At 20.8% G+C, this 240,000-nt stretch overlaps 20 protein-coding genes and 3 long non-coding RNA genes across 50 annotated transcripts in view; 12 read left to right on the top strand and 11 right to left on the bottom strand.

Moving 5' to 3' along the window:
• Nucleotides 1-3,843, top strand: part of LOC100863217 (protein-associating with the carboxyl-terminal domain of ezrin) — a 4,023-nt gene extending 180 nt beyond the window's left edge. Inside the window, exons 1-6 of one of the 2 annotated variants that reach the window (XM_086914054.1) lie at nucleotides 1-79; nucleotides 1,249-1,458; nucleotides 1,631-2,075; nucleotides 2,154-2,343; nucleotides 2,430-2,566; nucleotides 2,633-3,843. The exon at nucleotides 1-79 is cut by the window's left edge and continues 180 nt beyond it. In XM_086914054.1, the coding sequence (XP_086770180.1) occupies nucleotides 1,264-1,458; nucleotides 1,631-2,075; nucleotides 2,154-2,343; nucleotides 2,430-2,566; nucleotides 2,633-3,567 (1,902 nt within the window). In that variant the 5' untranslated portion in view covers nucleotides 1-79; nucleotides 1,249-1,263 and the 3' untranslated portion in view covers nucleotides 3,568-3,843. Of the gene's footprint in view, nucleotides 80-1,017; nucleotides 1,179-1,248; nucleotides 1,459-1,630; nucleotides 2,076-2,153; nucleotides 2,344-2,429; nucleotides 2,567-2,632 lie in introns of those variants that run through there. The other variant, XM_086914053.1, reaches the window with a different exon arrangement.
• Nucleotides 3,844-19,108: 15,265 nt separating this feature from the next.
• LOC147656626 (uncharacterized) lies at nucleotides 19,109-20,976 on the top strand. Its single transcript, XR_015294093.1, has 3 exons — nucleotides 19,109-19,431; nucleotides 20,502-20,615; nucleotides 20,741-20,976. It is a non-coding gene; the product is annotated as an uncharacterized LOC147656626 (long non-coding RNA).
• Nucleotides 20,977-31,686: 10,710 nt separating this feature from the next.
• Nucleotides 31,687-37,460, top strand: LOC100863569 (mitochondrial-processing peptidase subunit alpha). The gene is made up of 11 exons (XM_003693389.4): nucleotides 31,687-32,222; nucleotides 32,376-32,626; nucleotides 32,738-32,817; nucleotides 32,922-33,107; nucleotides 34,663-34,755; nucleotides 34,826-34,998; nucleotides 35,171-35,294; nucleotides 35,383-35,591; nucleotides 35,661-35,826; nucleotides 35,917-36,049; nucleotides 37,110-37,460. Exons 1-11 carry the CDS (start codon nucleotides 32,167-32,169, stop codon nucleotides 37,286-37,288), a joined length of 1,650 nt encoding a protein of 549 aa, XP_003693437.1. The 5' UTR covers nucleotides 31,687-32,166; the 3' UTR covers nucleotides 37,289-37,460.
• A 1,568-nt stretch (nucleotides 37,461-39,028) lies between these two features.
• RpL5 (ribosomal protein L5) lies at nucleotides 39,029-44,742 on the bottom strand. Its single transcript, XM_012486167.3, has 6 exons — nucleotides 44,566-44,742; nucleotides 43,839-44,024; nucleotides 43,600-43,734; nucleotides 42,897-43,102; nucleotides 42,462-42,639; nucleotides 39,029-39,266 (listed from the first exon to the last, which is right to left on the bottom strand). Exons 1-6 carry the CDS (start codon nucleotides 44,566-44,568, stop codon nucleotides 39,078-39,080), a joined length of 897 nt encoding a protein of 298 aa, XP_012341621.1. The 5' UTR covers nucleotides 44,569-44,742; the 3' UTR covers nucleotides 39,029-39,077.
• Nucleotides 44,743-57,410: 12,668 nt separating this feature from the next.
• Nucleotides 57,411-61,487, top strand: LOC100865983 (nucleolar MIF4G domain-containing protein 1). 2 transcript variants are annotated; one of them, XM_012486177.3, is made up of 8 exons: nucleotides 57,411-58,149; nucleotides 58,363-58,874; nucleotides 59,026-59,310; nucleotides 59,396-59,583; nucleotides 59,657-59,832; nucleotides 59,898-60,250; nucleotides 60,926-61,057; nucleotides 61,131-61,487. In XM_012486177.3, the coding sequence occupies exons 1-8, from the start codon at nucleotides 57,666-57,668 to the stop codon at nucleotides 61,419-61,421; spliced, it is 2,421 nt and encodes an 806-aa protein (XP_012341631.2). In that variant the 5' UTR covers nucleotides 57,411-57,665; the 3' UTR covers nucleotides 61,422-61,487. The 2 variants fall into 2 exon arrangements, with proteins under 2 accessions (XP_012341631.2, XP_086770173.1); XM_086914047.1 differs by lacking the exon at nucleotides 60,926-61,057 and having other exon boundaries at nucleotides 57,414-58,149.
• Nucleotides 61,488-61,579: 92 nt separating this feature from the next.
• LOC100863930 (lysozyme) lies at nucleotides 61,580-64,426 on the bottom strand. Its single transcript, XM_003693392.4, has 4 exons — nucleotides 64,025-64,426; nucleotides 62,768-62,956; nucleotides 62,578-62,651; nucleotides 61,580-61,850 (listed from the first exon to the last, which is right to left on the bottom strand). The coding sequence occupies exons 1-4, from the start codon at nucleotides 64,086-64,088 to the stop codon at nucleotides 61,710-61,712; spliced, it is 468 nt and encodes a 155-aa protein (XP_003693440.1). The 5' UTR covers nucleotides 64,089-64,426; the 3' UTR covers nucleotides 61,580-61,709.
• Nucleotides 64,427-66,521: 2,095 nt separating this feature from the next.
• eEF1beta (elongation factor 1-beta) lies at nucleotides 66,522-68,145 on the bottom strand. Its single transcript, XM_012486179.3, has 3 exons — nucleotides 67,891-68,145; nucleotides 66,828-67,249; nucleotides 66,522-66,745 (listed from the first exon to the last, which is right to left on the bottom strand). Exons 1-3 carry the CDS (start codon nucleotides 67,968-67,970, stop codon nucleotides 66,591-66,593), a joined length of 657 nt encoding a protein of 218 aa, XP_012341633.1. The 5' UTR covers nucleotides 67,971-68,145; the 3' UTR covers nucleotides 66,522-66,590.
• A 197-nt stretch (nucleotides 68,146-68,342) lies between these two features.
• Nucleotides 68,343-72,722, top strand: ND-75 (NADH dehydrogenase (ubiquinone) 75 kDa subunit). The gene is made up of 12 exons (XM_003693388.4): nucleotides 68,343-68,767; nucleotides 68,987-69,184; nucleotides 69,319-69,426; nucleotides 69,552-69,917; nucleotides 69,992-70,213; nucleotides 70,279-70,414; nucleotides 70,604-70,956; nucleotides 71,048-71,233; nucleotides 71,321-71,510; nucleotides 71,611-71,786; nucleotides 71,910-72,044; nucleotides 72,160-72,722. Exons 2-12 carry the CDS (start codon nucleotides 69,023-69,025, stop codon nucleotides 72,307-72,309), a joined length of 2,184 nt encoding a protein of 727 aa, XP_003693436.3. The 5' UTR covers nucleotides 68,343-68,767; nucleotides 68,987-69,022; the 3' UTR covers nucleotides 72,310-72,722.
• Nucleotides 72,723-73,287: 565 nt separating this feature from the next.
• p115 (general vesicular transport factor p115) lies at nucleotides 73,288-77,096 on the bottom strand. 2 transcript variants are annotated; one of them, XM_012486153.3, is made up of 12 exons: nucleotides 76,930-77,096; nucleotides 76,518-76,746; nucleotides 76,191-76,447; nucleotides 75,901-76,102; nucleotides 75,663-75,814; nucleotides 75,358-75,548; nucleotides 75,093-75,265; nucleotides 74,540-74,967; nucleotides 74,266-74,446; nucleotides 74,017-74,201; nucleotides 73,548-73,907; nucleotides 73,288-73,443 (listed from the first exon to the last, which is right to left on the bottom strand). In XM_012486153.3, exons 1-12 carry the CDS (start codon nucleotides 77,005-77,007, stop codon nucleotides 73,363-73,365), a joined length of 2,517 nt encoding a protein of 838 aa, XP_012341607.2. In that variant the 5' UTR covers nucleotides 77,008-77,096; the 3' UTR covers nucleotides 73,288-73,362. The 2 variants fall into 2 exon arrangements, with proteins under 2 accessions (XP_012341607.2, XP_086770172.1); XM_086914046.1 differs by having other exon boundaries at nucleotides 76,518-76,742; nucleotides 76,930-77,085.
• Nucleotides 77,097-79,013: 1,917 nt separating this feature from the next.
• LOC100863807 (protein charybde) lies at nucleotides 79,014-84,051 on the top strand. 2 transcript variants are annotated; one of them, XR_015294092.1, is made up of 6 exons: nucleotides 79,014-79,121; nucleotides 80,216-80,892; nucleotides 81,782-81,962; nucleotides 82,049-82,204; nucleotides 82,282-82,440; nucleotides 82,524-84,051. XR_015294092.1 is itself a non-coding variant. In XM_012486155.3 (5 exons), the coding sequence occupies exons 2-5, from the start codon at nucleotides 80,844-80,846 to the stop codon at nucleotides 82,367-82,369; spliced, it is 474 nt and encodes a 157-aa protein (XP_012341609.1). In that variant the 5' UTR covers nucleotides 79,014-79,121; nucleotides 80,216-80,843; the 3' UTR covers nucleotides 82,370-84,051. The 2 variants fall into 2 exon arrangements, 1 of the variants encoding a protein (XP_012341609.1); XM_012486155.3 differs by having other exon boundaries at nucleotides 82,282-84,051.
• On the bottom strand, nucleotides 84,049-86,377 carry LOC147656625 (uncharacterized). Its single transcript, XM_086914045.1, has 4 exons — nucleotides 86,179-86,377; nucleotides 84,550-85,498; nucleotides 84,338-84,429; nucleotides 84,049-84,237 (listed from the first exon to the last, which is right to left on the bottom strand). The coding sequence occupies exons 2-3, from the start codon at nucleotides 85,095-85,097 to the stop codon at nucleotides 84,360-84,362; spliced, it is 618 nt and encodes a 205-aa protein (XP_086770171.1). The 5' UTR covers nucleotides 85,098-85,498; nucleotides 86,179-86,377; the 3' UTR covers nucleotides 84,049-84,237; nucleotides 84,338-84,359.
• LOC100863333 (uncharacterized) lies at nucleotides 85,757-128,990 on the bottom strand. 12 transcript variants are annotated; one of them, XM_086914033.1, is made up of 34 exons: nucleotides 128,850-128,976; nucleotides 128,495-128,771; nucleotides 123,876-124,061; nucleotides 123,390-123,520; nucleotides 118,865-118,991; nucleotides 113,719-113,844; nucleotides 110,353-110,496; nucleotides 110,059-110,147; nucleotides 109,765-109,969; nucleotides 109,482-109,642; nucleotides 106,176-106,281; nucleotides 105,208-105,330; nucleotides 101,292-101,518; nucleotides 100,872-100,971; nucleotides 100,468-100,802; nucleotides 100,101-100,341; nucleotides 99,831-99,968; nucleotides 99,423-99,608; nucleotides 98,278-98,564; nucleotides 97,945-98,110; nucleotides 97,406-97,606; nucleotides 96,907-97,296; nucleotides 96,349-96,683; nucleotides 96,099-96,237; nucleotides 95,704-96,017; nucleotides 94,921-95,080; nucleotides 94,658-94,812; nucleotides 94,283-94,548; nucleotides 93,645-94,042; nucleotides 93,284-93,529; nucleotides 92,980-93,147; nucleotides 92,784-92,894; nucleotides 92,544-92,700; nucleotides 85,757-86,782 (listed from the first exon to the last, which is right to left on the bottom strand). In XM_086914033.1, exons 3-34 carry the CDS (start codon nucleotides 124,002-124,004, stop codon nucleotides 86,646-86,648), a joined length of 6,198 nt encoding a protein of 2,065 aa, XP_086770159.1. In that variant the 5' UTR covers nucleotides 124,005-124,061; nucleotides 128,495-128,771; nucleotides 128,850-128,976; the 3' UTR covers nucleotides 85,757-86,645. The 12 variants fall into 12 exon arrangements, with proteins under 12 accessions (XP_086770159.1, XP_086770164.1, XP_012341601.1 ...); XM_086914038.1 differs by having other exon boundaries at nucleotides 110,353-110,509; nucleotides 128,850-128,975; XM_012486147.3 differs by lacking the exons at nucleotides 128,495-128,771; nucleotides 128,850-128,976 and adding exons at nucleotides 124,693-125,002; nucleotides 125,089-125,234.
• Nucleotides 128,991-130,668: 1,678 nt separating this feature from the next.
• LOC100864121 (adherens junction formation factor afadin) lies at nucleotides 130,669-177,274 on the bottom strand. Of its 5 annotated transcripts, XM_086914021.1 has the most exons (28): nucleotides 176,562-177,274; nucleotides 174,838-174,949; nucleotides 174,557-174,749; nucleotides 174,159-174,443; nucleotides 173,779-174,062; nucleotides 171,881-171,983; nucleotides 168,405-168,501; nucleotides 167,345-167,639; nucleotides 166,963-167,081; nucleotides 166,218-166,514; nucleotides 166,123-166,143; nucleotides 165,645-165,924; nucleotides 164,723-165,379; nucleotides 164,367-164,615; nucleotides 164,144-164,284; nucleotides 163,902-163,967; nucleotides 163,340-163,413; nucleotides 163,120-163,238; nucleotides 162,554-162,703; nucleotides 151,318-151,422; nucleotides 150,535-150,679; nucleotides 150,125-150,373; nucleotides 147,996-149,033; nucleotides 147,801-147,930; nucleotides 146,808-147,624; nucleotides 146,465-146,727; nucleotides 133,848-133,963; nucleotides 130,669-132,700 (listed from the first exon to the last, which is right to left on the bottom strand). In XM_086914021.1, the coding sequence occupies exons 1-28, from the start codon at nucleotides 176,576-176,578 to the stop codon at nucleotides 132,391-132,393; spliced, it is 6,732 nt and encodes a 2,243-aa protein (XP_086770147.1). In that variant the 5' UTR covers nucleotides 176,579-177,274; the 3' UTR covers nucleotides 130,669-132,390. The 5 variants fall into 5 exon arrangements, with proteins under 5 accessions (XP_086770147.1, XP_086770149.1, XP_086770148.1 ...); XM_086914023.1 differs by lacking the exon at nucleotides 162,554-162,703; XM_086914022.1 differs by lacking the exon at nucleotides 166,123-166,143.
• LOC147656623 (uncharacterized) lies at nucleotides 137,227-166,966 on the top strand. Its single transcript, XR_015294091.1, has 2 exons — nucleotides 137,227-137,401; nucleotides 166,453-166,966. It is a non-coding gene; the product is annotated as an uncharacterized LOC147656623 (long non-coding RNA).
• Nucleotides 160,543-161,882, bottom strand: LOC147656624 (uncharacterized). The gene has a single exon (XM_086914030.1). The coding sequence runs from the start codon at nucleotides 161,832-161,834 to the stop codon at nucleotides 160,683-160,685; it is 1,152 nt and encodes a 383-aa protein (XP_086770156.1). The 5' UTR covers nucleotides 161,835-161,882; the 3' UTR covers nucleotides 160,543-160,682.
• FLASH (FLICE-associated huge protein) lies at nucleotides 175,871-186,767 on the top strand. Of its 4 annotated transcripts, none has more exons than XM_086914028.1 (4): nucleotides 175,871-175,919; nucleotides 182,725-182,802; nucleotides 182,876-183,069; nucleotides 183,134-186,767. In XM_086914028.1, exons 2-4 carry the CDS (start codon nucleotides 182,740-182,742, stop codon nucleotides 185,535-185,537), a joined length of 2,661 nt encoding a protein of 886 aa, XP_086770154.1. In that variant the 5' UTR covers nucleotides 175,871-175,919; nucleotides 182,725-182,739; the 3' UTR covers nucleotides 185,538-186,767. The 4 variants fall into 4 exon arrangements, with proteins under 4 accessions (XP_086770154.1, XP_012341604.1, XP_086770153.1 ...); XM_012486150.3 differs by lacking the exon at nucleotides 175,871-175,919 and adding an exon at nucleotides 182,428-182,615; XM_086914027.1 differs by lacking the exon at nucleotides 175,871-175,919 and adding an exon at nucleotides 182,614-182,657.
• Nucleotides 186,399-190,011, top strand: LOC100864352 (putative acetylcholine receptor chaperone). The gene is made up of 4 exons (XM_003693395.4): nucleotides 186,399-187,012; nucleotides 188,045-188,183; nucleotides 188,259-188,365; nucleotides 188,445-190,011. The coding sequence occupies exons 1-4, from the start codon at nucleotides 186,902-186,904 to the stop codon at nucleotides 188,556-188,558; spliced, it is 471 nt and encodes a 156-aa protein (XP_003693443.1). The 5' UTR covers nucleotides 186,399-186,901; the 3' UTR covers nucleotides 188,559-190,011.
• On the bottom strand, nucleotides 186,757-188,165 carry LOC147656622 (uncharacterized). The gene is made up of 2 exons (XR_015294090.1): nucleotides 187,884-188,165; nucleotides 186,757-187,486 (listed from the first exon to the last, which is right to left on the bottom strand). It is a non-coding gene; the product is annotated as an uncharacterized LOC147656622 (long non-coding RNA).
• Vta1 (vesicle trafficking 1) lies at nucleotides 189,445-203,731 on the bottom strand. Of its 2 annotated transcripts, none has more exons than XM_031916337.2 (5): nucleotides 203,411-203,731; nucleotides 194,130-194,331; nucleotides 193,617-194,048; nucleotides 190,339-190,503; nucleotides 189,445-190,270 (listed from the first exon to the last, which is right to left on the bottom strand). In XM_031916337.2, the coding sequence occupies exons 2-5, from the start codon at nucleotides 194,236-194,238 to the stop codon at nucleotides 190,119-190,121; spliced, it is 858 nt and encodes a 285-aa protein (XP_031772197.2). In that variant the 5' UTR covers nucleotides 194,239-194,331; nucleotides 203,411-203,731; the 3' UTR covers nucleotides 189,445-190,118. The 2 variants fall into 2 exon arrangements, with proteins under 2 accessions (XP_031772197.2, XP_086770157.1); XM_086914031.1 differs by lacking the exon at nucleotides 203,411-203,731 and adding an exon at nucleotides 194,878-195,074.
• On the top strand, nucleotides 203,637-207,957 carry Mccc1 (Methylcrotonoyl-CoA carboxylase 1). 2 transcript variants are annotated; one of them, XM_086914029.1, is made up of 10 exons: nucleotides 203,736-203,841; nucleotides 204,275-204,574; nucleotides 204,665-204,734; nucleotides 204,806-205,190; nucleotides 205,284-205,618; nucleotides 205,744-206,040; nucleotides 206,434-206,646; nucleotides 206,821-207,315; nucleotides 207,405-207,593; nucleotides 207,665-207,957. In XM_086914029.1, exons 2-10 carry the CDS (start codon nucleotides 204,543-204,545, stop codon nucleotides 207,773-207,775), a joined length of 2,127 nt encoding a protein of 708 aa, XP_086770155.1. In that variant the 5' UTR covers nucleotides 203,736-203,841; nucleotides 204,275-204,542; the 3' UTR covers nucleotides 207,776-207,957. The 2 variants fall into 2 exon arrangements, with proteins under 2 accessions (XP_012341625.3, XP_086770155.1); XM_012486171.3 differs by having other exon boundaries at nucleotides 203,637-204,574.
• A 465-nt stretch (nucleotides 207,958-208,422) lies between these two features.
• On the top strand, nucleotides 208,423-211,388 carry LOC100864236 (transmembrane protein 209). Its single transcript, XM_003693394.4, has 8 exons — nucleotides 208,423-208,908; nucleotides 208,998-209,123; nucleotides 209,218-209,516; nucleotides 209,592-209,912; nucleotides 209,976-210,109; nucleotides 210,213-210,539; nucleotides 210,621-210,842; nucleotides 210,936-211,388. The coding sequence occupies exons 1-8, from the start codon at nucleotides 208,862-208,864 to the stop codon at nucleotides 211,062-211,064; spliced, it is 1,605 nt and encodes a 534-aa protein (XP_003693442.1). The 5' UTR covers nucleotides 208,423-208,861; the 3' UTR covers nucleotides 211,065-211,388.
• A 3,516-nt stretch (nucleotides 211,389-214,904) lies between these two features.
• On the bottom strand, nucleotides 214,905-221,008 carry LOC100866567 (uncharacterized). 4 transcript variants are annotated; one of them, XM_003693411.3, is made up of 4 exons: nucleotides 220,699-221,008; nucleotides 219,966-220,308; nucleotides 218,402-219,896; nucleotides 214,905-218,316 (listed from the first exon to the last, which is right to left on the bottom strand). In XM_003693411.3, the coding sequence occupies exons 1-4, from the start codon at nucleotides 220,870-220,872 to the stop codon at nucleotides 216,333-216,335; spliced, it is 3,996 nt and encodes a 1,331-aa protein (XP_003693459.2). In that variant the 5' UTR covers nucleotides 220,873-221,008; the 3' UTR covers nucleotides 214,905-216,332. The 4 variants fall into 4 exon arrangements, with proteins under 4 accessions (XP_003693459.2, XP_012341616.2, XP_031772195.2 ...); XM_012486162.2 differs by having other exon boundaries at nucleotides 214,905-218,313; XM_031916335.2 differs by lacking the exon at nucleotides 220,699-221,008 and adding an exon at nucleotides 220,647-220,667.
• A 1,811-nt stretch (nucleotides 221,009-222,819) lies between these two features.
• On the top strand, nucleotides 222,820-236,919 carry LOC100866685 (uncharacterized). Its single transcript, XM_031916339.2, is given in 15 exon segments — nucleotides 222,820-223,061; nucleotides 224,823-225,023; nucleotides 225,134-225,171; nucleotides 225,174-225,483; nucleotides 228,520-228,730; nucleotides 228,967-229,115; nucleotides 229,236-229,489; nucleotides 229,633-229,818; nucleotides 232,969-233,168; nucleotides 233,249-233,314; nucleotides 233,380-233,611; nucleotides 233,720-233,851; nucleotides 233,913-234,202; nucleotides 234,265-234,357; nucleotides 235,070-236,919. Coding segments are annotated over 14 exon segments (2,469 nt in total). The 5' UTR covers nucleotides 222,820-223,061; nucleotides 224,823-224,829; the 3' UTR covers nucleotides 235,184-236,919.
• Nucleotides 236,920-240,000: the final 3,081 nt, after the last annotated feature.

Here is a 240,000-nt window from a genome sequence, read left to right as displayed (position 1 = left end):
GTGATCAAATAATATTTTTACAAGTAAATATTTAGCAGTAGACAACACAAGAATGACGAAGAAAATCAAGGACATATAAGTAAGTAAAATGATAGTATAGAAGTTTATATGCAAGTATCTGGAAATATTTTAAAAATTTACATATAATTTATTTGATTTGATTGTTATGTTACTTATTTGATTGTTTATATGCGATGTAGTTTTTTTTTGGATTTTATATGAAAAATATGAATAAAATGCAGGTGCAAGGGTCTGTCGATTACAATGTAATCAAATAATAATAATAAATGAATAATATATATCATATTCAATAATAGAAAAAATATGTATTTTAACATATATTATTCATAATTAAATGTAGAATTGGAAAGCTATATATTTTAGAAACAAATTTAAAAAAGATAAATAAATATTTATGAAATGTACAAATGTTACAACGATATATGTTGTAATGTGATTACAATAATAATTTTTATTATTTTGAATATATGCATGTTATATAGTTAATTTGAAATTAACTTATTAAACAAAATTATATATATTATTATATACTATATTTGTATACTATAAAAAATAATGAAATTATATAGTTCCAGTAAATCACTCTGTATAAATTTAAAAAATATAGTAATATAACATGATGGACTCTCGCTACCTATTTTTAAGTTTATATAAAAGTTATAATATTTTTATTTTTAGATTTATAGAGCATTTATGATTTCATCCATTTATATTAAAAATTTAATTTATATAAATAATTAAAAAATAAAAATAAAATGAATATTATAAATTATTATTTATATTATTATTATTATTTTCAATCCTTAGCAATGTTTAAGATAACTAATCTAGATTTTTTTATATTTTTAGAATTAAAAAATTTTTATATTAATAAAATTTTTTCTTATAACTTTCAAATAAGAATGTTTTATTTAATATTTTTTAATGTTAAATAATGATAAGTAGTAAATTCAATAAAAGCATCTTTAAAATGCAACAAAGAAATTCGATGAAATAGAGTTTCTTACAGTCATATCATGTATGAGACATCTATCGTATCATAAAGACCAAAAATAGTTGATTATAATTCGTCACCGTGAAGTACTTTAAAGTATTTTAAAAATTAAAACGATCATAAAAAAATTTTTTATAGAGTTTTTTTATAATAAAAAATAAATGTTTGTTATTTAATTATTATTTTTAATCATTGTTTAGTGTATATAAAATATATAAATTCCTTTTCTTAAGAAATCAGCAAAATTAATGGGGAATGAAAAAAGTGCCCTTAATGGGCTTAAAATTGATGAACAACCTGTGGAAATAACAGATTTTTGGATACATTATATGGCCTATATGAATGGTCATAATATACAAAATATTTCAGTATTTATCAGTGAACCATCTTTGCATTATAATGCAAATTTTGGAAATCCATCACCTTTAGAAAAAGCTGCAAAGGTTAACGTTAATTTATTACTTATTAATTATTAATTACTTTGCATATAGAATTTTATACATATAAATATTATATAAATATTATTATACACATTCATTTTTTAGTTTTTTTAATAATATTATTTTAATTAAGTAAATAACTGTTGTTTACAACAATAATATACATATGTTTCAGAATTTAATGTTATATAGACATCCTTGTATATTGAAGTATGTTTCTTCATGGTCGAAAGGTAGTAAATTTTTTCTAGCTACTGAACAAGTTAAACCTTTAATTCAATCAATAGAAAATCAGAGTACATTGCAAATATGCATGGGCCTATATAGTATTTTACGTGCATTGGTTTTTCTTCATGAGAAAGCATATATGTCTCACAATAATCTCTGTGAAAGTTCCATTTATGTTACATTAGAAGGATGTTGGAAACTTGGTGGATTAGAATGTTTATGTAAATTTAAAGATTTAACTTCTTTTTATTTGCAAAGAATAAGAAAGTATAGATATGAAAAAGCAATATCTTCTAATGAAGATACAATTTTCATTTCAAAAAATTTTAGAACAATTGATGTATATGCATTTGGAGTTTTAGCAGAAGATATACTGAAATTAAAGGATCCAGGTAAATGATATACGATATAATTTAAATTGTAATTTATCTAAAATAGTTATAAATAGAAAATGTCTTATTCTATTTTAGCTGATGTACCTAGTCTTTTAGAATTTAAACAATTTTGCAAAGAAAATTTGCAAAATCCAGATCCTTCTTTACGAACTGAGTTATCTCATGTACTTCAACATCCATTTTTCACCCATGATTTCATGAAAATATATGCATTTTTAGATGAATTACCTTTAAAAAATAGCCAAGAAAAAGAAATATTTTTTAGGTAAATTTTTTTTTATAAAAGTATAAACAAATTATTATTAATTCCATAAGATTATATTTGAATTAAAATTTTTAATGATATTACAGAACTTTAATAAAAAAATTGAAGATGTTTCCTGAAAATATTATTGCAGAACAATTAGGTCGTTTATTGCTTTCAAGAATGGTTTTATTAGACATAACAGCTCAAGAACAGCTTTTACCATTTATTTTAAAACCAAAAGGTAAAACTAAGTAATAATACATTATATTTAATGTAATTCGAAAGATTCTATGTATTTTATTTATAGATGGAAATGACAAGACAGGTAGTAACTTATTTTCGATTTCTACATTTAAAGTCTATTTGGTACCCAAATTGTTGCAGATGTTTTGTATACGAGATGTATCAATACGTTTAGTGCTTTTATCACATTTTAATTCATTTGTTTACACATTTCAAGATGATGAATTAAAATCTCAAATACTTCCTGAATTACTTGTTGGAATTAAAGATACAAATGATCATCTTGTGTCTGCAACATTAAAAGCATTAGCCGATATAGTTCCCATCCTAGGTGCTGCAACTGTAATTGGTGGAAAAAGAGGAAAGTTATTTACAGATGGACGACCAAATAAATTAAAAGATAACAATGAAATTGACAATAACATAAGTATTGCTCAATTTACTATTCCTATGAATATTCAAAAAATAATTGATTTACCTGAAAGGCCATCTCCAGATGGTGGTGAAGACAAAAAAGAGATTACATCTTCAATTATCGAAGAAGAATACACATGGTCTGATTGGGATGTACAAGAAACAGGAGACATTCTTAAAATTTTACAGCCTCCCAATAAAATATCTCAATCCCAATCAAAATCCAATGACATTTCAATTCCTAATTCAACATTGAAAATTACAGATGTGGTATTAAACAAAAATAAAAATAAAACTACTGAATTAAAATTAACAAAAAAGTCGTCTATTTTATCCGATATCTCAGAACTTGATATTAAAAATTCAAAATTAATTGACACCATTAAAGAAGAATATAATTATTTCACAGATATGGAGCCTGTGATAAAAAAAACACAAATTTTGCACATACAACAACCACAAATAAAAAAAAGTGTATTTGATGTGACAATATTAAACGAATCAGGAACAGTTGAAGAAAATAATGGGTGGGAAGAAGATTTAAGCGATTGGGAAACTGAAGATTCTCAAGAAGTAAAAAATTAAAAAAAATATATATATATTATTTTTTTATTATATTTTTTGTATTTTAAAGTAATTAAGCCAATAACTTAGCTAAAATTAATTGTTTATTTTCCTAAGTAAGATTTATTTAAAATTTATTCTTAAAAAAAATTTTTTTCTAAATATATTAATATTGTTTGTTATTACAATGTTAGTATGCATTACAAACATATTGTAATTTTTTAAAAATATATAATTCTTAATTTATGTAATATAAATTTCATAATAAATAAATGAAATAATTGTTTGAACTGATCATTTAAGTTTTTTTATTTTTTTAATTTTAAAGTTTTTAATATGAGTTTATATGAGAATTATATTGATTATTAATTTATGAGTCACTGAAATAAATAAAATTATATAATAAAAACTTAAGGAAATTCAAAATTACCACAATTGTATCACAGCAATCACATCTAATTTTAGCTACAAGTCATGGTTGCCAACATTGTATTTCTTAATAGCGGAAGTCAACTGGCTTTATGAAATAAGAAATAAATATGAAAATAGAATGAAATTAATTTATTTTTCTAAAAAAATTGATTTAAATATATATATTATTTTTAATAAATATATATATATATATAATATATACTCAATATACAATTTGCTTATAAGATTACAAAATATACAATTGTTTATATTGATTATAAAATATATAAAATTATCAATTCTTTAAATATTTTAATTAATATTTCATATTTTATTTTAAAAATATTTTTAGAAATATATAAAATATTTATATTTATAATATACATATACATGATAACAAATTAAAAGAGATTTAATTTGACTTGAATACAAGTTGTTTTATCTTATTTTTTTTAATTATTTCTTGTATTTTATGTATTATTCTTATTCCTTTTTTATGTAGCTATTTTATTCAGGAAGAATTATGTATAAGTGATATTTTATTTCACATTTTCTGTTTTATGAGTTGATGAATTATAAAAAACATAAAAAATAATAATATTGTAAGAAAATAAATAGTAATTTATGCATACTATAAATATGGAGAAAAATATAATTATTATACAAAACTCATCTTGAGGTTAGAAATCCTATGCTCAATAATGAATTTATTCTGCAAATAAAACACATTATGTGTTAATGTATTATACATGTAACATTCAAATATAAATATATATTATATTTTAGTTGTATTGATTCAGGCAATTGTTGTCCTTGCAATTCTAGTATTCTATAGTTATATGCCATATATATATATATTTATATATATATATATATATATATATATATATATATATGAACTTGATCTTTTAAAATATATATAAAAAGATAAATAAATAATTATTTAAATTAAGATTATTTTGGAGTATTAAAAACTATTAATAACCTTTTAATGGCAGAATGATATAATCCAAAAATATTAATTTTAAGTTTCAGTTAAGAAATTCATCGACTTAAAAGTTATTCATATATAAAATTAATGACTTTAAACATATTAGAATAATATATTCATATTTGCAATTCATCCAATAAGATGAATCATTATGAATATCTGCATTTAAATTATTTAGAAGTGTTAAATAAAATTTGACTGCACAGATATATTACATATGTTTGTTTTTCAAATGTTTGATTCACATAATATATAATATATATATAATATATATTAATATATCATAATAATATGTATTAATAATAAGTATTAATCATTGCTAATTATTTACATTGTTGAGAAAAAATCTATCCTCATATCAACTCATATTTTAAAGATATTTAATGGATCTAAATATTATTAATTATCATATAACTTTACATATAATAATCTTATTTTATTTCAGTTTCACATAATGTCCAAAAAATTATAAATGGCTCTATAATTAAATCATATGTTATATTATCTCTTTTCTTTTATTATTTCTATTTTCATTATAATTGGATAAATATATTAATTAAATGTATAAGTAAAATTAATAATTCAATATTTTTTTTTTATAAATTGAAAATCTTGATTTTTTTATTGCACTTAAAGTTTAATTCTTATATCTGTTTATTGAATAAATAAATAAATATATATCTGAAAAATAATATAAAATATCAAAATCATTTTTTGTAAAGAACAATACAAAAGAACAATTTAAAATTATTTCATTTATTACTAAATTTGAGAGAATTACAATTAAAAAATTATGAAAAAAAATATATCATTAAAAGAACAAATATAGTGTAACACAATACAAATAACAAAATACAAAATTTTGTAATAGATGATATTTTTAATGCAATTATTTTATAATAAATTAAATAATAATACATATATAAAATTTACAATTAAATATATCAAATTTTGCTATCTTTTTTCAATTGATTTTTTTATTTAAATGACAATAATATTGTGACATCCTGAAAGTAAAAAATTAATAATATATATTATAAATACTGCATGCAATTATATATTTCTTATGTGCTGAATATAGATTTAATTTGATTTAATTATATTACTTATGATTAGTTCTGCAATATTTATTACTATATTTAATAAATCTAAGTTTTTTATCCTCTAAGTTTTTCCCAAATTATATAAATGTTTGAATACATAAAAAAATGTAATATGAGCTATTATGGATTATTTTGAATTAAGCTTATCTGTAATAAATACAACAATTATATTTTATAAATAATTTAATTTTAATAATTGTTGATAAATATGTATAATATAGTTAGTATAATATAAATATATATATGTATGTGTGTATAATATATAATACATAATATAAAATATGTATAATATACAATTATATATATAGTTAGATGGGCCATTCTGATTTGATTCATATTTAATATTTATAATATATCATATTATAAATATTTCAGTTATCATTAATAATAATATAATTATTTAGTTTTAATTTTAAGAAATCTAAGATTCTGTTTCTTCTTTAAATTTTTTATAAATTTAATTTCATTGAGAAAAATTAAAGATAATTCCAATTATTTTCTATGATACAATTTATTAAGGATAAAATTGCACTTGTGAAACACACTTGTCAAACAACTTGAATTTTATTTTCAATGGCTTCATTTTCAATAACAGTAATTAGTAATTTACGAGTACAGTTTCCTAACGCTTTTCAGATCCTCAGTTATAGCAATCGAAATGGAAATATAACAGCGATAGTCATTTTACAAGTTACATTTACGCGCCTAGTGCCTTGCGATGGACTACAATGAAAGCGATTATAATTGACTTCCACGCAATCTCATAAGAATCGTTAGAATAATAGTCTTCCACGCGATTATTAGTTTTTCCAACTACTTCTTAGTTTGCATTTTCACAGAAAATAATTGAAAGAAAAAGATTTGCGACAATCTTTTAGATTAGAATAAATTCAGCAACGATATAGTTCATATCAGAATACAATTAGAATCATTACAGTAAGTCATTAATTAGCCGCAAACAAAGTAAACAATTTGTTCACTCCGAGCATAATAGAAACGATTATACAGTCCTATAGTAGGTGATCCTTCGAGTAATATCATAATTCATATTCCATTTATGCAATATTCAAAATCATTAAGTTGAATTTTAACAGTTAACAAAAAATTCGAAACACTTAGTTGAACCGCGACAATTACGTGCCGCCAACTGAGTATAATTTTAATTTTAATTTTTTTGATATATATTTTTTGATATTAGTTTATTAAATAATGTGTAATTTAAAAAAATAAAATTAAAATTGCTGGTTAGAAAAAATTACTTTAAAAAGAAAAAATTTATGATTTTTAGCATTTTTTTTATCTAAATTTATAATAAAGATTTAAAAGATACTTTTTATAGATCTATTTATAGATGTAGAAATAAATTATACATATATGTATATATGCATATATTATACAAAATTTTATCGAAATTAACATAAAAAAATTATAGGCATCGAAAAATATAAAATTTTTTAAATTTATTACAATTATAGATTAAGAATCGTGAAGAAATCGCAAATTTAAGCATTTTTGATCGTTTATAACTCATAACAATTGATTTTGATGAAATTTTTTAAATAATTATTTATTTTATTTTATTTTAAATCACTACAGATTCAAATGAAAGAGTTAAAAATCATGACTTTTTTTTTTTACAATCCGATTTTTATATTTTTTTTACATATTTTACATTATATATTATAGTAAAGTAAATTATTTAACATTTGAAAAAAATTCAAATCGTTTGGTTCAATTTTAAAAAAGTTACTCGATTTAAAAGAGTTTATGAACACTTTTGTCTCTATATATAATTTGTTGTTATATTTGTTAAATAAAAGAGAAAATAAATTCTCGTCATTGTTTGTTTTGCTTGATAATGTGTTTATAGTAGAAATTTATAATAGAATACTTTTATGTTGAATATCATTTTAAATTTTATGTTTATCGCGATAAACAATAAATCTCTTAATAGATATGAATGTTGTTACGATTTTTATTCTTCTTTACGAAAATATATATGAGATTGATCAGTCTTTTTATGAATACTTGGAATTTAAATAAAACAAATTCTTCATCTCTAAAGCGAAAGTTTATTAAAAGTTTCGATGATCAGATATTTTGATATTTTATATTTCAGATATTCATTTTATCATGTATTATAATGTATCAACTCTTTCGATATATTTCTCATATTAACATATTATTTTCAAATGCCTTATCAATTATACAAAATGTGACGAATATTCCTCTATTTTTGTATTATTATACATTTGATATAATTTCTATAAAATACTTTATATAATTTCTATACAGAATAGAATAATACAAGAAACGATAAAATAATTTTATAAATTCTATTTGGAAAAGCAGAGGAAAAAAAATTAATTGATTATTTTACATACACATATGAGATATGCGTATGTAATATGTGTGTATAATATAAATGAGATATTATATAAATGTTCATGTGAGCATAAATGATCACGAAATTTATAACATGCGTAGAAAAAGAAGGAGAAAGTTTTTCGCATGGAAATATTTTTCCATTATCGATCACTGAATCCAAAGCTAAACAAAGAGTTAGGATGCCTAAAGTTACCGCTGCTTTTGAGGAAATACTTAAATGATATTTAAGTATGTACACACATATATGTATACATATTTTAAAATATTCCAACTTAGCAGGAATGCAACATGATCCTAAGCTTAAAGATAACCTATTCCAAATATGATTGATTCAATAGTGACCAGTATCATCTTATGATTAAGAAAATTTAAATAAGTTTTTAATTACTATCAAATCTTTGTGCATTATTGATCATCGACTTAGAAGAATTTCCTTATTTATCACAAGTAAGGAAATATAACTATGATTTTATTGGCTATTATCGTATTCCATTGGGAATCTGTAATTCTTCCTAACTATTGGAAGGTTTCCAAGGACTATTTCCATGAATTTATCAAAAATTAAAAAAAAAATTTAATTTAAATCAGATCTAATTAAAACTTTGTTGCCATACTCTAATCGTCAACGATGTGAAAAATAAATAGATACCTTTGACCGACTCTGACCGATTGAACACCTATTGTGTAAAATCTATTGTGTAAAATCCAAATCTTATATAGACACATGTATTATATTTGTAATATAGTAATATAGCATTTATTGTTAAGAAAATATATCACCGGATATAAGCACTAGCATTCAATACATATGAATCCATTTCAATCGAAAAATCAATTCAACACACATATAACATATACATACATTTAACGAGTTTGAATGTACCATTAACATTATCGCAAACGCCAATAACGGTGAATAAAAAAAACAGTTCTCTTTTTGTTCCTAGAATTTTGAAACGAATGAAAATTTACATGATAGTTTATATTCACATTCAACTTCAAAATGTAAAGAAATTTTAAAAATACAATAAAATGATTATTGTTTGTATGTAAAGTAAACGAATGATCTGCAAGCCATTTTTTTAAAGACTTTTTATCTTCGTAATGAGTAAAATATGATGCTCAATATTAATTTTTCTGGAATTTTTTTTTCATTTTTATCCATTTTTATTCACTTGTTTTTTTTGTCCATTTTTCACATGGAATCACCATGGAATCGAAAAATATATTTTTAATAATTAAGACACAACATTTATTTATAATTTATATTTTTGCTCTGTCAAGTTTTTGTCATCAAACATTTAATTTTATATTTTTAAATGCTGACAATTCGCAAATACACATAATTATACATTTTAATATATATGCTTAGTGAAATATTATTTAAAATCAGAGTTTGTTTACTAATACAAATCAATTAATTACTTTTGCTATTTATACATATTAAATATGATAGCATTTCTTTGCCACAATTATGTTAAAACATTTGAATCTTTTTACTTTTACTGAACCAAATTCAATAACTTATAAAAATATTCAAATATTTAATAAAACAATGTGTTAAAATCTAAATTGAATGACTGAATATTACTCAAATGTGCCTGAACTGATATTATTATAATTACTCGAAGGATTATTTACTGTCGCAGAATTATACAATCATTTACATATTATCAGATTTGAGCAAATAAATGATGGTTTAATACTTTAACTGTTTGTGGCTGATTGACGATTTATTGTAATGGTTCTCTAATGTGAACTATATTATTGCTAAATTCTAATTTAATCTAATCTAATCTAAATTTTATTCTAACTGATCTAATCTAGAAGACTGTCGCGGATCTTGATTTTTCCTTCAATCATTATTTTCTATGAAAATGCAAATTAAGAGAACATGTCATGTTGAAGAGCGAAGGATGGACCTTCGAATCGCAATGCATGGAGGTCAATTGCGATCGTTTTCATTATGGTTTATCGCAAGATACTAAACATACAAGTATAATTTTTGCTATTGTGCTATTATATTTCTGTTTCGAATGAGGATCTGGAAAGCATTAGGAAACTGTACCCGTTCGTAAATTATTGTTAGATTATTGAATATGTTCGAGCTGTTGAAAATAAAATCAAAGCTGTCTGATCACTTCACAAATCTTAGATTTGTCCTTAATACAATGAGAGTAACAAACATTCTCATATGAACATAATTATTCCATATCTATTCCACAAGCAGGCAATAAATCATCTTCAAGCTTCATTCACTTTTAAGAAATTATATAATACTCAACACACGGTGATTTATCCAAGACAAAATAATAGATGGTAAATAATTATTAAAAGAAGCTATTTTGATGATTTTGATATTGTCAAGGACATTCTTCCGAGTAGCATTAAAAGATTTTAGCTTTTTCATTTGTTATTCATTAAAAAATTATTAATTATTAAAAATCGAACATTTCCCACATGAATTTTAAATAACATTTATACATTATAGCGTTTTTATATATTAATATTTTTATATATTAAGAAAAAGAAAAATGTTCATATTGATATTTATATTCTTTCTAATCTTAATTATATTATTTTTAATTTAAACTATAAATCTAGATATTATCATATCGATGGTTAGAAAAGATGCAACATTACAAAAGATTGAAATAATTGAAAATTCATCCATTGCATCAAATTATTCACACTAACTGACACCCTGGAAGAAAAGTTCGATTCTTCTTAAATTTGAAAAATAAATATCAACAAACTCTCCAAGTTAATTAAAGATTCAAAGTCTTAAGAGATTTAGTAATATTATATTTAGTACTTTCATACATTATGAAATTTGGAAATCGGGATATAATTTATGACTTTTAAAGATGATTGTCGACATCGTATAATGAAAGTTAATCTTGAAAAATAAAAGCTGTTATATGAACATCTTTTGAAATTTTTAGAGAAGAGAATCTATTGTGCTCTTACGGCATTTTTTTAAAGGATTTACAGATCAATAAAATTTGAAAGGACTTACAGATCCGGCAAATCAGATCAATAAAAAATCAATCATTATACAAAATATTAAACTTATTCAAAATTTCTCATCGCACAAACCAATGCTGTAAAAACCACTCATTTTCAACAATCCCATCATGTTATGTTTCATTTATAAAAGGTACCATCCGAAATTATGTAAAAATCAAGTCAATGAGTGAATCATCGAGTTATATTGATTTGTTTATTTCAGAGAGAGACATTTTTTAATATCATTGATTAGAACAACACTGATTTGTATATAAGGAAATTTTCTTAGTGCCGGATACTTAATTTTTAGTTTCTTAAATAGATAGATAGAAAGAAAGAATAAAAAAAAAAGAATATTTTATTTTTTCTATTTTATTTATTAGTTAATAATATTGAACATCAAAATAAAATATTCTTTTTTATATATATGATATATAATATTATATATCATAATAATTATTTTATATTAATATAAAACTTGAAGTTTTAATTTTGAAAAGTAGTACTAATACTGGGCTATTTTTTTTTATATTCTTTAATTTTTTTTATTTTTCCTCATTCATTAATATATAAATAATTAAAATGAGATTTTTATTTTTTTTAGCATCGGTTAACGAAAATGTTAAAGATAAATTTAAAACTTGTGAAACGGTCAGGCAGCCTGGATTTTATTTTCAACAGTTCGAATATTTTCAATAATTTAACAATAATTTATGAGTGGGTACAATTCCCTAACACTTTCTAGATCAATTTAAACAGAGATATAGCAGCAATGGTCATTTCACAATTCACACTTGCACGCCTTGCGACGGATCACTGACGGAAATAAGTGCAAAGGTCTTGACCTCCATGTGCGACGCAACCCCAATTTTTCGAAACCGAACCATTTTTCAACGCGACTATTGGTCTCTCTAATCTTCTTTTAGCATTTTCATGAAAAGTAATGATTGGAGAAAAAATCAGAAGTCATGATAATTTTCTACATCAGATCAGTTAGAATAGAAGTAGAATATAGCAGTTCGCATCAAAGTATAGTTAGAATCATTACAGTCGTTAATTAACCACAAATAATTAAAGTAAACCATCATTCGTTCACTCAAAGCTCATAACATAAATGATAATACAATAGTAGGTAGTTTTTCGGATAATAGTATCAATTCAAACATTACATTTGTGCAATATCAATCAATAATTCAAAATCGTTCAGTTTAGACTTTAACAAAAGACAATTTTAAAATATTTTTATAAATACTGAAATTAGTAGATGATTATTCATCTATTTTTTTAGAGAAATTAAAAATATTATAGAAATGCTGATTTATTATTTTTTCTAATAGAATAAACTAAATATTAAAAAGTTTTCTATAACAAAAATAGCAAGATATTTCAATAGTATCATGAACTTTAAATGTGATCAATTTAAATATTAATAAATAAAAATATATAAAATTGAAGTTTGTATTATCTGGTAACAAAGAAAAACATTTTACTCAGTTTCCTTTTTTCAAGAGAAAGCAAATTTATTATAAAAGAAGATTTTGTGAAAACTAATAGTTGTACACAAAATATAAAAATTAATAGATATAATAGACTACAATTCATAGAATGTATTTTTCGATAAGCGCAATTAATTGATTTTTTTAACTATGTATATACAATCATAATATATTAAAAAAGGATTAAAAATATAATGAATAAAAATATACTAAAAAAGGTTTATTTTATCTGTTCTATAACTTATGCAAATAATATCTTGATAGCATTATCAGAAATATAGTTAATATATAAAAAAATATCATATTTGCATAAGAAAGAATAAAATCTTTGATCAAACTCATTTTGAATCAAAACGTCTTAATCAGAATACCTGGTCAATAATCAATAATCAATTTGCAATCGTCAATAATCATATCCAGTGGTTCCAATCAAAAGAGAACAAAGAATATTTGTTACTGATTTATTATAACAAATTATAATTTATTACATATACGATATATTTGTTATTGTTTTATAATAACGATTTGCCAAAATTAACAACAATAAATTGTTGAACGTTATTATTGTTCGCGCCCGAAGTAATGTTAACGTAATTCCACTTGCGGATTATATACCAATTAACTGTTAAACGCTGATTATTAAAAAGCAGTGTCTTCCACAAAGTCTCAACAATGCGATCGTGTCCGACGGTCGAAGCACGATCTCTACACAATTAATTGATTATCGTAACCGAGTGTTGGCATACAACGTGATCACCACGAGATTCTTTTTGGAAGTGAAGTTAGAAAAAGTGAAGAAGTAATCGTGTCTTCAATTCCTGGCTAATTGGGAGGGTCATAGTTTTTGGTGGAGCATGCCAATGACCAATAATATCAGAGGCAGTGCCTGCTTCGCAACATAGTCCAAAGATAAAGAAATTCCATGCTTGGACAGTGATTTGGATGACAAAGATCGCATGGCAAACAAACAGTAGAGCGTTTTTCCTAATCTCCCAAACAAAGAGCGGTGTTAGCACGCAAAATCAACTATGTTACTTGAGAATCTAGATCGACCAGATCGTATCAAAATGCATAAAAACAGTACTTCAGAAATATCACTCTTTGTTCAAGTCTTATTAGCAACCTCCGCTGGTTAGAAACAGGAAAAGATCTTAGATAGAGAACTTTCCCGAACAAATATCTATTTACTCTATTATCTATTATCTCGCGAGCAATAAGCGGTCGCGAATAATGAGATACAAACGCAATAATTAATTTCATAATTGAAAAATTAATTAAACAAGTTAATATTCCATTCATTTATATTTCAATGAAACTATAATGAAAATCTATACTTGAAAATCTGTGCCAGAAATATTAAAGAATCATATCGGAATATTTCGATTTTGGGGACATATCCGATTTTTTTGTCAATGATAACTATTATTTATCATGAAGTAATTAATATGAGCCAGACAATTAAATAATTTTCAATAAATAATATAATTTTTTTTTTTGCATAAAATATCTCGAAAATATTTTTGAATGACCTTCTATAAGGGCTCAAAAAACAAGAAAATCTTTTGTACATTTTTCTTCGATTTCGAACATTAATATGTTCTTATAGACGACATCGAAAAGATAATTTTATTCGAAAAATTTCATTTATTCGCATAATCTGACACAATAGATAAATAAAAACTTACTATTAGAAATTAAATATTAAATCATATTTGGTTATTAACAATGCTTTATCTTCATTATTTGTTGCTTTACCAAGTTAATAGATATGAGAAATACGATTTTTCCATATTTTTCGGCACAACTTCTACAAAAACAATATTATATTAAGTTTCAGTATTATAAAGACAGTATTATAGGAAGAGTTAATGCAACTTTTAAATTAACTTAATTAGCCTGAATATTTGGCAATTGCAGTCTAATGAAAGAAAACTATTAAAAGTTTTTTGCTAGTTAATTGCTAGAACAAAGTATCAAAAGTAATATCTTAATAAATCTATTAAAACTACTATTCTAAAAATTTTCGGAATATTATGGAATTTAACAAATCTATTCTTTACACAATAAAAACAATAGTTTCCACTTCATATATCAAAAAAAAAAAATCTTAAATTTCGAAATTGCAAAAATTTATCCTTATCTCTTTGTGATTATATTCGCAAAGATTTTTTTAAAAAATATGAATTATAAAAATCAATTGAGACAAATCGTTATTTATAAATTTCATTATGATAGTAGACGTAGATCAATGTACTATCTATGCATAGTTTTCATTTATTTTTTAACTATAATATTTTTTGAATATTATAATCAAATTAGCAATAAAAATTGGATTATATGGTTATATGCAATGCTAGTGGAAAAGCAACATATGTACGCAACATGCGTTTATTTTTGCTTCATCGACACATCTGATCAAATCAAGATTAATTTAATAACAGCATGATCCAAAGTAATATCAATAAAATCATAATCATTCTTCAGTTAAAAAATTATGTGAAGCATTATTATTAATATATTTATGATCATCCAATAAGTGTTGCAAATTTTATTTAGCCGATTTCATGTATTGAACTTGTTGTTTTTCATTAGCTGAAAATTCTAACAGAGAAGACATTTGTCATCAATCGAGAAATTCAAATTGAAACAAGAAATATAGTTCAAACAATCCAATTAATTTTATCTTTCAATTATTAAAAAAATTTCTGTAATCATTCATTTAATAGATAATCTCAAGTGAAAGATCATTGCAGAAAGACAAGATTTCAGATAATAAAATAATATTTATTAATATTAATTAATATTAATAATGTTAGTAATAATTGTATTAAATCTTAAGTTTATAAAAAAATAAATAGATTTTATATTGAAAGAATTAATTACAGAAATTAATTCTATGTTCATTGAACATTTTTTGCTTCCCTTAATGAGTATATGATCTCAGGTGTTAGATTTTTGTTTTTTTAATATATATTTTATATAGATTATAAGCTTTAATCCTAATCTATTTCAATTAGATTATATTATTAGATTAGACAAATTAGATTTATAACAATTTAAAAAAAAGGCTCATATGTAAATAAAGTAAAAACATAAGTATACAAAACTAGACGAATACTACTGATATTATTATATTCTATACTAAATAATAAGATAAAATAAAAAATTAAAATTATTAATTGACTATTTCATATAAAATCAAATATTTTATTTCAAATTTTATATGTATATTATATGTACATTTATATAATAGATAATATATAATAGAGATAGATTTTATCATGTATACAATTTTGCACGATAATAATTTTTTATCTAATAGATTTTATCTAGTATATATATAATTAATATAATTGTTATTTTGTCAATTTTTTTTGTTTTTTACTATTTGTAATAGTCTTTTTGGTATATTCGAATTTTCTTAATATTTGGTATAATCTCATTTTTACAATTGACCTTTTTACAATTGATAATATATAATTTTTATTATACAAATCAATTTTTTACTCATTTGATACTTATTGATTGTATGTTTTTGATCTTTATTGAAATCATTTTTTTTCATAATCATTAGATTGTATTGGTTTTCTTATAGAATATTTAGATATTATTGTCATTAATATTGATTTGATATTAATTCTTTACATATAAATAAAAAAATTATTAAAATTAATAAATTAATAATTTATTAAAAAATCTATTTTCTTATATAAAATCTTTGGTACATAATCGATTCAGTTCTAAATTTTTTTGTTTAATTTTAGATAAACTATTTATTTTTCTCCTATAAATTAAATCCAGAATCGTCCATTTGATTTGAAACAATTTATTTTAGTCTCATCAGACTATATAAATATAGTGATGAATTTTAGATTTTTCAAAGAAAACTTTTTCTACAAAGTTTCATGCTGTTACTCTTATTATAAAGATAATTATTATCGTGCAAATAATAAATGATTTGAATAATATTTATTTTTGTCTTGAATATAATTTTCTTTATTCAGTATTAAAATTTTTTTTATACTGAATATATGTTCATCGAAAATCAATTGATTAATTGTTATGTTATATAATTTTTTAGCTATATTTGATGTTTCTATTTTAATTAAATGTTTTCGAAAAAAATTCAAAATAAACAATATATGATATACTTAGACAATATAAAAAAATTAAATAATAATTTTTTTTAATAAATACAGCTTTGTTGTGTTGGTGATAGAATACAATAGAATAATTCATATTAATCAACTATCAGATGACTACAAAACAAAAATTATTAAAGTTAAAATCGAAATTTATTTATAATAAGATAATAATAGAATAATAGTAGAAAACAATCAATAGATCTACATCTTGTAACAATCCGTGACATTAATAATTATTTGCTAAGAGAAACATCATGGATTTCATCGATTAAGAATACTGCAATTGCAAAGTTTATGTTTTATATTCTAGAATCAATCGAGAACACATGAATGATCACACATTATGTATCTCTAATCACAACATCACAAAAAATAATTATCTAAATTTGAAAGTTGAAAATCATCACTAAAATTATATATTGACAGATATTGACTTCAAATATAAGTTAACAAAAAGATGAATTCAACGGTTTAATAACTTAATAATCGAATGAATTTTTGCAATAAGAATTTGTATTAGTCTTATGTCCAATTAGCGATCTATATATCTTGACTTGATCTTTTCTATAGAAGATTGTTTGATAGATACTAAGAATTATATCATATATTACGAATTTACACCATTTTATTATTTTTGAGAAATCTATTCTTTAATACATTGACTATCATATTGGTCACTTTGATCGAAGATTGTTTCCTCGATGATAATTATCGAAATGTTGAAAATGTTGAAAATGTTTAAAATTAAAATAAAATGATCATAATTATGATCAACTTCAAATTTTAAACATCATAATTAATTAGACAATATTATGAAATAAAAAATACATTGTTTAATAATAAAAGAATTTAATTAAAACATTATATATTTCATTACAAAAGTTAAATACGATATATTATATACGATATATTATATTATATTATACGATATATTAAAACATTTTAAGCATAAATAAGATGAATCATCACAATCTTCGCAATACGTAATTTTTTGTTCGATTCTATTATTTTTCAAATAATTTGCTATATTTTTTTAATAATATAATAATATAGTTTGCAAAATTTTTGCACTATAATGCTGGTTTTTCAATTTTTTGCATTTTATGAAATAATTTTCTTCAAATAGTTATATTTGCTATTGCTTTCACATTTTTATCATTTTACACATTTTTTATACTATGAGATATATTGCAAATACTATTTTAAAATCATATTTTTATTCTTTTTTTTATTATCTATTTATATAACAATAGTGCATTTGCAATTAATGTGTTCAAGAACAATTTGAAAGTTATATATCATTTTTCAAATAATATAGAATATATAATTATTTAAAAATTACAGAATATTTTCCTACTTTTAATCAATAATTACTATTGATTATATACGTGTAATTTTTTTTTTTTTTTGCATATAGTCATTATTTCCGCCGAATATTTTGTAGAAAGCATTAAAATATTTTTTTTTCTATTTAAGAAAAACTATATATATATTTAAGATAAACTATAATATTTTTCTTATTTTGCATAGCAATCAGTTCGCCTTGTTCTAATTATTTTCATTTAATTTCTTCAGGTATTCCTTTAATGTTAATAATTTTGATTTTTTTATATAATTCCAGATAAATATTAAAAGCAATTAATTATTCGGTTAAATTAAAACTGTAATACCAGTTATCTATATAAATTGTACGATTTTTATGGAGTATATCATTATACATGCATTACACATGATTTTAATTTTGTATTTAATTTTTTCTAAAAAATATTTAAAATTTGTATATATGCCCTAGTATATAATTAAAATATAATATAATTAAATATTTAAATATATTTAAATATAATATAATTAATAATTCTGTATCTATGTTTCTTTTTAAAAATTATGCACTCTCGAAAATGATACTAAGAAATCATTAATACGTGTATCTTTATATTAATACGTATATCTAGTTCATAATATCTATGAAAATTTTAATTTAGTACATCCATAATTTTATTTATCTTACACAGTCTATAATTTTTATTTGTTATTTGATTATTATTAAAATAGAAATCATAAAAGCAATTCAATAGTTTCTACATATAACTGTTTTTGGAAATGATTGACAGTTCGTGTTATCTTTGCATTAATATGAACCAATTTTAGATAACTTCACATTCATATTAGAAAATCAAAAAAAACCAATTTCATTTTATTTTTATTGGTTGTTATTATATTTATTTAATTGAACGAGTTTTTATTTAATTTATAATTTTATAATTTTATAATTTTCTACAGTATATGCGTTTGTTTCATCAACGATCATTTGAAAAATCTCTTCCGTAATGAATAAAAAAAAGGTAAAAATCTTGCACTTAATTATTCTCAACCTATATAACGATTTTAGATTTCAAATGGAATTACACTTGCAGTGCAATTTATATGATATGCGTTATTGTTTATTATTACTATTTTTATTTTTACCTATATCGGTTTTATTCTCGATATCGATATTAGATTTTATTCGGCGATATGACTTATCGTGACTGATATATGGAATATTTCGTCTCCTGAAAGATATTCCTCGGATAAAATAATTCGTTTGCATAATCGTTGCACAAATGAATCATTTGAATTCTTATTTAAAAAAATATACATCATTTGTTTCTTTGAGGAATAATTTATGAACATTATTATAAACGCGCTTCATAAAAAAATTATGATAAATATTTATCATAAGATAGAAAAAAAAAAATATATAGAGAAATATGTAGAGAAAGTAGAAATATGTACATATTTTATTATTATAGAAATGAACAAATACTGTTTATTAATATCTTCCGCAATATTTTTTCATTTCTCATACTTGTTGATCTTTCATTCTTTTCTTGATATATAATGCAAAAAAATATAAAAATAGAATAGAAATTAAAAGTATGAATAGTTTTCTTTTTTGGAATAAAGTCACAAGAGAGTTCAAAAATACACAAAATTTAACTAATAATAAAAAGATATATAATATTTCTATATAATATCTCTATATAATAAGAATAAATAAAAAGAAACACAAGACAGAATTCAAGTAAAACACAAGCAGAATTCAAATAGTATACAAAATAAAAATATAGTCACTTTTTCTGTTAAAATCTAAAGTGAAGGATTTTGAATATTGTACAAATGTGGTGTCTGAATTAATGTTATTATCCAAAGGATCACTTATTTGTCGTACGACTGCATAATAGTTTATATTATGAGCTTTGACTAAACAAATGATGATTTATCTTAACTGTTTACAGTTAGTTGTAATGATTGTAAGTTTAATGTAAATTGTATCTATCTAATCTGTATTTTATTTCTAATTGATTTGATCTACTGTCATGGGTCTTGATTTTTCTTCCAATCATTACCTTTCGTGAAAATGCGCGCTAAGAGAGGATTAGAGGGACCAATAGTTGCGTTGAAAAGCAGTTTCAAAGGATGAGCCCTTGTGGGGTCGCGGAGTCAGGATCTTTACGCTCGCTTCCACGATGATCTGTCGCAAGTGGTTTGTAAAATTTGCTGCTATGTCTCTATTTAAATTGAAAATATGGAAAGCGTTAGGGAACTATACCTGCTATAAATTATTATTAAACTATTGAAAATAAAATCCAGGCTGTTTAACAATTTCAGGATTCTTGGGTTTATCCTTAACAAACTTCTCAATCACCAATTGTCAGAGCACAATTAGCAAATTGTAACATAACGCATTCAATGATAATCACAATTACATCACATATATTACAGTTCGATTTTTGTGTGTCAATCTCAATCAAATATAATACAAAGATGTTAACAAATATTATAAATATATAATCATTATCCTGCAATAATAGAATAAAAAACTAAACTATTGAGGAAAATTAAAATATTGTTGTTATTTTACATTTTTTATTTTACATAATTTTTTAATCTAATAAATTTTAAATCCAATAGATTTTAAATCTAATAAATTTCTTTACATCTTTGAATGAATTGATCTTATTATTAAATGATAACGAAATAGCTTTTTTAAGCTTGTCAATTTCTTCCTTATCTATTATATTTTGATAAAAGCGAATAGTGATAATAATTGTATAGTAATTGTATATCCTTTATTAGATTATAGTTCTCATATATTTAAGATTATTTCGTTTTTATTTTGTAGATTGTGAATTGCTGTTATTACATTGAGAAAGTCATTAAAGATAGTATACTTTCTGATTTACTGATTATTGATTAGTTCAAATGCTTTAAAAATTACTATTAACTCTATACTAAATATATTTGACATATAATGTATATTAATTTGGATTTTTTCATTTTAATGATAATTACTGCTATTTTGTTTTGATATATCTATAAATATATAAGGAAAATATATAAAAATATCGTTGAACTGATTGAATTTAAGAATTTAATTCCGATTTTTATTGAATTTATTCTAGTTTTGAATAAATTCATTTTTTTTTTTACACATGGATTGATACATAATGTTTTAACAGTTTATGCTGGAAAACTAATTTACATATACATATGATACATATGAAAAATTAATTTGTAACATTAAAATATTATTGTTGTTAATATCTGCGTATTCTTTAGTGAATTAATTTTGAGAATTCATTTTGTTGATTTATTAACAATTATTATTAACAAAAAAATTGGTTTTGTACGCAGGATTGTTAGGCGTTGAAATTATAGAAATTGCATATTTTAATATATAATATCTTAAATAATATTTTTCTAGAAATATTTCATCGATTGTATATAATAAATTATTAATTGAACTAATTTAAAAAGCATTGTGGTGATTCTTAAAGTAGAATTTTTGATGGATTCTAACTGTTTAATAATATTAAGTTTTGTTGAATGTACCATTCAATCATAGTCTAGTACTGGTCTTATTAATGCTTCATATGTTAACATCATTATAATCATACTATACTGTGCAAATGATCGAATTTAAAATTTAATTTAAAATTATACATTCATTGTTATTTCTTTTGTTTATTTAACTATATATAACATTTAACTATATATAAATTCTTATATTATCTAATTTTTCAATTTTTGTTTTACTTTTTGCTTTTATTTTATTGAGAAAATCTTTTAATTTGTTTATATATATATTATATATGTGATCGTGACAAATATATATCTTTTTATAAAATTCTTTGCTTGGAATCTTAGCTCTAAATTCAATTAAAATCCGAATAGCTATAATATATTTCTGAATACAATATGTGTTTAGTTTCGCCGCAAACAATTGAAACATAATTTAATAAAATCTGTCATGGCATAAACGATGTCTTATCGAAGGTTATTATATAAAAAAAAGATATATATAAAAAACTTTATAATAAAACACTTTATAATAAAAAAATGCATATAGATATAACGAAATCTAAATGTAATAAAAATTTTTAAGAATCATAAAGAACAGATTAAAGGTTAAGATCAATTAAATATCAGAAAAAGTGAATAAATCTTATAATATTCAATATATATATATAATATTGTTTTATTCTATTTCTTAATTTTGTCCCTAAATATGTTAATATGTTCAATGAAAAAGTTACTGAAATAAAAAAATAAAAATATAAGTAAAGATTTTATTAATAAAGAGCAAAATTCTGAATTTGAACGAACAAATTGAAAATGAGAATTATTTGTTTAATACTTAATATACTTAATATTTCAGATATTGACGATGAAGAAAAAATATTTTAATGTTCATAAAGAACAAAAATGCTAAATATTTTTATTAGATTTCGAAAGTGAGAGTGACTAAAATGAGCAAAACATTAAAATGATTCTTGATAACGGTAAATAAAAGAAATTCGACATTCAGAAGACGATTTTATCATCGTAATTTTAAAAAAATATTAACGATATACATTAAACAAAATATTATGATAAAACCCGAACAATATTTTCTTTGATAATTGATAATCATATTATTAAGTATATAAAAAAATGTACAGAAATAGAAACATTGTGAATTCTAGGAACTAAATTATTTTGCCTATATCAAAATATATGCCGTTATATATTTATTTATAATTATATTACTGCAATTTTATATACAATGTATATTGAATAAAAAATTTATTTATTTCATATCTATGAATTTCGAAATAAGGATTTGCATTTTTTTTTAAAACTACAGAAAGAAATAATTTCATAGAAATATTAAAATTTCTTTGATTTGATGAAAAAAGGTAACAAAGTCGAAAAACCGATAAATTTGCTCTAATTTCAGAATAGATTCATCAAGAAATAAATCAGTCATAGTCAAAATAGTTACTAAAATAGCGATTTGATGAATATTGATGAATAACTACAAAAATATAGATTCACACAATACATACTAAATAAAGCTCATAAATTTGAATCAAATTTTGACTAGCGGAAATGAAAATAAATATATTATAAATAAATCTTCATATTTGGAAAAAAAAAACATACAAGACCGTTGTCAATATTATTCAATGAATTTATTATTCATTTATTATATAAAAAATATTACGACAAGAATTTTTTCAAATGTATCATTAATGATTTCTAAAAAAAAAAAAAGAAAAAATAACATTATTATAACAAACAAGAACTAAGAAAATTTATAAAAACAAAAAAATAATATGGCATGTTTTTTGCTAATTTACGATAATAGTTACAAATAAAATGATTGTACTGTAACAATTTACAAAATTATAATTAAGAAAAAAAGTTATAATAAATTCCAAACATAAATATATAAAAATTGAAAATAATATAAAGCGAATACCTGAAACAGTAACGTAATAAAATAGTACAAATTCGTCGTCGATATAATTAATTAATAAAATATAAGTAATTAATAGAAATTAGCGTAAAATCAAAATCTTACAAATAGCCTATCCAAATTTTCATTAATATTTTTAATTTAACCAGTTTTATTCTTTATAGGAAATAAAGGAAATAATAAATTCTTTATAGGAAATAAAATTAAACAAAATATATCAAGATATTTTTATTTCAAGCAGAAAAGTTTGCTAAACTATCAAGAATTTCATGGAAAAAAAAACATACAAAGAACATCAAATGATCCATATTATATTTCACATTCACGAAAAACATGGTAAAAAAGATTTTGCAAAGATAATAAAATAACTAAATCTTATATGATTTGTAAGAAATATCTACGAAAAATATATAAAAAAAAACTCTTGCAAAAAATGCATTAATAAAACATTTTTAATTTATTTTTAAATAAAATAAACTATATCTCTATCATTTCCTGTTTATGTTAAATATTAAAAAGAAAAATATATAATTATTTTATTATTGTTAAAAAAATTATTATTAATTTATTATTATTTATTACTTATTTAAAAATTATATTGTGCAATATTTCTTATAATAAAATTATAATAAAATTATATAAAATTTTTACATAATATTTCTTATAATAAAATTGACAATCATCTGCATTTTTTTTATAAAAACATAATGTTTACTTCGCAATTAGTGAAAGTTTTTTTTTTCTAGTAATTTTCCTCCTAAATATGATACTCTCAACTTTTATAAGAAAAAATTTGAATATTATTTTTTGCTTTGCAGATAAGCAGGTTATCTGTAGTATCTTAGAAAAGTTTATTTTATCATATTCATGTTCTTGTCTTTATATATTATGATGAAATTATTAAAAAGTTAATTATAGTTTCATATATAGTTTCATATATTCATAAAAATGTAGAACAATTTTGATAGATTCTAGATATCAAAACGATAAAAAAAGTTATATACTTACATCTGACAAAACTTAATTAAGTGGAGTCCATTAATAAAAATAAATACACTGATATTTATACACAAATAAGTATTTCAAATGAATTTCAGTGTAATATTATATAACTCCTTATTTAACAAAACCTTATCTCGAATAAGTTACAAAATATTAATATATATATCGCTTTATTTAATGGTTATTATGGTACAAACATTTTATTTAAATCCATAACTGAATCATTGAATTCAACTACTTACTTACTGAAGCTCATAGGAGCAAATCAAATATTTCCATAAGATTTCAGATTAAAAAGGTTGAATATGTTTTTCTATACATAAATTTTCTTATTCTTATATGTATAAGGAAATCATTAATAATATTTGAGTCAATTTGAATTTCAAAGATCAATGCATCAGTTAAAAAATTTTGTCTCTATTTCATTTGAATTCAATGTTTTTTATCCCGATATGAGATTAATAAATAGAAAAATAGTCAAAATTTAAAATCTATATTTTTAACATTTGATACTAATACTGCGTTTTATACTTACTAAAAAATCATATAAACATTTTTCATGTTATTATTACATATTTTGATAGCGATATTTCTTTTTATTTAATTATTCACATTAATTTCTTTGAATAAAATTATTTTAATTATTATTTATTATCATACAACTTTTATATGAAGATTATTTAATTACAATTTTATTTTAAACGAGTTCAAATATGTATAATTTCAATAAACTTGAATTGAACTTGATTCCGTATAGTTTCCAGCACGACAATGTGTTTACTAAAATATTGTTGTTAATAATTAATGTTAATGTTAATTAAATGTGAATTAAATATTAATTGCAGAAAAAGAAAGACTATATATAAAAAACAAATAAGAATAATCCGAAAGAAAAGTTAATCTTTTCTGTTGGTAAAATAGCATTACTTTATCTTGATCTTGATTCTTATTTTATCTTGGTCTGATTCATTGATATTCGCTTCGTATATTAAAAATAAAAGTATAAAAAAAGAAATTAGAATTAGTAATATTTATTCGAGGCATGCATAAAAAAAGCATGCATAAAACGCATTTTTTATGAGTATATATGATAGATCAACTTTATTATTATTTCTCTCTACATGAGAATAAAAAATATTAAGTAAAGTAAAATAAAGATAAAAATTTGTCAATAATTTGATTAGCTCATGTTTAATAATCTAAAATTTAAATTGATTTAAGTATTTGATTAATATTTCAGACTTTTTGTAGATGTAAAAATAATTAAAAAAACAATTGTGCATATAAAAATATAATCAATTTTTTTAATTCGAAATCTTATAGAAATATATTTTGATTTGTTTTTAAAGATTTTATTACAAGTATGACATTTCAAATTTGTATAATTAAAAGTGATAATTTTTTTTTAACAATATAAGAATATTGTATAGTTATTACATATATTATACAATATTTATACATATTATATATTAATTATATTATACTAAAATTTAGAAATATTCATTTGTGTATAAAAGAATATCAATGTATTTACTTTCATTGAGGCTCTGTTATACAAGCAGCCTGTAAGCAGTTGCAATACAGTACTATTGAGCATTCAACTGAGTGTTTTTGTTCTTTCACTGTCTTACTCTAATACAAACTTATAAATATTTATAAATATTTATAACTATAATATTCATAACTATTATAAATATTTATAACTTGTTAATTAAGCCTTATCAAGATATATGTATATGTATTTTTTTCATTGTTTTAATAAATTCATCCAAAAATGTTCCATATTTTTATGATCACTCTGTATATATTATATACAAATTTTGCATTATTTGTAACAATTATTAATAGTTATTAAAAATAAATATTTATTATGAATTCTATTATACTAGATTTGAAAAGGACTCCTTTGCTCTAATTTACATTTTTCCTTTTTTATATATTTTTTTTTTTACATAAGAAATTCCTTTTTTTTATAAGAAATTTTTTATGAAATAGAATGTGTATTGATTTCAAATATGAGCAAGATATTATCATATTATGTTGTGTACTTTTTTCATGCTAGATTTAGTTAATTATGAATGCATTGTTTATATTGGCTTCTAAATTAATCAAGTAATCTGTAATGAATTGATATATTTTAAATTCACTTTGAAGTTTTAAAAAAATCTTTTTTTTTTCTAAAAGCCATCGAAATCATAATTTATTATTTTGTTTAATTATTTTTTTTTATTTTTTATATAAATTAATGCTATTGGCTAATGCTTTCAAGTTCAGTTTTTTAATTGATTTTCAAATTTACTGGAAATCTTTATATTTTTTATATTTTATATTTCAGTAATTAATCTTTATATATTTTAATTACTTATACAATTAATTTTAATTAAAATAATTTTTAATTATGCCAAAAGTTATTAATTTTTTATTGTTAAAAAATATGTTTGGAATATTCTCTGGAAAATTACTTTTTAATTTGATTCAATATAAACTGGAGACTTTGTCTAGAGATAGAAGAATATTATTCAGATTGATTTAATCAAAATCCAAGGTGTCATAATTTTCAACTTTGTATTTTAAAAAATTCACGTCAAAGTTGATGTTGTTTTTTACTAGCAAAGTAATTGAAATTAAAATCTTCCTTGAGAATTGTTTTAATTTATTTCATATTATTATTGTTGTGTTTGTATTATGAATAAAGTGAAGTCAATCCATGTTTGCCTTTTATTGAATTTCAATATTCCTTTTAATTTCTTGAATTCTATTGAATTTTCAAATACTTTTTATAATTCTTAAAAGATTTTTTTTGTAGACTTCTTGATTCATTGTTTCATTATAGAATCTTTAGTCTTCTACACATTTTTAATTTAGTTTTTTTTATTACATCCGATATTGTGTTAATTAGATCATAATCTTCTAATAGTTTTTTAGTTTTTTTTTTAAATCTATTTTAATTAAATGATGTTACAGAATGTAACTATTAAAATTTTCTGGTAGTAGTTCTAATTGATCTGGGCAGTTGTTAAATAATATTTTAGATTTGAATAATTTCTAAGTTTTGATTGTTTAGCAAATAGATGTTATAAACACATATTTTCTTTTTAGGTATGAAAGTAACTGCCACTATTTCCAATTTTGATTTAAGTGTAATTTTTACAGAACTAATATTGTTTCTAATAAAAATAGCAATTTCTATTGCATAAATAGTATTTGTTATTTTAATAAATTTTATATTTGTTTTCTCTTTAAGTTAGTTATATTTTAAATATCTTAAAGATTATATAATTTCTGAAATAATTTTATTTATTAGCATTTGTGCAATCATATTTTATTATTATGATTCCATACATCATCTCATATACATTTTCAGAATCACTATTTTAGATTAAACATCTATTCTCATTCATTTGATGTTTAATCATTCATTATACATAATTTATTTGCACTCAATCTATTAGTTGATGATTATTAATGAAAAATAATATAAAAATTTTTTTAAATAATTTTATAAATAATTTGTATTTTTCCGAAAAACATATGCTTTCAATTGAAATTTAGAGAAATAGAAAAGGAATAGTCTTAGTATATAAAATATATCATGTAAAATATTGGAGATGCAATGACTGTTCTAATATAGCCAATATGAAAATATACAATCCAAATCAAAATAATAACAATATTTATAAATATAAAAATAATAATAATAATAATATTTTTCTTTCTATATATATTAATATATGTTGTTGAATGTTTATTGCATAGCAAGTAATAAAATCTATGAAATCCAATTGAAATCTAATATTTTTTGATTACTAAAATTAAAACGTGAAAAAAATAATCATTATGATCAAATCATTACTGGTATTGTCAACTATCATAGATGGCCAAAGAAAATTATGTACTTAAACTTAGTAATTGAATTTAGTAATTCTGAAGATATTATTTAATTTCTCAACAATTTTTAATTTTTTAATTTTTAATTTTAATTTTTTTAACTTTCATTTCGTATGAAGCATAGTTTCTTCATATACCACTAGTATGTAAACATAATATAAATTGTACTTTTTTTTATATAGATTTCAATATAATCAATATTCGCTATTATTGTTATCCGCATGGACAAAATAATAGTGCACCATGTGCACACTATTATCCATATAAAGAAACATCGCATTGCTATGAAATTTTAATTTGAATAATTGAATATTTTGAAAACTAAAATCAATCATCTGTTGTGTGTGTGAAAGGAAAAAATTGTTAGAAATGAAACTCTTTTTAAATATATTTTAAACTTATTGAGACCAATATAAAAGAGCTAATTGATTAATTGATTTAAATAAGTATTAATATTAATATTTATAACTAAATAGATAATATTTCTTAGACAAATTATAGTAATCAATTTTATTTAACACATTTTGAGTATCACTATATTATATCATTTGGCTAATTGACAATGCGACAATGATCGTAGTGAACTAATTGTATTAATAAAATATATGTAGTTAGCATTCATGTGTTACATCTATATATATAAATAAAATATAATGTATTGTTCCGAAATTTTTTTATTAATATTTTGAAATCTAATAAACGAAGACCTTTCTTCAACTCCTTTAATTGTGAAGTTTTTAATTGTGAAAGAATATTCAAATTTTAAATTTAGAATATCCATTCCAAATTTCATTAGCAACATATGCTTTTCGGAAATATAGCCAATATACATTTGAACGAGCAATGTTTGATGATTTACTCCATAATAGAAAGAAAGTTTTATATGCATAAAACATATATAAATAATTTCATTAAATAATTTTAATGTGAAAAAGAAAATTTTTCTTGTGTAATTCTATTTTACTATTTTAATTCATAAATTTATGTTTTATGGCCTTTTTAGAATTTATTTTTCTATTTTTCATCAATTTGACTTTTTTAATTATGTTTGATTTCAATGTTGTATAGTAGAATTGATATTAGAAAATCGATAATAATAATAATCAATTAATAAAAATAACTAATAAAAAGTTTATTATTAAATATATTAAGTAATTTTGAATTTCAGATTTCATCGTTTAAGCATTTAAATACTAATAATAAAGGAAAAGTATTTAAATATTTCAGCAAAATAAGTGACAAATATATTTTTCTTAAACTGTTAATCTAACAGTCTTGCAAATTCCAAATAGATGGAATCTCTTCTCTTGTAGCTTTGTAATTAAGGCATTTCAAAGAGAGTAGTTTTCATTACATAGTATTTAAATATTTGTTGAAGAATTCATTTTTATACAGAGTAACCTTTTTATATTATTTATATATTTTATATTATTTTATTAGGACTTTTTTATTATCAGGAGATTTAGAGTTTTGCCATGCTTTTCTTAATTTTTTCTTTTTTGTAATTCATAATAAAATCTGAGTATTTGTTTTGAATAAAATAAATTATCATAGAAATTGATTGCTTCAACAATATGTTGTGTTAAATTCTACTACTATTTGTCTATGTTATATTCTGTGTTTAATGAAAAGTGAGTTATAATTTATTAAACTCATTTAAATATTTATTTAAATATTTACGAAAAAGTATGCAATTTATATATTTATTATAGATCTGTTGTATTACCATTATAATTGATGGTGATATGATGGTGAATGATCAAACGAAAAATCAATAAGGTAAGCTTGAATCTAACAAAATGAGATACTTTTAATGAAAAGATATTTTATTTAGATTAATTGGTCAAGTAAATTAATTCATTAATGTTTATGTGCTTTAACTTATTTATTTATATAAAAGTATTCTATCTCTTGGATTTAAAATTCTCAATCCTCAAAAATCATTTTTCGCATTGAAATCATCATCTATTAGAAATCTATTATTCATATTTATAAAGAAAGTATCAAATTTTTGTTTAGAAATTATATATCTACAAGGATAATATATGATGATATCATTAGATTATTAATAAAACTATCATATTTATTAATTATAGGTAATCATGTTTATAAATTGAGAATACATAACGTTTTATATTGAATTTGATTATTTTGGTTATGTTTCCATGTGCCTTACTAATAGATTTTTACATTGTCATATTCTTTAATCTATGATTAATTTTTTTCAATGGATAATTACAATTTAAATTTTTCAATTCATAAAAATTTCTAGTTTATACTTATGTTGTATAATCATAATTATAATCATAATTATAAATTATTAAATATAAAAGATAAAGATAAAACTATAAATGATATATATATTGATTATTTATAAAAAGAGGTTTCCTATTTTTACTAAAAAAATTTTTTCCAATTTTGTGCATATAATAATAAAAGCTATAATTAATGATAATAGTAATTTTTTTAGACTAAAAATAAAATTTTATATAATTATTTTATTAAATATTATAAAGTATTCAATCTGTATCTACAAAATAGTATTTAATCTTTTAGATTATTTATAATTTTTACAAATAAGTATACATGATAATAATTACAATATTATTTTATTTAATATTTTATAAATAAATCCATATTTAATATTCAATTGAAATACTATTTTATATATTTTAATATGGTTTAATATTAGTAATTCATTTAATAGCTTTTTTTAAATTATCATTATTAATTTTTACTTACATGTTTATTTAACTTCTTTCATTTAATTTTATATAATTTTTTTGTTTTTTCATTTCTATTAATTTATATATGCTATAATCTAATTGATAAAAAAGTTAATAATAAAAGTTTAAATTTTTTAATTTTAATATTTACTCAATATAAATATTTTAAATATAAATAGTACAACTTCAAATCTATTCAAAATTTATACATTTATTTTATCACATTTAATATATATATTATATTCTATTTATTATAATTATTTACATATGATTATTAGAAAAATTATATATATTTAAATCAATTTTTTTAAAAAAATATTTTATCTTTCAATTTATCGCAAAAAATATAATAATAGGACTTGCGATTACGTTTCTGACATAAAAAAACAATATTATTTATCAAATTTTGCATCATGGATTGTATCTAAAATAGATTGTATTGTAACATATTTGAACAAATTATTCATCATTATGTTTTCAAAAGACTTATAACTGTGGCGCTGTGATTCGTACGAAATTCTTGTTGAATGTATAAGTTCGTTTATTTAATAGGAACTATTTGTTTAAAGTTATTTTTGTCGAAGTTTTTAAGATTGTTCAAATAATCACTTTTTGTTTCTAAACTGTGAAGATAACAAGTTAATTTATATATTAAATGATTTGATACAAAAAATAAAATGAAAATGCTTATGAAAGTGTCGCAAAGTTCCTTGACAGTTGCTTTCACGAAAAGGTAACTATCTCTATAGTAAAAAAAAGTTCCGCAATGATATAAATGTTTTTCACTTAACCTTGTAAAATGACAATAATACGTTTATTCAATAATTATTCTTATATAAATTAATTTCTTATATAAATTAAATGCAAATAATGATATTTTTTACAGTGCAATACAAAAAAAGACGTTTCCTTTTCTCAAAAAATGTGATTTTTCCTCTCAAAAGGTATCTAATAATAAAATAACAAGAAAATCAATTGTTACACCATTCCCTCCGTTAACCGAACCGATTCCTAATTTACCTAAAGCTATTTATGCTACTGCTAAAGAAGAACATCAAGGTACTAAAGTAACAGTTTTGTCGAATGGATTAAAAGTTGCTTCTGAAAATCGATTTGGTCAATTTTGTACAATAGGTGGTAAGTTCTAAGAACTCATTTCTAACTCTATTCTTAGAAATATTTTTATTTATTTTGTTATACTCTTTATTTATTTATATGTTTTATATTTATTAAAATAATATTTTGCAGTATTGCTTGATTCTGGTCCTCGATATGAAATTGCATATCCTAGTGGTATTTCACATTTTCTGGAAAAATTAGCATTTAGTGTAAGATTTTTAATATATTGATTTAATTATTTTTATAATATATTGAAGAATTATAAACTAGAAGAAGTATTTAAAGCATAAAAAAAAACAATTTATTTTTACAGTCTACTAAAACATATAAAAATAAAGATCAGATAATGCTTGCATTAGAAAAACATGGAGGTATATGTGATTGCCAAGCATCCAGGGATACATTTGTTTATGCAGCATCAGCAGAACGTCATGGATTGGATACTGTCGTACAAATTTTAGGAGATATTGTTTTAAGACCTCAAATTACAGAGGAAGAGGTAAAAAATTTATTATATACTGTAATAAAATATAGGTAAAAATGAAATATTGATATATAGTATAAAATAAATATATGCACATTTTATATTTATTTTATAGACAAGATCCTCTATTAGAAATAATATGATTTGTTCTCATAAATTTATTATTATTATTATATGTAATAATAAATTTTTAGATTTTATAATAGAATTTATAATAAGATTAAATTTAAAAATTTTTGGTTTTCAGTTTTGAATTAAATATTTTTTTACTATTAATTCTTACTGCATAAATAGAGATTATTCATATTCGGACATTTTTGAAAAGATTAAGTTTTTCAGTTTATATATTTGTAATAATATTGAATTCAAACAAATTATTTTAATTTTTAATTTTTATTATTTTAATTTGAAATAAATTTCTTAGATTTTCTCAAAAATTTTTAATCTACTGAAAAATTGTCAGATAATCTTTGAATGATTAATGATCTTTTCTTGAATTAAAATTAAATTTTTTTCATAATAAAAAATTTTTGAGAATTTGTAAAAACTTCCTAAATCTTATTTAAAAATTATTATAATTTTTTAAATAACATAACATAGAAATTAATAAATTTAGATGGCTTTACTGAAAATAAATATTTTATATCTCAACAATTTTTTCACAATTATATAATTAAAAAAATATAAAGAAAAATATATTTCATAAAGCATTTTTTATAAAGAAAATGGAAAATGTAAAAAAAAATTATATAAATTTATAATTTACAAAGGATTTACAATTTATTATATTATATTATTATAATTATTATATTATAATAATTTTTTGTTTTAATTTAATTTTAATTTTAAATATATATTGATTCTTTTTTTAATATTGATATTTGTAATGATATTATGAATTATTAATATTTATAAATTGAAAGAATATTACAATATTACAAACTTATTGTAAATATGATATTAATAATTAATCATGTATTATAAAAAAAGAATTTGTTTGTATTTATTTTATACTAATTACAAAAAATTATTTATGAAAGATATATTTTTTTTTTATCATATTTTTTCATAATCTTTTTATCATATCTTTATATAAAATAAGAAATATTTAAAATATTTAATTTTATAGGATTATTTAAATTTGTAACAATTTTTATATATACTATCATACTATAAAAAATTTTATATTTTTATTTTATATAAAATAAAAAAATATTTATTTTTAATAAAATTATTCAAATTTATAATAATTTTTATGTTATGCTAAAAAAAACTTTTTAAATCAGAACTATTCATCTTTTTGATGGGATAAAAAGATGCAAAATAATATTTATATTTTTTATTTTATTTAAAGATTTTATTAAATTATTGAATTTCTAAATAATTATTGTCATTTATAATAATTCAAAAAACATTTCAATAACTCTGTATATATAAAAAATAATTTATATATAAATTTTGATATAGTTTGTATAATTTTATAATTTTATATTATACATTCTTATTAATATAAAAATTTGTTGTATGCAAATATAATGTAAAAATTTAGATAACTTATATAAATTTTTAGATAAATGCAGCAAGACAAATGATCCACTTTGAATTAGAATCTCTACTTACCAGACCAGAACAAGAACCAATACTTATGGATATGATTCATGCAGTATGTAATTATATATATATATAAATATTTCAGCAAAATTTTAAAAATATACATCTTTTACTTTATATAGGCTGCATATAGAAGCAATACTCTTGGATTTCCAAAAATTTGTCCAAAAGAAAATATTGATCTTATAGATAGAAAAATATTATTTGATTATTTAAAACGCCATTATTTACCACATAGAATGGTAGTAGCTGGAGTTGGTATAGAACATGAGGATCTTGTTTCAGCAGTTCAAAAGTAATTATATAAATAAAACTGTTAAGTATTCATTACTATATATAATTAACAAAATATTATTAAATTGATTTAATTTTAAGCTTATAAATTATAATTTCCATACTTTATACAATTTAAATTATAATATTTCAATTTTAAATATATTTTTTGAATTTTATAATAATTATTATAGATATTTCGTCAATGAAAAATCAGTTTGGGAAGAAGAAAGAATAGAAGAAAATTCAATATCTGTAAGAAAATCTTTAAATAGAGTTGATGCTTCAATTGCTCAATATACAGGAGGTTACATACTAGTAATTATTGCTTTAAATTAATAAATACAATACAAAGAATAATATTTAATATTATTATATAACAACTTTAAATTCTACATTTATATAGGAAGAATGTAATGTACCTGTATATGCAGGGCCTAGTGGTTTACCAGAATTATCACATGTAGTAATAGGTTTAGAAGGTTGTTCTCATCAAGATTCAGATTTTGTAGCAATGTGTGTTTTAAATATGATGATGGGTGGTGGTAATAGCTTCAGTGCTGGAGGTCCAGGAAAGGGAATGTATACTCGGTTATACACAAATGTACTTAACCGGTAAAGCTTAAAATGCTATTTAAAAATTGGATGAGAAATAAATATTACTGTAAAGTTATTATTTTACAGATATCATTGGTTATATAGTGCAACTGCATATAATCATGCATATGCTGATTCAGGTCTTTTTTATATTCATGCATCATGTATACCATCTCATGTTAGAGATATGGTAGAAGTAATTGTACACGAGATGGTTACTATGACTAATAATATTGTAGACAGCGAGTTAGCGGTATGGTTATATTTATAAGTATTATTTATATAAGTATAATAACTATATTTTTCTATTTTCTTTTAATCTTATATAATATTTTAATAATAGAGAGCAAAGAAGCAACTACAATCTATGTTACTTATGAATTTAGAACAAAGACCTATTGTATTTGAAGATATCGGAAGACAGGTTTTAGCCACTGGTTCTAGAAAACGGCCAGAATATTTTATACAAGCAATTGGTACGTTTTATATTATATTAAAATTCATATTAATAGTTTTAAATAATTAAAAAATAATCTCTTATGCACATAACACAAAGCATGAACTATATCAAATCAATATAGACATATTCATATTATACATATATTTTAATAAAATTCATTTATTTATTAACAATAACTTATCGACATGTCATTATATTATTTTAGTAATATATAATAGCACCATAAATGTTTTGTCTATTAAGATAAAATGATAATTCTTGTATAGATAACAAAGTATCCATTCATTTTATTACTAAATGTACTAATATATGTAAATATGTATAATTACTTATATAATTAATATGCAATAGTATTTTGAGATAAATATGTTAGTCCGGTATTGTTCATGCATTGTATTGTAATGATCTTTATGTTACTAATCTACTATCTTTTTTTTTAATTACTTAATTCATTATTTCAAAATTGAATACTAATAACTTTATACATTTCTAATAATTTCACATTATATTATATTAAACCATATATATCATATAGAGAAATTAAAAAACAATTTTGTTTTCATTCAGAACACTTTCTTTAAAAAATGAATTCAGCCAATATTCGTGAATTTTAATATAGAGTGATTCTCTCATTAAAATTTAGTATTATAAATACTATATCATAATCATAAATAAATCATAAATACTTTCATTTTTATATACATATGAACAATCTCAATTTTGGCTTTTTGTGTAAATAAAAAGTTACTATATACAGATACTACATAACAGATATCAATTTTGTATATATACTGATGTTATTGTTTATGGCATAGCAAAAAAATTACTGAAGAACTCTGTGTAATTATTTTATAAATGTTATTTATATATTATTTTTTAATCAAAATAGTATAGTCATATTGATTTTTCAATTTTGGCTGAATCTTTTGCCTTATATTTTATTATAATTATTATTATTTAAAAATTTTAAATTAGTTTAAAATTACATTAAAATTATTTTTAATAATTATAATAATTTGACGTCACGTCATTATAATGATGAAAAAATCATTTTATTCGTTCATATTTATTTGTAGATGAGATATCAAAAGATGATATAAAAAATGTAGCACGTCGATTACTTAAATCACCACCTAGTGTAGCTGCTCGAGGAGAAGTGAGAAGTATTCCTTCAATCAGAGATATTCAAGCTGGATTAATTGATGAGCAAGGCAGATTACCTGGTTCCCGTAGTAGATTATCACTCTTTCGTTGATTAAAAAAAGTTATTAATGTAGAGAATACTTTTTTGGCAAAATTATTTGCCATATATAAATTGTTGATTTATCTCGAAATTAAGATTTTATATTCTGAATATCACATGTGATTATAAAAGTGTTCTTTAATTTATTTACAATCTATATTTCAATATATTTATTTTAACCTTCTTTCGTATGTGTTTAATAGACGATTTTTAAATATTTTTTTTTCCGCATTAAATTTATTATGTATATATTGATATAAATACGTTGTGTAAAAATACATGTAATAATATGTACATGTATATGTACATAACGTATAAATACAAATATAAGCAACGAATATTCTTAATCATTACATATTAAATGAAATATTTATCAGATAATCTAATAAAAATATTTTATATCAAATCGATCATTTTTTAATGCAATTTTTGGAATTTTATTGAAATTTAAATGTTATAACTCATACAAAAATAACAAGAGAAAAAAGTTTAATTCATTATTTATATGATTTTGAAATTGTTTAAAAAGTACAAATTCAAAATTGATGATTTTTATAAAAATTTTTTCATAAAAATTACTTTCTTATTAATTATGAAACTTATGAATTTCATTTTTTTATTATAAGTTTTCTTGAATTTATTCGCAAAGTGATGTCTAAAAAAAAAAAATTAAAAATTTAAAAATATCCTACATTCACATCAAAATCGCTATTATGATTGAAAAGGTTAATCAAATTTTTTTTTATTTTTATACTAAACAGTATTATTATCTGAAGAATATACATTAAGTTTTTAATATATTATTAAAATATAAGCATTATATTTGATATTAATACAATCAAATTAATTATATTTTATATTTTAATTAATATATTTTTAGATTATTTTTATTCTAAACTATTATTCCAAAAATTTATATAAGAATTTATTTATACTGCGATATAAAAAATAAATTATATTTTTTTTTCCATTTTATTTTATCTAATTTAAATTGTTTAATGAATAAGTTTCAATCATTTTTGTGTATCAATTTTATTTTATTTTAATCTTAAGAAACGAACTACTAAAAATATCTCATGAATACATTAATTCTATATAATTAGATATTTTTCATAATTGTTTATGATTTATAAATCTTCTAAACAAAATTAATATTTTGATATTTTTGTTATTTTTATTAAAATGAAAAAATGAATGTTATATGATTAATATCATGAAATAATTTTAATGAATTTTAACAAATTAATTTAAAAATAAAATGTTTAAAACAGAATAGGAATATACTTTTTTAAACTTTTTAGTATTTAAATCGAAAATAAAATTTGCAAAATAAAAAAATATATATTTTTTAATAGTTTTATATTACAAACAATTTTATAAAAATTTATAAATTCATTCAAAAAAGTATTCTCTGAAATAAAAAAAAAAATGAAATTCATATATTCATATGTTAGAGATAAAAATTGTTATAAAATTGTATAAAATTTTTGTAAACCTTAAAAGTTTATATTTTTTAAATAATTTCAAAATGAGACAAATTATCAATTAATTTATAATTTATAATATATTTTTAATATTTAAATTGATTATAAATGATAATATATTTATGATAATATGTATGATTAATATACATACAACACATGGTTTTACATAAAATTTATATTAAAAGTTGCGATTATGTTACTTTTAAATAAATTATTACATAAAAACGTATTATTATATTGTGATTAATATGATAGGAAAAATACAAAATTTCCATTGTACATTTTTATTTCTGAACAATTTCTTCCATGAAATACAATTAAGCTTCCACTTCTTCTAATGTCTTAAGAAAAGAAGCTTTCTTTTGAGCAACACGATTCTTTCTTTCTGATAAAGAAAGTTTGGCGCGATTCCAACGCTTTTTCACAGGTATTTTTTCTTTAATAACCTTTATGTGTTCTGGATTTGCGCGTATAGCTTCATGGGCACTCTTATAAATATTTTCAATCTGTAAATAAAAATAAAAAAAATGATTTTATAAAAAAAGTATTTTATATAAAATAATATAAAATAATATACATACAGTGGATATAAAAAGTATTCATATAATTAATTTCAATAAAAACTCTGTTTATTAACAAAATTTCAACAAATAAGTAATACATTTTATATGTACATATTTTAAAAGTTTTTAGAGTAATTTGTAAAAAAATTATGCTATTTATATTTATTATTAAAATATTAATAAATATTCAAAAAGCAAATATATATATATATATATTGTATATATATGTTATATATATATACAATAAATATTCATATGATTATATTTCATTAAATATACGATATAAATATTGTAACTTGAAAAAAAGTCAAAATATTACAAAAATATTGTAAAAAAATAAGATTATAAAATCATTTATAATTATGAATATTTATTTATTTATTGTAAAAGTTGTTAGAGAAGTTTAAAAAGTTTATTATATATTAATAAATTTAATACTATCATTATATATCATTATATATCAAATCAATCTTTATCAAGTGTATTATAATCTATATATAGTATTATAATAAAATAGCCTGTAAACAATATTATGTAAAAAAAAACTGAACAAACAATTGCAAATGAAAAAATGAAGTTTTGAAATATTATAAATATTTGATAATGCAGTATTTTTAAATTTATTTTTGTCTATATATTTATGAATTATAAAGTTTAATTATATATTTTCTTAAAATTTCAATTTTTTTAGTTTTTATATAAAAATATTACATATTTTTTATATAAATATGAATTTATATTTTATATCCTTGTCTTTTTATAATTTATGATATTTTCAATAAATTTTTGTCTTCTTTATGCTGTAATTACAATATTTATATCGTATATTTAATAAAATATGACTAACATAAATACTTACTATTTATATATAATTATCACTTTCTAAATATTTAATTTAATTTATTATATTTAATTTAATCACTTTCTAATAATTAATTAATATATTTTAATAAAAAATATGAATAACATTTTTTTTTAAATTATTCAAATTATTTTAAAAAATTATAAATAAAAGATTTTAAAAAATTTCTAAATCTAAGTATATCTAATAATATTTTATATATTTTATATATTATATAAAATTTATATAAATTTTATTATATATATTATATATTATATTTTATATATATTTTAAATATAAATAAAATATTATTTGATGTCTTTCATCTTTCTTATTTCGTTGAGAGCAAACCTACAATTTCAATAATATGCTTTCACATTCACTATCTATTATTCTTATTTTTCACCTTCTTTTAATACATTTCTATTTTCATCACTATTTTCCTTCTCTTATCGTCAATTCTATTCTTAATAAATAGAAGTAATTTCGTTATTCAATAACAAAAAATCAAACTCATCTTCACTTGAATTAATTTCATTATCTCTTACAAAACTCAAAAACTTTGAAAATAATATTTCTATTACCATGACTAATGTTGATAATGAAGTTCGATACGCGATCTCGCTCTAATTTGAAATAAAAAAATCTAGCCATTTGACAATATATTATTCTGTACTTTATAAGATTATATGTAAAAAATTTAAAAAACTATTCATGAAACGATATTTTAAAAAAGCCAAACATAAATATTGTCGCTATTTGAATTGCCGCATCAATCCAAGTGTCTGAGAGTCACTATTGGAACACAAAAGATTAATACCATGATAATATCATAATAGATAAATATCGTACCGAAGAAATCAATAAACGAAGTTTTTATTGAAATTAATTATCACATAAATATTTTTTACATTTACCATATATTAAATATAATCATATTATGGTCATATGGTAATATCTATCGCTAATTTTACAAATTATTTCTTGTTTATGTTGTTTATTTTTCCTTCATTCAGTAGATAAAATAAGTAGAATGAATATTTCTATAAGCAATATTTTATACAAGAGATTTGTTTTTCTTGTAAACATGAAATATATGAAAAAAAAATAATACAATTTTGGTAATTATCTAAAAAATTAAAATAAAAAAATTTAGAATCCATGAAAATAAAATATAAAAATATAAAACAATAAAATATAATAAAATAAAAAATTTTTTATTGAAATTTAATCAATACAATAATAAATATTAACTATGAGATTAATATTACTATCATTTTAACCTATCATTATATTTTTGGTTTTTAAAAAAAATATCTTATACTTTCGTTCGATTCAGAAGAATCCAGGAAAGTTTCTATGGTAGTACTAAATGATTTCACAAAATACTTAAACTCAAATGAAGATATTTAAGCCTAAAAATTCGTGAAGTTTTTTTGACTAGTTCATTTGTATATTTTAAATGTCGGTTATTATATTATGATGACTTATTTACATTAACAATTAATATTAAGACATACATATATGTATAGATGAAATTTTATGAATAATAAATAATAATAATGAATAATTTTTTTTACAAATATCTTAAAAAAATTGACATGTATATGTTATATGCACAGGAAAAAATTGTTCAAAATTTTGTCTTTTATATATATTTAAAAATTATGGAAATTGGTGAAATAATCTTTTATATAATCACTGTCATTTTTATTAGTAGCATCATTGATATTTTAAACTCGTGTTAAATCATATTATAAAAGCATTCATTAATTATTTTTAATTATTATATCAAAAATTTTATTTATAAAACCATTTTTACTAATTAATATCTATTTCTATCATATAGATATATATAAATATAAATTTATATTTATATATTTTACACCCAATTTATATTTTTTTTTCTTTATATCTTTTTCAGTTTATATTAATTATTGTTTTGAATTAATTAAAACACAAAATATAATATAATTGTACTAGTTTTCCTTCTTTTATTTTTTTTTATAATTTATTGTTTATAAGAATATTGACTAGTAAATTGATTAGTAAAAACAAATTCTATATAATAAAATATTAATATAATATAAAATAAAAATACGAATAACAGAAAGTAAATAAAATGTAACATAAGTTGATATAATAAATGCTATATCAATGCATTTATTTTTTACAACCAATGCACTTATTATTGTCCAGTTGCGACACTGTAGAAATTATGAAAATCTGCAGTAATTATAAACTGGACGAATTGTATGATATAAATATGAATAATATGTAAAATGACAAGTACTTACACTATCAGCTGTAATACCATTTTTTATATATTGTGAAAATTGTCGCTTGAAAGCTTCATCATCTTCTTCTTCTAATGTTTTCATATAATTTGCAACATGTTGTCCAAAAATATGTTGTCGATGAACATCAGCATTAAAAGATTTGGACTCACTATCATAACCAGGAAACCTCTTGGTACTATATTATAAAAATAAGAATAATTATAAATTATATTTGAAATTATTTTATATTATTTTTATATTTATAAGATATTATCAGAAACACAATTTTTAATCTTTTTATGTCTATGCAAAAAAGTAAATTGTATTGTAGAACACAAATACAAAATCATGTCTTGCTATAACTCAGATGACGCGCATGTGTTATATAATCATCATAATACTGTATATTATATTTCTATTTAATATTTCCTGAAATAATTAATTAACAAATACCTATGTGGAATGTTCAGACCACCGTCAACAGCACCTTTCATAGCGCCAAAAACTCTAGCACCAGTAGTTGTACGCATTAGACCAGTATCTAAATAACATCTGAATGCTCCAGGACCTTCATCATCTAATTCTTCGACATTATATTCATCACCAGTTACTTCAGTTGTTCCAGTATACAAGGTATCTAGACCTAATTTTTTCAATAACTTAAAAAAAAAAAAAATCACTATTTAAAAGATATTATATTTAATTTAAATTATATTTAATATTATACAATTATTATTCAGAATCATATAACAGGGAACAATTAATGTTTCTTCAGTTATGCATCAAAGCGAGCTGAGTATTTCATCATCAAACAAATATTTATAATATATAATAAAATAATGTATTAAGCTGAGAAGTTGATAAAATTGTAAATCTAATTAGTCAATTTTAATAAATTCTATATAATCATAAAAATACATTAAAAATCATATTTATAACATAACATAATAACATATAATATAGCATAATCAATGATCAAATAAAAAAAGTTTTGTCTTTATTATCCTTATTATTATTATTATTATTATTATTATTGTCTATTTTATCCTAAATTTTCAATTCAACTTTTCAGCTATATATATATATATATATATATAATATTATATTTATATATATTATAGTGTATTATCATAAAATAAAACTATAAAAATCTTACTCTTCGTGCTAAAAGAAGACCTGTACAATATGCAGAAGCATAATTTGTAAGACCAACTTTAATACCATATTTTGGAAGTTCATGACTATAAGCTGCACATACAATTCTATCTCCTTCAATTCTTGAATATGCAACCTATATAAAAAAATATTATATATTATATAAAAAAATATTATAACTATATAAAAAAATTATTATTAATAAATAAAAATTTTAAATATTTTATTTATTATATTTACCTGACAAGTAATGTATTTTTTTGATAGACGTACAATTAATCTATATTTAGGAGTATTATATTTATTTTTATCCTGAATAGTTAATCGTTTACGTGCATAATAATCAGTTTTTCCTTCACGTCGCCTTCTGAATTTAACTTGATAACGTTTAAAATATTGTTTATTCTTAACAACTTTTACAAAACCCTAAAAAATAAATACATTATTTTTCATATTACGAACAATTATATATTACACTTCACTTACATATAATTCAGTGATATTGGGACAATTTTCTCATTTCTTTATCAAAGTGAGCTAAAATTTTCATCATTCAAGAGATATTATTTTTATTATTATTACTATTATTTATTAAAAATCATATTTATTTTAATATCTAATAAGATTATTTATAAAATACCATTTTTGATTTTATTATTTTTAATTTTATTATGAGCACATTAAACATAAATATATACATTTCAATTAAATAAAAAAATTATTTTCAATATACTGTAAGACATAAAATTAATCAATTCAAAATAATAAATAAAATATTATTGTATTTTTTATTTCATAATATTAAAATAGTTTATAATATTCATTTATATATGCTGCAATGAATATCATTTTTCAAATCCTACTAAATAACATACATCTAACATATTTATTTATGTTAAATAATTTGTATAAGTAATCAAGAATTTTATTTAATCAATTATACTAATCTTAAGAGAATTTTGCTTACCATTTTATTCGTATAATACAATAAAATCTCTACCGCACAATATCTCTTACTATTCCACGAACGAAAAGGAAGTTATCGCTTATATTCGATGTATCTAGAGAATCGATTTAAATAAATACGAGTGTATTCGATATTTCGATATTGGATACTTTTAGTATCGATATTTACAATTCCGATATTTAAATGGTATTATAAATTTATTTTAAATAATAAGTATTCATTTTCATAAACTTTTATATTTCAATATCAAACATGAATAATTATTCTATTTTAAATTTCGAATTTCAATTCAATACTACAATAATTTTAATATATTTCACATTATTATCTAATAAAAAATAATGGTACTAGAATTTACTAGATAAAGTTATATCTTATTGGACATATTTATATTTATTAAATTAAATTATCAAATTAAATAATCAAATTAAATATTTAATTTTAAAGAAATAATAGGCAAAATTAAAAAAAAAAGAATCGACTATGATAGATAAAAAAAATTATTTAAAAAAAAATAAATTTTATATAATTAATATTATATATTAAAGTCAATTTTAATTATTTTTTAATTACGAAAAAATAATTTAATTATTTTTTGATACTTTATAAAATTCATTTATTACTTAATTTCACATACATGTTTTTTTTTCTTTTTATTTATAAAAAGATATAAAAATTTATATGTTTATTATAATTTTATATATTATATTTTTGTTTGATGAGATGAATAAAATAAATAGAATATATGAATTATGAATTGTTTTTTGAACTCTCGTTTTACAAAGTGTAATCATGGGAATCTTAGATAGATAATATTAATGTATATAGGTTATTAAGTTATAAATGTAAATTATTTTTTGCAATAGTAAGTATATAAGAAAAGTAGATAGAATTGATCTGAAAATAGACAGAATTGTAAAATGGAATTAAGTCTGTTTTAAGAAGAAAGAAATATACAAAACATTCTGAAATTTATAAAATATCTCGGGAAACAATAAAAAAATATGTTAAAAGACATAAAAAGAAAAAAAAAAAATGAAAATATGTTCATATTATGTATTTGTAAGAAAAATAAAATTATTTTTTTTTTATAAATATTTTTTATAATAATTTTATAAATTTCTTATATAAAATTTTATATAATAATTTGTACATATTTTAAATCATTTTGAAAATCATTTTGTAAAAAACTTATTTATGTACACATATGTAGAAAGAAGCTATTATTTAATTTAGGATTAAACTTGTTTTCATTTTTAAGACAAAGAAAATATTTCTGATTAAATGAAGCAAAAATTCATGGTTGCATTTCATTAAAAATGTAGAGAAACATGATTATGCAAAAAAAAAAAAAAAAGAAAATTGAAAGTAATTTTGAAGATTGAGTTAATTGGTTTATATTGATTTAAAGAATTTTTAAAAAGACATTCGTTAATTAAACTTATATAAATCAGAACCAATATTTATTGCAAAAATGATTTTAATAAAATTATTGTGATTATTTTAAGTAACATTTACAATATTAACGAAACAAGAACTTCATATAATTCAAAATTTCATTTTAAAATATTTGTTCAAAAAAAAAACAAAGTAAATTGGATTAGTTGAATGAGATACAAATATTATGATATATATATAATGATATATGATAATGATATATGATATATATAATATTATATGCAATATATAGCAATATTATGAATTCAGCAAGAGGAATATATGCCTCCGTTATTAATTTTCTCATATAAAATAAAGAACGAAGTTTTTTTAAATGAAATATTTCCAAGTTTATAGCTTGTATTCAATTAAAATAAATGGAAAATTATACTTTTCAAAGTTATATTATCAAATCAAAGCTGTATTATTTTATCTCTTTTTCATAAACATCTAAAAATAATGTTAATGAAATAAAATGCAATTATTAGTTGATAGACATTCAATATGTAAAAAATATCTAAAAATTTTGAAACTGTTTCAAACTTGTTTAAGAAAATGAAGTTAGTATGGTCTATATGATTTTTTTCTACATTATATTTATTCTACTCAACCATCAAACATTTTATAAAATTTTTTATTAATTATTCTGTAAAAATAAATAGAGAGTTACTATATAATATGAAAGATATTATTTCAATTGTTCATTTTAAAGATTTTTTTTTCAATTTTTGATTAAGCTTTTATAAAAACATTAATTATAAAAATTATAGAAACTCAATAGTTTTGAAAAATTTAGCCTTTAAACTCTTACATTTCAATAAAGTGAAATTTTTTATTGCTCAAAGCATTAGTTTAAATGAAACTATTAATTAATTTTTGTAAATAAAAGTTTTATTTCAATAATTTTGAAATCTTCAGAATAATTCATTTTGTCTTTAAATTCATAATCTATTATATAAATATTACATCAGTAGTTGAAATATCTGAAATAAAATTATGTTATAATCTATTAAAGTAATTTGAATATTTTATTTCTAGTGATAGAATTTTTTCAAAAAAATACTATTAAGATTATGAATATTTTTTAGAAATATTTATCACAGTGTTAAATAATAAAAATATAATTAAAACCAATTATAATTCGAGATCAATTTTTGAAATTAAAAAGAAGAATATAATAAGAAAATCTATAAATGAAAAATCTACAATAATAATATTTAATGAATATAAAATTTGTTGAACTTATATAAAAAAATAATCTGCAATAAAATTAGAAGATAATAAAAAAGAAAGCTTTGTCAAATTATATAGGCTATATAAAAAGTAAATAAGTAGTAAATAATAGTATAACATGATTTTGTATTTCTGGATCAGTGAAGATCTAGACCTATAATTATATAGTTAATTAATTTATTAATTTATTTAATTAGTTGAATATATTAAATAAATGTTTGAACAAAAATGATCTTGATTTTGATTGAATTTTAAGATTAATTTTTTTATTTATTATTGCATTCTATTCTGTTCGTCAGGATAAAAAGCCTTAAAAAAATCATGAATTGCAATTTTCTTCAAAAAAAATATTAAAGTTATATTATTTTCCAAATTCATTTTATTTATAATTGTTTAATTAATTGCAAGAAAAAAATTTGCATTTATTATGATTATTTAAATATCATTGTATATCCTACATTTTTGCTTTCTTTTTTTTTTCTCTCTTTTTCTTTCTCACTATTTAAACAACAAAAGTTTAAAAGTTATTGAAACATATTGCAATGCATGCAACTTGAATGAAGTTAATGACTCACACTGAGTGAAACATTATCACTTTTAATCTAATTGAATTAAAAAAACAAAATTATTTATTACAATTTATTTTTTTTATCAATTTTATTTATACAATTTATGTTTATTTTATCCTAATATGAAATCTAATCTAAAATCTAAAATCATCTTTTGGATAAAATAATACGAATACTTTGATTATCTTTTATATAATTTTATTTTAAAAGAATAATTTATTTTAAAATAATTTATTTTTTCTACTATATTTTGTGTATTATATTATTAAAAATTTATAGAATCATATATAATAAGTTTATATATAATAAGTCAAATCTTTATTCTTAATATATGTATATTTAGAAAATATATATTATAAATCTAATATATATTATAAATAATTTATTATGCTTCATGTTTTCATATATTTTCACGTGATAATCATTAAAAATTATGATCATAATTTTTGTTGTTCATCAAATGAGATTCATATCGAGATATCAAATTTCATAATGCGATAACTATTTCTTTACGATATATATAAAAGTTTCAAAAATTTACTATCATATCAAAAACATATTAAGAGTGATGACATCTTTAACTATACAGAATGATCTCAACTGACATTGATTGGTCGATTGTTGATTCTTGAGCTTATTTTAAACTTTTATTTAAAATAAAAATATTTTTCACTTTGTGAAAAACACACATTAATAACAAAATCCATAGAGTTGTGATGTCACAACTTAGATTGAACAAACATATCGAACAACATATCGAAATAAGTATATTGAATAATTATTGAACAGATGTTATATATTCTAAAAAATGGTATGCAGATGTTTTTTCGAAAATGAAGTGAATTGAAGCTTTTTTCACAAATCTTCAAGTATCATCCTATCTTCATTAACGAAGGATACTCTGTAAACACAAAAAAGATGACTATGAATATTAACTGTGTCTATTGATTGGCTAAAAAAAAATACTAATTCATGAATCAGTGATTCTTTGAACAAACCAAACCAAGCAAAGCAAGCGAGTTTCAATAAATTAAAGTAATCAGGAAAAAATCAACATCAACTATCAAGCAAAATATAATTTTTCCATATACATATTTCAACAATGAATTTACACTAAAAAATTACAAACATTTCATTCATTCATTTCAGATACAAAAATTAGATACTGCATTATTAATTTGAAACAAAATCAAAATGCTAAAATCGACATGTTATATTATTAATATGTTTTACAACATTTAATTCAAATATAATAACATCTGATATTCATTTTATTATATTATAACAATTTAAGAACAAAAGAAAATTTTTTCACATAAATAACATAGAAGAGAAATAATTATAATTAATAATTATTTGGAAGTGGATTTGAAGAATTTCATAAATTCAAATAGAATTGTTTTGCAAGTTATAAAAAGATGACAAGATAAAAAAAAAATATTTGAAAATATTAAAATTAGTAAAAATAAAAATTTTTAATGTAAGCATAACAATTGAATATGACAATATAGCTAAATTCATTAAATATTAGCAGAAAAATAAAAAATATAATGTATAAAATGTAAAAAATAAAATTAGTCGGTATTATTATTAAATTTAAATATTATTAAAAATATTTAGAAATAAAACAAATTTATATAAATAATCATCAATTTTCTGACGAGAACCTGTCTCATAAAGACCGATTAGACAAAATATCATATCTTTTCAGATTGATTTTATTTAAATATATCATATGTATATGATATATGATATATGATATATATATCAATGCTAAATTGTATTTTTTAAATTAAAAATAAAAATAATTGGCATAAAAACTATTAGTATAGCATTTTTTTCATGAAAATTTTGTTTTACTTTATTTTATGTTATTTTATTTTATTTTATTTTATTGATACATATATAGAATCTTTTTCTATAAAATACGAATATTTTTATTTATTAAATAATTTATATTTATTAAATAAATAATCGTCGAAAGCAAATGTATATAGTTTCATTAAATAAAATCTTTATTGTAGAAAAATATATTAATTTATATAAAATATTATTGCGCTTACTCAAATATTAAGTATGTTTTTAATATTAGTAATAAATAAAATATTTAAAGTTTTGCAATTTAAATGATTATCAATAAATCATATGAATCTAAAGCCAAACTTTTTAAATTCTTTTATAAGTTTAATATAGAAAATCATAACCATAATGTAATATATAAATTTATTATATATTATAAAGAAAAAAAAAATTTATTATATAATATATTTCGAAGAATAAAAAAATATATTTCGAAGAAAATTTTATATCTAAAAATATTAACTTTTCATTTTGGTAAAAATCACATTATAATAGATTCCTATATTAGCAGAAATAGCAAATAATTATAAGTATATTACTATTTCTGCTATTCAAACAAAAATGAACAATTTTCTTTGATTGTTGCAATATTATAGAAAATAGAACAAATTTACTTACCAGAAAATATAAAAAAATAGTATCTTTATATGACAATTTAAAATAATATTTTATATCTAAATAATAAAATAATAAAAATTTAAAATAATACATTATGCCATTAATTTGATATATTATTTTGATCTTTTTAAAAAATATTTTCTTATTCTTTATTATTTGTTATTATGCGATTCGAATCAGTTTTAAAAATAAAATATTCAAAATCCTAATCGTATTAAACAAAATTCCATTTCTATTTCAATTTTATTTTTAGAAAATTTCAAGATTTTCGATACATTCAGAACTTGTCCAACTTTTTTTTAATTTGTCTTGAAAACTAAATTCCTGATTTTCAGCACATCTCTAAAAATTAAAAATTAAAAAAATTGTAGAAAAGAAAACTGCGAAATTTCTAGGAATAATACTAAAAAAATTTAAAAATGACGAAACACAAATGAATAACAAAAAAATAGTAAAAAAACGAATTAATTTTATTAAATATAAGAAAATATATAAAACTATATAAAAACTAATTCAATAATAATAATAATACTATACGAAATATTAATAAGATCAGTGAAAAGATGATTTAGAATTTTATTATATATATAACAATAAAAAAATAAAATAATAAATAACTAAATCATACTATCACATTAAAATATAGAATTATTCTTAACATAATGAATAGAATTGAGAATTGGTAATTAAATAAAAACTAGAATTAAACATGGAAAAATATATAATATAATAAAGAAAAAAACAAAACAATGAATTAGGAGGACTATATAAAAACTAAGAAAAAGAAGGATTATAAAAAGAAATAACTTAATGATGAAAACTACAAAAGAATTTGAAGAAATTATTAATCAAAAAACAAAATTTATGAATTTTGATTAAAAGAAAAAAAAACAGAACAAAAAATAAGGAATTCGAATTAACACATCTTAATATTAATGAGAAAAGAAATAGAATTCCAAGAAAAAGAAGATCATATATTTTAGAATAAGTTTATTAAAAGAAATCAAAAACATATATACATATAAATGGATCCGAAAAAAACAGAACAAGCTAACAAAATAGGAATAATTAAAAATAAAAACAATAAAAGAAGACAAGAATAAAAGTAAAAAAAAAAATAAAACTTCAATATTTAAATAGAAGCAACAGCGATATGAAAAGTTACCAAAATGCAGAAAGAGGAAACAAAAACATATTATGACATATTTATTTTCCAAAAATATTTTAAACAATATATCAAGAAAATTAAAAAATAATATAAAATGAAAAAAAAGAGAAAGAAAAGAAGAAAAAGAAAAATTTGAATAAAGAGAATAATTAAATAAAGAATTAAAAGAAAAAAATCTGAGAAAAAAGAAATGTAATAAATACAGAAATCAATGAGAAAAGAAAAAAGATAAAATAGAGAAAATAAGATTTAGTTGAATTCAGTCTACATCGAAATACAAGAAATAAAAAAGCGAACAAAAAAGCTAAAGGAGGAATTCAAAGTATATTAAATATAAAAATTAAAGTATCATTTACAAATATTATTGAAAAAGACATAAAAAAGTACAACAAACAAAATAAAAAAAATAACAAAAAAAAAGCGAAATAATATTATGATAAAAAACAAAATAATGAAAATAGAACATATATATATATATATATATATATATATATATATACATAATCTAGCTCAAATTCAGTAGAATAAAAAAGAAAACTATTTACAATATTAATAGGATAAACCACTACAATTAGTTGAAATTCAGAAAAAAAAATAAGCTAATCGATATATAAATATGAAATAGAAAGACAAGACATTAATTACATGAAAATATGTATAAAAAACATGAAAGAAAATGAAAAATCTGAAAAAAACATAATATAACCAAGAACGAATATATGTATAAAAAAACGAAAATAACAAAAATTCTGGCATCATTTCTATTGAAGATGAAAAAATAAATTTAAAAAACTGTAAGAAAGGAGAAGAGAAAATAAAAATTAAGAATATGATAATTAAGAATTTAAAAAACTTAAGAAAAAATCCTATTTTTTCAACGACAAAAATTTGAAACAAAAAAAAGGAAAAAGAAAGAAAAATTTTAAGAGAAGATGAAAGAAAAAAAATAAGAACTAAAAAAAAAAGAGAATAGAAATAATCAATATATAATAAATATAAAATACCAAAGGAAATGAAAGATTGTTAAAATTATTAAAATTTAAAAAATATTAAGTTTAATATTCAGTAAGATTGTTAAAATATAATAATAAAAAATATAAGATAAAAAAATTTATACATATATAAACGAGATTAATATTCATATAAAGTTCAGCAAAAGAGAAAAAAAGAGAATTTGAAAAAATATAAAAATATTAAAAAAAAAAAAGATATAAAAATTGTGAAAAATTTATAAAAATTTTAAATTTATAAACATATATATATATATATATAGATATAATGACAAAACTGAAAAAATTATAATTTTAATATTATAAATATGAAAATGTAATATGTATAAGTGAATAAACAGTGAATCATATTCAAACAGAGAATATAATTATTTTGATATTTTTGATACTTTCATATTTTAACGATTTTTAAAAAAATTCAAAAATTTAATGAAATAAATGTATCATATCCATTTTCTGCAAGAAAATATGATAATGGATATAAATGCTTCGTAAATTGTCGAACGCATCTAAATAATTTGTTAGTTTTCGATATTTATAAATTTCGATGTTTAGTCATTTAAGGATTATTTAATTTTAAATTTCTATCGAATCTATCTTGTGCCTCTCTAGCAGCCTATATTAAATTACGTTTGAAACATTTTAAAATTCATTTCCGTGAAAAATGATCATGTTTTTCAAATTCAATTCAAAAAATTTTTGAAATGATAAATTTGACCAAATATTTTGCTTAAGTTATATTTACATTTTTTAATATTTAAAATATAAATAGGTATATATGGATAAAAAAATTAAAATAAATGTTTAAAAAATATGCGAACGATGTAAAAATGCATGGATATAATTGAATAAAATTGTAATAATAAAAGAATACAATATTGATATATAAAATGTTCTAAAAATCCATATGGAATAAGAAACAAGATAACAAAATAAAGCTTTCACTATGATATTTCTTATATGGCAGAAATATATAGAAGAAAAAGAATAATATTCTACCAGGAGAATTATATAATAAACTAAATTAAATTAAATATATAGAAGAAGAAGAATAATATTCTACAAGGAGAAGTATATAATAAACTAAATTAAAATAAAGCAAAAAGTTGCTTGCATGCAAAAATATTCCTGATCCCAATAATAGATTACCAAAAGCTCTAGATTTTTTATGTTTGATATTATATTTTGACTTTTTTTTAGACCACATACAGAATATCCCAAAAATAGGAAAACATCCGTTAACTGGATATATAATATAATAAATATTTTTTTATTTAAAAAATATAATAATAGTTAAAAAATTATATCGAATTATATTATGAGTAATAAATAAATTATAATATTCAACACACTTTCGACGTATATTGTTTGGATTTATATGCTCGATTGGTAATATATAACTAACATGGCGATTGAACAAACTATGCACTCTTTGAATGACCAGTGTTTTTTTTGTTAATAACTCGTTAATAAAACCGTAACGAAAGTTTTTGCAAAGGAAAATATTGCTTGAAATTATCTCAGAAATCTCTAGTTAACAAATGTTTCCATATTTTTAGGATATCTTGTATAGACTCCATTTATAGACACAAAAAAAAGGTAAAAAATATATATATTATTTATGGAAAAAAGATAATTCAAAATGATGAATAGTCAATCAGATACATGTTACAAACAGTTATGTACAAGTGAAATTATATATTTGTCTATAAATAATTTTTAAATAATTAATAATGATATAAACATATTATATTGAAGAATTGTAAAAAATAATAAAAATATAATAAAATAATTAGGTAAAAAGTAACAAAATGTTATTATTTTCTAATATCCTATCATTGAATCTATAAAAATATGATATAAAAATATCTTACTTTTGAATTTATAAAAATTATTTTATTTTGCAATCAATAATTATGAATAAATAATTTCTCTAGACAATGTTCTTAAAATTCTTTTCTTAAAATAAATTATAAAGGAATAATTATAATTAATATAAATAATTAAGATTGAATATTATCAGTATTTTAAAATTTAATTTTTTCGAAATTATAAATTTCTAAGACATATGTTATAATAAACACTATTTAAAATTATTAAAATAAAATAAAGATTAATATATAATAAAATATAATATAATATAATATAATAAAATATATTTCAAACTTAACAATGATTATATTACATTTCGCAAAGTAGAAAGAATAGTATTTTATGATACAATTGATAGAAATACTTTTTTCAATATTTTCTTTAGCTTTATTTAATGTAATATAGCTAAAATTATAAGTAAAAATCGATATTTTTTATTTATTAATTTTCCTTGATAAATAATTTTTATAGTCATATTCACATAGCACAAAAATGCGTAATAAATTTTCTATTCTCAAATAATAAAACTTCGTTGATGTGTTTTATTGAATCTGTCTTATAGTTTTATTACATCCATTTTTTATATAAATAAATCAAATTTATTAGATTAAGATATAAGCAGATGATCTTATCTTATCTATATTATTAAAAGGCATAGTTTATATAAGTATATATATAAAATTTAAATATTGTGTCTTAAAAAACATTAAAAATTATAAAATATCTTATTTTGCTACAAAATATACAGGATGGTTCATCAGATATTATTATCTTTAATTTTTGTTATTATTGATAACAAAAAATTTTTTACATAAAGTTGAATGAATTAAAAAGGCATATTTATTATTAATTTTTTTATAAATTATATGCATAATGCAGATAAGATTACAAAAGTTTTTTTTAATTGGGCTATATTTTTTGCACTACAAATTAATATAATTTGATATTCTTTACAAAAAAATATTAAATTATTTATATCCAAAAATTGTTAATTTAGAAAATATTTTAATTTGAAATTTGTAAAATTTATTATAAAAAGACAAAGAACTCACAAAACGAACAATATTTTGTTCATGTTTTTTTTTTCTTTCATATAGTGAATATTCATATTATAAATTTTAAGTTAAAATATCTGCTAAATTAATAATTTATAGATTTAATAAGTTATATTTATATAACTTATTAAATTATATATAATATTTTTATATATAATATTTATATATAATTATTATATAATATATATATAATAATTTTATATATAATATTTTTTTTGCAAAAAATGTCGAACTGTATCAATTGATACAATTAAAAATATAATTCTATTTAAAAAAAATTCTTTTATGACTTTCATATGTTTATTTTATTTTATAAAAAAATTAAGAACATCGAAATATGCTTTTTCTAAAATCATTCAACTCCATGTTTTTTACTATGAATAATAACGGTAATAAAAATCGAACTAATAATTTTTAATGAATATTATAAATATATATATAGGGTGTTTATAAAAATATGGGATATTTTTGAAGAATTCTAGATATCAAAACGATAAAAAAAATTATACACATATACAATATATACCTATGTTCGATAAGGCTAAATTAAGGAATTATAAGAATTTTAAATTTATATTAGATAAGAAAAGAGTGAAAAAGAACTCAGCTGGGTGCGTGGCAGTACCGTATTGTAATGTCGCTTGCGTAGCAGAGCCCCTGAAAGTAAATATACTGATATTTTTTTATATACAAATGATTATTTCAAATAAATTTCAGTGTAATATAATTTATGTATTATGTAACTCCTTATTTAACAAAAACTTACGTCGAATAAGTTTTAGTAAATTCCAAAATATTAACATGTGCAACATTTTATATAAATCCATAGATAAATTATTTTATGGTACAAACATATTATTTAAATCCATAGCTGAATTGTTGTATAACTCAATCTGCCTACTTATGAAATCTATAGGAGCAAATCAAAACACATTCCCATAAGATAGGCGGTCGCATCGTGTTACTTCTTCTTCTTAATTAAGTTTTTTCTGTATTATTTTCTGTCAGAATGTGATATTGAATTTAGTTCATCCAATAATTTTAATTAAATAGCAAATAATTTACTAACTTATTATATGTAAATATTAGAATTTAATTAAATAGATTATTAAAATGATTTGATGGACTAAATTTTTCATTCATTAGTAATTAAGTATAATTATCCGAATCCATTTCTTTATTCGAATATTAACAAAATCTGTTTTAAAGAAAAAATTTTTTTTCGATTTTATTGTTCATTTTTTTTTTATTCTGATTTTTTATTCTAATTTTTTTTTTATTTACTTTTTGCCCATTCTTTTTTTTATTTTGTTTTAATTTAAAAAAAAATCATCAAATTTAAAATGGATAATATATTTCAAGCAATCAAATAATTTTGAATTTCATTTTGAAATATTGAAATTTTTTTAATAGCAAAAAATATAAAAAAATTATTTTCAACTTGGAATAAAGAATTGGAACAAAAAATAAACGAATTGGAATAAAAGAAAATCATATAAAGTATTAAATCAATAATACATAATTATAAAAAAATAATATAATTTTATAATGAAATAAAAATGATAATAAATATATTTTATATATATATAAATTATTTTTATTATTATTTAAAAAAGTTATTTCATAAAAAATATATATATATATATATAAAAGTATAAAAAAGATTAATTCAAAAAAGTATGAAATTTAGAAACCTATGATTAAGAAAATTTTATTATGATTTTTTTAAAAGTATTATTATTATTATATTTTAAGTTATAATATAATTATATAATATAATAATTTAATATAATTGGTTATAATTTTGTTTTTTATTCATAAATATTTTTTTATTTGAATAAATTAATTATATTTAAATAAAAATGTTCTTTTTTCAAAAATTGATGTAAATAAATATTATAAATACTATATTTATGTATTTTATATATCATTTATTTTTTTTTTTAATTCTCTTTATATATATTTTCAAGTTTCTATTGTTTATTTTTTTCAATTTCCAAAGTTCAAATAATTCGAATACTTTTCTATGTATTAAATTATTTAATAATAAGTAGTCATTCGCTATTCAATATATCTAAATTAATGAATATGTCTAAAGCCTTTTATTTAATATTTTTTATTTATTAATAATTATTTATTAATAATATTTATTTAATAATTTTGTAAATCTAAAACCCGCTTCTGGCAATCTTATTAATGATTCCCAATTCTTGATTTAGTTAACTCGTCGATTGAGACATTTTATATAACCTATATAACTTAATTAATACAAGATAAAATGAAATTATCAAAACAATCAAAATTAAATACTAAGAAAGTAGAATTAAAATTAATAGGAAAATCTCGAAAACAAATGCGTAAAGAACTTAGAAAGCAAAAAAAAATTAATAAATCAATTTATTTTAAAAATAAACGCGAGTTATGTGTGAATATAACCAATGTCAATGATGATAAAATAAATCATAACAAAATCATTAACAAAGAGACAAATCGATTAGAAAGTTCTAAAAAGTATAAAAAAAAAAATGACTGTTTTGAAAAAGTAAATCACTCAATAATATCTATGGCTAATTGTTCTGAACAGGTTAAAACCAAAAAAAGTAAGGAATTTGAATATAAAAAAAAAATTCAAAAATGTAAATTACTCAAAGAAGCTAATTTAAAAGAAGACAAAGAAATTAAAAAATTGGAAAAAAAATTAAAATTGAATAAAAGAAAAAAGAAAACAATTCCTAAATCTTTTATAACTGATGGTTTAGATTGTATCCTTTTTGATTATAAAATATTTCTTTGGTAACTTATTATTTTACTATCATTTTCGCTGATTAGTTAAATCATAAGTTCATTTATTATACAGACTTCATCAGTAGATAGAAGAAGATTGTTTATTAGTAGTGAAAATATTAATGTTATATAAATTTTTGTTCATAATTCTTTGAAATGAAAATTATAATATTTCTTTAATATCTGAGTAGATCTTTTGGATTTTTGTTTACAAAAAAACAAAAAGGATATTATAGAAACAAAAGAAGAAATTTTAGAAGATGAATTTAGCAATGAATTTAATATAAATTCGTCAAAAATAGAAAAAAATATATATACAAGTAGTGTATTACATAATATTAAAGAAGATAAAAATGAAAATATCGAATCAAAAATATCAAAAAATTATACATTAATTATAAAACAGAATAATAATAATAGTTCAGATAAAGTTTTAAATAAACAAACTAAAAAAATTGAGAGTATTGATTATAGTATTAATGATAAAGATTTTTGGGAAGATATTTATGGAAGAAAAAGAGATAAAGAAGGTAATGTCATATATGTAAACAATGCAAACAAATATGTTCCACCTGCTAAACGAACAACTATTACGCATAATATAAATTCAAATGAAGATGAAAAATTGCATTTTTTAAGAAAACAATTAAAGGGTTGTTTAAATAGAGTGGCAGAACATAATATGTACAGTATAGTAAATCAGGTAATCATATAATTATAAAACAAAATATATATGAATATATTTGTATATATATATATATATATATATATATATATATATATATATATATATATGTATATATTTAAGATGAATTTGCTTATTATATGATTTATATTTACATTAAATATTACAGATAGAAACATTGTATATGACAAATAGTCGTAATAATATGAATAATATATTATCAGAATTAGTGCTTGAAAGTTTAATATCACATGTAATTACACCAGATCGTCTTATTTGTGAACATATGATGTTAATTGCTATTTTACATGCTAATATTGGTATTGAAGTAGGTGCAAATTTTTTAGAGAAGCTTATTAAAAAATTTATTGAAATCATGGAGAAATTTCAAAATATAGCAAATAAAGAATTAGATAACATAGTTCTTATTATCTCGCATCTATATAATTTTAAAGTATGAAAATTTTATTAAACAATAATTTATATTATTATTTATAATTTAAGGAAATTAATAATTACTTTGATTTTATTTTATGTAGGTATTTGGATACAAGCTTCTTTATGAAATACTTAACAAATTGATGATAAAATTTACAGAAAAAGAAATTGAATTAATATTACTTATTTTAAAAACAGTAGGATTTTCATTAAGAAGGGATGATCCAAATGCTTTAAAAGAATTTATACAAAGTTTACAACGAAAAACTGTTCGTGAAAATGAAAAAAAGTAAGTTTTCTTATATCTTTTAAATATAGAACAAAAATTATTAGAAGCTAATCAAATGAATAATGTTATGCAGTTCAAGAGTTAAATTTATGTTGGATATTTTATTAGCAATAAAGAATAATAATATTAATAAAATACCTCAATATGATCCTTCTCATGTGGAGCACTTAAAGAAAGTTATTAAAAATATAATACGAAAAGGCAATACAATAACACAATTCAATGTATCACTAGAGGATTTATTACATGGTATATGATATATTTATAATACTAATACTAAGAGCATAATTTATTTATATATGTTTTCATTGTAGCTGATGAAAAAGGAAAATGGTGGATTATAGGATCAGCTTGGTCTGGTTCAAATAATATAAATAACAAAACAAATTTAAAAGAATATATTAATCTTAATTTTAGTATACAAATTTTGAAATTGGCACAAAAACAAAGAATGAATACTGATATAAGAAAAAATATTTTTTGCATTCTTATGACAGCTGAAGACTATTTAGATGCTTTTGAAAAACTGCATCATCTTGGTTTAAAAGATCAACAAGAAACGGAAATCATACATGTATTAATACATTGTTGTTTACAAGAAAATAAATTTAATCCTTATTATGCAATATTAGCTCAAAAATTATGTGAATATAATAGAAAATATCAGGTGTGTAAATATCAAATAATAACTATATTTTATTAAACTGGACAGAATAAAATAAAAAAAATCAATTATAATTATATTTCAGCATTAGCAATTTTTTTACTAAAAAATTTGTTAAATAAATTAATGTCTATGATACATAAATAAAAAACATTTCATATATATTTACTTATATATAAGATTATATATATGAGATTTATATATAGGATTGACTATCATATAAAAAAAATTAGATACTAAAATTAATAAATTTGCTTAGAAGCTTAGAAAATAGCATTTAAATATTTTTTTATATGAAAAAATTACAATTATATTTATTTATATATTAAATAGAAAAAAAGATAGCCATAAAAAAAAAATAATCAAAAAATTATTTTACCTTAAAACAAATTTGATGGTACATATATATATTAAATATAAAAATTTACTTTAAATTAATATTAGATATACAAAAAATTAACAATAAATATTTAGTATTACTATTGTTATAAGATGCAATAATAATATTGTTATTTAATAATAATTAATATTTACTAATTTCAATTATTTCTTAAAAATTTTAACAAATTTTTTTGTATATCCTGTGTATTCATATATATATATATATATATATATATAAATAATTAATAATATATTTTAATGTTTATTATATACATTAATATAATAATAATGGTTTAGCTTACAATACAATGCAATTTTTGGGACAAATTGAAAACATTAGAAGCATATAATAATAAACAACTAATTAATTTAACACAATTTTTAATTCATTTACTTATTGAAAAATGTCTTGCTTTGTCAATTTTGAAAGTAAGTATTATATTTTTCATTTGTTTAACAATATGTATTGCAAATTTATCTTGTATTTTTAAATTATTTACAGGTCATTCAATTTACTGAACTTGAAAGACATACTATAACATTTCTCAGACAAATTATATTGGGAATTCTACTGCATGAAAATGAACAGGCTTCTATCGAAGTATTCGAAAGAATATCTATTTCTTCTCAATTGCAGACTTTTAGGGAAAGTCTTCGTTTATTTATAAATTGTTTCTTGGTAAAAAATATAGATATGTGTACTATATTAGATAAGCAAAAAATAATATTAAAAAAGAGAATTGAAACTGTAGATAAAATATTAATTTTACATGGATCTAAAATTATGTTTTAAATTTTATATATAACAAAAAGTTGTAATTTTATTGAAAATATAATAAAAAAAAATCACTTTATAAAAGTACTGAACTATTTAACTTATCTTATCACTAATCATTTATCATAAATGAAGATTTAAAACAAATAATTTAAAATTCTTAAATCAATTTCCAATTTTTCAGGATTAAATAAAATTATTTATATTTATTTTTTATATTTATTAACATACATATATATATGTATATATGTAAAATATAATCTTATATTTAAATATTCCTGCATTGCATCTTGCATCCTTTATTAATTATTGTTTTTCAAATGTCTGCATGCAAAGTTTATAAATATTCTCATATTTTGAATTTAAAGAACCATTGCATCCATATCCACCTAATCGATGAATGCGAAGAAAATCATCACAATTAATATTACCATCATTGTTACAATCCTAAAAATAATAAACATATAAAAAAGAAAAGAAAATAATTGTGTTCTAATATATAGGATGTCTCATTTAAACTTCTACATATAATTATCAATCAAATTATTCGTTATTATAAAAAATATTTCAAGTAAAACTTATATTTTAAAATTTTATGCTTTAATGGAAATAATTTAATATAAATGATTTCTTTATTGTTAATATTAAGAACATATTTTACTTTTTTTTTTAATTTATGATTTTAGTAAAATCATATATTTTTTTTAATGCATTTTTTTATTTCTCATAAAAAAATGCTGTCATTTATAATAAATCATTTTTGAATATATTTTATTTTTCATTTTGAAAAATTTTATCATATAAAAAACATGATGCATAGCTTTTTATATTCATTTCTTTACTTCATAATAAATTTTACAAAATTAAAATGTTTATTAAATTAATAATTTTTTATATATTTTAGTTTGATAATTTTTTATAAAAAAAAATAGCCTAATTGCATCAATTAATATATATGTTAAAAATATATTTAAAAGATTTGATTTTCAAATTTTTTTTATGTATTTTTACTTACAGAAAAATTAATTAAATTTATATATTTTTTTTTAAATAAAATAAAATATTAATTATATAAGTAAATATAGTTTCTTGAAATAAACTTTAGAATAACGAATTCGATAAATAATTACATGTGAATATTTAAATGAAATTTATATTAATGTATCTTGTATACCTGAGCAAATTTCATCATATAACCTTGTACTGTACGAGCTGCACAATAAGGATCGTTTACGCATAGTGCATATGCTAAATAAAAAGTAAATATTTTATTTTTTTTTAATTATTTCAAATTACTTATTAAGTTTTATTTATAAATTAAATTATATATATATATATATATATATATATATATATATACTAACCATTTTCGTTTAAATTATCATCAAGTGTTGGTTTACCGGCATCAGCCCAATAATTCCATGTTATACGAAATGGTCCGCAAACAGATTCATCACAACCAATTGTAATGTTACATCCAGAAGCAGCTTCACATATACATCCTAAGCATATCCTTGATACCATTTCTGTTGCTTTTACCGATGTTTGTTGCTCTGTTATATTTGTTAAATAAAAATTTCTTTAAAATGTTTTTTTACAGTTATTATAAATTAAGATATGCAAATTCAATAAATAAATTAAAAAAATGAACAAAATATATTTAAAAGAATATAATTATGAATCAATAAATTAAATATGTTTTATTTTATATATAAATTAAATATGTTTAATTATTTTGAATTTTTTTAATATAAGCATTATTTATATCATACATATATATAAGTATAAGTAATATATAATTATATACTATAAGTATCATTTCTTTACAGTTGTATAGTTATATAGTTACAAAGAAAATTGCTGAATTCTGAATTGATTTTTTATTGTAAAGTTGGCTTAAGATACTAAAAATTATACTTTTTTTTTTTACAACTTTCAATTTGATATTTAATAAATAAATTCTAAAATAAAATATCATTTTTAATATTAGGAAATTTTTTTATTAAAAGTAACAAGTATTCCGTAAACGTAATCTAATATTGATTTAGGCCTATCCTTTCAAAAGTTAATAAAACTTAGAATCTTTAATAATTCAATATAACATATTATAAATTCAATGTAAATCAAATTTTCAACAAATAAAAATTTAATAATAATTTCATTTGAAATACATATAGAAAATTAAAAAAACTGTATTACCTACAGTTTCATCAACGAATGTGAGGCATTTTTTGTCTACAGGTAGCAAATCTTGTCTATAAGTATCGACTTATCTCATCAGCTATATTAATATTAAATTTTATATATACTGTTCAATCAATTTTTAAAATTTAAAATGGTATTTAAAATCTAAATTTAAACATTGAAAAACATAAAAAAAATCTATAATTTTTAGGATCCCCCCCAAAAAAAAACAGCAAAATTCAATTCTATATTCTTACAAATTGATATATTTTATTTTATTTCTAAATTGTTATTCTATAAAAGAAGTTTGATTCTTTATACAAATTTAGTTTACTATAAAAACTATATACAAATTTGTTCCAATTTAATTTATAAATAATAATAATTGAAATTTATTTCTCCGTTATTATTATTATTAAAAATAAAATCATGCTTACCATAAATCAAGGATAACAATAATAAGCACATAATCCCTGAAGAATTCAACAAAAAAGTCTTCATTTTAACTGAATTTTTGAAAAATAAAGCAATTTCTTTTCGAATCTTCAATTTTGTTAATATTATTTGAAAATACCTTCACGATGCGCGGAAGAATATACACAGGACTTTTAACGTTCTCTTTTATATATAAGAGAGTTGTCGCTTAAAGTGGGGATCTTAACAGAAGTCAGTGGCAAAGACTATTTCTTGGAAAACATGATGAAAACGATTTAGAATTCAATTTATCGTGATTTTAATTCATTTAAAATAGAAATTATAGATTGATATTAATATATCTCGATTAGTATTATATTTAATTACATTGTATTTCGATTATATATTATATAATATATATATATATATATATATATATATATATATATATATATATATATATATATATATATATACACGTTACATATTGTATTTATATTTATTTGAAACTATTTTATTATCATATACTGTTTTAAAAATTGAGTTGTGTTTTAATATAAATATAATTTTAAAAAAATAATTAATTTTTTTTATTAACAATCAAGAACTATTCAGTTTCGTAAAGTTCAAAAATGTTTTTTAATTCATTTTTTTATATCATACCTACATTTTTTTAGTGAATAACTTACATATGAAATTTATTTGTGAAACAAAAACTATACTAAAACCGGATTTCAATGTCAGATAATAAAGTGTTAATATATTCGTGGAGGATCATCTTTGAAGAACCAAATTTAGAAGCTAAAATATAAACATAAAAATTAATATATATGTCGATTAAAATTTATTTATTAAGTTATAAGTAATTTAATTTTGCATTAGATGAAGTATCAGATATAAAATGAGATAAAGCTATCTTTAACGATCTTTAATTTTAATTGCTTATAACATGTTAATAAATGCATTCCATTATTGTTCGTGATATGTATAATCGAACAATGATTACTCATGAAAAAAGATTTTCGAAATAAATCTATATAATAAATTTATTTTTTGAAATTAATCAAATTTTTTAAATGTAAGTTGGATTGAAGAATGTTATTCCATATATATAAATAAGTAAAAAATATAGAATAAAATTTAAAAATTGAAAAAAAAAGAAAAAATTTCATTGCTCAAATCTTTATTTTTGAGAAAATTGAGATTAAATACATACAATCAAAAAGCAAATTTTCAAATGCAATTTTCTCTCTTTGAAAATTAATTTTTAATTTTTTCTTATTAATTATCAATATTTTTCTATGTTTTTTTTATTAATCATCATTTTTATCTAATCTACATAATCTATATAATCTATAATCTATATATCTATATATATTTAATCTATATATAGTTTACAAATTGTATTGCAATTTGCCTGCAAATAATAACCAATTCATAATATTCATGATATAATTTATTGTTTTATATTATCAGCAAATATAATTCACGATTCACGTTGCGAATTATTTATGATGAACAATATGAATTCAATCTAGTTATTAGTAACAAATGGAACTGGAAAATGTCACTTTTAAAAAAAGAATTATTAAATGTATATATTTAATGTATAATATATAATAATAATAATAAGATAAGGAATAATAAAAATAAAAATGGAAATTTTAATCAATAAAATAAGCTGTTAATAGAAAATAAAATTTTAAGTTTGATCAAATATTATATGATAATATAAATACTATGATAATTTAAATATTAAAGATTTTATTATAAGTTTATTGAATTTTTTATTGAAATATTTGATAGCAATTAAATAATAATTTTAATAATTTTTTTATATTAGTATTTAAAGCTTTCATATTAAATTTTTATTTTAATTGCAAAAATATTTTAATGTTTTAATAATATTGTAATTTTCTCTATTGCAAAAAAATATAGTAATATTTATGTCATGCCAGTACTGAAGCGAATACAGCGGATATCTGGATCTTTTTGTCATGAATAATAAAATATCTATATATGAAACTTATCTATATTAATTAATACAAATTTTTAACTTAATAGATAATATTCCAAACATTGTACTTATATATATGTAAAGTATATGTGATAAATAACATCTCGTGATTTTTGATAAAACTGTATAGATAAAACATTGAAATTATTATTTTTACATTGCAAAATCAGAATCTGAATTTTGAAATATATTATCAAAATTTCAGAATTTATATTTTTTATCTTATATGAAGTTATATGAAGTTGAAATTTAATTTTAAACAATTTGTTTATCATTGTTTTTTAATGTTTTTCATTTAGTTAAAATGACAATTCTTTTTTATATTTTTTACTTTTAAGTTTTTTTTGTAATAACAAAAACATACAAAATAAAATATCAATTTTTAAATCGTCTATTATAAATATTGAAGCAATATCATTAATATTATATCATAATTACAATTTTATTAATATTATCATTGAAATTACTAATTTTTCTGTTCAATAATAAATTATATATATATATAATATATATACAAACAATGATTATTATTTATTAAGTTTACATTGGAGATAATAGATATAAACAATTATTTATAATTTATTGAATGATTCAATATCAACAGATTGAACATATTCTTCAAAACTTTCTATTTGTTCTATCAGTGAATCTACTGATACCTTGTCATCTTCTATAATGCACATTATCCTGAACTTATGAATGCCATAGCCCACTGCAACTAATTTAGCTGGAAACATAATATGTATAAAACTGATAATTTTGTAAAATTGAATTTTTGATTTGATTTTGAAAACAGCAAAATGATTTACATGCTGCCCAAGTTAGACCATCCATTTGAATAGATCTCACAATTTCTTCTATAGCCTTCATGTCAGTTTCATCATCCCATGGTTTAACATCTAATACAACACTGGATTTAGCAATGAGTATTGGTTTTTTAGATTTCTTTTCTGCATATTCTCTTAATCTTTCTTCCCTAAGTCTTATAGCTTCAGGATCTTCTTCTTCATCGGATTCAAAGAGGTCTACATCTTTATCGTCATCTTCTTCATTCTTTCCTGTTGCCGTGTTATTGCTACCTAATATGATAGGTGCTTTCTTTTCTCCTGGAAGTGTCTTTAAATCATATGATTTGATGTGATTATACCATCGTAAAACATGAGGATTTGAAGATGTTGGAGTTTTTCCTAAAGCTTCTAGAATTACTACATCTGCTTGAGTAGGTTGCCACCTTAAAAATATAATAATGTATGTTTGACATTCCTATTAAAATTATATATATACTCTTATTGAATTTAAAATATATATATATATATATAAAATATAAACAATATATATTTTATTATAAATATATTAGATTAATAAATAAATAATATCAGAATTTTTGAAAAAAAATTCAAAGACAGTTTTTTCATATTCATTGATGATATTATTCAAAATATTATTCATTTTTTCAATGATTTTTTTTCTATTTTCATTACAGTTTTATAATTCTTTCTTTTCATTTCCTCAAATTTTGCTTTAGTTTTCTATGAAAAATTATTCAAAAAAAATTATAAAAACTGATATTATTAATTATCAATCTATAAATTATTTCTTATCTTTTTCATATTTACATTTTTTTAAATTTTAATTTATATTTTAATATGCACATAAATGGAATAAATTATTATGTTAGAAAATGTTTGATATTTTTTAAAAACACGTACTAAAATATAAAAATATATATATATATATATAATTTGAAGTATTACATATAAAAATTAAATGAAAAAAAAATGAATTAATGGTTCGATGATCTTAAGATATTGGTAAGTATAGAACCACGTGCATTTCAATATAAATTTTATAAAAATAAAAAAATACACTTACCCTTCGATATAACTATGATCTGCCAAATAAGAATTTAAATCTTTGATACCTTTATCAGTTTTAAGATCACCAATACCCATAGTGGAAGATTAAGTAAAATGTTAGATACTTAACTGAAGTTATTTGTAATGTTGTCTCCCTTATCTGCTTACCGGAAAACGGTGCTATGTTCAATGAAAAATTGACGGTTCATTATTTTGTAACATGACGTCATTCCGGCAATTCTTGGGAAATAATAAAATAACTAGAGAATAACTATCAATTATAATTTTTTAATTGTAAAATTATTTTAATTATTTTAATTATTTTTTTCTAAAATATAATTAATTTGTATGTTATAATTTTTCAATTTTTATTTAGACAATATCTCTATATATTTTATTTTTTTTTAAATTTGTTATACTTCATAGAGATTTGATAGAGATATTCATAAATTTTTTATCTAATCTATTGTACTTTTTTTTTTATAAAATTAATTAAATTATAATGATATTTACTTATTTTTAAATTTCATTTTAAAAATCTCAAATTTATATACATGTATATTTAGCTATATACATATTTATGCATATGAATTCACGCTTCAGAATTATTTTTAAATCATCATTATAAAGAATTTTTTGAATAAAATTGAATAATTATCATTTATAATTGAATTTATATTTATATTGTAATAATCTTTTTTGATAGATGTCGCGAAGAATGCATTCTAAAATTAACTCGTATCATGCAGATACTACTTTGTCAATGTTCGAAAATATATAATTAAACAATACATATATTATTTGTGGTGAATCCTATTTTGGATTTATTCTGTAGATCGTCCATTTTAGGTTCGCGAAGTTTAAGAAAAATTTGTATAACGGATAAAGATTTGGTAATTCGATTAAACAAATTAAGATGAATACTTTAATTATAATATTAGAATATATTTATTAATACTTAATATATATTGATTTATTCATTTTATAACGATTAAAAAAAATATGATTAGTTATAAATTTAGATTATTATTTATTATTATTTATAAATTAGATTATTATATTTATTATATATATTGTAAATTTTGAAATGGTAAAATTTTCTTACATAACAGCATAACGTTGACGTCTAACAAAGTAATTGGACCAAAATGTTAAGATTTCCCGTGATAAAATTATCTACGGGATTACAGAATGGCAGATTTCCTACCGTAGGATTACATACGACATTGTGTAAATTTCAGCAAGAATTAGTAGAAGTATTCATAGATGACAAACCAGTTCAAGTTCCACCAGGAACAACTGTTTTGCAGGTAATATACCTTTTTTATTGATCAAATATTATTTATATTTAATATATTAATTTATTAATTTATATTTAGTATATTAATTTAAATGAAAATATTTAATAAAAAATTTTTACATTATTATTTAATGTCATATTTAGGCTGCTGCAAAAATAGGAGTAGAAATTCCTAGATTTTGTTATCATGAACGTTTAGCTGTAGCAGGAAATTGTAGAATGTGTCTTGTGGAAATTGAAAAACAGGTTAAGGTATTTATTCTTTTTCTTTTTAATATATGTCATATAGATATATATAACATATATATATATATATATGTTGATGAACAAATTAAATTCAATTAGAATTATATGTATTTTATTGTATAAATATTTAGCCTGTTGCAGCTTGTGCTATGCCAGTAATGAAAGGATGGAGAGTAAAAACCAATTCTGATTTAACTCGTAAAGCTCGGGAAGGTGTCATGGAATTTTTATTAGTAAATCATCCTTTAGATTGTCCTATTTGTGACCAAGGTGGTGAATGTGATTTACAAGATCAAAGTATGGCATTTGGTAGTGATCGGAGTAGGTTTGTTGATATTAATTATAGTGGTAAAAGAGCAGTTGAAGATAAAGATATTGGTCCTTTAATAAAGACAGTTATGACACGTTGTATTCATTGCACAAGATGTATTCGTTTTGCATCTGAAGTTGCTGGTATTGATGATTTAGGAACTACAGGTCGTGGAAATGACATGCAAGTATGTCCAACAATTTTTTATTCTTAGTTTTATTATTGGAATTATATCAACTATTACTAAATTTATTATAATAGGTAGGAACATATGTAGAAAAAATGTTTTTATCTGAGTTATCTGGTAATATTATTGATTTATGTCCTGTTGGAGCGTTAACAAGTAAACCATATGCTTTTGTTGCTCGTCCATGGGAAACACGTCGTACAGATAGTATTGATGTTCTTGATGCTGTTGGTAGTAATATAGTTATATCTCATAGGACGGGTGAAGTTTTGAGAATTTTACCAAGAGTTAATGAGGTACTGTTAATGTGATAACTCTTGATGAATATATTTATAAATGTTTTTCATGGTATACTATACAGGAAATAAATGAGGAATGGTTATCTGATAAAGCTCGTTTTTCTTATGATGGATTGAAACGTCAAAGGCTTATAACTCCTATGATAAAAATTAATGGAAAATTAGAAGCTGTTGAATGGGAAGATGCTCTTGTAGCAAGTATGTTATATATAATTATGATATTTTTAAATATTCTAAATTCTTAAATCTTATTATGTTTTTTTTTAAATAATTTTACCCAATATATATATGTATATATATATATTATATATAATACATTATTTATATATAATAGTATATTGAGATATTATATTATTTACTATATTAAGATAATATACTTTTTTTTAGCTGCTCAAGTTATTCGTAATATAGCCCCAAATAAATGTGCTGTAATTGCTGGAAAATTAGCTGATGCTGAAGCTCTTGTGGCTTTGAAAGATTTAGTAAATAGACTTGGCAGTGAAATTCTTGCAACAGAACAAAACTTTCCAAAGCATGGCACAGGTATTGATATAAGAAATAATTATTTACTAAATAACACAATTGCTGCAATAGAAGAGGCTGATGTTGTATTATTGATTGGTACTAATCCAAGATATGAAGCACCTTTAGTTAATACTCGAATAAGAAAAGGATATATTCACGGTGAACAAATTATTGCGCAAATTGGTCCGAAAATAGATTTAACTTATGATTATGAAGTAAGTGAAGAAACTCATAATATATATTTTGATATATCATTATTTTCTGTTAACTAATGTTTATTTAAAACCAATATTATTTAAATATTAGCATTTAGGTCAATCTCCAGAAATTATAACACAGTTAAAAAATGGTACTCATTCATTTTCAAGTACTTTAAAATCTGCTAAGAAACCTTTAATTATCTTGGGTGTTGAGCAATTAACTAGAAAAGATGGAGCAAAAATTTTATCTGAAACACAATTATTGGCACAAACTATAGGAGAAAACATAGAAGTAAGAAAAGAATGATAAAAATATCTTTTGTTATTACAATTATATGCATAATTATCATAGGAATGTTGATTATATATTTTTTATTAGGCTCCCAAAAAATGGAAAGTATTAAATATTCTTCATACAAATGCATCACAAGTGGCAGCTTTAGATGTGGGTTATTCATCATCTATTGAAGAAGTTAAAGAGCAACAACCGAAAATTCTTTTTTTGTTATCAGCTGACGATTCAAATATTAAAAAAGAAGATTTTCCGAATACTTTTATCGTATATATAGGTATATAAAAAATATTATTTATTATATATGTTATACTATGTAATAATATTATTTATTAACAAAACATAAATAATAATTTTTATTAATGGTAATGGTTTAGGTAGTCACGGTGATGAAGGAGCTTCAGTTGCAGATGTCATACTTCCTGGAGCTGCATATACTGAAAAAGTTGCAACATATGTAAATACAGAAGGTCGTGCACAACAAACTCAAGCTGCAATTACACCACCGGGTATGGCTCGACCAGATTGGAAAATCATACGAGCTCTTTCTGAAGTAATTTAGTTAATATATTATTATTATTTATATAAATATATTATTAATTTAATATCTTAAATTATTAAGATATTAAATATAAAGTGCAAGTTGGAGAAAAGAAAATAATTAATATTTTTATAGATTTGTGGAATTTGTTTGCCTTATGACAATTTGGCTGAAATAAGATCTAGATTGGAAGAAATAGCACCACATTTAATTAGATATGATACTATAGAATCAACTAATTATTTCACTCAAGTATTGGAATTATCAAAGGTAAATATTTTTTTAAATTTTTAAATTTTAAAAAATTTTTAAAAATAGTAAATAACATACTTTAATGAGATTTGCTATATAATAAATAATACTGATTTATATTTGATTTTTATAGGAAGTGTCAAGTTCATTGTCTTCTAATCCAATAGAAGTTAAACAGAAAACATTAGATAATTTTTTTATGACAGATGCAATATCTCGTGCTTCGCAAACAATGGCAAAATGTGTACAAGCAGTTATTAAGCAACGAGAAAACACCTTATAGACATACATATATATATATAAATTAGTACATATTGTATTATGGTAAATATGTAATAATATATAGTTTCATTAAATATATATAAATAATATTTAATTTAATAGAATATATATATATGTTTGTTAAAATTTTTATTTTTTAATTTAAAATATTTACGTGTAATAAGTTGGTATTTGGGAATCAAGAATGTTACGGCAAGGAATATACTTCTTTTTATTACTCATTGATACACAATATTTAATCTTATTTGTGGATATTTTCAAAATCAATTCTAATTCCTTGATTGCCTTTTATTATTTACAACATTTATTTTTATATCGTTTCGGAAATTATAAATATTCTGTATTTTATTTAATTCTTTAAGATATAAATTTAAATAATTTAATTAAATTTAATTTAAATCATTATGATTGATATCTATGTGTTTTCAATTAATGTTATTTAAATATTTATCCCTTTATTCATTAAATAAATTTTATTTTTTATAATATATAAAATAAAATATATATAGATATATTGGAATATTTTTAAAGAATCGATTCTAAAATAAACATAAAATTGATGTATAAAAATATTGATTGAATCTTATTAGTTAAATTAGACTTATAAATTAAAAACAATTTAAATTTATATTAGACAAAACAAGATAAAAATAGACTGAAACAACTTTTGTCACATTGCTATCTTGTTTTATTTCTGCTTCATTTCATCTAATGTAAACTTAAATATTTTAAAACTTGATATAAACAATTTTTTTATATATCATTTTTTGTATTTATTTTTTCTAAATTCTATATTTTAAAGATATTATATTATATAAATAATAATTATCTTGTACAATATAATATGTAATAAAAATAATATTTAATTTTTGTATTTATAATTTATCATGTTATAATAATGTTATAAGAAATCTATTGATTTATTATCAATAATTTATTATTTTAAACAAATGGAAGATAAAAACAAAAAAATAAAAAATCATCGAAATAAAAATTTTTTCATTATTATTACTTTTATAATTCTTTTTTAAAATTAGTCATATAGATCTTTACATCAATCAACACGATCAACAGAATTGATATATTCTGGTTGGTCATCAGTGTCTATTTCAATAGAACTTTCATCTGTTTCAATCTAAAGATGAAGAATAAATATTAAAATTATAAGCTGTTATTATTTATCTAAATGCATAAATATCTAAATATATACATAAAAGTTTTTTATGTAGAATTACATACTTTTTCACCTAATGCAACCAATCTTTCTTTGTAAAGTATAATTTTACTATCTTGTTCCGTTAAAAGTTCTAAAAGATCTTCTTGATCTTTTTTTAATTTCTCTAATTCCTCAGATTTTTCTTTTATTTTATATTCAAAATCATTTTCGTATTTTTTTATCATTGATGCATATTCTTCTAAACGATTTTCTAATTCTGTAATTAAAGTTTTATTCTTTTCTATTTCTTGTGTGCAAAGTTCATTGGTTGCAACATTATTGGATTCACTTTCTTCTAATAGTGAATTAGTTTGTGCTGCTCGTAAAACTAAATTTTGATCTTTTAAATGACTGACAGTTGATTGAAGATCATGTATCTGTGCCTATATTGAATAATATTATCAATCTTTAATTATAAATTATAATTATAAATTAAGGATTTATAAATTTTATTTCGTTATAAAATCTTATTTATAAATATATATACTATACTTCGAATTCGTGTTTTTCTTTAATGAGTGATTCTACAAGTTGATTAAGTTTCTGTATTTGAGAATCTTGTTCTCGAATAACTTCTTTATATTGTGTTTCTAAAATAGAGTCTGGTAATGTAGGAGTTGTTATTTGATTTTTATTATGTAAACTACTTCCGTCTAGAACAGACTTTATAATAACACCTAAAAATTGCAAATTCTAAAGTTTGCATTAACAAAATAATATAGAAATATGATTAGTAATTACCTTCTAATGTTTTTGATAATCTACAAAATTCATGATCTAATAAAAGTTCTGAAGGATTCTTTGCTGAAGGTTGAGGATGTTTTAAAGTTCTAGAATACACTTCATGTCTAGCAAGACCACTGATAGCATCTTGAAATCTTTCTAATCCTATTCTATTTTCTATTAAATTACATAATTTTTCCTAAAATAAAATAAGAAAAAAAATGTAATAATGTAATAAATGTAATATAGTTTTTTAATGTCTTGTTTTATTTATATCTTACAACTTCGTTACCTTTGTATAATTAGAAATACTGTTGTCATTAAAATGTACACACAATCCAATAAGCATGGCACACATACTTTGTAATAATGTTTCTTGCAAATCATCATTATTTTCCTGTGATGACAATAATGCTGTTAAATAAGCTATGGATGAATCGATAAGCAAAAATGATTTTACAGCTTTTAGACAATGTGCAATCCATCTGCAAAGTAATATTAGAAGACCTAATTTGCATTGTGTTTTATTTCCTTGTTGCAGTAACATGACACATTGTTGCATCAAAGTTACTGGTGGTTTTCCAATATTTGTTGCAAGCAATACACGTAATAATTGTTCTTTTTGTGTGTTGTCATCGATCAATGCATAAGACAATGCTACAGCAGAAAACCAATTTGATAAAGAATCCAAAGAAAATAGACCTCCACATAGCAGCTGTCCTAGCAATATTACATTTATAAAATATTTTTTATTCGTTTTATATTCCTATTATATTATATCATTTAATATATTTTGAAAAGAAAATTTATAAAATAAACGAAAATAGTTTTTCAAAAAAACAAACCTGTTGTCAATGATGGTACTTCATTTCCTTGAGGCAATAAAGTTTGAATAAGTTGACTTTGTCCTATTTCATTTTTATACAAAAAACATTGAAAACAGTAAAGAACGGAACATCTTAAAGCAAATGGCTGTTTTTCATTTACCATAGACATAAGTAAGACAACAATTGCAGGTCTAAAAAAAAACAAAAAATGTGCAAATTTTATAATATAGTAATGCAATAAATTTAAAATATTTGAATATTTTATTATTTAGTATTAGAGTACCTAGGAGGATTACTAGGTGCCATTACTCCAGCTAAAAATTCTTGGTTATTGGAATTTCCTCTAATAACTTCAGCTACTGTATTAATAGTTTCAGTCAAGACATCTGCAGGTACACCACTAGCCATCAATATATTACACAAAGCTTGTAAAAGTCCACATGCTTTCATAATCCGTTGACAATTTGATACTGCCTTTATATGTATATATCATAAATCAATACATTAGTTTTAAATATAAGATTTTTTTAACATTCAAATATGTAAGAAAAACAAGAAATATATATATTTATTATTTAAAGCAATTACCTGTGCAGGTCCACTTGGTGCTACTAATGCACGAATCACTTGGACCATACAATGAACATTTGATACTTTCTGTGGACTCCATGCACTTAGAGGATTATCATCAATTTCAGATGATATTTGAAACATTGGTGTTAATTTTTGAATATAACTGCCTAATATATATTGATTTATAATTATAATAATGATAATATTGATTTTCACATTGATATAATAAAATAATTAGTTTAATTATATGTACCTTCTTTAAAAAAATTTTGATTGCTTATATTACCCCTTAGAAGATTTAACATTAGTAATAAACAATCTTCAACAACAATACCACCTTCTACATTACCTTCTTGTGCAATGACATCAAAAATACGATCAAATGCATTTTCAAATGCAACAATTTTTTGAATATTTGCATTACCTTTTGTCAATTGAATAAGAAGTAATAAAACCTAAAATATTACAAAATATAATTTTTAATATATAAATTTTTAATTCAATAAACAAAACTTTTTATATTAGAAAATTATAAAAATGTACATCGTTACGTATAACTTCTCTACTATCACCAAGAAGATCCATTAATTTAGAAACACCCATAGGACTAACTAAAATTATTTCTTGTATATCTTTTAGTCTATTAGTAGACAAATACATCAATAATTTTAATGCTGGCCATCTAACTTTAAATTCAAATTCTTCCAAGAGTGTTAATACTAATCCTACACTATCTGTATTTTTAATAAATATTTCAGTAAATTGTTCTCCTATTTTATTATTGCGTCCATGCTTATCAACTGAAAATATATAAAAAATAATAAAATTTATATAAGCATATAATTATTATATTATATACGTAGATATTACCTTCTTCATCAAATGTCTTGGGATTTGTTATATTACAAAGAGTATCTAATGCCAAACCAATAATTTCACAATCAGTTCTATCCATTTCTAAAATTTGTCTCAATGCATCCATTCCTTGAGCTCCTACTTCAACACGGTAAGTTCGTGAAAGAGTTTTAAGTTCTCGACAAGCATCTCGTCTATCATTTAATAATGTCGATGATTGTAACCTGTCTACTAATCGCTCTACCTGTACAATTATTTTAATTAATTCATAACATAATGAAATACAATTGTTTAATTAAATAAAACAATAATATAATTAATAATTATTTTTTTACATGAAAATATTGTGACCATGTGTTAAAATACAACAAACACCATTTAAAAAGACTAAAAGTACAAAATTAATTTGTTAAAAAATTCAAAATACCGTATCACCGCCTGATAGTTCATTTTCTACAGATGCAGAACCCAAGACAGATTTTAAGCTACTTTTGAAATATTCCATTTTGTTGTTGTCAACTTAAAAATTGTAATATACGTCATAAGATGTCGATGACATTTTTCATTAAACTCACTGAACAAATGATGATTTAATAGAGGGCGTTAGTTACAAGAATTTTTCACAGTAATATGAAAAATCAACATATTTTAAAATAGAATTTTTGATAGACGATTATAATATAATGAATTTATAAAATTTTTTTATTAATAAAATCTTAAAATTATTATATATAATTTATATATAAAATAAATTAAAATTATTATATAAAAAATTATAGTAATATCAAGTAATATTATTACTTAAATATAAATAATAGTAATATTAAATAATATTATTTTGTTCTAAATATGATTTCAATATTCGCTGTATTTAAAATTGATATTTTATTTTCACAATTATTTTTTGTGATATAAAAATATTTGAATTTATTTATAAAAAATTTATAAAAAAACATATAAAGTTTATATAAACTTAAATAAATTGTAATCTATTGTAAAGTATGCATGATTACATTCATAATCAAATTATTGATTTAATAATTTATTATCATTAAAAATAATTGTCAAAAATAACAAATTTTGCAATTTATTTATTAAATATTATCATACTATCAACTTATGTTACTTTTTTATAAGTTACTTTATTTACTTTTCAAATAATATATATAATAACGTTTTATACAAAAATTAATATATCTATTATAAGTTTATGTTTTATGTAATTAAAGCTGAAATTTTATTTTAATAGAAATTTACATTTTTATATTTTAATGAAAAAACTTAAAAGTATAGATCTTGACAGATAGGTTAAAACATTAAATTAAAAAATATATGTTTATAAATCTTATATTTTTATCATAATTGGATTACTGATCATTAATCATCAAATTGATGTCATATTATAAAAGATGTTAATAATGTATTCGTGGACAATCTTTAGAATTTGAATTCTTTAACAAAAAAAAATAATTTGAATTTGATATGTCAGTATTTCTATTGTTTAATTATTATATAAAATGTTAATATAGTGTAAATGTAATCATAAAATATTTAAAAAACAATTTTATATACATTTAATTTTGAATTAATGAATTTCATCAATTAAGATTTCTAGATTTTACTTGCTAAAAAATATAAAAAAAAATCAAAATTTTTAATACTTCAAAATAAAGTTTAATTAAATTAAGAATAAATCAAATTTAAAGAAAAGATTAAGAGAAACGAATTGATGATTTTAAAATATCATAATAACAATATAATTTTAATTATAAAATATAATTTTAATATAAAATGTGAATTGAAATTTTTGATTTGAATCAAAATTTTGAATCGAAAAAATTAAAAAAAAAAATTTATATTATCCGCTAACATTCATTATATTCATATTCTTTTAGTATACACATATGTATGAATCTATGCAATCATATGAGCGCATGCGCATACTATATTATACATATATAGATATAGTATGGAAATATTTTTTATCGATATATGTATAAACTACTTGATATTAAAATAAAATCTGTTGATTTAATTATTAATTATAAGATTATTTTATGTATAAAAATTATTAGAAAAATTATTAGAATAATTTTATTTCAATTCAAATTGATTCAAAGCAATTTTTATTAATATTACATCAGAAAGAAAAAAAATTAGCAATTATAAAATTTATTATTCTTTTAGAGCAAAATGTTATTCGTTTCTTGAAATATAAATAGTATAAATAAAATTGATTCAAAAAATTACTTACTTTTGAAAATAGTAAGTAGAATAAATTCTGTAATAAAATAAATTTAATAATAGATCAATTTGTTTATCTATATATATTTTCTTTTGATTAATTCTATTATTAATAATTTTAAATGAATAAAACAAATGAATAAAAACAAATTATCTTTTAAAATTATTTAATGAAAAAATAAATATTTTTGCATGAAACATGAATTCACGTAAGGTAGCAATCAAGCAACATATATTGTATACGTATTGAACGTATAATGTATGATAGAAAAGCAGTTGTATCATCGTTCATGTTAGTTCTATTTTTATAAAGAGTAGATAAAAACACAAGAAGGGCTAAGTATTTAAAATATGAGAAACTATTATTATATTTGTGTACGAATATTATCTTTTCTTCTACTTTTATGTGAAAATTTTTAAGTATTTATATATTTTTATGCTAGCTAAAAAATTTTGTTATTAAAATAAAATTTTATTATAAAATAAACTTAGGATTAAACTAACAATCAAATCTTGATATAATTTTTATAATATTCATATTTAATGAATACCTAAATATATGTTTTTTATTAATTTATACAGAAATACTGATTAATACATGCTTTAATTTTTTTACAATTTCAATTCACACTTCCATTTTAATATTATTACTATTATTACTGGCATTAACTATTATGTAGTCATCATCAATTATTAGCCAGCCATTTTTTGTATCGATGACTACTTAGTTACTTATTATATGTTGTTCATACATATGTAGAACATGAATGCAAATTTTTATTAATTGTTATAAAAATATAATTTTTATAATAATATATTGGATAATCAAAAAATAATTAAAAAAAGTAATATTTGATTATCTTTACTGAAATAGATTTATTATATCGAAAATATACCGTATTCTATAAAATTATATATAACATAATCTTTTAAAATAAAACTACAAATAAAAAATATATATATATATTTTAAGACATATTATATATAAAAAAAATTAAGAATATAAAAATATATTTTTTTAAAAATGAATATTTTGAGAAATGTAATTTTCATTTTAATTATTTAATTTTATTCTTACAAATATCAATTGTTTGTATTTTAAGTGAGGATATAAATGATAGTATGATTTAATGAAAGATATATTTACATTATTAGATCTTATTACAAAGAAAAAAAAAACAATATCGATGACTTATTTTAAAAAATAGAAAAAGAAGAATCTAAAAAGATTAATCATCAAATAATAATAATAGAATAAATAAAGATACAATCAAAAATAATCTAGAAATAATTAAAATATAGAAATGTTTAATAAAAAGATTATTATTACTTTTTAATTGATTTTAAAAATATTATAAATTAAAAATGTTAAAAAGTTAATTATAAAGAATGTATTTATTAAATTGCGTACATAATTAATTAAAATTATTCTACTAATATTTTAATAATTAAACAAAAATTTTTTGCAGTTAGATTTTAGAAAAATAACAAAAAAGTAAATGGATTAAAATAAAAAAAAAGAACATAATAATGTTGAAAATACTATGTGATTAAGTTGAAATGAGATGTTTTGGACAATCAGAAGAAATGGAGGAAAGCATATGTATTAAGAACCGAAGATATCCGAACGACAAGAAACGGAAACACCCGAAGTGGATGCAGTGCGAAACATCACGTAGCTGGTGTTGCTAGGCGGTCTGTTAAAGAACGATGGAAGGGAAAAATTAAGAAGGAGGGGAGTGTTTATATAAAAGACGCGTCATCATTGGTCGACAAATCAGTTGTATCGGTCTAAAGCATGATGTAAGTAGAGATGTGTTGTATTTGACGATATAGTGTTGCAGTTTCCAGTGAAAGTTAAAGAGAAAGGATAGTTACGATTGTACTGATATTTATATTTAAATAATTAAAAAGAGTGATTTTGTCGGCTTTATAAAAATTGTTGAATTATTATTAGTGAAAATATAATATTGAAGCATTGAATACATTCATAGTATTGAAGAAATAATATAGTGTATTTATATTGTGTATTTCAAGAAGGTCATTGTGACATTAACCGTATCCTGTGCTATTTGTGTATGTGTAATATCTTTCGACATGGAAGTTTTACCATGTCCTGTAAATGTGAATTTTAGTAACACGAGAGGTATATTTTTCTACTATTTATTGTTTCAATAGATTTTCATAATTTAGTACAACTAATTTTCTTTTTTTCAAATTTGATTTTTTTTTCTATTGTATTACATCTGTACATATATACAATATATATATATATACATATATATATATATATATATATATATATATATATATATATATATATATATATTATACTCACCTTTATTAAGAGACAATAATCGATATTATTATTATGAAATTATTTAAGTTTTCTAAATCAACTAATTTTTTATAGAATAAATGAGTATGATATTTCATTTTAATGTGCGGTATTTATTTTTTATTTCTAAAACATTTGAAGATTACTTTAGAATTTTTTCACTTATTTAATTATTTTTTTTTTCGTTCTATCACGCTTGCAATATATATATATAAATCTATATAAAATTGAACAGAATATATGTAATTCATAATTATTCTTTTTTTTTTTTGAAAAAGAAGAGAATTTCTTTAAAAAAAAAAAATAAACGAACAATATTATAATAATTATATATACTATAAGAAATGTTTTACTTTACAATATCAAAAAAATTTTAACTTTCTAAGTTATTCGGTTACCGGTACAACCGGCCGGTTGTCATGTAATATTTATATAGATGTTTATATTCATGCATGCGTGCGCATTTAATAAATGCACTTGCTTATTATTAGATCTGTAAAAATACATAAGATAAATATACATATTTATTATTATTATTATTATTATTATTATTATTGTTAATTATATAAACGTGACATTAGAATTTATTATATAATTATGAAAATTTTATTATATAAGTATGAAAATTCGTATGTAAAAAGAAGAAAACAAAAGTAACGATATAATTATAATTAATTAAATACGTTTATTATTATAGTTGGAACAGCTGAAGAATTTGATGGAGCCTGCCAGGCTCTAGCAAAACGATTGGAAGTTGAATTAAGAAGAGCGAAGCATGTACAGTTAGCATGTGGCGAAGTTTTGTTACCTGCTGATCTTTTGCCAAGAATAGCTAAAAATGTACTTAGCATGGCTGAAAATGAACCTTGTGGTCTTAGGTAAGTTTTGATATTATGTTTAGTAGTAATATTTTTTTTTTTCTCCAAGTGCATAGATATATTTTCATATATTATTTTTATTACAGAGGATGTACATTGTTTATTAGTTTTGAAACGGACAATGTATGTAGAAAACTATCAAAAATACAATGTGATCCTAATACAGTATCTACTTTTGAACTTTATTTAACTTTGAAACAAGATCATACATCTTGGCATATTCTGTTACCTCAGTTTCTAAAGTAAGTCAAATCACAATAATGAATAATAATTTATGAATATAAATATATACTATTGATTTGTTTATTTTTCTTTTTAGAAATCTTACACGAGGAGGTACTATTATGATCAGTAGAGATTTTACTTTGGAGAAAAAAAAATTATATAGATCATATCAACAAGTGTAATGAATAAGATCTGAGAATCATTGATTAATTTTCTTGATAAACATGATTATTCTAAGCTCTTCTAACTATAGGTGGGCTCCAACATGGCTATTTTTATTTTCCGAAGATGGATTTTTGTGATTTACATTTATTTTACAATATATTTGATTTAAAGGTAACCAAAATAATCAGAAAAATAAAAATAATAAAAAGAAGATAAACATGTGAGATACAAGATAGAACGAGAAGGGGCGAAATTTATGGGTTTTAACAATTGTGATAGTAAAAAAAATTTGTAATACTATTAAGTCTGGAAAGTTTCTTTACGTGATATCTAGATCTTATATTGCCTAACATTCGTAACTCAGTTTGAATAGTGTTTTTTTAAAAATATAAACATATCTGATCAAATGATATTATAGATTAAAATATATTTCTTTAAATATATGTTGATATATTTTGTAAATTAATTTTAAAAACATTAGATAAAAATTTCTAGATTCTCGTAAAGAGACATTTTTTCATAAGAGATATATCTTCATTCAAAGAAGAAATGACTCGTCATATAAGACTTGTAATAATAATTTTCCTGCATTTATACGTAATAATGCGGTAAAATTTAAATCAAGTTTTGCTAGCAAGAATTATTATTCTTGCTGAATGATAAAACTAGTAGTAGTAGTAGAAATAATGTATACATGTGTTATATACTTATAAGCTTCAAAAATACCAATGGATATCTAAAGTAATTTCGTTTGATACAAATTTTGTATATTTTTCTTCTGCGACATCCTTTTTTTTATATATCGATTATTAATCGATATATATCTATATAATTTTACCCACTTATAATAAGTGGATATAGTTATATTCATTTCTTTATTTATCTACACATATACACATATATATTCAATCCTACTGAAATTTTTTTTTTCCTCTAAAAAAAATTATAATAATCTTAGGTATTGATTGGTATTAATCTTGTGATATTAATAAAAAGAAAAAAAATCGCAATTTACAAAATACAAATCTACAATTTCAAAGATTGCAACATTTATAAAATTATATATAATATATATAATATCTATAATATTAAGAAGAATAATTTGTTTAATTATCATATAATTCATTGTCATCATTTTGTATAATCATGTTATTGACTAGTTATATTTTAATTTCGAAATTTAAAATAATTTAAAGACAAAAAAAAAATATAGAATAATCACGCGTATAACTTTATAAGACTGATCAGCGTTAGAATTTTTCAGACAATGTTTATACGCGTTCAAAAACAATTGAAATGATAAAAATTGAAATATTGAATCACACATCGAATACGTTATAATTTGAAAAAATAGATTATGTTTATACGAGTTTCGTAAATTAAAAAATAATTATAAAAAATACGATTTTTTTGCATTTGCTAAGATAACAACAAAAACCAAGAAAAAAAGAAAGAATGCACGATGTTCGTGATTCATTTTATTATATAGGAGTATTCAGAGTATAAAATGCGGTTATATATTTTTTGTACTTCGTTAAGGACAGAAGTATAACACGGGAAAAAGAATGCGTGTATTTGCACGTGTGTGTGTGCATATATTTAATTTTTTTTATACTTAATATATCGTTAAATATTATTTGCTTAAAAAAAAAAAATATGGCAGAAAGTGAAGTAACAAAAATAGAAATTTTAAAAATTATATTTAATATTGTTTTTATTCATTTTCCTCATTTTTCAATTTAAATTTATTTAAATTATCGCGTATATTCGACTTTTTGAATTATAAATTTATTTTAAAAACTTATAATAAGTATTTTCGTTATTATATAAAGTATTTTCGTTATATTGGATATTATATTTGTTCTTTTATCATAATCTTACGTATCTATAAAATATTTAATTTTTTTTTCAATTTTATTATTGATATGAATTTTAATTTGTAATTTTAATAATAAATAAAAAAATAAGAATCTATATCTTTTTACCTGTACACTAGAATTATTTAATTCATTTTATAGAATTGTTTGAATCAAGTTGTTTGGTATGATCTGGTAAAATTGTATACAAGACTTCTATTCTGAAAGATATAATTTTTCATAATTTTATAAAATTTTTTTTTATAAATTATATGAAAATTTTTGAAATAATAAATAAATTTCCATCTTAATTTTTTTTTTTTGAAAAATTTAAATATTACCTATTTGATAATGGCTGAAATTGCACTATTTCTTTATCATATAATGCAATTGTTTCATTTTGTTGTAAATTTTTTGATAATCGAGAAATATCTGTTATATCTTCCTGTTTATTTTTAGGATTGCTGTTAGAATTGCTCTTATGATTATTTCCATTGTATTTGAAATTTTTTTCAAAAATATTAATTTTATTTTTTTCAATATTATTTAACTTATCATTTTTATTTTCTGTTGGATTATTTACAATATATTGTTCATTCAAAGATAAAGAATAGATTTTTTTTTTTAAATAACGATTTGTTTTTTTCATTTCATGAATTACATTATGCAATTTTTTTGCTTTAGAAGATGTTATTATTTTTTCTTTATTTGGTTTCAATTTTTCTGTGTTAATATGTTTTGATTTTATTTGATGTTGTTTCTTTTTGTCAACATAATGATTCGAAAGTTTTATAGAAGTTATTGATGGGAACAGCGGAGAAATAAGTATCTGTGGAGATGGTCTTTGTGTTAAAATTTGCGAAACATTTTTAAATATCCAAGAATCCATTGGCAAAGATTGGGGTTCAATATCAACAATCAAATGTATTGCTTTTCCAGTTATGTAATGAGTCTGATAAGAATCTAATGTTGAAAATACCCACTAGAAAATAAATAAGCAGAAAGCAAACAAAATAAATGAATATTAAAAAAATTTAGAAAATCAATACTCGCATTGAATAAACGAAGCCAAACTATACGGGCACATTGACTATTAAATTCGAACAGTTTCTTTTCAAAATGATTTTTCTCAAGGCCATTTGCGATTACTTCACTAATAATTTCTTCACGAATATGAGCAATTCGATGATCCTGTAATTGATCCTGTAAGAATTCTTGCCACTTCTGTTCTCGGATATTAGACGGAATCAAATGATACATGCTTATTAATTTCGTTGATAATCCAGCCAACTAAAAATAATATTGTTTTTTACATATAATGAATTCATTTTTTTTTCATTCATTAATTTCAATTTTATAAGAAAATATTGAATAATATTGGAATTAATAATATTACATAGTTTAGATTTTTTAATACATTAATTTTATAAGAGTTAATGTATAATATATTGTGTGTATGTAATTGTATCAATATTATTTTGTAAATATAACACGTTATAATTTTGCACACAATATATAATTAATTATATATAATTAAATTATATTTAGTTAAAAGTTAAATATTTCATTTATTTATTGTCTCAAAGTATTTTCTTTCTCTTCATACAGAATGTACAATAATATTGTTATATTGGATATTGATATTGAATGTACAATAATTTGCATTATAAATAATTAATATTATTGAAGAAAAATTTTTTCATAATCAAGGAAATTATATCATCATCAGTGTTTTTTTATATCTGATAATAAATTCAAAAAATGATATATATATACGCATGTTATAATATATGAACGAATTATAATTATAGATAGATTAAAAAATTCACAAAATATATTTAATATTATCCTCAAAATATAATTTATAATTTTAATTTGATTTCGATTTTGATAGAAATATTTAATGAATATTTTTTTCTCACATTGATTGCAAAAAAATGATTTTAATTATATAAAATAATTTATATTACCTTATGAAGTAAATAAATTTGAAGGGACAATAATATATTTATGATTATTTTTTTCTCGATTTCTAATTTATAATATTATTATTTAATAATTATAGTTTTTTTTTTTTTACAGATATTAATGAATATTACACAAAACGACAATTCAAAACAAAAGAGCAAATCTTTTGTACTTCAACTATTCTATATCCAACTAACATTCCTTTCGTGAATGAACACAAATGACGATAAGATGACATAAGATCATTCGATATCGTGAAAATTCACGATAAAATAATACTGATTTCCTTGTATTGATCGTGCTTTTCTTTTAGTTATTAAATGGTACTCATTCTTCTACCTCTATATCGCATATTTAATTCAACTATGTGAGAAGATAGAAAAAGAAAAATAGAAGAATACGGTAGAAGAAAAAGGTTAGAAAAAAATAGTCGAATTCTAATTGATTAACAATGAAAAATATTTCTGTTTTAATTCACGACACTATTTATGATACCACCGGAAACAGGAAGACCAGTTTCTCCCATTAAGGCCAGATCTATTTCTCTTGCGGCTTGTCTACCTTCTGTGATTGCCCAAACTACCAAAGATTGTCCACGCCGGCAATCTATGCAAAACAAAAATATTTAATATTATCACTTAATGAAATACATAAAGAAAAAAAATCATTCTATCATTTTTAATATTTTTCAAAACTAATGCAATGTATTTAAGTATTTATATACATATAAATATAATATAATTATATAAATATTTTTCTTAATAATGTAAAATGTAGAAGATTAACCGCAGTTTACATTTTTTTTCATATAAAGAAAATTTGATTTTTTTTATATGAAAAAAACTTTGATAATAGATATAACCAATAAGTTTTTTATTGTTTGAGAATTACTATATTTACAAAAATATTTCAAAGAAGATAATCATTTTTTTCAATATTTTATTTCAATAATTTTTTCAATATTTTATAAAATTTTAAATTTGATTTATTGTCATAAGATTTATTTTATAGAGATACTTATGCTATTTTGAAGTTATTCAATTTTTGGAATAATCAATATGAATATCATCAATATGAATAAAAATTTATAATAATAATTTTTGTCTTGATATTTTAAATATCATAAATATTTACATATAATATAAAATAATATATAATCATAAGTATCACTCTATTAAACTTCGACTCGAAGAAAATAAGATTAAATTTTAGTCTCGTTAGTAAATTAAAAATAAAATAATTTCAATCTTGATTTTATAAAAAGATTATTATTATATAATGCAAATGACAAAAATATTGAAAAAAATTATTTTCTTTAAAATATTTTGATAATATAGCAAAAATCAATATATTTTATCTATTTATTTTTTAAATCTAATATTATCTTTGCATATTACAATAATTAAGCAACCTTTTTAATGACCAATAGATTCATATATCGTTATTTGCTGCCTACGAATTATCGATCATAGTGAATGGTGAAACAATAGTAAATATGTTAAAATATATTAAAACGATATTTACTTGGCATTTATAATTATTATTTATTATATGTAAACATGTACTCAAATATATAGATGAGACATTGATACATTATCTTTTGACTTAGGAAATAAAAACTAAAGCGAGTATTAATTAAATAGTTAACACATAGTATTGATAATATACATACATACAAATATACAAATATATACGAAGATACATTGACGAAGATTCGAATATCTGTAGCTAGCATAACATGTTAGCTAATTTTTATGGATAGATTCAGAACACAAAAATTTTTCTATTGTCAAAGTAATTATTATTGATATGTTTTATCGAACTTGTGCTATCATTTTGATGCATCCACTTTTCAGAAATGAATCAAATTTGTTGCAAAAAATATTTTACATAGAGTAAATTTTTACATTGTATCTCGAGAAATATTGAAAATCATAAATATATTGTCATTTTGTTTCGGAATATATATATCTTAAAATCAAATGTAGAAAAATAATTTAAATGTATTATAACCAAATATAAAATTACCATGTTAGTTCCAAACATGGGCTGATCGATATTTAGATTATTTTTTGATATATATTTCAGGATATTCTAGAATTATTCCAGTATATTTGACAAAATAAAAGAGAATATGAAAAAAGAAACTATTATAGTATTATAACTATTCTAATTAGAAAGAGAAAAAGATGAAGATTTTAAGTATTTTAGCATAATACTTCAAATTTTAAATAAAAAACTGGATTTTATAACTCAAGCAGCTGATATTAAATTCTATAGGAAAATATTAAATCTATAGAAGGGAAATTATTCTAATATCTTATTTGAACAAAGAAATCTAAGAAAAGCTAATTAAATACTTGCTTGTTAGAAAGTAAAAATTCTTCAGATATGTTTATAGGAATTCGATGGATGGTATCAGTTTTCAATTTAATATAGTTTATAAATTATTTTTCAAATTGCTAAATTTATTAATAGCACTAGATAAATTTTTTTTTGAAAGTATAAAAATAGTTTATTTTTTCATAAATCATACGGAACATTTTTTGTTAGACCATTTAATAAAGAAAATGTTTAAATTTTTTTTAATATTTTAGAAGAAATGTATAAAAAATAGAAATCTTTTTTTCATAAAGAAATACTATCCACGGTATAAATAAAATTTTATTAAAATATAAAATAAAATCTTTCATGTTATAAGAAAAGATAAAAAGTAAATAGGTTTAACAAAAGTTTCTGCAGAAAAAGATTGTATAATAACTATAATTGCCATATGAATGTTTTTAGATATTTCATTCTTTCTTTTCAGGAAAGAACATGATCTAAATATTGATGAAAAAATATCTTTCAGATTTGGATTGGCAGAACCCATCCTTTTGAATTCAAAATCATTATTTGATTGAAAATCTTGATTCAAAGATTATTAAGTTATTAGTTTTACTGATTTTAAATATTATAATCAAATGTTCATGTTTTAATATAATTGATATGATTAGAATAATAATAATAATAATAATTTTTTTCTTTTTATTTCATGGATAAACTCGTTTGGATAATTTATGGGATCATTAAAATCTTATTATATATATAATGAAGAAATAAAATGACTTCAAACATTGAAATCGTTCTGTTTCACCATATGGAGCTGTTTGAAAAAGGCAGACTAAAGAAATTACAATAAATAGATTTAAAGCAAGAATATTTTTTTTAATAATAATTTTTTAGTTTTTTTAGATTGAAATAAAGAAGACATAATATAATATTGCAGATATAATTCCTAATTTCACTTCGTTAAAATATATATGCTTTGGTATATTATCTGAAACTTATTCAATTATTTTTTCCTACTTCAAGTAAATTTTTTTGATATTTTTCTAATTCTTTTCTTTTAAAAAAATTGAAGCTGCTAAATTATAAATTCTCTATTATTACAGAATAATTATCTGTTTGTATTCTCTAATTATCTGTTATTTCTAAAATGTTCTATAAAGAAGCGTTGTCTCTACTTTGAATTCATTAAAAAAAAAAGAAATAAAAAAAAGTTAGAATTTGATGATTTTAAAAATTATAATAAAATCAAAACAAAAAAAATGAAAATGCAAATAATAAAATAAATGGAAATAAAAAACAAAATGGAAACAGTTGCGTTATTAAGAAATTTAGAAGATGATGTTAATCAGAATGACAAAAGCGAAATTCATTAGAGGACATTCCTTGTAATATATATATGTAATCCAGTTGTATATATTGTATATTTTGTGATGAATTTTCGAATTCGGACTCACAAGAAAAATTTTGAATAAAATATTTTCAATTTCATATAATGATTATATGTATTGAAATATATACGTAAATATTTTAAATAGCAATTAAATTAATTTATCTACATTTTAAATATATTTTTAAATATTTTAATTCAAAATATGTAGTTTTTTATCAATAACTCAATTATTTTATCAATAACTTATACCATATTTAGATCACTTCACTTTTTCGTGAAAAAGTGAAGATTTTAAATATATAATTTACAATATATATTGTTTTTCTTTAATGTATTTTGATTTTATATTGTAAAGTAAACATATTTTTAATATCCATTGAAGTGTTATATTTAAAAAATTTTTAACAATAAATCCTGAAATAAAACTGCTAGCTCATATTTAGATCATCTCTTCTAGTGTAATATTATCTTGCTGAGAAAATAATTTTACAATAATTGGAAATTTAATATAATCAACAATTAGATAAATTTCACAATCTGGATCGACACAAAATTTGGAAAGATAATAAAAGAGGAAATAGTTCAATTAATCCGAAAAGTTTATTCGGAAATTGGATACTAATTATAAATAGCCAATCATTATTATTTTATAAAAATATTATTGATATTTATTATTAATCAAAGGAATGACTATATTTCGAAATTCAATTTTGCATATTTTGCTTTTTATAGAAACTCTTTTTAAATTGTAATTTAATATTTATTTATTTAAAGCATGTTTATAATAATAATATAATAATAATAAAATAATAGCATAATTACATATAAATAATCACATTTGCCAAATGTTCTGCAAATTAGATTTTTTTCTACTTTTTCCTGCTCGTATTTGACATCATACTTAATATGGTAAGTCCAATGTATTTAATTTATAAAACGAATGATTAGATTTTTGAAATGTGTTCTAAATAGAATATTTTATAGATAGTAAAATCGATATAGTTAGATATTAATGACTATTTGATACTCGATGATATATATAATGAAGATTATTTTATTTTAATTAGTAATATCTAGAGGGAGTGTTAATTATTAACTTATAATAAGATAAATATAATTAATAACAATTGTACTTTTTAATATAAAAAATATGTAAGTAAATAAGTGTAAGTATAGATTTTACTTAATATCTACTTCTCGAATAAATGATTCGGATTGATCGAATTATCATATTTAGACGATATTATTTGTGAATTTATTAGTAATAATAAAAAGGATTATTTGTTGACCCTAATTACCAATATTTCGAGTAATATTTAATATTGTTAAATATCTATTATAAAGAATGTTAATATATTTGTAGAATATTTTTGAAGAAATTCTAGGAACTAAAAAATTGGTACACAAAAATGTTAATTAAAATTTATTAAATTATATGTAAGTTTAAAAGTTATAATAATAATTAAAATTTGCATTACATGAAATAGAAATAAAGTGAAGCTCTATTTTTGTTAAATTATTATCTTGTTTTAGCTCCACTTTGTTTCATTTCAATGCAAATTTAAATTATTTACAACTTGATAAATAAACTTTATTAATGTATTTTTGTATCTTATGTATCTCTGTATATTATCTTTCTTTTACAAGGATTTATATTTTTTAAATGTAAAAATTACCGAAATTAACATTTAAATTTAATAACATAAATTTCATGATATCTTTTAAATTTCATTTCGATCGATTAATGAAATCATTCACAATTATAACTAAAATTGTATGTAGTTCAGATTGAACAGATAATTGAACAAAATAGAAAAATAAATTAAAACGATGATTATTTAAATATAATCAATTAACTAATTTACTAATCGTGAAATATGAAATACATTATTAAAATCAATATTTTAAACAACTTTTTTCGATATCTTTTAGAAAATGATCTCTTCGAAAAATTTTATCCAGCTCATTATTATATAATTAACATTATAACATCATTTTTCTTTTCTGTATACATAATTTTTCCTAGAGCTAAGAATTAGATGTCATGCTTTGATTATTTATTATATATTTATTTTGAATGTGAAATGAAAAATATATTTAAAATTTCAGAAATATCATATATAGTATTAAAAAATTATTTTATTAATAAAATTTGCAAATTAAAAGTAAGTAATAGTTATATTAAATATATAAGAAAAAAATAATTCAAAATGTTGACTTTAACAATATATATATATATTTCAAGTTTAATAAAATTGGTGAGATAATTTCTATTTTAAATAATTTTTATTATTATCATAACAAAAATTATTGCATTTTCATTTTAAACGAAGTAAATTCTCTAGTTTTTAAAATTGTGAAAATTTCAATAATTTATTATTATATATTACATATAATTTAATTATTAATACAAAATATGAAATATTTAATGCGTTATGATTAATATAATATAAATCAATCATTTTTTGATGTCAAGATTTTTTTACAACTTATTTAATCGTAATATATACGTATTATTTTACGATTTAAATTTCAGAATAATTTTCAATAAGTTTTTTATGGTTTTATTATACTAATTTTTAATAAAGTATTGCAATAAATGAGCAAAAGAAAACTAACTAAGCATAAAAATAAAAGAGAACCTACCTCCTGCTGCATATATTCCAGTTAAACTTGTCTCGTATTTACCAAGTGATGTTTTGAAGTTACCTCTTTCATCCATTGCTGTATTTAATTCTGTTGCAATATATTTTTCAGGGCCTAAGAAACCCATTGCGAGTAGAACTAGATCACATTTATAGATCTAAATAAACATAATGGAGTCATATAACAAAAAAAATAAAAATTATCTAATAATAAAGAATTATCATAAATCATAATTTTTACCTTTTCTGTTCCAGAAATTTCTTCCATTTTCCAACGTCCGTTTTCCATCATCCATGATACTGAAATTGTTTTGATACCACTTACGTGACCACTTCCATTATCTAGAAATTCCTATTGAAAATATATAAATAATATTTATCAAGAATACTTATATTATATATATTTATATTATATATTTAATTTTTTACATACTAACCTTACTCAATGTACTAAATTGACGGGGATCTCGACCAAATTTCAAAGAAACTTCTTCATGGCCATAATCTACTTTAAATACACGTGGAAATTGAGGCCACGGATTATCGTGTGCTCTTTTACTCGGTGGTTCCGGCAAAATTTCAAAAGTGGTAATTGATTTAGCACCCTATAATTATATAATTTATAATTACAATCAAAAATATAAATAATAACATAATTAATAAATATAAATTATTGTATTATTTATTATTGTATTTTGTCGAAAATATAAAAAATTATATTAAAAATAAGAATAATTTTACCTGTCGTAAAGATGTAGCTATACAATCACAACCAGTATCACCACCACCTATTATAATAACATTTTTATCTTTAGCCATTAAACATATATCTAATGGGATATCATTTCCCATTTGTTTTTTTTGCCAATGTTCTAAAAAGTTTACAGCAAAATGAATTCCTTCAAGATGTCTACCAGGTATTTGTAAATCTCTTGGCCAAGTAGCACCCGTACATATTAACATTGCATCATATTGTTCGCGTAATTCCTACGATATATATAAATACAAAAAATTTCATATACAAATAAGTAATAAATATAAATAATAAAAATTAAAAATGTATAATTATAAATTGCGTAAATAGAAAATTAAAATTTCATACCTTAACAGAAATATGTTTTCCAACATCGACACCAGTCTTAAATATAATACCCTCTGCTGCAAGTAGAGACACTCTTCTTTGAACAACTTGTTTAGATAATTTCATAGTTGGGATACCATATTGCAATAAACCTCCAATTCGATCATTTCTTTCATAAACAGTTACTAAATGGCCTGCTTTATTTAATTGATGAGCTGCTGCTAAACCAGCTGGGCCAGAACCAATTATAGCTATTTGTCGACCAGTTCTCATCTTTGGTGGATATGGAACTATCCAACCCTGTTCGAATGCATGGTCAATTATCGCGCATTCAATGTTTTTTATTGTAACTGCTGGTTCCGATATACTCAAAACGCAGGCACCTTCACACGGAGCAGGACAAACTCTTCCCGTGAATTCTAAATATATAAATTTTATATATGTATTGTATAAATTATTGTACATATATATGTATATTTATGTATTATATATATTATATATTGTATATATTATTGTATATATGTATGTATATATATGTATTGTATATATTAAATATTATTAATTATTTTAAAAGATATACACTATGAACTAGTTTTTATTAATTTTATTAATTTACGAATAGTTTTTATTTCTAGCAATTAATGTTCTTTTGTAATTACCTGGAAAATTATTAGTTTGTAATAATTGATTTAAAGCTTCTTTCCAATTTGATTGAAAAACAAGATCATTCCATTTAGGAATGATATTTCCTAATGGACAACCATGGCTACTTTGACAAAATGGTACGCCACATTCCATACATCTTGCAGCTTGTATGCGCAATCCTTTACGGACACTTTGAAAATTATAGATTTCATTCCAATCGGCAATTCGATTTTCAACTGGTCGGTAAGCTCCTGTTTGTCTTTTGTATTTCATAAATCCTCTAAAACATTAAGAAAAAATTATATACCAATTTTTTAATGTAAAATAAATACTCAATTTTAAGTTTTAATGTTTTTAATTAAAACATTGGATTAAAAAAATATTAGCACCTTATCTTATCCAACTTATGCTGGGCCATATCAATATTTGCAATAGCATCTTCAATATCTTTAACCTGAACATTTAATGTTTGAGAACTTCCATTGGATATTGGTTGTATTTGTTTAGTTTGTTTTAATGCTCGTTGATATTCATATGGAAATACCTTCAAAATAATTAAGAACATTAATAATTAACACGCATGCATTTTATATATAATTATTTATTTCTTTATCTATATTTTTTAACCTAACTAGTTAATGTTCTATATTACCTTAACGAATCGTGTTGTTGGTTCAGGCCACAACATTAAAAGATCTTGCGCTATTAAAGAACCAGTTTTTTCGACAAATTCTTCTAAAAGTTCTTTCACATATGCAATATCATCTTGTTTGTTTAAAGGAAGCAGTTCTACCATATCAGGATTACATTTACTAAATATGAAAAATTATAGATTAAAAAAATATACAAAAATAAATAATGAAAGTTAGTTATAGTTAGTTATACTAGTTATAGTATAGTTTGTTCGCGAAAAGAAGGCGAATATTTATTATTTATATCAATTCCTTTTTCATTACATATTTTAAATCAAAACATATAATAAAAATATATTTAATATGAAGTTAAATTTGCAAACTTAATTTGTAATATATGACCTGCAATAAAATTTCTGAACAAAGGATGATTTCCAATGGAAGTGAAATAAATCATCGATATAAATAAAGCGATATTGATGTAAACATTATATTCTTTGAATATGAATTAGTATAAAATGTTAATATATTTCTGAATATCTTCAGAAAATCGATTTTAAATAATTGATATATAAAAAATATAAATATAAATATAAATATAAATTGATATATAAAAATATTGATTGAAATTTATTTATATAAAGTTATAAGCAATTTAAGTCTGAATGAAGCAAGACATAGAAAAAATGAATTCTATATTCATATTCTAAATATATTAACATTCTATATATGTATACATAATAATAGAGCATAATAATATAATAATAATAAGAGATACAAAAAGCATTATGAAGGACTCATACCTTTTAAATGATCCATCTACATCTAAAACATAGGCTATCCCACCAGACATTCCAGCCGCGAAATTCCGACCAGTAAGTCCCAAAATTACAGCACAACCACCAGTCATGTATTCGCATCCATGATCACCAACACCTTCAACTACTACTATTGCGCCACTATTACGAACACAAAATCTTTCAGCAGCAATTCCTCGAAAATATGCTTTGCCAGATGTTGCACCATAAAGACAAACATTACCAACAATTACATTTGTATTGGAATTAAAAGTACAATCTTTTGGTGGATATATAACAACTTCTCCTCCACATAAACCCTAAAAATTATAAAAATATAGTGTACAATATATAAATTCTTGATAATTTTTTTTTTAAATAATTAAATTAAAAAAATTTACTTTGGCAACATAGTCATTAGCATCTCCTTCGAGAGTAACATGAACGCCTTTAGTCATGAAAGCACAGAAACTCTGACCTGCAGAACCTTTCATTTTTATATTAATACTACCTTCAGGCAAACCATTTTCACCATATAATCTATCAATGTAAAAATAAAAAGAAAAATAATTAATTATCGAAAATATATGTTTACAAACTTATTTAAAAAGAAATTAAAAAAAAAATTTAAAAATAACAAAAAACCATTACTTTGAAATATGATAGCTTAATGTTGCTGCAAATGCTCTACATTCATTGTTAATATTTAACTCAATATCAATACGATTTTGTTTTCCATTCAGTACATCTGTGATCAATTCAATCACGCAATTATCCAATCTATTTTCTAATTGAAAATCTTGTTTTACTGATCCTCCGTGAATATTTACTCCTGGCCTGAGTTCAAGTGCATTACGTAAAATATTATCGAGCTTTAATGTTTTAGCCTTTTCTATTATGATATCATTGCGAACCTTCAACAGATCTGTACGACCGATTAAATCTTGAAATTTACGTAATCCAAAATCGGCCATATAAGAACGTACCTAAATAATAACAAAAAAAAAAAATTATCTTATGTATAAAAAATATAAAAAAATATGTTTTAACATTTTTATTATAATATATATTACATATAATTACATATATAATATATAATTAAATATACATTTTTATTATAATATATATATTATATATATAAAAATATGTTAATAAATATATTTTTAATCAAATTTGGAAATTCTTTATTTTATTCTTAATGTGACATACCTCTTCTGCCAATGCAAAGAAAAAATTAATCACATGTTCTGGTTTCCCACTAAATTTTTTTCGAAGTTCTGGATCTTGAGTCGCAATACCCACAGGGCAAGTATTTAAATGACATTTCCTCATCATAGTACAACCCATGGAAATTAAAGGCGCAGTGCTAAAACCAAATTCATCAGCACCTAAAAGAGCTGCAACTATTACATCAAATCCAGTACGCATTTGACCATCTGCTTGTACGATGACACGTGAACGAAGATTATTCAGAGTTAAAATTTGATGAGTTTCTGCAACTCCTAATTCCCATGGTAATCCAGCAGACTTTATTCCTGTCCAGGTACTAGCACCAGTTCCACCATCATGACCAGATATTACGATATGCTCTGCTTTACCCTGCATAAAATTTAAATAAAAGGAAATATAATGAAAGTTGGAAAATGACATAATAAAAAAAATGCATATTTCTAAATATAATTATCTTATGTACTATTTACATAATTACCTTAGCTACACCTGATGCAACTACGCCTACTCCTACTTCTGACACCAATTTGACAGAAATACGAGCATTTGGATTTGCACATTTTAAATCATAAATTAGTTCTGCAAGATCTTCAATTGAATAAATATCATGATGTGGTGGTGGTGAAATTAAACCTACACCAGGTACTGAGTGTCTAGTTGCAGCAATTTCAGCAGTAACCTATATAAATTGTGTTTATGTAATTCATGTTCAATGTTTAACTTTATTATATGTGCAATACAATTAATTTTTGCTTGATATATTTATATGAAATTTCCATCTCAAATATTATCGATATTTGAACCGCGTCTATATTGATCAATAACAAGATATTTATTTAATGATAAATAACATTTCTTTATAATAAGAACTCGAATAAGATATAATAAATAATATAATAAATACCTAGATTGTTTGCTCTAAATAACAATTTTCATGTGATCAATTAAATTATCTTTTTGAGAATAAAAATCTATTTTAAAAAAATCATAAATAAAATCATAAAATCATATGCTCACCTTATAACCAGGTAATTCACCTCCTTCTCCTGGTTTTGCTCCTTGTGACATTTTGATTTGAAGATCATCAGCATTTGCCAAATAACTCGATGTTACACCAAAGCGACCACTTGCAACTTGTTTAATAGCTGATCGTTTATTAAATTCTGGATTTTGATTCAAATATCTGAAAATGGCAAATTTTATGCATATTGGCATTTATTATATGATTCTTTATTAACATTTTAGAAAACATATACAAAAAAAGAGATGGAAAGAGATTATTTATTTTTTTTATATATATGTATGTATGTAATTTATAAAAAATATAATTTTTATAGCTTAATTAAATACCTATCAGCATTTTCACCTCCTTCACCAGTATTCGATTTACCGCCAATATTATTCATTGCAATTGCTAAAGTAGTATGTGCTTCTATAGAAATGCTTCCAAAACTCATAGCTCCTGTTGCAAATCGTTTCACAATTTCAGATGCTGGTTCAACTTCTTCAATAGGTATTGACTTTCCTGCTTTTTTTACTAATTCCAATTGACCACGCAAAGTGCAAGCTTTTATCATTTCCATTGTAGTTTTTCGATATTTATCATAAGCATTCCAATTCTTTGAATTCACATAATCCTAAAAAAAAAAAAATGTTGAAAAGAAATAATAGCAATTATCATCTTTGTATTGAAATAAATGAAATAAATTTATTGAAATAAATGCTTGTCAATATTTTTATACATAGAATGTATGACATATCTCATTATGATTTTTTATAAATTTCTGACAAAAAAATTTATAAGAAAAAAATGTTTCAAAAATATGTAATAAATGTTAAAATAAACTATAAATTGCAATATAAAAAATTTCTAAATAATATTTTTTTCAATAAAAGATTAAAATCATATTGAATTTTTTACATGATACTGTATTTTCTAATTTCTAATTTTACTTTTGTAAAATATGAAATTAATAAAGAAAAATTTTATTGTTATTTATAATAAATTATTTTAATTGTATTAAATTAATTTTTGCATTCAATTACAATAATAAATTTTCAAATTGTAATTGTAAACACAATTGATGAGTTAAGTTAATATTAATATTTGTTATTATAATAACACATTATTATATCATCATGATGAACTTTTTAATATGAATTCACTGTTATTGAATCTATTCAGTATGAATTATAAATGATCCCATGAGAAAAAATCTAATAAAGACAAATCAGGAAACCAAGAAATAGGATTAATAAGATTAATAGGATTAATGTGATTTCTAAAGATTAGGGAAATAGAATTTAAATATTTAATTATTGATCAATTTTGCTATAATCTTGATTTAAATTTTTTATAAATTGTAGCATTTTAAAAATAGATTAACTTTTGAAATATTTTTTTGTCAAAAATTCATAAAAAATCATAACAACAATTATATTTCCTATATATATTAAACTGAAGAATTTTGATATTTATCATTAACTTATTTTACCTGCAAATTAGCAATACTCTCAGGATCATTTATGTGTTTTTCTCCTCCAGATCTCCAATGATAGATTCCTGGATTGCGAATAATAAGCATATCCATAGATTTTTCCCAATATGTAATTTGATGTCTTTCAAATGCTTCTTTTGCTAAAATATCAAATGTTACTCCACCAATACGAGATTGTGTGCCCTATGTAGAGAATACAAAAAATTGCAAAAAATTAAATATTGTTTTTAAAGAAGAAATATGTTAAAGTTGAATCTTAAAAAGAATATGATGTACGTCATTGAAAGTATTGAATCATAATAACCAATTTTCATTAATTGGATCCAATTCTTAATCATTCGTATTTCTATAAAAATTTTTTAATTGTTATAATTGAAAACTTCAACCTGATTATATAATACATACTTTGAAACATTTATCGATAACTTCATCGCATAAACCGACTGCTTCAAAAATTTGAGCTCCTTTATAAGATTGTAATGTAGAGATTCCCATTTTTGCCATTACTTTTGCTATTCCTCTCTCCATTGCTTCTGCATAATTCTATAATATTTTTTATTTATTTTTATCTATAATTATTATTATCACTATTTCTTTTTATATTTATTTTATTATTAAACACGTAATATTATTATATATTATAAATATATATAATAGTATTATTAATAGATATACCGAACATAAAGCGTTATCAGTTAATGATGAATCTAATACACCATCCATACGAAGATTTCTTGCCATTTCAAATACAAGATATGGACAAATAGCATCTGCTCCATAACCAAGTAGCAAACATATATGATGCACTTCTCTAGCCTCAGCGGTTTCCAAGATGAGACCAACTTTCATACGTTGTCGTTCTTCGATTAAATAATGATGTACTGCACCCAATATTAATAAACTACTTACAGGTACTCTAATAATAATAAAATATTATATTTAGAATATTATAATATATTCTTGTTTTTTTATAATTATATTAATATAAAAATAATAATTAAACACCTATAAGTATGTACATATTATTAAATAATAATCTTACCTTTCAGAACTACCTTGTCGATCAGATAAAACAAGAAATTGAAAACCTTCTTTTGCAGCATGATTAGCTTCTTGACTGACACGATTTAACGTATCAATTAATCCAGATGGACCATATTGTACGGGATATGTTGCATCGATTATTTTAGTTTTCCAACCGCGATATTTTGTTCGTTTGATTATTTCAAGATCATCTAAAGAAAGTATTGGTTGTGATAAAAATAATCTATGTACTTGCAATTCATTTGGTTCAAGGATATTGCTTTCTGGTCCAATAGGACAAAGCATTGACATTACAATCTTCTCTCTAAACGGATCTATCGGTGGATTTGTCACCTGAAAATAAATTTTGAAAAAAAATAAAAAAAATGTTACATATTGCTAATAATGTTTATTTATAAATACCTGAGCAAACAATTGCTTAAAATAATCATAAATAAGTGGTTGAAATTGAGAAAGACAAGCTAATGGAGCATCATTACCCATGGAACCCAATGATTCTTTCCTATATAAAAATTTTATAATTTCAATTCATATGTATAATAATAAATAAATAAATAAATAAATAAAAACAAAGTATGTACTGTAACCAGTACGTAACAAAGTATATTCTATAATGTACATCAACCAGAAAAAGATGATGATTACATCTTTAATTCGTTATTATCTATTGTTTCTCTTCATTACATCTACTAGTCCAGGAGATGTAAACATTATTTTATCTTTTTCTAGCAAATTCATAGTACATGCATACATGTATTTTTGTTTATAATTGATTATAATATTGATTGTAATTAAAAATGTTTAAGACATAAAATTACATACTTAGATTGCATCATTGGCAAAAGAAGTAAATTAATAGTTTCAAGAGTGTATCCATAGAGTGATAATCTTTTATCTCCTCCCCAAACTCGATTAACGACAGATATTGGATTTGCGTCATTTAATGCATTTTTTTTAGTTACTTCTTCATCTATGGCCGAACCGTTTTCAATTGTACTCGATGTCTTTTTATAATCAATGTCTGCAGCACGAAGTTCTTCCATTGTAATCTATGAATATTTATTTTTTTATGCCATTATTTATTATATCAATCAAATTAATATTATTTATAAAAGATAATTCATTTAAACATAAAAAAATCGAAGAATATTATTTCGATAGTTATATAATAGAAGAATCTTCAGATTTTATTTATACATATATTAATAGTTATATCTTTTCCAATTATGATAGTGATATTCATATTTTTTAATTATATCAATATTTAATTATTATTGTCAATTAGTTCTCTTTTCATTGCTTGAAATATGAGTAACTTTATTTTTTATACATAATTAGCGATCAACTTTTAAATTATTTGCAAAAAAAATAGTGTTAAATTATTGAATTCTATTTTCATATATCCATGACAGTGTATGCATCAGTATGCATTTTTTACCAATTATTCATATTATATCAAACTGATCAGCAATCGATATATAGAATGAATATATGAATAATAATTAATAAATACCAATATTATTTTTCACATAAATATAATTAGAATAGAATTTTAGATAGTAGATTTTAATAACTATCGATGTACATATAAATAAAAAATATAGAAAATTTTTCTTTTATCATATAATTATTAAAAGTAATATTCTTTTTTTAATTTAATTGATGACCGTTGTTCGATCGTTAACTTTAAAAAATTTTTTCATTATAATATATATATATATATATATATATTATAATGAAAATATATATATATATATCATGATACGATATTTAAAAAAGTCTTTCATATCGAAGAAAATAGCATTTTGAAATATTTATAGAGGTTTTTAATTTTTTTAATTATGAAAATCTTAAAAACAATATATATTATTATATACAATATATAAACCTTTATAACTGTAAAAATATAAATGTCACTTGATTGGAAGAAATCACTATTTTTAATTTTTTTTAATTTTGAAAAATTTTTTCTAATAAAAAATTTGAAAAAAATCACAGACATGTATTCCATATGTCCAAAATCATTTTTTTCATAATTTTATATTCAATGCAACATAAGAAATAAATTACAAATTAATTATGTTTTGTTGAAAAAAATATTTTATTCTAAGTAACTACTCTAATAATAAAAATTCTAGGTTGAAACTTGATCAATTTTTAAAGTTTATTTCTATTGATTAATAATAAGTTATATATCACTTCAATTTGATTTAATTTGATTTCAATTATTATTTATTTGCTCATTCTTTCTCCATTTTATAGCATTTCTAATCCATTTTCTTTTAATTTATCATTTTAATAAATATTATAATAAATTGTAACTGTTTTCAATTGTTTCAAAATATTAAAAAAAAGAAAAAGAAAGAGGAAAAAAGTAGAGAGGAAAAAAGAGAGAAGAAAGAAATATATAATATTTGATACTGTCATGCATTTACGTACAAGTTTTTTTCTTGTATAAATTAATTTAACTTCAATTCAATCTAATATTTTTTTTTCTGATTTCAATAATTTTTAAATAAGTTACAGAAGAGAGATTGTAAATAATTTTTTTCTATGCATATAATCGATTAATTTAATTTTCAAGATATTTGCAGAAAGATTGTTACTATTATCTAAGATTTCATTTGCATTTGTGATAATATGTACGTATATGATAACAATATATGACTGCTACTTATTAATTATTTATATAAATATATCGTAGCAATAGATAAATAATTAATATATATAATAAATGAACTGATCAAAAAACATAGATTTTAAAGGCTTAAAATATTTCAAGTCCAATCAATAATAAGTTTTCGGATCAATAGAATATGAAAATAAAATATAAGATCTTTGACCGAAATTATAATAAATATTAAGAGTGAGATTAATGTATTATTTATAAACTTTTATATATATATATATAGGCGAAATTCAAATATAGTAATAATAATAATTATTTTTTATAAATATCAAATATCAAAATTTAAAACTGTTATAGTTATATATATAAGAAAAAATTATGAATGTATAGAAAAATCTTGTTTTCTATAATATATTTAAATATTACCAAAAAAATGTTACAGAAATATTATATGCGAATGTATTTTAATATCAGTTATATTGCTGATACAATAATCCAATAGAAAAAATTTTTCGATAAATTCGAAAAAAAAAAAAATAATTTTAAAAAAAATAAATTTTTTGACACCATTCAAATTACAATTATAATTTCAAACAAAATATATTTTTACACAATTGAAAAAGATATTTAGATGATTTTATTTATTATTAAATAAACCACCTTGTATATAAAATTATATATATATATATATATATATATATATATATATATATATATATAAATATATAAAATTAAAATTAGTTAGAAATTAAAATATTTTTACAAAAATTATTCATAGAAAAAATATAAAATAACTATAAAACTTACAATATGATTATTAGAAGAAACAAATATGAAAAATATACTCACCATCTATACATAATACGAAGTATGATCAGTATATAAAATTGTTTGCAAAAAAAGAAACATTTTTTTTATTAAATATATTTTGTAAATGAAAAAACATAAATGTAGATAAACATTTAAATATTGATTTAATTGAGTTTTAGTTAATTTTAAGAAAAGATTAAAAAATAAGTCTCGAAAAATTCGATCAATTGATATGAAATTTAGAAGAGAGATAAAAAAGAAAGGAGTTTAAATTAGTTAATAAAATTTTAACTTCGAAAAATTCATTCGAATATTTTCCGAAATATTAATATAAAATTTTTAGTATATTACATATTGAATATTGTATATAGATGTAATTAATACAATGAATGCTGCTTATTCAAATGTTATTAATATCTTTGAATATCATCATTAGTTATCGATATAGATTGATGATAATGTCATAATTGATAACGTTTTTGATGTATATTTGACGTATTTGGCCTCAGTTATTCAAATGTTATTAATACAATCATCTTTGAATATCATCATTAGTTATCGATATAGATTGATGATAATATCACAATTGATGATGTTTTGATGTATATTTGACATATTTGATGGCCTGAATATCTACAAGATATCTTATACAAAATTTCGATGCTAAAATCTGATTTTGTTGACTTTTAATTATTCAAATGATGATATTTGATAACTTAAGTATATTTAATTTTTTGATAACGAATGATGATTTTTTAGACTATCAAAATTAAAATGTAGCATGACATAGCAATAGAATAAAAATTATTATGAAATAGAAATAGAAGTAAAGAAATAGAAATTCAATATAAATTTGATCGTCATCAAATGTGTTTTTGAATTATAAGACATGAAATACTTAAAGAATAGCAAAGAATTATAGCATAGATATGATGTCATTTTTTTTAACTGCTACAATTTACAATGTTTGTCGCTGAAATTTTGTATAGAATCTTATATTCTATACATAGATATAGAAGTCAATATAATATTATCTAATAATTCTTACAGTGAAAATAGTTATATTAATAACAACAATGACAATAATTAATAAAAATTTACATATGAAATATTCAATATATGATGCTGGAAGTTTTTTATTAATATCTCGAAAAATAATAATTAAATAAAATTTTATATTTGAGATCAAATTTTATGTCAATCAATCACCGAAATTTTTCGAAATTACATTATATTAAATTTCATATATTAATCAATATATCATTTAACAATCGAAAAAAAAGATATAAAAAAAAATACCTGATCTTTTAGCCACTTAGAATGTGGTCTACTTCTCGAAATTTGCAATTTCAATTCTACATCCTCTATGATCTTCTTTTCGTATGTATCAACCAATAGCATTCTACCAGGTTTCAAGCGACTCTATAAAATGAAATATAAATAATTATTATTAATTATATGTGATTTGTTATAATATATTTCTAAAATTAAAATAGATTTAAATTTATATAATAATAGATTTAAAATAAATTTGTATAAATTTATTTCCTGAATTAATTTTATATTATATGATATATTAAAAAAAATCAATAAAATATAACTTAATTTTTTTTCATAAATTCAAAAATAATATACATAATAAAAACTGGCCATTATATTAGATTTAATACTAAGTCGTTCATTTATAAATTATAAATTTACTTCTTAAAGATATAATAGTAATATAATAAATTTTAAAATATAAATGCTTGATTAACTATTCAATATTTTAAATTAATAATATTTTAATATGAGAACAAAATAATTAAATAAAATTAATCTATATTACATAAATAGAAAAAGACAGAATATCATATATTACAAAATGCGCATATATTTTATAATTTCTTATAATCAGTTTTAAATTTATAATATAAAATTTAAAAAGAAATGTAAAAGGAAATGTATAAATTAAAAAGAATAGAGAGCAAAGCATACAAAAAAGAACTCACCCAAAATAAAGAATTAGAAAAAGATATTAACTTGCTTCATAAGAAAAAATTACCGCTTATAAATAAGACACGAATTCATTCCGAGCACTGTATTTAACTTGCTAATTGTTCAGAAAAAGCTTTGCTCCTTGTATGCATGCAGTATTCCTTCTAGAACTGAAATTCTGTATATCGAAAATAATATAGAGAAAGAGCATATGAATGGCTGATTATATATGAACTGCTGTTTCTTCAAGGACAAGATCTGATCGACATCATATATATTTTCTCATTTACCTTTAGAACTATGTTGCTGGGTGGAGTATCATAAACACCCACTTCAGAGGCCATTACCATCATATTATCCTTAGTGACATAGAAGCGCGATGGACGCAGGCCATTTCTGTTAAATAAAAATTTTATATTACTATCTCATTTTTGTGTATTATCATTAATTAAGACTATCTTCTTAATATATTCTATTTATTCTTTTTTCTATTTTTTTGGCTTTTTTATACATATAATTAACTTTCGATCGGGGAATACTTCGGGACAACGATATAGCAAACTTAGTATTGTAGACAATTTTCTTTCTTGTAAGTATTGTAAGAATTTTAAAAAGATAATTTTATTTCAGAATATTATTTCAGTAATCGAAAAGTATTAGGTTTCTATATATAGTACTTGCTTGCTATATATTCAGGGTTATGAATGTACTATTATATAAAAATAAAAAAATGTATTAAAGTAGCATTGCATTTCCGATATTTTATGTGAGATATTTTGCAAATATCATTATCATTATCATGTCATCGATTATTCGACTAATATGATTAATATTGCGAAGATAATTATATTTATTATGTTTAGGTAGGCAGAATTTATTAATATTTTTAAAACTAATAAAAAATTAAAATTTTAGATTTAAAATCTATATTTTCTCTCTTCTAAATTTCATGTCACTCAAAAACATATGCTTTTCGAAAAAATATTTTTTTGAAAAATATCCAAATTATTTTTTTAACATATTTGAAAATTGTAAACAATTTTTATTTCTTAATTTTTGATTTCACATCATATTTTTAAAAAATAAAAAAAAAATGGATTATTATATTTTGCGAAATTTTTCTATGAAATAGTTAAATGTAATTTTAATAAATAATTAAGTCTTATTTTGTTATTTTAATTTACAAAATAATAAATTAGAAAAGTCACTTTGTTTTAGATAAAAAAATAAATTGTGTATTGCTCTCATATAGTTATTCTTCTATATCAGATATAACATTGTTGTACTGTTATTTTAGTGAAATCTACGAAGAAATATGATTTATATTTATAGAAAAATTAGACGAACTTTTTTTTTAGTAAATGACATTTTTTTTATAGTAATTTGTAATATGCTTCTTTATTTTAAGTATTATATTTATATTTATAAAAAAATGTCATTGAAATATGATAATGGAAATCACAACAAGACAATGGATTACTTCTATCATGAAAAAGATAAAAAAGTATCAGAAAGAATAGGAGAATGTAATGCGCTATGTATTTCTTAATTCCGAGAATAAAAAACTTTTGGTACATTCAATTCAATTCTATAATCTATACATGCATGTCTTTGATAATGTATGCATTAATATGATATGATAGCTTATCTATTGTTTTTATAAATATATTGCAACATTTAAAAAATATATATAACAGGTATATGTATAACAAGTAGATTAGTAAAAAATTAAATGATAAGAATTGTTTATGGATTATAATTACAAGAATGATAATATTTATTATAATTTCAATTATCCAAAAATTGTTTTATATTTTATTTTTGCATTCTGCAAATCCAAAGGAATGCACAAACTTAATATTAGAATTGAAAAATTTTATATATATTTCGAAACATCATAATCTATAAGGAAATAAATTTTTGATTGGTCTAATCGTTATATTATTTTAGACTACTTGCTACAATATATTTTGCATCATGCTGACATGATGTTAACGTATTCAATATATTTCAATTGTAACTAAAAGTTTTTTATTAATACTTCGAAAATTAATAATGATTCGAAGCTAAAATTTTATATTCAGAATTTCATTTACTTCTTTCTCTCTCGTTTTAAAATTTCAAAAGATACATACTGCATTTAATTCAAATAGAATAAGGGACGGATAGATAAGAGACAATTTCGAATAATGGGATTAATATTAATTATATAAAAAATTTATATAAAAAAACCGAAATTATAACATTATATCAAAACTATGTTATCTTAATTAAATGAAAAAATTTTGTATAAAATTTTTTTTTTTTTTTTAATAATGTAACTTATGGAAGCTTCTAGTGTTAATAATGCTATAGCAAAGTGAGCTTATAAGTTAACCGTATTATGTTTTGTTTTTTTTTTATTTACGTAATGAAAAATGGTATTTTTATAAGTGATATTTTTATCTTCAAATAATTTTCGCAATATAAAAATTTGATTATTTAATGACTTTGCAAACTCAAACGCATTATAAGTCTATGATATCTTCTCGTCACATGGTTTTTTCCATATACAAAAAAATCTAATTGAAAAACATCAAAATCTTTAATATAATGGATTAAATTTATAAATTTTATATTTTCTATTTTTATATTGTGCAACAAGAAAAATATTATGTTTTTAATATTTTCTGATTTAAAAGATATTTTTCAGATTTGTTCTTAAAATAAATGAAATAGTTGTTTCATAATATAAATTTTCAGAAATTAATACGAAATTATAATAAATTTAATCTTTGTTATATATACACAAAAAGATAGTGTTACTTGTTTACTATTCCAATGATAATTTCATCTTTACTATAAAATTATAATTTTCAGAATATATGGGTGAGTTAATGACTACATTTAATAAATATATATTTATTCATAAAGAATAAATGCAAAATGCAAAAATAAAATATAAAATAATCCTTAAGCGATTAAAATTATGATGACAATGATCTATTATATCAATTGAATAATTGTTTTGTATTGTAAATGGTTATTACATTTCATGCACGCGCTACTATATAGATATATACGTATAAACGAAATTCAATATAGTAATAATATTATTTTTTGTAAATATTTCGAAAATTAAAATCGATCGCTGATTATATTTATAAGAAAAGATTATTTAGAATCTCGTCCTCTGTAATATATTTAAAAATTATCAAAATTAGAGATATAATTATACGTTTTACTTATTAAAATCTATAAAAAGATAAAGAATATAAAATTTTTTTTATATACAATACGTGTTATTTTCATAGACAAGAATTTCTCATAAATATTTCAAATTTATTATAAAGAAAAAGAAAAAAATGATTCTTATTAATAACACTTTATGTATATTTTATCTATGAAATATTATGACAGCATATCATTCGCTTTTTCTTACTTAATATATAAAATTATATCTGTAAAATTTATGACACATACACATACATATACGCACAAATTTATCGAGATACATACATAACATAAATAAAATTAAGGAAAACTACATGAGAAAGAAATGGAAAATAAAAGTTATAATTAAATAAAGTGAAAATTAAATACATAATGAATTCTACCTATCTAAAATAGCACCAACATAGCGTCCATCCGTAAAAGTTAAAAGAGCAGGACCATCCCAAGGTTCCATCGCACATGCAGCCCAGTGATAAAAATCTCGTTTCTCTGTTGCCATCGTTAAATCGTTTTGCCATGCTTCTGGTACCATTGTCATTACTGCCTAAATATATATTTTCTTCAGATTTCCTTCAATCGTCGTAAATAAATGAAAAAGCGAATCAAAACTACATATATAATATCATACAATTTCACAATTATGTATTATATATATGTTTCACGTACCTCTGGCAAAGATCGTTGACCAACCATTACCAAAAATTCTAAAACACAATCAACGGCCCCCGAATCTGAAAGATTCGGCTCTACTACAGGATAAAGCTGTTTCAATTGTTCCCCAAAAATTTTGCTACTCATCACTCCTTCACGGGCTTTCATTAGGTTCACGTTACCTCTTAAAGTATTAATTTCACCATTGTGCGCTAATAATCTATAAATATCAAATTGTATGAATATCATGTGCATGTGCATGTATATTGCATTATGTATATTGCAATATGTGATTAAACACTTGCTTACCGAAGAGGATGTGCTCTTTCCCAGCTAGGAAATGTATTTGTGGAGAATCTTGTATGAACTAATGCCAAATAAGTTTCAAAATTTGGAGACTATAATAAATATAAATAAAATATTATTCAAAATAAATGATTATATATTTATATGTAGTCTAAGATATATAGATATAAAAAGATCAAGAGATATAAATAATTGTTACATATATCAATCAATTGTTAAAATAATATTTATAGTTTTTTTTTAATTAGATTTTACAATCTACTTATATTTCTAAATAAATTATATATTATTATATACCTTCAAATCTAGAAAATAAAGCCATAATTGATCCGCCGTCAATTGTCCTTTGTAAACTATTGTTCGTATAGAAAGTGAACATATGTAATACCTAATTCCTAATTGTGGTATAGAATGGGATGATCTTTTCCTCAAAATAAAAACCTGTAGTGAAAATCTAAGTTAGGATTAGAATTTAACAAATTAACATTATAAATATAAATGAAAAATTAAAATATTAAAATATTAAGACGACAATATTTATTTTTATTTTATTTTTTTATTTATCAAGATATTATATATCAAAACTACTTATATTTTTTATATTTCTTTAAAACTATAGATTATTCAATAATCACTTTGCATTTATATAATTAATATAATATAATTTTATTAATGTTTTGGTAATATTAAAATTAAACTATATCAAAAGTAAGAATAGTAAAGAATTCGATTTAAAATAATAGAAGACAATTTATTGAATATATGAGCATAAATAATTATTATTGTAATTAAGTTTTGTAAAAAAAAAATTCAAATAAAAATCTAAAATAAAATAAAATAAAATAAAATAAAATAAAATAAAATAAAATAAAATAAAATAAAATAAAAAATTCAAAGAATAATTAACATGCATACTTTTATTGCAATATTATTTTTGTATTTTTATGAAAAGTTCTTTATTTCAATTATTTGAAATAAATTATTTATATTTTATGAAATTTCGTAAATATTTCTAAAAAAAAATCTATCCAAAATCTATCTATTTAGAAAAAATATAGGAATGAATTTATCTAGAAAAATGTATCTAGAGAAAATATAGGAATGAATTTTAATTTAGAATTTTCGAAAAAATATTTCAAAGGAACATATATATAATATATTATCGCTATAAAATGATATCTCATCTATATGAATTCTACTATATTTATATGAATCTACTATATTTTACTAAAAATATGCAAGGATCGAAAATACTTCACGATTCAAGAATGTTACTATTCTTGATAATGTTAAAACTTCGAAAAATTAGAAAATTCAAATAATTGAAGACTAACTTTTCGATTTTGATGAATTTAAATATATTGTATATAAGATGTCGAATGATGCAACAATAAGAAAAATTCAAGTATTTTAGATGATAATATGTACTTGCAAAATATGACAGTAATTATTTCTTTCTTTGCTCACAAATAATAAAACTGAATGAAAATAGGTCGAAATAGAGAAAAAAAAATTTGAGGAGACTAATTAAAATAAAAAATGAGCATCAATATCATAATAATATCAATAGAATCAATAAATTCATAGAGTTTTTCTATCATATTTGTGTGCACGATTATTATCGTTTTTACAAACTTTTATATGTTTTATATGAAAAGATCAAATATTAATTATATATATTTTCCTATACAAATAACTGCAATTCGATTTTAATTTTTAGAAATATTTACAAAAAATTATATGTTTAAAAATTATCATTCGGATGAATATATACATTCATTATATATAATTGTTTTTACAAATATATAACGGTTGGTATTCAGATGAACTCATTAAAAAATTACTTCCCCATGGATTTGAAATATTTCAATCTATAAAAAGTTTAGATTTTATGAAAATTGAATTTTTTGAATCCGTAAAAAACGAAAATAAAATATAAAACAATTCTTATGGGACGAAATTATAATAATCGAAGTTACAATGATAATCAATATAATAATAGCAATATAAGTATAATACTTAGTATGTATTATTGGATAATATTTTATCCATATTATATATAGATTTTGATCATCAAAAGATTTTATATTTTTTTTTCGGACTCTGCGAATTTGAAAAATCTATATGTCGGAATTGAAATATTTCAAATCTATCAAAATTCATGAGAAAAGAACTTTTTAATCGTAACTTTTTATTTGTTATATATTTTGAATGTCGATTATTACAATATATTATTATTAATATATTATTTATTTTATTGATTTTTATATAGTATATATCATATTATATAAATAGAAAATTGTATATAACGAAATTCTAAATAATATTTTTTTTTTTGCAAATATTTGGAAAATACAGAATATATGAAAAAAATTAATATGTGTATGTGTATAATGGTGTATATTTATTTAAATGTTAGTGATAGATATTTATAAAAGATATACTAGCAAGTAATTTATTTTTTGCATGAGCGACTCTTGTAATGTAATAATAATGGATATGTTGAACTAAATTATACATTTTAAAATACTAGGTAATAGATACTGAGATGGATATAGTTAGACATCATCAGTTATTCGATTAGATTACTATAGTGAAAATTATTATATAATAGCATATAATATATTAGTAATGTCTATATATACAACTTTCAATTTATTACACTAAAAATTTTTACTAATATCTCAGAAATTAATAAATATTCAAATTAGAGTTTTAGATCCGATAAGTAAAGTCATAACTAAATTATAAGATTTATTTTTTTTATCTTATTAAACTTCAAAATTTCCTAATAATTAGCAATCGAGGCTTTTTGAAATAACAATTTCTTGCGAATAAATTAAAAATTAAAACTGATTGCCAGTTAAAGAAAAAAATTCAAAATTTCTTTATAACATATTTCAAATCTATTAAATCGATGAGAAAGAATTGATAGATTGATTGAAAAATTAAAATTTGTTTTTAAAAATCACCATCAAATTTTCACTAAAAAAAGTTTTTTTATAATTCTTTTAAATAAATATTCAATTTAATTTAAGTATTAAAAAAATATTATAAATAAAAATATTATAAAAAAAATTTCTTATTTTAAAGATTTTTTAAATCCCTCATTTATATCAGAAATAAATAGTTTTTAAAATATTTCGAAAGCTTAATATATTAATTGCTGAAATATGTAAACTGAGAGCAATTTAAAAAATAAAATAATCCTTAAGCAATACAATAATTAAATTTATAACTAGAAAATTTACAAATCAAACCAAATTTATTTAGAAAACATCAATGAAAAATTTGAAACAAAAATTTTGTTTCAGCGATATAAAATATGGTATCAAATGTTATTCAAATTTGTAAATATAATATACATAATATTTTTTTGCATATTTTATACTATTTTGTATTATTTTATGTATTATATATATATCGTTCAAAATGATAATGTTATAAATAACATATATATTTCAATGGCATGAAAATTAGTGAGATAGTTTATATTTTAAATATAAAAAAATTTAATTTTATTTAAGATGAAAAATTTAACGCAAATTATCTAGTAATAATTTAATAAATATGAATATGAATATTGAATAATATAATTCAAATAATATCAGATATAGATAGACAAATAATATCAGATAAAATATTATTCAAAATAATACATACTTGTCGTTCAAGATTAATATTGTCTTCATCACCAACAACAAAGACTTGACGCATGTAAGGTTCACATTTTCGCGCTACTTGACCAATTCGTATATTGTCTGTTGGAACATCTCGCCAACAAATTACCTATAAAAATAATATTGTAAAAAAAAAGATAAAAAAATTATTTTATAATCATTATACTATTATATTATATTGTTATGTTATGTTATACTATTATAATATATATATACTGTTATGTTATACTATTATAATAAATATTGAATAAATACAAAAAATTCAGAATTTAAATATTATTTTTGTTTATTTAATTTTTATTTTTGATATGATTTGAACGAAGTTTTTATAAATATTTTTTTAATATAAAATGGACATTGAATAAAAACCAAAATTGAATGTAAAAAAACAATATTAATATGATTTTAAAATTTTTTTTAAGTAAAATTATTAATATTATATTGTACTATTGTATTACTATTGTAAATATTTATTAAGTTAAATCAAATTTAATACATTTTAAATCATACTTATATATTTAATAAATGATAATTTTTTTCTTCATTTGTCAACTTTTATAAATATAAATATAAATTAATATAAATAAATGTAATTCAAATTATACTCTGTTCATATAAATTATATTTTATAAGCAAAACATATAATAAAATATATATATGATAAAAATTTTAAAAATATATTGATAAAAATTTCATTAAAAAAATAAGAAATAAAAAAAAAGTTCTATTATTGTATTACTATTCGAGGTATAAATATTCAAGTTTAGATCAGATTATTTTATTTGATCATTATCAATTTTAATTAAGATATATAACTATATATATATAAGCAAATAATTCAAAAACATTGCAAACATTTTGCAAACAATATTTAAAAGTCAGTAATTTGTTGCATATTATTCGCTATTTGCAAAAATATCCATATTATCGATAATATACACTCGCCAGAAAGTAAGTCCATAAATTTAAAAATTATTTTGTTAAACGAAATTAAAAATGAAATTGAGAATTGAATGGATTATTATTAAATAGTTAATCAATAATAAATATTTCATATTACAATAAGTTTATATTATAATTCCTATTATTCATAAAACAATAAATAATTTGTATAATCGTATTTGAAAAATATATTGATATGAAGTAAATCATATAAGAAATAAAATTTTAAAGAATATATGATAGAGAACTTAATATAAAATTTGATATTTACAATTGTTTTAAAAAACTTTTTGATATATTTTCTATTAATTTATTAATTATATTTTGATCATGTTTTTAATAATATCTTTTGAAATAGCAATTTATTATTTTTCTGTTATATTTTTAAAAATGATGTCATGAATATTAGATAAAATTAAAACTTTATATTGGTCATCATGATATATTAATGTTATTTTCTTTAAAAATTTAGTGCTTATGTATTTAAAATTAATGTTTAATTATAATTAAAATAATTGATTTCGAATATTTATTTTTTATTATTATTAACTGATTCTATTAAATTCTGTGATAGAATATATTTCTAATTCTTAATTTTATCAATATTTTTTTCTATAAATTGCATATATTAGCTCATTGATAAATATATAATAACAAAATTCTATATTTAGTTAAGTTAATTCTATATTTAGTTGAGTTAAAATTTTTATCGATTAATTTTCATTTTAAAAATTCCTTCCAAAAATTCCTTTTTTTTTTATATAAAATAACAAAATAGTAAATGTTTTCGTTTATTTGAATAATAAATTTGATTTATTATTAAATAAATTTTAGTAAAATCTGTTTTGCTTGTAAATTGTTTAGCAAATTTTAAATTACATTTGCTAATGGAGAATATCTTTCTTGATAATCAGTCTTAAAATTTTATTTATATATATATATATATATATATATATTATATATTTAAAAAATATGATATATCTGATTAAAATAAATCATATAATCATATATCAATATGAAGATCAAATTAAATTGAAGTTATAAAAAAAATGTTTTAATAAGAATTTGATTTAAAGAGAGACGTAGAATAGTAAATTTCAATAGTAGAAATGATTTTAAGATCAATTAAAATCAGTGCACAAATCTCTTAAAACATATTTTATTCAAAAAAACTTAAAAGAAACATTATACTTTATATAATTTTTTTAATATGAAAATATGTTTCAAATCTTAATTTTTTTATGAAATGAAAATTTTGTATCACTTCTATGTATCGTGCAGTTTTTATGATTTTATAAATACCTACGAATGTTTTGATTTTAAAAAATTATTTTTACTTAAATTTAAATTTTAAATTTAAAAATAAATTTAAAATTACTTTTAAATTGATTACATATTTTGTAACAATATTAAAACATAATATGCTCTTTTAAATATCTGTTTTTTCGTTCGCTAAATATTCCTAATTTTTTTTACAAACTTTTAATATTTTAAAATAATATTTTAAATAATATTTAAAATAATAATTTAAAATAATATTATTTTTTAAAAGTAAACAAATATGAAATAATATAAAGAATATTAAAATATTAAAAAATATTAAAAATACAAAAAATATGATTTAAATATTAATCTTTAAAAAAATTTAACTAAAAATAATAGTAAAATTTAACTAAAAATATTCATCAACTTATTTACATATACATATTTTATATACATTTCAATTCTACATTAAGAATAAAATTTAAATATGTAAATTTCAAGAAATGATAATAATAAAATATTCTAAATAAATAAAAAAAAAAATTTTTTTGAAATAAAAGAAAATCAAAAATAGAGAAATTTCAAGTAGATCAACATATTTTCCGCGAATATATTCTTAGAGTATTCTTCTTTCTTACTCTTTCACGCCAACGAATAATACTTGAACTGTCATATTACCATTCAAACTGAAACCTGTTTTTCATCTCATTTTATCTAATCTAAAATTTAATTATTCATAATTTAATAAATAAATTTCAATCCATATTTTTATATTTATATTTAATATTTTATATTTATATTTTTATATACTAACTTTTGTGTTTATTTGTAAGGCCACTCTATTGATATATTAACAATTTGTAGATGCAAAATAAAAACATTAAAAACCAGATTATTTAAATATTAAAATAAAATTTTCATTTTATAAAAATATTTGGATATTTATCACAATCAAATTAAAAAGATTAAAATTACAACTTTTTTTATAAAAATTTATTATCTAATTTGATTATCTTAATAATATATTTTAGATAATTATAAAATTATAGTATGAATATAAAATAATTAAAAAACATATATATCTTTTATTGTTTTTTTGATTTGAATGATCAAAGAGTTGAATTCTAGTTTTAGTATATTTGCTAGAATAAACTCTTACTTATGTGTTTATATGTTTATGTGTTTTATATATATATATATATATATATATATATATATATATATATATACTATATACTATATAATATATAATATATAATATATATATATATAATTCTTTGAGATATATAACGAATATAAATTTAATTCAATGCTTGTTTTATGAAAAATGCCATAAATATCTAATAATCTATAAATCTAATAAATATATAATATAATAAATATAATAAAAATATAACATCTTTTTTTTTCTATATTAATAATTTTAAAAAATAATAACTTGATGTAATATTTATAATTTTATGTTTCATTGAAAGTTTAAAGAACAAATTAAAAAATTAATTTGTTGACAATTATAGAAAATCAGTTTATTTTAAAATTTCTTCGGTTTTTCAAGTTTAAACCATGAAATTCAAATGTGAAACCATGAATTCAAAAATGAAGCCATTAGGAAAAGAAAAAAAAATCATTTTTTTAAATGATAGGGACTAACTATTTCTACTTGAAATTGCAAGTAAATATATAATTGTGCCTTAATTTCGAAATAATAAATTACATAAAATTTTGTGATATATAAAAATGCAAAAACACTGAATAGCAGCCCAAGAAAACTTTCCTAATAAAGAAAAACTAATGAATAAACCATTCGTCATTTTCAAAAAAGTATCGGTTTAAAAATTAAAGAACAAAACCTGATAAGAATATATATATATATCTTTCTAATAAAAATTACACGATCTATGAAGATAATTTATTAATATTTATAAAGAATAGATTGTAAATGATTAGAAAAAAAATGATATGATTCGTTAAAACAAAAGTAAATCGATTTGAATCGAATAAAAAGGTATTGAATTTCATCAATAGAAATAGATCAAATATTAAAAATAAAACGAATTATGAAATTTAAAAAAAAAATTTTTTTACGAAGTTAAGATTTTTCATACAAAAATATTAGTCTTTTGATAAAAATTGAAAGGATAATATAATATTTTACAAAATAATTTATCGACAATTGTCAATTTCATCATATAATAAAAATTATAATAAAAATCGTTTTTTTTGCAAAATGGGGATTCAAAAATATATAAAAATAATACAGTAAAAATAGTAAAAAATTGGCTTCATAATCAAAATTTTTCAAATAAAATGATATAAAACTCTTAATATTAATCCAATTAAAAATTTATTAATTAAATATTATTAAAAAAAAGTTAGATAAATTCGAGAATATCTATCAATCAATAAGTTATGGATATGATGAAATATAGAAATTAGAGCTATTAGCGCATTTTTCATGAAACAAATATTGGATATTTATATTTTTGATTTTTATTTTTGTTTATATTTGTTTGTTACATATATATCAAAATATCGAATATCATATAAATATATTTAATATAATTTTATAAATAAATAATATAATTATATTAAATAATATAATTATTCGTAAATATATTATTTACTAATCAATTTAGTGAACAACATTTGCTATTTGCAAGAGAATTATTACGAATATCGAACACCAATGTTTTTGGACATGTTTTCTGTAAATGAATTGTTCGTGAGCAGCTCGCCAATAATTGCAAAATGATACATTTGGGACTTGACATAAAAGATTTTTTCTATAGAAATATAATTGTAAAAATTTGTAAAAATATTATGTTGTCATCATTTTTTGCAATTATACAATATTTATTTTTATCAAAAAATCCTTATAATGTAATGAATCAGAAAAGTTATTGAAAAAAAATAATATATCATACCCTCAAAGAGCATTCTTCAGCTAATTTTTCAAATGCAGCTTCAGCTTGTTGATGTGAATTTTTATCAAGAAATAGAATACCAGTAGCATAATGGCCAAATTCTGGTAATTCGATATTTTGTTGTTTGCTGAAAAATAAAAAGATTTGAGGAAAATATTTATAATAATAAGTTTTATATAATATGAAATATGTAATATATAAATTTCATCAATATCATCAATATCATCAATATCAATAATAATTTCATACGATACATTCATTGTTGTATAATATTAGATAAGAATAATATACTTTTATGTTTGTTCATATTTACCGAGAGACTGATCAATCATGAAATTATTATTAAATTAAATTAAATTTATTATTATTATCAAAATTAAATTATTATTTTATTATTTCAATTTTTCAATGAAATTGATGTGAACTCACATTAATACAATTTTTAAACACTTGAAATCGCGAAATCATTTAAATAATCAAGAATGTTGTTATATTACAACAGTATTCTCCATTCATAAGGTTTCAGAAAGCTTTGATTTCTTTCGATATGTTTTAACATTTATAATGCGACAGATGTGAATATTTGACATTTATTTACTGTTGTGATTGTTTTTAAAGCGATCTATCAACGCTAAATCATATCATGATTTGCATCGATAAACAATAGATTTAAGACAATGATGGAAATATGCTGGAAATGATAGAATCATTTTCAATCTCATGTGAATCATTAAACTCGTTACTTACCTACATCACAATATATTTTGATATCTATATATAGAATGCTTTAGTTCTTTCATATATAATGTATAGTTTGTATAGTGTACAAAAGAATTAACACACTGAAGGACAATGCTAAAAATATTATCATAGTAAATATATTCTAAATTTATATATTATATTTATATATTCTATAAAATTAAATTTAGAACAGTAATTTTATCATGTATTTTTTAAATATTCAAATAATAATTTGAAAATAATTTAGAAAATTTTTTAAATAACTGATAAGTTATCTCAAATATATTTTTTTTTTATTATATATAAGCTGTTGATAATGGATTGTATTTGGATTATATTTTTTATAACAAATGATTTAGAGAAAATTTTTATATTAACAAAAAAAATATGAAAAATTCCGACAACATTAACATAAATCATATATTGAAATTGAATAATTTAAATTTTACTTTGTTTAAATTTATTTACTTTGATATTCAAAATTACAAATATAATTATATAAATTAGAAAATTTTGCACATAAGATTATTAATGTTTAATAAATATAATAAATATAATTAAATATATAATTTACATTTTTTATGAATTTATACATAATAATATACAAAATAATACAATATATGATAAATCTTGCCTTTTAATCGAAGATAAAATTCTGATTTAATGATTTCTTGGTCACGAATTTCTTAAAAGAAAATCGCAATATTAATAATGATGAAAAAGCATAATAAAATATTATTATTAATACAATCTATAACTATTAACATTAATTAATTATATTATTAATAAAATTAATAATATATAAAAATTTTTTTTAAAAATGAAAACAGAAAAAGAAAAAAAATTAATGCCTACAATATAAGTTTTATAAAATATAAAAAAATAAAAATATATTTTATCAAAAAAGACAATTTAGATAATTATATATAATTATATAAAAGAACATTGAAATGAAATATAAAATATTAGTTAATCGCATGAAAATTAACAAGCTTAAAAAGAGATATAAAAAATGAAAAATATATCTTGTGAAATAAAATTATATTCAATAAAAATAAAATAATCTATTTGTTTAAAATATCAATATCAGAATAAAAAGTAAATAGATAGATAATATTTAATATATATAAAAAATAGTTGGCTAAAATGAAATAAATGGAACATTAATGTTTCTTTTAAACAAAAAAATGAAAAGATATCACATAATATAAATTTAAAGGAATTATTAATTTTGTGATGGTCTTAAAGATCATTTTTTATGTATATCAGAATAAGAAACGTTGACATATAGAAGTTTTAATAAAATAATAATATAATAATTATTTGTTTAAATTGGAAATAATCATTAATAAATAAAACAATACTTTTTAATTTTTACATTATATTTTAATGATTTAATTGATTTTTTATATTTTAATAAATCAATGTTGTGAATTCTTAGAAACAAAAAAAATGTTGTGTACAAGAAAATTTAAATTTTTATTTATCATAAATTGAATTAATATTGAGAATATTTGTGTGTCATTTTTAAATTATCAAAAATTATCAAATTTTCAAAAAATCAATTAAAATTCTTAATAAAAAGTCAGAGAAATATTAAATGGGGATAATATTATCAAATAAATTAATAAAAATTCTTCATTAATTTGCAAATATAAATAAATTCAAGATTAAATATTCGAAGAAAAAAAAATCTTTTACTATTTAAATCATATAAAAATATTTTATTTTGTATCATTTCTTAATGAACTATGAATAATCGAATGAAATGAATATTATGGTAATATTTTAACAAAATATTTGTTTAGAAAACAAATAATTTAATTCGATAATATGAAATCAGTTAATATAATTTTATAATATAAATTAATGTCATAATGAATATTATTCGAAATCACATAAAACATTGAAAAATTACATTAATTTTGTAATCATTTTTTTTTTTGAGCGATCAGTCCTTTGATTATTATAGATCAAATATAATTCTGTTCTGAAAATAAATAATCGGTCAGAAAAGGCAGTTACTTATCAGGTATATCTATTATTCACTTTTATTATTTTAAAACGGAACGAAAGATTTAAGATGACAATAAATCGCTAAGTTATAAAATAAACAACAATATTGTCCTATCCGAAAAAAGAATAGAATAATAAAATATTATCTTAATCTATCATTATGATTTAGAGCTTGTAAAGATATATGTTTTTTTTTTCAAGTAATCCTAATATTTTTTATTTTTCAAATTGTTAATGTCGATGGATTTTATCAAATTGTATATTTCATATAAAAAATGAGGAAATCTGATTTTTCTTCTTTGATAATGATGCTTTTTTCATTTATCAATTTTATTACTTTTTTTGTTTTATAAGGAGGAAATAGACATATATATACATACCGAATTATGTTTTGCCATAATTTTTCAAAACATCAATTGAAAAAAATGATATGAAGTATAACTGTAAATCTTTCTCAGAAAATGATTTATCTTAATAATTCCATTATGGCATCAATTGTTCTATCCTTATTTCAGAACACATTTATTATTTCTCTTTTTCTCGGGAAAGTGAGCTAAAGATATGAAGAAAAAAATAGAAGATGTATAATATATCTATGTACCAATAATGTACATACATATAGTTTTGAAATTTTTAAAACAAGACATATAGAATCATAAAATAATCATACATTGTTGAAATAACTAGACTTCAGAGAAAAATAATAAAATTTATATAAGTCAAGATCTCTGAAATAATCGCGTTTCAAAAAAAAATAGTAATTATGAATTTTCGAAAATTAGACTGAGAATTAAATTTGATCTAAAAATTATATATACGTAATTTGAAAAGTTTTTGTATTTATAAACAATTTGTACAATTTGTACTCATTAAAATGAAAAATCAAAATTGTTATACGCTAACATGAATCTTATCAGTAAATTTAATATTTGTAATACAATACATATACTATAATATGTAATATGTATTTGTTTACTTTTCCGTATAGAATTAAGTTATCTTCGGATTTTTTAAATATATTTAAGTACGAAGATATATTAAATACATACAAGATGAATCATTTCAAATAATTCATAAATTATTTGATATTTAATATTTGATATTTGATATATAAGAAAAAAAAAAAGTATGAACAGAAAAGTATTCGTTCACAATGAGTTTTACAAAATTTAAATTAAAATATCGTCTTATATCTTTTATTATAAATATAATTAATATATTCTTTGTAATTTAATTTTATGTTCAATGAAGAATAAGAAATGATTATCATTGTATGCATTAATTAATTTATTAAAAATGCACGATTTTATATAAGAAAACAAAGATTTTTATATGTTTTCTACATATTCATAAAATTGATAAGTATCAAATTATGTCTTTTGCACCATGAAACTTTTATATGAAAAATTTTTTTATATAACTTATGAATTATTTGAAATAGTTATATTTTACAATATCATCTTATATATATGATTATATATATAAATATATAATTCGTGATATTATTTGTTAATAACAATAAAAATAATAAATAAATATATATAATAATATTAATATTAATAAAATAATAAAGATAAATTAATAAAAAAATAAATTTGCAATATTTATATAAAAAAATATAAACATAAAGCGAGATAAGTTACAATTTCATCATCGACATGCATAAATTATGAAATTGCGAGCACACATTATTGAACAAGTATATTCTATTAATACATCACAGAATGATAAAGCAATAGAAAGTCCATGAATCGTGGTTATCTCTTACCGCAATTCATCGGCGTAATACTCATGTGGAATTGCACATAGAACACCGGCTCCATCACCAGTGTCGTTATCACAAGCACAGGCACCCCGATGGTTCATGCGCGCTGAAAGAACCTCCGCATCGCGAACAATCTACGATAAGAAAATGAGAAGCATGCATATTTCGAGCAAACGATAAATAGAAACCATGATTTTATATGCAATAATTACACTAGATACGAATTCGTGTGAATACGAATGAAAGATCAAATTCGTTTCTATTTATTACAAATTCATATCTATTAAATTAAGTTAAATAAAGTTAAGTTAAACACTATTAAAAAAATGTTTATTTAAATAATAGAAATAAAACAATCTTTTCAACAAAAATCAATTCGTTGTTCCATTTCTTTCAATTTTCTTTCTTATTTATTTAAAATAAACAAGAAATAAAACTCTAATTATATTAAATCAAATATAATAAAAATTTATAAATTCACTACCTTACCTTGTGTGATTTTTTTCCATCTATGGCAACAATAAATCCGACACCGCAAGCATCTTTTTCAAGAAGTGGATCGTACAGAGCTTGTTTTGGAGGAAGATTCCAAAATTTGGCTTCATTCATATTTTTCATTTAAAAATTTCTACTAATTTCGAATTAACTCGTAGAAATTTCACTTTCACTAAAACACTAAATAAAATAAAAAAATTTATAATATTATGTCTAGAAAAAAAGAAAATAGAAATGATAAAGTTTATTAGAAAAAAAAAAAATAAATAAAATAAAATAAAAATAAAAATAAAAATAATAATCTTTGTAAAAGAAGTAATGTAAAATAGAAAAAAATAGAAATGATAAAAGTTTGATTGAATTATATGATCGTAATTTTATACCAAATTGAGATCCGTAAAGTTACATACGTCGTCTAAGAAATACGAAAACTGAATGTACTTGGGCGCACACTCCTGCCCCATTGATTCATTACGTAAATTGTATGCGCGTAAAGTCTATTTAATCATCTATTGCAAAAGATAAACTATGACCGTGAAGAGGGAAATTGCCGCATTCAAAAAGTAAAAGAAACAGGTGCTACGTAGATTGTTCAAATATCCAAATTAAACAGAAAAGAGAATTTATTTGAAATTTGACTAATATTTTTTTTTATATAACTTATTTAAAAAATACTAACAAATTTACAAGAAGATTTAGATTCAAGTATAGAATAAAACTGAATACGTATGTTTTGATCTTTTGCGTTGCTCCTCTTCTATACATACATAGATATATGTATATGGTATAGAATGCTTTAAGCACTACTTACGTTTCTCTCTCTCCCTCTCATATGCGCACGTGCGCACACCATACACAATATTCAAGTTGAAATTTGATGTGTCGCGAATCCGATATGGTAAATTGTTGATATCATTGATCAGAGGTCACCTCTGCGGTCGAGTTCGAAGACGTAGATTCTTATATACATATTCTTCTATCAAAGGTAATATAAAACTAGACCTTGTTATTGTACATATTATACCGAATTGATCGGTTGAGAACAAGAAATATCATTCTTTATACTATTGTCTAATAATTATCAGTATTATAATGCTTATAGTTATCACGATAAATTTTACCTAAAGGGAAAAAAACGTGTTCATTTATTAATAAATATCTTTTTAAATAGAAATCTTCATAACATAATAGGCGAAAATTCACCTACTCTTTCACTAATATTCTTGATATAATCTTCAACTAGTAATTCTTATTCATGTATAGCTTTCATATAGTTACACAATGATTAGTTTTTAATAAATTGTAGTAATCATGATTAAATACTATATGTAACACAAGATTTATTGAAATAGAAAAATCTACATTTTAAAAGATAAAAAGATAAATATATTACATATATATATACACGCACAAGTAGTAACATGTTAGTTACTGAAAAACTTTCAATGAAAGAAAAAAATTTCAATTTTTTTTCCATTAAAATTAAAAAAAATAAAAAAATAAAAAATATGTTTTCGATATATTAAGATTTTTGATAATTTCAAATATATGTAAAAATGAATTAAAATAAAAATCATTAAATTATTAAATGTTCATGCGACACAAACAAATACTTCTTAAAATTATTTTTAAAATTCTATGTTTTTCACATTTAATAGCAATTATAAAGTATAACTTGCAATTAGTTGAACACGCTTACCCTTGATTAAGTTTCCTTATAACAACATTTATATTTTTTTCAAACAGTTTGCAAATATATTCTTTTTTTATTATTTGCAAATAATTATTTATAAGCCCAATTATATTTAAAATTTTAAAGAGTATGGACTAAATTCTTATTGTTATAATAGTTATCGAAAAATTTTTGTTTTACTATCGTTTTTTTCATAATTATATTTCATCTTTTTTTTCTTCTTTTTTTTCAATATTTTATTTTCTTCACTTTTGTGACATCTCATTATTATTTTGTTATATTATTGTCAATATCGTTTAAATTGGTGCCATATATCGCCTTTATTATCATGTTGAGATATGGATAAAATGATTTCCTCAGTAAGAATTTTTTACATATCATTGTTGGATCTTAAAATTTATCTCCATTTGTATTGTATTGTAATCATATTGTATTACATATAAATATTCTTGACTTGTAAGTAAATTATTTTTTTTCGATTCATGTTACTATTACATATTCTATTCGTTATATATAAGTTTTATTTCAGTTTTGTTCGACTTCTATCTTCTTTTTTTCTGTCTTCGTCACTTCTCTTTTGTTTTTTACTCTCTTCTCTTTTCCTCTCATCTTCTTAATCCGCTTAACTTTTACCACTTTTAATTTAATACCACAATTACTATTGTTTTATTCTCCTATTTTTTTCTTTTCTTTTATCTTTTTCTCCTTCTGCTTTTTCTAGTGTATTGCCTGAATCTGAATATTCTACATTTATGTTTCAACTAAATTTCAATATAATTATATTTTTTTATCTGTTTTTTAAAATTTATGTAAAATTTTTATATTTCGCATTTTCTATATGTATCGAATATCTATCGCGCATTTATCTATTATAAATTTTTTTATTTCATCAAACTTCATTTAAATACATTAAACATATTTATATCTCTTTTTAATTTTAGACATAATAAAGTTAGAATTAGTTTAGTAAAATTTTACAATACATATATCTCACTTTATAGCATTATATACTTTTCTAATTTATTTATTAAAGCATTTCTAAATTTTTAAAAAATTTTTCAAATTTTCAGATATCTTGATTTTGAAGAATATATGAATATAATAAATTCATTATATGAAATTGCAAAAAAATTATAAATTTAAAATTTAAAAAATAAAAAAAATTGAAAAAACATAAAAATATCTTTATTCTATACAATTAAATATCAATATATATTATATTAATATTAATATATATTAGTGCTCATCACACAAATTTTATTTTCAAAAATTACATATTCATGCGCGACACATCAAATTTCAATATTTGACAAATCAATAATATTTTTCGTTGATTCGGCAATTTTATGAAATATATTTATAAATACGCATACAACGACAAGTTTAGCTGATGTAGATATGTACTTAGATATTTGGCAATTTGCCAATGCATCAATAGAATCTCGAAAACTCTCAGTTTTCCTTAAAATACATTTCTATTTTAATAACGCAAAACATTATCATTGATAACATTATATTTAATTTATATATTTTCTACATTCTATTCGCTACATATTTTAATTTGTAAATTTTCTGTAAATAATTTAACTTATAAATTTTTTGTAATAAAATATCTTTATAACATCATTTATTTTTTCTTTAGATAGATATTAATTGTCCTATTTTATTGGATATTTTTTATTCTATTCTCTCTTATTTTCTCTTGTGTTCTATTTTTATCAAAGTTATATTACTTTTAAATACAACATATTAAATTTTTATTTATAATATATATTATATTATATTATATATTATATTTATGTTATAAATTTTTATAATTTTAATTTGAAATAATTAGAAGAGAGAGAGAGAGAGAGAGAGAGAGAGAGAGAGAGAGAGAGAGAGAGAGAGAGAAAACATTTTTTTTCATTATAAGTATATTAAATATCATACTTATATCAAAAAATATTTCTTAACTTTTCTCTTGGGAAACTTTAATTTTAAAGATAATAATAATGTTAAAACAGAAAAACTCGTTATCGTTATGAGTGTACTAAAGATATTAAGAGATATATATTGTGTGTCTGTGTGTATATATATATATATATATATATATAATATATATATATATATAACATGTAAATGCACGTATTATTTAATCTAATTTTTCAATTTCTTCTAAATATTCATTTTTCTTTTAAAAATATCAATTAAATTAAATTTTATGATATTTTTGAAAATATTTTAATTAATCATTCATAATTATCACGCTTCGTTATTTAATTTTCGTTAATCTAATTGTATATTAATTATTTTATAGATTTATAGATTGTTTATTATTTTAATGGAAAAAAGATTAAATATAAAAAATATATAATTTTATATAAAGAAAAAGAATTAGCACATCATTTCAAAATTTTGATAAATTATTATAATATAAATTATATACTTTATACAATTCTTCTACTTTGAATTAGCAAGAATATTTTGTGAATAACAAAAATTATATGAATTCAACTTGAATATCAAATAAACATTGATTCCAATCAATTTTACATGATTCTTATACGATCAATTACTTGTACACATATAATATGCGCACGCACACAATACAGGCACAAACGACGTCAATGATTCTACATCTACGACGTTAACGATCGATAATTTACATATATTCTATTTAAGATATTATAAAATTAATGTTTCTATTACTCGTTTCATTAAACGAATAACGAAATATTTATAAATGAACACTTTCATTTTAAATGTTCTGAACTATATATCTCATATAACCAGTTTATTCAATATTTTTTAGATTAATTAAATCAATTTCATTTTACTTATATACATTATATATATATATATTATATATATGTATCTAATTCTAATTATAACATATATTTACGTAAAATTAAAATGAAAAAATAAGAGAAAAATTTACCTATTAATTTGTATCAATGATTAATATACATGTGCTTAATCCGTGTTAATTGGTTAGTTCGCAAAATTGCAAATTGCGTTGCCACATTCAATCAACGTTTCAATATCGTTTCAAATTTTTGTTTGTTATATTTAATAATTCTTTCTTTGATTTTGTAATCAATTCCTATATACACTGCTAATAAATCAGCCAATATTTTGTTCAAAGTTTGTTCATTATTGAACAGTTCTGCAGTATTTTCAAGTATTTTTGTATCGATGTAAAAAACCACTTGAGACTAAGTAAATTTTTATTATTGTTTTAAATAATTCACTATTATGAGTATCACGTAATCGAGTAACAAAAAATCACTCACAATCCAATCAAATCGACTCTGAATTCAATTTGAAGTAGACATGACGGTATTCTATGAATTGAAGAGAAAATGTTTCCTTGCACCTGACTGCGACTATGCCGCCTCTCTCGGCAAATTTTTAGTCAATATCAGCTAAATTGTAATATATGTACGTAGCATGCGCTCTCTATCGTACAATTCTCTAGTCAACAAGAAGTCAATACACTTAAAACATTTTTGATTGGTTGATCATCATAGTATGTCTAAAAATCTAAAAATATTTTATTTTAATATAAAATAAACTGATTTAATAAAATTTCATCATAAAATTCTTTACTTTTGATTTAAGAGTTTCATCATTAAATTTTATTGAAAATAATTATAGATTATTTTCTTTCAATTTATGGATACGATATAAAATATATTGAATTCTGATTATTTTTTTAAAAATATAAAATTATTAATATAATATATATCGGTATATGATGACAATTCTTTATTTATATATGTATATGTTTGATCTATTTATTTATTTAATGAATTTGAAATGATATTAAGTTGAATATATTACATTTGTAAGAAAAATAATTTTAATATTATATATTTATCTATAACTTTCGTTTAAATATATGTTATAATAATAATAATTAAATCTTCTGAACAAACAAATGTCTCAAAACTAGATGAATTATAAATTACAAATCACAATTACAAATTAATTTTCCTAATTTTTAATCATTATTTATTAATTAATTCTTAATTAAATCTATTTTTGATCTATTTATTATTTTTTCATTTATTTATGGCTACATTCGAAATACTTTTATTTTGATATCTTTTGAAATATCCATTTCATGTAATAAAAGAATATTTTCATATGCAAATGAGATTTTTTAAAGAAAGAGTTTTATTTCCATAATTATTTTTTTTAATTACATGTTATTTTTTATTTAAAAATTGACTTATTATTTTTATGAAATTAGGTATTATTAAAAAAAATTTAATTTTGTCTAAAATATAATTTCTTTTAATCACTATAGATGGCAAATAATTTTTATTTTTCAATTGCATTATATATTTTTTACAATAATTAAAAAATAGGTGATTTATAGATATAATTGTTACTGTTTACAAACTGTTAACTGTGATAATGCTTTGTAATAACATATACAGTTATAGAATATTCATTTTAAATCATTATTTTGTTAGAAAAAATATAGTGCAAATATATGTATGTATGTATGTATGTATATGTATATATATATATATATATATATATATATATATATATATATATATTTGTGTATGTATTTTATATTCGATATATAACAAAAAAGATATTTTATTTACTACAAATTCTTCTTTGTTATTTTATCTATTTTCTATCAATCTAATTTTAATAATTTTTTAATACTTTTTTTAGAATATATAACAACAATGGCAAAAACGAAAAAGGAATTTAAATTAAAAAATTAATTTTAAGAAACATAATAGTTAAAGGATTTTTTTTATTACTTTTATATATGTTAAAATAAAATGTATTATACTATCATGATTATCATGACTATTATATTTATGTTATAAATTGAGAAGATAAAAGAATTATAATAGTCATAAATATGAAATGCATATAATCATGATAAATTTCCTTTAATCAAATATGTCTATTAATCCAATTTTTTATTTGCATAATTACTGTTTTATTTCAAATTTGATAAAATTTGTGTATGTTTGTCATATTTGATTAAATTCATGTATGTTTATATTTTAATTCGTATATTTTATCAACGATTGCATTAAAGCTATCGTATTTTTTGGCTATAATACGAAAAAATGCATATACATAAATCAAAATACTCTATTCGACACTCGTTACATCAAATATAAATACGAAACAACATTATAAGTAACAAATAATTCTAAAAACTTAACTAATTCTATCTATGTACAATTCATGATATATAATCTTTATGATATTTTCTCTTCATAAATCGATGTAATAATTCTGAAATCCAATATACAGGATAAGTCAATAACTAACATATAAAATAACTCGTTATCTCTTACATGTATCAAAAATGAAATAAGTAAATATAGTATAAAACATATAAGTATATTGCAAGATGTATGAAAGAGATGAATACAATTAAATTTTTTTATATCTTATATTTTTAAGATTTTCGTGATCAATAAATCTTTTTTTTAATACTATATGCTGAAAGAAGGCAAATTCAACAATCTATAATAAATTTTGTATAAAATTTTAGTTGATCTTGAATCTCAAACTGAGATAAAATACTTAATTTATTATTTTATTTATTTTGTAGTACATATTTAGTTTATTACATTAACTTTTATACATTCACTTTACTTATTTCGAACTGTTGTTGATTTTCGATATAATTTACTTTATATGTTCTCCAAATATACTGATGTATTTTTTGCGATTATATTATATCACAATATCTTTTATTATTTTCCATAAGAAAAAATTCAATAACGAATATGCGGACCAGTTAACAGATCTATTTCGACTGATTCATCGATTTTAAAATTATTGTTAGACAGTTTTTCTCGAAGTTAAAGAGTAATCAACAAAACATTTTCGTATATATATTTCATTTATAATATCAGATTTTAGGTTGAACGGATGAAATTTCTATATAATAATTCATAATTCATAAAAATTTCATATACTTTATGCCATTTAATTTAATGGTTATACCGTTTATGAAAATAATGGCATATTCGAATGGAATATTGATAGCTATTCCAAATTCATTGTAATAATAATTAAACAAATCTATAAAAATTAACAATAGATATATTTAACACATATAATGAATAAAAGCGTATAAAGTATGTGATGCAATTTATATTAAATATTTTATTTAAATAGATCAATTACAAGTTAATTCATTATAAAATATTAAATTCACCTTCTCAACGCGTTACATTAAAAAAAAAATGGTTAAAAAAATCTATTGATCAAAAAATTAGAAATCAGAAATAATATGAGATATAAAAAAATTAATTGCATTTATCTAATATAATTTTTGCAATTAAATATTTCATTTAAATCATTTAAATTCATTTAATTTTTTGTTATAAGTAAGAAATAATTAGTCACTTTAAATGTATTTATTTCTTATTGACTTATATAATATATTTTATTATAAGCCTTATTTATAGCAGAATTATCAAAAATCGTAAATTGGTCCAATCAAATGCATTTAATTTCATTGTGTTATTAAATGCTAAAAATATGAAAACTGATTCCGTCATATGAACGCATTTATTCTCTACTCTAATATTTTTAATTTTTCTATTTATTTATACTCATTTTTATAATATTTTGGTCAAAATTGGGCAAATTACTAGAATGCATATACGTTCGCATATACGTTCATATTCATAATGAAATAGTTAGTATCATTATCAATATAACATATACATTCTACTCTGTATGGTATAATAACAGTTTGGTATCAGATGCATCGCAATTTTATCTGATCCATATATGATTTTAAAAAAAATAAATCTCAATTTTCAGTCTTAATTTCTATTGATGTCGATTGCTATTGTTGTTGATATTATTGCCGTTGTTGTTATTATTTTGGTTATTATTACTGGTGCTAATGCTATTATTACTGTTATTGTAATAGTTGCTATTCAATGCGGGATTTCCAATATTATCTATTTCACGCTGTGCACGTGAAATTTTTACTTTATCCCGTGGAGTTCCATCTTCACCGGTTTCCATTGCAAACATTTTCATTTTTTCTTTAAAACTGAGCTTTTCAGGTACTTGCCCAACTTGAGAACTTTGCTGCTGTTTTTGTTTTTCCGCGAGTCTTTTTTGTCTGGGATCTCTAAAAAGAAAATAATTGAATAAAAAATTATTCATTTATGATTATTATATTAATATTTCAGAAAATACAACTTAAAGAAAATTAAGGAATTGCATTTTTTAAATCATAAGTATATTTTCTTATTTTTTATCACTTGAAATTCAGATTCAGAAATTGAAATGTTACATTATGGAAAAGATAAAATATCAAAGATTTGATCTAAAATTTGTATAAAAATTAACAATATCTATATTTTAATTTATAAAAAATTTAATCTTTTATAAATTAATATGATGATTCTGTCTTATACTTTAATTTGAGAACTTATTCTGTAGCAAGAACTTATCGCTATATAAATTGTCATAAATCTTTTTTTAAAGTTGCACAAGCAGTTATATGTATTTGATATTTTTATATTTAAAATAATAATTATACAAACTAGAAATATAAAATAAAAATTGTAAGCATACTACAATACTATAATATTATAATTTTGATTTTTTAAATTATATAATTTTTATATTTTATATAAGTCCTATCTCATATAAAATAAAAAATATATATATTTTGTTATAATATCAAAAATCAAAATAATTAATTAATTAATTTATTCGTATTTTATATAATTATTTATTTTCATAATAAAGTTGTAATTATTATTTATATTCATATAATTATTTATATTCGTAAATTTTTATGAAAATATAACAATATTGTGTAATAAAAATAATTAAATATAAAATCTTTATTTTTTTAAACAAATAGATTTCTAGAAGGTTTTTTATATAACCAAATTCACTATTTGAAAACAAATATATAATTATTATTTATATTTAAATCATTTTTATGAAACTCATTAAAAATTTTTTTGTACTATATTATATTTTTTTATATTATAAATATTTCTAAATAAAGGCTGCTTTTGAATTCTTTGACATGAATATTATACATGTCAATATTATATATATTATATTAACATGTAAAATAAATTGCATCTAAAATATTTTTTCGAGAACATACATAAATTTCATTAAAATCGGCAATTTACACTTGGAAATGGTTTCTTATAAGAATTTATAAAAGTAAAAAAGTTGTATTTCCTAAGGAATTATAATAACTTTCCGGATAAAAAAATATTAAAATAACAAATAATAAAATATAATATTACTTGTACACTTCTTGAGCACCTATAACTCCAGGTGTGCTACCAGTAATCGAAGTTCCACCAGATCCTTCGGGTGTTTTTGGAGATGCCAATAAAATTTCTGCATCATTTATGAAATTCTAAAAAGAAATGTATTTTACATAATTTTTATTTTCAATTATATACATAGCATAAGTTTGTAAAAAAAAAAAAAAAATTGTAATAGAAATGAAAAGTAATGATCATTGAATTGTAATAGTATATAATAAATATTGTAAGATTCAATGATATTTTTATTAAAAAGAACAAATTTTTTTTGTTATATTGATATTTATTGAATATATAAATTAATTAATATTAATAAATTAATTTTTTAATGTTTTAATAAATAAATCCTTAAATGTAATAATTTACTTTTTAAATATCCATTAATTTAAAAATTGAGAATATAAATAAAATAATATATAAATATAATTAATAATATAAATATAATAAAATTTAAATGAAAAAAAATATTTACAGTCAAACATCTTAAAAATAATTTTTTTATCTAATAAAACTATTTTGTTTTTTTAAGATTCTTGATGATATTTGTTAAATAATTTTTAATTCGTTTCTTTTTGTTAAATAAAGAGTTTTTCTTCGCAATACAAAATCATATTTTATTTTTATTAAATTTTATTATTATTTAAATATTATTAATATCAAATATTATTATACAAAATAAATTTGAAAAATGCTACATGAATGAAAATAAATGAATGAAAATAAATTCTTTAAATTATCTACACTTGACAAGGGATATTGAATTCTTAAAACTTCTCTATTTTAACAAAATAATACAATTTTTGTTATGATTTTATTTATAATATATAAAAATATGCATAAAAAATGATTTTTTTCTTTATTGTATTGTATTTCAATATTGAAATATCAATATGAATATTAATAATATAATGTTGAAATATCTTGTAAGAAATTGAATCTATCAAAAATATATTTTTTAAAAGTTATGTATTATAATTTTATATGTATTATATATTATGTATTATATATGATGCAAAATTATCTTTTTATATATGAAATGATGGGAAAGATTTCAAAATCAAAATTAAATAATTTTTGTTTCTAAATGAAATCGTATTTTTTTTTTTATAATACGATAATAAATTTAATAAGATCATGTAAGATCTTTTATTGTTATAAAATTTTATCGTGTTACGAAAAAAATATATAATTTCATTTATTATAAAAATGAATTTGACTTTGAAATCTTTTTCACTACTTGACATATAAAAATATAATTTGCACGATATGATGTTCTTCTTTATACCAATTAAATTTCGTAAAAATATTTTTTCCGATAAATTCAATTCATTATGAAATATTTCATTATTGCAAAATAAGAAAAAATAATTGTATCTTGAAATTATTATTCTTTAGGTTAAGGTTACACGAGCGATAAAAAAAATTTAAAATTAGATTTTAAATTGGATTTTAAACTGGATTATGCTATTTTAAAATATTAAAAATTTAAACTAAAATAAATTTATTCTGAAATTCATATTATATGTTCAAAATGGTGAATCTTCACTTCTAAATATTTAGTTATATTTTTTATATTATTCTGTACATTAAACAACATTGAGTTATGAATTTACTATTATTTGATATTTGTTTTCGTTTTTTTTTTTATTGTTAGTACAATATAAATACACACATACACACACATATATATATATATATATTTTAATATATATACACTAAAAAGTTTACTATTTTGCACACTTAAAATTTTACGTTAGAATAGTTCTATTTTAATTATTTTCTAATATCTTACGTTTTGGATTTAAAATTTTTTTCTTTCGTCATAATTTTTTAATTATGCAGAATAATGAAAAATGTTTCAAACAAACGTTATTCAACTTTATAAGAGCTATTTTTTAAAAATTAATATGAAATAAATAAATAAATTAAATAAATACTAATTAATATGATATTTTGTTTAAAAAAAAATAAAAATGGTCCTCTTATTTTGTAAAGGAGGATCTCTGTTTTATGAAAAGAATTCTTAGGACAAAATTATATTATTTAAAGAAATATACATAATAATAAAATAATTTTTTTAAAGAGTTTTTTAAAGAGATTTCAAGATCATCGATTTTTTTAATGGAACTTGATGCTCTTCTTATTCTCGTAGAATAAAAAAAACAAAAACCATAAATCTTATAATAAACTATAGTATTTCTATTTTTCTGCTCGAAAAATATATATATATTTTATATAATCCTATTACAAAACAACAATTTTCAAAATAATAGATTTTATTAAGTCTCATAATAAATAAATTGATATTGCAATTGATAATTAATAGATCTTGCAGCGTAATTAATCGATTTATTTTATATTCTAATTGTGTTATAGATTTAATTGATAATATTATATTTAAACTAATATTTTTAATAATATTTTAAATTTTTATATATAAAAATCTAAATCTAAAAAATCTAAAATTTTCTTTATTTAATGTAACATCCATATAAATTTAATTGAAAGTGAATATTGTTCTTATTATTGTAGAATAATGAGGAACATTCAATATGCTGAAAACTCTACATACTTTACTCTACATAATATTACTGAATAAAAAAGAGTAGAGAAAGTTGTAAAGAAATCAACAATCAATTTTTATCTTGTAAATGTCGTTTGTATAAATTACTTAATTTAATTATTATATAAATACTACATAAATATATGACTATTATTTTGAAAACATGTATTTACAGAATGTCTAAGTAAAATGTATAATAAATTTCTCAAATTAAATGATCGAAATAATTTATCATTTTATATAAATTGAAAATATTTCTTATAAATTATAATTCTAGATTCATGAGCTAGAACAATAATAATAGGATTATTTGAATAATAATTAAAGTTTTAATATATCCATAATTTATATTTTTGAAAAATTTATTCTAAAAGCCAAAACAAAAGTTGTATAGTAAAAGTGATGTATAAAAAAATATCAATGTCAAATCTTATTTATTAAATATTAAGTTTAAACAATTGAAATTAGATGCGAGATGAAAAAAGAATAAAACCGTTCTATTTCCATTATTCTCTACTCTGTTGCATTTTGTTCTTATTTCGTTTGATTTAACACAAACTTAAATTGCTTATAACTTAACAAATAACCTTCAATCAATTTTTATATTAATTTTTGTATTCATTTTGATTTCTAGAATCGATTTTTCAATAATTTTCATGAATATATTAATATCCTGTATAAGTAGGAATTATTTTGCTAATTGTTGAGAAGCATGTTGAACGGAAAGTCTTTATTTTGATAAGATAGGGGCAATATAAGATTGGTCTTTCAAAACATTGTTTTTTCTTCGTTTCTTATATTAAGCGAATGCTCAGTAGTTCATAGACATTGAGCGTATCAAGTTTCGTTTTCAATTTCTTCTTTTTTAATTTTATTATTTAACATTATATTATATAACATCAAATTATATAATAAAAAGAGTAATAGTGAGATAATTCAAGTGAAAATAAAGCGAAAAAATAGAATTGTAAGTATAATAGCGAAGACGAAGGGAATGAAATGAAAAGAAATACCGTTTTTAAACTTATCATGTGACGGCCGATATTATGGATAACATTGATAAACTATTTATAATGAACTAAATTTAAAAGAATAAAAAAAATATAAATAGTAAAGATTTATTTATAGTAGATTTTGAATAGAATAAATAGAAATAGAAAAAATTCAGAAAATAAAAATTTTCGTTTCAATTTACGAAATAAATTCAATATGCATGATAAATGTAATAATATTTATTTCATTTAAAAATAATAAAAATACTATAAGAGTCATTTCTCAAAATTTTGTTTTTTAAATGATTGGTTTTTTATTTCATTTATTTTAATAATTTATTTTTTATTAAAAATTCATTTCAATTTCGACATTTATAATTTTGAAAACGATAGTTTATCATACACTTGTTATATATATTTATTATATTATGTACACGTATTATACATTTGATGCACATTATAAATTTCAATTTTGAATTAAATTTTAAAAATCTATAACAAAAAAGAATTAATAATTAATAAAGTTCTAAAGAAACTATTTCTTTTCCAATTTTGATGATTTTGAAACATATTGTAAGAAATCAATATTTTAAATAAATTTTTTCTACACATATAATAATATAACGATCAGTCTTAGTTTTTAAAATATTTGCAAAAAAGAATTGTTATTATTATACATTCATCTATACATTTATGATAACATATACTATATTAGTATAAAATTGCCATTTATCTTCCATCATTATAATCATATTAGTAAATAACTAATATTAATATAAAAGATGGAATTGATCAAAATCTAATTCTTCATACATTGTCTTGAAATCTCAATTCATATTGAAGCTTGAATATGCGAAAATCATTGCATTTAATATCTATTCATAAAGAATTTAAACATTCCGTGAATTCTTCGAAAAAATAAATTACTATCAAATACTATATAATAAAAAAAAAATATAAAAATACACATTATTAGCAATAAAATTATGCAAAAATATTTAACAGAATAATTATTTAACAGAATAATTAAAAAAAAAACATAAAAGTTTTCAACGTTAATACATCCATAAACATATATAAAAAAACAATAATATTGAAAACATGTAATATCGCAAATATGAAGTTGCAACAAAAAAACTTTTTTGATGATTTTTAAATATGTTATAAAACGAGATTTTTTTCTATAACAATTTTTTATTCTATAATATATTACGTTCTATATATATATATATATATATATATATATATATATTATATTCTATACTATTGTAGAATTTCATCATCATATATATATATAATCAACGATTGATTTTAATTTTCAAGATATTTACAAAAAAAAAATTATTATTATTACATAGAATTTTATCATACATATGTATATTTATAATATATCCGTAAGCATTCGTCCGCCATCTATTTTTTGTTAATATAAATTATTATTAAATTATTGTATTGTTATTGTAATTGTTAATATAACATTGCGACAACAAATATAATGAATAATAATAATGAATACGTATAATGAATAAATAGATCAAAAAGTTATTTTCTCAAATATATATCATATTAAATGAATTGTGATAAGCTTGAAATATCTTGACTCGCTATGCCAACTTTGAATATTACGCAAAATTCATGTGTGAATATTATTATTGGTTATACAGTATATATTTATATAGAACTTATATATTTATTTATGTAGAATTTCGGATTCACGGATTATGAATATAAAATATAAAATAATAATCTTGAAGCGACCGAAATCGAACCGAAATAATAATAGCGATATTAATCTTTAATAAATAATATCTATTATTTCATTACAGATTCGAAGATTGGAATGTTCAAAATGTCTCTAGATAGATAACTTTTAAATTTGATATTAGCTTATTATATATTTTTGGATATCAGCCGCTATATATCTATAATCATAATGTGTTTATAATTAGTTAATAAATGCTAATTTTCAAATTAAATATATACGTGAAATTTTATGTAATAATCTTTTTTTGTGAATATCTCAAAAATTATGATTAGGCTTAAGAAAAAGTTCAGAATATTTATAATATATTTAAAAATCATTAAAATCAAAGAGAACATAGTTTTTTTTGCAATTTTAATGTTCGTAAATTCCATCTACAGTAGATAACGAAAATATTCGAATACTTATATTTACAATTTTTGATGAACGAAATATATATGTTAACTTGTTTAAGAGAATGAGAGGGAAATCTTAAGATTATATCAGCAAAATTTGAAAATGATTTATCAATTTGTGTAATTATAATATTTATTGTAATATTATAACGTTATAATATTATACGCGCACTGTTAGTAGGTTACAAAAGTATTCGAATGCTTCATATATGCAATATTTAACATTAATATAATTTTGTTGGACCACTTTTGGTGGTAATAATTTGTCTCTGTCGACGTTCCATACTGTGAACCAGTGATTTTGTAAAATTACAATCGATAGAATTCCATATTTCTATAATTTTTTCTTTAAATATCTGCTTTGAAAATATTTGAAATTTATTTAATTTTTTACCTATTTCAGGCGATAAATTTTCAATGGAATTTATATCTGGACTCTGTAAAATATTTAACATATTATTATATTTAACATATTATATTATATTGTATATAATCCATTTTTTCACGATCCCTACTGTATATTTAGGATCGTTGTCCTATTGAAAGATAGTAGAAATCTTCCAACAATCCCAATTTATAGTAGTACTATTAAAGTAGCACTATTTTTAAGATTGTTCTTTATAATATCTAGAGATTTATATTTATCAAGTATTTCGTCAATAAATTCTATAATTACTATTATACATATTAAATTCCTTGTATCACTAATATGGGCATATATTTTGGATGTATTTGGTCTTTTCCATACATAATTTTGCCCATCTGAATTAAAAATATTAAAGATAATTAAATATTATTAGATTCATTAGAAAATATAATTTTTCCCAAAAAGCATTATCTTTTGTTATAAATATTTTTACAAAAGTCAATTTCTTCTTTTGATTTTGCTTATTAATGTACGGTTTTTTTCTTAGTATTTTACCATGAAAATTATTATTTCGTAAAACTTGTCGACATAATTCAGGATGAATATCTTTGTTAAACATTTCCGATATCATACTTGAAAGTGTAGGTGCAGATATAATAGGATTTTTTTATTTTGCGAATAATAACTTTTTCTTCTCTTTCAGTTAATTTTCTTGATCGATCTGAATGAACTTTATTCACAATTGTTTCTTTAGTTTTTGATTTTTTTTATGATATAATGTACCGTAGATTTACTTCTGCTTACAATTTTTACTATCTTACTATATGATTTCCCATCCTTATGTAACCGAAGGAGAATTTTTCTTATGTTGTTGTTAATGGAATGAAGGTTTGACATTAATTGAACATAAAAATAATCTCACTTAATATCAGTATTTATATTTCTGGCTAAAATGTTTAAAAAATATCAAGAACGTATCAACATTCGAATACTTTTATAACTTACTAACAGTGCATGTTTATAATAAATTTATTATAACTATTGCACAAATTGGTAAATCATTTTCAAATTTTACTGATATAATCTTGAGATTTCCCTCCTATTATACATTTCTTATTACCTTAAACAAGTTTCTTTAACATGTATATTTTATTCATCAAAAATTGTAAAAGTAAGCGATGAAATACTTTCGTTACCCATATGCAACAATAAATTGAAAAAAGGAAGAAAAAAAACTAACAAATATACAGGCATTTCACGACAAACAAATAAAAAATTCCAGAAACTTTTAGACTAAATAAAACAGACTAAAGAAAAGAATACTAAATAAAATAACTAAAATAAATAAATAATAGACATCATTCAAATTCAAAAATAATCAAGAAAATATATTTAAAAATATATACGCAGAATAAAAGAAAGATATATGAATAATAAAGTTATTATATAATAAATATTACAATATTATTCAAACGATATGCAATTAAATGATTCATAATAAAATTTTTTACTTTCAATCATAAAATCTACCACAATTTTATGATTTGATTAGGAATAGCTTTTTTGCAATAATACAATAATTATAAATAATAATTATATAGCATTTATATAATAACGTAAATTAATATTTTGGTAAGAAAAAATTTAATTTATTAAGAAAATTTACAAGAAAAATTTTGGAATTAAAAATTTAAAAATTTTTGTTGTTCTTCTAGAAAAAAAAAGGAAAATTAATAAGTTTATATCGTTCTTGATATAAATCTTTTAATTTTCTACAAATAAAAAATGAGACAATTGTTTCAGAAAAAAAAGATTCGCAACAAAATAATATAATAGTTAAACAAAAAAAAATTTAGAAAAATATATGTATAATACATAACATAATAACATTATATGTATGTTATATATAAAATATGAATCAAAAAATTCAGAAACTTTTCAAAAATTTATTTCAAGACATAATATAATTTATGATGAAATTTAAAATAAAACTGCTTCTACAAATATAATATTATCAGTAGCGTTTTGTCTAATTTGCAAACATATTTTTATAAGCCGATTTTAAAATAATTTTTAAAACTTTTATTTTATTATTTTCTTTCGTTTTTTCACGTAATTGTTGTATCACGATAATGTATGTGTATTGTTAATTTAAAAATTCTTAATATAAAATTTGTTATTTGTGCAATTGTTTATTCTTTAGATTTATTACCAGTTGACTTTTTTTTTTATTTTTTTCAAACATTAAAATGAAATATTTCAAAATGTGATATATTTCAAATAATCATTAAATTAAAAAAAACATTGCAAAATTACATATAAAATATCGATTCAAATAATTAATAAGTGTTTTTAAAAAAGAATTCCAATAATATGCAATTATAAAAGAAGTCTATTTTCAAGGAGAATTAATGTAAATTTTACATCTTGAAATAAACAATTTATGATAACAGTTTTCAAACTGTTTGATCATATCTCATATTATATATATATATATATAATAAAAAAAAGAAAAATTTATGTAGAAAATATTTTATATATATATTATATATAATAAAAAAAAAAATTTGTGCAGAAAATATTATCATAAAAAAAATAATATAACAAGAGGTTGCAAATTAATAAGATTAAAAATATTATTACTGAAACAAATTACATTTAGTATACAAATGTATATAGGCACTATATAATAAAAATTATATATCATTAACTATATAATCAACTAATAAAAATATATATATATTATATTATAAATATAAATTTTTCTTGCAATAAAACAAATGCATGATATAAAAAATGAATCAATACATCATAGATTACTACTTTATAACAAATAAATCGAAAATAAATAAAACAAAATATCAATTACAAATATATGTTTTTCTTAAAAAAAATATTCATGTGATATATATTACAGAATAAAAAATAATAGATCAAAGAATTATAATAGTAAATAATAAACTTTCTTCATATCAAATTTAAAACATCAAAAAAAAAAAAAAATAGCAAGAATATTATACATACAAACAAGTACAATATTAAATATAAAAAAAATACAACTCAAATATCATCATCAATATACACTATTATATCACACATGTTTGATAACTCAATTTCAACATTATTTGTTAATTCTTTTAATCATACTATTTAGATCAATGCCAAAAAATTAAATATCTTTATCATTGGTATCACAAGCAAATAAAAATATAAATCTATAAAACAATAGAAAATAAATTAATAAAGTAAATCACTGAAATGTAGAACAAAAAAAAAATAAATCTAAAAGAAAAATTAAAATTTCTCAACTTAATAATGTGCACACAAAAATAAAATATATTAATAATTTCATAACAAGCAATCACATCCATACTATAGAAGAGTTATATGCAATATAAACAAAATTTTATGAAATGAAAAACAATAAATTCAGAATTCTAAAATGGCAAATAGATAAATAGATAAAAAATATAAGAAAACATAGTACACAATGAAAATAATCTGATTGATTGAAAAGGAAAATAAAAATACATATAATATTGTTATATAAAAACATACACTGAAAATTCTATTACATTCTATACAATTCAAAATAGAAATCAACTATCTACAATATAAAAATGAAATGATATAAGGAAGCAAAAGAAAGAAGAAAAGAAAATGATATATTCTGAAACAATGAAAAAAAATTCTATAAAAATATTATGTAACAGAGAAAATAATCGATATATGAGAATAAAATTGTGATTTCCTAAAATAACATAAAATGGAATAAACTAGCTATATACAATGATGGAAAAAAAAACAGTGTGCAAAATATTATAATTTTATAATAAACAGAATTTAAAAAAATAATGTCATGAATATATAAATTAAAGACTAAACATTAACAATATAAAATAATATAAAATATAATTATTCAAATAAATAATAAATGATCTCATTATCAGAAAAATAGTAATATGATAAAGAAAAATATAACATATGAAACCAAAAAATCAAAATACCTAAAATACCTTCAAATCATTGTCCTATCACTTGTCTATAAATAATATATAAAAATATATAATATATAAAAATATAATCTTATTAATTATCAATGGCACATATATATATATATATATATATATATAACACATAAGATAATGACAGAGGAATAAAAAAATTATAAAAAAAAAAGAGTTAAGAATATAAAGAACAATATATGAAATAAATAAAATAATAAAAGAAATGTCTATATTATTATATATATAACTCTACAAAAAATTTATAACAATTACAACAAAAATATAAATATAACTACAAAAAAGTTTTTGATTCTATTTCATATAACTAATTAAAACAAATAATAAAAATATTATTATTATAAATATAGAAAGTTTCAAATATGATTATAAAATTCTTCAATCAAATTATAATTATATCCTATAATGAAGAAATAGAGAACAATCATGTAACTTAAAACAAAAAATATGGATTCAAATATCAACAAAATTTAACTATAAAAAGACTTCCAAAGTGATTCATTGATTTTGCATATGCTTAAACTCAGTTTAAAAATTTCTTAATAAAAAAAAATATAGTTTTTATATATATTATTATATATACAAAATAGAAAAAAAATATGATATATCATAAATCATCTAATTTATATTAAACTTTGAAACTTAACACTCACACAAATAAAATAATTAATTAAAAATAATAGTATTAATAAAATATCTATTGGATTTTGAAATAAAAAAATTAAAATATTAAAAATCGAAAGGAAAATAAACTCAAAGTAATAAATAATAAATAAATAATAAAAAATATGAATAACAAATTCATAGATGGAATAATATGATATATAAAAATATTTAAAATTTCAATAAAATAATTCCAAATCAATATCTATATAATTCTATATTTAATGTACATTTAAAATTATTAAATGAACCATTATAAATATTGAAGATATTTATAAAATAAACTAAACTATACATAATAAAGAGGAAATTTAATATTTCAAAATATATCTAAAACTTTATGGATAATAAGGAAAAATAAAACTAATAAACATCAATAAATTATATGCAAAATAATCTATAAAATTATTTCTATAATAAGCATAATAGCTAATTGCATATTAAAATATATGTTATTGATTAATTAAATATAACAATATAACAACAAAAATTATATAGAATAGAAAATCATATACTGCATCTCTACAATCTCTACACGGACAATATTATTATATCATGTATTAATTATATATAGAATAAAACATTCCAATATAGAGTTCATTCAAAAGTAACTATATTCCAAGACAAAAGATTTAAAATTATATCAAAATGTCAATAAATTTTTCATCTATACGATGAAATTAACATTAAAAATTTGTTAAATTGATTTCATGCATTATTAATAATATGTTGCAAATTACATAAAATGTTAATAAAGTATTTTTTTAAAAGTATCACATATATTATTTTATTAAATAATTCAAAGGCATTATTTTAATTAATAGTAAAATATTTTTTAAAAGATGCTTCTTAGAATCTAAAGATCTCTCTTCATTTTTTTTAAATGAAATAATTTATTAACTTTTTGATATTTATTTCTATTGTCAAATCAAATAACTTATTAGAAACATTTTTTTTCTATTTTAAATAATAATTATGAGATTTGTAATGATTTCATTAAATGTTTGTTTAATATTTATGGTTATTCATACAACTAATATCTTATAAAAATATATTATTGCAATATTATATCAAACATATATCAATATCATTCAAACTTGCAGTAGTATATACTTTCATCTTTATATTCTTCTTTGCTATATTCCATATTCTTCTAGCAAAATTGACAAATCTTGATAATAACATTAATATATGTTTAAAAATAAATGGGCAATATTTTTAATATGTAATCAAATAACTTTCATATTATTCAACTATAATATGTTTTTTTTTAATATTTTTAATTCTTTTTCTATATTGAATCATATTTTTTTTTAGCTATAATTTTTAATTATGTACAATAAAAAAGAAATGCCTTAAATAAATATTATTAAATTTCATAATAGCTACGTAAATATTAAGTGACCAATATGTCAATTTTATTTAAAAAGAATGAGCTTTAATTCCAATGAGCATCTCTAAAAAATTTCTTATCTATATCTAATCTAAATAATTGATTCCTTAAAACATTTAATTTAAAAAAAAATCGTAATATCTGCAGTAGTTTTAACTTTATGTGACTTCCTTTTTATATTTTAATCTTAATATTATATATATTAATAATATATATAATAATATTATATATATTAATATATTAATAATATATATTTTATATATTAATAATGTATTATAAAGTTATAAATTCAATTTGAAAGTTAACCAAGTTCAATTAACCAAGTTTTTTTTACAATATATTTGTGTAACATATTTTTTTATGTAATTAAAAATATGTGAATCTATATATTATTTCAAAAACAATATAAATATATAAGTATTATCTATCTTACATTTGGATCTTCTGTAATGGCATCCATAGTCATAGTTTGATTCGTGCTCAAATTTCCAGATGAGATATTTCGTATAGATTCTACATTCGCATTTGAATCATGAAATGAGACTCTTTTAACGGATGTTGCTTGCGGTTGAGATGCTAATATTATATTTGATATGTTTGCATTATTTGATCTGAGCGTACTTTGCTGCGACATAACCGCAAAACTAGAACCTCGTTCTGGAGGCAGAGGCGCATCATTGACACCATTTTGTGTAGCTAAAAAAAAAATATACACAAAATATCATTATTTTTTTTAAATTGATTTAATAGATTTATTAGTAAAAAAAAATACTTACGAGACGCGTTTGATCCATTAATAATTAAACTATCCAATCGCAACATATTAGAATGCAATAATTGTTGAGTTTTAAGATGGGATTGCGATTGTTGAGAATGATATTGCTGTTGATACATTTGTTTATTAGTTTCTTCCTCTTTTTTCAATTGAGTATCATCAAAATCTATTTGTTTTCGTTTAATCTCCTCATGTCTACGGTGCATTTCTTTTTCTTCATTGGATTGAGACAAACCAAGAGATTTTTGAGAAGAAGTCAAATGAATTAAAGATGGCATTGAAATTTGTCCCATGTTGTTTTGCATTTGATTAGTATGTTGATGCTGAAAATCTGAAGATAAAAGCGAACCAGAATCTTGTTGTTGCTGTTGTTGCTGTTGTTGCTGCAAACAAGTAGTTGTAATATTTTGTGAACATTGTTGAAGAGTATTATTTCCGTGTGTAGTTACAACATTCATGGAATGCATTGGAGATCCACCGAGAGATCGAGAAAAATGACTTCCTTTAGAGGATTGGTTTGTTACATTAGTCCTCGATAAATTGGAATGATGTTGTTCTAATGAATTATTTCGATCTTGCATCATTGTTGTTTGAAACAAAGATTGCTGAACTCTTATATTTTCCGTATCTAAATCATTACTTTCTTCATCATCATCTTGTTGATTGGCTATTTCTTCGGCTCTTTTTTGAAAATCTCTTTCCAATTGAAGAGCTCGCAATTGTTCCTCTTGCTGCGATGTTCTATGAGATAATGCACTCAATTCCGCTATTTGTTGATCTCGCCATTGTCTTGCAGCTTCTCTTCTACGTGCCTGTTCCTAAATGATGATAATAATAATAATGATGATGATAAAAAAATAAAGATGAAAAAGAAGAAAAAAAATAATGAAAACAATACAAACAACAATTATAATAAATAATAAAAATAATTTCAGTTCAAAAAAAATATGAAAAATGTTATTGTATATGAAAAATAATTTTATTTTGCACTTACTCTCTCTTTCTCTTCTCGTTGCCATGGATTCGAAGCACTGTATTGATATTGACGTGGCTGTAATGTAGTACCTGTTGTATTTGCTGGATAATATCCTCCACGTGGAGGATCTTGCATACTTGCAGTATATCTAAAAAAATAATAATATTTTTTATTTTTTAATTTACTTTTTTATCACTATTATCACTTCATTACCTTGAATCCGATTGTTTATTATAAAGAGGATGAGTCGAAGTACTTGGCGGTGGAGGTGGAGAACTTTCGGTAAATCCTTCTTCTGGTAAAACAGGTCGTATAGGAATTTCATTTGAAATTGAAGTTCCTTCCGGTGCAGTTTGCATTCTATTTATTACATTTTCATCATTATAGAGTTCATTTTGTATCTCTGGATTACTATTTAAACAATACTGCGATCCAGCAACATGTTGATTCTGGTCTGTATATAATTTTCCAATGTCGCGAATATTTTGATCTCTTCCATAATCGTGTAATGTCCCATTTGATTGCATACGAGTTAAATCATTTTTTCCTTTTGATGATATCATACCAACATGTCCATATTGCATATGTCCAAAATTTTGCATATTGTTATGTTGATGTTGATGTTGGTGTTGATGCTGATGTTGATATTGATGCTGAAGCTGTAGCTGATGTTGATGTGGATGTTGATGTTGAGATTGAGGTTGAGATTGATGTTGATGTTGATGAATATGCGAAGATTTTCCATATTGAACCATGTATGAACCATATTGTGCATCCAAATAACTATAACTCGAAGGACCGGTTTGTCTGGATGTTGAAACTGATGATGTGGATATTGTTATTGGTGGACTTGATCCCAAATTTGGTTGTGAACCAATAGGTTTTGTTGGTCGAATAACAGAACTGATCGATGATTGAACAGATGTATTTGTTTTTAAATTGTAAGTAGGTGGTCGGTATTGATTCAATGGAACTGGAATGCCACCTCGTAACTCGCGTCTTCTAACTTCTTCTTGCATTTCTTGAAGTTTCGCTTCTTGACGTATTATATCTCGAGATGATTGAGATCTTGGAGGTGCTGTGCAAGCTTGTTGTTGCGATTGACCAGTATTGTCAATATAAGATTGTTGTTGAGATTGAGGTACATATGAAGATATTGGACGATCTCTGGTTTGATTCATATCAAACACTCCCGGACGATTTAAAGAATTTTGCGAACCTTTGAAGTTCTTTTGTAATTGAAGAGGAGTTCTATAAATTCGAAGAAAAAAAGAATAATCACAAATAATATGTGTAATAATATATGTCGTTACAAAATTAATTAATTAATTAATTTTTAAATTCAATAATTAGATAAAATTAGAATTAAAAAATAAATAAAAATTTATATGAATAATAAAACAAAAAAAAAAATATATAACAAAAAACAAGGGCAACTTCATCAATTTTAATAATCTTGAAATAAATATATTTTCAAAATACAACATTGAATAATTTTTTTTTATCACCAACTTTAAGATAAAATATGTTTAATATCATAGATGAATGTCATGGAGTCAATCTCAAAGAGTTTGAATTTGACATAGATAATATGTTGTAAAGATATTCTTCGAATTAACTAACAGAAGATTTAGTGAATCTATTGATTAATTTCTTTCTCGTATCAATTAATAATCTTGAAAAATAATATTGAAAAAGATATTTTGAAAAAGATATTAAGTCTTTTCATATATATGTAATTAGCAATCAACTTTAATTTTTGATTTATTCACAAAAATCTTTCAGTATTATATATCAAATTTTTCATTCAAAAATTCATATATATTTGTAAAAATGCATGCGACAATATACAATTATCATTTTTTGATTATTTATATAAGTACAATGTGACGAATGAATTAATATTATTAACATTTATTATTACAATATTATTAAGTATTTATTTATAATAAATTTGAGCATTCTTCGAAATGTTGCATATTCCTACACGCATTGTTACAAATATGAATATACAAAAATACATGTAGAGAATTGGATACTATCAAAAAGTTTTTTATGAATATCTTGGAATCTATATTATAATATTTAGACTATTTACATGTATAAGAAAATCTTGCGCAAAATAATATTTTTAAAATTTATCAAATTCATACAAATCAATAATGATCGTAAAGTTCAAAAAAATTCACCTTACATATCTTGAGAGTCATCAAAATTAGTAAAGTCACTTTTATTGTAAATAATTTACAAAATAAAGAAAAAAATAGAAAAAAAGAAGAATAGATAGAAAGAAAAAAAAGGAACAAAAAAAAAAGTTATTAAAGAAAATAGAAGTTTCTTACCTATCATCTAAATGTTGAGATGGATTATGCTGTTTTGTTGCATCTTGATTACGATAGATACTCAAGTTTTGATAAAATCTTTCAGCTTCATTACCTTGAAGAATGTTTGAATTTGTTCCACTATTCACATTTGTATCATTGTGACTCGATGTATCAGGATTCAAATTTGGTGACGATTGTTGTCTAGTTACAAGACCATTCGATGATAAAGTTCCGATTCTTGTTGAATCATGCAAGTTATGACTCGAACTATATTAAGAAATATAATAATATAATATTAAAAAAGATATAATATAAAAAAGAAATAGAAATATAAAAAAATCAATATAAACAAATTAAATCATTTAAAAATAAAAAGATAAAAAAAAAATTAAAAATTAATGATGTAAATTTTAAAATAAAAGATTTACCGAGAACGTAATGATGTCGCACTGTTGATTGTGGCCATTGGTGGAGGTGGCTGCGTAACTGGTGGTGTAACGCTATTACTTGAAGATGCTCTACTATAACCAGGATTGAATACTTCATGCTGTTGTTTTCCATCTGTTCCTACATCTGTTTTATATAAACATATAATATTAATTTAGAATTATTTTTAAAAAAGTATTGGCATACTTCACTCATTTAATTGACATAAGGCTAATAAAATACATATTTTTTTAAATTTTCATTAAACGCTCAAATGAAAAAGTTTAATAAAGTTTAGTTTTCTCTAATTTCTCAAAATGAATTTAAATGATTTGATCCAATTTTAAAAAGCTATTTTGTTTTAAAAGATGTGTTAATTGTACGTGTATTTACTGTATATATTCCCATAGAATCAAATTTCAATAGTAAGAAATTCAAGCAACATCAAAAACATATGATAAATATGATATATCTATCATGCAAAATGGAAAAAACATAAAATTAAAATAAGACGAAAAATATAAAAATATAAAAAAATGATATACATATATAATAATATATATGTAAAATTATAATTGTGTGTGTGTGTGTGTGTGTGTGTGTGGGTGTGGGTGTGGGTGTGGGTGTGGGTGTGGGTGTGGGTGGGTGGGTAGTTGTGTATGAGTGAGTGAGTGAGTGTGTGTGGGTGGGTGTATGGGTAGGTGAATGGGTGTGTGTGTATGTGTGTGTAATGTATTACATGTATTTCTGTTCTTTCTTCTATAATATAATAACTATCTACTTACTGTGTAATGCTGGTACGGATTTGCTAGTATGCATTTGTTGTTGAGGTGCAGTTGTATCGCGTCCAAGTCTAGAGGGTAAATCTCGTTCGCTCATGCGACGAGGTCCTGTAATAATTATCACATATAAAAATATATTTCTGTAATATTTTATTAATGTAATGTAAAATAAAATTATATAATATACAGGAATTGAAATCATGATATAAGCAGCTAGTGATATATTCTACAGTGATTCTATATTCTGCAAAAAAAAAATTTTTTTGTTTAAGACTTTAAGTAAATTAAGTTTGAAAAGTTTTCACATATAAGTGATTTCTTGATTAGAATGAACTGTGTATAGAAAATACAAATAAAAAAAAACAAAGTCTTCAACAAAAAAATATTTTTCTTTTTCTTCCATTTATTTTTGCATATAGTATCATCACTCAATTGTATCACATGATTTCGGGTATATATTATATATTATATATATACACACATAGCAGAAAAAAAAATATTTAAAACAAGCATAAATATCTAAATTAATAGATAGTATCTCTCAAATTGTATATATTACAATATCAAAACTGCTTTAATTCTATACAAAATGTTTCATTGTGCATTAGAATTAGAATTTATCAAATATTAAAATATGTAACAAAAAAATAAATCCATTCTTAATTTTGAAATTAATTATCCGATTTTATTTTGATTATTATTTCAGCATTTTCTCTAAATACTAAAAAGTATTTATGTATTTCATTTTATATACAATATATCATTTTATATAATTCAAATTTTCTGCTTATTCAAATTTTAAAGAAATTTTAAATAAAATTTTCAATTTATAGAGATTTTGACTTATTAAAATTTTCGAATAAAAAAAATTTAATGAAAATTTTACAAAAAATATTTTGTAAAGATTAATAATTTTTTAATTGTAATTGACTTAAAAAAAATTCAGTTTTTTAAAAATTTATGAATTATTTATTGTATAGTCATTTATATATATATTATATATGTATATGTAATCATAATATCTTATATATAATATATTCTAACAAGAATCTAGAAAACAAAACCAACATATATTAATATAAAAATATGTCGATTGAGGCTTATTTATTAAATTATAAACAAATGAAGTTTGTATTAAACGAATTAAAATACAAATAAAGTAAAATAGCTTTTATTTTATTTAATTATTTCATTTAATATTAAAAAATATATATATTTAATATTTAATAATATTTTATTTTATTTAATATTATTAAAATTATTTAAAATAATGTGTAAATTATTTAAAATAATGTAAAAAATATTAATATTTTGTAGTAAAAAAAAATCTATTCGAAAAAATCTTCTTTAATATAAAAAAAAAAAAATAAACTCCAATAATAATTAAGGAATACTACTCTATTTAATTTCATCTTGCAGAAGAATATCAAATATGGATTTAAATAGATATAAATATCTGGAAAAATCTGTTCAATTTCTTTTAATTTTTTTTAATTAGATCATCTTTTTGAATGAAAAATTTTACACACTACTAGTATGAAATTTTGGTTCAATGATGATTTTTAGTTGATTTTTGGCATTTGAAAAAACAATTTTGACGTTCATTGTTACTCATATAAATTCACAATGTAAATAAATACTTGCGAAATATTTTACACTATATTTGTGTCGTTTCTTATCAGTTAAATTAAAATTTATGCATAATAATTCGACAGTTCACTTTTTTACATTAGATAGTAATTTTTAAAACTACCATTAAAAATAAGCACTTTCATCTATAAACAGAAGATCTAATGAAATCTCTTAATGTTAACTTAAAAATTTTTGAAATTAGCATTTGTATATATAGCAATTGTTGTTAATTTAATAATAATCGAATTGAAATTTGCAATATTGATAGCCTGGAATTGCATTATCCGAAACAATTGAAAAATCTAATTAAATTAATAATGAAGAAGATGTATTTTATTAATGAAAAAATTAATAAAAAATTGAAAACATAAATAATTAAAGATATTTATTTTTTTAAACTATAATGTTCTAATTTATTAAAATTTTCGTTTCTCAACAAGTGAATGAGTATTATTTCGTTTTAATCGAAAACTATATAAATGTTTATTATATAAAAATATAAACAATAACAACAATATTGTTTATTTTATTAACAAAAAAAAACAATAAATCAATTATAAAAAATTTGAAAAATTAAAAAATTAAAATTGAAATCTTTGAAAATTATAATAACTTTTTATCTATAAAAAAATTACTATCATACTATAATCCTCCTTATGCCACCTAATTCTTATAAGATTTTGGCCATATTTTAAAAAATATAGAAATATTATAGAAATATCAAAAATGATTAAAATTTAATTCTTTCTATTAAGCTACTAATTATGAGATATTTGAGTATCCAAGTAAATCTAATTAAATAGACAAATAAACGAGAATTATTGAGTGCCCCAATATTACATAATATCCGACTTGACATCAGAACAATAAAATAAGTGAAGTCTCAATTAAGGATTCAATCTTTTTTCAATTATTTTCGATGAGTATTGATAATATTATCAATAATGAAGAAAATGAAATGATATGTAAAATTTATGTTTAATGACAAAGCAATATAAATATTTATATTGAATAATAATAATAATATTTAAGAGAAAAAAAATATGAGAAAAACTTAGGATTTGATTTATCTGAAACTTTTGTTACCAGCAATCCGGAATTCTATATCTTCATTCGACTATTTATCTATTTTCATTTTCTACATGATTTATATATTTAACTTTATTTAAAAATTTCTATTTTTTATATTGAATAAAAAAATGAATTGATTTCGTAGATATAAATAAATAAATTGTATACGTAAATAACTATTGTAATATAAATAAATATTTATAAACTCTGAAAATTATCATTTTACTTTTTTCGAAATAATTATATAAATATATTATATAATTATATTTACATTGAAAAAAATCCAAATGTAATTGTAAAACACACATATTATTTATTTTTACATAAATTCTTTGATGTATCATTATTGGCAATATTAATAGTAAATGATGAAAAACATTCGGATTCTTGGATTACTTTCTTAAAATTCATCTCATCGCTTTCGATCAAGTTTCAGGAGATTTTATGGATAATTTTTAACTACCAATCGAATATTAGCGCATGATAAAACTTTTCTTTAAATACTATTAATGATAGATAAAATGAATTGGAATTCTTTCAAATTTTTTCGCCACATGACTTGAAATGATGTGAAGTTAATTGATATTTGATAAAAAAAAAATATCATTATAATAATCATCTAAAATTATTATTTTGTCATAATTATTATGTAAAAGATATCCAAAAATTTACAGAGCAATATATGAGAAAAATAAAAGACAACATAAATAATATATTTTAAATTATTTTTTATTTAAATATATTAAATATATATTTATTTTATTTGAATTTATATATTATTGTATTAATATATAATAATCATTACTTAATATATTTTCAATATTATTGAAGAATGTTAATTTAATATTATTATTAATATATATTAATAATTATTTGATATATTTTCAATATTATTATAACTTTTATATTAATTCTGCATAATGCAATCAAATTCTTTCAAAATCATAATAGTTGTAGTTCCAATTAAAATGAAATTTAAAAGATTAAAGAAAAAAAAAGAGAAATTCTAAATAGATTTTAAATCTAAAATTTTATTTTTGAGTATTTATTTATTAATTTCTGAGATAGATAATAAAAAAACTCTCCGTACAATACATTATGTACAATTTTATCTACATAAACGTTATTAATATAACTGTCTTCATATTACGAATTCTCATTGTATCGAATGTAAGATGAATAATCGATGACATAATACAATAACGATACCGACTCTATATATACTGTTATTGTAATTTCGTCCAAAGAATATTTTTTATCTGCAATACGATCGTTTCGTTTTAAACTATATTATGTTTTAAAATCAATCTATCGATAAGGTTACAGAGATGGATAGGATAGATATTCGCAATATTGATTTGCTTTAATTTCAGTGATTGAAAAAATGTTGGATTTCAGTAAATATATATCATATATTATGCAATATCATGTTTATTATGCAATAAATATTCAAAACTATGAATACTTATTGTCGTATATAGAAGATAGAAAAATATTAGTTTTAGGTTATATTTTTGCTACCATTGGCAAACAATTGGTTATACTAGTGCAATCATCGTCGATATTTTACATACATCTTATAAATGCTAAGATTATTGTTATTATATTATTGACTATTTGATTCGACGACTACATAGTTATTGACTATTTGACTCGATGACTATGATTGTTATTGCAAAATTGTATTTCGTCTTAGGTATAGAAAGAATTCAATGTACTGTATCGAAAATTTTACTATTAATATCTTGGAAACTAATAAAAATATTAAATTTTAGATTTAAAATCCTCTTCTTTTTTCTTTTTTTTAAAGTCAATTAGAAGCGTTTACTTTTTAGAAGAATATCCTTACTTTCTTCGATCATTCTAAATATAAAATTTCTAGATGTACAAAATAAACTTTTGGTTTTTTGATTGTACTGAATCTCGTTGCGATCTGTCTCGCTGATTGTAATTACTTTTTAATTACATTGTATTATACAATTACAAAAAAGTATATTATATACTCTTAGAGATAATTTTAATACAATATATAAAGATTTTAGTAATATTAAAAATATATCAAATTGTTATATATTAATATAATATAAATATTTAATTTAAATAAATATATAATAAATATTAAAATAAAAAATGTTTTAAAATACTTATTTACTTTTAAATATGTCTTTTAAAATCTCATATATTATTCTGCAAGTTTTTAATTATTTTACATAATAACTATGAAATCGTATTTTAATAGTTCAAATTTCAGATCGGCATAAATTCTTCTTATCAAATATCAATCATGTAGCAATCAAATTTCTTTAACAGATACAATATTATTACAATATTTTATTACAATATTTTTTTTTAAATATATGACCTAATCAAATTTAAAATAAAATCAAATTATTTTTTTTATATGTACATAATTTAATCAATCTTTCGTTTATTCGTTTATTTTGTTATTAATTATTTTAATAATTAATGACAATAATATTTTGTTATTAATTATTTTAATAATTAATGAGAAAAATTATTTTTCTTAATAAATTAATTTTTTAACAGTTTCTATTGCTATTTCTATTAATACTTCTTTCATTTCTATATATAAATATTGTTTCTCAAAAATATTAGAATATCAACATATAAATTGAAAATTCTTGAGATAATTTCAATATTTTCCTTTGCATAAACTTTTATCACGGCTTTGTTAATAAGTTATTAATAAAAAAACAAGCCAATCATGGATTCCTAGTTGAATCGCGACAATTGGCTATATTGGTTGTCGATCGACCACGACTAAATCCAAATAATATATTTCAATATATTAAATAATTAAAAAAAATATGTATTATTATTATATTATTTAAAATATACAAGATATAAAAAAAATAATCGTGGCTATTATAATTTCTAGATCAGTAGAGACATATAAAAAATTTTTGTCGCAAAAATGACATTGACATAGATTTTCAAGATCGAAGTTTTTTTTTATTATATCATATAGTATTCGTATAATAGGGAAGAACAAAAGTCTCAAGAAACTATATAATCACAAATGAATCGTTCTTTTGAAAAAGAAATCTAAAGTTTTATAAATTATTTTATTCTAAAAATATTTCTAAAATATTTCTATATTTTTATTGAAATATTGCAATTATTGAAATAATATGCAATTAATGAGTTAACTAAATATAACACATTACCTTACGAAATATATGAAAATTCGCTTACGAAATATATGAGGAAAATAATTATGTCCAGAAGAATATCAATATCGATGCAAGATTAGTTAAATCAATTAATTTATTAATCAGAAATTAATATTATGTCAGTTTAACATTTATCAGAGATTGCAATAAAATATTATTCTTGTTGATAATAATTCAATGAATAGAAATAAAGAAAAAATCATACACGTTAATTTTCAATTAAATCTCACAACTTGATAAAATTTCTGCCGATGGATTGCATAAGTTATTCTCAAAATAAAGAGAATAATAGAATTTGGATTATTTCGTTTTAGCAAATCTTTTGATTCATCGTAATTTAATGTATGTTTTAAAGATTGGCAAACAAGTTAATTGGAATATCGTAATATCATCTATATCATTGAATAAGTTATCGAAATTCAGTTAAGTAAATCAGTTAGATATTATAAACCTCAATGATGCTCAAATATTAAAAATAAAACGTGCCAAATTTTATTATTTTCTTTATTCTGAAAATAATATATATTTCAAAAAACATAATTTGCATTGCATTCTTATGTAATTTATCGGCAGAAATCAAGTTGTGAAATCATTTAATTGAATATTATGTGTACAATTTTTTTCCTTTGATTTACTCTTGTCATTAAGCTATTAGTGACGAGAATAATGTTCTTCTTTCACTATGAAGTTAATCTGATCTCTAATGAGCGTTAAGATGACATAATATTAATTTCTGATCAATAAATTATTGATTTAGCACATAATGGAAGTCGCATCAATATTGTTGCATTGATATTTCTTCTAAATATAATTTTCATCGCTAAATTTCGATATATTTTGTAAAATAATATGTAATATCTAATATCTAATATCTTGGCTTATCAATTGCATATCATCTACATTGTAATATTTCAATAAAAATATAAAAATATTAAATAAAATAATTTTTAAAATTAGATACATTTTTAAAAAGAACGGTTTATTTGCAATTTATGGTTTCTTTAAGTCTTTTGTTTTTTGCAACAATATAATGCAATAAAAAAAAACTTTGATCTTGAAAATCTATGTCACTTTTGTGACAAAAATTTTTTATATATCTTTATTGATCTAGAAATATAAAATTACGATCTAGAGATATAATTACGATATTTAATTTTTATATATCTGTTATAATATTTTTACAACTATTTATTATTATTATGAAAATATCCATTACAAAGACTATCTCTATATAAAAAAAATAAAATCATCTTTTATTATATTCTCTTGATGATCAATTTTAATCATATTTATGAGAGCGTAATTTATATGAAAACGCATTCATTGTAACTATAATTTATCTTGTGACTGACAATTAATTGAATTAAAATCATTTAGAATTATTTTGAATCTCTATTCTGTATACGAGATCGGTTAAATCCCATTACTAATAAAACATAGTAAATGTTTTACTCTTAAAATGGATATCCAATGACTTTATTATTAACACATTACTATTAATATATATATTTCTACGAAATTAGACATATATTAACATACACATTTGACAGTAAAAAAAATGTGTAAATAAGTAAATGTAAATAGTGTAATAATGAATAAATAATATTTTGTATTAAATATTGTTATTTAAACATGCATCATGTGTTTATATTATTTATACGTATATAGTCAAGCAAAATTGTAAAAATGAAATATAAATAAAAGTAAACTGGAATAGATAAAAAAATAATAAAATAATTATCAAATTGATTCATAAAATTATTGTTAATATTCTTGTATATTTAAGCATAAATAAATTGTGAATTAAAAAAATGTAAAATATATCTAAAAATTATAATAAAAATTAAAGTTATAAAGAAAAAAGTAAAATTTATCGATGAATTGATTATTTACTGATTTCAATGACTTAAAATATGTTGTTAAAAAAATTATTTTGAGCAACTTTTTCTTATATATATAAAAATAATTTCTTATGTATTCTAATATATATATTTATTTTTTTAATATTTAATATTTAATATATATATATTTTTTAATATTTAATATATATATATATATTTAATATTTAATATATATATATTTTTTAATATTTAATATATATATATATATATAAAACTGACAATTCACTTTATTTTTTGAAATATTAACAAAAATTTTTCGATATTATATAAGACATTTAATCAATCCAAGTTTTTTTTTAATCGTAAATTTTAAAAAAAGAAAGAGGAAAATTTGTTTTTGCTACTTTTTTATAATCAATATAGTGGCCTATATTATTATAAATTTATTATATATTATAAATTTTACAATATTTTCTAAGAAATAAAGATCATTTTTAATTTTCTAGATGGAATAGTCTTTATTTTTTTATGCCATATGAGTATTAAGAAGAATTTTATTTCTATCATATATAATATTTTTTTTTATATATAATAATTTTATATTTATATATAATTTTCATATATAATAATCATCATAAAAAATTAAAAGTGAAAAAAATATTTTGAATAATATATATCAATGAATTATAAAAACCAGTAAAACATTTTTTTTTTTTTCTTCTAATGCTAATCATTTAGCTGAGACCTGAACATTCTGTATATTATTATATTGAATATCTATATATTTATATTCAAGATAATATAAGTGTCAATATATATATATATATCTGTATGATATATATTCTTGCATATTATTTAAATAAACTATGAAAAATAAAAAAATGAAATTATTCTTAATTTCTAGTCTATCTTAAGGTTTTATTTTAAAATTAAAACCAATTGCTGGTTACATGTAAGAAAAAGTTATTCAAAATGATATGCTTAAAAATATATTTCATCATTGAAATTGATGTCTCAATTGATCGATAAGTTAAAAAAATTATTCGAAAAATTGCTTTCATGCGCGATGTTGATCGATCATTAATAAATATATGTATATATAACTTCTAATTTGCATAACATCCAATATTTTTAACATTAACAGGCACGCATTCAAAAAATGTAGTGTCGATTGCTTACGTAAAAAGAAATCAAGATTTAGATGAGTTCGATTTAATCTTGGATAAATTTTCCAATCCTGGTGGAGCATTAAGTTGGTCGTATTATTAGTATGAATTTTTTTTTCAATCAAAATTGGAATTTGCTGATCATTGATCATGCTGCTTTTTCGATTTTCTTTAATTTGAATTAGTAAAATATTAGAATGATTATTTTCTTTAATAAATGACATTGAATTTTGTTGAAATTTATCTTGAACGATGAAATTTTGTTTGCAAAGTATTTCTTCATAATTTATATTATTATCATTTTGCAAAAAATTCTTATTCCAAGATTGAAAGTACTGTTTATTAGTAGGAAATGATAATATATGATCATTGATTTGTTTTAATTCATGAATCGAATCACATTTTTTTAAATTAAACCACAGATATTTTTTATTTTTCTCTTTTAATTGATTATTTTCATTATATCATAATTCTTCTATTCTTTCGATATTTGGATAAGAACTTGATAATTGCTTGAATTTAAATTTAGCATTAGATAACAATTGTTGTTTTATGTTCTTTTTTTGAATATAATTTTTTGTAATATTTATTACATATGATGAATCACACTTTTGAATATTTTCTGATATTAACTTTTCATTTATATCACACGAAGATAACATTTCATTCATATCCTTATTCATATCTTTATCAAGAATTATATTGTTTGAAGATATAATGTTCATATTCTTATTTGATGTATATGAAAAATGTAAAGAAGAACATTGAGGAAGAGATGATGCTTTCATATAATCGAGATTACATATTTCTTTCAACTGATCTATCATATGTTTTTGTTCCGATAATGATAACTTCCGTTTATCATTTATAGATATTTCATTATACATATATGAATTATCGTAATAATTATTACTATTACTATCATTCTTATTTAACAAATTTATTATTGAATTTTTGAATATTTTATTTAATTCATCTCGTAAACCGTATTGCTGATTAATTTTATTATTTCTTAAATCTAATTCGGATCGAAATTTACTATTATCATCAATAACAGAAAAATAATTTGATTGAGTTTGATACTTCTTAATCGAAGCAAAATTAGGTTCTGAAGAAAATTTCTTTAAATTGTCTAATTTCATCGAATTAAATCGATGATCGATCGATTCAATGTCACCAAGTTTCAAAAAATATTTAGCTAAGATTGCTACGCGACCGCTGCAACTAAGGCGTACCTCTTCTGGTGATTTCCAACATTTATTAAAATTCGAGACATCACATGTTGTATTATTATCTAGACCAGACAAATCAAGATTCAATACTGGAATAATATTAAATATATCAGCCTTTGCTTTTGGAATTGTAAATATTTCGAGATCGTCATTGTTATTTAATATAACATACGGCGATAACAAGATATCTTTTATTTTTTTTTCTCTTGTTTCATTATTTCTTTCCTGTTGTTTCACCATATTATATTTGTTTGCCTGTTTATTTGTTCTTATATATTTTTCTTGTTTATATGAAGATGCTTCTCCTCGTTCGTGTCTATTTGTAATTTGTCCTTCTTCATTGATTAATTGTGAATTATAGCGTTTGATCACAACGCGCTGCATACCTCGTAGTGAGTTTAATATTACGAGATAATCTTATGAAATATCAACTATGATGTTCAACCATGCGATTATATATACTTACGTTATTATTTTCCAATTGGTATTTATCGAATTGATTGCTTGAAAATGGAACTGATGATATTTCATCGACTTGATCGATATAGGGTATTGAATCGAGAGAAAAACTATTACATTTGATGTTTACTGTAGCCGAAGAATCCGAGTTTGAGTCTAAAATAATCGATGTTTGAATAATATTTATATTTATCGATTGGATGAATGAAACGAATTGACAAACTTCCAAAACAGGTAGCAAATTTCTTTTTTCGCATTAATTCTTTTGTTTGGTTAAAGTGCATGCATTATCTCTTAAAATATCAAAATTGTGTGTTTGTAAATATCCGAAATCACAATCGAAAGATAAAAATAAATTTGCGTTACTGCCATCACCATTATTGTCAGCCACCATACACCACTTATTTTAAAATTATAAATTATTATATCTTTTTCTTGCTTTTTCTCCAAATGTTTTATCGATTTGTTAATATTAAATTTATAAAACTACGTATTTTTTAATAATGAATGACAGTTTCTTAATTTTTTAATTTGTAAAGTTTTTGGATATTTTGCAAAGATTGCAATACCAATTCGAAACGAGATTAGAGAAATTTTAAGAATTAAAATCACGGCTTTAAAATAAATCGAAAAAAGAATCGCACCTGATATTGAATCGATTGAACGTTCCAAATCAATCGCGTGTCTTGGAACATTCAACAAATTACCCATTGAATGTGATGTAGATGATTGCTCGTTTATTTCTTGCGCCGTTGAAGCTTCCAAGTTTTCGGACTTGGGTCGAATCTTGTATGCTGATCAGGAACAATTAGTTAGTAAAGCATTAATTAAGCATTCATATCTCGTTGTTTCGCGAGAGCCAGAATACGAAAAATAAAATGGCGTGCAACGATGAATAATGCGAGCGAAAATAATATGTAAAAGCGTTATCAAGCAAACATTCCGTAGTTAGCAGATTGAAAGCATCGCGAAAGTGAATTAGACTTCTTTAAATTCAGATTGATTATTTCAGATTTTTTTCTCTTAATTACGCCGTTTTCTTAAATTCGTTGTCTCACTCTCACGTATATACAGTTCTTTCACCACAGATCTCTCGTTTCGTCAATAAAGCGAAACAAATTATCAAACGGTGAAATAACGTAATTGAATCACATTTGTAATATTAAAATGTGAAAGTTTAAATATTCTATAAAAAACAAAAGATACATACCTCTGTTCATTACTGGTGATGGTTGCGACAATAAAGTAGCTAAACCATGGTATATAGCACCCTGTTTAGCAACTTCAAGTGTGACTATTGGACCAGTACGTACTAAATATTCAGCAGCCCTATAAAAAACAAAATCTATGTTAATATGTTAAACTTAAATATGAAAAAAACTACATTCGCAATAGTTTTACAATTTTTAATTTTTTTTTGTATCACTTACTTTTCTTGAGTAATTCCTACTAAACTTTGCCCATCCACTTTTAGCAATTGATCACCAGCAGTCAATCTACCATCCTACAGTTCATACATGTATATTTTAATATTGCAAAAAATTCAATATTAATTAAAGTGCACATATAAAATATCATATAAAATATATGAAAATTAATAATAAAAATGAAGAAATAAAATATATCTATAAGATGATTCACGAAATATCTTAGTTAATTTATTTTTTTAATTTTTGTTATTATTGATAGCAAAAATTTTTCAGATAGAATTGAATAGTTTCAGAAAAGTATTATATATTATAATTTTTTTATATGTAAATGTGTAAAATGTAAATGTGTAATATGCGAAAATTATTTAAAAAAATTAATAATATCAAAATGTTTCTTTCCTGAAACCATTTAATTCTATCAATCATTTATTTTTTTCTTGTAAAATTTTTTTCACAATGAATAATAATAATAATAAAAATGAAGTGGTCTAAATTACCCTATAGAAAAAGATATTTTAATAAATAATACATACATCATAGAAAGTAAATAATATTTACTCACAGCATCAGCAGCACCACCAGCAACTACGCTCTTTATATATATTCCAAGTCTATCTTGACCAGCACCCTGAAAAATATCGAAAATATTTAGAATTTATAGAATATTTTCTATCAATGAATCTATACAAGAATCAAACTTTATTGCAAGCATATATTAATAGATTTTGTAACATCGAAATATATATTTAAACATACGTATACAAATATAATACATATATATAATATATATATACACGCACATACCTTTGCCGCAACGATACTTAAACCCATTCCATTGGTAGATTTATGTAATTTTATTATATGTATTTCAGGCTGAACAATATTCGAACCTGTATGACAAGAGTATCCTCCAGATCTATTACTCATTGCACTTGGACTGCGGAACTATTAAAATCAATTATTTTAATCATTTAAAAGTTAATATCATTTAAAATACTTTTAACTATGAAAGAAAAAAAAATTTTACATTATTATGATGATCTATCATATATATAGTCCAGTATCCACTACTAGTGGGTTGTGATGCCATACGACAAAGACCATCTCGTTGTAATGGCGCTAAAAATTCTGCTAATCCTGGAGGCACACCGCGAATAACTTCGCAACTGTATCCATCTTCGGGAAGTAAAAGTGCCAATGCGAGTGTAGGTTCTTCTTCAAGTCGAATCTCTCTACCATCAGCACGTGCTAAAGTATCAGCCACACTTTCTGCTACCTAGAATTTAATGTAAAAATTCTAATCTCTTTTCACTTTTTTTTTTTTATTATATTTTCTTTTACGCGATACTTATTTATTCTATTTAATCACAAGTATCAACTTACTCTGACTACATTTTCGATCAATTCTGCCGGAAGTCTTGGCTCATCAGCAGCTGGTTGATATTTTTGTAACAATGCTCGAACTTGAAGAGAATTCAACTTGAAACAAGTGGAACTTAAAGTAGCAAGTTCCTCTGCATTATATTTTGGTGCTTGTAAAAGATGAGTCGCTTGCATAATTGTTGCTAAGTGACATTGACTCGCAAGTTCTAAACCTTGCCTCTCAGCCCAAGTTTCAAGAGCGTTCAATCTTGCCTTTAATCTACGACCGAACCATCTAACACATAAGTTTGCGTTTGAAACCAATGCATTAAATGTAGTTGCATTTATTGTATGAAATAAGTGACTAAAAAGTTGAATCGTGAGCGCAGCATTTACTCTACATCGTCTGAGTAATGCCATCGTACTCGAAAATATTTGGAGAACACTAGCTTCTTTGGCAGGTTCATCTGCATCAGCCATAAATTGTGACATTGCCGGCGCTAGTTCTAAGGAAATGCAACGAACTAGCGATGCAAAAGCTGTATGAACTGCTTCTGTCAAAATATCCTGTGCCCTTGTCGAAAATGCTCCTACATGACGATCGTTTTTCAACATATGTAATAATTCTGAACCATTTGCTAACCACAATGCCAATGAAGACGCATCCATATAGCGTTCCTATGTGAAATATAATAATAGATGAATAAAATAATATAAAATTATAATATAAAATTTTACTTTGAACTAAAAATAACAAAATAAAATTAATTAATTTAATAAAAATTATAACTCAGTAACGAACATTAAAATTTTGAATTTATTTACTTGTCTAATTTAAATATTTAATCATTATATAAACAATGTTGTCAATTTTTAATATAAAATGTTTTTAATATAAAAAATCATCGACTATTTATTTTTTTCTTATATTATTTTAAATTACCTGTATTACTCGTTGAATCATGTTAGCGACGTTTGCCAACATCACAGTCAATCTATGAGCTCTCTCTGTTGGTTGTAATTCTGGCCTATAATGTGTGCTTGCACGATATCTTGCTGCCAGGTAAAGCGTATATGTTGGAGCCAATTTAAATTGAGGTGCTGATGGTTCAACATCTGTAATTACTGCATGAAAAAATGTTTCTTCCGTTTCTTCAAGAAATTCTAATACAGCTGGTAAGATTGGGTCCGTTCCTCGTGGTTGTCGATCATTCTGTAATGTTCTATCAAAATAGAAATATTCAATGTTATTCACAATTCATAATCAAATTCGTTTTGGTTTCGTTTCCTCAATAAATTCGTATATTTATAGCAAAAGTTATTTTTAAAAAACATATTCACATCTTATATTTTTTATATTTTGTATTACATATTTTGTGTTTTATCTCATTATGTCTGTTTCAATATTTGTGTTAACTTACCCTGAAGAATCCCATCTTTGACTGAAAAATTCATTCTTAACAATAGACATTTTTCAAACTAAATTCTTTCAATGAAAAATAAAAGCTATTGTTACCTGTTACCATCTCTGCTACTGGTAAGACTGGCAGTCTCAACGTTTCCATCGAGATCAAATGTAGTTTCATAATTATGTGTTGATTCCAATGCATGCGTTGGACTTCGAGTATGACAAACAGTAGTAACAGCAGCAACAGGAATGGGTGTAGATTTGTTTGGACTAGATGAATGAATAACTTGATCCTGAATTGATTGGCTCTGAATTTGAATTTGATTTTGTCCATTATTTGAAGTTCCAGATACTGATCCGTATCTTTCCATGTTCGTTTCTTGATTGGCCAAGTCTGGGGAGCGTCTACGGTACAAAAGCAGGCTGCGTGCAGGAAAAAAGAAGCAAACTAGGAAACTACAAATGGAGTGCAGAAAAAAGAGCTAAACTTTTTCCTTCATGAACAAGAATGGAGAGAAACGGAAAAGGAAAGAGAAAGGAAGAAGGAAAGAAAGAAGGAAAGAAAGAGAAATTGTCGTGCAAACATTGTGAAAAGCGTGTTCGAAAAATATATACAATATTGTTTCATACAAAAAATTATTTTGGTGATATTGTTATGATTTGTTATGATTCAACATCAATCAATTGTTACTTGATTTCTATTTTCATTTCTTATTTTTCCCCCACGCTTTAAAAGATATCATTAATTTACTTGCTAATAAACTAGTCATCTTATCTACTTATCATTATCTACTCGTAAATTTTATCCCATTTACATGTATATATATTAATAAATATAAAATAACATGCTTACCGATCATAATTGTATTCAATTTGTTTTCCAGAATCATGTCGTTGTCTAATACGTTCATCAGGTGTTGGATCGATGAACTTAAAAGTATGCAGTCTACCAAATTTCACGATTGCTCCATTCTATGTATAAAAAATAATAAATAATATATATATATATATATATATATATATATATATATATATATATATAAAAAATAGAAAAAAAGAAAAATAGAAGAAAAAAAAGAGAAAAACAAAAGAAATTATCAAAGAATAAAACATGAATAAACAAAAATAAAATAATGTATTAGATTTTATGACATATATATAATATAAATATTAGTACTGAAATTCTATTTCTAATAAAAAAAAAATATTTAATTTAATTATTACATGATATATACCTGAAGTATTGTTGTTTGATGTATCCTCTGATTATTTACATAAGTATGAGCATCCCTGGAACAAGGTGTAAGAGTGACAATATTTTCAGTAAATGCAATTACACAGTGCCTCGGCATAACCGTTGGTCCTGTCAAAGTGAGAGTTTGAGCTTGAACTGCCTGCGGACCTATTGGTCTTTCTGAGCCCACTTCCGTCACGTTTGGCTGTAACCGATGTCGTACACCGGTACCGTTTGGAATTTCACTACCATCAGGATTCAATTCCAGTAAAAAAGGTAATCTTTCATCTTCGTATCTGTAAAGCAAATAAAAACATAAATTATTGTAATGATCATTTTTGATCATTTTTCGTTAATATTTTCTATGAAAAATTTATGACATTTTATTGGTATATTCAATATACTCATTTTAAATATATACATGGGATTATTTCTATAAATCAAAAAAATATTTCAGGTAAAAATTATATTATTAAGAAATACATATTGTAATATAATATAATAAATGTTTGACTTTGAGATAATCATGAATTTTCCTATGAAGGAAATTTTCAAATGGAATCTTATATTTTTTATTACAGATTCTTATAACTTATATATTTTTAAAATATTTACTTACGAATGTATTTTTCTTAAGCTGTTATTAACTTTTAAAATTTACTTGTTATGAAATTTTGTAAATATATAATATATGTTATTATATAAATAGTAAAAAGTATAAAATTATGTAATAAAAGAATTTTATTTAAAAATTTAAATATGACGTTTACAGAATAATTCAAGATTATCTCAAAGTCAAATATTTATCAAAATATATGCCCTTCGATACCATATAATTTTAATTCAAAATAAACATATATATATAATATTCCAAAAATATGAAAATATTATTCAATTAGAAATTCCTAGAATAATTTCAAACAATATTTTTCTATACAAAAACTGTATAAAATATTTAATGCTTTTTCTTAGATATTCCGATCAAAATTAATGAGAGATTTAAATGAATTTTTTTCTTTTTATATATCAAAGAATTTTATCGTTATGATTTTGCAACAAACCTGCAATCTAATTCATTCCATTTGCCACTTGGTTTTTTCTTGCGTTTCCGAGGCACATAATCAGAAGGTCTTCTTCGCACGTGAAACATAATAGAACCTGTAAATAAAACATTTGATCGATAAATATTTTTAAATAATAATTATTAAATAATAATTTTTTTCAAGCTATATATGATTATGGTATTTTTAGTTAAAAATTAATCTATATTTGAATCATATATCTCATCACTTGTCTTATATCTTTGCTTTTATACATTTATATTTTTATTATAGGAATTTCGAAAAGAAATAACCGTTTCATTTTATCTTCAAATATTTGTCATTGTATATAAAATAGAATGCCAATAAATTATAATAATGGAATCACAAAAAAAAAATAATAGCAATGGTTTTACACTATTTTGTTATATTATTTTATATATTATTACTATTATACTATTATTAATTATTACAAAATAATTTATTATTAATTATTTTTTTCTATATATATTTTTATAACAAATTAAAATAAATACAGTCCCAAAATTTAAACGAATATAAAATTGAAAAATTGTTAACAATTTATTTTTTGTAAAAGAATATTTCTTAATATGATAAATTCTAAATTTTATTTAGTTTTCAATCTTCATTTCTATCAAATAAAATTATATTTTTATCTTTATAATCAAATTTACTAAGATATACTAAAAATTTAAATATGATAATATATTAATGCTTTTTATTAAATGTTCGTATAAAAAGTTTCATTTAACAATTTTTCAAACATCTTGTTTCATATCTTCACATATTTTGTTTCTTAAATAATATTAATTTATAATTAACATAGCATACATATAAGTAAAATAACTAAAAATTTTTTATTTTCTTTCAAATTATTGCAGATATCGATATGTTTTTTCTTTAAATTAACCGATTTATAATTGGGAATCATTTAATGTGTACTTAGTAAGAAACCTAATAATATTTAATTAGATCATTTTTTTATATAGCATATATATATTCATATACATTTTTTTTTTTAGTCATAGTAAGAAATATTTTTCATAATTGCTTTAAAAATATTTTATTAAATGTCCTCATTCAATTGCAAATATATGTTCGTTTTTATAATAATAATTTATATTATTATGACTCAATAATATTACTATAGATATAGTTCCATTTTCATATCTTCTTATATAGTTCTTCTTTGTTTTTCTCTAAAATCTTTGTTTAATTTTCTAAATACGAAATAAAATTTTTCAAGTAAATATTGTTTCATTAGAAATATTACAATCAACAAAATTAATATATTATATTATTTTATTTTAAAAAATAGTTATAAATAATATATTAATAATTTTTAATTAAAAATTTCTAATTAAAAATTATTAATAATTTTTCATTAGAAATTATAATATATATATTATATAGTTACATAATATATAATATTATAATATAATATATATAGTTATGGTTTTATAATAACTTATCATTTATTATTTCATCTTATATGTCACTATTCTATTAGTCATAAATGTCATTTACAAGAATACAACAGTCATATGTTCTATCCTTCGCATACTTAGTTGACCTACATTAATCAACATGTATTCACTGAATTATTACAGCTTCTTATCTCGCTATTTCAAGCAAGTTATTCTATTCGCTTCTTATTTCGTTAAAACAATCGATTTTAGAATTTATTGAATCCAAAATATTTAATATATAATAAATATAATATATAATAAATTTGTTAAAGAATATTCATTTAAAATTATATTATATTTGAACAATCACCAATATATTGAAAATTTATATTGAAAGAACATTGCCATCAAAAAAAAAATAAAAGTTTTTCACTTTCCTGAAGATATTAATTTAAAAAGAAAACAACGAATTCTAAATATCTATACTTTTCAATCATATATATATTGATCAAATTTATCTAATCATAATGGAATTATGAATTATTATTATAAAAAATACATTAATTGGAATTTTTAAAAATCTTTACATTATAAACAATTATCGAAGATTTTTACAAATAAATAATTATATTAATAAATAATATTATTATTAATTATTATTATTAATTTACTAAATAAAAAATAAATTTCAAAATTCTTACGTCTAATTCCCCAATCCATCATTGTGTATAAAATTGTCAATTTCTTTTACGTGGCTCCTGAAAATATGTATGCGTATGCGCGTTCGTTTATGGTTCCTTTTTCGATCGATTACTTCAATTTTGATCCTTTAAATTTCACTTTTATAATCAAAATTACAGTAAAAAATAGAAAACTATTACATTCTCTAAATATTTACGTTTTTATTGCAATTTATATATATTTGTGCAAATATATTTTAAAAACCAGGTTATGTATTTGACATAGCACTTAAAAATTTTATTATTGGCATGATAATACTTGTGCATTGAAGTTTTTTCTTTAGTTTTCGAATACAACAAATGTGCTTTATTAAAATAAGTAATATAGAAAAAAAAGAAAGAAAAAAAAGCACAAATATATTTCTAATTAAAATTTCTAAATTAATGTTATTATAAAAATATAAATTTCAATTCTTAAAGAAAAAAGAATTTAAATTTCTCCATTTAGAGATTTACAAATTCATAACAATATGTATAAAATTGTTTCAATATGCTTTTTAATGTTTTAGCGTATCATTTGATTACATTATAACATGCAATATTTTTTCATTCAATGACAGATTCTTTACCAAACAATTCAAAATGTTGATTCATCTTGATTATTGTATACAGATCTAAACATTTCACGCAAACATTAAAAGGAAGAAAAATACAAATATCTTTTTCTATACAAAAATTTCTTTACAACATAATAGTTCAAATCACAACTACCAACAAAAGTAACGTTAAATTACGTCACAATGTTGCGCGACTTTAAGCATTTCAGTCAGAAACAAGAGTCAGTGGGCGGTTCTTCAGACAACAAGCAAGCGCGCGCGCCTGCTTATTATACCTATTGACTTATATACATACATGAAACAATATGACAGCGCAGATTAAGTCTGATAGATGGTTGTATTGACATATATACATTTAATTCTAATTTTTCAATAATTTTTTTATTTCATTATTTCTTAATTATTATTATTTAAACTTCTTGTTAATGTTGATTAAGATTTATTTATCAAGTTATAAACAATTTAAATTCGCAAAATGAAGCAAGATAAAAATAAAGATAGAAATAAATTGCAATGGCAATATAATAGAGATAAAACGATCTGATAGAATACTATATGAGCATTCCTTTTTATCTAACATAAACTTCAATTGTTTATAATTTATTAAATAAATCTTAACCAATTTTTAATTTTTTTATTTGTATCAATTTTTATCTTTAATTAATTCTTTAAAATGAATATATAAATATATAAACACTTCATTTTATTTTTCTATCAATCAAATTTCACAATCTTCTCAAATTATTTTCATTAAAAGTACCAATACGTACCGCGAGTAGAAGAATGATTCATAAGAATAGCTAAAGGACATTCGTCATCGTCCAATATATATTCTTGTTGGGTTCCTCCATTAAGATTATTCTCACTATTTACCTACATACAACATTTAATTTTATATATATATAATTACATTTATTTTTATAGAAAAATTACTAAATTTAGAAAATTATTATTATTGAATTATAATCTAAATTTGAGCTTTATTCTTTTCAAAGTTATAGATATTTTCTATATTTTGATTCCACCATATTAATTATTATTAACAATTAATTATTAACAATCAAAATTCTTTCTAATCACAAATAACTGCAATTTTTTTTTAATTTCCTCCAAGTTGAAATGAAATAATGAATATTTCTCATGATATATAACATAATAGTTAAAACTTTCCTTTCTAACAAATTCTCTTATTAACAAGATTTTGATTATTGCGAATTCTTTCTATATCCAAAAATTAAAGTTTAATTTCTATACAAAATTAATTTTTTTGTAACGATATTTTTGTACATTCAACGAGATTCGGATTGAATCACAGTAATGCATCATGCAGTTGAAAATAAACACACAAACCTTTAAGAATATATTTAAAATATGGTAGAAGCAATAGAATTACTTATTAATGTAAAATTATATTAACATAAAAAGTACATTTTTTATTCTCCAACAAATGAAGATCAAATTTAAATTAATTTATTAATACTATAATAAAATAAAAAGATTTTAAAATATATTTAATAAATTAATTTACTTAATATTAGGAAACATATTTTTTTTCGATCATATCTTGATTATATCATATGACATAATATACATATAGAGAGCGTTTTATTTAAATAAATATGCTCGAATATCGAAAAATTAAAATTATTAAAAAAATATTTTAATAAAAGATATTTAATTCAAAGAAAGATATATTATGTAAATAATTCTCTTATAAATAAAAAAATAGTAAGAAAAATATTAAGATGATTAATATTCATTTTTTTAAATATAAAATATATATAGAACTATATAATTTTGAATATATTAATTAATTTATTTGAGTATTCTTTTTAAAAATGTATTAATATGTATAAAAAAAAATCTACTTATATCGAAAAATTGGTTTTTCAATTAAAAAATTTTAAGGAAATAAATAAAAGATAATAATCGATTTGAAAAAATAACTATTGATTTTAGTTCTATAGGAAAAACACATATATTTACTTTATTAATCATCTTTTTTGATTAAACAAAACACGATAGAATATAATGCTTACATTAAGCGATAGTAAATGAAATTCATCACATATTCAGTCAATAAAGGAAATATATGCATTTATTTTTATATATTTTCTCATTATCCTACTAAATCAACACAAGAAATGAAAATGTCATCTTTTTCAGTTTCAAATTTAATACAAAAATGCAATATTTGAATTAAAATATTTTCTAAATCAATGATTTTTCAATATATATATAAATAAATATATGTATAATTATATAGATATAAATTATATATAATATATATAAATAAATATAGATAAATATTTTTTTATAAGAAATACTCAAATAAATCGATTAATACATTCAAAATTATATACTTTATTTAAAAAGTGAAGTTGATCTCTGAAATCTCTTTTATTATTTAATCTACAAAAAAATGATTTGCATTTCCTTTACCAAATACCAAATAACTTATTAATCAAATAATTTTATTAAATTTTTTTTTTTTATAATTTTAATTTTTCATGAACTTCGTATTAGCATATTTTGTTAATAAAACATTTTCACACATGCGCGCACGCACGCGCACACACACACATATATATATATATATATTAATACATAAGAAATAAAAAAAATCTATCTTTGTAGTAAATAAATCGTAAAAAAATATTCAACTGACCTGTACAAGACAATATTGTTGTGGATCAACTTTCTCTAAGCCATATTTGGAAAGCATTTCTCGTACGACTTGAACTGCTGAATCTCGAACACTTAAAAGCAAAGTTTTATAGGGAACATCTTTGCAAAGTGCTTCACCATAAATCTTCAATGTTCCTCCAGTATCAGGACCACCATCTTTACTGCGAAATTGTTGCAATTTTCTCTCCAATTTTTGTTGACGTCGCCTTCTCATCACAGCTTCTGGATTTGAAATACTTCTGGTAAAGCTCGTTTCAGGTAACTCTAAAGCAAACATTATTGTATTATTATACAATTATATTTCAATGTATCAACATATCATTTCACAAATATCCAATATTCATAACAAAAAACTTATACCTGTATAAAGTTTTTCAGCTACTCCATTTTGATCAACGGGTATACTATTCTCATCTTGTTCTAAACTCTTTAAACGACTGAGTTTTTCTTGTTTTTTCATTTGTTTCTTTTCACGTTTACTCAATTTTCTACGAAAACTAGATCCATCTGAAGAAGAAAAACCAACACCTTGAGCGTTAGTCTTATCATCGATTCTTCTTAACAAAAAACGTCCTTCGCGATCATCGATGTGCCAATTCAATTGCACTAACAATGGTTTCTCCTCAAATCCAAGCTTACGTTCTTCTATAAATAAAATAAATGAAATAATAAAAAGAAATAAGAAAGAGAATAGATGAATTGTAATTGATTGTACATAATATTTAAATTTAATATAAATTTATCTTTATTATACTTACCACCATTTTCATGAATTTCATAAAGTGCATATTCTGGAACTGAAAGCATTCGCATATCTGGACGGAATTTTTCAATAAGAGTTTCGATGACCGCTTGACTTGTTGCATCCGATGCTACTCTAATACATTTCGTTGCAACTTTTTGACCACTATCTTGAAAATAAAATCTCATTACTCCATGAAATTCCAAGTCCTGAAAAAAGCAAATAAATATTGTATATACATTTTGAACATTGAATCTAAGAACAGGAAAGTCTGACGTGATTGATACAATAATTTACCTCATTTGGTTCTGAGAGTTCAAACAAATCCAATCTATTAGCGTTCCATTGTTGAATAACGCCGCGCAGAGCTTCGCGCTCAGCTTTTTTATTTGCCAATTCTGTGGCCATTCTAAAATCAATATATATATAATATAAAAAATATATATATATAATCAAAAATAAATAAAATGTTTCACCAATATATAATATAATATGTTTTTTATCGCTATGTTTTTATTAATAACCTTCATCCATCATTGTATTACATATTTTACTATATTTCAAACATAGATAAAAATTTAAAAATATTTCAAACATAGATAAAAATTTAAAAATATTTCAAACATTCAAATAAAAATATTTATTCCAATTGTATTTGTTTTTTATGCTTAATTGCTTATTGATTAATCAATTCTCAAGAAAAACTTAACATGTGTTCAAATTATGTTTAAATATTTTAATAATTATTCTTTAATCAAATTTCAATCGATTAAATTTATAAGATAACAAGTGAAATTTTGTTTTTACTTATAATCAAAAGATTTCATTACACAAATGTTTTATTGCAGTACATTCAAAGTAATTTTTTCTATTAAATCAAATTAAATTACAAATTAAAATATTCTCATAATACATTAAATAATTTTTAAAGCAGTATTTGTTCTTGATATTATGCATATATACAAACAATATATAAATTATATGATATTATACAAACAATTCCTAATTGAAAAACGATTCTTCTATAATGAATATATATATACAAATAATTCTCAATTATCAATGAAAAATATTTTTTATATCAAATGTTATTTTTATACTAAATGTTTAATATATATTTATAAAAAAATATTTTTAAAAATCATACATAATTTAAAAATATTTAAAATTAGGTTTGCAATATATAAAAAAATTATAAGCTACTAACAAAGTGAAAGAAGTTGTTACAATTGTCAGGAAAAGGGTCGGTTTTTGAATCGGTTGTAATCGACTCGGTTCGGATATTCTCGGTAATGTTCGAATAAAATCGGTTTAAGTCGAAGTGAAACACATCCAACGAATAAGTCGCATACCATGCATTCCAATCTTCTTCGACAACAGTCAGTCTTAAAGCCTTAAAAGTGCGCTTGAGTAATTTGAACACGCTTGAGTACCTCTCATATACACTTAGTAATTTCCGCGATTTTTCGCATGCTTCTTTTTCTCATATCACTTACACTTTTAAACATTTCGTTGTCCTCAAATTTTTTATACAAGAACACACCTATATACAGCACTATATATTATGTGCCTTCATTATGAGCTTCTCTCCCATCTGTTTTACGCATATGTACTTGCATATATATATCCATTCTGAATATATAATTAAATATTTATATGTTCATAATGTGAAGAATGAAAATATAAATGTTATATAAAACAATCTATATCTACTTTATCAATTAAATGTAAAAAATTCTATTTTCTCTTTTTTTTGTGTATGTATGTGTGTGTGTAAAAGCACAAATTTAAAAACAGATATTTTTTCATTATTCATATTTTTATAGATTAAATAACTAATAACTAATATAATGCAATAACCAAAATAATATAATAAATAGAAATTTTTTCGAAAGAATTTCTTGTGAGAGAATCATGTTAAAGAAATATTCAAAACATATTCTTTTTATACAACAAATACAATTGAAATAGTAAAAGTTATAAAAAAATTGAAAGAGCACAGAAACTATCATCGTACTTACTCTTCCGAGATTGTCATTCTTCTAATACAGTCAAGCAAAATATAAAGAAAAAGAAAGATGATCTATCCAAATAAAACTAAACACTTCAAAAGAAAAACTTCTTGATTTAAAGTTCAGAAATGTATATCAAACGAAGCAAATATAAATTTCTAAAAATAATAAATATAATTTGTTCTTATTAGGAGATATGTAATTGCTTTTTATGATGTACATGAAACATTTGTTTGTTAAACGCACACATAAATTTCACAAATTCAATCGATACTTTAAAAATATGTTTATAAAAACTTGTCGATTATTAAACATTTTTTTTATCTTTCAAAAAATATTTTCAGTTAAATATAAATATACAATAATGAACTTATAATTCACTTCGTTAACGAAAAAAATTTTAAGATTTTTATAAATATTGTTCAATTTACAAATTACACTTTTTTTATTTTAGTTAATAATTAATAATATTCAACATTGAAATTGCTAATAGTTTCACAGTAAACATTATAAAAATAAATGCCACACCCAAAGTTTTTTATTTTACATATTACAAGTACTGCGTATACCCAAACTTATCCCTTGCCGCGTAATTACTAAACTGACCACACGAACAGACTGAAAGCTTGGGCCTCAAGAGTGGGAGAACATTGAACCTTCTGGTATAACGTTTCCTTCACCAACGTTACATTATTCTCTATTTATTCCTCTTCTTTCAATCAACTTTTACCCCTACTATTCCTTTATGCTATTCACTGTCATACTATGATGTATACAACTTGATCTGGTCCGATTCATACTGCTTCATTCCATTCTATTCCATTCCGTTCCGTTGTATTCCGTTCTGTTTTGTTTCGTTGCATTTCGTTGCATTTCATTATGTTTCGTTGTGTTTCATTGTGTTTCGTTGCGTTTCGTTGCGTTTCATTTCGTTGCGTTTCGTTGCGTTTCGTTACATTTCGTTTCATTCTGTTTTATTTCATTGCGTTATTTTTTATTGCATTCCGCTTCGTTGTATTTCGTTTCATTTCTTGCATTTTCTCCTGATCCATTTTGTTATGTTTAATACGTTGCTGATTCGTTTCATTTCATTTTATTACGTTTTGTTTCGTTTCGTTTAGTTGCGTTTTGTTCCGTTTCGTTTCATTAAATTGATAATGTGTAATATACGTATAGAATATTTTGATAAAATTAAAAAAAAAAAACTAAAGATTATATAAGAGAAAATTAAAACAAATACAAAAAATGATATACAAAAATATTTAATTGAAATTTATTTTTTAAATTATAAACAATTTAATTTTTTAATTAATAAATTAAATAAAATATATGAAGATAGAATATGATATAGATAGAATTGTGACACTATTTCACTTAAATTGATCTAAATAAATTAAATTGATTATAACTTAAAACATAAAAGCGGACATTTTTGTTTACCAATTGCTGGCTTTGTTTTAATCTCTAAAATTATCTTTTTTATTTACTTTCTCTGAATAATATAAAATAATAATCATGTAACTACATATATATATGCTATCAATTTACTTTCAACAATTTTGTTGAAAATGGATGCTTAAATGATCTATTTATTCCCAACTAACTATTTTTTATTTATTTTATTCACATGAATATACTAAATGCTAGATATGTATCATATGCAAAATATGTATTAATGTAAATTATTATATATTTAAAATATAATAATTTTTCTCATGTGTGCATTTAATCTTTTGCATTATAAATTTTGATAATATATATATATATACCTATAGTACATATAGTATATATACCTATAGTATATATATATATATACTTAATTATATATATACATATATTTAATGATTAGTTTGGATTATTTTCAGGAAATTCATATTCAAGAAATAATAATGCTATAATGATTAGTTTAGATTATTTTCAGAAAATTTATATTCAAGAAATATTCAGAAAATATTTAAAAAAATTTTTCAAAATTCATGTCAAGAAAATAAATTTTCAAAGAAGCTACAGCAATATTTTGATACACATACAGATCATGTTTCATTAATTAACACAGAGACAGTTCATAATGTATCAATTATCGAAATAAATACATAAGATTATCGATTATATTATCTCTTTTGTTTAGGCATCTTTTGAGTTTGTTGAAGATATGAGCAAGAAATATTAAGTGTAAGTGAAAGAGAAAAAAAAATATTGTTTCTCAAATTTATTATATATTATATATTATATATATAATTTGTATTCATTCAAATATGATTATATTAAGAATTATAATAAGAAATATGAAAATTTTATTTTTCTTATTTTAATGACTAGTAAAATAATGATCATAGATATCATATTATAGATTATAGATAATAGTTTAAGAAACAGTAAAGATAATAATGTTTCCACAAGGAGATTTGTCTTAAAGTTTGTACTTCCATATGATGAAATTTGTTTTGAAGCATATCTCATGATTAGTGACCAGACCAAGACATATTTTATTATTAGAGATCACATACTTTATACAAAGCAGAAATTCAAAAAAAATAATTTCAAGTGATTTCGATTTCATTATTTCGATATCATTATCATTCAAAGCATTGAAACTATTTAAAATAACTATGTAAGGTATAAATAGAAAATATGACAATTAGCAAAACATTGTAATTATTATAATATATTTAAGAAAATTCTATTTTTTTCTTTTTTATTTTTTTTTTTCATACTTTTAAAATCTTTATTTATATTTTTATTTATATTCATTCATTGTTTCAAACATGTTATTTATATTGTATCAGATCTTACATGTATCATATATACCATATATTCTATTATTTTTTTAAATTTCAGATTGCAATGTTTATTTTTATTATATGTAATAAATCTATCATATTTATATGTTTATTCATTATATAGAGTTCATTTGAAAATTTTAATGTAAATATTTTAAAAACAACTCATTTACGAGAAAAAAAATTAAATGCAGAAGCTCATAGGAAACTTTTAAGGAAAAAATATAACTGTATTCATTTTTAATTTATTTGATATTTCTATAGTTATTTTTTAAAAAATAAAAAAGTCAATTTTTTTTTAATGGAACTTAACATTTTTCTTCATAGAATTTTACTATTTGGAAAAAATATCTATTTAATATTTTTTATCAGATTCATAAAAAATATTTAAAAAATTAAAAAAATATTTAATAAAATGAAAAATTTATTCAACGTAAAGTAAACAAAAGAGAATTATATGATATATAATAAATATATGATAAATTTATTTAATTTTTTGATGATTATCATATGATATGATAAAACCGATAATAATTTTAATTTTTTGCACTTCTTTCTTCTCTCTTTTTATTGCACTTTTTTAATTATACAAAGAATTAAATTTAATCTTTTTAATATGAATCTCATAAAAATATTATGTTGAAATTTTTTTTATAAGAAATACTAATTTCTATTAAAAAAAAAATTTGATTTCAAAAACTGGTAAAAATGACTATTAATTTTAAAATTAAAAATCCACAAATTATAAATCATTACTGTAATTTAGCATTTATATATAATATATATTCTGATATACTGATAATTATATTACATTATCATAATTTACAAAAACATTAAAATAATTCTATTATTAACTGGAAGATAATACTGTTTAATCATTAATCTTTTTACAATATAAGATATTCTTTGGTTTTTGATTTTAGTTCATCATGAATAATTATTATAATATACATATATATTATAATATATCTACATTTACATATCTCATTTGGCAAATATATGTTTAATGTTATACATGCTTTAATTTTTTAGTATATAATAAATTTTTAATATTAGAGGAAAAATAAAAATCCTTTTGAATAGAAGTTTTAAATGAAAAATAATATAAATTTTCTATTATCAAATAATTCTTATCAAACTATTTAAATTAATATTCAATTTAATTATTTTATTTTTGTATTATATATAATTAAATAATTATGACAATCAATTTTTTCTAAGGAAAATAAAAAAAAACAAGCAAAATATTAGAAATCATAATATATCATAGCAAATCATTTTATTAAATATATTAGAAATCATAGTATATCATAGTAAATCATTTTATTAAATATTCAAAATTATATCTGTAAATTTTCGAACATTAAGTTTTATGTATTAAATACATAACTATTCTCTTGAACAAACATAAAAATATGCATTGTTTCTGTTCCAATTAAATTGTCAAATATTTAAGAAAATATAAGACTTAATAAGAATTTAATCGATGAATATCATTTGATTTTATTTAATTATTTTAATAAAATAATATTATATCTTGATATTTTTTATTTTCTTCATCTTTTTCATTTTTCCAATTTTCAAAAAAAAATTTGTTGCCATAATATTATAATTACATACAAAAGAGAAAAATAAAATATAATATTTTAAATAAATATTATTTAGTAATAAAAAATATATAAATAACAAAATTAATATTATTTCTCTAATAATCGTCTAAAAAAATCTAATTTTTAATAGATATGTCAAAAAAATTTGTTCAACATTGAGAAATTAATTATTTTTTATCATTTAATAAAGAAAAAATGAAATTGAAAGTTTCATTCGTTTCTGAGAAAACAACTTATGATACTTTATTTGGACCACTCTATATGTGTATACATTGATCAAAATCAACATATAGTATATACTATATAGTAAAAATTGAATTTGATTTTAAAGTTAAATTTTAATTTTAATTAATATATAAAATTTCCGAAATTTATTTTCTATTACTATTTTCAATTTGCAAATACTATAATTATATTCAATTACTTAATAGATATATTTTTAAACTTTTTATTTTTAAACTTATTTATGTTCTTTAAAATCATTTTTTTTAGTAACTTTAATGTAGGATAAATGTATACATATGTTTGCATATATATTGTACATAGTATCGATTTACTATCGTGTATTAGAATACATTCAGAGAACTGCTAAATTATGAAATGTTATGTGCAATAATTTTTGAATAATAATGATAATGGATAATAAAAATTGTTATTTAAAATTGTATATATATTAATGTTTTTATATAGAAATTTAGCTTTTATGTAAAAATTTGTTTACTAACTTTTTCTCGAATTGTTGTGTGTGTTCACTACACTTTACTCATTTTAACCTCTTCACTGACCTTTATAATTCTTAATTGAATTTATTATTATTCTTCATAATCTTCTATATAATCAAGTGTAAAAAGATTTTTTTACTGATATTCTTATTTATAACTTAAACAAATCATCAATTGGCACTGAAGAAAACGTTATAATTAAATAAATTTCAAATAAAGCACTAATATATAAAAGATTATAGATAAATATACATAAAATGAGATATATTAAAAAATATATAATTTTAACAATGCATCACTTAATAATTCACTGATAAAAATCAATTGAAAAATAAGAAAGAATAAAAAACTATACTGAAACCAAACTTCTAGTTCTACATTTATATGTAAAACTTTAAACACACATATACAAGTTTAATTGCAATCGTAAATTCCAACAGGTGTCGCTTTATCGTGTTCTATGAAACGATGATAAATCTATAATACTAATATCTTATTCATTCGTTAATATTATATATATATATATATATATATATTTTAAATAAAATTAAAATTTAATATAAAAATATTAAAAAAAAATTTTTATGCAAGAAATAACTTTTAAAAATATTTAGAATATATTTTACAAAATTATAATTTTATTCTGATTATTATTTAAAACTGTTATTATTTAAAAATTAATAATAATATAAAATCGTATTAATATTAATAATATTATAATAATTAATAGAAATATTTATCAAATTTAATTTACGATCAAATTATATTAGAAAAAATATAGCTAAACGTAATGACGGTTATTATACATTTCATTGGTTCATCTTAATTTATGTTTCGAAATTATTGAAATTTTAACGAAAAATAAGTATTTATTAAATTGATATTAGTTACTATTTGCTAACATACTTCATGATGGTCAATAAATATAAAGATAGTAATATGTGTCCTTGAGTAAGTATTATATTAAATACATAAATATATGACATATTCGTGGTTGGTAAAATGGAAAAATCATATCAATAGTAAAATATGTATTTTCATAATTATAATTTTATTATAGAAATTAATAAAAAGCATGGAGGATGACATCGATATTTATGAAGATTTACCAAATTTTAGAACAGAGTTCAATGAAAACGTAAGTATTATAAAATATAATATTTATGATTAGGTTAAGTATAGATTATACATAATTTATTTAAAAACTTCAGTTTGTGATAAATAATGAAGAAAATATTGTGGAAGAACGTCTAGAATTAAAAAAACAAATTACAGAACTAAAAACAAGATTGGAGAATTTTCAAAAAATTAATAAAAATTTGGAAATTAATTTATTTTCATTATTAAAAACTGCAAAAGCAGAAATTGCACGAAAAGATAAAATGATAGATCAGTTAAGAAAAAAGTAAGTAAATGGAAATATTGATAATTTTAAAAATATTTACTAAATTCTGATATATTTATTACAGATTAGATGATGCAACATTCAAAAGAGACAAATATCCTAAAACTAATGATTTTATTATTCATAAATCCACTTTTCAAGAAACTATTGTAAATACACATCATAAATCAACTGATATTTATTTTCCTCCAAATGAAAAAGATATTGAAACATTGGTAGCAGATTCTTTATGTAAAACCAAAGATCAATGCAACAAATCTGCCTTAATTCCTATCACTGTTTTTGGTGAGCGATTAGTTAAAAGAATGACAGATGAACAGAATTTAGAAAAAAAAGACAAGCAATCAAATAAATTAAATAATAGTAATAATGAATATAAAAATAATAAAAGCTACATAGTTAAAAATAATAAAGAAAATGGTTTTTTAAATGATACTAATTCTTGCATTACAAAAGAAACTGAATCTTCAATTGTTCACGATAAAGAAATTGAACATAGAACAAAATCTTCAACAATTTCAAAAAATACAATAAAAAATATTGATTTAAATGATAAAGATGATAGTTCTAGACTTTTGCAAAAAACAATACATATATCAACGCGAAAAAGAACAAATGAAGAAATAAACAAAGATATTCCTATAAAACGACTAAAATCTACTAGAGAAAGATATTGTTTTGAAACAATGAGAAAAAACAAAAAAAAAGAAACAAATAACATAGTTTCTGAATCCAAGGAAAAATATACATTTCCTCGGTATACCAATTTTGAATCTTCTACTCATTTTAATGAAAAACAACATAGTGTAAAAAATGTTGCTGTAGGATATACTCATAATTCAAGGATAGAATTGAAAAAACATGGAAATTTGATTGATAATATAAATAAAGACAATGAAAGAAAGAATAAAAAAAGAAATGAAAAAAGAGATGCTAATGAACATTCTACAAAACAGCATATAAAATCTACTCAAAATTCAACATTTACTTTAGATGAGAAAAATATAGGTTATCGTTGTATTGAAATTTTTGAAAGAGATAATTATCGATCTAGTCATAGTGAACATCATCGTAGAGATAGACAAAGAGGATATCATCGTATTGACAACCATCGATCGCGTGTAAAATCAATAGCATATATAAAATCGAATCGAATAGATCGAGAAGAGAAATCTAATAAAAATCAATATAATAATATAAAATATCGAAATAAAAACGTTGAAAACACAGAAAATATTGAAAAATTCATTTCTGATTCTTCTTTATCATGTAATAAAATATCTACATCAAATGCTATTCATGCATTAAATGATTCACAATCAAATTCGATAGAAAAGAAAGAAAGTATTAATATTTTAAATGATTTTCGTAATTGTAAAGAAGATATGTCAGTCACAAATGTTAATGAAATTCTTTTGTTTGATAAAAATCAAACAAATAAGGAACTTTTAATATCTAATGAAAAGTTACCAAATACATCTGTCTTACATATTTCTGAAAATAATTTTATCAAAAATAAAAATATTGAAACACAAATAAGAAAAATGATACCTTCAAAAGATATAAAAAATATATTACAAGATAATAAAGATATTGAATTAAATTTTATTAAATTAATGGAAAATAATTGTCTTTCTAATAATGTAAAACAACAGGCATTGAATCAAATAGAAATGATAGATCATTCATTAAAAAATACTATAAAAGATAATGTTCTTCAAAATTCTTGTACTCACTCTACCATTTTTTTTAAATCACCCAAAGAAATAATTGAAATACAAACAGAAAAAATATCTTCAAAAGATGTAAGAAATTTATTACAAAATAATAAATCAATTGAGTTAAATTCTACAGAATTGAAAGATAATTATTTCTCTAACAATTCAAAGAAACAGGCATTAAATCAGGTGAAAACAATAGATCATTCATTGGAAAATACTGTAAAAAATAATGTTTTTCAAAATTTTTGCTCTCATTCTACTGTTCTTAAGCCATCTAAAGAAGCGGATGAGGGAAAAAATAATCATATTAATATAACTACTGTTAATGAGAATGACATTAGAAACAATTGCAATAATTATTGTAATGATTATGATAAGTACAAAACTAATCAAAACAATTCTGAAAATGTTAAAACAACAATGAAAACCGAATATGAAAATACAATAGATGTGATAACAGAAGTAACGGAAGAAAAAGAATGTGTTAAATATATAGCAAAAACAGAAGAAGTAGAGTTAAAAGAATTTAGAAAACCACTACAAAAAATTGTAAACAATAATAAAAACACAAGAGTTACATCAATGAATATTCATGGAAAAATAATTGTGTTTGCACGACGCAAGAAACCTGTATGTTTGGCAAACAGCAATGCAAATATGACTGTTCTCATAAACAATAAATATAATATAAATGTCAATTTGCCAAGTACAGAAATTAAACAACATAAACAAATAAACATGACATGACTAATACAAATTGATTGATAGTAAAATATGGACAGAAATTATAATGATAGAGGTTAATAATAACAACAACAACAATAATAATAATGATGATGATGATGATGATGATGATAATGATAATGATAATGATAATGATGATGATGATAATGATAATAAAAAAATTATATCAATATAACATACTAAATAATAATAATAGTAATAACAGTAATAATACTACTACTACTACTACTATTACTACTACTACTACTACTATTACTACTACTACTACTAATACTACTACTACTACTACTACTATTATTACTACTAATACTAATACTACTACTATTACTACTACTACTAATAATAATAATTGCATTTGCAAAGCATCAATACATAAAATATATATAATGATGCAATTTTGAATTTAATGATGTTATATTATTAACATTATTACGGAAAACTGTATATAAACTTTTGTATGTATTAATAAAATAATATAATGTAGATAAAATAACAAATAACATAAACAACATAATATATACAATAACAAATTTTTAAGTTATTTTTAAATGAATGTTTTATTTTGACTATATATATAATGAATCAATATTTTTTAATAGTGTTATTAAGAATATGGCCAGAAAAATAGATTTACAGTTTTTAATTTTTTTAAATTTGTTTTCTAATTCGCATATTACAAATTTATTGAATTTATGGAATTAATCATTTTTAAAACTGTATCATATGAAAAATTGATTGAAAATTTTATATTTTATATTTCCTTTAATAAAAAAATACAGATCATTTAATTATTTTAATTCATCTTAGTATATTGTTCATATATAATTAGAAACAATATATAAATAATAGATATTGAAATTGCATAAAAAATGTTAGTTACAATTATAGTACACTCATACTTATACGACGTGTCTTTAGAAAGCTCATTATAATTACATTATAAGGGAAAAGCTAGTGCAACGCAGTGGAATACGACACGACACGATACGACGTGCAGGATACTAATATTGTACACGTTATGCGCTGTCGCAGTCGGAATAGACCGAGTAAAACCGAAAGAGAAAGAAAAGTATGAGCATTACTATATCGTGTACGATAGTACCTAATTAGTACTAAGTACGATTTGAATAATTGTTCGAAACGTTTAAAAAAATATATTTCTAATAATAATATATATCCAATAAATATGTATAATTAAGAAATAAAAAAAAAAGAAAAAAAATAAACAAAAAAGATAGTTTATTTGGGATTGTACAAGTCATACATAACGAATTCACGGCTACGAGTCATTCATCCAGTCTAGTTTCCGAATCGATTTCTCTACGTCTAATACGTTTGTGTTGCTAACGGTCTTCAACTGTCGAATTATGGGCTCAGTCGTTTTAAAATCTCTCTCAGTTCTTCTTGGGATATTCTTCGTTTTCGTTGGTACTATGAAATTGACTTCTCATATTAGTAAAGATCTGCACAAGGATTTGGTGAGCACTTGCTCTATAATTATGTAACATAATTCATATTTTTAATTTTACAATTTATATTCAATTGAAATTTTCATCTAATACAAATTTTTATTTTGTTTTTAAATTATTTTCCTTTGCTACGTCTATCTTCAGTGATCATAAAACATTTTTATTTTTACCTTTTGTCTGTAGTGTGCGTTAACTTTGTATATAATATGCATCATGTATTAACTATACATTATTATGACAATCTGTCAGTTTTAATTGACAATTGATCTTTTTGTTTTCCTTAATACTTGTTCATCATTTTTTTGTAGAAGTAATGATTTTTTCAATAAAAAATATTTTTCTTTAGACATCCAAAAAAATTGTTTTTATTTTTGCAATTTTTGTTTATCAAATAAAAATATATATCGATATATATTATACACGTGTTTGTATGCATAATTTTTTTTGCAGTTATAAGTATCTTATTTTTTTTTATATTGTTACCTAGAAAATAATTTTAAAAAATTTAAAATATATATAATAAAAATTATAAAAAGGAATTAAAAATTTAATAAAAAAAAAATGAACAAAAATAATAAATAATATAATATTTGAAAATATATAAATAAATAAAATTTATGGTAATTTTTAAAATTGAAAAATAAAATTTTAGATTTTATTAAAACAATCAAATTATTATCATTAATTTTTGTTTGCTCAAGATTTTTATAAAAATAAGATTTTTATTTAACATAAAAAAAAGATAAATTGATTTCATAATTCAAATTTTTTCTAAATTTATAAAAAGTTTAATTTCTTCATTTCGATGGATCTCGTCAGAAGATTATTTTTGTTCTTGCTCTTACTTAATGTTAAAAGTTATAGTAAACTATCAACTAACCAATTGGTAAAGCGCCAAAAATATTGCAAGTGCCAACTTATAATGTTTATCAAGTTATCACAATTTTCTTCATATAAATATCTTATATATATGTTTATCTCTCCGTCTCTTTCTTTATTTCATCAAATATTTATTAGCGAATTATACTATTATATTTCCAGAGAAAAGAATACGTGAAATACGCAAAGGTATTTCCATTATCTGGTACATTGGATTTTAAAGTACCAAGTAAATGGTATAGAAGAGTTGTTGGATCATTGGAAATTATTTGCGGACTCGCAATGGCCATAGTTCCAAACCGTAAGAAAGTATTTTTCGTTAAAATTAGAATATTATAATTTTTTTTTTAAAAATTATTTTATTTATTTTTTCCAGATAAAATAAAAAATGCATCAAATACAGTATTATTATTATTAATGTTAATGGCTGTATATTCACATTATATGGTAAATGATAAATTTGAAAGAATTGCACCAGCATTGGTAAGATTAAATTAAAATTTATAAAGAAAGTATATTTTAAACAAAAAAAATTTCTTTAAATAGATTTATTTCTTTTTAGGTGTTCTTTTTTATGCTAACAGGCCGATTAGTAATAGATTGGCAACTTAGACGAGAAGATACACAGCCAGTAACAGCAAATGGTGTAGATGATAAAACCAAAAAACAAGATTGAATTTGAAATTCTTATGCATATTCATGAGATTAAAACCTTCATTTGGTTATCATATTAATTATCACCTGCAACGTATCATGTAGGTAATAGTTCGTTAAAGGAATCCTTATTATGCACGACAAATAAGTTACTCATTTGATTTTTGATTCCTTATGATAATCATGTAAAATATACTCTTTAAACTTATATGTTAATTTTATTCAGAATTTATATCAAATTACTTTTTCAATAATAGCATTTGAATTTAAATCTAAAGAAATTAGAAATCTTGAAAATTTCGAAAAATATAAATTTATCATTATTTATATATTACTACAATATAATTTAATTAATGAAACATAAAGTATTAGCTCAAATACAAGGTATTAACTGCCATTTGAATTAATGTGTTCTTCTTGATATCATATTGAGATTAAATGTTTCTATGTATAAACATTGCATTATAGCGCACACGCGTGTTTTCTTTGTATTTATATTTTTACTTGTTTTTTTTATTTTCAAAGAAGAAAACACGCGTATATTTAAAATTCGAATAAAAATGTACAAATTTAAAATTCGTACAAATACATAATATATTATTACAATTGAAACGAAAATTACAAAAAAGACTAGTTTGTTTTTAGTTTAAAGTTCAAAACATTTTATTAATATAATGGAATATATTATAATGAACTAATTAATTCTAGAATCTCGTTTGTTATAGCATATTTTGAACTATAAGTACATATTTATTTGTTATTGTTCAATATATATATTAAATAGATTTAAATAGAAAAAGTTTAATACAAAAAAAAACATAAGTACAAATAAAAATATAAATTGTATTTTCCTATGTTCGTTATAACATATTCCATTGTATTATAGGAGAAAAAACGTTATTACCATATAACGTTAATTAATTGTATATTTATTTTTCAAATGTTAAATTTGTAATCGATGGAATAAAATAATATATCTATAAAGTAAAGCAAAAATAAAAATAGCGAAAAAATAAATGTAAAATTAACATACATATGTATAATGATTGCAATGTATTTGTTGCAAAATATTAAGATCAATCACATAAGAGAACATTTTAAAAACAATTTAATAATTGCGCGCGCACGTGTACACAAAACTAAGTTTACACGTTTGAATAGAAAAAGAAAAATTAATTATAATTTTCAATTTTTTTGAAATTTATATTTTTAACTATTTTGTTTTTATCTGAAAACAGAACCAGAATCTTATTCAGAGTTCATTAATGTATGACATATGATTTATTTTGCACTATTAAAATTTTTGATATATATTTGTGAACTTTCACATTAATCATTATAATAATAGGTTTAAATATTAACGTCGATTTTATACATCTACAAATTAAATATATATTTCAAATTACCTTTAATTCAGCATAACTGTAATAATGTAAACAATTAAAATAAATAATTTATCATTTTTATCATTTTTACTTCTGCATCAATTAAATCATATTATTATTCACAAGCAAAAAAAATTAATTTACTAATTAATTGTTATTATTAAATGAAATAACAATATTTTCAATCTTAATTTTGATTATGTGAGTTCTTGACCAGTAGTTAAAAGATGTAAAGCTTTTCGAAGATTTAACACAGCCGTAGGCACATCATCATAATTTAAAGCACTTCCCGACCATTTAATAAATTTTTGTGCCTTGTTTATTTGTTCCACTGATAATTCAATTCCACCTATGATGTATGTATAATTAATGCAAACAAATAATGATATATATTTGAATTATTTTTTTCCAATATACCTTCTGTTTTCGTAACTATATTACAATCTTTATTTTCAGAAGACCATTCTTCTATATTTTCTTCACTAGCCTTACTATATACTGTATCAGGTGGATTAGTATTACCAATAACAACTAAATCTTCTGTATTTAAAGTATCCTCTTCTTTTACTTCTGTTGTAGAATCTATTTTAAATAATTTTTAAGTAGAATAAAATTTTGTTCTTATAATATATAAAATGTAATTATAATTTTTATTATCATATAACAGTAGACACAGTAGTTATATCTTCAAAATTATTAAAGATAGAAAAAATAATAGATGATGAAATTATTGTACAAAAAATTGTTTGCATATTATATATACTAAACAGTTAATAGATATCATTATTTAATTTATTGATTATATTATTATAACATTTTTAAATAAAATGATCAAAAAATTGATTTATGCAAGAAAAATTAAATAATTCCATTTTAAAAAAAAATTTTTTTTTAAACTTTTAATTAATTTCAAATTTAAAAAATTATATTTTTTAAATTCATTAAACATATAAAAATATATAAAAATAATATAAAAATAAAAAATATTTTTTTATTTCTAATAATTTCTTTTTATTTATCTTAATTATTGTAATGAAACAGATAAAATATTTATTTTAAAATTAACTTGCAAATATCGATTTGAAATTTTTATGCGTCAAATAGTTTAAAGGAATTAATATTTTAAATTATAAAATATTATGGAATTAGTTTAATAAAGAAGGAAATGATGTCATATTTCTTTTTTTTACATATTCAGAAAAATATTATCGAACCTAATAAAACATTTTACTAATTAAAGATAACTGAAAATAAATATTGTCTAATCTGTTTTCTATTATAAATTTGCACTTATTATAAAAACAAAGTTGATTCATTTATATTAATATTTAAAAATCCTAACAATACAATTCAAATTATTTCATAAAACAATCTTTAAAATAGAATACTTAAAATAGAAACACAAAACAAAACACTTTTTTGATATTTTTCAATACTTGAATGAAGCATTTCTTGCATTATATATTTTAATAATAATTTAATACTTTCTAGGCATCATTCTATTTTTGAACATATAATAGCTAATGTGAATTAATTTTATTTTATGAATGTGATTTGAAGAAACTTAATTTTGTAAATAAAAAATTAATATAAATTTTTTAAAAAACAAGTAAAAATTTATTGTACTCAAGATTATGACTATAATTTTTTCCTTATAAAAAATTAAGTACACATTAAATACAATAAAAAAAAAAATGTTTTAAATAGATATAATATTCTTAAATTTGATAACATGTTTCCAATGTTAAAAAAATAAGATTCAATTAAAAAAAAAATAAAACGCACTTTTTATCTTTACGAAATTTATCCTTGTAATATTTTATAATATAAAACAGATCTGACTTTTCTTCTCCTCTGCGAATCATACGATTCTATTTAACCAATTCTTCTTTACTGTTTTTTTTTCGTGCTCTATCATTTCTGATCTTAATTAATTGATTTTTCTATGATAAACATAATTACCATTACATGTATAATCAATCAAACAAAATATATGAAATATGATTAAAATATTATATAATATTTGTTAATGATGGAATTTGTGTGATTCTCCTATGATTCTTCTGAATGAGAAAAGAATGGTACAAGCCATAATTGGCTTGTGAACTGTCAATTATCCAGGCCTGGTCTAAAATATTATGATAATAATTTATAAAAAAACATTATCCTCTCTGATTTTAATGACCTTAAAATATATTATCAAGCTCAATATTCTGAATAACTTTTTCTTATATATGTTATATTATTGCTTAGTTTTCAAAATATTTATAAAAAAAAACTGTCAGTAGCTCTACAATAAAATCTGCCTATAATTGTAACAACATATGCCTTAGTATTGGCTGTTACCATAAAATGGCTAAATATAATAGATTAATTCAAATCTCATTTTTTATTTATAATATTTATAAATGAAGATTGATATAGATTCCTTGGATGAAAACTCATTGTACATTGTATATAATAAATCTATATTAGATTTAGATTTGCATTATCAAACCAAATTAAATCAAATCTAATCTAATTTAAATTAATTTAAATTAATCTTACTTTTAAATAAATATATTATAAATATTAAAAATATTATATATAGTATTTTTGTTTATAATTCAAAAATTAAGGGCGAACAGTAGTAAAATACATAACATGTAGAAAAAAGTTATTCAGAATTATGCCCATATTTCAAAGTCATTAATAAGGAGAAGTTTTTTATAAATAATTATATTATAACGTTAATAACAATATTATAATGTTAATATTTGTAGTGATTTTGGAAAAAATAGCTTGTAATATTTTATCTGTTCATTATATAATATATAATATATCCATTATATAAAATGGATTTAGCATATTTTTGTATATTATATAATGTGTTAAAATATTCATCTTTAGAGAATTGATTTCAAAAACTAAAATAAATATAATATGATATAAATTTAAAAATATCGATTAAGATTTATTTATTAACTTATAGATGAAATGAGATGGAAATAGAGCCACTTTGTTTTATTATATCATATATCAAGTTCTTGTTTTATTTAATGAAATATTAGCTTTAAATAAGCTAATATTTTTGTTTTTATTTTGGTCTCTAAAATCAACTTTTTAAAGATGTTTCATAAATATATTAATTTTTGCAAAAAACCAACATAATGATATAACAATAAACTCCAGTTACATGATATATTTGATAGATAATCAAAGAAAAATTAGCATCATCTTGAATTTGCTAAAACTATATTGTCAAAAACTCTTCTAATTAGTTAAGAATTGAAACTTTAAGAACTTTTAATTGTCATTCATTATTTCTTAAAAAATTATTCATTTTATTATTTGTGATACTAAATATAAAAAAGCACTTAGAAAAAACAAGACTATCATCATAACATCATAAATATTAGGAAAGTATTCAAGTATTAAAAAAACATTGTACATATTGCTAATAAAAATTTAGTCCAATTTAATTTCATATATGAGAACAAGAAGTTCAATTTTCAATTAGAAATAACTTTTTAAGGAATAATAAAGCAGATAAAACTTCTTAAGTTTACTCAGAAGATATTATTTTTAACAAACATCAATGTTAGAATTGATTTTTAATCAATTTTATCAACATTCTTTTTTTTTTTATGATAGCATGTCTATAATATACAAGTCTACTTAAATATACACATATTACTAAATTTAATTTTCATTACCTTCTATGTTTTTATTAAAATTTGTTTTTTCATTACTCTCTTGTATGGGTCCTGGTAGAGGTATTTCATTATTTTTTAAACAATTATGGATATATGCTGCTTTCCATTTAGCATATTTTCTATTTTGTATAGCTTCTTCACTCAATTCTCCAAAAACAGTTAATACATCATAAAGTAATCCAGCTGTAAAGAAACTATGTATCACATTCTTTCCAAAATTAGCTGCTCTATCATTTTTATCTGCGTAGAGAAAAAGTTTCAATGCCCAATTTTCTAAATGTGCCTGAGCAGCTATATCATTTGTAATAGCTTCATTATCATGTAATTCCTTTTTAGTTGTTTCTAACCAATCCATTAATTTCATTAAAAAGTTTGTTTCCTTTGGTGATTTGGTTGATAATTTTAATCCTGTTTGAAGAGCATATAATCGACCTATAATAAAAATTAATAATCCTATTTTAAAAAATCTTAATAATTTTTCTTTCTATAATAACATAAAGAGCAAATTCATACACCAATAACTAATAACAGGATCTCGTTGATCATGCGTTGATGCTATTTTTAGATAGTGTTGTATACTTTTTAAAGATAATGGTATTTCTGGTAAATCTAGGTTAACCATATTGAATAATAGATTTAATTAAACTGTTTTTTATTTTTTTCTTGTTTTACTCTTTGTTTCTTATTTCACAATCTCTCCTATAAGGACTCTTTTCTGTAAAATATTTATAATTTATGACAAATTAAAATTAATTTTATTATCTGTTTTATAACTCAAGAAAAAAAAATGTTGTGAATTAATACAAATTCATAATAATCATATGCAAGTTTATTTAATAAAATTCTTGCAAAATGCTTTTGAGAATTATCTTTTATTGATAAACATTGTGTTGCAATAATTGTCTGAATAATTGATCTAATATTCTTAACACAGAGAAATATTCTTGATAGAAATAATAAATTATAATAATTGTAATTTAATTAAATTTGATGCATAATTTGTAATCGTTTATGTAAAAAATCAATTAATAACAATATAATAATTTTAAATTAATTTATTCCATAATTCTATAAAAACCCTAATGTAATAAATAATAATTTTTCACGAATTATATTATAAATATTTATTGGATTTGGAGGTTCGAAAAACTTTCCTAATTGTAATTGACATGAATTGTAATAATAATATGAAAGAATGCAAACTGATGTTAATTAATTTTTAATTTTTATGATGTTAATTATATTTTTAATATATTTTTACCAATATATTAAATTAATTGTCAACTTATCGTATTATCTCTATTAAAAGAAATTCTTTAAATAAATCACTATTCTTCAAATAGTTAATTGTCAATGAAAAAAAATAAATATATTATCAAAATCATAAAGATATGTAACATTATATATATATATAATATAATATATATAAATATATATATATAGTATATATAAATATATAATTTACTTTAAGTATGTAAATTATAATGTTGGCAATATCATTTTTGCTATAAATGTGTGTAGGGAATTTCATTATTTCACAGTTTGGAGAGAGATGAATCGAATCATTTCGCTAATTTTTACAAAAATTATTTTCATAATTGACTTTAATTTCTAAATATATCATATATTATGTAATATCGCTATAAATGTTCTTGAAAAATATAAGAACATTTAAGTTTAACTGAAGATACTTGAAATAATTTTAATAATTAATAATTTTTTTCTTTGCAAAAATTTTTAATAAAAAAAAAAATAAATAAAATTTAATTAAAATTTATTAAAAATTACCATTTGTAATTACTTTGTTTTTTGAAATTAAATGGCAAGTAACAATTAAATTTACTTAATATATTTTAATACTTTTTCAATTTTTATTTTATTATTTAATTATGAATTTTTTAATTGTGATAATTAAAAGCGATAATTTTTTTAATTTTAAAAATAAATTTGATAACAGATAAACTCAGAGTTCGAAAAATTTATGATTCAATGAGATTGATTACCATTTTTGAAAAATAATATTTATTATTTTACATGCTAACATTTACATAGTCTAGAATTCGATATAATTTATTAATTAAACAATAAAAATTCTTAATATTCAACTGTTATCGTTTATATATTTTAATAATAAATTCGGTATCATAAATCTGAATATCCAAAAATAGTGACATAATTCTTTTATTTTCATAAATTGAAAAAATATATTTATTTTCATATATTGAATATCATCAATATTTATTTAAAATTTTTTTGAAAATTTTTTTAATTAATTAATCATAATTTAAATTTATAATTTTTTTTATTAATTATTTATTCATCAAACTTTTTATATTTATTATTTTTTTTAAATAATTTAACATGAAAAATTGTTAATATTGCAAAGAATTTATTCTATTGAAAGATTTTAATATATTAATATAAAAATATAAAACAAAATTATTTATTAACAAAAAACAAAAAATTAACAAAAACGTTTTAAGAGTTTTTTAAATAAAATTTTGGATTTACGTTTATTACTCATCATAGTATGAATTATTGGCTAATGATTGCAATTTTAGATATTTACAAGATTTAAAGTTAATAAAATTAAAGAATTTATTTAACATATTATATTTAACATAAATATTTAAGAAATTGATTACTGTATTGGTTAGTTGATTATGATATTATTATTGCTGAATATGCTGTACATGATACAACAGTTAAATGAAAAAAAAGTTTTCTCGAAATTATTAAAAAGATATTATTATTTTTAGATTTATTTATTTTTCAATGGAATGATTAAACAAATGTAAGGACATATATAGGACATATATAAATCAAATTTGCTAGTAATGACGAACATTATTAAGTAAATTAAACTATTAATTAATTTCTATTACAGCATATTATCTCAATTTTTATTTTACTGATTATATTATATTTGATTCAAATATTCGATAATGTTGATGAAGCTTAATTTTTGTATATAATATATATTATAATATATTTTTATTATATATTTGTAATATAATATATTATTATTTTAATTCTCAATAATATTGTTAGATTATTAAAATTTAAAACATTTTATTTTGTATTTTATATTTTTCAGTGAAACTAATTATAAATGATGAATACAATTATAATGAAAACAGTTATATTAATTATGAATATATAGATAGAATTCAATATGTAAATTTTTTATTGTATAATATTTTATTAATATGGAAACTAATAAATTTAAAGCAAAAGTTTCAGATTTAAAATTTATTTCTCTCTTTCTTTCTTTCTTTCTAAATTTCGTATAAATTAGAAGTTTCTTAGAAGTATATCTATTTGCTACAACAAATTATAAAAGTATCAATTAAATTTAAAATAAATCATTAAATAATATTTTTGAAATTATTGAATTGATTAAAATAGAGTTTGATAATTATCTAGAAAAAGAGTTCTTCGTAAATTTTGATAATTTTTTATTATGTTGTAAGATAAGATTTTGAATTTTTTTTATATATATAATTCTTTTAGTTATAATCTTTTAGTTTTTGAAATATTTACAAAAAAAGATTATTATTATATAGAATTTATAGAATTATATAGAATTTCTTTTATAGATTTGTTGCTGTGTATGTAAATATGCGATTACCATTTACCTATTTTTAAACATATCATGGATAGTACATTAAGTATATGATTAATAATATATAGATAAATATCAAATATAATATTAATATTCATTGCAATAGTTATTATCATTTCGGTTATCAGATCATTTTATATTTTTTACATTCATGAATCCAAAGGATTTATTATAAAATGTCCAAGTTTAGATTGGTTTTGAGACATTTTAAATTCATTGTAATTTATAAGAAAGTAAATTTTTGATTTAAATTTTGATTAATTTACATTTTAGTTACTTGCTACATTATATGTTTACATTAACAGAAGATAAGCGACCATATATATAAAAAAAATTCTATGAAATATTAACAATCTTTTCTGCAAAAGTCTTAAAAACTAAGTGATAGTTACATATATAGAAAAAAATCATTCAAAATCTTGTCTTTATAACATATTTAAAAATCATCAAAATTAATGAAAAAATTTCTCTTCTAAAAAAATAATTATTGTTATTTTATATTTTATTTTATATCCAAAAAATGTATAGAATATCCAAGCTTTCCATGGATAAATATTATATAGTATGATGATTTCTATAGAGTATGCTTGAAGTTTATGCTTGTTTATGATGTGAGATAGAATTGAGATATTTCAACAAAAAAATAGCTTTTCCATGTTCAATTGTTATAATTAGTATTAATATATATGTATTATTATATATTATTATATTATTATATATATTTATATTAACAAAAGAATGATTATATGCTTATGTATATGCTATTACAGACACATACATATAAATGAAATTTTATATAGCAATCTTGTTTTTAAAAATAACAAAAAATATATTATGTATTTTCCCTTTCTCGTTTGATTTTTTATTTTAATGAAAATAAAATAAAAATAAAGAGAAATAATTTTGAAATTGAAAAAAGTTGTTCAACTATTTAATTATCAAATTCGGAAATTTAATTTATATAATAATTTTAAAATATAAAACAAAATTCTACAAAATAAAAGATCTATTTTTTATCTCCATGTTTTTTTTACACAAGTCTATTAGCCCAATTAAAAGTTTATATAGTTAAGAAATTATTAATTTAAGTTAATAGACTTGTTATATAACTGAGTTTAGAGCATCATATTCAGTCTTGAGCCGATTATCACAAAATACGGAGTAGCAATGGAGTAGAAAAAAAGTGCATACTATATGAATTGAGCATACTAAAATCAAAATCTCAACCTAGGCAAGTCTCAACCAGTCAAATGTATCATTAATATCCTGATTATATAATAATAATAATATATAATATATAATAATAATAATCAGAATATTCAAGAGAGTGAAATTTAATAAATAAATTGGACCCAGATGTTCCAAGACGTTAAGCACAACGAGCAATCACACCGTTGGAACAGAAATCAAACACATAAGTATTGATAAAAATGGCAATACAAAAAGGAATGACAACAGAAAGATAAAGTGAGACAATAAATTAGAAAAATCTTAAAAAAGTTAAGTCAAACAACCTGAATATCTAATAATAATATCTAAATTCTTCAAAAAAAGAAAGTCATCTATCTAATAGGAAAAAAAAATTCCATCCAATGCAAAGCAGAATATTCCACAATCTATTCTACAATCAATATCCAAACTTCACCATTAACAAAATATCAATGGAAAACATTCATAAGTAAAAAAGTCAAAATAATAATAAAGATCTCAGGAATAGCTCATCAATTTCAAAACATAAAATATTCTCCAAGATTAACTCAAACATTAAATAAGAACAAGAATTAAGGAATAGGGAAGCTCCAGAGAGAAATAACCAATGTAAACAATCCTGAACCACATAAATCTAATGCCCAACAATCATCTATTAAGTAAAATATAGAGAGCCTTATAAATGCATCTATTAAAATCATTTGGAATATGCGGATAATACGGGAATAAGTTGCATTTCTATTAAAAAAAATTGATCAATCAGCCATTAATCCTACCAAAAAATTGCATAACTATCAACAAATCAAAAATATTTTGGATATATATATATATATATATACATTCCAAAAATACTCAAATCAAAAATATTTTTTCTTAAGAGAGTCAAAGGAGGCTAATGAAAATGATATTGTAAAAAATATAAAACAATTTAAAATATATAAATATATAAATACTATTTTAATAAAGATTAGTATGACTTCATAATACAAGTGATATCAAATAGTGAAACAAAAACGCTTACAAAACATATTTCTTTAACCAATGCTTCAGATGGGACTTGCTTAAAAAATAAAAAAATTTTCAATGAAAAAATGCTAATTCATCAGTTATGTAAGCAGCAACTGCTTTTTATTTCAAATGCGTCAAATATACAAGAAATTAGTCCTAAAAACTGTAAAATCACAATCGAATGACAAAACCAATTCGAATGTTGTAATCAAATGAATCACTTAGCATCTAACAAAGGATACATCAAATATAACAAGAAAATTAGAGAAAATCATCACAGAATCGAATATTAAAACAGAAATGATTAACTCATAAACAATTATATCAATCTTAATAAATCATATGTTCAAGCTATAAATCCTAAAACATTACAAACATTAAACTCTTAAGAAATCATCTCCTAAACAAAAGTCACTAAACTATAGTATCAGTCATCCAATATCATATTTATCATATTTGCAGAGAAAACTTGTACTCACAAAGTCACAGATTCCTAAAACTTAAATCTCATATCAATAATAGAAAGCCTCAAGAAAAAATTATAACAACTACATGTACAACTATATGAGATAAGACAACAAAATCAATCAATATTGAAGTCATTACAAATAACTTGGATATACAATGATGATAAGTACTCAAGGATCAGTAGCTAATCAGACTGATAAATTTAAAATAATATCAATAAATGAATTCCATAATATCAATTCAACACAAATATGAATTACTGAAATTTATCAATTAAAATAATCCAGACATTATCATCATATCCAAAATCAAATTAAAACTCACTAAATAAGATTTTAACTGTACTATACAAAGGCAAATAGATCAAGAAGCAAAGCACACAAGCTTATGTAATTATTCGAAGACATTTAAAACTTGAAATCTATCTTTATATTCTATTTTACAACACAATGATATCTTAGAACATACTATTGTCAACTATTGTCAAAATTCTATGTCAACAATCTATATCAATAACAACATTAAAATCTACATTATTAATACTTATGCAAACAATAACAAGTATAAATTCATCAAAGAACAAGACAATCTCTACAAAAATCTCAATTTAGACAAAGTGACATATTAATTGATGATATTAATATTATCAAAACATAAAAATATAAAAATTGGGATTATACAATTAAAGAAAACAGCTTTAATTAGATTTAACAAATGGAAATGGATTAGCATTAGAATGAATCACTTTCATAGCAGACAACATATTACAATTCACAAATCTTTTTAAATAAATATAAACTTTTACAACATTGAATTATAATAATCATATGCAATAATAGAAATTTTAATGCAAGTACTTTAAATATATCTCAGTAACAAATTTGACTTTACAAAAGCCATTAACTAGAAAAAATTGCAAAACAATTAATTTCCATTCCACATGACAAAAATCTCACAACTGAAGAAATCAATATATTACAAACATAAACATTCTAATCCAATAAATACAATCCCAATCAGAGAATCCATACAATGAAATTTAAATAAAAAAAAAATTATATAAAAATATATAAAAATTATATTATATAAATATAAATTTACTATTTTTATGAAACTAAACAGAATAAAAAAATCTTCAAAAAACAAATTTATTGACACATGTCAATAATTTTAAAATATCTGATTAAAAAAACTAATGGAAAATATAGATATGAAAAACTAAACAATGGAAAAATTTAATGAAAAGAATAAACTACAAAAAACAATATTTTTATCAACAAGATAAAAAGAAAGAAATCTATATTGACAATCTAGTAATAGATCAAAATTCACTTTTACTTCACAAAAACTAATTTATTAATTTTATTAGAACATTCCCACATTCTAACAATAAAATTGAAATCAATAACATACAGTTTAAATTGAATATACTATATGTCCATTAAAATAATTAATTCATTTAAACATGATAATAAAAACAAAACTAAAATAATAGATAGTGGCAAAAGAAATAAACATAACACTGGCAAAATTAAAACTACCAAAAATATTTTAATGTTCACCAAAGATAATATAACAATAAAGCTAGCTCAAATTACAAAAGATGATTACTATTTCAGTTCATTAACATCAGTAAAACAAATATTCAAATCCTTCCAAAACAAAATGTCATTAAAAATTGACAATATACAATAACATTTTTTAGAAAACAACAATTATCTTCAACAATGCACTAATTCAATTATTGTTACTTTCCCAAAGCATGAAAATGTGCAAAAATCATTCCAAAAAAAAATAAAAGATCCAATACAATTGATTGAGCCAACTATTCTCCAATAAATGTTATAATATTAGTAAAAAATATCAAGTTATAATCAATAATATACTAAATCATTACATAAAACATAACAAAATCATTCCAGATAATGAAATTTAGTTTGAGATATCAATATTTCATAATATAATACTTAAACTAACAATAAACAACTATATTTTAACAAAATAATAATAAGTTTTCCTTGATATTGAAAAAGCTTTCGTTTTAGTATAGCTAAATGATCTATAAATTAAAAAAAAAAAAAGCATTCCAATTACATCTAATCCTAACAATCTAAAATATAATCCATAATAAGGAATTTATAAACATTAATAGGAATCAACTTAAATTTGAAATAAAAGAAGGAGAAGAAGACAGTAAAGAACAGAATCAATTCATTAGTATTATTCAATAACCTTTGCAAGTGATTTAATAATCTATGCAATTGGAAATAGACTTAAACATACATCACATTATAGCACACAAGCTCACAATATTATTCTAAATGGAATCTTAAAATAAATTCAAAAAATGTGAATCAATTCTATTTAGAATTTCTATTTAAAATCACCAATCACCTCTTAATAACAAAAAAAGCTGAAGCTGCATCATTCCAAATAAAAATCCATAATTTTGAAACAATTAATTAACTAAAGTCGCACAAACAAAATAATTAAATACTTAAGAATCCATCTTGACTACTTAACCAGACTCTCTCACATAAAAATTCAATGAAAAGCTATCATGGAAACAAAACAGTACTATCTTTTATCAAAAAATCATATGCTATTATAATAACTAATTCTAACAATTGCATAGTGGAATATAAGTTCAAAACAAATGCAAAAATTAAAAAATTACGAATTTATGAAAGACTTCAGGATCTCAAATTATACAAATCTCAATATAGCAACTAGAGAAGGATTGATAAAAGTTAATTCTTTTGCCAATTTATATAATGTAGCTTCAGTAGCATAAATAATTTCATAATACAGTTCACCAGAAAATACTCAGTTGCTAAAATATTATATAATGTAATATTATGTAATATTAATTTAATTAATATAAATTCCAGTTCAAATAAAGAAATAAAAAAGTAAGCAATAATAAATCAACAATAATTCTCAAAAAACTCTAGTACAGAATTTCTTGTAGTATATTCATAAATTTCTAGTATATCCATAAATTCAAACATTTATACAATTAGATAATCTTAATATAATATAATGAAAGATAATTCTTGTCTTTTACTACTGATTAAGATATTGAAATAACAGATCAATACAAATATAAACACAATTATCATGAATATAAATAATCATATCTACAATGAAACTTTTCCATTCAAGAATTACATCAATTATAAGAGATTTAACAAAGCATTCTGTGATTCAACAAAACGATTTTTATTGAAATAAAATACAAAAATATAGTATAAAAAAAAGTGAGAAGAAAAAAAGAATAAAAAAAAAATATACGACAACCATAAATAAACAAAAAAAAATTCACATAAATAAACAAACATTTGATGAAAACTATAATAAACTATATGATAAACTATAATATATATGCCAATCTAATATAAAGCTGTACATATAAAAGAATAACAGAACAAATCGTTAATATTATTTTTAATAATAATAATAAATAATAATAAATATTTTTTACCACTTCATTCATCATCACCAATCAAATTTATTGCGTATTTCATAAATTATTTTCAGTTCATATTTTATCAACATTAACGAAAAGTTTTTTTACACATAAGTAGCTTTAGTTTTTCTCTCTCATAACATATCATTAGCAATTATGGACTCATCATATACGATAACTCAAATATATACATATTCTACCATACTAACGCCAGTGAAACTAGAAAAAACCTTAACAAACTGAATCCACAAGAATCTTTTGATAATTGTTTCTTTTACATATACATTCACACATAAAATCAATGTAATGCATATTTTTTTTAATAAATATATTACTAAAAAAAAAAGTTAGAGTGTCGTGTTAATAAATCGCAAATTCGATTCCTCATGAGTTAAAATTTTTTTATCCGTGTTCTATAATTAATAAAAAGTTAAAAAATGATTAAAGTAATTTTATACTTTAGGCAATCAAAATTTTCATTTTTTTTTTATAAAAAAACTAATTTTTATATAATAAATTAAACCATTAAATGAATAAAAAGCAATAATAAATATTAATAATAAAAAAAATAATAAATTTATCTAACAGACAAATAAAATACAACGTTAATATTTTTCAACAAAAAATAATTTTTATTATATTAATATATATTATAAAATGCATGAAAAAATATTAAAAAAATTGCTATTTTAGTCTTTTTATATTAAATCTGTTAAATATTTGAATATTATCATGAAAATTTACATGAAAAAAATTTATCAATATTTTAATATTTATAATATATAATATTAAAATCAGAATTTTTTATTTGACATTTATATATATACAATATACATATTTATTGTTGTTTTATTTTGTTTTTATATATTATTTTCTTAGATATGAATGATATAGAAGTCAAAGTTTAACTAATATCTAAATATTTTTATGATTTATTATATTTATATTATCTATATGATAATTCATATACTTATGTGTGTATGCGTGCGCGCGTGTGTGTAATCTTTCATAAAGATTAGAAATTATTAATATTGCATATATAGAAACTGCTAGAAATTTTTTAAATTCTTAAAATTTATATCTAAATTCCTAAAATCTATATTATTATATATTGATATATTGCTATCATTTTTGTTATAAGTGAATCATGTATCTAATGGAAAAAATGTCAATTTTACAGTAAGTAAATTATAAAAAGATCTCCTGTAAAATCAAATATGTAATATTTGTTTGCACAAAAATTAACTAATTATATATTGTTATTAATAGATGCAGTAGAATAATTTCACATATAAATAATTTACATACTTCGAAGATCACAACTGGCAGATTCAACAAAGTAGAAACAAATATTTTAATTCATAATTTTGAAAACTAATTTAATTTTTAAAATTCTTTATCATATTATAGATTTTAATTGCAAACAGAGGAGAGATTGCATGTCGTGTAATAAAAACTGCTAAAAGATTGGGAATACAGACTGTAGCAGTATATAGTGATGTGGACAAAGATTCTTTACATGTTGAACAAGCAGATGAAGCATATTATATTGGTCCTGCACCTCCAAGTCAAAGTTATTTAAGACAGGACAAAATTATATCTATAGCAAAGAAATCAAAATGTCAAGCAATACATCCTGGATATGGATTTCTTTCAGAAAATGCAGAATTTGCAGAAATTTGTCAGAAAGAAAATATTATATTTATTGGTCCTCCAGCAAATGCAATTAAAAATATGGGAATTAAAAGTACTTCAAAGAATATAATGATAAAAGCTGGAATTCCTGTTATAGCAGGTATAATTAATATTAAATATAAACTTGTATAATATTATATTATATATATATATTATATTTATATTAAATAAAATATATTATTAATAAAATTAGGATATCATGGAAAAGACCAATCTAATGAAATTTTACTATTGAAAGCAAAAAAGATAGGTTTTCCTTTAATGATAAAGGCTATATGTGGTGGAGGAGGCAAAGGAATGAGAATAGTTTTGAAAGAATCAGAGTTTATTGAAGCTTTAGAATGTGCAAAGACTGAATGTAAAAACGCATTTAATGATTCAGACATTTTACTTGAACAATATATCAATAATCCAAGACATATCGAAATACAAGTTTTTGCAGATAAATATGGAAATATTGTTCATTTGTTTGAAAGAGATTGTTCTATTCAAAGAAGATATCAAAAAATTATTGAAGAAGCACCTGCAGTATGTATTTAAATTTTTAATTTTAACAAACATGTAACAATATTATAATAATTTAATTTAAATATTATAAAAATAAATATTATAAAAATTATTATAAAAATTATATAAAAAATGTTATGATCTAGCCTGGAATTTCAGCAAATATAAGATCAAATTTAGGCACAACAGCAATTCAAGTGGCAAAAACTGTGGGATATATTGGTGCCGGCACTGTCGAATTTATAATGGATTGTAATACAAATAATTTTTATTTCATGGAAATGAATACACGTCTTCAAGTAGAACATCCTATTACAGAATTAATCACAGGATTGGATTTAGTTGAATGGCAGTTGCGAATAGCAGCAGGAGAAGAACTTCCATTAAAACAAGCACAAATTAATTTTAAGGGACATGCTTTTGAAGCAAGAATTTATGCTGAGGTAATCATTATTTTTTTTAAAAGCAAACAAAACATTTATAAAACATTTTTTATATAAAATGTATATCTTATGTTTCTTCAAAATAAAATAGTTTTAATTTTTTTCTTAGCTAATTAATTCTGTAAACAACTTATTAAATTGAATCTATTATTTTTAATTATTTTTTTATAATTGATTATATATAAATATAATATATATAATATATAAATAAATTATAATATTAATAATATAATATTATAGTTATAGTTATTATATATATATTATTATATATATTATTATTATTATATATATATAATATATATTATATAACTTATTATATAACTTATTATAACTTATTATATAATATATATATATAATATTATATAATTATAAATATAATATTATAAATTATAGAATCCAAGAGAGAATTTTCTACCAGGAGCAGGAAAATTATCTTATATGAGAATTCCGGATATTAGAAATAAAGCAATTAGAGTAGAAACTGGAGTTCGTGAGAAAGATCAAATATCTGTGCATTATGATCCATTAATTGCAAAATTGGTTGTTTGGGGAAGAGATAGAGAAGAAGCTTTAAATATACTTAAATCAAAGTTAAATAATTTTAATGTAAGTAAAATTTCAATTAGATAATACGTGATTATATTTTATATATATATTTTTTCATTGATATTAAAAGATAAATATATATATATGGATTTAGGCATATGCTTGTATGCAATTAATTCATTAAAAATTTACAATATTTAATTTATTTGCAATAATTTTTGCATATATTTTTAGATAGCAGGAATCGACACTAATATAGAATTTATTAAAAACTTATGTTCTCATTCAAATTTTCTACAAGGGGAAGTACACACAGGCTTTATAGAAGAACATTATCAAAAATTATTTCAAAAATTACAAATGCCAGCTCATATTGCAGCTCAGGCTGCTCTTGCCTTGATACTTTACGAAGATAGGCATTCTTTACAATCATCTTTTACAACTACCGACCCTTTCAGCCCTTTTGCAACTGAAATTGGTTTAAGATTAAATCATACTTTAATGCGAACTTTTTGTTTTAAAGTTTACGATGATGATATCAAAGTTGAAGTAAAATACATTGAACCTGAGATTTATTCTATGAGAATTAATCAAATTGGTCCTTGGAGAAGAGTAACTGGTTTCTTAAAGAAAAAAGAAAATTCATTGGAATTATGTACCGAAATTGATGAAACAATTACCAAAGCAAGAATAATCAAAATCCATGACAAATTATATTTATTTACAAAAGCTAATATTTTTTCTTTCTAATATATTTTTGAATAATTTAATTCAAAAATCGATCAAAAAGTTATTTATTTCAATTTTAATTTTTATAGGATCGTGAATGGCAATTTAATATATTTCCTACAAAATTTCTTCACAATATTACAAATAATCAAATTGAATTAAATCCATACAGAGCTTTAAGTCCTATACCAGGTTTTATAGAAAAGTTATGTGTTGAAAAAGGAGATATTGTAAAAATTGGAGACGCTTTACTTGTGATTAATGCCATGAAGATGGAAGTATGTTTATTCTAATTTCAATATCATTATAATTTTAAATATTTATGTTTGAAAGTTAATTTTATTTATAGCATATTGTCAGAGCATCCACAAATGGAATTGTTGAAAATATACTATGTTCAATAGGTGATAATGTACCAAAAGATAAACTTCTTGTTAAACTAACTAAATCTATATCTTAAACTAATGTATATATTAATATTTATATCTATATCTTAATTAATTACAATTTCATCTTTTTTTTGTAAATTCATAATCAAGTAGTTTTATTTTCAGAAATTTATAATATATAGTAAATTTATACTAAATAAATAACTTTTTGTAAAAAATAAAAATAAAAATCTTTCATAAAAAAAATCAAAAACTTATACATTGATTTTTTTTTTTAATTAAATAAAAGTATGAAATATAATTATTTCCAATCAAATGTTTGCATATTATTCAAAATTAAATTAGATGTTTTATTATTTTTAATTTTCATCTTATTTATTATATACGCAATTATATACGCAAAATTATGCATTTGTATAAAATCTCATATTATAAAAACTAAAAAAAATAAAATATTTCTTTTAAATTTGTGTTTGGAATGAAAAATTTTATCAGAATCATTTAATGAATATTGTTTAAAAGAAAAAAAATTGTTTATGATAATATTAAGTGCATTTATAATATGCAATTTTTCATATAAATTTTTTAATAAGTTAAGCACATACAATATACATAATTTTAATATATTCATGAAACATTAATATATTCTAGAAACTAAAGAAAATTCAAAAATATCGGCTGGAATTTATTTAGTAAATTATAAATAATTTAAGTTTGTATTAGATGAAGGAAATAGAGCAAAGTCGGTAATATGATAAAGATAAAACTCTCTTATTTTATCTTGCTTCATTTCATGTAATCTTTAATTAATCTTTATAATTCTTATAATATCTTTATAATTTAATAGATGAGCTTCAATCAAAATTTTTGTATATTAATTTTTGTGTTTGTTTTGCGTTTAGAATCAATCTTTCAAAAATATCTCATGAATATATTAATATTTTGTATATATATTAATATAATTTAATTGCTTTAAAATATTATATTAGTTGAAACTATATATTTCATTCCATTTTATTATTATGAAAAGTGCGCCAAACGTATTATTTGCTTGTGAAGAAATATATATTTTAAAAATGGCAGAGTGGTTTTGAGATAATTCTTTAAATAGATTAATAAAACAAAAAAAGAAAAAAGAAAAGAAAATAGCAAGAAAAATGAGTAACTTTCAATCTCCTATGCGATGTATTTCTCCTAATGCGAGGTAATATAATAAATGAAATATAGAAAAGGATTGAGGTTAGAAAATTAATTATATATTTTTTATGTTACTTTAAATAATTTAATTTATAGAATTCTGAGTGCCAAACCTCAAGTTGAACAAACGCTCAATATAAAACAAGCACAAAATAAAGCAAGAAACAGTATTACGTGGTTTTTTGTCAATAGTTCTTTACTTGGAATTCTCGTTTTCGATATGTAAACAATTAATATTTTTTTTATATTTCAATTATTTATTCTATCAATATAAAAATATATTAAAAAATATATAACTAATATGTTATTTTCTTAGATTATATGGAGGTGCAGCATATAAACCATTTTGTTGGGCTGAATGGTGTTTGGCCTCAATATTTGCATTAAATGCTCTATATCATATCACAAGATATGCATGGTCAAACTTTTCTCTACGACCAATTCTGTTGAGTCCTAAACAAAGACGACTATTGGGTGTATCAGAAGATGATCCTTTTTTTAAAAATGAACTATCATTATCTCAAAAAACATCTGAACCAATTCCATTAAATTTATCATGTATAAGTCTTAATAGAAGAATGATTCCACTTGGCTCTACAGGATTAAATGAATCTAGTATGAAATATATTTTTTTTCCCATTCTAATATTATTTAAATTTCTATGAAATATATATATATTTTATGTTCAAGAGGATTTTTCACCTTCAAATCAGTTTTTTAAATATGATAGTCCTACATCTCAAAGATCAGCTTCTAGTCCTAATGGATCTTTTAATAAGCCTTTCAATATTTCAACAAATGGAAATTTAACTAATGAAGATTTAATTCAAAATGAGAAGGAATTAAAAAATTACTTGGAAAAAGCACGTCAAAAAAAAAATGTTCTATCTACAGACATTGATCAGCCTTCTAATTTACTTAGTTCATTTTGGTCACATCCTGCAATTAGAAGTCCTGGAGAAGTTTCTCCATTATTGAGAAGATGTGCATACCAAGTAGCACCAATTATAGGTAAGATTATGGATAATTTTTTTTCTTTAAAAACAAAAATTATACTACTTTTCTTTTTCATAGATAAATCAAAATCAGTTAGTCCAGGTGCTGAAGAAGGAAATTCACCTAGAGGTATATTCGGTGTATCAAATATTTGGAGGAAATACAGAATTGATTCAATTAAAGTAAATGAATGGACAGCTAATCTTCGCATGGTAAATTAAATGTTCAATACATTTCAATATAATATTTGAATATACATTATAACAAATATTATACAAATTATTTGTAAATAAAAAATATAAATTCAACTTTCAGTGGATCAGCAAAACAGTCATTGAACGAGTAGCAACTGAAATTGATAATGTTTGTTTAGCATTAATTCGTCATGGTTTAAGTGATTCTCAACCAGGATATGTGGGATTACATAGATTGAGAAAACTTGCACAAGCACCATTCTTAGTATCTGCTATTCCTACTTTACCAACTTTGGTACCTTTTTTAGAATTGTCTAATAATCAAGAATACTTAATTAAGAGAATTAAAATTCTTGCTAAAGGAGGATCAATGAGCGAATTCAAATGGAATGGTGGAGGATCTCATAATGGCAAAGAATGGGATTCTAGTTTACCAACTGATTCTGTGGTAAAGTAAATTCTTTTAAGATTATAGAATAATATTTAAACAAGTAATTAAAATCAATATGTATTTTCATTATTTTTATAGATAATTATGCACTTAGTTTCAACATATATGGACACGCAATTGGAAGCTCCTTTAGATCAACCTGATGCACGACCATTTACATCAAGATATATGGCTAGGTCAGGAATGGCTTTACCACGTAGTAAGGGACCTATCATAGTATGTCAATCTATAAATCCACCACATTATAATTTGGCACATTCCGGGGATTCATCACCTAGCGATTATGAAGAAATACAACGTGTAAATAAATTTTATTAAATTTATCATTATTTTTTCTTATTTTCATTTTAATACTTGTAAATTGATATTAATTATTTTTTTTTTCATTTTTAGGGTAGAAACAACTTATTTCATACACTTCTATTATTTTTATATATTGTTAAAACAAGAGATCATGGTATGCTAGGTCGTGTAAACTTAGGTACATCAGGTATAAACGTTTTATGGGTAATCGATAATTGAATATCTGATGTTCTAACAAATAACAATATTATACAACAAATATTTGATGACGTAATATTTATTTTTTTTTTACTTGCATTTTTGTTATTAATAATTTGTTTCTTGATATATATTCTTTATGTGTGAAATTATATTCAGCGTTTTTTGTATTTTTTTTCTTATATTTATCTTATTTGAAGTATACAAGATGTTATTATATTCGTGAAACATCTTTAAGATTTAAAACATTTTTGCAAATCAAAACAAACACAAAAGCTTATTTAAATATAAATTAAATATAATATGTATAATATAATATTAAACATATATAAAAAAAATCAAAAACTGCTTCAAAAGTATTATTTGATAAATGTTATTTATTATTAAGCTATAATTGAAATTTGTGTTAGATGAAGATAATGAGGTAGTTATATTTTTATCTTAATTCAATTAATGCAAAAAATTAAATTGCTTATAATTGTGCTAATAAAGAAGCTAATAAATATAGCTTATAAGCTAACAAAGAAGTTATTTTTGTATAAATCTTTTTATTTTTTTGGTCTTTAGAATCAACTTCTAAAGAAGTTCCATGAATATATTAATATTTTGTAAATTAAAAGAAAATTTCATGTATAAAAATTATTATTGTGAAACTAGATAAAAAATTTAAGGAGTAATTTCTAAATATAAAATTGGTATACAAAAAACTTTATTTATGTCTTTATTTATGTATATTTTTTTTATCTTACTTTATTTAATACAAAATGAAATAATTTATAATTTAAAAAATAAACTTTAATGAATTTTTTTATATGTCAATTTTGTTTGTGGAGTCTCTTTAGAATTACTTTAGATTTTTTGTATTATTCCGAATATCTTGTTACAAAATTTGAACCAGTAATGCAATAATAACGATTTGCATTTTGTCCAATCAAAGTCTTAAATATTTATTGATTTTAGACAATATTTTTGAGACTGAATTATATCTAAAAGACAGATTGTGTCAGAATATATACCTCATAATAATTATATTCTTATCTTTATTCGATGATATAAATATGTATGCAGTATAATTTTTTTTTTTTTTTATTATTATATGGTTCTTATTCACTTGTGTTCATATCAGGTCTAAAATTTCTCAGATATAAACAATTTTTTTTAATTTACTAATTAAAATAAACATACAGGAACATATTAATATATTTTTGAAAAATCAAAAAGGACGAAAATAAATACAAAAAATGATGTACAAAAATGAGTTGAAGTTTATTTTTTAAGTTATAAGCAATTTAAGTTTGCGTTTGCGAGATAAAAAGCGAGACAAAGTATGGAGATAGAATTATTTCATTGTCATTTCGTTTAATTGCTCATTTCGAAAATTTCGGAAAATTCATAAATAAAAGTTTCAATTAATATTTTTTTATATTAACTTTTAATTTTCATATTTCTTTTGATATTTAGAATCGATCTTCTGAAGATATTTCATGAATATATTAATGCTTCATATATTTCTAATATATGTTTTTTTTTAATATAAAACAAACAATGTAATTTGTTTAAATAACTTATTTCGGGTTATATCTGCTATAGTTTTATTTGGATATTATTAGAATTAGGTTATAATTATATATATATACAGTGGGTAACGAAAATATTCGAACGCTTACAATTTATGATGAATGAAATATATGTTAAAGGAATTTGTTTAAGACAATGAGAAATATATATTAGGAAGGAAATCTCAAGATGATGTCAAAATTTGAAGATGATTCACCAATTTGTGCAATAATTGTACATTTATTATAAACATGCACTGTTAGTAGATTACAAAAGTATTCGAATGCTAATACGTTCTTGATAGTTTTTAAACACATTAACTAGAAATATAAATATAGATACTAAACGAGAGCATTTTTACGTTTATATCTTGATGTCAAGATATCATTCTATTAATAATATAATAGTAATAAAAGTATAATATAACATTCAAAATGAATCCGAAAAAGTCTGAAATACAAAAATGTGAATGAGAAACTTTCCTTCAGTTGCATAAGTATGGGAAATCATATAGTGAAATAAAATTATAAACAAAAATTATAAACAGAAGTAAATTTACGGTACATTATGTCATAAAAAAATCAAAACCTGAAGGAACAATTGTGAATAAAAATCGTTCAGTTCGACTAAGAAAATTAACTGAAAGAAAGGAAAATTATTATTCACGAAGTAAAAAAAAATCCTATTATATTTGCATTTACATTTTCAAGTATGATATCAGAAATGTTTGACAAAGACATTCATCCCCAATTATGCCAATGAGTCTTACGAAATAATAATTTTCATGGTTCAAAGTACCATGAACAAAGCCGTGCATTAATAAGCAAAATTAAAAGAAGAGATTGAGTTTTGCAAAAACATTTATAATAAAAGATAATGATTTTTGAGAAAAAATGATATTTTCTGATGAGTCTAAGTTTAATATTTTTAACTCAGATAGGCAAAATTATGTATGGAGAAAAAAAAAAAATAAAATAAGGAATTAGACATCCAAAATGTATATTTAACAGTAAAATACAGTAGTCATAGTATGAGACTGCATAGCAGCTAGTAGTAGGAACTTAATATATATGGCAATAGTTATAGTATTTATTAATGGAATATTCAATAAATACAAATTTCTAGATATTCTAAAGGACAATTTCAAAAATAGTGCCTATTGGAATTGTTGGAAGACTTCTATTTTCAATATAACAATTTTAAACATACAGCAAGGATTGTGAAAAAATGAATTATATACAATATACCTCATATATTAAATACTATATCACAGAGTCCAGATATAAATCCCATTGAAAATTTATGGGCTGAAATAAGCAAAAAATTAAATAAATTTCAAATATCTTCAAAGCAGATGCTTAAAGAAAAAATTATAGAAATATGGAATTTCATCGATTGTAATTTTATAAAATCATTGGTTCACAATATGGAACATTGACTGAGACAAATTATTATCAAAGATGGTTCAATAATATATTAATGTTAAATAATACTGTATATAAAGCGTTTGAATACTTTTGTAATCTATTAGTGGTGCATGTTTATAATAAATGTATTATAATTATTGCATAAATTGCTGAATTATCTTCAAATTTTGCTGACATAATCTTGAGATTTCCTTTCTATTATACATCTCTCATTATCTTAAACAAGTTTCTTTAACATATATAACATATATGTGTTAAATAAGTTTCTTTAACATATATTTTGTTCATCAAAAATTGTAAATGTAAGCATTCGAATACTTTCATTACCCACTATATATATTCTATATGTATAGAATATTCAATTTATAAGTATAAATTATTTATAATATTATATAAAAAATGGATTCAAACAGGAATTGAATGGTTTTAGTGAAACAATTTTTCTGTAACATTTTATGGTCATCAAATGTAATCGTAATTTTATTACATTAATCAAAAATTTAATATATAATTGTATAATTTAAATTTTGTTAAAAAACTTATTATATAATAATAAAATTATTATATATATAATAATAATAAACTTATTATATAAAAAATAAGAAATATATGAAGCTGTTCTCGCTTTTTTTTTTATCTTTTATATATTAAATCTCACAACAAAATTACTACTTATTATTCATCCGAAAAACTAATTACATCATATTATATCCTCTTTGAAGCCATTTAATTCTTATTTGAACTGAATACAATAATAATACAGAATATTTTACATATAATTTATATTGTAGATTAAAATTAGACATATCACTTACCCTTTCACTTGACAAAAATTTATTATAAAATTTATTATTAAAGTAAAAATCTATTATAATCATTTTGATATTACGAATATATTTTATTCACAGTATTTAAGTATATGTACAAATAAATCATAAATCACATATATCCGCATCCATTGAAAATAAAACATAATATATTGTAATAGCATATAATTTCTTTTTTATAAATTTTTAGTTTTATTTTACAAATTTTAATATAATGTATTGTATTGAATATACATATGCACACATAATATAACAAGTATTATAAAGAATTTTTCGCGAAATTCTTAAAATTGAAACAATCTGATTAAATAAATGCATTGTATCTAATTATAAAATGTTCATTCCATCGATATTGTATTACACAAAAAATGCAATTATTTTTAACATTACCATTAATATAATTTGTATTCAATCTTGTAATTTTTGTTTTTTGCTTGTAATTAAAAATCCATATTTTGTAAAAAATTATGTTGAACTTTTTGTATAATGTATAATACATTCTTTGGATAACGGTTTCTTTAAGATCAATCAGGTATATACACCATAATTATATGTTATAATAAAATGATAACAACATGTCAGATAAAAAGCAGCAAAACCATTTGTACATTAGTTTGTAATTTTTTAGTTTTAAAGTAGATTATAATTTTTTAAGACTAAATGCTGCCTAATAATCATTAAGTTATGATAAATTTTTTTCTTTTTTTAATAGTTATTATTGTAACGATATTAAAAAATTATATATTAATAATAAAATCAAAAATTTACTATTGATTATATTATATATTATATATATATATATATATATAATTCGGTTGAAAACATTAATTGTCATTAAATTGAATAGAATATTCAATAATTATTTTAAATAAAATATAAATTTATAAATGAATTTCGTAAAACATTTTCACACGATATTATTCAACATATATGCGAGCATACATGCACATGTATATTTATGCATATACATATTTTTATGTTTATAAATTGTAATAATAATTATTGCTTTTCAAACAGAAAAAAGATACACAAAGCATATAGGAAATGATTTAAATGAATTGATTTGAAATATATGATATAGAATAATTATTTTTTAAAATAATTGCTTGGAATGAATAAAATGAATGGTTATTTAGAAACATATTTGAATTATTCAGAAAGAAAACTTTAAATTATTTTCATGAAAAAAGTAATCATTTGATTGTTTTTTTCTTTTTTTTGTTTTCTTTCTTTTTCTCTCATTTTACATTTTTTATATTTTAAACAATTTTATCCAATCCCAATAGTTTACAACAGCTACACCTCATATTTAAATATAAACAGAGATATACAACATATAATACAAAGTCAAAAACAGCATTTTCAATTTCTGCATTTTCAATTTGTTTCTCATATTTTTTCTTACGATTATGAAATATTTTGTGATTTTTGTAATAGAAATAAAAAATTCATTAAATACGCAAAAGTTATGTATCAATTTATGATGTAGTAAATATTTTGGTTCCTTCTGGTAAAATTACTTCTTCGCCGACATCGGTAAGAGTGACTGTAAGAGGGAGAATTAAAGGCATTAATATCTCCTGATGCTGCATAACTGTTTGTTGAGCAGTGACTGGTTCAGGTTGCCTAGTAATAGTAATTGTTTTAATATTTTGAGCCTTTACTATTTGTCCTTGTCCAAGTGTGGCCTGTTGTAGCACTCTTTGTTGATTTTGAGCTGGTTGCACTTGCGTGATTAATGTTTGAGTACGATTCTGATTTTGAACAAAATTTTGTTTGCACCTTTTACTATGAGCGTAACGACTTCCGTTGTTATTGAATCGTCGGTCACAGGTAGGACAGGCATAAGGTCTTTGACCAGTATGAATAAAAACGTGTTCTTTAAGCGATTTAAGACGGCGAAAATTTTTTGGACAATATTTACAATGATATTTAGCTTCGCCTGTATGTGAAGTTAAATGATTAGCAAGGGTATCAGCTCTAGCAAATGCTCGTGAACAATATTGACAAATATATGGTCGTTCCTGGGTATGTGTTCTCATATGCATTTTTAAATAGGCGTTCGTTGTAAACGGTCGTGAACAAACTTCGCAAACATATGGTTTTATGCCATTATGGGCTCTAAGGTGTGCAATTAACGTTGTCGATTGTGTGAAACTTTTGGAACAAATCTCGCAAAGAAATCTTTTCGAGCTATCAGTTTCTTTGTTTTTTTTAAATGTTCGATCATGCTTTGATAAATGATTTGTTAATTGTTCTTCTTTAATGAAACGCTTTGTACAACGTGTACATTTATATGGTTTAATCATATTATGTTTTGCTACATGTATTTTTAAATGTTCTCTTCTATAAAATTTTTTTGGACATATATCACATAAATACTTTTTTCCTTCGTGAACTTGAATATGTCGTAAAAGTCCTTTTCTTGATGTATATTGTTTGTTACATTCTGTACACTCCAAACCTACAATATCGGTTCTTCTCTTCCTTCCAATTTTTTCACCTGATTTTTTCTCCTCGGGTCGCGGTTCAATATCTCTTAAGTCTTCCTCTGTAAGAATACCCTCTGTAACATGTTTTGCTCTATGTTCTCGCAAAATCTCGTTGTTTTCGAAAGTATCTCCACAGATATTACATTTTCTTACTTGATCAGGATTCTTCTCAGAACATTTATCATAATGAGCTTTTAATTTGTCTTTACGGTAGAATTTGACATTACAAATATCGCATTCGAAATTTGGTTCTTCGTGCAACAATTGGTGACGTAACAATGATTTTTTTGTGCTATATCGTTTTTTACATTTTGCGCATTCATGATTATCCATTGGCCAATCTAAACCACTTTCGAAATCTGAATCGTAATCATCTTTGTTTTCACTATGATCTATCTCTTCATTAGAACAATCCTTTTGTCGTTCTTTTTTTTCTGTTGATTGCTTTTGTTTTTCCAATTTTATGCCTCGTTGCTCGTCTTTCACATGTTGTTCCATATGTTTTGTTAATGATTGCTTTGAATTACATTTTTTATTACAACTTGCACATTCCAATTCTTTTTTATAATTATGTCTCTTTTGCGAAAAAATTTCTCGTTTATTCCGATTATTATCTGTAGAATGAGCACGATTTATTCTATCATTATTTTCTTCTTCATCATAATCTTCCAAGCCATCTTCAGTTTTAATTTTATCGATAATTTTTTGTGCAGCTTTCGCAGCAACTCTTTTAATACGTTTATTAGGATCATATTCTTGTCCGTGAAGGAAAGTTTTATGATTTGTAGCTATAAGATGATTACGTAATGTAAGTTCATTACCGAATGTTTTATTACATTGTGTACATTTGTAAGTTTTTATACGTTCATGTTGTTCCATATGTTTCTGCAATAGATCCTTTGTTGCAAATTGTTGACAACACATCTTGCAATTATAGTTGGTTCCAGAATGATGATGAATCTCCATGCTTCTAAATAACATGATACTTTGTCAGAATGATATGAATTTATAAATGATTCTTTTGCAATACTTACAAAATCTTATTTCCTACCTACCTGTCGTTTTTTTTTGAAGTATTATTTTCAATTTCTGGCAAAACTGATTCATTTTCTATTCCGCAATTCTTTTCCTCAGTTTCTTTATCCATTGTTTCATAATTGTTTGCTTCATTATTGATCGAATTTTTTGTATCCATTTCGAGTTCCTGTTCAGTTAACACACCTTCAATAACGTGTTTCGTTCGATGATTCCTTAATTTTTCTAGCGAATCAAATTCTTCTTCGCATATACTGCATTTAAGAACAGTATGCGACATTGTATGTTTTCGTAAACTACGTTTCGTATAAAATTTCTCTGTGCATCTATCACATGTAAATGTTTTTATACGAATACTGCGATTCTCTATCATTTGATTATCATAGTCATCATCATCATCGTCATCATCGTCATCGTCATCATTATTTTTATTATTGTTATTATTATTATTGTTTCCACAGTCATTACTACTAACTCTTTTAGTTTTATTCTTTTCATCTTCCTTTCTATGGACATCTTGATCCTGCTCTTCTATTCCTTCTCTTTCTATTTCTCTAACAATGTTTTCTTTTTTTTGTTTGGCCTTTTTTCGATATTCTATATCCGAATATCGTCGTGTATCTTCATAATCATCAAAATCTAAACTGTGTTCATCTTCATGGAATGATATTTCTAAGGGCATTGATTCATCTTTTCCCTCTTCTTTCTCTCTTTCATGTTTCTTTAAATGTTTACTGAACGAAATTATATATATATATTGTTTGCCACAATAGGGACACTTGTTCGATCTTTTACCTGATGGAGGCGATTTTGCAAGATTGTAAATGTTCTTTTGTGATGTATCTGGTAGTTTTTTCAAAGACAAAGCTTTTCGAACTTCTTCGTGAGAATGCATATGCTCTTTCAATATGTTCTTTGACAAGAATTCTTTATCGCACAAATAACACAGAAAAAAAATTTTTTCTGATTGATCTAAAGATTTTTTTAATCTTGAGGTTAAATTTAAATTTTCAAAATAATTTTCTTCATCAGAATCTCGTTTTGTTTCGATGTTTCGTCGAACTAATTTACGTTTGCTTCTTCTAGTTTCATTTTGACTCTGAGATTCTATTTCTGCTTTAATGTCTGTATTTGTAATATCAGATTTTTCTCCTTCATCATCTCTTTCTTGTTTTGTTGCATCTGCCGCTTTTACCAACAAATTTACATATTCTGTACAATTCTCGCGTTGAAATGATTCCTCAGAATTAGTAAGTTGATGATGTTGTTGTAATTCTTGTTGATTTGCATCAGATAATACACATTTTTGTTGTAATATATAATCATGTTCTACTGTTGAAATATTTTCAAGACAATCGCTATCTCTGTTTTCATGTTTTAATATTTCTTCATTTTTGGGAGTGTTTGTGATAATTTTAATATCTTCTTCTTCATGATTCATGCAATCTTCTGTTGTCTGTTCTGTAGTAATCGTTTGATCAATTACTTCTTCCATTACCGTGTTAGAATTCTGTTCTGGGAAACATAAAAGATTTATTAATAATAGAAATGGAAATTTTGATCTTTTACTGGATCTTTATTTACCTGTCATAGATTGTTCTTGTTCATCTAATTTTTCTGTCTGCAACAAAGTTAATTGATTCTTCAAAAGCGATGATTTCTCTTCTCGAGATATTGATGTAAGTGTATCGGTGCTTTGATAATCATTTTCCACATGTATTTCTTCTATATTTTCATTTTGTTCTCCTGCTTCTAAATGTACTTCAACTTCATTAAAAAATAATTCTTCTTTCATATTCATAGTAACAAATTTTTCTCTGAGAACTGTGTCCGCTTGCTCCACTTGTAATTTAAACTCATACGCAGATTCAAGTCTATCTGCACACATCCAACATACACGCGTTGGTAAACCGTCTCCGGGTAATATCTAAAACATCCAAATTACATGAATAATTCTTGTTAAAATAATTGATTATATACAAGATATATTTTTTATTGCGGTAAAAAAATGAGAATAATAACACAAAGCATATTTGTATAATTTATATATATATATATATGTATATTATATATATATATATATATATATATATATATATATATATATATATAAATGTTAAATATAATAGAAACAGACAGAAAATTAAAAAACAAAATGGACAACTATAAATAGTAAATGATCTTTCAATTTTCATATTTCTTTTATTTATTTTTTCTTTTAAAAGTGAGATGAACTATGCATCTAAAGTCGGGCGTGTTACATACTTTATCTTACGATTTATACTATATCATATAACCTCTACATTACATGTCTAACCTTAACATTAGCGAAACTCATTGCTTTTGCTGATAGGGATGCAACCTCACTTTCCAAAAACAAGTCTCGCATTACCACATTGCCAAGAAGACAAACGCGACATATTTCCACCGTCGACACAGTGCCCTCTTCGTTTTGTGACGGATCAGAGGTATTTATTTCCACGGCGTCCATGTTTTGTTTAGTGGACTGACTGGCCCGTGCTGCTTCCCGCAGTCCACAGTCTGCAGTCCACAATTTCCTGATTTCTCGCTTCCTCCAGACTACTACTATTTGTTATCTTTGTTCAGCTTTATTTTCAATTATCTTTCAAAATCACTGACTACGAATGAATTGTTTAATGTATCTTCTAATATCTTTAATAATATATTACTGTGATAGTTCATCAAATTCCTTTTTTATATTTTTTATCATATTATATTATATATAATTTATTTTAATTTATTATTACAATATATATTTTATATCATTTTCTGCTATGTATATATATATATATATATATATATATATATATATATATATATATATATATATATATTTTAAAAATTCAAACTATGTTTTAAATCATTTTTTAAATATTTCGATCAATGAAATATTTGTTAGTCTTGATAACCATAGAATCATAAATATATATATTAATTGTGATAAACTTTATTATTTAGTTATTTTATTATTTTAGTTATTATATTTCCTAATATTTCTAGTATATAAGTGATTATTATCAATAATAATGGAATATTAATGAATATTAGATTATAGATTAGATGTTCTATTTATATTCGTATTTATTAATAGTAAAATAAAAAAAAAATAACCTAGATTACAGTAATAGCTTTAAAGATAAAAATATTATTTTATTACTACATTTTTAATATTAATATTAAACATGAATTTAGATCAATCAAAAATAAAAATAAAATATTAAATAATAAATGAAAACAAATGTTGAACTTTTAATTTGGAGTATTAGTTTTTGGATTTTTTGAAAACTTATAGATTTTGATAGAATTCAAAAATTATAATTTCAATTTTGGAATTCAGTGATTCAAATATTTGCAAATTTTTGCATTTTGGCATTTTTATATGACGCCATGTTAGATTTTAATTCAATCCGATTGGGCGATAAAAACATAAAAAATGTGTTTCAAATTATTTTTTAGTTAAAAAATTCTCTGATATTGTGTTGTTTTTTTTTTTATAAAATTTATTTGGATAATAAAAGTTTTCACATGTTAATAAAAATTATCACATGTTAAATTTAAATTAAATTTAAATCTCTTAAAATTAAAAAGAAATTAAAATTAAAAAGAAATTCAAATTGCATTATATATATTTTTGATCGAATTCAAATAGAATTATGTATTTACATGAGCGATCGATGACCAGAAGTTAAAATCTAATCCAATATAATATTTAATAATATAGATAATATAATATCTAATAATATAACATCAATATAACAAAAGATAACATCATGATAATTAAATATAATTATATATAAATATAAATATAATTATATAATTAAATATAAGGAAAATCTTATTATACGATGTATGTGTTTATTATATAAATAAATATTTACAAAATATATTTTTATATTTAAATAAATATTTATATATTATAATATTAATTGAAAAATCATATGAAATTTTTTAATTGAAAACTTATTTAAATTTGGCGCGTGCTGATACTTTTATTTTTCTATTGGTTTGGATAAAAATGGTATCATGTAATTCGCAACATTCGTATATAAATGTGAAACTGCAAGTAAAACTGCTAATTGTAACGCGTTGAATTTTGATAATTAAGATATTATTTTTAGACATCAAAATTTGTAAAAAAAACATTTAAAAAATGCAAAAATTTTAATATCTTTTCTAAAGTTCAGCTATCTAAATTTAATTTTCTTTTTTCTTTGCTTATCTAAGTGTTGAATCATAAAAAATGATCATAAATTATTTTCTAATACAATTTTTTTAAATTTTCTTATTTTAAAATATCAATTTGATTTATTTATTTTAAACAAAGTTATTATAATTTGATTTTTTTAGTAACTTTGGTATTAAACTAGGGAGAGTACTATAAAATGAATCATCGTAAGATGCGCGCGCATATAGATTCGTCGTTTTCTACGCGTTACAGACTCAAGTCAGATTTTAGATCTTTTGAAAGACATAAATGTTGACTGACGTTTCGAAACAACAACAAAAAGAATCAGTTTGTATCATTTAATTAATATTGCAAAGTGAATATTTTTATATTTTTTTGAATGCACAAAATATTGAATCATTTAAGAAGAATCGCAAATTTCTTTCATATATTTTTGGTGAGTTCTCTATAAATAGAAAAGTCTTCCAGAAAAGGTAGTGATATAATTAAATTGTGATATTAATATGTATATAACTATTATATACGTACCATACGCGCGCGCGCACACACATATACACATATCCAGAACGTTTGATATTTTTTTGGCAAAACTGCAGAAGTGTAATCTAAAAGAAAATAAGAAAAAAATGTTATTAAAATTTGTTTTTAAATGTTTCGTTACAAATAAAATAAGCAAATATTGAATGTGACCTGAATATACATATTTAGCAGATTTGATATTAGAGAATAAAATTGATTGTGTTTACTTTATACTTACATAATATTTCTTAATTTGTAAAAAATCCTTAAAATATTTAAATTATCATTTAAAAAATGATCATCTTCAAGTTTGATATCGATAATGTAGAATATATTATAATTCGAGTTTAATTTTTTTATTGTATCTCAATTGAGTTATTAATTTAAATTAATTTTTGATGTATATTTATTTTTATACTATATACTTTTTATTTTAAAACTCCTTTAAATAAAAATTAAATAATAATCTAGAAAGCCAGGTAATTAGTCAATTTAAGATATGACGATTTGCTAATTTTGTAACAAAGCATTTATAGACAAATTTCATATACAATTTTTTCTTATTTTTGAATATTGTTTAAAGACATTAGGAATTAATTGAAATGAATTTTATAAATATTATAGAGATAGAAAATGGAAATATGAAATCTCAACATTAATAATTTATACATTCGAAAAATATGGATTCTAATTATTACATAGATATGATACAGTGTAACCGTCAATTGTTTCGTAAGATAGTATTTAAAATCATTTAAGCTTAAAACTCACGAAACATCTAGATATTTTATAAAAAATAATTTTTGTATATTTTTGCAAAGTCACTGAAATGCAAATTTATTTAATTATTTTTTTACATTGTTTATATATCATAACATTATCTTATTTTTTATTGAATAGTGAATATAATTAATTTTATATAATTAATTTTAGTGAATATAATTAATTTTATATAATTAATTCTAGTGAATATAATTAAGTTTAGTAAATAATATAACATCTATTATATATCTTCTTCTTATATTCAAAATGAGAATGAGATTTCGTATTATTATAAAATTTATTTTTAACATCTCTATTAAATCTAATTTTATTTTATTGAAATATTAGTACTAATCAAAAGTACATTTTTATTTTTATTTCTAAATAAAATTCTTGCAATTTTATCGATCACAAAATATGTGTATATATATATATATATATAAATATATATAAACACACATACACGTGCGCGCGTGCATATGCAAATATTATATATATATATATAATATTTATTTATAATATTTATTATTTATAATATATATATATTTTTTTTTTACAAATATTTTTTTAAAATAATAATTGTATTTATGTCATGAAAATATTATTGAAATTTGAAATATTAAATAATTTTATATACATTATATCAAGCATTATTTTCTATTAATATAATAAATAGAAAGAATAGTAAAATATTTAATTGTATATGTAATATCATATTGCAATATTTAGTATTTCGCGAGTTAATTCGAAATTAAGATTGAAATTACTAAGATAAAAGGAATGAAAAATATATATTTAGAAATATGCTTAAAATAAAACCAAAAAAATCCTAAATTAAATAACTTCCAGCAAGAGAGATACTAGTTTTAATTATTATGTTGAATCATAATATTTTCCAGGATTCTATGAAATATTTTGTTAATTTTTTTAAAATGTAATTTATATTTTTTTAGCAAAACTATGGAGAATGAACAACGACATTATGAATTAAGAAGTGGAAGTAGATCTCGTTCTAGAACTCCTTTGATACAAAGCAGCACTTTAATTGAACCAGAGACTATAGAATATCATTATGATTTAAGAAGTCAAAGTCGGGAGAGATCTTATACTCCTGGAGAAATTGCAAATAGTAAAAAATCTGGTTTTAAAATTTCGTATGTTGTATATATAATATTAAAAATATTGATTATTATAGTGAAAGAATATATAAATTTAAATATATTTTAGATATTGTTACATAATTATCATTTTGATTTTGCAATAGATCCAGTAATTGCAGCAAAACAAATGACCAAGAAATTACAATAGAAAAAAAAAAGAAGTCACAATTGAAACATTAGAACATGAATCTAAACAATTTGAAAATTCTTCTATTAATATAAAGAAAGGAGAATGTCGATCTAAACAACAAAAAGCAAAAGAACAAGTATTTGTAAATGGTCAAACTGACAATAAAGAAGATTTATTTGGATATAAAAAAAAAAAAGCCCATAAATCTACTTTTCTTCATAGAACTCTTACTAGTGATTATTCTTCAGAGGAAACAGAACAAGAAGAATCAGATAAATCATATTCTGCACATGAAATTTATAAAAAAGCTGGTGATTGGTGGAAGTATGTATAATAGAATTATTAAAATTTAATTAACTTATTCATTTTTTAAATATAAATAAAATTTATATTTTTTTTTATCAATTTTACAATATTTATTTTATTCTATATTAAAATCATTAATGCTATAAGTATATATATATAATACTAATAAATACTGAATATTTTGAAAAATAATAATCTTTTTTTCTTTTATTTCAAGCTTTATATATACTATATATATACTAATTTATATATATAATTTATATATTATATAATATATAATTTTATGTATATTTATAATCATTAGCAACAAAGATTTAATATGATTTTTCTTGACTATATGTAGAATATGTTTCATGTAAAGTGCTTTTTAATTAAATAGTTAAGAATGTTTTTAATATGATTCTATGATATTACGATGATGATTGAATTTCAATCATATTATATTATATTTATGTGAATATTTGATATAATGATTGGATTCAAATCATATTTGATATCTTATACAATGTTTTGTGATTGTAGAAACAGTTTAGATTTTTCTAATATTTATAACTGATTTTTACATGTTCTTTTTCTTTTTATAAATCTCATTATAATTATTTTTTTCTGTTCATATTGATTATAAATATTGGCTAGTTTTTTGGTAAATTTTTTCTTACGTTATTAGTTTTTTTAGTTTATAATCTGTTAAATTCTTTTTTTACTATTATAAATTATATTTTTATTGTTGTAATTTGTGAATATATTATTAATGAAGTTGATATAGGCTTGTATTATTTGTTTTTTTTTTGGTGTATTATTTTTTTGTATATTTTATTGTGTATGATGTTTATAGAACTCATAAAATCGATATAAATAATAGAACATTGGAGATTAATTTTATGTAGCAGAAGACTTTAAGAATAATAGGTTGTGGCAAAGAGTGTTGTTTTCTATTGCTGTTGTTGATAATAAGAAATCTTGGCCAGTTCTTAATGCATCAATATAATTTTATTGTAATTTATGTATTTATTTATTCAAATTTATGAATTCAGTTTTGCATTCTATGCTGGTTTTTTTCGTTTTTCAGGTATTTTGCCAGATGAGTGTTTGTTTTTGGGGTTTTTATAGTTCAAGGTATTATATTTCTGTGATTTCTTTCAATGATATATTTGGTATTGATATAATTTTGTTTAAAAAGATTTTGTTATAGAATAGTGCTGGCAGCTTTGGTTATTTAGTTATTTAATATACTTATATATGTATAAGTATGTGTATTTATTTGAGAATATTATTGTATGTAGACTTGTCTGTGATGAGGATTTCATTATGATAAATGATTGAAGAGTTTTTCTTTTTTCTTGTTGTTTCTTTAGCTTCATATTTGGACTTATATAGCTTTCTATAGGTAGTAATCTCAATGCCGTATTTTGAATGGATTTAATTATTTTAAATATATTAGGTTTTGTTGAATTATAAATTATTGAACCATAATTTAATCTATTTTTCATCAGTTTTTATTAGGATTTTTAAATTAACTCTCTATTGATATATTAAGATTTTATAATGTTTATTTTTGGAAGGTATTTTTTTTTTTTTAACTTTAAATGTGGAATTTTGTTAGCTTTTTAGCCAAAGATTAAGTTATCAATGTTTTTTATTTCAATATTTTCATATAGAATTTTAATGGATTTGGTTATTGTTTATATTTTGTTATTTAAAATAATACACTAGATCTTTCAATAGAAACATTTAAATCCTGATTTTTTTTATTATATCAAAAGTTCATTTAGATTTGATTATAAAAGTTCTGTGATTAAATTTTTCTTCTAAAACAAATTATCTATGAACAAGTTTCTTTAGACTGAAAAAATTATATTTTTTTTATTATTATTTTTAATTCTTAATAGAAACAATTAACCAAATTTTGTGATCCAGTAACTTTTTAGAGACTAGATTTAAGAGTTCCATTTATTTTGATTTGCATATATCTATTTATGAAGAAATTTTTTTATAAAATTAAGCATATGTTTATTTACTATATAATAAATATATCAATAATCTTTGCTTTTTCAATCAAAGTATGTATTTATGTATATATTTCTATTTTAACAAGCTATTTAATTTTTATGAAAATATTGTTTCAATATTAATAAGAATGTTTGTGATTAAGTAATATCATTGAAATTCGTATTGAATGTTAAAATATTATTGAATTCTAAAAGTCATTTTAATAGATTCTTAATAATTTTTTCTAAAAATTTATACATGCAATTGATTAAAATAATCAATTTATAATTTTCAGGTTTTCATGTTTATTGTTATTAAATTTTGGTACTGATACAACTTTTGCTTTCTTCTATTTCTCTAGAAAACAATTTATTCTGAAAATTGTTTATATAAAAGTATATTTAGTATGTTATCTGCTCTTGGAAAAGTAAGAATTTTTTATTGTTTGCAGGATAGATATTAGATTTTCTAAGATTATATCTAAGATTATATCTGCTTTTAAAATAGAATCTATTATTTAATACTTAATATTTTCCATCCATTGTTTATTTTTAATTTAATGACTTTATATTGTTTATAGAAAAAGATGGATCATGATTTGAATTCTTTGGAAGATTATAAAGATATTTGCTATCTTTTGAATTTGTTATATATTTGTATTTTTTATTGCCTAAATCAAAAAATTGAATTTCTATGTTAAATGGTTTTTCATTTATGCTTTTAATTTCTATAACATATATATATATATATATATATATATTGGAATTTATTATAATGAATATGATACTTTTTATATATCATTATTAATATTATATTAAATGTTAGATTCAAAAATTAAAATCCAAATTAAGATCTCATAATTTATTGAAATTTAATTCTGATAATGCGTTTTGGGAACTTATTCAATATTTATTATAATTAGATTAATTTCTCATTGTATGTAATATCGAATATGTCGTTATAATTCTCTATTTATTATTATCTCTAAAAGCGCATTTAATTGTGTATTATTTTTATTTATTGTATTGATTTATTATATTGAATATTTTTAATTTTTTTTATCAGTGTATTTCCGAAAACGGACTACACCTATTCCGAAACTTCTAAGTGTCGTTATGAAATAGCACCAGGTATATTAGCAATGCCTAATATGTCACGACGCTCTATTCATTCAAATGTGAAAGGTTCTAATCAATTTTTATATGATCCATCTAAGAGTGGTACAAAAACAAAAAATGTCGAAGAAAAAGAAGGAACAAAAGTAGAAAATTATACAGTAAGTAATATAATTATAAAATATAATTATAAAATAATATTATTATATATAATATAATTATAATTATAAAATAAATAATAATTATAATAATTATAAATAAAATAATAATTCCAACGTCCATGTGATATAATTCTAACAATATTTTAATTCCAAAAATGTTTTAACAATATTAATAACATTAACATAATATTAATATTAATCTATTTTTAATTATATTTTATTTCTATTTTTTATAGCCTATCAGGGATGAATTTTATGGAGCACATATGCCAAGTTTAGATTCAAAATCTAAAATCCAATATACAAAAATGCATGTAGAACAATATTGTAGTCACCGACAAATAATTTATGCAAAATCTAATAATTCGAGAAACTGGGAATCAAGGTTTGTGATTTATTTTAAATCTGCATATATGATAAATATAATTAATAACATAAATTATTTTTGATGGCATATAAAACTAAGGATATTTTATTATTTCTATTAAAAATATATTTTTTTTAGGCAATTATTATATTCTGATCTACCATCAAAACATATAAATTTTCAGAAATGTGATGTTACATCTTCTCTTGATTCTGATGCTGAATTAGAAGAAACAATTCCAAAGAATTATAGCCAGAAAAATAAAATAACACAACAATTCATGAGTTTTATATCAATTATGGTTCTATGGTTCAATAAATTTCTTGAGTTTTTAAAACTTAAAACAGTTAAGAGAAGAGAATATTATGCCACTTATGAATATCAAAGATATGGTATAGTTCACTAATATATTATGTTATATAAAAATTATATCAAAGCAATAGCTTTGTTTATAATAAATACAATATAATAATATAAAATAAATAATTTATTAATAATTTAAATAATTAAAATAATTAATTTTGTTTAATTGCAGAATCGAAATTGTTCAAAATCTGGAAATATATTGATCATTCTTTACAGTATGTTTATTTTTTTATGGTCAAAATGCTTTTATTTGATTCATGGTTACTAAGCCGTATATTTAGTATCAGAAATTGGATTCATCAAAAAAGTCTAAAAGTTTTTTGGATTGCCTTATTGCTATTGCTTCTTCTTACTGGTAAATTTTTATAATTGTTAAGTTATTGTAAGAGATTCGCCAATTAAGAAATCCGTGTCTTCATATCGATATTTGTTTATATTTTTTTTCTTTTTTTTTTTAATACTTTATTTATGAATTATTTTATATCGAATCGATTACTTTTTGATCTTAATATGGACAATTTTTTTCTAAACGAAATATAATGTATATGACATGAAATCAAGAAAAAAGGAAAGTCATTATTTTCCTGAATTCAAATTTGTTTAAGAAACATGAACTTTGAATTCTACGATTTTTATCAATTCCTATTAAACGAATTTTTATTTCTGAATTATCTCTGTAACTATTTATTAAGTTTTTTTTTCTTTTAATTTTAAAAATTCAATATCTAAATATATTTTTTTTTATTTTGAATTAATCTTTTAATATTGAAAATTATAAAATAAATTTTTATTTTGTAAATTTTATAAATTGGAAAAGATTGAAGATAAAAAAGATTAAAAAAAAAATATGACATATATATTTCTTGAAATTTTAACTACAAGATGAATTTTTATGATGGAATTTTTAAAATATTGTTATCTGTTAAAATATAATAAGTACATTATACATTTTATTATTATGTTCAATAGTCATTTATATATATATATATATATAAAATTTTATTGATCACTCTTTGTCTATAATAGTTTTTGTGATAATCAGATTGATATGTATTAGTTTACTTGCTTGTTTATTATTTATAAAAATTATTACTTGATAGATGAGATAAACTATTAAATAATAATCTTTCTCTATTAGAAAAAAATTAAAGTTAGTAATAAGTAAAAAGAATAGATAGAATGGATCTTTGTATAAAAGGAATTTGAAATTTATATATTGTGTTAAAACAACTATTTTTATCACATGAAAAAGTTATGTAAAACTTTATATATTATATATTATATATAAAACTTATGTAAAACTTGTTCATATAATATTTAATGTAATTATATTATTAACGTAAAGTACCATTAATAAAAAATAAATGATAAAATCTTTTGATGTATTTAAAAAACTATTAAATGCAAGTAATGATGAAACGTGGCATATCGATATGTTAATAATTCATAGCCAACAATTAATTTTAAAAATTTCATCATAAATTAAAATTCATTTCGTAATTGAAATTTCAGTATATATTTCAGTATATATTCAGAATATAGTATATTTTTTTTGTATATTTTTGTATATTTTTAATCTTTAATCTTTTCGATAAAATTTGCAAAATAAAAATTTGTTTATAATTTTCAATATTAAAAGAAATATCTTTAAACAATTTTTAAAATAAAAAAAAATAATTTGATCCGATAAATAATTATAGAGAAAATTCAAAAATACAAATCAATTTTGAAAATTGACAAAAATTGTAAGATTCAATGCTTTATATTTTTTAAACAAATTCGAAACAAAGAAAAATGTTTTCTTTTCCTGTCTTCTTGATTTGTATCATATATTTCAGTTAAAAAAAAATCGATATAAAGAATAAAAAATAATCGATTTAATATGGAATGATTTTTATTATATTCATCCACAAGATCGAGTTTTTTGCCTTGGCATCTTCGGGAAGACCGGTGAAACCTATCCTGGCGTTTCTTTTTCTTTTTGTTTCAGGAACTTACATCGTGCAAAATCAGTCCTTTATCTGTCTGGATTCTCTGCACAATATTCCCTATGATGTCACTGAGACGAGCTATCGCATCTTTAATGATATTATCAGTTTAACATCTTTTCGAAGCGATTTATTTATTGAATATATAAAAGTGTTTAAAAATTTATCAATATATTTTATGCCCGGTATGAACGTGTCTTTACCCGAGATGCCTTAGCATTGGTTAGAATTTAATCTAATAATTAGGTATACTTTTTATTTCTGAAAAACTTTTTCATTTGCTGGTTCTTATTTATTTTATGTAACTTATAGCAACATGGAATTTGTTTTATGTATATATATTTGGACATTTTGCAAAGGAGGGAAGAGAGAAGTGCAAATTTTAGAAGTCAAAATATAAAAATTGATATACTGTTGTTTGAAGTTTATTTATTAAATTATAAGAGTGAGATAATTTTATCTTTATCTCATTTCATGTAACAAAAATTGCTTATAATGTATTAATTTAATAAATAAACTTTGAGAAACATTTTTATTTATCAACTTTTGTGTTTATTTTGAATTCTAAAATTGAGTTTTCAGAAGTTACAAAAATGTATTATGTTTGTTATTTATATATGTTGTTTATTTTATATTATATTTGTAAAAATCAATTATTGATTTTTTTTTTAAATTTGTCTAACTATTAATGTAAAATTTATTATTATTTAAAATACAAGCGATAAATGTTATATTAATGTTGAAAAATACTATGTTATATCGGATATATTTTATATAAATTTCAATAATAGTCAGTAGATATTCTTTAAGATAAATATAAACGAAATAAATAATAATAATGATATCGAACTATTATTTTTACATATAATCGGTGCTGTGGTATCTATAAGATCACGTTCAACGGATGTATAACGCGTTTAGAAATTACGTCAAATTACATGGACATTTATATGCACGTTATTGTACGTCGTGTTTTCCTAATTGAAATAGGAATTATACGTTTTAATATAACTGATTATATCGACATATTCTGACATTGCAAAACATATCGCATATAATGAGCAAAATATACAATATGATGTAATGTTTACAATATTATATAATATGAATGAAAATAATTTAATTAAAAATGTTTGGTACAAAAAAATTTAAAAATAGCATATAAAATGTTCATCTAATCAAGATCCTAATTTGATAGAGAAAACGCGACATGCAGCATAATAAAATACTTATATAGTTCTGATTAAATATAGATATTTATAATATTGTAATTTTTTATATATAAAACAAATTAATGAATGAAATCAATATTTAAATTTAATGGGAGAAGGATAGAAGAGAGTAAAATTATTTTATTGGTAATTGAAAAATTGAAATATTCGCATTTTTTAAGGAGTATGGACTTAATCTCTATATCTTGATATCATCAAAATGGTGAGTCTCTTTGTCTATCCTTCTCTCAATAATTGTAGCAAATTATAAATAAAAATAAAGAACATATTATTTTTATATTTCAGGTAGCTGGTATTTAATACATCTCTTAAGATTATTTCCTGTAACCAAAGTTATTACACAATATTTTGGATCTGAATTAGTTGTAAGTGATAAACAATTGTTTTTAAAGGAGGAAATGTTTGAAAAAAATAATTTTCAATCGATTATTGAAAAATTATATAATAAAATTAACAATTTAGAAGATCAAACTATGGAAAAACCTGTAAGAGTTTTCATTGACTTTTATTTTCAATAGAAAAAACTTTTTTTAATTACTGTTATTGATTAATCATTTTTATACAGGATCAATTTTCTGATATAATACAAGCGCTTCAGTGGTTAAAAACATATGCTTGGTCACAATATGATGTAAGTTTATACGAATTAGTATTGTAATATATATAATATCGATTGGTATATATTTCTTTTTTCAGAATGAAATATTATTTTTGGAAAAGAAATTAAAAGAATATAAATTAGATGATATATATGCCCAAATTCATATTATTAAATCGCAATTGGAAAAGTTGAATAAATTTTATTCAGAATTAAAATGCTGTAATACACATATGAATTACATTACTAATAAAGAATTGGAAAAACATATTGAAATGATCTTAATTGATCATGCTGATATTTTAATATCGAAAATAGAAAAAATTAAAGGTACTTGATTTCTTAGTTATCAAAGTAATAACTTAAAAATATTTATTCTTTTTATTTGCGTAATAAAATATAGCAGGAATAGATTGGAGGAATAATTCCTTTTTACAGATCAAGACAAATCATGGATTGCTAGTAATAATTTTATAACAGATGACCGTGTGCGTGAAATAGTTAAAGAAGCTATAAAGATATATGATGCGGATAAAACGGGCCGCGTTGACTATGCTTTAGAATCTGCTGGTAAATTTATATCAATTAATCAAATAACTATTTGAATTATAATATCTATTTTTATTAATAGGCGGTCAAATTATTAGTACACGTTGTACACAAAAATATGATATTAAAACTAGGGCATTCAAAGTATTGGCTTTTTTTACACTTTATCATGAAAATAATAATCCTCGTACTGTAATACAAGGAAATCCAATACAACCGGGTACTTGCTGGGCATTTCAAGGTTTTCCAGGATATTTATTAATTAAGTTACGTAGTTCTATTTACGTTACTGGATTTACGGTTGAACATGCATCAAAATCGATATTGCCCAATGGTGAAATGAGAAGTGCTCCTAGAAAATTTAATGTCTGGGTAAGTATGTTAATATTTTTATATATAAAGATATACAATTTAAATTAATATTTTCATTGCAGGGTTTTCTTGATGAAAATGATTCTGAACCAGTATTATTCGGCGATTACGAATTTGTAGGTTCGGATAATAATTTACAATATTTTCCAGTTAAAGTGAGTTGCATTCTTAATATAAGAATTTTATATATATAATATAATATAGATCATCCTGAAAATAATCGCATTTTAAATCTCATTTTAAATATCACAAAAATCATATTTTTAATTTCATACAATCATAATTATATAGTATATATATTTATAAATATAAATTGTATTATATTTATAAAATATATTTATAAATATAATAAATATATATTTATAAATAGTTTTCATATTATTTAAAAAAAGAATAAAAGTTAACATTTTAGGATAAAAAGATTATAAGAGATTATGAATAATATGAAATAAAAGTTCAAGATCGTTTGAAAATCGCAAAATATTACTAAGAAGATTAGTTTAAAATTGTTTTTAATTCATAATTAAATTAGATTGTTTTATATCATCTTTGTATATTAGAAACATTATCATGAATTTTTCATATAATATATAATTATATAAACATATAAATATATAACATATTTTTACTTATTATATTTAGATTACGGAAAAATATTTAGATTTATATTTAGATTTGGAAAAATATAAAATTAAACAAATAATGAAAAATATGATTCATGAAATTTAAACGGAATATCAAAATAGTTATTTTAAATAATTTTCAAAATAGTTGAAAAGTTGTATAGCAAATTTCAGAATGATCGAATTTTATAATACAATTTTTTTTTAAGATATATTTTAATATAAATAATATTTTTAAATGTAGAATACAGCAATTAAAACGCCATATGAATATGTGGAACTAAGGGTGCATAGTAATCATGGCCAACTTGAATACACATGTTTATACAGATTTCGCGTTCATGGAAAATCTGTCTAAGTTGTTTTTTACTAAAAGTTTAAAAACTTTTGAAAATTTTATATAAGAAGTACAAAGAGTAGTACAAGAATATGTGAGATTAATTAAGAAGAGATTAGAAAGGAAAAAGAAAGAAAGATATATTGCATGTTGATACGTGCCTTCAATTATTCTTCGATATAATAATAACCGTTATGATAGAAAAAAATTTATTTTGTAACTCATATAACTCAAAATTATATATAAAAAGAGTAAACTTCCATACACATAAAGATTTTATTGAAAATTTAATTTATTAGAATAAATTTACGATAAAAATCTTCTATATCGTTACGGTATATAAATTTGTCATAAATATATACTATTAATACAAACTTAAATTTAATGATTTAATACGTAATAAATTAAATATACATGTAAATAATAAATATTATCTTAATAAGATAATATCGATAAAATCTCTACATGTATGGCATGTCATCTAATAAAATGAACGTAAGTTACCATTATATATTAGCATATACTATAGACAATGTATTATCATATATAGGAATATTTATGGAGGCTTGATTTTAGAAATTAAAACGATTCATACAGAAATATCGATTGCGGCTTATTTATTAAGTTATAAGTTATAAGTCAAAATTTTCGTTAAATAAATCAAGAACAAAATACTAGAAGAATATAAATATAAAAAATAAAATTTCATTTTATTCATATGATTCTGTTAGACAAGCATGTTCACAAAATTAAGTTGTTCATATACTAGAAGTCAATCCAGTTATAATTTTTCATTCAATTATTAAGAGTTCAAGAAAATATTCTCGAAAAAGTTTTCTTTAAAATGTATTAAATATTATAAATTTAGAAACAATTTTGAAAATTTAATAACTTTCTTAATGAATGTGTTTAATGAATTAATTTTTTATTTATTTTGTATCATACATTCAATATACATTTCTATTGTAAAGATATTTATATAAATGAAATAACACTTGACAGTAGTTTAAATAATAGAAATTCAGTTAGAATTTAAATATAAAATTTTATTTATATAAACAGAATTCCACTATGGAATGAAATATTTTTTTGTTATATCATTTATTATGTCTCCACCTTATTTTATTTAACATAAGCTTTAATTTCTTATAATTTAATAAATAAATCTCAACTGATTTTTGTATATATCTTTGAATTTGTTTTAGTCTTTATAATTAATTCTCCAAAGCTCATTAACATCTGTAACATATATAAATTACTATACATAGACAATACAGTGCCTAAAGATTCATATAAAAATTCAATTACTTAATCATATTCCTTCTTTATATTGTTGCAGTCTTTACAATTAATTCTCCAAAGCTCATTAACATCTTGTATATATAAATTACTATACATAGATAATACAGTGCCTAAAGATTCATATAAAAATTCAATTACTTAATCATATTCCTTCTTTATATTTATGTATTTGTCGTAGTTTTATCATTAAGCACAAATGTATAATAATTTTTTGATGAAATATAGATAGGAATAAAAAAAAAATGTCACTTTGCTCGGCGACTTAAATATTATCCAAAGTTTAATACTATTACATTTGTAATATTATTCAAGTATAAAATTTACGCGACAATACAAATTGTAAACGAGAAAAATTGTAAATATTAACTTAAAATACTTTTGCAGTATTTATACAATAACTTTAATTGTATATATTAATATCTTATAAAAATTAAATAACATATTTAATTAGCACACATATATGGTATATTATATAAAGCATTAGAATTTATAATGGTTTCAGTTGTTTTAATTGAAACCATTTAGATATCAATTAAATTACTTTTTTTTTTCTTAATCATATAAAACTTCATATCTATCATATAAAACTATTTAAAGAATATAAAATTTAGCAAAAGAAAGATATCTTAAATGAAATCTATTTTCATTTTTTTTTAATAAAATGGTATTAATTTTTTGTTATTTAAATAGTTTGTTATTTAAAATAACATTTATTTCAAATATTTTTTTATTTTATATAGTTAAGAAATTATATAATAAATATTTTTCTCTAAAAACATTGAAATATTATAAAAATAAAAATAATTTTATAAATCATTTTATTAAATCTTTTATATTCTATGATTATATTTTATTATTTAAAAAAAACTATAAAATAATATATAAAAATCTAAATAATCTAATCTATTCAATATGAATAATATTTATGCTGTCTTAATTTTCATTATCTATTTCTTTAGATTTCTTTAATTATAGCTACAGTTATCTAAATATAAAAAACATTTTTTTTTATTATTAAATTTTTAATAAAAATCTAAAAATACAAAAGAAAAATAATTTTTTTCTAAAGTAATTTCTTAATTTTTTATTTTTCAAATGATAATTGATTTATCCAAATTAATTTAATAGTTATAAATGCAATATAAGTTCATATCTATAAAATTTTAACAAAACTTGTTTATAAACTTTTAAGTGATATATGTATATACATATGCATTATATTATATATGCATAAAATAATATAAAATATAGTTTTGCAAGTTATAAAATTATTTACGAAAAAAAAGCTATTTTATATATATTACCTATTTTCTTTTTTTTCAAATATAATAAAATATAGTTTTTTAAATATAATAAAATATTTTTTTTTACTATTTTTTTTATTATTTTTTTACTTTTTATCATACTTTTTATCATACATTATTCTTTATCAAGAAGGTAAGTAGCCATATACAATGAGTAATGAAAATATTCGAACGCTTACATTTACGATCTTTGATGAACGAAATATATATGTTAAAGGAAATTATTTAAGATAATGAGAGATATAGTAAGAGGGAAATCTCAAGATTATGTCAGCAAAATTTGAAAATGATTCACCAATTTTTGTAGTAATTATAATACATTTATTACAAACACGCATCGTTTGTAGGTTATAAAAATATTCGAACGCTTCATATATACAATATTATTTAACATATAATATTTTGTTGGATCATCTTTGATGGTAATAATTTGTCTCGATCGACGTTCCATATTACGTACCAGTGATTTTGTAAAATTATAATTGATAGAATTCCATATTTCTATAATTTTTTCTTTAAGAATCTACTTTGAAGATATTTGAAGTTTAAATTTTTTGCCTATTTCAGCCCATAAATTTTCGATGGGATTTATATCTGGACTCTGTGGTGGAGTATTTAACATATGGAGTATATTGTATAGAATTCTTTCACGATTCGCGCTTTAGAATCATTGTCCTATTGAAAGTAAAAGTTTTCTAACAATCTCAATTTTTGGGCACTATCTTTGAGATTGTTCTTTAAAATATGTAGATATTTATATTTATCAAATATTCCATTAATAAATATTACATTTCCTGTATCATTAGCTGCCATTCAGCCTCACACCATAATCGAACCACTATGTTTTATTTCTGGGCATACATTTTCGATATCCAATTCTGTATTTGGTTTTTTCATACACAATTTTGCCTATCCGAGTTAAAAATATTGAACTTAGATTTATCAGAAAATATCACTTTTTCCAAAAAGCATTATTTTTTGTTTTTGCAAAAATCAATCTTTACTTTTGATTTTGCTTATTGTATGACTTTTTTTTTGTTCTTTATTATGAAAATTATTATTTCGTAAAAATCGTTGACATAATTGGGGATGAACATCAAACATTTTTGATATCATATTTGAAAGTGTAGGTGCAGATATAAGATTTTTTTTTTACTTCGCGAATAATAATTTTTTCCTCTCTTTCAATTAATTTTCTTGATCGACTTCAACTTTATTTATAACTGTTCTTTCATTTTTTAATTTTTTTATAATATAATGTATTGTAGATTTATTGTATTTACGATTTTTGATATCTTATTATATGATTTTCCATTCTTATGCAACCGAAGAATAATTTCTCATTCACATTTTTCTGTTTTAGACTTTTTCCTATTCATTTTGAATATTTTACTGCAGATTTTTATTTTATTGTTAATAGAATGATAGCTTGACATCAACTGAACGTGAAAATGTTCTCACTTAATATCTGTATTTATATTTCTGGCTAATGTGTTTGAAAACTATTAAGAACTATTAGCATTCGAATACTTTTGTAACCTACTAACATCGCGTGTTTATAATAAATGTATTATCATTATTATTATAATTATTATAATTATATTATAATAAATTAGTGAATCATCTTCAAATTTCGTTGACATAATCTTGAGATTTCTTTCTTAATATACACCTCTCATTGTTTTAAACAAGTTTCTTTAACATATATATATTCATCAAAGATTGCAAATGTAAGCGTTCAAATACTTTCGTTATTCACAGTAAAAATGTTCACAATATATTTTACAAAATGCTAAAATATATTGATTCTATAATATTAATATGTATAAACTTTATCTGAGCCGATTAATTATCTGAATTATATATTGATATTATATTTGATTTTTTAATACAAAATTTTTCAATAGAAATAACATACGATTAATGAAACAATAAACAATAAAACAATAGAAAGAAAGATCAGACAGCGATATATATTATATTATAGACTATATTATAGACACAAATATATAGTTATGTATGTGTAATATATTATATTTATATATTTTTAATTATAAAAAAAAAATAAAAATATAATTAATATATATATATAATATAATAATATAATATATAATATAATATATATAATATATATATATAAATATAATATATATATAATATATATAATATAATATAAATAATATAAAATATAATAAATACATTCTTAATAATAAATATATTTTTTTTATTATT

This window comes from Apis florea, unplaced genomic scaffold (genome assembly GCF_048593485.1).
Source record: "Apis florea isolate Af1SG1 unplaced genomic scaffold, ASM4859348v1 contig_3571_pilon, whole genome shotgun sequence".
Classification (NCBI taxonomy): domain Eukaryota; kingdom Metazoa; phylum Arthropoda; class Insecta; order Hymenoptera; family Apidae; genus Apis; species Apis florea.
This window is presented reverse-complemented; position numbering and strand designations above follow the sequence as displayed.

Excerpts from the sequence above, each read along its gene's own strand:
- LOC100863569 (XM_003693389.4), top strand. The coding sequence starts at position 32,167 with ATGAAAATGCTTATGAAAGTGTCGCAAAGTTCCTTGACAGTTGCTTTC. Across the intron at positions 34,756-34,825 it reads TTATGGATATGATTCATGCA|GCTGCATATAGAAGCAATAC; the intron begins GTATGTAATTAT and ends TACTTTATATAG. Across the intron at positions 35,827-35,916 it reads TTGTAGACAGCGAGTTAGCG|AGAGCAAAGAAGCAACTACA; the intron begins GTATGGTTATAT and ends TTTTAATAATAG.
- RpL5 (XM_012486167.3), bottom strand. Across the intron at positions 43,735-43,838 it reads AAAAATACATTACTTGTCAG|GTTGCATATTCAAGAATTGA; the intron begins GTAAATATAATA and ends TTTTTTATATAG. Across the intron at positions 39,267-42,461 it reads ATGGTATTACAGCTGATAGT|ATTGAAAATATTTATAAGAG; the intron begins GTAAGTACTTGT and ends TTTTATTTACAG.
- LOC100865983 (XM_012486177.3), top strand. The coding sequence starts at position 57,666 with ATGAAATTATCAAAACAATCAAAATTAAATACTAAGAAAGTAGAATTA. Across the intron at positions 59,584-59,656 it reads GTTCGTGAAAATGAAAAAAA|TTCAAGAGTTAAATTTATGT; the intron begins GTAAGTTTTCTT and ends AATGTTATGCAG. Across the intron at positions 59,833-59,897 it reads ACTAGAGGATTTATTACATG|CTGATGAAAAAGGAAAATGG; the intron begins GTATATGATATA and ends TTTTCATTGTAG.
- LOC100863930 (XM_003693392.4), bottom strand. The coding sequence starts at position 64,088 with ATGAAGACTTTTTTGTTGAATTCTTCAGGGATTATGTGCTTATTATTG. Across the intron at positions 62,957-64,024 it reads ATTGTTATCCTTGATTTATG|AGCAACAAACATCGGTAAAA; the intron begins GTAAGCATGATT and ends CAAATATAACAG. Across the intron at positions 62,652-62,767 it reads TGATAATTTAAACGAAAATG|CATATGCACTATGCGTAAAC; the intron begins GTTAGTATATAT and ends CTTTTTATTTAG.
- eEF1beta (XM_012486179.3), bottom strand. The coding sequence starts at position 67,970 with ATGGGTATTGGTGATCTTAAAACTGATAAAGGTATCAAAGATTTAAAT. Across the intron at positions 67,250-67,890 it reads GATCATAGTTATATCGAAGG|GTGGCAACCTACTCAAGCAG; the intron begins GTAAGTGTATTT and ends TATATTTTTAAG. Across the intron at positions 66,746-66,827 it reads TGGTCTAACTTGGGCAGCAT|CTAAATTAGTTGCAGTGGGC; the intron begins GTAAATCATTTT and ends TTATGTTTCCAG.
- ND-75 (XM_003693388.4), top strand. The coding sequence starts at position 69,023 with ATGTTAAGATTTCCCGTGATAAAATTATCTACGGGATTACAGAATGGC. Across the intron at positions 70,957-71,047 it reads ATTTAACTTATGATTATGAA|CATTTAGGTCAATCTCCAGA; the intron begins GTAAGTGAAGAA and ends TTTAAATATTAG. Across the intron at positions 71,511-71,610 it reads TACTTTTATCGTATATATAG|GTAGTCACGGTGATGAAGGA; the intron begins GTATATAAAAAA and ends GTAATGGTTTAG.
- p115 (XM_012486153.3), bottom strand. The coding sequence starts at position 77,007 with ATGGAATATTTCAAAAGTAGCTTAAAATCTGTCTTGGGTTCTGCATCT. Across the intron at positions 75,549-75,662 it reads CACCAAGTGGACCTGCACAG|GCAGTATCAAATTGTCAACG; the intron begins GTAATTGCTTTA and ends ATACATATAAAG. Across the intron at positions 74,202-74,265 it reads ATTATCAAAAACATTAGAAG|GTGTTATTATAAAGTCTGTT; the intron begins GTAATTACTAAT and ends TGCAATTTTTAG.
- LOC100863807 (XM_012486155.3), top strand. The coding sequence starts at position 80,844 with ATGGAAGTTTTACCATGTCCTGTAAATGTGAATTTTAGTAACACGAGA. Across the intron at positions 81,963-82,048 it reads AATGAACCTTGTGGTCTTAG|AGGATGTACATTGTTTATTA; the intron begins GTAAGTTTTGAT and ends TTTTTATTACAG. Across the intron at positions 82,205-82,281 it reads CTGTTACCTCAGTTTCTAAA|AAATCTTACACGAGGAGGTA; the intron begins GTAAGTCAAATC and ends TTTTCTTTTTAG.
- LOC147656625 (XM_086914045.1), bottom strand. The coding sequence starts at position 85,097 with ATGGATTCTTGGATATTTAAAAATGTTTCGCAAATTTTAACACAAAGA. Across the intron at positions 84,430-84,549 it reads TTTCAGCCATTATCAAATAG|AATAGAAGTCTTGTATACAA; the intron begins GTAATATTTAAA and ends TATATCTTTCAG.
- LOC100863333 (XM_086914037.1), bottom strand. The coding sequence starts at position 124,004 with ATGAAAAATATGAATGAAGCCAAATTTTGGAATCTTCCTCCAAAACAA. Across the intron at positions 93,148-93,283 it reads TAGCTACATCTTTACGACAG|GGTGCTAAATCAATTACCAC; the intron begins GTAAAATTATTC and ends ATATAATTATAG. Across the intron at positions 92,895-92,979 it reads AATTTAGTACATTGAGTAAG|GAATTTCTAGATAATGGAAG; the intron begins GTTAGTATGTAA and ends TATTTTCAATAG.
- LOC147656624 (XM_086914030.1), bottom strand. The coding sequence starts at position 161,834 with ATGCAGCGCGTTGTGATCAAACGCTATAATTCACAATTAATCAATGAA.
- LOC100864121 (XM_086914021.1), bottom strand. Across the intron at positions 167,640-168,404 it reads TGGAATGAATTAGATTGCAG|ATACGAAGATGAAAGATTAC; the intron begins GTTTGTTGCAAA and ends TTTGCTTTACAG. Across the intron at positions 163,968-164,143 it reads TAAGTATCGTTGCGGCAAAG|GGTGCTGGTCAAGATAGACT; the intron begins GTATGTGCGTGT and ends GATATTTTTCAG.
- FLASH (XM_086914028.1), top strand. The coding sequence starts at position 182,740 with ATGGAGGATGACATCGATATTTATGAAGATTTACCAAATTTTAGAACA. Across the intron at positions 182,803-182,875 it reads GAACAGAGTTCAATGAAAAC|TTTGTGATAAATAATGAAGA; the intron begins GTAAGTATTATA and ends TAAAAACTTCAG. Across the intron at positions 183,070-183,133 it reads ATAGATCAGTTAAGAAAAAA|ATTAGATGATGCAACATTCA; the intron begins GTAAGTAAATGG and ends TATTTATTACAG.
- LOC100864352 (XM_003693395.4), top strand. The coding sequence starts at position 186,902 with ATGGGCTCAGTCGTTTTAAAATCTCTCTCAGTTCTTCTTGGGATATTC. Across the intron at positions 187,013-188,044 it reads AAGATCTGCACAAGGATTTG|AGAAAAGAATACGTGAAATA; the intron begins GTGAGCACTTGC and ends TTATATTTCCAG. Across the intron at positions 188,366-188,444 it reads AAAGAATTGCACCAGCATTG|GTGTTCTTTTTTATGCTAAC; the intron begins GTAAGATTAAAT and ends ATTTCTTTTTAG.
- Vta1 (XM_031916337.2), bottom strand. The coding sequence starts at position 194,238 with ATGGTTAACCTAGATTTACCAGAAATACCATTATCTTTAAAAAGTATA. Across the intron at positions 194,049-194,129 it reads TCCTGTTATTAGTTATTGGT|GTCGATTATATGCTCTTCAA; the intron begins GTATGAATTTGC and ends TTTTTATTATAG. Across the intron at positions 190,271-190,338 it reads TATAGTTACGAAAACAGAAG|GTGGAATTGAATTATCAGTG; the intron begins GTATATTGGAAA and ends CATACATCATAG.
- Mccc1 (XM_012486171.3), top strand. The coding sequence starts at position 204,543 with ATGTATCTAATGGAAAAAATGTCAATTTTACA. Across the intron at positions 205,191-205,283 it reads TGGAATTCCTGTTATAGCAG|GATATCATGGAAAAGACCAA; the intron begins GTATAATTAATA and ends TAATAAAATTAG. Across the intron at positions 207,316-207,404 it reads AATTATATTTATTTACAAAA|GATCGTGAATGGCAATTTAA; the intron begins GCTAATATTTTT and ends TAATTTTTATAG.
- LOC100864236 (XM_003693394.4), top strand. The coding sequence starts at position 208,862 with ATGAGTAACTTTCAATCTCCTATGCGATGTATTTCTCCTAATGCGAG. Across the intron at positions 209,517-209,591 it reads TACAGGATTAAATGAATCTA|AGGATTTTTCACCTTCAAAT; the intron begins GTATGAAATATA and ends TTTATGTTCAAG. Across the intron at positions 210,540-210,620 it reads GTTTACCAACTGATTCTGTG|ATAATTATGCACTTAGTTTC; the intron begins GTAAAGTAAATT and ends TTATTTTTATAG.
- LOC100866567 (XM_003693411.3), bottom strand. The coding sequence starts at position 220,872 with ATGGACGCCGTGGAAATAAATACCTCTGATCCGTCACAAAACGAAGAG. Across the intron at positions 219,897-219,965 it reads ACAAGAACAATCTATGACAG|AACAGAATTCTAACACGGTA; the intron begins GTAAATAAAGAT and ends TATGTTTCCCAG. Across the intron at positions 218,317-218,401 it reads ACTTCAAAAAAAAACGACAG|AAGCATGGAGATTCATCATC; the intron begins GTAGGTAGGAAA and ends CATGTTATTTAG.